The sequence below is a fragment of the Schistocerca cancellata genome, chromosome 9, assembly GCF_023864275.1.
Source record: "Schistocerca cancellata isolate TAMUIC-IGC-003103 chromosome 9, iqSchCanc2.1, whole genome shotgun sequence".
In the NCBI taxonomy this organism is placed as follows: Eukaryota; Metazoa; Arthropoda; class Insecta; order Orthoptera; family Acrididae; genus Schistocerca; species Schistocerca cancellata.
Genome location: NC_064634.1, coordinates 18,494,692 through 18,750,278, shown reverse-complemented (window position 1 = coordinate 18,750,278; position 255,587 = coordinate 18,494,692). Strand labels below are relative to the sequence as shown.

Sequence of the window (255,587 nt, the reverse complement as noted above, 5' to 3'; positions counted from 1 at the left end):
AAAAAACTGTTCTGTGTAATTTATTTCAATAGTTCATTGTAAATGTCTATGAAACTTGTATTTTGACAAAGCAAACACAAAATTTAAGCATGGGAGGTACATAAAAATATAAGCATGGGAAAGTGGTATCAGTGTCCATTCTGAACACATTCAGTATGTAAATATTTGCCAGTTAGACTGAAAAATGTGTAAAGTTTAGCCTATTTAAAGTTATCTTTTATTGGTTCATTACAAACAACACACACACACACACACACACACACACACACACACACACACACACACACACACACACATGAACTGTCATGCTGTATAGCAAGAACTGGGAGAGTCTAATCTTTCACTAGAATCTCACTTTCTTATGTACATATCCCAATTTTAACTTATGCTTACTATATAATTTATTTTAACATTACTAATGAGTGAGTCCTGAGAACAGAAACTACTGGAACTACCTATACAAAGTGAAAATGATTATTTACAAGGGAGAGTATAAGTTATGTTATCAGAATTGCTTGTAGGAATTTTTAAACTTTGATCACAATTTCCTAAAACAGAGATGTGATCCTCCAAGTATTTCAGTATTTTTGAAGTGTCATGTTAATACTACAATTAAAAAGTGAATAAGGCCTTCTTACACCATGTAACAATAGAACATTAAATTGCAAAATGTACTCAGTTTTCTTCTGTATGAGCATACAGTTTATGCTGAAATTTGTGCAGTATTATGAATGAGCAGGTCATTTATGAAAAAAAGAGAAACTGTTATTTTAATAACATACAGGAGTAGAATGATACAATGATTATTTTACTGTAAATTTATTGTAATTAAATATGTAAAACAAATGTTGCTAGCTACAAAACTGCATTAAAATTTTCTTTCAGTATTTCATTAAGTGTAAATATTTTTATGACCATGTAAAAGAAAAACAGAAAAAAGAAAAGCAACTTCATGGCTTTAATGCAAACGTCTTCTGCAGAAGTATTTTGTATTCTATAATACAGTTACAGCAGTGGAACAGTATAAAGTGAATTTTATGCTTGAAACCAAGGTAAAATTACAACATATTTTTGCTTTGCTGCTTCTCAGTATATAAAAGCAATTTTCTCTGTGATGAATGGTTCTGTATATTTTAGTTTTTATTTTGACAGTGTAAAATTAACCATATGTACTAAAAATCCCAAACAAAAAATTCACAATGATTGTACTATTATTGAATGTGAGAACTTTTGTGTTGATTGAAAATTAAAGAATTTCTGCCAATCAGTTTTGTACTTGTCATATGTTGTTGTTGGTTAGTTTTTCATATTTCTTATGACAACAGATGAATTGTTTCGTAAACAAACAGTGACTGTATTTGACAAATGGATAAAAACCTCATAAATAAAAGTATCATAGATGAGTGGCACACATCATGTTGAAGCAGATTGATTGGTGAGTGCAGAAATGCTGGGGGAAGAAATGCCAATAGTTACTTCCTGCTTCATAAGTAGGTAAGGATAAGATAACCACACATTACCCCTGATATTTCCTACATATTTGATGTATTTCTCTTGGCCCTGGTTTTAAGTAGTAATTTCCGATGATTTGCTTTAGTTCTTCTATAGGAGCTCCATGGTATGTACATTATTAATTCTTTGTAAAAGTTTGCTACTTCTCATTTATAGAATTTATTTGGAGTGTGTGTGCAAGACACAAGAGCAACAGCTGTAAGAACAAGTGCAGCAGTTCTGATAGATTCACAATTCATCCATGTGTATTTTGTCCCTTCTTGAGATGTTGCTCTTTCTGGCAGCCGACAAATAACCATTCCTCATCTGAATTGCCCCCCCCCCCCCCCCCCCCCATGAACAATGGACCTTGCCGTTGAGGGGAGGCTTGCGTGCCTCAGCGATACAGATGGCCGTACCGTAGGTACAACCACAACGGAGGGGTATCTGTTGAGAGGCCAGACAAACGTGTGGTTCCTGAAGAGGGGCAGCAGCCTTTTCAGTAGTTGCAAGGGCAACAGTCTGGATGATTGACTGATCTGGCCTTGTAACAATAACCAAAACGGCATTGCTGTGCTGGTACTGCGAACGGCTGAAAGCAAGGGGAAACTACGGCCGTAATTTTTCCCGAGGGCATGCAGCTTTACTGTATGATTAAATGATGATGGCGTCCTCTTGGGTAAAATAGTCCCCCATTCGGATCTCCGGGCGGGGACTACTCAAGAGGATGTCGTTATCAGGAGAAAGAAAACTGGCGTCCTACGGATCGGAGTGTGGAATGTCAGATCCCTTAATCGGGCAGGTAGGTTAGAAAATTTAAAAAGGAAAATGGATAGGTTAAAGTTAGATTTAGTGGGAATTAGTGAAGTTCGGTGGCAGGAGGAACAAGACTTCTGGTCAGGTGACTACAGGGTTATAAACACAAAGTCAAATAGGGGCAATGCAGGAGTAGGTTTAATAATGAATAGGAAAATAGGAAAGCGGGTAAGCTACTACAAACAGCATAGTGAACGCATTATTGTGGCCAAGATAGACACAAAGCCCACGCCTACTACAGTAGTACAAGTTTATATGCCAACTAGCTCTGCACATGACAAAGAAATTGAAGAAATGTATGATGATATAAAAGAAATTATTCAGATAGTGAAGGGAGACGAAAATTTAATAGTCATGGGTGACTGGAATTCGAGTGTAGGAAAAGGGAGGGAAGGAAACGTAGTAGATGAATATGGATTGGGGCTAAGAAATGAAAGAGGAAGCCGCCTGGTAGAATTTTGCACAGAGCACAACTTAATTATAGCTAACACTTGGTATAAGAATCATGATAGAAGGTTGTATACATGGAAGAACCCTGGAGATACTAAAAGGTATCAGATAGATTATATAATGGTAAGACAGAGATTTAGGAACCAGGTTTTAAATTGTAAGACATTTGCAGGGGCAGATGTGGACTCTGACCACAATCTATTGGTTATGACCTGTAGATTAAAACTGAAGAAACTGCAAAAAGGTGAGAATTTAATGAGATGGGACCTGGATAAACTGAATGAACCAGAGGTTGTACAGAGTTTTAGGGAGAGCATAAGGGAACAATTGACAGGAATGGGGGAAAGAAATACAGTAGAAGAAGAATGGGTAGCTTTGAGGGATGAAGTAGTGAAGGCAGCAAAGGATCAAGTAGGTAAAAAGTCCAGGGCTCTTAGAAATCCTTGGGTAACAGAAGAAATATTGAATTTAATTGATGAAAGGAGAAAATATAAAAATGCAGTAAATGAAGCGGGCAAAAAGGAATACAAACGTCTCAAAAATGAGATCGACAGGAAGTGCAAAATGGCTAAGCAGGGATGGCTAGAGGACAATTGTAAGGATGTAGAGGCTTGTCTCACTAGGGGTAAGATAGATACTGCCTACAGGAAAATTAAAGAGACCTTTGGAGATAAGAGAACCACTTTTATGAACATCAAGAGCTCAGATGGAAACCCAGTTCTAAGCAAAGAAGGGAAAGCAGAAAGGTGGAAGGAGTATATAGAGGGTCTATACAAGGGCGATGTACTTGAGGACAATATTATGGAAATGGAAGAGGATATAAATAAAGATGAAATGGGAGATACGATACTGCGTGAAGAGTTTGACAGAGCACTGAAAGACCTGAGTCGAAACAAGGCCCCCGGAGTAGACAACATTCCATTGGAACTACTGACGGCCTTGGGAGAGCCAGTCCTGACAAAACTCTACCATCTGGTGAGCAAGATGTATGAAACAGGCGAAATACCCTCAGACTTCAAGCAGAATATAATAATTCCAATCCCAAAGAAAGCAGGTGTTGACAGATGTGAAAATTACCGAACAATCAGTTTAATAAGTCACAGCTGCAAAATACTAACATGAATTCTTTACAGACGAATGGAAAAACTAGTAGAAGCCGACCTTGAGGAAGATCAGTTTGGATTCCGTAGAAATACTGGAACACGTGAGGCAATACTGACCTTACGACTTATCTTCGAAGAAAGATTAAGGAAAGGCAAACCTACGTTTCTAGCATTTGTAGACTTAGAGAAAGCTTTTGACAATGTTGACTGGAATACTCTCTTTCAAATCCTAAAGGTGGCAGGGGTAAAATACAGGGAGCGAAAGGCTATTTACAATTTGTACAGAAACCAGATGGCAGTTATAAGAGTCGAGGGACATGAAAGGGAAGCAGTGGTTGGGAAGGGAGTAAGACAGGGTTGTAGCCTCTCCCCGATGTTATTCAGTCTGTATATTGAGCAAGCAGTAAAGGAAACAAAAGAAAAATCCGGAGTAGGTATTAAAATCCATGGAGAAGAAATAAAAACCTTGAGGTTTGCCGATGACATTGTAATTCTGTCAGAGACAGCAAAGGACCTGGAAGTGCAGTTGAACGGAATGGACAGTGACTTGAAAGGAGGATATAAGATGAACATCAACAAAAGCAAAACGAGGATAATGGAATGTAGTCGAATTAAGTCGGGTGATGCTGAGGGAATTAGATTAGGAAATGAGACACTTAAACTAGTAAAGGAGTTTTGCTATTTGGGGAGCAAAATAACTGATGATGGTCAAAGTAGAGAGGATATAAAATGTAGACTGGCAATGGCAAGGAAAGCGTTTCTGAAGAAGAGAAATTTGTTAACATCGAGTATAGATTTAAGTGTCAGGAAGTCATTTCTGAAAGTATTTGTATGGAGTGTAGCCATGTATGGAAGTGAAACATGGACGGTAAATAGTTTGGACAAGAAGAGAATAGAAGCTTTCGAAATGTGGTGCTACAGAAGAATGCTGAAGATTAGATGGGTAGATCACATAACTAATGAGGCAGTTTTGAATAGGATTGGGGAGAAGAGAAGTTTGTGGCACAACTTGACCAGAAGAAGGGATCGGTTAGTAGGACATGTTCTGAGGCATCAAGGGATCACCAATTTAGTATTGGAGGGCAGCGTGGAGGGTAAAAATCATAGGGGGAGACCAAGAGATGAATACACTAAGCAGATTCAGAAGGATGTAGGTTGCAGTAGGTACTGGGAGATGAAGAAGCTTGCACAGGATAGAGTAGCATGGAGAGCTGCATCAAACCAGTCTCAGGACTGAAGACCACAACAACAACATCTGAATTGTTCATTTTTATTTTTAATTAGAATTATAACTATATATAATTTCAGTGTACCCCCAATGTACGGTACGGTATATTGAAAAGTATGCTCAGACAAGTTAACTTAACCTCCATATAAATTATCGCTTGGAGGAAAAGATCGTTTATTTTCTTTCCTAGTCTACTAGGTAAATACAGGGATTATGATTACTTGCACTGGTGGTAACAAGGAGAGTGGCAGAATGAAACAGGTGGTTTCAGTGGTAACTAGTGAGAGACTGGTCATAATCTCCAGGCTGCGGTACATTGGTCAACAGTCGTCAGAGGCGGTACCATCTTACATGCTTGCAGTGGCAGCCGTACCGCATATGGACACAAGCCACAACTGTCACTTGGAGTCCGCGTATCTTCATCACATTCTCTCTGTCGATACTCGGGGCTTCGCGGGGAAACCAGATCATCTTTGGATACTAAAATTTATATAAATAACAGCTGTGGGCAATGCCCATTGAACAGAATGTGACAAATGGCTTCTTCACCAGGGTTAACTGCTACATTAGCTTTGAGAATTACTAAATTTACTTCTGCCTGCCACACCTGACATGCAAGTCACAATCTGGTAGACTAAGATCCCTATAGGAACACACTACCTTTTTATTTACCGAGCGAGGTGGCACAGTGGTTAGCACACTGGACTCTGAGGACGACAGTCCAAACCCAGGACCAGGCATCCTAAATTAGGTTTTCTGTGGTTTCCCTAAAATGCTAATGCCAGGGTGGTTTCTTAATCTGATGGGACCGATGACCTCGCTGTTTGGTCCCTTCTTCCAAATTAACCATCCCTTCTTTGCTGTAAAATTCTACACTAATATCAAGAAGTAGGTTCTTGGATAACTTTGTACTGAGGAAAAAGCAAGTTTAAGAGAGCATTTAATCTTTATACTGCTCATTGTTGTCAGTACAAGTAGAACTAACACAATTACAGACTGCTAAGTGCATGTGTAGTAATTAAGAACACAATATATCTAAAAACAAAGAGATGTAACTTACCAAACGAAAGCGTTGGTATGTTGATAGAGACACTAACAAACACAAACACACACACAAAATTCAAGCTTTCGCAACCCACGGTTGCTTCATCAGGAAAGAGGGAAAGATGAAAGGATGTGGGTTTTAAGGGAGAGGGTAAGGAGTCATTCCAATCCCGGGAGCGGAAAAACTTACCTTAGGGGGAAAAAGGGACAGGTATACACACGCGCGCACACACACACACATATCCATCCTCACATATACTGACACAAGCAGACATATGTAAAGGCAAAGAGTTTGGGCAGAGATGTCAGTTGAGGTGGAAGTGCAGAGGCAAAGATGTTGTTGAATGACAGGTGAGGTATGAGCGGCGACAACTTGAAATTAGCGGAGTTTGAGGTCTGGTGGGTAACGGGAAGAGAGGATATATTGAAGGGCAAGTTCCCATCTCCAGAGTTCTGATAGGTTGGTGTTACTGGGAAGTGTCCAGATAACCCGGACGGTGTAACACTGTGCCAAAATGTGCTGGCCGTGCACCGAACCATGTTTAGCCACAGGGTGATCCTCATTACCAACAAACACTGTCTGCCTGTGTCCGTTCATGCAAATGGACAGTTTGTTGCTGGTCAATCCCACATAGAAAGCTTCACAGTGTAGGCAGGTCAGTTGGTAAATCAAGTGGGGGCTTTCACATGTGGCTCTGCCTTTGATCATGTACACCTTCTGGGTTACAGGACTGGAGTAGGTGGTGGTGGGAGGGTGCATGGGACAGATTTTACAGCGGGGGTGGTTACAAGGGTAGGAGCCAGAGGGAAGGGAAGGTGGTTTGGGGATTTCATAGGGATGAACCAAGAGGTTACGAAGGTTAGGTGGACGGCAGAAAGACACTCTTGGTGGAGTGGGGAGGATTTCATGAAGGATGGATCTCATTTCAGGGCAGGCTTTGAGGAAGTCGTATCCCTGCTGGAGAGCCATCCCTATGAAATCCCCAAACCACCTTCCCTACCCTCTGGCTCCTACCCTTGTAACCGCCCCCGGTGTAAAACCTGTCCCATGCACCCTCCCACCACCACCTACTCCAGTCCTGTAACCCAGAAGGTGTACACGATCAAAGGCAGAGCCACATGTGAAAGCACCCACGTGATTTACCAACTGACCTGCCTACACTGTGAAGCTTTCTATGTGGGAATGACCAGCAACAAACTGTCCATTTGCATGAACGGACACAGGCAGACAGTGTTTGTTGGTAATGAGGATCACCCTGTGGCTAAACATGCCTTGGTGCACGGCCAGCACATCTTGGCACAGTGTTACACCGTCCGGGTTATCTGGATACATCCCACTAACACCAACCTGTTAGAACTCCGGAGATGGGAACTTGCCCTTCAATATATCCTCTCTTCCCGTTACCCACCAGGCCTCAACCTCCGCTAATTTCAAGTTGCCGCCGCTCATACCTCACCTGTCTTTCAACAACATCTTTGCCTCTGTACTTCCGCCTCAACTGACATCTCTGCCCAAACTCTTTGCCTTTACATATGTCTGCTTGTGTCTGTATATGTGTGGATGGATGTGTGTGTGTGTGTGAGTGTATACCTGTCCCTTTTTCTCCCTAAGGTAAGTTTTTCCACTCCCGAGATTGGATTGACTCCTTACCCTCTCCCTTAAAACCCACATCCTTTCATCTTTCCCTCTCCTTCCCTCTTTCTTGATGAAGCAACCATGGGTTGCGAAAGCTTGAATTTTGTGTGTGTGTTTGTGTTTGTTAGTGTCTCTACCAACATACCAACACTTTCATTTTGTAAGTTACATGATCTTTGTTTTTAGATATATTTTTCCCACGTGGAATGTTTCCCTATATTATATTCATATAATTAAGAACAAACAATAGAAATAATCAGCAGGAAATGTTAAGAGTTGGAAGCAATACATTATGATACTCTCGTTTCACTGGTGTAAAATGTCAGTCAGACAACATTATTGTTCACACATATGTGTGTGTAAATTGTGTACTGTTATATTATAATCACAAAATTAGCATATCAGCTCTGAAACAATTGTCATAATGTATTACCATGCATTAATAGAGAAGAAGAGGGCTATATTTATTGCTAAATACAGTGTTATAAGGTATAGTTTTCAGTCTTCAAACTTAAGATTGGAATACAGTACTCGTTAAATGAAACAATATATTCCATATAATTAATGTAAAATACAATAAAGCATCCCATGCAGAAAAACTACTAAAAGTTACATCTTATTCATGCCATTTATTCAAAGAAAATTATGCATACAGTATTATGTACTTCATTATTCATATACATAACTAATTTTTTTCAACTAGGAAGTTACCTATAACTACCTATAACCATTTTTTTCTGCCGAAGCTTGAACACTTGGTGAAAATGTGACACAGCATTATCGTCAAATTAATTTGTAGCGCGCATGGCCACTGCTTTATTTGGATGATGATTTACAATGTATGATGCAACCGATTCCTATGCTTTCAGCATTTCTCTTATTGTGCCAGAAGCTTGCTGTTACTGCCTACTCCTCCTCCTCCTCATCTGAAGAACTCCTCTCCACAATTTACTGCTGTGAAACACACTGCAACTCCATAAGCTCTTCGGTGTTCATTCCTTGGCTGTGATCTTCCACAATCTCATTTATATCCACTTCTAAACCCATGCTCTTTGCCAAAGACACAATCTCATTGACTACAGGCTCCACAGGTACTGTCTCGAATGCCTCTGAGTCACATTCAACAATGCACTCCAGCCAAAGGTTCTCCCAAGCATAAGTAAGAGTTCTCTTGGTAACCCCTTCCCATGCCATTACGATTACCTTGACACAGGTAACGATGTTGAAGTGTTATTTCCAAAACTCTCTGAGAGTGAAAGTGGTAGCTTCAATCAACTCAAAGCACTGCTCGAAGAGTGCTTTAGTGTATAGCTTCTTAAAGTTAGAAATAATCTACTGGTCCATAGGCTGGAGCAATGGAGTTGTGATGGGAGGCAGAAATTGCATCTTGATGAATTGAAATTCTTCAAGGAGGTGAACATGTAGGCCTGGAGAATGGGCGGGAGCATTGTCCATAACAAGCAAGACGTGGGCAAGTATTTTTTCCCCCAAGGACCAAACACTTCATTCGATTCAATCTCAAGAAAGATCACGTTTCACCCGAGCCCTGTTATTGCACCTCCACATCACATTTAACCTGCCCTTGTGGACTTTACACTTCTTGAAGGCTCGTAGAGTTTCTGGATTGTAAACAAGCAGCAGTTTAATTTTAAAATCGTTGCTTGCATTGGCACAGAATAGCAGTGCAAGACGGTCTTTCATGGCCTTGTGACTGGGCAACGCATTCTCCTCTGATGTTATAAAGGTATGCTTCAGCATCTTTTTCCAGAATAGACCCATCTCGTCACAATTAAAAACCTGTTGAGGCAGATAACCCTCAGAATCTACAAGCATCCTGAAGTTGCCGATGAAGTTCTCTGCTGCCTTTGTATCAGAGCTGGCTGTTTTGCCATGCCTCACAATGTTTTGGATGCCAGTTCTTCTCTTAAACTTCTCGGACCACCCACAGCTTTCCTTAAATACTTCTTCGGCCGCTGATGATCCTGGCATCTTCTTAACGAAGTCGACAAAAAACATTCTTGCCTTCCCACAAATGATGTTCTCGTTAATAGTGTCACCTTGCAAGTGCTTTTCATATATCCATATAAGGAGCAACCCTATGTCATCATCCAGAATACGAGACCATTGTTTAGATACTCATGTCACTCCCTGTGAAACGATACTCTTGTCACTCCCTTTGAAGCATCTGTCTCCTTACTCTTGTCCTTGTTCTTGAGCATAGTGCAAATAGTTGGTCTAGACCGATTGCATGTGCTTGCTGAATCAGCGACACTCACACCATGTTCATGTTTTTCAATGATTTTAAGTTTCATTTCTAAGGCGTTTTCTTCCTCTCATGGTCATCTTCTTGCAGCTTTATCTTTGGGTACATTTCTATAAACATTATTAAAATTTTCACACATAAAACACTGTGTGAATACAAGTTTAGAAAAGTGTGTGATCACAAGCTGCATTAAGATGGTAGCAGAAAGAGCACTAAACTCAGACTGCAGTACGTACTAAAGACATTGTCCATATGCCGCTGCCAACAGTGAGAGGTGTTCATAATCTTGAATGTTTCCGTGGCGCGCGATCAGTTGGTGAGTCATTTTCTTAGAATGTGTTGTGCTTATTATGCGAATTGCGCCGTTATGGGAGGTGATGCAGTTCAGAAAAGTAACACAGAACCCCGCGTCAGGGGAGACTTATTGGACAAGATGAGACGGGAAGACCTCAGTGCGTGAGCAATATTTAAAAAATCGGAAGGAAAAATTGGCTGCTATTGTTAAGGTGAGACAATCATTCTGTGTGAGTGCAAAATAGGAGAGGAGTTTTCTGACCATCCAGAACATAAATAGCTACAAATTGCAAATGGTGTAGATCTCAAACATACCTTCATATAGATAAGACCGCAGCAGCAATGGCTAATTTTACTGCAGAGCAGCTACTTTCAAAAATTTTATGAAACTATTTGACTTTTTTCCATTTTCCGTGTAGCGGAGTTCCTGAATCACAAATAGGCACAACAAAAAGTCTCTCACAATTATAGCTTTCAGACGTTAAGGCCTACGTCAACAAAAGACAGACATATAAGCGCGCGTGCACGCGCACACACACACACACACACACACACACACACACACACACACACACACACACACCAATGCAACTCAGTGCGTGAGTGTGTGTGTGTGTGTGTGTGTGTGTGTTTTGTTGATGAAGGCCTTAACAGCCACAAGCTATAATTGTGTGAGTCTTTTTCTTGTGGCTATCTGCGACTCAGCATCTCCGCTATATGGTGAGTAGCAATTTTCCTTCTCATAATATTGTTACAATCCGTCCTGGATTTTCCATTGTTTGATTTTTTTCCATTTCTGTGTATAAGTCAACTGATAAGATTTCCGAAAATTAATTAAAGTATGTTAATGATCAAAATAATGCATGCTGCTATTTCTGTAAATTAGTACCAGTGGCAAATGCTGATGCAAAGTCTCTTGGTCCGCATCTTGTGGTCGTGCGGTAGCGTTCTCGCTTCCCACGCCCGGGTTCGATTCCTGGCGGGGTCAGGGATTTTCTCTGCCTCGTGATGACTGGGTGTTGTGTGCTGTCCTTAGGTTAGTTAGGTTTAAGTAGTTCTAAGTTCTAGGGGACTGATGACCATAGATGTTAAGTCCCATAGCGCTCAGAACCATTTGAGCCATTTGAAGCCAAGTCTCTTGAAGAAAAAATTATCCAAGCTATCTCAGAAGATGGCATAGGTGGGGAGGTTCTTAAAGGAAAGGTTGTAGGATTTGGTATGGATGGAGCAGCAGTGTGTGTTGGTAAAAAATAAGGTGTTGCAGCTAGAATTGTGAAGAAATATCTCCACACCTGATTAGTGTACATTGTATGGTTCACAGGATGGACCTTGTTTCTTAATTAGTTTTTAGTGAGGGAAATGCTGTTCATAACTTTGAATGCTTGTTAGATGAACTTTATAAAATTTTCAGTAAACACATACAGCTGCAAAACTTGAAACATTGTGGTGGCTATATGTTGCATGGGTTATGCGAAAGCTAAAAAGCTGTTTCATATCTGTTGCATTTCTAATGAGACAGTTGCTTTGTTGGCATTGTTGAAAGATTTTCGTTGTATCATACAGTTCCTAGACTTAGAATCTGAAAGCTGTGGATTATTAAGGAGAGAACACTGAGATTTATAATAAGCATTCATTGAGGAAAAAACATCATGTGTTCCATTTCTAATTAGAAAAACGATACAAAAGGGATGTGTTTCACGCAGTGAAATAGACACTAAAATTAATTCTATGACACAAACTCTTAAAGAAATGCATGTTAATGCTGATCTTTATTTGAATCTTGACAAAAAAATTACTTAACATACTGTAAACTTCAACTTGAGGAGAAATACGGAAACAGATATAAAATACAACATGAAAAGATGAGGGTTGGGAGCAGGGGGACTAACTTTCTTCAATGTGTCAGTTTAGAGAACAAGACAGATCCCTGGGTGTATACAAAAATTGTACCCATACTGACCTCTATCTACATCTACATTTATACTCCACAAGCCACCCAACGGTGTGTGGCGGAGGGCACTTTACGTGCCACTGTCATTACCTCCCTTTTCTGTTCCAGTCGCGTATGTTTGCGGGAAGAACGACTGTCTGAAAGCCTTCGTGCACGCTCGAATCTCTCTAATTTTACATTCGTGATCTCCTCAGGAGGTATAAGTAGGGGGAAGCAATATATTCGATACCTCATCCAGAAACCCACCCTCTCAAAACCTGGACAGCAAGCAACACCGCGATGCAGAGCGCCTCTCTTGCAGAGTCTGCCAGTTGAGTTTGCTAAACACCTCCGTAACGCTATCACGGTTACCAAATAACCCTGTGACGAAACGCGCTGCTCTTCTTTGGATCTTCTCTATCTCCTCCGTCAACCCGACCTGGTACGGATCCCACACTGATGAGCAATACTCAAGTATAGGTCGAACGAGTGTTTTGTAAGCCACCTCCCTCGTTGAGGGACTACATTTTCTAAGGACTCTCCCAATGAATCTCAACCTGTTACCCGCCTTACCAACAATTAATTTTATATGATCATTCCACTTCAAATCGTTCCGCACGCATACTCCCAGATGTTTTACAGAAATAACTGCTACCAGTGTTTGTTCCGCTACCATATAATCATACAATAAAGGATCCTTCTTTCTATGTATTCACAATACATTACATTTGTCTATGTTAAGGGTCAGTTGCCACTCCCTGCACCAAGTGCCTATTCGCTGCAGATCTTCCTGCATTTCGCTCCAATTTCCTAATGCTGCAACTTTTATGTATACTACAGCATCATCCACGAAAAACCGCATGGAACTTCCGACACTATCTACTAGGTCATTTATATATGTTGTGAAAAGCAATGGTCCCATAACACTCCCCTGTGGAACGCCAGAGGTTACTTTAACGTCTGTAGACGTCTCTCCATTGATAACAACATGCTGTGTTCTGTTTGCTAAAAACTCTTCAATCCAGCCACACAGCTGGTCTGATATTCCGTAGGCTCTTACTTTGTTTATCAGGCGACAGTATGGAACTGTATCGAACGCCTTCCGGTTCCGGAAGTCAAGGAAAATAGCATCTACCTGGGAGCCTGTATCTAATATTTTCTGGGTCTCATGAACAAATAAAGCGAGTTGGGTCTCACACAATCGCTGTTTCCGGAATCCATGTTGATTTCTACAGAGTAGATTCTGTGTTTCCAAAAACGACATGATACTCGAGCAAAAAACATGTTCTAAAATTCTACAACAGATCGACGTCAGAGATATAGGTCTATAGTTTTGCGCATCTGCTCGACGACCCTTCTTGAAGACTTGGACTACCTGTGCTCTTTTCCAATCATTTGGAACCTTCCGTTCCTCTAGAGACTTGCGGTACACGGCTGTTAGAAGGGGGACAAGTTCTTTCGCGTACTCTGTGTAGAATCGAATTGGTATCCCGTCAGGTCCAGTGGACTTTCCTCTGTTGAGTGATTCCAGTTGCTTTTCTATTCCTTGGACACTTATTTCGATGTCAGCCAATTTTTCGTTTGTGCAAGGATTTAGAGAAGGAACTGCAGTGAGGTCTTCCTCTGTGAAACAGCTTTGGAAAAAGGTGTTTGGTATTTCAGCTTTACCCATGTCATCCTCTGTTTCAGTGCCATCATCATCCCGTAGTGTCTGGATATGCTGTTTCGAGCCATTTACTGATTTAACGTAAGACCAGAACTTCCCAGGATTTTCTGTCAAGTCGGTACATAGAATTTTACTTTCGAATTCACTGAACGCTTCACGCATAGCCCTCCTTACGCTAACTTGGACATCGTTTAGCTTCTGTTTGTCTGAGAGGTTTTGGGTGCGTTTAAACTTGGAGTGAAGCTCTCTTTGATTTCACAGTAGTTTCCTAACTTTGTTGTTGAACCACGGTAGGTTTTTCCCGTCCCTCACAGTTTTACTTGGCACGTACCTGTCTAAAACGCATTTTACGATTGCCTTCAACTTTTACCATAAACACTGAACATTGTCAGTGTCGGAACAGAAATTTTTGTTTTGATCTGTTAGGTAGTCTGAAATCTGCCTTCTATTACTCTTGCTAAACAGATAAACGTTCCTCCCTTTTTTTATATTCCTATTAACTTCCATATTCAGGGATGCTGCAACGGCCTTATTGTCACTGATTTCCTGTTCTGCACTTACAGAGTCGAAAAGTTTGGGTCTGTTTGTTATCAGTAGGTCCAAGATGTTATCTCCAGGGCTCGAGCCATCACCATTCGTCACAAAGAGATTCAGTGCTAAAGACACTGATCCGCAGATGTCGAACACTTTCAGACAAGGAGAGGCTCACCGAAGAAGTACCTCACCCACGAACAGGTAGGTAGACTCCTAGGGAAACTGACATCCAGTGTATTTCACTCCCTTCAACTATGATAAAAAATGTTCTTTCTAATGTTAAAGACGATCTAGGTGCCTAAAAGCTAGCCATGTACCATATTCCATGAATGTCTTATGCTCAGCAGACTGTCAGAACAGTCGAGTAGAAACACAAGGAACATCAGTGACACACCTGACTAAAACAACCGAGAAAATCAATAGTCACCGAGAACTGCCGCAAATGTAATCATGAAATTAAATATGATAAGAGCAGTATCACAGAGCAGATGTCAAGTTTTTCGGACAGCATAATTAAGGAGTCTGTCAAAACATGTCAGAAAACCTAAATAACAGGAATAGTGGTTTCAATTTAAATAATGCTTTGGATATGGCACTCAGTTTATTAAAATCTTGCTGGCCATCGTAGTTGGCATTTCACAGAATATCAAGGCAAGTTCTGAAAAACAAAAGAGCACCAATGGGCATAGTGGGTGTCAGGAATTGAAATTGGTTATAAATAGGGACATAAGATCAACAATAGGTCACAATCAGTGAGTGCATGTAACAACAAAACTCACAGCACCTGAACAAGATGGCTGGGTCGGTCGTCGAAATATTGTGCATGAAGTGGAAGCAACAACTCACCACAACCCCTGGAAGTTCACTGTTAATCACACCGAGACAATGTGAGAGTTCGCTTATGGAAATTGTGCAAATGTTAGCTGTTTGACCAGTTGCTGGACTATCATCAACTTGAGCTTGTTCAAGAAACTTTTGAAGATGGCAGGAGCTCTAGCCATGCTGAAAGGCTACCAATTAATTATATTGATATAGTCCGAATGGAATGTTCAATACTTGTATCTTCTGAGGATTTTAATCAAGAACCAGCAAAAATTATACCTTTGCAAGATCAATTTTGGAGAGTAGATTCCCATGTTTAGAATAAAGTTAATCTGAATGAGGCAAGGGATAAGAACCAATGTTCACCTGAACATTAATGGGTTTCTGTGATATTGATCTCGTTCCCACCACAGGTGTCCTCACTGGACATGTGCAGCGTCATAATATTGATGTGTCTTTATCATCCATCTGCATGTCTGGTAGGGTTACTAAAAATATCTATGCCATTTGTCTGAACAGTTCCGTGTTTGCAAGCAAGATTCAGTGGCTCGTGGGAATTGTGTCATCAGTGTTCTGCTGTATAAGTAGGTACACTGTGTCACCATTTCCTGCACTCCACTGTCTCTTTCTTAATGCTGCTGTATTTGCCTCCATACATCACATCATTCAGGATCTGAAACCACCTCATCCCGCAACTCCTCTTCCCTTTCGCATAACCCTCAAAGCCTCTCCTTCTTTATCAACATGTGTTTCCTCCCTTTTATCATATTCAGTATCGTTCTTTGTTTCGCAGCGTCCTTTTTTTCACTCTATCCATCCAATTTATTCTTTCTATCCACCGCAAAGTCTCCATCTTAAAAGCCTCCAGCCTTACTCTATCTTTCTGCCTCAGTGTCCGTGTTTCAGCACCATACAGGAGGACACTCCATACAGGGTTGTAAATACAAAGTCAAATAGGGGTAATGCAGGAGTAGGTTTAATAATGAATAAAAAAATAGGAATCTGGGTAAGTTCTAAGCAAAGAAGGGAAAGCAGAAAGGTGGAAGGAGTATATAGAGGGTCTAAACAAGGGTGACATACTTGAGGACAATATTATGGAAATGGAAGAGGATGTAGATGAAGATGAAATGGGAGATACGATACTGCGTGAAGAGTTTGACAGAGCACTGAAAGACCTGAGTCGAAACAAGGCCCCGGGAGTAGACAACATTCCATTGGAACTACTGACGGCCTTGGGAGAGCCAGTCCTGACAAAACTCTACCATCTGGTGAGCAAGATGTATGAGACAGGCGAAATACCCTCAGACTTCAAGAAGAATATAATAATTCCAATCCCAAAGAAAGCAGGTGTTGACAGATGTGAAAATTACCGAACTATCAGTTTAATAAGTCACAGCTGCAAAATACTAACGCGAATTCTTTGCAGACAAATGGAAAAACTGATAGAAGCCGACCTCGAGGAAGATCAGTTTGGATTCCATAGAAATGTTGGAACACTTGAGGCAATACTGACCTTACGACTTATCTTAAAAGAAAGATTAAGGAAAAGCAAACCTACGTTTCTACCATTTGTAGACTTAGAGAAAGCTTTTGACAATGTTGACTGGAATACTCTCTTTCAAATTCTGAAGGTGGCAGGAGTAAAATACAGGGAGCGAAAGGCTATTTACAATTTGTATAGAAACCAAATGGCAGTTATAAGAGTTGAGGGGCATGAAAGGGAAGCAGTGGTTGGGAAGGGTGTGAGACAGGTTTGTAGCCTCTCCCCGATGTTATTCAATCTGTATATTGAGCAAGCAGTGAAGGAAACAAAAGAAAAATTTGGAATAGGTATTAAAATCCATGGAGAAGACTTAAAAACTTTGAGGTTCGCCGATGACATTGTAATTCTGTCAGAGACTGCAAAGGACTTGGAAGAGCAGTTGAACGGAATGGATAGTGTCTTGAAAGGAGGGTATAAGATGAACATCAACAAAACCAAACGAGGATAATGGAATGTAGTCGATTTAAGTCGGGTGATGCTGAGGGAATTAGATTAATAATAATAATAATAATAATAATAATAATTTTATTGTCATTCGGCCATTACAGCAATAGACAACGTCATATACATACTAAAATACAATTAATAGTTTGAAAGAAACAACAGGTTTCTTGTTAACATTATAGTATTATATTACAGTTGATAAATTCTCTTATGTCATAGAATGGGTGGAGGACTAGCCAGTCATGAATTGTTTGTTTGAATAATTGTTCAGGTAATTCTTGAACAGATTGAGGAAGATTATTAAATAATTGGTATCCCATGATTTCGTAGCTGTTGTGTGACTTTGACAATCTGTGGTAGGGAATATAGAGGCACCTATTCCTTCTTGTATTGTGGCTGTGTACATTTTCTCTGGTTTTTGTTTCTGGTAATTTCTTCTTCGTATAAATTAGAACATAGTATATGTACAAGTTTATAACAGTCATGATTTTCTGTTCACGGAACAATGGTTTGCAGTGTGCCTTATATGCAGAACCAGTAATTATCCTAATAGCTTTTTTTTGCAGTATTAATATGTCATGTACACAGCTAGAGTTCCCCCACAAAATAATTCCATATGTTATTATACTTTGAAAGAAGGAAAAGTAGGATGTTCTAACATATTTTTCAGGAACACAATCCATAAGTCGCCTTAATAGGTAAATAACTCTTGACAATTTACCACTAATCTATTGTACATGTTGACCCCAAGATAATTTATCATCAATGTATACCCCCAAAAATTTGACATAACTTGGATCATCTGACAGAAGCTTGTCTCTAAGACTACAGACCATCTGCTGTGTTTTGTTGTCATTCAGGAGGAATCCATTTGCCTTGAACCAATAGGATGCTTGGTCAATTGTCTTTTCTGCACAAGTTTTAAGGCTATTGAAATCCTCACTAGCATGAAGAAATGTTGTATCATCTGCATACAACACAGTGGTGGACTTGATAAATGACGGCAGATCATTTATCATTATCAGGAACAAAAAGGGGCCCAGCACAGATCCCTGCGGAACACCTACCTTGACTTGCTCTATACTCGACATTTCTCTCCCTACACAAACAACTTGCTTACGATTCTGAAGATATGATTTTATTAATTTAAGGCTGTTATGTCTAATGCCATAGAATTCCAGTTTTTCTAGGAGTGGCTTATGCTTTACACAGTCAAAAGCTTTGCTTAGATCACAAAATGTGAGTTGAGCATAGCCCTTATCCTCAAACACTTGATGTAAGTATTTGACTACAAAGTCTATAGCATCCACAGTAGACAACTTTTTCCTAAAACCATACTGAGATTCACTAATTATTCCTAATTTTTCAAAATAGCCAGATAGCTGTTGGTAAATTACACATTCCAGTATTTTAGAAAAAGCTGGGACTATGGAGATTGGTCTGTAACTGGAAGGTGAGTCCATATCTCCCTTTTTATATATTGGAATTACCCTAGCCACTTTGAGTTCTTCGGGAAAATATCCTTCAGATATGCATTTATTTATACAGAATGTTAAGGGGTACAGAATATAGTCTATTATTTTCTTAAGTAAATTACAGGATATGTCATATATATCTACACTTTCTGAAGATTTCATCCGTTTTACAATGCTTAGGACATGACTAGGTGAGACCTTGGAGAACATAAACGTACCTGTGTCTGTTGGTGTTCTGCAAACATTTTTAGAAAGTAACTCTGATGAACTGATATCAGGTTTGATTATAGTATTTCCTACATTTTCAACAGATTTAATAAAGAAATAATTGAATTTTTGGGGACTTGTATTAATTTTTTTGCTTCTCACATCTTTAGCAGCACCATTTATTAATTTCAATGCAGCTTTGCACTTATTTGTGGAATTATCAATGGTATTGAAATTATGTGCTTTTTTGGCTTCCACGATGGCTTTTTTATACTCATTCCTGCATTTTATATAGGCTAATCTGGCATGTTCTGTTTTCTGATTGCTACATATATTGTGCAACACCATAACTTGGTTTTTCATATTTGATAATTGTTTAGTGAACCATGAATTTTGTCTGTTTGTAGCGCTGTTTGTAAAGCCTTTGTCAGTTAATTTGCATTTCTTTATGGGGATGTTGTCATTAAATTGTGTCAGAAATGTTTTAAAAAATCTCTCAAATAATAGTTTCCCTGACAAATCAGCACTAAGACTATAACTTGTGTCACCATGACATTGGTTGAACCAGTCTCTCTCAGCAAGGGACTTACAGAGCTGAACAATTTTGTCATCTGTGACAGGTCTGGTGGTTATAACTTTTTGGACAAGCTTAGGAATATTACTATTATCAATACAGAACCTACTTGTATAGTTTAAAGATACAGAGTCATGATCTGAAAATGGAAACGCTGTAACAGCACATGTTTCTTCTGTAGTTTTAAAGTTGACAAAAATATTGTCAAGACATGCTTTATCTCTTGTGGGCCTGTCATTGACTGAGTGCAAATTGCACTGTCTTAGAAGGTTTTTCAACTCAGTCACAGTACGTTTATGTGTTGTTATATCAAAATCTGCATTCAGATCTCCACCCATTACTATGTCATAATGCAACCATCTGGTCCCTCTTAGAACATCTAACAGCATGTCCAATTTTTCTAGAAATACAGGTGACCTGTAAAGGGATACTATTACTAACTTAAGACTTTCCATAACTATACCAGTGGCTTCAAAGTTTTGTTCCTCACATAAATAATCTAGGTCCAACTTTACAATGGAGCAGCTGAATGACTGATTAATATATATTGCCACACCACCTCTTATATGCAGTTTTCTACAGTAACTATTTGCTACATTATAGTTATCAAGTTTAACAACTAGAAGTACACTCTCAGTAACCCAATGTTCACTCAGACAGAAAATATCAAATTTGTTATCTAGTCCAAAACTGTTTACAATAAATTCTGTATCTATTAGTCCTTGAACATTCAGATAGCAAATTTTAAGATCATAATTGTTGTTTATTTTAGATTGAACGTTTTGGTGAGGTGTTATGAAATTTGTTACACTACTTATCTCGTGGGCTTCTTCATCTTGCTGCCTTCCACTAAAAATGGAAATGAGACACTTAAAGTAGTAAAGGAGTTTTTCTATTTGGGGAGCAAAATAACTGATGATGGTCGAAGTAGAGAGGATATAAAATGTAGACTGGCAATGGAAAGGAAAGCGTTTCTGAAGAAGAGAAATTTGTTAACATCGAGTATAGATTTAAGCGTCAGGAAGTCGTTTCTGAAAGTATTTGTATGGAGTGTAGCCATGTATGGAAGTGAAACATGGACGATAAATAGTTTAGACAAGAAGAGAATAGAAGCTTTCGAAATGTGGTGCTACAGAAGAATGCTGAAGATTAGATGGGTAGATGACATAACTAATGAGGAGGTATTGAATAGGATTGGGGAGAAGAGAAGTTTGTGGGACAACTTGACTAGAAGAAGGGATCGGTCGGTAGGACATGTTCTGAGGCATCAAGGGATCACCAATTTAGTATTGGAGGGCAGCGTGGAGGGTAAAAATCGTAGAGGGAGACCAAGATATGAATACACTAAGCAGATTCAGAAGGATGTAGGTTGCAGTAGGTACTGGGAGATGAAGAAGCTTGCACAGGATAGAGTAGCATGGAGAGCTGCATCAAACCAGTCTAGGGACTGAAGACCACAACAACAATAACAACTCCATACAGAACATTTTTTTAGTCTTTCAAATTTTTTGTCCATACTCTTCAGAAAATTCTTCTTTTCTTACAAAATGCCTCTTTTGCTATTGCTATCCTAGTTTTAGTTTCTGTGTTACTCTTCTAATCAGCTTCTATCCTGCTTCCTAGATATTAAAAGCTTTGCTCATGTTCTTACCCATTTATTTCCTCCTGGTGCCATTATTTTCTTTCCTTTGTTTTGCTTTTCAGTTCATAAATACAGCCAGTAGCTTTGTTGCTATTACTATATCCAGTAATTCTTTTTCTTCTGTTACTGAATGGAATACCAGGCATAGAAGTATGAAACAGAATTTGGTTGAAATAATTACACATCTGTTGTTTGAAACTGATAAACAATATTTTATTCAAAATAGTCTCCATTGTTATTTATACATTTCTCCCACCTCTCTAGCAGGCTGTTAATGCCATGCCAAAAAAACACTTCTTCTTTTGAAGTGAACCGGTCAGCAAGCCATTTTCGTACATTTTCATACAAATTGAAGCATTGCTCAGAGAGAGCCTGTCCCCGTGATGCAAATAGATGATAATCGGATGGAGCCAATTCTGGAGAATAAGCCGCATGCCCTAGTATTTCCCAACTGAATGCCTCGATTGTTTCACTGACCCATTTTGCTGTGTGTGATGGGACAGTATGGAGCAATATGACTTTGTGTTGCCTTTTTCTATATTCTGGTCATTTTTCATGTAATTCTCGATTTAAATCAATAATTTGCTGTTGGTAGCAACCGGTGTTAACAGTTGCACCATATTTTATCAGCTCACAATAGATGACATCCTTCTAATCCCACCAAACACAGAGCATTGTCATCTTTGCAAAGCGATTTGGTCTTGCAGTGAATGTCGATTCTCAAAATATATACGTTTTTCGTCACCTGTCACTGTTCAATGGAGAAATGACTTTCTTTTGTATCCGGCGAGCAGCATTTCACAAGTGGTCTTTCACTTTGCTTGCTGTCTTTCTTTCAGTTAATGCGGAACCCATTTTCCGACTTTCTGCACCTTTCCCACAGTTTTCAACTGAAGAGAAATGGCTTTCTGCATCACACTGTATTGTTCCACAAATTCCTGTTGAGTTTGAGTTGCATCTTCATCCAATAAGGTCTGCAATTCAGTGTCTTCGAACTTTTTAGGTGGTTTCCCGCGCCTTTCATTTCTCACGTCAAAATCACCACTTTTGAATTTTTTGAACCTCTCAAAACGCTGTGTTTTCCCAAGAAGCATGTTCGCTGAAAGCTTCGACAAGCATTCGTTGCGATTCTGCAGCAGTTTTCTTCAAATGATAACAGAAAACCAATGCTGTCCGCAAATCATAGTTCGTAGGCACAAAACTTGACATGTTTGCAGATTTGAAACAGATACCGATGTACGGAACTTTGGTTACTGTACATTGACATTAGTGGTCAGCCATTCTAGGAAGCAGATGACGCTACAGACACAGTCTCACGGGCCCTACAGTGTCAGCTAGCACCGTTTGTAGGGAAATTCTGGTTTCATACTTCTACATCTGGTATTCCATCTACAAACCCAAAGTTTAACCTCCTTGTCATCTAATGGCCATTGGCCAGTCATTTTAATAATTACAGATTAAAAAGGATGTGAGATAGATAGAAGCCTGGGGACTTACTCCTTCATGTTTTCTCCTCTTAGTTTCACTGACACTTTTTGATTTATATGTAATGAGTTTCTATGTTGTCTCATTTTCCAGTCCACTCTCTTTTCTCTTATTATAGTTTTGATCTTATATGAAGCTATACTGCCAAATGCTTTTCCCACACATATAGGTTTCTTTCCCCTTCAATAACCCTCTCCCCCAAAATTTACAAGAGTCCTTCCACGTCTCTTGTGTCTAAAATCAAATTCTCAGCTAGATTCTCATTCATTACCTTTTCCAGTCTTTCATTAATGATTCTTAACGTAACTCTGCTTGTATGTGAAATGAGGCTAGCTCTCCTGAGCTCCCTGTATTTCTTGGTTCCTTGCTTCTAGAAGGAAAAATGAACCATATTACCCTTTAATGAATCTAAATTTGGCAGAGGACGGGGTGAAAAACACACTATATAAACTCTTTTGCGATATACCCATGGAAATAAAAGTGTTTTCAAATGTAGGTTAAAGAGCTTTCTCCTTAGCAACTCCTCCTAAACAAGAGACAAATTGCTGAACAGAGATAATTAATCATTGTAAATGGCCAGCATGCAGCCATATCAGTATTATTTTTTAATTTTTTATTTAGTTGTATATAAGTGTTCTATGCTTGTTCTGTTGGCACGTTTCACATCATAAAGTTTATTGTGAATCTGATCTATGGAGTAAGTAACTAAATAACTAAGTCTTTGATACTGGAATCATTACTGAAGTCAGAAAGTCTTCTGGCTATTCACCCTCATCATATATTTTGTTACATAACCTTACTCCTTCTTGGTTCAATCATTTTAGTATTCCTGCTTGTATCGTATCTGCAGCTACCACTTTCTCCATTTTTCATTGCAGATATTGCTGTCTTAGCATCTTCCATTATGACTGTTGGTCCTTTCTCATTATCATCCATTCTCTTCCAGGACTCAAGTTGCAGAGGTGCTGATTTGTGATCTGTGTTATATAGCTTTTTTTCCATAGTCTTCCCTGTCTGCAGAGAACATTCTGGTGATCTTTGTACATTACGTCTTGGTCTCTGAAGTAGGCCTACTCATACTCTGCCGCTGTCGTGTATCGTGGTGCACCTCGGCTCGTCAGTAGTGGTGACCTTTGCCCTCACTTCCAGTGTCCGATGCTGGCCTTCCTGTGGCCGTGCCGATTGTTGTGGCTTGTGATGTATGGTGAGCAGAGGTGAATCCCACTGTGAGGAACTGATGCTGAATGGTGTGGGTACTTACTAGCTGTTGATGTCGGCTGTTTAATGGACAACTGATTCTCTGCATTGTGGCCCATTTATCCATAGTACAGTAGTTTACAGCACCATTAGCTGACTGTGGTGATGTTAGTTTTTATCAATTCAAAGTATTGCTCTTCACTGTAGACTGAGTGATGTGGCTCAGTGGTTAGCACACTGGACTCGCATTCGGGAGGATGACAGTTCAAATCTACGTCCGGCCAACCCGATGTAGGTTTTATGTAATTTCCCTAAATCGCTTCGGGTAAATGCTGGGACGGTTCCTGTGAAAGGGCACGGCCGACTTCCTTCCCCACCCTTCCGTATCCGACGGGGCCGACGATCTCGCTGTTCGGTCCCGTCCCCCGAATGAACTGACCTTCACTGCAGTAGCTATTTCTAATTCAGCTGCGCGTAAGTCTATTCTTATTACGATGTCTCTTGTGTCAGTTACGTGTCCCAAACATTGCCGTATACCTTTTGTGGACAATTACCCGTGACAAAACTGCAGTATGCCATTCATTGAATAAAATCAGTGTTCATTCTGCATTAATACAATAGTCACAATTAACATAATATCAAACAATGGAAAGTCCAGGTTGGGATATCAACAATATTATGAAAAGGATAGATTTCTACTCACTGTAAGTTGAGTTTCAGACAGACATAATGAAAAGACTTACACATTGATCTTTTGGCCAAAGCCTCCACTGAAAAAAAAAAATGGACACACATTCCCACAAGCAAAAACACCTCACACATACAACTGCTATCTCTCAACAAACAGCAATGACCCTACGACATGATGTTGAGGTAAATCACTTCTGTCAATATCTCGTGGTTAACAGGGACATTCTGCACTCTGTTTGATATGACGTCTTCAATCCCATTGCATATCAGTTTGAATATTCCATATGTATATATTTTGTGTACTATGCAGTAGTGTGGAGCTGTGTCAAAGACTTTCTAGAAGTCCTGAAACACTGCATCACTCTGCGCTCTGCTGTGGAACTTAAAATACGACATAACAATCAACCTATGAAAGAAATTGGCACAGTCAAATTCCTGGGACTAAATGTGGACAAGAAGCTGGAAAACACAGAGTGACTCCCTATAAAATATACTAAACAGTTTTGCATTTGCAATGCAAGTACTAGCAAATTTCACTGACTTGAGTACATGAAAAATTGCTCACTGTAGTTATTTTGAATATCTTATTAGATATGGGATAATTTTCTGGGGAAGTTCAAGTAGTGTATCTCGAATACTGAAACTGCAAAGGAAAATCGTCTGATAATGTGCCCAGCGCAGCAAACAGTCTTGTTGCCTATTATTTCAGAAACTACAAATCCTAACACTTCCATCCATATAGATTTACGAAATTATAATCTTCCTCCACAGCACACAAAAATTATTTGAGGAGAATAATTTTAACCATACATATAACACAAGATATAAAAATAATTTTATGCTGTGCACACATCAGTTGAAATGTGCATGGACTCCACAGTATACGGGGATGACAATTTACAACAAGTTAATGGGCAAGAACATAGTTAATATGAAGCCAGACGTTTAATGAGGCTACAGCAGATTCTGTGGGAGAAATGCCACTATTCAATAGAAGAATTCATAATGAATGCAATGATAATTTGAGAAAGGGGTAATGAAGTGTCAGATTTTATTGTATGTCTGTATAAAAAATTGTATTATTATTATTATTATGCTGTTTGTTAACATCAGCTGTTCTTTGTTTACAGTGAAATTTTACCACAATTTGACATGTCTCCTGTACCTCAAACAAGTGATTTAGATTATGTACGGTATGAGACCAATAAACCACAATTCACAATATCCATAGCCTTATGGACCTCTTTGACGAACAGGACAGTTCAGGTTTACATTTTAAGTGCTTGTGGAGACTGTGTTGGTTCCCATGTAAGATTTGCTCAGTCTCCAGAGTAGTTGGCAAGAATGAACCTTGCAGTGAGCTGGAAAAGATAGCTGCGAACTAGGAAAAAAAAAAAAAAAAACGAAAACTTATGACCAATTTAATCGGAGCTCACATCTTTCCTTGTCACACAGACTGGTGCACAAATTTAGTAGTAGTTCATCTCCAATATACTAGGAAAAATGCGGTGAGTCTACAAAGGAGATTGCATACAAACCAGTCATGTGTCACATCTTAGAAAAATTGGTGAAGTGTTGAGCCCATACCAAATAGGAGTAAGAGAGGGTACTGAATGTGTATATTGTTTTCAGGGGCGTAAACAAGCTGGGTCAGCCAAGGCATTGACCCAGGTCCCCAAGGTCGAGGGACCTCTGGCATCCGAAAGAAAGAAACGGAAAAAAACAAGGAAAAATCGAAACAGAGGAATTAGTAAAATCTATCAGTCAAGTGAAGACTTTCCCTGTATCAAAACAATCAATGTTGTTTTTGCAGTTTATTCTAACATAAATAAACGTGAATCATTTAGCCCACTTTAGCTAGCGCGCAACTCTGTGTTCAGTGCGTAAACGAAAGCAGACCTAGCATGCTCGTACGTCTACATTTAAGCGACTACTCTGCAATTCACGCTTACGCGTTTGGCAGAGGGCTGATGCTCAACTAACCGCTTTCACACTATTTCTCTACCGTTCCACTATCGAACAGCGCATGTAAAAGCGAACGCTAAAATCTTTCCGCGCGAGCTTTGACTTATTTTACTGCGATGATCATTTCCCCGTAAGTAGTTGGCCGCCAACAAAATATTTTCGCATTCAGAGGAGAAAGTTGGTGACTGAAATGTTGTGAAAAGATCTCGTCGCAACGAAAAACGTCTTCGTTTTAATGACTGCCACTCCAGCGCGCGTTTCATACCTGCAATACTCTCCCGTTTCGCGATAATACAGAACGAGCTGCTTTATTTGCACTTTTCCGCTGTCCTCCGTCTGTCCTAACTGCTAATGATGCCCCACAGCGAAGCTGTGCTGCAGAAGAAGACGGACAAACGTAGTGTAAGCAGTCTCTTTACTGTATTTGTTGCACCTTCCAAGTGTACCGCCAATAAAATGCAGTCTTCGGTTATCCTTCTCCACAATATTTTCTAGTTGTGGTTCCGGTTTAGCTCGTCTGCAAATGCCTAGGCATTTAATTGGACTAGAAACCTTTAAATTTTCGTTGTTTACAGTGTATACGAAATGTTACAGATTCCTTTCCGTAGTCATGTGGATAACCTCAAATTTTTCATTATGGGATTAGCTGCCTCTTTTTGGACCTTACAGATATATTGTCTACATAATTTTGCAGGTGGTTTTGATCTTCTGATGGCTTTGTTAGATGGTGAACGACAGCATTACCTGCAAACATTCGAAGTGAGTTGCTCAGATTGTTTCCTAAACCCATACATTTTATAAAAATATGTGTGTGTATTTTCCGCATCTCATCCTAAACTACTGGAGCGATTTAAACTAAACTTGGCACACACATCCCTTACTGTCAGGCAACAATCCCCGTGGGTGTAAGAACCACCTACCTACCATAGTTCAGGAGGTATGCTGCCATAAACAACGAGGAGAGTAGAAAACGACCGCACCGTGTACGACGCTTGAATTATTACTTGTTCGACCAGCCCTATTCACAACAAATTTCTCAGACAGTATCCACACATGCCGCTAAATGCACCTACGAAATTGTATCATGGTACCACACATAGTTCAAGAGCTAAGAAGTGATCTTAAACATTGAGATGCGTGACAAACTGCATCATGGATGACATATGTATTTACTACTTCTTTGCTGCTAACTGTGTTCGCAACATATTTCAGAGACAATATCCACATATGTTGCTGAATGTAACTACACAAATATATCAGCGTCCGCCATATAGATCAAGAGATATGACATTATTAACGTTGACATGCGTTACAAAATGCCACGTCATGCAAGAAGTTGTAAGACATTTATTCTTTGCCGCATAGGTACACCTACAGTCGAGTCGACATACAGCAATCCCTGATACCTGGCAGCGCTTTTGACAGCTTTCAACCACGAGGCGCAAATGGCTGCAGGCGAAAACGGTAGCCGTTTATAGAGCAATGAACAGGCGTTGCCACTGAGATGTTCACAGGATCGCGTTGTAGACACGCAAGCAGCTGCAGCCAGCGTGCAGGAACTGCCCACATACTGCACTTCTTTCTACTACTGTTTCGTACTTTCAAAGGTGTTTTCACGAATACACGGAATGAAAATTATTCGATATTACACTGCAAAAACAGTTAATTTTTTGTTTTCATTTCTAATAAAAATTAGCAAAATGAATACACAGGCAATTCCGGGTTTGTAAGCTAGTCGTTTATATAGATTAAGAGGAACACAAGAGGGCCTACAACGCTTCCTTGGAGAAGGCTAGATATGACTTCTGCTTCATTAGAACTGTGAGCTTTCTGATGGAAAACAGCGAATCCAGTCGCACAACAGCGACGATACTCCATAGACACGCAATTAGATTAGAAGCCGGTTGTGAGTAACGATGTCGAAGCACTTCTGGAAATCTAGAAATATGGAATCACCTTGAGATAGTCTGTCGACACACTACCTACTTTGTGTGAATAAAGAGACAGCTATGTTTCACAAGAACAATAATTTCTGAACCCATGCTGACTGTGTGTCAAAAGGTGGTTTTCTTTTAGGTATTTCGTGATGTTCCAACACAGTATATGTTCCAGAATCCTAATGCAAAACTATGTCAGTGATATGGGTCAATCAAAAATGGTTCAAATGGCTCTGAGCACTATGGGACTTAACATCTGTGGTCATCAGTCCCCTAGAAATCAGAACTACTTAAACCTAACTAACCTAAGGACATCACACACATCCATGCCTGAGGCAGGATTCGAACCTGCGACCGTAGCAGTCACGTGGTTCCGGATTGAGCGCCTAGAACCGCTAGACCACCGCGGCCGGCGATATGGGTCAATAATTCAGCGAATTTCTTCTATTTTCTTTCTCGTGAGCGTAGTTAAAGAGCACAGAAACGTTATTTATGGTACAAGTTTATTGATAATGTTCAATGAAGATAAAATTTATACACTGTTTAGAAAGCTAAGATTTGTAGCGACTGGAAACAAGGGAATATCAGTCCGAAGTCACATACAGTCTTTCGACTTCTATCGAAATGATAGCTACTCCCGTCAGACACTTCTCAGAGTGAACTATTATCAGGGGCAAAACCGGCACATAATGTTACTCATTCCTACAAATTACTGTACTCATCACTGAAATGAAAGTATGTTATTAGACAATACTAACTATAGTGTTATGCCATTTCTGCACAGCGTCATTTGATGCCAAATGTTGACAAAGAAGGGATCGACACACATTACTATATTACTAGGTCTGCGTATTTACCAGTCGTGACTGGACAGACTGCGTCAGGGTTATATATAAGATTTCGTTACAGTTTTATACAAATACAGATAAGTATTCAGAACAAGGGCACATATAACATATTAAGGCAATAGTGTTTCGTTCATTCACATTGGTCCGTATTGAAAAATTCTCCAATAGAATATAATGGGTGTCCTTTCAAGTCCTGTGCAACTGGCCTTTTGAACAGTCCTAGAGGCAGAGACCCCGCTACTCGGTCCAGTGAACTGAACATTTTTAGGGCTACCACTGGAAAACTGTCTTACGTTCCAGTCGGTCGACAAGTTGGTACTTCAATGTTCCTCTAGTAGCGGGTGTCGTGATTATGAATGTCTTGCCTCATGCTGATGAAATCACCTTGATTTTCCTTTACACTGCTGAGGCATGGGAACACATATTGGCAAATCTGGTAAATATAGGTTTGCAGTGCCCCTGTGTTTTACCTGATGTAATGATCTTGATAGCTTTTTTTGGAGCATTAACACCTCCTTACAACCTGCAGAGTGTCCCCATAACAGTAGACCATAATTAATATGGCTGTGAAAGAGTGAATAATAAACTGTTACCAGGCTGTTGTTGTTGTGGTCTTCAGTCCTGAGACTGGTTTGATGCAGCTCTCCATGCTACCCTATCCTGTGCAAGCTTCTTCATCTCCCAGTACTTACTGCAATCCACATCCTTCTGAATCTGCTTAGTGTATTCATCTCTTGGTCTCCCTCTACGATTTTTACCCTCCACGCTGCCCTCCAATGCTGAATTTGTGATCCATTGATGCCTCTGAACATGTCGTACTAACCGGTCCCTTCTTCTAGTCAAGTTGTGCCACAAACTCCCCTTCTCCCCAATTCTGTTCAATACCTCCTCATTAGTTATGTGGTCTACCCATCTAATCTTCAGCATCTGTAGCACAACATTTCGAAAGCTTCTATTCTCTTCTTGTCCAAACTATTTATCGTCCATGTTTCACTTCCATACATGGCTACACTCCGTACAAATACTTTCAGAAACAACTTCCTGACACTTAAATCTATACTCGATGTTAACAAATTTCTCTTCTTCAGAAACGCTTTCCTTGCCATTGCCAGCCTACATTTTATATCTTCTCTACTTCGACCATCATCAGTTATTTTGCTCCCCAAATAGCAAAACTCCTTTACTACTTTAAGTGTCTCATTTCATAATCTAATTCCCTCTGCATTACCCGACTTAATTCGACCACATTCCATTATCCTCGTTTTGCTTTTGTTGATGTTCATCTTATATCCTCCTTTCAAGACACTGTCCATTGCGTTCAACTGCTCTTCCAAGTCCTTTGCTGTCTCTGATAGAATTAAAATGTCATTGGCGAACCTCAAAGTTGTTATTTCTTCTCCGTGGATTTTAATACCTACTCCGAATTTTTCTTTTGTTTCCTTTACTGCTTGTTCAATATACAGATTGAATAACATCGGGGAGAGGCTACAACCCTGTCTCACTCCCTTCCCAACCACTGCATCTCTTTCATGCCCCTCGACTCTTATAACTGCCATCTGGTTTCTGTACAAATTGTAAATAGTCTTTCGCTCTCTGTATTTTACCCCTGCCACCTTTAGAATTTGAAAGAGTATTCCAGTCAACATTGTCAAAAGCTTTCTCTAAGTCTACAAATGCTAGAAACGTAGGTTTGTCTTTCCTTAATCTTTCTTCTAAGATAAGTCGTAAGGTCAGTATTGCCTCACGTGTTCCAACATTTCTACGGAATCCAAACTGATCTTCCCCGAGGTCGGCTTCCACCAGTTTGTAAAGAATTCGCGTTAGTATTTTGCAGCTGTGACTTATTAAACTGATAGTTCGGTAATTTTCACATCTGTCAACACCTGCTTTCTTTGGGATTGGAATTATTATATTCTTCTTGAAGTCTGAGGGTACTTCGCCTGTCTCATACATCTTGCTCACCAGATGGTAGACTTTTGACAGGACTGGCTCTTCCAAGGCTGTCATTAGTTCTAATGGAATGTTGTCTACTCCCGGGGCCTTGTTTCGACTTAGGTCTTTCAGTGCTCTGTCAAACTCTTCACGCAGTATCGTATCTCCCATTTCATCTTCAGCTACATCCTCTTCCATTTCCATAATATTGTCCTCAAGTACATCGCCCTTGTATAGACTCTCTATATACTCCTTGCACCTTTCTGCTTTCCCTTCTTTGCTTAGAACTGGGTTTCCATCTGAGCTCTTGATATTCATACAAATGGTTCTCTTTTCTCCAAAGATCTCTTTAATTTTTCTGTTAACAGGTACAGGTCAGTTAATACACATTTTAAATTTCTTAGCGGGTCTATAACACGAGACAGCTTGGAACACACATACTCATAGTCAGTTTTCTGTCTAACATGAAGCCTAGTAGTTTGACAGCATCCATGTTATCCTGGCAGCCGACGTTGCTGTGACTGCATATCATGTGTTGTGTTTTTTGTTGATTCATTTTCATTTCATTTTCGATGAACCACTCTTTAATGCTTTCAAAGAGTACATCTGCCGCCAACAGAGCTTTTTCAGCCGTTCTGCCCTTGGCATAGAGTGTGGCATCAGCAAACTGTAGAATGTCGTAGATACAACCTATATTATTGACATAGATAAGGAACAGGAGAGTTTGCTCTATGGACTGCTACTATTTGTCTTCGGTTTTCAAGACAGGATTGAAGATTAGTTAGGACCGCACCTTCAAGCCCATAACACTTGAGGTTATTAATCAGTATCTTGTGTGAGATGCAGTCAGACGCTTTGCTGAGGTCGCAGAGTGTCAATGTCACACTCTTTCTGTCTTCTGATCCTTATCTTCGTGATTAGGTCCAGTACCTCTGGAACTGTTGAGAGTTTATTGCTTTGAAAGAAATTTTTATCTGATGTTTCATTACGGACTCCATCACTTTAGCAAGAATGGGTATATTGAAACAGGCCTGAAGCTGGACACTTTTCATGGGTCGCCTTTTTTGTACACTGGTACGGTCTGTTGCCACCTTCAGGAAATATGGGAAGACACCAGAAGATAAACACTTGTTAATTACTGTGGCTAGTGGTTGAGCAAGCTCTGGTATTACTTTCTTCAGTACTGTGCAGGGCATACCATAGATATCTGGACTCTCTCAATGCTTATAGCACTTCACTAATTTTACAAAGCCCTCAGGGTGTATTTCCTCCGAGTTTTTAAATGTGCAGCTTACACTTTTTATGTTGGCCGTGGGATCTAAGCCTGAAACTGGAATTTCATTTACCGTACTTTCCACTACGCTGACAAAGTCCTGGTTGAAGGCATCAGGGCTACCGGAATTTAAGACGGGAGTAGGCTTCTTCTGTGCTCATTTACCAGATTCCATGCTGCCTTACATGGATTATGAGCCTCTTTAATGAACTTGTCATTGCTTTTCTTTTTTGCATCCACTGCCTTTCTGTAGTTTTTTTGGCTCTTAAGTAGTTACAGTGAAGCAGGTCTTTAGCTGGAAGATCTACGGCTGTTTTCATATGGTTTCTTAATGTTTTGGTAATGCATTGTAATGTCTTTAGCTCAGGTGTATACCATATCTTCCCTTTAATGGGTTTTTCCCTTCCTTGTGACTTGCTTGCAGGATTCTACTTGGGGATTTCTGGGAAAATGTCATCAAATTTTGTTCTTAAGGTTTGGAACAGACATTCAAATGAGTCATTGGACCCGCATTTCTGCAAGGTTCTATTGCCAGTTTACACTTGGCAGTGCTACTTTAAAGTCATTAAAGCATCTCGAACTGCAACGATCTCTACCTATTCAATGCTAGAGAGACGAGAAGCCAAGGAAATGTGGGCGCACTCTGCTCGCATCAAGGATTCGAACTGTAGTGCTAAAAGGACGATATCGCTGATCCAGTTCATTTAATTACACGAAAACAGAAACAACAATTTCAGATCGGATTTAATTCCATTTATAAGACACCTACATTTTAATAGGCAAATTATTTCTGACAAAACTACAGTATAATGTTTGAAATTCCCCTGTAATCGTTAGAAATTCTTATAAAAATGTATTATTTCTTATGACACGCGCATGGAGAATATGTACTTCACCAAAACAACTGCGACACAATGGACTTTGAACAATGTCTGTACGAACGAACACAGAGATCACTTGGTAAAGGAACTTCGTAGGAGAATGTATAATACGTAACATTCCGATTTTCTGTAATTACGATCTATAAAATTCATGCATCTCCAAAACAAACTGCCTCGGACAAATCTTTTTAAACAATCAGGATGACTGGTTTGCAAAACAGAATTACATGAATATAACTACAGCGTCCATGATGTGCATATTAAAATTAAAGCTTGTACAAGCTTTTGAGAATTTATGTTACGTTCCCGCTAAAAGGTGCAATCGATTTGACGTCTAAGAATTGTATGTCACAAAATGACAGAAGTGAGATGTTTGTTAATGGCTTACGTTCTGATTGCTATCGTTCTCCGTGTTGTTACAGCATTTCACGGTTTCCAAAGATTCTGCTGTCTGGGAACGGCCATCCGTTGCTCGCTATTCGCCTCGCCTCAAACTGCTGCTAAGCGACGGCTTGCTCCGTTATAGGGAGCCCTGTATTGTTGAAAATTACGTAGCGTTGCGATATTTTGTTTGCTATTAAGAGGATATACGGAAAATAGCAAAAAATAGCAAGAGTACAATTATTATAAAGGAACTATTCGGCGGTAATAATAGCGGCGGAATTAAGCTGGGACGGCAGGGACAATGCTCCCAAAGATAATACACCTCTGGAATTAAAAATAAAACGGATTTTTTTTTGGGAAAAATTAAGAATGGTAGGAAAAACGGAAAATTTAATAAAATCGACCAGTCAAGAGAAGGCTTTCACTGTGTTAAAACAATGAAAGGTTGTATTGGAAATCATTCTGACGTAAAGATATGCGAATTATTTACCTAGATAAAAAATCAGTCAGCTTTAGGTTCAAATGGCTCTGAGCACTATAGGACTTAACTTCTGAGGTAATCAGTCGCCTAGAACTTAGAACTAATTAAACCTGACTAACCTAAGGACATCACACACATCCATGCCCGAGGCAAGAGTCGAACCTGCGACCGTAGCGGTCGCGCGGTTCCAGACTGTAGCGCCTAGAACCGCACGGCCACACCGGCCGGTTAATTTTTGTTGTATGGGTATTAGGTCGTAGCCCAAGGTATGTTTCTGTGCCTAACGTTCTGCCTCCTAATGCAGGAGACATCATCAGAGGTTACAAAGAATCTGGTAGCAGTTTCGGACTTAAACAAGCACAGCAAGCGTAAATGTTCAAATTCGCGAAGTCGTGCCGACGTGTTTTACAGAGCTTGCAGTCGGGAATAGCTGGCCTTGTTTGCTTTATTTAGCACCAAGAGCTTCAGTAGAAAAGAAGAGGGACTGAAGTAAGACAGTTTAAGTGCTAAATAAAGCGCCAACCAACTCTCCTCCACTACACGCTGCATAGTCCACAGCATGCGTCGGCATGGCGCCGCGGTCGTCGCCAACTGCCACGACCTGCACAGGACAGAGTAGCATGGAGAGCTGCATCAAACCAGTCTCAGGACTGAAGACCACAACAACAACATTCAAACTTTTGTACATTTTTGAGATTAGGGAATTTTAACTCTGCTCCCCTTATGAAGAAGAGCGCAAGTATGACATTCCTTTCATGTAAAACCCATCCACCTTAGGGCAGGTCACAGCGGCAGTACACTCATGTTGCGACTCCAGTGTTGCCCGTGGTGGCAATCACTTCGTGACTACACGCCAACTGTCTGGAAAGCCGCCAGAACGACACTGAATAGTGAAAGGTGGCTACACTGGGTCACAGCGCCAGAGATTGCGCCAAAGAGTATTATTCAGCCGCCTCCACTGGCAGTGCTTGTCGTGAAGTCGTAGTGGGGAGTTCTTGTCGAGAAGCGGTGGTAGAGAGTGCTTGTGGAGATGTTGCAGTAGCGTGTCGTTGTTGAGAAGTTCCTATGGAAAGTGTTTGTTCAGATGTTGTCGTATTGTTTTGATGGTCTAGACACCAGATGTTGTTGGATTAGGGATGCTGTAATGTGCTTTTCGTCAATATATATGAAGGTAAAAAAAATCCTTTTTTTATTATTTCAATGTCTTAAACAATAATGCCTCTTGGTCACAGGTTCAGTCAACAAAGCATCTGGCTCGTGTTCTTGTATTAGACTGTATTTCTGGTTTCTATGTGCAATTATAGTATTTCTGGTTTTTTTAATTACTTCAGTATAGATGGTGTTTAAAAAAACTGGTCTTATTGAGGAAGAACCGTGCCAGATGTGTATGTTGAATCACACTCCCACACACAGAACAGTTACATTTGTGTTTTGTTGTTTCGTAGGTTTTATAGTTGCTGGGGACTTAATTAATTAATCGTGTTAACGGAAGTTTTCTTTCATTCTTTGTTGTTGTTCTATGCAGTCAGATTGCGTACTAATACTGGTTAGGGCCAACCAGTTACGAGGCTGCGTAACCGGACAGACAGTAAAATTATTTGCATAATCAAAAATTTAATTAAGCCCCCATGCAATAGTGTCAGCACCTACCTGTTGACCGGTATAAATGATCTGAACTCGTTGTTCAGTTGTAGAATCTTGGAGCGCTCCGAGAAAAGAAGAGCGGTATGTGGTAGTGGTTCAATGGTACTGTCGCTCGATAGCCCGGGATATTATGTGCTCGTAGTAAGTACAGTTGGTACCAGTAACCCAAACTGTACCCATTATGTTTCTACAATGCAACTTATATACAGTTTACAAAGTTCTTAATAAACTGAAGAGCCAAAGAAACTGGTACACCTGCCTAATATGGTATAGGCCCCAGAAGCGCCGCAACACGACGTGGACTCGACTAATGTCTGAAGTAGTGCTGGAGGGAATTGACACCATGAGTCCTGCAAGGCTGTCCATAAATCCGCAACAGTACGATGGGATGGAGATCTATTCTGAACAGCACGTTGGAAGGCATCCCAGATATGCTCAATAATGTTCACGTCTGGGTAGTTTGGTGGCCAGCGGAAGTGTTTAAACTCAGAAGAGTGTTCCTGGAGCCACTCTGTAGAAATTACGGCGTGTGGGGTGTCGCATTGTCCTGCTGGAAATGCACAATGGACACGAATGGATGCAGCTGATCAGACAGGATGTTTACGTACGTGTCAGCTGTCAGAGTCGTATCTAGGCGTATCAGGGGTCCCACATCACTCCAACTGCCCATCCCCCACACCATTACACAGCATCCACCAGCTTGAACAGTCCCCTGCTGACACGCAGGGTCCGTGGATTCATGAGGTTGTCTCCATACCCGTACACGTCCATCTGCTCGATACAATTTGAAACGAGACACGTCCGACCAGGCAACATGTTTCCAGTCATCAACAGTCCAATGTCGGTGTTGACGGGCCAAGGCGAGGCGTAAAGCTTTGTGTCGTGCAGTCATTAAAGATACACGAGTGGGCCTTCGGTTCCGGAAGCCCATATCGATGATGTTTCACTGAATAGTTTACACGCTGACACTTGTTGGTGGCCCAGCATTGAAATTAGCAGCAACTTGCGGAAGGGTTGCACTTCTGTCACGTTGAACGATTCTCTTGTCTTCGTTGGTCCCGTTCTTGCAGGATATTTTTCCGGCCGCAGCAACGTCGGAGATTTGATGTTTCACCGGATTCCTGATATTCACGGTACACTCGTGAAATGGTCGTACGGGCAAGTCTCCACTTCATCACTACCTCGGAAATGCTGTATCTCATTGCCCTTGCGCCAACTATAACACCACATTCAAACTCACTTAAATCTTGATAATCTGCCACTGTAGCAGCAGTAACCGATCTAACAACTTCACCAGACAGTTTTTGTCTTACATAGGCGTTGTCGACCGCAACGTCGTATTCTGCCTGTTTACATATCTCTGTTCAACATGTGTGTAAAATCTTTTGGGATTTAAGGTCATCAGTCCCTAAGCTTACACACTACTTAACCTAAATTATCCTAAGGACAAACACACACACACCCATGCCCGAGGGAGGACTCGAACTTCCGCCGGGACCAGCCGCACAGTCCGTGACTGCAGCGCCTCAGACCGCTCGGCTAATCCCGCGCGGCCATATCTCTGTATTTGAATACGCATGCCTACACCAGATTCATGGCACTTCAGTGTAGTATTGTAGCATGTCAGTTCCAAATAACGTTGATGTTTCCATATAATGACTAAAATAGCGAAGGATGTCCGAATGGATCCCGAAAATCAAACGAATGTCGAATCTGATACCGATGCTTGCAACAATGCCGATCCGGCAACAGAGAAAGTGAATCCAGTCATTTCTGAAATAGTCAAACCCACAAGCAGTATCTAGTGAGGAAATTCCTGAACTGGGTGAAAATGTAGATCGATTCATTATGTTACTTAAGAAAACTGCATTAAAGATAAACAAGCAGGACCAGGAACTGGTCACCAGCGTGAAATGCTGTTTGACGCGTAAATTAATAGCACTCTTGCCGAACGTGACGAAAAGATGACGACGCGAATTTCCGCGCGAATGGACAATACCCGAGCAGAACAGGACGAACAGTTTGCCGTGCAAATCAATACCGCTCTTGCTGAGCGAGATAACGAATTAGCCGCTCGCACTGATACTGCTTTGTCAAGTATTTCTGCCGAAATTTCAGAGCTTAAGGAAACTTAACGAAGGCGTACCATAGGCAGTAAAGAAGTTAACAAGCAATGTACAGTTCTGCAGACAGATCATTCAACCATAGAAGCCAGTACACCAAGTACCTCAGAGAGATCATTCAAAAATGGTTCAAATGGCTCTGAGCACTATGGGACTTAACATCTGAGGTCATCGGTCCCCTAGAACTTAGAACTACTTAAACCTAACTAACCTAAGGACATCACACACATCCATGCCCGAGGCAGGATTCGAACCTGCGACCGCAGCGGTCGCGCGGTTCCAGACTGCAGCGCCTGGAACCGCTTGGCCACTCCGGCCGGCAGAGAGATCATTGTTCAGTACTTCACCCTGAGGAAGTAGTTCGTAAGCGCTTAGGTCAAAGATTTTGCAACGCGTATGCTAAATGGTTGAAAAAAAAAGAAAAGACAGACGTGAACGGAAGGTGAAATACCGAGTGGGAAGATACTATACAGGGACATAGGCGGAGAGGCAACACCGCAGCAACTTATGCTGCTGAAACGTGTGAATCGAGTGTTCCTAACCGCCAAACTTACCAGAATAAAGCAAGACCGGTTAGTCCCCATTCAGGTATGTGCGAATGAATCGGTGTGGGTAGCACCCACTTTAATGGTGATGGTTTCGAGTAATGCTCACTAAAACATCGCCAGTTTCAGGTATATTCGCCTGAAAAGAAATCCCCACAGCCTCTTGTCTGCATAAAGGGATTTAGAGGTGTCTTGCCTAGATCGTGGGATGAAATTCAGAAAATTTAGTTTGTCACAACTTGTTTTCAGGACGAAGGAGCTTTGTGGGCACCTGCTGCGTCGATAAATGCACCCCATACAGTGGCGACTGTTGTGTAAGAGCACAAGAGCATGTGAACACCGTAACTTTTGACACCTTGCGCATTTACTGGTTGGTTTTCTTTGAATGGCGTTTAACGTAATGTAGACGTAGTAATCTGAAAGACGTGGCACTCAATCTACATCGCTACTGCTCTAGACTCCGTGAAACTTCACACCTACATCTACATCTACCACTTTCGAACGGCAAGCACTTAAATTTTTCTGTGCGAGCTCTGATTTCTCTCACTTTATCGTGACGATCATTTCTCCCTATGTAGCTTGATGCCAACAGAATGTTTTCGCAATCAGAGGAGAAAACTGGTGATTGAAATTTCATGAGAAGATCTCGTCGCAACGAAAAACGCCTTTGTTTTAATGATTGCCACTCCAATTCACGTATCATGTCTGTGGCACTATCTCCCCTATTTTGCGATAATACAAAAGGAGCCGCCCTTCTTTGAATTTTTTCAGTGTCATCCGTCAGTCACGCTTGACACGGATCCCACACCGCACAGCAATACTCCAGAATAGGGTGGACAAGTGTAGTGTAAGTAGTCTCTTTAGTAGACCTGTTGCACCTTCTAAGTGTTCTGCCAGTGAATCACAGTCTTTGGTTTGCTCTACCCACAACAATATCTATGTGATTGTTCCAATTTAGGTTATTTGTAATTGTAAACCCTAAGTATTTAGTTAAAATTACATCCTTCATCGCGTAATCGAAATTTAGCGGAATTCTTTTAGTACTCACGTGAATAACTTCACACTTTTCTTTATTCAGGGTCAATTGCCACTTTTCGCACCACGCAGATATCTTATCTAAATCATTTTACAATTCGTTTTGGTCATCTGATGACTTTACAAGACGGTAAATGACAGCATCATCTGTAAATAATCTAAGAGAGCTACTCAGATTGTCTCCTACGTCGTTAACATAGATCAGGAACAACAGAGGGCCTTGTCATCAGGGTCGCGAGCACACGTTCAGTTGTGCACGTTTTGAGGAACATTTGCGCATGCCCAACTGGCGTGACGTAATTGGCTTATAGGCCAAGTACTGTACATACGGATTTGATAAGCACTGTGCACGGTTCGTGTGCACACTTACCACTCAACTACAAGTTTACGTCAGTGCCACCAGGGGATAGCGCACTGTAGCAGGTTATTCCCGTTTGCTTTACATAAATCCCGCTAGACGAATTGCCAATGCACTCACTATATAGTAAAATTAGATCGGACATCTGTATACGTTATAGTTATACTGATAGGAAAACTTATTTGTGGGATTCTGAGTGACTTATAGTACATTAAGTTTTGGATTGTCTAATACAATAATCCATTTTAGGCGGTGAGAACCATGAAGCGGATCATCGTCGATTGTGAGACTAGCATTTATTCCTGCTTCTGACATTTGTTGATCTTGTGGTGGATCAAGTTTTCTGTGCTGTAGGCCCACATTGTATATGCGAACATTCAAGGAAAGCTGTCTCACTGGTTTGTCTGACGTTCACTTAAATGTGGGTTCGACGACGGTGTGCTTTTGGCCCTCACAGTTCTCCGCGCCGTATTTGTATGCTAGTGAAGGGTCTATGTCGCCAGACACTAGTACTTGAATTTAATCAATTCCACAGACGGCAGTTTATGTTTGCAGTTAGTTGTTTATCGTGCAGGAACCGGTTTTCGTGTATAGTGTCAAAAAAATGGTTCAAATGGCTCTGAGCACTATGGGACTCAACTCGGAGGTCATCTGTCCCCTAGAACTTAGAAGTTCTTAAACCTAACTAACCTAAGGACATCACACACATCCATGCCCGAGGAAGGATTCAAACCTACGACCGTAGCAGCAGCGCGGTTCCGGACTGAAGCGCCTAGAACCGCTCGGCCACAGCGGCCGGCTGTGTAGTGTCAACATGAACACTGTTGAGTCTGTTTTAGGTGGTAACAGGAAAGAAAATTACCGGGAAAAGTTAGCCACAGAGAAACTAGGGTCTCCCATACCGGATTCGTTGACTCTGAAAATGACGATATCAGATAAGCGTGAGTATAAGGGAACTTTTAACAGAGAAGTGTGTAATAAGCGTTAAGTTTTTGGGTGCGAAACGGAGAGTAGGAAAAGCTTAAACATTATTTCGCTCTTGCCCTAAACTGTACTTGATTATGTAAAAAACAACAAAATTCCACAAAAACAATTCTTTTCTTTTTCAGACAAGTTATGCATATTGTTATTATTATTGTTATCATCATCATCATCATCATCATAATCATTATTTTGACTGTTATTAATATTATTGACAGTGCCTGTAGCTGTATAAATATTTTGAAAAGCATAAGTGTTATGGTTCATGGTGTGGGTTCCTGTAGTCATGTCCTAGTTCATGAACCACGGGCAACGTATGAGTGGCCAAGTAAGTGGTCCCGACAGCCGGGATACCAGTTACTTTGGAATAAGAATGGGCATCTCGGACATATTCTGAGTCGTGGTCACCTTTGTGCTCATACGGCAAAGACTACCAAATCCACCGGTTAGTCCCTCAGCCGTTAGGGGTAAAACCCAATGGGACTCGGGGCAAGTAAGGCTAGCAACCTGCTTCCCTGGTACTTTAAATATGATGCTGGCAACAATCAGAGCAAAATGCCTCGGACCTTTGGAGGTGACGGAGTCCCACCTCTAACTGACAAACCAGGGACTCCTAAGATACGACTTGGCAAACAAATGGTAATGAGATGGGGAGCTATTAATATCAACGGGGGCTACTCTGGGAAGAAGGTAGAGCTGGCAGAGGCTGCAAGTAAGATGGGGCTGGACGTTTTAGCTGTTAGTGACATTCGGGTAAGGGGTGAGAAAGAAGAGGAAGTGGGAGAATACAAGGTCTACCTGTCAGGAGTCAAAGCAGGAATAGCACAATGGGGTGTAGGGCTTTACATCAGGAAAGAAATGGAACCCAGCGTAGTTGCAATAAGGTATGTAAACGAACGACTGATGTGGATAGATTTGACAGTGTCTAGCAAGAAAATTAGGATTGTGTCAGTATATTCGCATTGTGAAGGGACAGATCAAGATAAGATGGATAGTTTTTATGAGGCACTCAGTGATGTAGTTGTGAGAGTAAAGGACAAGGACAGTGTTCTGCTCATGGGTGATTTTAACGCCAGGATTGGAAATCGAACAGAAGGGTATGAAAAGGTTATGGGTAAATTTGGAGCGGATATGGAGGCCAACAGGAACGGGAAACAACTCTTGGATTTCTGTGCCAGTATGGGCTTAGTAATCACAAACTCGTTTTTTAAACATAAGAACATTCACCGGTATACTTGGGAAGGCAGGGGAACCAGATCTGTCATTGACTATATAATAACAGATCAGGAATTCAGGAAGGCTGTGAGGGACACACGTGTATTCAGGGGATTCTTTGATGACACTGATCATTATTTAATCTGCAGTGGAATTGGTATTGTGAGGCCGAAAGTGCAGGAGGTCAGGTCCATATGTAGGAGGATAAGAGTGGAGAAACTTCAGGATAAGGAAATCAGGCACAAGTACATAACAGCGATCTCAGAAAGGTACCAGTTAGTTGAATGTAGCCAATTACAGTCATTGGAAAAGGAATGGACAAGGTACAGGGACACAGTACTAGAAGTGGCTAAAGAATGTCTTAGAACAGTAGTGTGTAAAAGTAGGAAGAAGCAAACAGCTTGGTGGAATGATACAGTCAAGGCAGCCTGTAAAAGGAAAAAGAAGGCGTATCAAAAATGGCTACATACCAGAACCCAGGTAGACAGAGAAAGTTATGTTTAAGAAAGAAACAAAGCCAAACAGATAATTGCAGCATCCAAGAAGAAATCGTGGGAAGACTTTGGAAACTGGTTGGAGACTGTGGGTCAAGCTGCTGGAAAACCATTCTGGAGTGTAATTAGCAGTCTTCGAAAGGGAGGTAAGAAGGAAATGACAAGTATTTTGGACAGGTCAGGAAAACTGCTGGTGAATCCTGTGAATGCCTTGGGAAGATGGAGGGAATATTTTGAAGAGTTGCTCAATGTAGGTGAAAATGCGATCAGTAATGTTTCAGATTTCGAGGTAGAATGGGATAGGAATGATGATGGAAATAGGATCACATTTGAGGAAGTGGAAAAAATGGTCAACAGATTGCAGTGCAATAAAGCGGCTGGGGTGGATGAAATTAAGTCGGAACTCATCAAATACAGTGGAATATCAGGTCTTAAATGGCTACACAGGATAACTGAAATGGCCTGGGAGTCGGGACAGGTTCCATCAGACTGGACAAAAGCAGTAATCACACCAATCTTTAAACATGGAAACAGAAAAGATTGTAACAACTACAGAGGTATCTCTTTAATCAGCGTTGTGGGTAAAATCTTCTCAGGTATTGTTGAAAGGAAAGTGCGAATATTAGTTGAGGACCAATTGGATGAAAATCAGTGTGGGTTTAGGCCTCTTAGAGGTTGTCAGGACCAGATCTTTAGCTTACGGCAAATAATGGAGAAGTGTTATGAGTGGAACAGGGAATTGTATCTATGCTTTATAGATCTAGAAAAGGCATATGATCGGGTTCCTAGGAGGAAGTTACTGTCTGTTCTACAAGATTATGGAATACGAGGCAAACTTTTGCAAGCAATTAAATGTCTTTACATGGATAGTCAGGCAGCAGTTAGAGTTGACGGTAAATTGAGTTCATGGTTCAGAGTAGTTTCAGGGGTAAGACAAGGCTGCAACCTGTCTCCACTGTTGTTCATATTATTCATGGATCATATGTTGAAAACAATACAGTAGACTGGCTGGGTGAGATTAAGATATGTGAACACAAAATAAGCAGTCTCGCATATGCGGATGACTTAGTTGTGATGGCAGATTCGATTGAAAGTTTGCAAAGTAATATTTCAGAGCTAGATCAGAAATGTAAGGACTATGTTATGAAGATTAGCATCTCCAAAACGAAAGTAATGTCAGTGGGAAAGAAATATAAACGGATTGAGTGCCAAATAGGAGGAACAAAGTTAGAACAGGTGGACGGTTTCAAGTACTTAGGATGCATATTCTCACAGGATGGCAACATAGTGAAAGAACTGGAAGCGAGGTGTAGCAAAGCTAATGCAGTGAGCGCTCAGCTACGATCTACTCTCTTCTGCAAGAAGGAAGTCAGTACCAAGACTAAGTTATCTGTGCACCGTTCAATCTTTCGACCAACTTTGTTGTATGGGAGCGAAAGCTGGGTGGATTCAGGTTACCTTATCAACAAGGTTGAGGTTACGGATATGAAAGTAGCTAGGATGATTGCAGGTACTAGTAGATGGGAACAATGGCAGGAGGGTGTCCACAATGAGGAAATCAAAGAAAAACTGGGAATGAACTCTATAGATGTAGCAGTCAGGGCGAACAGGCTTAGATGGTGGGGTCATGTCACACGCATGGGAGAAGCAAGGTTACCCAAGAGACTCATGGATTCAGCAGTAGAGGGTAGGAGGAGTCGGGGCGGACCGAGGAGAAGGTACCTGGATTCGGTTAAGAATGATTTTGAAGTAATGGGTTTAACATCAGAAGAGGCACCAATGTTAGCACTGAATAGGGGATCATGGAGGAACTGTATAAGGGGGGCTATGCTCCAGACTGAACGCTGAAAGGCATAATCAGTCTTAAATGATGATGATGATGATGATGATGATGATAAGTGTTATGCAGCAGATGCTATTAATTTCACACTCTCATATTTATCTGACTCTAGAAATTCGTGAACACCCAGAATGTAAAATCACGAGCCGCCACTGACCACATTGAGGAGTTTGAGAGGGCATTCCTAACTGTTTTCGTCGGGAGATGCATGAGGAGCCTCTTCGGAAGGAGGTTTTTAGACCAGAAGTTTGTAACTCCAAAGACGATAGCTTGAGAAATTACTTCGAGCGCTACATTAGTAAGATTAGGTGATGCGACAAACCTGTCGCGCACAAAGGTGTGCTACGGATTTTGAAGCGAAACTTGCCGATTTAACATACGTGAGAAGCTAATGACGATACCAGACGGCGAGGGAGTGCTTTCCCTCTGTCCTAGATTCCATCGATTTGATACCTGACTTTAAATCTGCTAGTGGCTGCAGAGGCGCGCAGCCCAACAACGGCTCACACGCCAACAAAGAGGGACGCGGCATGGGACGTGCCGCGAAGGGGGGCGCAGAAAGCTATGCGCAGAAAGCAACGTGTTTTCTCAAAAAAATTGTTCAAATGGCTCTGAGCACTATGGCACTTAACATCTATGGTCATCAGTCCCCTAGAACTTAGAACTACTTAAACCTAACTAACCTAAGGACATCACACAACACCCAGCCATCACGAGGCAGAGAAAATCCCTGACCCCGCCGGGAATCGAACCCGGGAACCCGGGCATGGGAAGCGAGAACGCTACCGCACGACCACGAGATGCGGGCGTTGTGCGCATGACGTCACGGTGGAAGCAGCTGTGCCAAACAGTACACAGTTCGAATTGTGTGTGATTGTTTTTCTTGTGTTGTTTTGTGTTTGAAGGAGTATTTTGATTGAGTTCTTTCTTATGAGGTACTCAGTCAACAGCGGAAACATTCGGAATTCGGGAGTGTTAACGGTTTTTGCTGTAATTGATATTTGATTCGGAACTGAAATAGTTAGCGATAGTGGACAGCGGGATCAACATTGTGTTCGCCAGCTCTATAGTTTATGGTTCGTCCTGTGAAATTCTTATTGGAGAATCTACAAGTGAGTGAGAAGATTAATTTTTACAATGCCAGGCAGTGCTGTAACGGGCTGTTTTTCCTACAATTGGAGCACAAAGGGAACTGACGTAATGTATCACTGTTTCCCGCGTAATGAAACATTACAAAAACTGTGGTTTTCGAAATGTTGTAGGAAAGACAGTGTAAATGTTGCGCATGCGAGAATATGTTCTCGCCATTTCGCAGAAACAGATTACTTAAGGGATTTTCAGTCTGAATTGCTTAATTTGCCCCGAAAAAGAATGCTCAAGCCAGATGCAGTTCCTTCGTGCAATTTGCCGTGCAGTAGTGCGACTGCCAATGTGTCACCCGCAACAGAAGACAGAACCAAACGGTATAAGAAACGAGCCGGCCGCGGTGGCCGTGCGGTTCTGGCGCTGCAGTCCAAAACCGCGGGACTGCTACGGTCGCAAGTTCGAATCCTGCCTCAGGCATGGGTGTGTGTGATGTCCTTAGGTTAGTTGGGTTTAAGTAGTTCTAAGTTCTAGGGGACTTATGACCTAAGATGTTGAGTCCCATAGTGCTCAGAGCCATTTGAGCCATCTTTTTTATAAGAAACGAGAACTACATAAGAAATCTTTGGAAACTCTGGAAAAGCTGTCACCAAATAAGAAACATCATAATACGAGCACATGTACAGATGACAGTTTTTTTTTCAGACACAGATAAAGTTACTTTGATGAATACTATAGCGGCTTTAGAAAGAAGGAATGCTGTTCTTACAAACAAGTGTGTGCAACTTCGAGCTCTTAAGTAAATGCATTTCAATGCGATTAAATGAATAGTTTCTGATTTATTTGAGCCGAGGTTTCGAATTTCAAGTGTGTGTGAGTGTGGTTGTGATCTGACATTTTACCGACGTGTGAGGCATAAGCTGCGAAAGAATATGACACATCAGTTTTAACTGTAATATTTTAGCAGCAGAAAAGCAATTTAGACATCTCATTTCTGGTATAAACAAAATGTTCCGCCAAAAACTTGACGTAAACGCGCATGCCGTGTCGTCCGTTTGTGAGCGCTTGCTTCCACGCTGACGTCACTAGGCCAGCCAATGGCAGAGCAGAGCGCTTACTGCCCAACCTTATTATTTAGTAACCTTGGTGCCGCGTAAACACTCAGAACTCGGCGACTTTTTACCGGCGTCCGAGGTTTAATAACCACCGGTTGAGCCCGAGATACCATACAAAGCACAATGCGACCCCCGAGAACCAGTGGCGTCAGATTTTGTCAACCAGTGGCACCAAAGCCACGAAAATCGTTCATCGCCACGAAATTCTAATCGTGACCAACAGACAGGAGGACAATGAGAGACATACACCAAACTGGCCACCGCTTAAAAAACATTAATTTTGACGGCGGGCACTCGAACAATAAGCAACCTTCTTCGAATTGACCGCGGTGTGAGAATCGTACAAATGGTTCAAATGGCTCTGAGCACTATGGGACTCAACATCTTAGGTCATGAGTCCCCTAGAACTAAGAACTACTTCAACCTAACTAACCTAAGGACATCACACACACCCATGCCCGAGGCAGGATTCGAACCTGCGACCGTAGCGGTCCCGTGGTTCCGGACTGCAGCGCCAGAACCGCTAGACCACCGCGGCCGGCTGAGAATCGTACAGTTAGTATTGTTGAAGTGATAGGTGAGCACACCTCGGCAACTAACGAAGTATCAAAACTAGATGCGACTCCATCGTACTCCAGGATGACAGTCGCGGGACGGGAAGGGGGCACCATTTCCAACGAACAACTACATATGTTGCCATATAATGATGTAGACATTAGGAAAGAGCTCCGAGTCGTGTAGGGAACATGCACAAGAACTGGATCAGACCGCAGTTAATGCAGTTGTGGCAGGATTTCCGACCATCGTTACACTTGACACAGGTGCAACTGTGAACGTTGTTGCTGACAGTTTCCTTAGAAACATTAATGATAGTATGAAAGTAGCTACTCTACCAGAACAGAATTGTTTGGTATCGGGCGCTGTTGGTACCAGGTGCCAGACGGTAGGTAAGCAAGTGCAGACTGAAGTTAATTTTGAGGACGTTGCACGTTTCTCGCAGTGAAGGGGTTAAGAGTCGATTAAATATTGGGTACGGGGTTTTCGTGAGGAAGAAGGAGGAAAGCGAGGATGGCCTTTCCAAGCGGCCAGTGCCATTTGGTAGTCAGTGGTAGAGAAGTATTAAATTTAGCTAAATTAAAAGCACGTCACGGGAAATTTTGCCAGGCAGTTAAAGTGAGAATCCTATTGCACACACACACACACACACACACACACACACACACACACACACACTGTAACTCTAGTCTCTAGCCTTGATATCTTACACAATCGCGTTTCTTGCTTTGTTTTGGTTTCCGCCTAACATCCGGTCCAAACTTGCGTTCAGTGACGATTTCTCAGGTATGAACATAAAAAATGGTATCCCAAGTACTGGAATTTATATCTGTTCGATGTGTAAATAAAAAGAAAAAAAAAACTAGAACAATCTTTAGGTATCAGGCCACAAAAGATCAAACCAAAAACAAAATAATTTTATAAAGAAACATCATAAGAGACTGTATTCTGAGTAATCCAAAAATCTATTGTAAGTAATCATGGATGCAAGTAATTTTAAGAAAGTTTTGCTATCCGTGGGACTAACAAAGAAAGAGGCTTTACACAAGTTCGTACTTAAGCATTAGACCCAGTGTTCCTTTCACTCGAATTTGAACTTATAAAGCAGTAAGTGAGACGCTTTTGCAGGCCAAGATGCTATATGGTGCAGACAAGAATTTAAAAAGACATTCTAAAGTTTGATGAAATGGTAGAGACGTGGATATATGTGGTGAATTTGACATTCCTCATCTTCTGTATATCCCGCAGCTGATGAGGAACACTCGCACTCACAAAACACGTGATACCGGTGCAAGAGGCGGACATGCAGTAATGCCACTTCGAATCCAACTGTCGACATGTGTCTTGTAAACTGTACTGCATGTGAAACTTCCTGGCACATTAAAACTGTTTGCGAGACCGAGACTCGAACCCGAAACCTTGGCTTCTCTGGGACAAGTGCTCTACCGCCTTCTCTCTCTCTCTCTTTTTTTTTTGCTTCGCCTGTAAATAGAGCATTTTCCAGAGATAAGGTATGTCTTCTGCATAAAATGAAAAATATGGCTTTCTTTTGGATTGTCTTTTTTGTTTGTTTTGTGAAAAAAGACTGAAACTGAATAGTGCCCTTGTTGCTTTAAATTGGTGGCCAAGTGTATGGAGGGGACTGACAGAACGTAATACACCGATCAGCCACCACAGACCTACTGTCGACGTAAACCCCTCCAGGTGATAGAAGTGTCACCTGGCGACGAATGACTGCTGGTCAGACACACGGACGGTACATGTAGTACCAGTGAGCGTGTAGAATGGGGAAGGCTGGCGATCTACACTCCTGGAAATGGAAAACAGAACACATTGACACCGGTGTGTCAGACCCACCATACTTGCTCCGGACACTGCGAGAGGGCTGTACAAGCAATGATCACACGCACGGCACAGCGGACACACCAGGAACCGCGGTGTTGGCCGTCGAATGGCGCTAGCTGCGCAGCATTTGTGCACCGCCGCCGTCAGTGTCAGCCAGTTTGCCGTGGCATACGGAGCTCCATCGCAGTCTTTAACACTGGTAGCATGCCGCGACAGCGTGGACGTGAACCGTATGTGCAGTTGACGGACTTTGAGCGAGGGCGTATAGTGGGCATGCGGGAGGCCGGGTGGACGTACCGCCGAATTGCTCAACACGTGGGGCGTGAGGTCTCCACAGTACATCGATGTTGTCGCCAGTGGTCGGCGGAAGGTGCACGTGCCCGTCGACCTGGGACCGGACCGCAGCGACGCACGGATGCACGCCAAGACCGTAGGATCCTACGCAGTGCCGTAGGGGACTGCACCGCCACTTTCCAGCAAATTACGGACACTGTTGCTCCTGGGGTATCGGCGAGGACCATTCGCAACCGTCTCCATGAAGCTGGGCTACGGTCCCGCACACCGTTAGGCCGTCTTCCGCTTACGCCCCAACATCGTGCAGCCCGCCTCCAGTGGTGTCGCGACAGGCGTGAATGGAGGGACGAATGGAGACGTGTCGTCTTCAGCGATGAGAGTCGCTTCTGCCTTGGTGCCAATGATGGTCGTATGCGTGTTTGGCGCCGTGCAGGTGAGCGCCACAATCAGGACTGCATACGACCGAGGCACACAGGGCCAACACCCGGCATCATGGTGTGGGGAGCGATCTCCTACACTGGCCGTACACCAGTGGTGATCGTCGAGGGGACACTGAATAGTGCACGGTACATCCAAACCGTCATCGAACCCATCGTTCTACCATTCCTAGACCGGCAAGGGAACTTGCTGTTCCAACAGGACAATGCACGTCCGCATGTATCCCGTGCCACCCAACGTGCTCTAGAAGGTGTAAGTCAACTACCCTGGCCAGCAAGATCTCCGGATCTGTCCCCCATTGAGCATGTTTGGGACTGGATGAAGAGTCGTCTCACGCGGTCTGCACGTCCAGCACGAACGCTGGTCCAACTGAGGCGCTAGGTGGAAATGGCATGGCAAGCCGTTCCACAGGACTACATCCAGCATCTCTACGATCGTCTCCATGGGAGAATAGCAGCCTGCATTGCTGCGAAAGGTGGATATACACTGTACTAGTGCCGACATTGTGCATGCTCTGTTGCCTGTGTCTATGTGCCTGTGGTTCTGTCAGTGTGATCATGTGATGTATCTGACCCCAGGAATGTGTCAATAAAGTTTCCCCTTCCTGGGACAATGAATTCACGGTGTTCTTATTTCAATTTCCAGGAGTGTATCTGGGTTTCACCGAAGGCAGATTGCGATGGCCCGGAAGCTCGGCACGAGCATTTCGGAAACTGCGCGGCTTGCCGGGTGTTCGAGGAGTGCTGTGGTGAGTGTCTTCAACACGTGACGAAACCAAGGTGACGTCACGTCCAGACGCGTCGTGGGATTGGGCAGCCACCCCTCATTACAGATGTCGGACGTCGTGTTCTGTTCTGGGCAGACTGGTCAGACAGGACAGGCGGCGAACTGTGGTGAAACTAACATCAGACTTTAAGGTCGGGCAGAGTACACGTGTCTCTGAACACTTTTTTTTGGTCATCAGTCTACTGACTGGTTTGATGCGGCCCGCCACGAATTCCTTTCCTGTGCTAACCTCTTCATCTCAGAGTAGCACTTGCAACCTACGTCCTCATTTATTTGCTTGACGTATTCCAATCTCTGTCTTCCTCTACAGTTTTTGCCCTGTACAGCTCCCTCTAGTACTATGAAAGTCATTCCCTCATGTCTTAGCAGATGTCCTATCATCCTGTCCCTTCTCCTTATCAGTGTTTTCCACATATTCCTTTCCTCTCCGATTCTGCGTAGAACCTCCTCATTCCTTACCTTATCAGTCCACCTAATTTTCAACATTCGTCTATAGCAGCACATCTCAAATGCTTCGATTCTCTTCTGTTCCGGTTTTCCCACAGTCCATGTTTCACTACCACACAATGCTGTACTCCAGACGTACATTCTCAGAAATTTCTTCCTCAAATTAAGGCCGGTATTTGATATTAGTAGACTTCTCTTGGCCAGATATGCCTTTTTTGCCATAGCGAGTCTGCTTTTGATGTCCTCCTTGCTCCGTCCGTCATTGGTTATTTTACTGCCTAGGTAGCAGAATTCCTTAACTTCATTGACTTCGTGACCATCAATCCTGATGTTAAGTTTCTCGCTGTTCTCATTTCTACTACTTCTCATTACCTTCGTCTTTCTCCGATTTACTCTCAAACCGTACTGTGTACTCATTAGACTGTTCATTCCGTTCAGCAGATCATTTAATTCTTCTTCACTTTCACTCAGGATAGCAATGTCATCAGCGAATCGTATCACTGATATCCTTTCACCTTGTATTTTAATTCCACTCCTGAACCTTTCTTTTATTTCCATCGTTGCTTCCTTGATGTACAGATTGAAGAGTAGGGGCGAAAGGCTACAGCCTTGTCTTACACCCTTCTTAATACGAGCACTTCGTTCTTGATCGTCCACTCTTATTATTCCCTCTTGGTTGTTGTACATATTGTATATGACCCGTCTCTCCCTATAGCTTACCCCTACTTTTTTCAGAATCTCGAACAGCTTGCACCATTTTATATTGTCGAACGCTTTTTCCAGGTCGACAAATCCTATGAAAGTGTCTCGATTTTTCTTTAGCCTTGCTTCCATTATTGGCCGTAACGTCAGAATTGCCTCTCTCGTCCCTTTACTTTTCCTAAAGCCAAACTGATCGTCACCTAGCGCATTCTCAATTTTCTTTTCCATTCTTCTGTATATTATTCTTGTAAGCAGCTTCGATGCATGAGCTGTTAAGCTGATTGTGCGATAATTCTCGCACTTGTCTGCTCTTGCCGTCTTCGGAATTGTGTGGATGATGCGTTTCCGAAAGTCAGATGGTATATCGCGAGACTCATATATTCTACACATCAACGTGAATAGTCGTTTTGTTGCCACTTCTCCCAATGATTTTAGGAATTCTGATGGAATGTTATCTATCCCTTCTGCCTTATTTGACCGTAAGTCCTCCAAAGCTCTTTTAATTCCGATTCTAATACTGGATCCCCTATCTCTTCTAAATCGACTCCTGTTTCTTCTTCTATCACATCAGACAAATCTTCACCCTCATAGAGGCTTTCAATGTATTCTTTCCACCTCTCTGCTCTCTCCTCTGCATTTAACAGTGGAATTCCCGTTGCACTCTTAATGTTACCATCGTTGCTTTTAATGTCACCAAAGGTTGTTTTGACTTTCCTGTATGCTGAGTCTGTCCTTCCGACAATCATAGTACACATAGCAAAAACAGACATAATGTCTTATGGGATAACAGCAATCAGTGATTTTATAATGTTACTTAAAATCCGTCTTGATAGCAATTTTTTTTTTAATTATTCATATGACCGGTTTCGGTTCATTCAGAACCATCTTCAGATCTGATATTTCAGTTACAAGAGTAACTGACACATATGTGACGTAGCATGTGAAAGTTGCTGGATTTGGACGGATTACTCCTGTAACTGAAATATCAGATCTGAAGATGGTTCTGAATAACCGAAACCGGTCATATGAATAATAAAAAAAATTTGCAATCAAGACGGATTTTAAGTAACATGGTACACATAGAACACACAGTACACCGGACACTCCTAACGACGGGCCTCCGCAACCAATGATCCATGCGTGTTCCAGTGTTGACACCACGACATCGGGAACTACGACTGAAATTGGCACGTGACCAAAGGCTGTGGACGCTGTCGCAGTGGCAGAGCGTTGCTCGACCTGATGGATCCCGATACCTTCTTCATCATGCCGCTGGGAGGGCGCGAATTCGTCGTATTCCAGGGGAACAGTTTCTTGACACCTGTACAGCGGCTGCTCCATTATGCTCTGAGGAAAATTCACGTGGGCAACCATAGGTCCAGGCACCATGATGGCCAAGGAGTATCGTAGACTGGTTGCAGACCGCGTACACCCCTCCATGGTGATCGTGTTTCCCGACGGCAGTGGCATTTTTCAACGAGAAATATGTGCCCATGTCACAAGGCCAGAAGTACGTGGAGTGGTTCGAGGAACAGAGTAGCGAGTTCCAATTGATGTGCTGGCCCCCTAACTCGCCAGATCTGAACCCGATCGAACAAATCTGGGATGTGATTGAACTTGGCGTCGGAGCTCGTCGCTGCCTCCCCGGAGTTTACGGGAATTAAGTGACTTGTGTGTGCAGATGAGGTTGCCAGCTCCCTCCAGCGACTTACCAGGGCCTCGTTGCTTCCTATCAACGACGAGTCGCAGCTGTTATCCGTGCCAAAGGTGAACATAACGGGCTATTAGGTGGCTGATTATAATGTTCTAGCTGATCAATGTACGAGGTACATTCAAGTTCTAAGGCCTCCCATTTTTTTTCTCCGGACTGGAAGAGATAGAAACATGCGCATTGTTTTAAAATGAGGCCGCGTTCATTGTCAATACGTCCCAGAGATGGCAGCACCGTATGGCAGATGGGATTTTACCGCCAGCGGCGAGAATGAGAACTGTCTTAAATACTTAAAATGGCGACGTTTTCCTTACTTGAACAGCGTGCAATCATTCGTTTTCTGAATTTTCGTGGTGTGAAACCAACTGAAATTCATCGACAGTTGAAGGAGACATGTGGTGAAGGAGTTATGGATGTGTCGAAAGTGCATTCGTGGGTGCAACAGTTTAATGAAGGCAGAACATCGTGTGACAACATACCGAAACAACCTCGGGCTCGCACAAGCCGGTCTGACGACACGATCGAGAAAGTGGAGAGAATTGTTTTGGGGGATTGCCGAATGACTGTTGAACAGATCGCCTCCAGAGTTGGCATTTCTGTGGGTTCTGTGCACACAATCCTGCATGACGACCTGAAAATGCGAAAAGTGTCATGCAGGTGGGTGCCACGAATGCTGCCCGTGTGGCACGTTGCCAAGCAATGTTGACGCGCAACGACAGCACAAATACGACTTTCTTTTCGTCGGTTGTGAAAATGGATGAGACGTGGATGCCACTTTTCAATCCAGAAACAAAGCGCCAGTCAGCTCAATGGAAGCACACAGATTCACCGCCACCAAAACAACTTCGAGTAACCGCCAGTGCTGAAAAAATAATGGTGTCCATGTTCTGGGACAGCGAGGGCGTAATCCTTACCCATTGCGTTCCAAAGGGCACTACGGTAACAGGTGCATCCTACGAAAATGTTTTGAAGAACAAATTCGTTCCTGCACTGCAACAAAAACGTCTGGGAAGGGCTGTGCGTGTGCTGTTTCACCAAGACAACGCACCCGCACATCGAGCTAACGTTACGCAACAGTTTCTTCGTGATAACAACTTTGAAGTGATTCCTCATGCTCCCTACTCACCTGACCTGGCTCCTAGTCACTTTTGGCTTTTTCCAACAAAGAAAGACACTCTCCGTGGCCGCATATTCACCAGCCGTGCTGCTATTGCCTCAACGGTTTTCCAGTGGTCAAAACAGACTCCTAAAGAAGCCTTCGCCGCTGCCACGGAATCATGGCGTCAGCGTTGTGAAAAATGTGTACGTCTGCAGGGCGATTACGTCGAGAAGTAACGCCAGTTTCATCGATTTCGGGTGAGTGGTTAATTAGAAAAAAAAATCGGAGGCCTTAGAACTTGAATGCGCCTCGTATACAGCTATCGTCGCAGCAAAATAAAAAGGAGTGAAGTGTGTGGCTGAGGAAGACATGAAATAAAATCGAATGGTGGAGCCCATACCACGAGTAATTTGTACTGCGTTGTGAGCTGGACTGGAAACATAAAAAGGCCGAGGATCTTTCGTCAGTTAAGACGAAAAAGAACGGGGGGGGGGGGGGTCACATACCGCCACACAGAGCAAAAGGTCATGACAAAACTCTCCCATAGCTTAATGATCCACGAATGACTTCTCCTATTGACTGACGTATATCCCACAGTGAATCATGCGTTGTTCTGTCATCGTCTTTTAATTCTAGCTTCTCCTGCCTGTGATGATCCAGCTATGCGAAGCATTCTGATGTGCACTCCATAAACAATTGGAGTAATAGTGTCTATATTTTGGGTTACGGATGATCTTGCACTGCCGTTCCTGCGATTGGTTCCAGAAGTCCGAAGTGATGATGATGTCTGGTTTATGGGGCGCTCAACTGTGCGGTCATTAGCGTCCGTACAAAGTCCCAATTTCTTTAGACAGTCCATTCTAGCCACTGTCACTAATGATGATGATGATATGCTGAGGACAACACAAACACCCGGTCCCCGGGCAGAGCAAATCCCCAACCATCACCAACCCGGCCGGGACCCCGTGATCTAGGGGCAGCAACACTAGCCACTAGACCACGAGCTGCGGACGGAGTACAAAGTGTCATTCGGGCCGTCTTGAAACAAGTAATACACTGTGTGTCTGCGAAGAGACGTAGTGTCTCGCTGTCCGCAGCTCGTGGTCGTGCGGTAGCGTTCTCGCTTCCCATGCGCGGGTTCCCGGGTTCGATTCCCGGCGGGGTCAGGGATTTTCTCTGCCTCGTCCTTTCGTTAATTACCTTTCTATTAAGTGGCCGAATCCCTCTGAAACTTTATTCCGATCATTTCTCGTCGGTAAACAATATTTTGCAGTTAAAACTGAGCTGGTCTGATCGGTTTCTGTTCCGAACGATACTTAGTGGCCTACTGCAATGCACATTTGCAAATAAGCAGCAAGAGGGAGCATTTTATTGGGTAAGTGGTGCTGTAAAATCAGGAAATTTTCGTGTAACGCAATACACTGTGCACGTCTTACTGCTACTAAAATTATCCATCCTCAGTGAGCGTTTCCCCCATTTCGCGGTTGTTCTATTGTTGTAAATTTCCCCACACGTAAACTGTTAAATTCTTGCCGCACCTTTGAGAAACGCCTCATCTGGCTATTATGGGGCGTGGCGTAACGCCTGAGCTGACCAGACAGCTAGCAGCAGACACACGCAACAGGCGCTACGGACCAAACGACGATGTGTAGACTCAAACTACATTGAGGAAAAAATGACTAGGCCGCGCGGGATTAGCCGTGCGGTCTGAGGCGCTGCAGTCACGGCCTGTGCGGCTGGTCCTGGCGGAGGTTCGAGTCCTCCCTCGGGCATGGGTGTGTGTCATTGTCCTTAGGATAATTTAGGTTGAGTAGTGTGTGAGGTTAGGGACTGATGACCGTAGCAGTTAAGTCCCATAAGATTTCACACACATCTGAACATTTTTGAACAAATGACTAGGAGCGCGGTCGCTGCGCTGAGGGGAAAAACAAGCAGACACCCCGCTTGGCGTGCAGGCGGAACTACCCACACCACGTCGCAACGCCCCAAAAAATATTACAAATTAGTTAGCTACTTACATGTTGTGCAGGTCGTTTGGCCTATTTTCATCAAAATAATGTGGAACAAGTCAGTATACACGATTTCTTTGTGAGTATGGCTACATACATTGCATACTTGCACTCAATGTCTTGTGGTACTGCGATAACTTAGCAATTAAAAAGATTGCACAAAAACAATTTCTCCAGCCACACTTTTCTTGTAGATTCTTACATCCAGGTAGTTGTAGACCTAGTCTGCTCACCTTATGAGGTCTGGATCACAATTAGCGTAGCGCAAATGATATTCTGTTGTCACGGAGAAGCCGGCCGGCTTGGCCGAGCGGTTCTAGGCGCTTCAGTCCGGAACCACGCGGCTGCTACGGTCGCAGGTTCGAATCCTGCCACGACCATAGATGTGTGTGATGTCCTTAGGTTAGTTAGGTTTAAGTAGTTCTAAGTCTAGGGGACTGATGACCACAGATGTTAAGTCCCATAGTGCTCAGAGCCATTTGGTTCAAATGGTTCAAATGGCTCTGAGCAGTATGGGACTTAACATCTGTGGTCATCAGTCCCCTAAACTTAGAGCTACTTACACCTAACTAACCTAAAGACAACACACACATCCATGCCCTAGGCAGGATTTCAACCTGCGACCGTAGCAGTCGCGCGGTTCCGGACTGAGCGCCTAGAACCGCTAGACCACCGCGGCCGGCAGAGCCATTTGAACCATTTGTCACGGAGACGGAGGAATATCTAGATAAGGACCTCAGCACAATGGGGAGGATTTTCTGTTATCAGTATGGTCCCAGGATTAAAGTGATGCTGTGCAGTGTAAAGAAGAATATGAACCTTTAAGAATAAGAATTGGAAGTGCGGAGCTCGAAGTGATAGAGAAAATTACCTATTTGGTAAGCAGGATCAAAAGTGATGGTAGAAGCTGGAAAGAAATTGTCACCAGAATACAGCGGGCCAAAATTACTTTCAGTTTGGGAAAGTTCTTACTCGCCAGCAAGAACATCAATCTAGAATCAAGTAAACGGACCATGAAAGCTTTTGTCTGAGGTGTGACCCTATAAGGATGTTAAACTTAGACGATAGGACACTAGAAAGAAAACGGCTAGAAGCCCTGGAGATTTCGTACTTCAAAAGGCTGACGAAGATCCGCTGGAGAGTGCTGAGAAGAGTGCAGGCAGCCAAATCTCTGTGGAGACACATCCCAATAAGAAGAGAGAAACTTGTAGGACACATTTCAAGACATACCAATAAAACTGGAAACAATAGCAGAAGGAGCTCTTGGGGGAAGGAATCGCTGGGGACGACCAAGGACGTCATACTTGCAGCAGGTTATGAATGATGTGGGATTCACTACATACTTGAAAATGAATAGGAATACAGAGAGAAGGGGGGAACTGCGTACTGCTGCAAACCAACCTCATTTCTGAACAACAAAGAGAGAAAGGGGGAGATGGCTACATTCTGCCCATTTGCAGGTTACTAAGTAGTTCGACGGACTAAATGTAAAAGGAATGGACATATTAGTATTTAATACTGTGCTTATAACTAGTGATACACTTAAATTTAGTACTATTTATCTACACACACAACTAGTTTTTAATTTCAGATTCATTTATGGAACAGAAAAAGCGGTTCTGGAGGAACGATTTAGGCTAGACTTAAAATTTGCTTTTCTTCCTAACAGATATTTTATGTTGTTAGCCATATGATGAAAGACTTTCGTGACAGATTATGGAAACCCCTTCTGAACCAAAGACAGCTTTAGTAATTAGGAATAAAGATTAATTTTTCATGTAGTATTGTAGCTGTGTTCATCACCACTCTTCTCAAATTGTGATCGATTATTTGTGACAAATTTCGTTAGCTTATATAGATATTGCGTGTGCATTTAAAACTGCCAATTGCTTGAAGAATGTCAAGATGTTTGTGCAATCAATACACTCTTTTTAACTGTTAACTTATCACAAAATACTTTACGATGTTGATTTGTTTGTTTCCAAAGGCAGAAAATTTTGCTGAATTCAGTTATTTAGCAGCTCAGTGCCATGTTTCCTTCAGTAAAATTTTCATGGTGTATACAGTAAAAAAATTGAAATCAACTCTGTGTGTCACATTAAATGTTTATGTCATTCTGTTTCTTTTACAGTACTGAATACTCTGGTATTTTTTATTAAGGGTGAGTTTTAAGAGAAAACATTTAATAATTCTTTGAAAATTTCTACACCTGCTTTCCCTCTAACAGGATTAGCAGTAATGCTCGTGTTGCTTGCAAGAAAGTACTAACCTTGCTTGATGTATGTTAACTGGGAGGTCGTTCACACATACAAAGAGTATGACTGGTCGCAAATCGAACGCTCTGGGATACTTTCCTTCATTTCCCGTGAGCAAATAAAATTCGCATTTTTCCAGGTTAGTTTGAATTATTATGTATAACATTTTGCATTCTTTTTGAGCGATATGATTCAAAATAGTTGTTTGTTAAAGAATATATTCCATAAAACTTAAGCTTTTGCAAGGGAGTGTAACAATGCACTAAATGAGATGCGTTGTTAGGAATGCTAGAAAATGCAAGCAAAATATACAAGGAGAATACTGAAGGGACGAGGGATGGCTTGAAGTGTAATTCAGGAAGTACTTCGAAGATGAGTAACTTTCAAATCCAGCAGCAGTTTAATTCTGCTCATACATTGTACAAATGGTTCGAAATGATTTTGTCCTTCGACAAACTGCCTGCTGGCTTCTGCCTCAGGTTCTTCGCCCGGCGTTCGTTTGATGATTTATCTGAGTGTCTGGCATTGTCAAAGCTTCAGCCTGCATGCCTGGTGGGTGAAGCTTTGACACTCCAGCCACTCAGAAAAATCATCAAACGAACGCCGGGCGAAGAACCCGAGGCAGGAGCCAGCAGGCAGTTTGTCGACAAGTGGCCACGGAAGCCTTAACAATTTTCTATTTTGTCCTTCCTCTTTGTTCATTTGAGAGCAGTAATGTGATTTCAGAAGGACGAGTGAAGATCTTTCAGAAACACGTCGTCGCGTGTAGCAGAGTGCTCGCCGTTTCGACACTGTGCAGTGAGTGTCACTCGCTACTGCAGACACTGTATGCACCTCGTGGTCGACGACTGTTCTCTGGTGGTCTGTGTGCACACGGTATCGATAGGAAATCCCTCGCAAAGTGGAGCGTTCAGTCTGGTTGCAACAAAGCAATGCTTCCGAGGGTCCACGACTGAAGCGTGTTCATCCAGCGACGTGGCCTGCCAACACTGAGAACTGATCGAAACGCACGTCACCACGAATCTCGGGTTTAAGGCACGCCAGAATAAGGTTCATGTATTCTGTTGTAGAGCTAATTGTTTAGCGATGTATAAGATGCCGCCCTTGCAGCCACGAATGTACCGGACCAATTCCTGATGCCGCCTTCCTCGTTAAAAACTTTATAAACCCAAGAACGGATAAATATTTGTTTCTTTACAAACAAGCGGTTTCGACAGGCTTTGCTGTCATCTTCAGATCTTTAAAAATTTGTGTCATAAAATGCGTTTATTTTGAATTGGACCTCAAGCGAAGTTGTCATACAGATAAAATGTAGTACATTATATAAAGGTTTGTCATATATAAAACATTTAAAATCAAGAAGCGCTTTGTGCACGTGGCCATGTCCATATACAGGGTGAGTCGCGTAAGACGTAACACCCCCTTTATTCCGGGGGCGATTGCACGTATCGGCATGCGGTTTTCGGCGAATCATAGCCGACTATGGGGCACATACGTTGGTATATACACAATAATCAAAACGTTTATATTGACCGAGATCATGAGGCAAGTAGATCTTTTTTAAATGGGGCTCTATACTTTTTTTACGATCATTCGAACGCTCTGGAAAAGACGCGTATAGTGGTGTAACGCATGTTGCTATTGTGATTCAAACTTTGCTCAAAAGAGGGCGGATGAGGATTTACGTACTTAGCGTGGGCCGTGCACGCTGCAGAGAGCACGGCAACTCGGCCTGCGGGTCGCGCGAGGTGTGTTTACAGTCTGCAGCCGCTTCCGACCGTACACTATTTCCCAGCGTCTTTTAAGCGAAGTTTGGATCACAATAACAACATGCGTTACATCACTATACGCGTCTTTTCCAGAACGTTCGAATGATCGTAAAAAAAAGTATAGAGCCCCATTTAAAAAACATGTACTTGCCCCATTAACTCGGTCAATATAAACGTTGTGATTGTTGTCCATGTAACAAAGTATTTCTGGATTTCCGGCAAACTTTTGACACCGTTCCTCACAAGCGACTTCTAATCAAGCTGCGGGCCTATGGGGTATCGTCTCAGTTGTGCGACTGGATTCGCGATTTCCTGCCAGGAAGGTCGCAGTTCATAGTAATAGACGGGAAATCATCGAGTAAAACTGAAGTGATATCAGGTGTTCCCCAGGAAAGCGTCCTGGGACCTCTGCTGTTCCTGATCTGTATAAATGACCTGGGTGGCATTCTGAGCAGTTCTGTTAGGTTGTTCGCAGATGATGCTGTAATTTACTGTCTAGTAAGGTCATCCGAAGACCAGTATCAGTTGCAAAGCGATTTAGAAAAGATTGCTGTATGGTGTGGCAGGTGGCAGTTGACGCTAAATAACGAAAAGTGTGAGGTGATCCACATGAGTTCCAAAAGAAATCCGTTGGAATTCGATTACTCGATAAATAGTACAATTCTCAAGGCTGTCAATTCAACTAAGTACCTGGGTGTTAAAATTACCAACAACTTCAGTTGGAAAGACCACATAGATAATATTGTGGGGAAGGCGAGCCAAAGGTTGCGTTTCATTGGCAGGACACTTAGAAGATGCAACAAGTCCACTACAGAGACAGCTTACACTACACTCGTTCGTCCTCTGTTAGAATATTGCTGCGCAGTGTGGGCTCCTTACCAGGTGGGATTTACGGAGGACATCGAAAGGGTGCAAAAAAGGGCAGCTCGTTTTGTATTATCACGTAATAGGGGAGAGAGTGAGGCAGATATGATACGCGAGTTGGGATGGAAGTCATTAAAGCAAAGGCGTTTTTCGTCGCGGCGAGGTCTATTTACGAAATTTCAGTCACCAACTTTCTCTCCCGAATGCGAAAATATTTTGTTGAGCCCAACCTACATAGGTAGGAATGAACATCAAAATAAAATAAGAGAAATCAGAGCTCGAACAGAAAGGTTTAGGTGTTCGTTTTTCCCGCGTTCTGTTCGAGAGTGGAATGGTAGAGAGATAGTATGATTGTGGTTCGATGAACCCTCTGCCAAGCACTTACATGTGAATTGCAGAGTAGTCATGTAGATGTAGATGAAAGTATGTGCCCCATAGTCGGCTATGATTCGCCGTACACCGCTTGTCGATACGTGCAATCGCCAACGGAATAAATGGGGTGTTACATCTTACGCGACTCACCCTGTATATAGGGCTCATAGATGATTGCTACGTCATAAAATATAATGATCTTCAGTGTTCGAAGATCCTCAATGATTGAAGATCTTCAGTGATTAGAACATGTTCAGATAACGTTAAAAGATGTGCTGCTGTGCATTTTGTCGTGTACTCTGTTACTTATGACGTAACACTCATCTGTATGTGCTACTTACACGAACATGTCCACAAAGTGTTTCTCCATATCAAATGTTTTATTTAAGTAAACGTTTGTGTGATGTCCTACATTTTATCTATGTGACAACTTGGTGTGAGATCCAACTCAAAATGAATACATTTTATAACATACATTTTCGGACACCTGAAGATGACAGGAAAATTCGCCGAAACCTGTTGTTTGTAAACGAGGAAATATTTCTGCGATCTTGGCTTTAGAAAGCTTTTACCGAGGAAAACAGATGGCTCCTTCTAATTTGTCAGCATAAGAAAATGCAGTCTTCCTCGTTAACACGTTGAGGTCTCCGCCGAGTCAGAGTAGACGTATCTGGAGATCCGCAGCGTCGCGCTTCGTCTGAGACTCCCGGTCTACTGAGTCGGTGGAGCGCTAAGACCCCGCGGGCCAGTGGGGCCACGTTCTCAGCTCCCGGACCAGCTCGTCGCCGTCAGTCACGGACTCGGCCAGCAGGGTGTAGTCGTCGGCGACGTAGCCGGTGTCGACGCCCACGCGGATGAGCCTGCGGGCGGCCGCCAGCTGGGGGGCGGGGGGCGGCGGGCCGGAGGCGGCGCTGAGCAGCCCCAGGGAGAGGCTGGGCCGCAGGCCGGCTGGCGCCAGCGGGCTCTCGACGCGCCAGCCGCGGCCCTCGTACACGGCGCCGTCGCCGCCCACCAGGAAGTTGTACGCCACGTCGGAGAAGCCGCGCCGCAGGTGCAGCGCCTGCAGCTGCCGGACCAGCGGCAGGCACTGCGGCCGCGCCGCGCAGCGCGCCGTCCCCGCGTGGCCCACCACGACGTACCGGGCGGGCGCCCTCACTAGAACCGCGCCGGTGCTCGGCCTGGCGCCCCACTCGCTGCGCGGCACAACGCTCCACTCCTCGGCGGGGTCGGGACCGGCTGCAGGCACAAACGCAACAGGTTCATCCTACGTCAGCGCATATTACTAGACCACGGATTTTTAGGTCGTAAAAAGTGTGTTTTAGGCACCTAAAATAGGCTCCTTCAGTAGTTCATTTAGGCTATATAAAACCTAAAATAGGCATTAATAAAAATGATGCAGAGAAAATAAAAATAAATTAAAATACACAGTGTTGACAGTATGAACATCTTATTAGTCATTAAAACAAGGAGAATGAATATTTACACAGTTACAGAGCTAAGCAATCTACAACATTAATGTTGAACATAACTCCAAATATTTTTGAGTTCCTTCAAGTTAAAGATCTCCGTAAAAAAAATGTGGCAATGGTTTAATGAATACATTCGTAGTTTCACATATTCTGACCATAGTTGGCTTCACAATAAATAACCAAAATCTTTTCTAGGTTTTCTAGCGAAAAACTGTGGCGCTTGTCAGTCAGAATAAATTTATACGCTGAAAAAGAACGTTCTGCGTCAACAGATGTGACAGGGGCGTACTTGACTTTCGGCACATGTTGGACAGGAATGCTGCAGTCAGGGGTGCTGGATTTTCCACTAAGTATGTCGGCAGCTGCACACAACTCCATCAGGCCAGTGTTCTTCTGGAAAACCGTTTGCATTTTTGCCCGTACTTTTTCCCCTACTTCACCTGGCACTTCATTAATTTTCATTTTGACTTCCTCACGCAAAGAAATATTGTCGTAGATAGGTCTCCCTGAGCCTTCTGATTGTGAAATTATTCTTGCCATAAATGTGTAGTGGGCCCTAATGTAAGATAAGTCCCGTTTTAAAGAAGAATCTTTGAGTAACTCCACTGCTGCAGTTACGGATGCAGCATCCTCCGGTATATTTTCAACCACCTTCTGGACAGCTGAGAGATGCGTACTATAGTATTCTGCTGCTATCAGCCACGTGCCCCAGCGGGTGACAACAGGCTCTGGCAGCAATGGCACATCTGGAAGCTGTTCTTTGAATGCCTGTATTCTTGATGATGCCTTAACAAAAATTTTCTGCACCATAGACATTACTTTATTTACTTTAGGAAATTGTGGCCTTACCTGCTCTGCTATGTGGTTGATCCCATGTACTACACAAGTTACGTGCAGCATCAATGGGTAGAATACTTTTAATAGTTGAAACACTGCTATCATATATGCAGCAGCATCAGTGACGGCCAGAAGCACCTTATTCTCATCCACTCCCTTTGGGTATAGCACCTTAAGCCCATTGTTCACAAACTGTGCTATTGTTTGTTGGTTAGTTTTTGCAAGCTGTTTTGAGTATACCAAATGAGTCCTGGATGGAGCATCTGGATCTAGCTTGCCAATAATCAGGTTTGCAATGTAACGGCCAAGACTGTCAGTAGTTTCATCCACAGAAATCCATATACAAGATTCTCCAACATCTTCTCGGATTCTGTGCAATGCAGCATTGTAAGCTGAATCCACATAATTCTTACGTAAAGTTGACTCTGCAGGAATAGACTGACGGCAGTACTTCTCAAGAAAACCTCTGAAAATAGGGTTTTCTAGTTTCTGAAAGGGGATGTTGGCTGCCACAAGTGCATGACATAAATCACTGCAGAACTTGTTTTTTTCGGAGGATTCACCAGATTTTTTGGTTAAAAGAGTTTGCTTCAATTTTGACTTTCGTTCAACATTAGCTTTATGCGCGATTCCATCTGCATGCTGAGTTAAGTGAGATTTCTTAACATTAAACCTAATACGAGAGAAGAGGGAAATGCAGTTTAGAATCGCATATAAATAGTATTTCGTATTACTAAAGGATAGCGATAAAAAAGAATCCTAAGTGACATGAAAATAAAAAGTCTAAGAAAAACATCAGCTAACCTCCTTGTTGCATGCTTGGCAGAAAATAAGTTTCCCATCTGTTGTGTAATGCGGAAAATCTTGCAGCCACTGCCTTATATGACTAGATTTTGAACTAGCTGTTATCGGCATGGCGTAGTATTCTCACACAGAAACTAGAATTTGTTTTGCACTTAGAACGTCAGTAACACTTAACACGTCGGTCGCTATACAATGTACTGATTTGTTTTCGCTGTGAAAAAGTGAACGATGACCTGTTTTTTTTTTCATTTTACTGCGGTGCATGGGAGCGGTAGGGGAAGTACAGTACTCGTTGCTGGACATATGGCACCTGACAGATGGCCGCCCCTTCTGAACAAACGAATGGAGTCTACCGGTGCTTCAGATGAAAACATCTCACTACTGGCACATTATTTTTCGAACCGCAAAATTCACGTAAAATCTTTCACGAAACAGAGTACTTTGATAGGACTGCCTGTAGACAGCAGCGAGAAAATTCGCGAAGGGCAGTAATGTAGCTCTAGAGGGCGTCTACGATTGACATTGTGATTTTTTAATCCGTGCTCAGCTTAAGGCCTATGAAACCGTTTCTTTGCGAAAATACACAGCTGGTCAGAATTCTACGAACGAAATATTTTCAAATATAACATTTAGTACTCCCACGTTCGATTCTAATGTGTAACTCAAATCTTTGACCGGTTCCCATTCGCTCACCGAAGTTAAGCACTGTCGCGCTCAGCCCGTACTTGGATGGATGACCATTCAACCGTGCCGAGTGCTGCTGATAGTAAGGCAAGCAAAGGAATTGTAAACAGTCTCTAATGACCTTCACCTTCGACGAGACGTAAAGCCCTAAGTTTACTTCCTTTTTCTAATTTTCGAAAACACAAGAACTCTATGTCAGATTAACGAAATAGGTACTTTTTAGGATTTTGATGCCGAAATAAGCAAAATTAGGCGTCAACGTCGAAATACGCAATTTTAGGTCCTGTAGAACTAACGGTATTCAGTTTAGTTAGTCATGATACGTATAAGTACCAACTTATATGCAAATTGGAGCTTAGGAAAAAAATAGGTTTTAGCCTAAAGATCCGTGATCTATTTTTTACATATGAATAATAAAACACCTATAAAGAGTATTTTGTATTAACAGGGATAGCGATATAAAAAAGACCGAAGTGTTAGGCAAATACAAAGCATGAGCGCATACCAACTAGCCACCTTGCTGCACGCTGGGCAGACAATATTTTTTTCCATCTGTCGTATAGCGTGGAAAAATTTGGAGCCACTGTGTTATATGTTGAAATAGGCACTTTTTAGGATATTAAAACCGAAATAGGCAAAAATTGGCACTAACGTCGAAATAGGCTTTTTTAGGTCCTACAGAATTAACGCTATTAAGTGTAAATAGTCATGAAACGCATAAGTACTAATTTTTATGCAAATAGGAACTCACGAACAAAATAGGTTTTTACCTAAAATCCGCGGTCTAGATATTACACTGAATCGCCAAAGAAATTGGCGTACACACTACTGACCATTAAAATTGCTACACCAAGAAGAAAACCAGATGATGAACGAGTATTCATTGGACAAATATACTGTAACTGACATGCGATTACATTTTCACGCAATTTGGGTGCATAGATCCTGAGAAATCAGTGCTTAGAACAACCACCTCTGGCCGTAATAACGGCCTTCATACGTCTGGGCATTGAGGCAAACAGAGCTTGCATAGCGTGTACAGGTACAGCTACGGCATCAACACGATACCACAGTTCATCAAGAGTATGGCGTATTGTGACCAGCCAGTTGCTCGGCAACCATCGACCAGACGTTTTCAATTGGTGAGACATCTGGAGAATGTGCTGGCGTGGGCAGCAGTCGAACATTTTCTGTATCCAGAAAGGCCCGTACAGGACCTGCAACATGTGGTCGTGCATTATCATGCTGAAATGTAGGGTTTCGGTTCCCGGGTTCGATTCCCGTCGGGGTCAGGGATTTTCTCTGCCTCGTGATGACTGGGTGTTGTGTGTTGTCCTTAGGTTAGTTAGGTTTAAGTAGTTCTAAGTTCTAGGGGACTGATGACCAAAGATGTTAAGTCCCATAGTGCTCAGAGCCATTTGAACCATTTGAAATGTAGGGTTTCGCAAGGATCGAATGAAGGGTAGAGCCAGGGGTCATAACACATCTGAAATGTAACGTCCACTATTCAAAGTGCCGTCAATGAGAACAAGAGGTGACCGAGACGTGTAACCAATAGCACCCCATACCATCACGCCGGGTGATACACCAGTATGGCGATGACGAATACACGCTTCCAATGTGCGTTCACCGCGATGTCACCAAACACGGATGCGACCATCGTGATGCTGTAAACAGAACCTGGATTCATCCGAAAAAATGACCTTTTGCCATTCGTCGTTCAGTACACCATCGCAGGTGCTCCTGTCTGTGATGCAGCGTCAAGGGTAACCGCAGCCGTGGTCACCCAGCTCATAGTCCATGCTGCTGCAAACGTCGTCGAACTGTTCGTGCAGATGGTTGTTGTCTTGCAAATGTCCCCATCTGTTAACTCAGGGAACGAGACGTGGCTGCACGATCCGTTACAGCCGTGCGGATAAGATGCCTGTCATCTCGAGTGCTAGTGATACGTTCCGTATTACCCTACTGAACCCACCGATTCCATATTCTGCTAACATTCATTGGATCTCGACCAACGCGAGCAGCAATGTCGCGATACGATACACCGCAATCGCGATAGGCTACAATCCGGAATGTGATGGTACGCATTTCTCCTCCTTACGCGACGCATCACAACAACGTTTCACCAGGCAACGCCGGTCAACTGCTGTTTGTGTATGAGAAATCGGTTGGAAACTTTCCTCATGTCGGCACGTTGTAGGTGTCGCCACCGGCGCCAAGCTTGTGTGAATGCTCTGAAAAGTTAATCATTTGAATATCACAGCATCTTCTTCCTGTGGGTTAAATTTCGCGTCTGTAGCCAGTCATGTTCGTGGTGTAGCAATTTTAATGGCCAGTTGTGTATGTAAACAAAAAAATGGTTCAAATGGCTCTGAGCACTATGGGACTCAACTGCTGTGGTCATCAGTTCCCTAGAACTTAGAACTACTTAAACCTAACTAACCTAAGGACATCACATACACCCATGCCCGAGGCAGGATTCGAACCTGCGAACGTAGCAACAGCGCGGCTCCGGACTGGAGCGCCTAGAACCGCACGGCCACCGCGGCTGGCTGCATGTAAACAGGCAGAATACGGCGCTGCAGTCGGCAACGCCTATACGACAAGTCTCTGCCGCAGTTGTTCCGTCGGCTACAGCTGCTGTAATGGCAGGTTGTCAAGATTTAAGTGAGTCTGAATGTTGTGTTACAGTCGACGTACGAGCGATGGGACACAGCATCTCCGAGGTAGCGATGACGTGGAGAACATCAGGAATCCGGTAAAACATGAAATCTCCGACATGGCTGCAGCCGCAAAAACATCCTACAAGAGCGGGAACGACGACGACTGAAGAGAATCGTTTAACGTGACAGAAGTGCAACGCACCCGCAAATTTCGGCAGGTTTCAATGCTGGGCCGTCAGTAAGTGGCAGCCTGGGAACCATTCAACGAAACATCATCGATATGGGCTTTTGGAGCCGAAGGCCTCCTTGTCTATCCTTGATGACTGTATGACACAAAGCTTTACACGTCTCGCCTGGGGCTGTCAACGCCGACACTGGACTATTGATGACTGGAAACTTGTTGCCTGGTCGGACGAGTCTCGTTTCAAATTGTATCGAGCGGAAGGACGTGTACGGCTATGAGACAGCCTCATGAATCGATGGAGCCTGCATTTCAGCAGGGGACTGTTCAACCTGGTGGAGGCTCTGTAATGGTGTGGGGCGTGTGCAGTTGGAGTGATAGGGAACCCCTGATTCGTCTAGGTACGACTCTGACAGCTGACTCCTATGTAACTATTGTGTCTGATCACCAGGATCCATTCATGTCTATTGCACATTCCGACGGATTTAGGCAATTCCATCAGGACAATGGGACCCCCCCACATGTCCATAAATGCTACAGAGTGGCTCCAGGAACACTCTTCTGAGTCTAAACACTTCCGCTGGGCACCAAACTCCCCAGATATGAACATTATTGAGCATATCTGCGATGTCTTGCAATGTGCTGTTCAGAAGAGATGTCTACCCCTTCGTACTCTCACGGATTTATGGACAGCCCTGCAGGGTCCACGGTGTCAGTTCCCTCCAGCACTATTCCAGACGTTAGTCGAGGCCGTGCCACGTCGTGTTGCGGCACTTCTGCGTGCTCGCGGGGACCCTACACGATATTCCGCTGGTGTACCAGCTCTTCAGTGTAGTTAGCATTGACGATCAGGTGTTTCGTTCTTTGATAACTTAACGATAGGTCCAGTTATGGTTCCGATGTGACATTTAATGCGATACGCAGGCGATCTGATCCAGACCTTGTATTGGCAGTGTGATGAAAGCGCACAGCCCCTTCGCCAGGCGTATCGTCAAGAGGATATAGACTGGGACACTCAGATGTTTAGGACGGGTGGTAAGGACAGAGCATCGAGTGACATTATACTGAGTGCACTATCCGAAAATTACAGAGAACCGACTCGTGGAGATAACATCTTGGACCTACTGATAACAAACAGACCCGAACTTTTCGACTCTGTAAGTGCAGAACAGGGAATCAGTGATTATAAGGCCGTTGCAGCATCCCTGAATATGGAAGTTAATAGGAATATAAAAAAAGGGAGGAAGGTTTATCTGTTTAGCAAGAGTAATAGAAGGCAGATTTCAGGCTACCTAACAGATCAAAACGAAAATTTCTGTTCCGACACTGACAATGTTGAGTGTTTATGGAAAAAGTTCAAGGCAATCGTAAAATGCGTTTTAGACAGGTACGTGCCGAGTAAAACTGTGAGGGACGGGAAAAACCCACCGTGGTACAACAACAAAGTTAGGTTCAAATGGCTCTGAGCACTATGGGACTTAACAGCTATGGTCATCAGTCCCCTAGAACTTAGAACTACTTAAACCTAACTAACCTAAGGACATCACACCCAGTCATCACGACAAAGTTAGGAAACTACTGCGAAAGCAAAGAGAGCTTCACTCCAAGTTTAAACGCAGCCAAAACCTCTCAGACAAACAGAAGCTAAACGATGTCAAAGTTAGTGTAAGGAGGGCTATGCGTGAAGCGTTCAGTGAATTCGAAAGTAAAATACTAGGTACCGACTTGACAGAAAATCCTAGGAAGTTCTAGTCTTACGTTAAATCAGTAAGTGCCTCGAAACAGCATGTCCAGACACTCCGGGATGATGATGGCATTGAAACAGAGGATGAATGGCGTAAAGCTGAAATACTAAACACCTTTTTCCAAAGCTGTTTCACAGAGGAAGACCGCACTGCAGTTCCTTCTCTAAATCCTCGTACAGACGAAAAAATGGCTGACATCGAAATAAGTGCCCAAGGAATAGAAAAGCAACTGGAATCACTCAACAGAGGAAGGTCCACTGGACCTGACGGGATACCAATTCGATTCTACACAGAGTACGCGAAAGAACTTGCCCGCCTTCTAACAGCCGTGTACCGCAAGTCTCTAGAGGAACGGAAGGTTCCAAATGATTGGAAAAGAGCACAGGTAGTCCCAGTCTTCAAGAAGGGTCGTCGAGCAGATGCGCAAAACTATAGACCTATATCTCTGACGTCGATCTGTTGTAGAATTTTAGAACATGTTTTTTGCTCGAGTATCATGTCGTTTTTGGAAACTCAGAATCTACTATGTAGGAATCAACATGGATTCCGGAAACAGCGATCGTGTGAGACCCAACTCGCTTTATTTGTTCATGAGACCCAGAAAATATTAGATACAGCTCCCAGGTAGATGCTATTTTTCTTGACTTCCGGAAGGCGATCGATACAGTTCCGCACTGTCGCCTGATAAACAAACTAAGAGCCTACATAATATCAGACCAGCTGTGTGGCTGGATTGAAGAGTTTTTAGCAAACAGAACACAGCATGTTGTTATCAATGGAGAGACGTCTACAGACGTTAAAGTAACCTCTGGCGTGCCACAGGGGAGTGTTGTGGGACCATTGCTTTTCACAATATATATAAATGACCTAGTAGATAGTGTCGGAAGTTCCATGCGGCTTTTCGCGGATGATGCTGTAGTATACAGAGAAGTTGCAGCATTAGAAAATTGTAGCGAAATGCAGGAAGATCTGCAGCGGATAGGCACTTGGTGCAGGGAGTGGCAACTGACCCTTAACATAGACAAATGTAATGTATTGCGAATACATAGAAAGAAGGATCCTTTATTGTATGATTATATGATAGCGGAACAAACATTGGTAGCAGTTATTTCTGTAAAATATCTGGGAGTATGCGTGCGGAACGATTTGAAGTGGAATGATCATATAAAATTAATTGTTGGTAAGGCGGGTACCAGGTTGAGATTCATTGGGAGAGTCCTTAGAAAATGTAGTCCATCAACAAAGGAGGTGGCTTACAAAACACTCGTTCGACTTATACTTGAGTATTGCTCATCAGTGTGGGATCCGTACCAGATCGGGTTGACGGAGGAGATAGAGAAGATCCAAAGAATAGCGGCGCGTTTCGTCACAGGGTTATTTGGTAACCGTGATAACGTTACGGAGATGTTAAACAAACTCAAGTGGCAGACTCTGCAAGAGAGGCGCTCTGCATCGCGGTGTAGGTTGCTCGCCAGGTTTCGAGAGGGTGCGTTTCTGGATGAGGTATCGAATATATTGCTTCCCCCTACTTATACCTCCCGAGGAGATCACGAATGTAAAATTAGAGAGATTCGAGCGCGCACGGAGGCTTTCAGACAGTCGTTCTTCCCGCGAACCATACGCGACTGGAACAGAAAAGGGAGGTAATGACAGTGGCACGTAAAGTGCCCTCCGCCACACACCGTTGGGTGGCTTGCGGAGTATAAATGTAAATGTAAATGTAAATGTAAAAGGAGCAACTTGCAACCGAAAGCCTTGTATCACATACGTGGTGAAGTCATGTCTGACCGTCAGCTACGCTTTGTTGATCCGTTGTTCACACTTTCACCATATGGAGCCGCGACGTGTAAGTGACGTATACAAAAACTATCAGATACAACAACATATAGATAAACATGTGTTAGGTTAGTGCATTGGTGCATAAGTCCTTAGCGCTTTTCCATAAACACAACTGATACATATAATGGAGACTTTAGTCATCAATAATATATTCTCCTCTACTACTTGTAACAGTCTACCAATGCCTGATAACTTTTCGATTCCGCGGTTGTGGAAAACACCTGTTTTTCAGGCGAAGAGCCATGTTCGGAGCACATTTTCATCCGGACAGGAAGTTTCTTGAAGGGTGTTCGATAGACAGCGGAAAAGATGAAAATCTGAGGACGCAAGATCGAGTGAATATGGTTGGTGCGGGATGACTTCCCAGCCGGCCGGAGTGGCCGAGCGGTTCTAAGCGCTGGAGTCTGGAACTGCGCTACCGCTACGGTCGCAGGTTCGAATCCTGCCTCGGGCATGGATGTGTGTGATGTCCTTAGGTTAGTTAGGTTTAAGTAGTTCTAAGTTCTAGGGGACTGATGACAACAGAAGTTAGGTCCCATAGTGCTGAGAGCCATTTGAACCATGACTTCCCAAAACAACTCCTGTATGGTGTTTCTGTCATTCTAGCAGAACGTGATGGGGCGTTATCGTGGGCTGGCACCACTTCACGCAGCCTTCCTGGTCGTTGTTCTCGGATCGCGTCTGCGAGGCGTCTCAGCTGTTGCCAGTAAATGTCAGGAGTAATGGTTGCACTTTGGGGAACCAATTCGTAGCACGCCAAGCCGTCGCTGTTTCACCAGATGCTGTGAGGGCTCCACTTGTACGTGGAGCCTGATTTTGTAATATAATTCACGAAAAATGACCTGAAACGATTTTCAGATGAAGACATTGTATTTTTGACACTACTGAACCTAAGATGTTGCCTGAGTGGTGGAATCGATTGTTAAGTAGGGGAGCGCGGAGAGCAGTAGCAGCTGCCGTTGCTCTCTGCTAAAGGTAGGATGTAAGGCTTAAAGCTAGTGGCTAGCTGTGAGAATTTAGTTGTTGATCTATGGGCGCAGCATAATACAGTTTTTATAAAATGAAGTGATGAATGGTACTGTTTACGCTCACACAGAGCCCGTAAATGCCAGGTCGTAGTTGTTCCTATAAAAGTGTATCATTAATTTGTATGCCTATAAGATCATCAAGAATTGAAGTGTTATGGATCGTTAACAGTACTCGCCATTTTCCATGGCAATTAGAGAAGAGTAATGAATTGATACTGTAACTCAAAGGTAAAGCAATTGGAACAAATTTGTAAGGTAATGAAATTTTGTACATTTAGTTTTAAGTATGCAGCAACGCAATTTGTAGATTTAGCTGAATTTTAAAGTACTGACCCTCGAATGTAGGAACCAAGTATTTTCCATCAGATTTAATGTATAGGTTGATTAGGTATACCCGATTTGTAATATTTTGTGTGTTTTATAATCCTGATACAGAGAAGTTAAATTGTGGAATCTATTTTGTCAAACGATGTCAGACTTTTGGTGTTGCAACCATCCAAGTGTCTTTAATTACGACAATAAGTGAGAATTGTAGAACAGTTGAGAAGTTCGTTGATTTTGAACTGAATGTAAAATGTTTCATATCAGATTCTGTCAAGGAGAAACTTTATTTTGAATACAATTTTCAAGCTGAAGCATTTGGTCTTAGGATATCCCATTATCAGTACCTCATCCTCTTGCATGTCGTGTCTATTTGAGCCCAATGAACAATTTTTTTAAAGAAATCATTTTTCACTCAGAGTTAGAAAAATTTAATGTTTGTAACAGCTTCAATGCGGGCAGGATTGCACAGCGCTGAGCCAATATCCAGTATTTTCACACAACATTTGCAAGGTTATTCATTTATGAGCCAATCTACGGGTATTATTTGTATGAAGCTATTTTAAGGCCGGCATTGCACTTCGCTGTGCCAAGATTAAATATTTTCTGTGCGTACTGTGGAGAGAACAGAATACCAAGATTACAGCCGTTGTGACTCTAGAACTAACGAAAATTTATGTCATTATTTATTTGCAATAGGGAATTTTATAGTTTATTGCACAGGGCCATAGAACTCGCTGCTCACGACACAGGGTAAATTTCATTATAGGCACGCATTGCACACTGGTTTTTTTTTTTTTTTTTTTTTTTTTTTTTTTTTTTTTTTTTTTTTTTTTTTTTGTCCAGCCAGGTTAGCCGAGAGCGTTAATGCGCTTGTTTCCTGGACTCTGGTAGGCGCGTCGGCCCCGGATCGAATCCGTCCGGCGTATTAACGACGAGGGCCGGCGTGCTGGCCAGCCTGGATGTGGTTTTTAGGCGGTTTTCCACATCCCCCTAGCTGAATACCGGGCTGGTCCCCACGTCCCGCCTCAGATACATGACTCGCGGACACCTGAAACACACTCGCACTATTTCACGGTTTACACTAGACGCAGGCAGCTGGGCTGCACTAATTCTGTCCTGGGGGGTATGGGGTGTCGGCAGGAAGAGCATGCGGCCACCCCTTAAAATAAACCATGCTAAATTCGTACTTAACCCTGCCGACCCTGCGCATGATGTGGGGCAAAGGCAGTAGCAACAGGTTGAATACCTACTGGTTTTCCAGATTAAGTTTTCTTTTGGACTACAGTAAAACTGATTAAGCACACCATCTGCTGAACAATACATCACACAGTAAATTTGTGTAAGACAGACATTACGCATTGCATATTCACTAGCAAAATATTCCTTTAAAAGAACGTTACAATGCATAACATTATCTTTCGTGGAAGCGCGCAGATTTTTTTTTTTACAGAGATTTGTGCTTTGTTTGGGCTCAACCATTCCTTTCTTTTCGTCCGCAGCTCGTGGTCGTGCGGTAGCGTTCTCGCTTCCCACGCCCGGGTTCCCGGGTTCGATTCCCGGCGGGTCAGGGATTTTCTCTGCCTCGTGATGACTGGTGCATGGGGGCTTAATAAAATGTAATGCAAATAATTTTAGTTTTCTGTAGCTGTATGTCCGTTTACGCAAGTCTCGTAAACGGCTGGCCCTGACAACTAATTGTTACGCTATCTGACTGCATAGAATGACAACAAAGAATGAAATGAAACTTTCAGTTAATACAATTAATTAATTAAGTCCCCAGCAACTATAAAATCTACGAATCCAACAAAGCACAAGTGTAGCTGTTCTGTATGTGGTAGTATGACTCAACGCACATCTGGCACGGTTCTTCTTCAACAAGACAAGAATTTTTAAATAGCAATTATACTGACGTGATAAAAGAAAATTACAAATACCATAATTGTGCAAGAAAACCAAAATTACACTCTAATACAAGAACACAAGCCAGATGCTTTGTTGACTGAACCTGTAATGACACATTGTTCAGGACACACAAATAAATAAACAACATAATATTTATTACCTTCATATATATTGACGAAAAGCACTCTGACCATTACAATATCTCCATTGGAATAACATCTGCTATCTCTCCCATCAAACCACTGCATAAAACATGGAACAACACTCTCCACTACCACATCTCATTCTGACTTCACGACAAGCAGTGTCCACCACAACTTCTCGGTAAGAACTCTCGGCAAGAACTGCTTGCCACTACGTCTCATAAAGCACTGCCAGTGGAGGCGGCGGAACAATACTCTCTCTGGCGCGATTTTTGGCGCTGTGGCTCAGTGTAGCCACCTTTCATATGCCCTTCCTCCACGGGCTAGAATTTGATGGTATTTTTGCCAGCATTGGTGGTGAAAATACCACCAAATTCGTCAAAAAAAAATACAGACAAAAATAAAAGATAATATTAATACGTAAACTAGATAAAATTTTGGCTTTGCACTGACCTTACAATAGCCTAATATATAAAATACACTAAGCAATACAAATTCTTTCATACATGTGACTTTACATAATAGTTTACAGAAATATCATGTGGTTAAACAATTCAATCGATAAAGTCAGCAATGACGAATATGAGCACGTAAGAGTCTTATAACTTTCACAAACAGTAATACACAAAAAATCAGTTAATACAAATATTCACAAGTAGTTCACAGTTCCAGCAGTAGCACCCAGCACTGTTGAATAGGTGCTGACAGCAACAAGTGACATCATCTCAGTAGAAGCAGTCCATCAGTGGCACCCAGCATTGTGGAACAGGTGCAGACTCCAACGGGTGACATCATTTCAGTAGAAGCAGTCCATCAGTGGCACCCAGCATTGTGGAACAGGTGCAAACAGCAACAGGTGACATCATCTCAGTAGAATCAGTTCATCAGTGGCACCCAGCATTGTGGAGTAGGTTCAGACTCCAACAGGTGACCTCATTTCAGTAGAAGCAGTCCATCAGTGGCACCCAGCAATGTTGAACAGGTGCTTACAGCAACAAGTGACACCATTTCAGTAGAAGCAGTTCCATCAGTGGCACCCAGCAATGTTGAACAGGTGCTACAGCAACAAGTGACACCATTTCAGTAGAAGCAGTTCCATCAGTGGCACCCAGCAATGTTGAATAGGTGCTACAGCAACAAGTGACACCATTTCAGTAGAAGCAGTTCCATCAGTGGCACCCAGCATTGTGGAGTAGATGCAGACCCCAACAAATGACATTAAACAACTATCACTGATTACACTGTTCCTAAGCACAAATTAAACATGTCCTAGTGGCACCAATCATGTAGAAACAGTACAAGTAACAGTCCATAATTTCATCCCTACTCAGACAGTTCAAGCATGAACAATAGTTTGAATACACTTACAAATGCTTTTACAATGCTTTTACACTAAACATACAAATCATAACAAACACACAAATGATATCAGATAATTGTTATATTACTATTACAAATACACAAACATCAGTTAATAATTATAGGTGTCAGTGCAAGCCACTACAAACAAATAAAATATTATTTAGGAGATAGGTGGGTAGGATTAGGAAAGGAAAACACACAAAACACACTCACTCATCTTTCATCCACATTAAGTACTACTGTGTAATTGTATAGTGTTAACTGTCTGAATCCACTTCTGTCGAATTTCATGTTCATCATGTGTATCAAGTAGTAGTGACAGCAATGTATAACAGTCAATAATTGTTAAGTCAACGTCATAGTCATCATGTCAAGACCAATGTTTTCCAAGCCAGATCAAAATGTACGGTTGTTGAACAACTGTCAGTGTGCCAAGATATGCAACTTCCTCTCTCCAAAAAAAAAAAAATACATACTGCTTAGTGATTTAACAAAGTGTGTGTAGACAATCTTCCTTCCATTTTAGTGTTCTAGTCTGCTATCTTCATCCTCCTTGTTCCATATAGACCAACAACAAAAAAAAAAATATGCACCTCACTTATTTTACCTCTTATACCCATACTCCAATCAACTTCATACAATCTCAATACCTCCATAATACCTCTTCAATACGTCGACATATAAACCTTAGCACCAATATCATTTCACTTCCATAACAACTCTTTCCTTAAGTCAGTCTCGTCGAACAGGTACAGATAAAATCCTAATGCAAACCTCATCATCCCATACAATCCGAAGACACACTGTCAACACACAGCCTCTGTGTAATCCATCTGACCAAAATCTTCTACTCATTATGAATTATAAACAAAGAATGCATACATGACCTCTAACAGACTTAGTTCGAATAACTCTCAGTAATTAAGTACGATTATGGAGTGTGAATGATCCTAATATTTCACAGTGTGTACACCACTTCAAGAATTATGGCAAACAGAAGCAAACATGTGGAATATTTCTTGTGTCAAGTGTCACTTCCTATTTCAATTGCTCACGAAAAATGCAGTGTAATAACTGTGTTGGTATGTCATGTCGTTAGCTTCCTTCCTATTGGCATACATTTATACAGCTTTCATAAAACCTCCAGCTCATGTGACTTCTATGATGTTTCTTGTACTAAAGTCGCTCGTCGAATTACTGCAGTTCATTTTCTTATGTTAAAATATAAAGCACTGAGCGTAAGCAAAACAAGCAATAGCGAGTAAATATACCAGTAGAGAACAGAATGTCAACAAGTGGATCCAGCACAAATCTTACAACGAGGCTCTGCCAAGCAAACAATCTGTAATTAATACAATAGTGTAACCTAAACTCTATGTTCATACACAGTATAATAGCATTTCTATATATAAAATTAAAGAGTAGTTGTGACAACAAACAGAAATGTATAAATATTCAGTCCATACGCATAGCAGCAAACATATCTTACGTAATAAACAGGTCATCAGCATCGTATAACCGTAAGCAAATAAATGTTCATATGTAATCTTAATAAATAAACATGAAGGCGCAAGCAAATAAGTAAACATGAAGGCGCAAGCAGATAAATCACAAAGTATAACTTACATACCTAACCACATCAGCACAATTAATCAGGTGACAATTATAATTTAAATAAATAGGCACAGCACGCACATAATTAAAAATATGACATCAGTGAAAAAGCAGTGCAGATAAGCGATGCATAGTACACAAGTTCCAATCCAGTACATTAATAAAAATTGTCAAAATCAGTTAACGTACGCAAGCACGTCGCTTCACAAGTAATTTCATAGAACATGTAATTAGCACAAAGTATGAATCACGTAATCGCGAGCAGCAAATTACGTCTAAAGTACGTACCTAAGTGGAAATATGTTACCTGAAAAATAAACTCAATTAATAGTTACCTTTTTAGTTTATTACATTCTTCTTCGAAATGACATTTTTCCTGAAATTTTCTCGATAGCAAGTCGTCTTAACGTCGGACACGCACAGAATTTACCTGAAGTTCTTAAATACCTTATAGAACCGTATCCTGAAAAATACTGAATGTTAATAACAGAATTCAACAAGTAACTATAGTTTTATACTGAATTTAGTCGGAGAAATTAGACTGTGTATTTATTTACGGCTGTCAGTGCATTCGCACTGAGCGCTCGATCAGCTGTAGGCGCGTGACGTAGGAAGTGATTGTTTGCGGTCAACGACTGCCCTTTGCGGCGCGCAGACTTGACTGTTGCTTTCAGTATACGCCGCCGCCAAAACACAGCGCGGTGTCCTTGTACTCTCCGCATGTTTACATGTAGCTGTTAGTTTCTCAAAAGTATGTCATTCCAAAAAAAATTTTTCAAAAGTATATCATTCCACAAAAATTTTAACGTTAGATATATGATGTATTCCCTTGGAGCGTCGAGATTTAAAAGTTTCTACTTCAACAGTGTTATCATGTATAATTTTGCGAATTCTATACGGGCCGTTATAAAGCAGAAAAAATTTGCGACACAAGCCTTTTCCTTTGTGAGACAAACGATGAGACTTAATTAACACCTTCTGACCAACTGACAGGATTTTTAAACGACCAGGACGCTTCGCTGATCTCTCTCTTCTAGCAGCCGCAGACGCAATATTTTGCAGAGCCAGGTTGACAACTTCAGAACGCCGCAGTTTCCGTGTAGGCGGAAAAGGAACGATTTCAGAAACGCGATTTGTCGGTGCTTTGTTTTTTAATATCAGTATAGGTGGTAAAGAAGTTGAATCATTAGGGAGTTCATTCAGAATGTTTTGAAAAATATGAAGATACTGATCCCAAGTTCTGTGATTCTGATGACAATAAAGACGACACAATTTATTGATTTCCTTCATCCATCTCTCTGAAGCGTTAGATTGAGGGTGAAAAAGTGAAATGAAGATTGGTTTAATTTTACGACGGTGTAGAGTACGAAGCCAAATTTTAGAACGAAACTGTGATCCATTATCTGATATAACCTTATCAACATGACCCACTTCTTTAAGAAAATGTTTGATGAAAGCGTTAGATACTGAACGAGCTGTTGCTTTGCGTAACGGTGTAAAACACACATATTTTGATGTCAACTCCACTGCTACGAAAATGTACGCAAAATCATTAGTAGATCGAACCACTGGACCGAACAAATCAACTGCAGCCATGTTCTTTAATTTTGCTGGAATGATAGGAAACAATGGTGCTCTGTGAGAAATAATTGGCGGCTTTTGACATAATTTGCATTTGGCAAGAACAAATCGAATACGTTTTTCCATATTATTGAAGTAGCAATTTTCTCGTAATTTATGAAAGCATTTTCTGGGACCAAAGTGTGCATAACTTAAATGCGTATACCAAATCAGCTTATTAACCCACTCATCAGGAATACAAACTAACCAAACAGAGTTGTCGACCGATTTTCGTTTAAAAAGAACTTTCCAGATAGATCGCAAAGACGAGGTGTGGCCAAATCGTCCAATTTAACAAAGCTTCGAAGAAAATTACAGACACCAAGGAAACTACGAACATCACGTTTGTGGTAGGAACAGCATAATTACGAATAGCGTCTAATTTTTTTGCATCAGGAAGAATACCTTCTGTAGAAATAATGTGACCGAGAAATTTCACCTGAGAACGACCAAATTCAGATTTTTCTAAGTTCACCGTAATGCCAACTCTTGCAAAGATACGTAACAATGAATCCAAAATTTTGTTGTGCTCACTCCAAGAATGTTTAGCAATAAGAATGTCGTCAACATATGAAGTAATGTTGTCACGAAGATAAACAGGTAAAATTTCGTTTTAAACTACGAATGAATGCTGCTGAAGATAAAGTCCAAATGGTAATTTACGAAATCACATTTAGGTAAATAGTCATATCCGGTTATTGTTTACTTACTCACTAGATAGATTGATAGTCGAAGAGTTGTTTTGATAGATGCAAAGAATAGTAAAAGAGTAGGCAGCGGTGCAGAAAACTAAAAGAGAAATAGCACCACTACAGCTCGAGGCCCTGTGCACGCTACGGCACATATTCACTTAGAGTAGTGAATCCCCTGAGGACTTTAATAGCTGCACATAAATTTCAGTTTGTGTCTTAGTGGCAAATTTGGTGGGAGTGCGTACATAAATTGATCTAACCATGCACATGGATGTATGTCATTCTTAGAATTGCGAAAGATCTTAAATTTCCAAACAGTTAAAAAGTGTTTATAGTCAAAGTTTTCGCCTCGTGGCGACAAAGACCTACCGCGTCTGTCCCAGTTCGAATGTCGATTATTGTCAAGTTCGCGCGCCTGGCGCTCTCTTGTTGCATCCCGTAAATGAAATAAATTACTTTCTTCAAAACCCGCTGCTATCGGTGATACCAAATTTCTTCTACTGTCCTTTCCTACGATTTTGCTTTCAATTTGTTTGACTTGCTTTTCTAATGCCTCAAATTTCTTTTTAACGCGTTCATTAAATTTTCCGTAATTTTCAACATGCTTATTTATGTTATGATACTCTTCCGTTTCTGAAAATGGCAATGGAGCTGTATCATCTGAATCTCTGTCCCCATTTAAACTAAGATTTGTCAATTTATCTGAAATCTCCTCCACTCTTTCCGATAAGTCGCCAATTTGTTCTTTCTGTTTATTTACGTCTTCCGTAAGTGTCGCGACTCGCGTTTCAGTATTAACGCATTTAGTAGTTAACTGTTCATACTGTTGTGTTAGGTTATTTAATCTGTCATTTGGTACGGATTTCTCGATTCTCTCAAATATTTCCTCCTTATCGTGTGCACGTTGTAAATTTAACTCTGAAAAATTTTGCACTATCACGCGATCTCTTTCTTCCTGTTCTCTATCCTGTTCCCTTTGTCTAATCTCTACTGCAACCAATCTATTATTGTGAGCATTCAAAATCGGTTGTACCTCTTCTCGAATTTCTTTCTTTAATTCATCTTTCATATTTTTGAAACATGTCCCTATTCGTGAGTCTAGCCGTGTTTCCATTGTTCCCATATCAGTTTCTAATCGTGTTGCCAAAGTTCCCATCTCTGTTTTTAATTCGGATCCTAACTGCGATCCAAGTGAGTCTAACCGTGTTTCCATTGTTTCCCTATCTGTTTTAAATTCAGATCGCAAAGTTCCCATCTGTGATTTCATTGTTCCCATTTGTGATCCCAGTGAGTCTAACCGAGCTGCCATTGTTCCCATTTGTGATCCCAAATTTAATATTGCACTCATCAACTGCTCCGTGTTAAGTTGTTCGAAATTCTTTTCGCCCCTAACATTTCCCACAAAACTAACTTCCTTCTGCATAGCTGAAAGGCTATCTCTGTTCGATACTACTTCAGAATCCTCTATCGTTAATCTCGTATTCTGTGAATTTTCTGATTGAGAAAAATTTTGAAATGGTTCCGGACTATTTTCCCTACTTATTAAATTGTTTTCCACTACATTATCCATCATACTGTTGTCCTGTGTTGGCGAGTTCGCCATGTCAACAATTTCGTTATTCTCACTATTCATCATTTTTGCCTTTTTCATTGATCGCGTAATCATTTACAAAACATACAAAACTCGTCACTATATGAAAATTACACACAATGACACTTTATCACCAACAATATCAATCACAAGAAATGCTTCCTTCAAACACGATTAACGAACAATAGAACAATAACAATTACCAATCTACACATGCAAAAAGACTACAATTACTAAACTACAAATTACTACTACAATACTACTGTCTACTATTTTTACAATCAGAAGATTCCAAGGGACGATCCGAAGCAGCGGTCGCCACGTGCATGGGGGCTTAATTTAAATAACTATTATGCAAATATTTTTTTAGCTGTATGTCCGATTACGCAAGTCTCGTAAACGGCTGGCCCTGACAACTAATTGTTACGCTATCTGACTGCATAGAATGACAACAAAGAATGAAATGAAACTTTCAGTTAATACAATTAATTAATTAAGTCCCCAGCAACTATAAAATCTACGAATCCAACAAAGCACAAGTGTAGCTGTTCTGTATGTGGTAGTATGACTCAACGCACATCTGGCACGGTTCTTCTTCAACAAGACAAGAATTTTTAAATAGCAATTATACTGACGTGATAAAAGAAAATTACAAATACCATAATTGTGCAAGAAAACCAAAATTACACTCTAATACAAGAACACAAGCCAGATGCTTTGTTGACTGAACCTGTAATGACACATTGTTCAGGACACACAAATAAATAAACAACATAATATTTATTACCTTCATATATATTGACGAAAAGCACTCTGACCATTACAATATCTCCATTGGAATAACATCTGCTATCTCTCCCATCAAACCACTGCATAAAACATGGAACAACACTCTCCACTAACACATCTCATTCTGACTTCACGACAAGCAGTGTCCACCACAACTTCTCGGTAAGAACTCTCGGCAAGAACTGCTTGCCACTACGTCTCATAAAGCACTGCCAGTGGAGGCGGCGGAACAATACTCTCTCTGGCGCGATTTTTGGCGCTGTGGCTCAGTGTAGCCACCTTTCACTGGGTATTGTGTGATGTCCTTAGGTTAGTTAGGTTTAAGTAGTTCTAAGTTCTAGGGAACTGATGACCATAGATGTTAAGTCCCATAGTGCTCAGAGCCATTCCTTTCTTTTCCTTATGTAAGAAACCACACAGGGTAGGAAACCTCGTCGTTGATCACGAGCGAATTTATGACGAGCAAGCAGAGATGTACATACAGCCACTAGCTGATTTTTGTGAATCTCACTTAGGCCGTGCGGTAACCATACACCCGTTTTTTTTTTAAGCTTCCGCATTGTATGCAAATGTCGCACGATGGCGGAATGGTCACCGCATTTGACACTGACGTGGATCACTGTAGGTTAATGCTTTTAAAGGCTGTTCATCAGACTCCTGAACGTGGAGAGTCACTAATGTCAAAACGATCCTCCCTAAAACGAAAGAACCATTTTCTTGTCGTGCAATTATCCCCATTCACGGGGCAAATGTTTTGGCTGCTTTCGCTGCTGTCACTCCTCTACTGAAATCAAACAGAAGAATACGTCGGAAATGTTGAGATTTCTCCATTTGGCACTCCATTTTCTAGCGTCCACAGCTCCACACACTATCTCCAAATGACAAAAAATATGTAAACTCAAAGAGCAACGGTGAACTACAAATAAAAAATGACAGTCGACAAATAAACTCATAGCAACCGCAATACCAACATGCGAAACAAAAACACTACGAAAGCACACCGGCCCTCGAAGTGCTATGAGGACGGGGCGTGAGTCGTGCTTCAGTAACTCAGATGGTAGAGCACTTGCCCGCGAAAGGCAAAGGTCCCGAGTTCGAGTCTCGGTCCGGCACACAGTTTTAATCTGCCAGGAAGTTTCATATCAGCGCACACTCCGCTGCAGAGTGAAAATCACATTCTGGAAACATCCCCCAGGCTGTGGCTAAGCCATGTCTCCGCATTATCCTTTCTTTCAGGAGTGCTAGTTCTGCAAGGTTCGCAGGAGAGCTTCTGTAAAGTTTGGAAGGTAGGAGACGAGGCACTGGCAGAAGTAAAGCTGTGAGGACGGGGCGTGAGTCGTGCTTGGGTAGCTCAGTTGGTAGAGCACTTACCCGCGAAAGGCAAAGGTCCCGAGTTCGAGTCTCGGTCCGGCACACAGTTTTAATCTGGCAGGAAGTTTCATATCAGCGCACACTCCGCTGCAGAGTGAAAATCTCATTCTAAAAAGACTACGAGCTTGTGCAGAACCTATTAATAATTAGAAAATAAATAAATCACAAACAAGCTGACGCAGAGGTATAATTTTAATGAACTGATCTTGTCTTTTACATTACATAATGTTAGGTGCTGAAAATGACCTCGTCGTGCTTCAGTGTATTTTCGCACGCACGCTAACGTGTTAATATACAGTTCGCGCAACTCTGCAGCGCCAGTTCGCCAAACTTCATTACGAATGCCGTCCTTCGGGTCTTCTAATGTTATTGGGTTATTTGCGTGCACTTCTCCGTTTCGACTACCCCACAGATAAAAGTCACAGGTGGTTAAGTCCGACCGGCGAACGCGGCGACCACTGTTCTCTGCTGGCAGCCCTTTCTTCCGAGAATCTTCCATGAGTTCTTGAGACTGATTCGCGTGGAGTGTGATGAGTCGCCCCAGCCTGTTGGAAGACAGCACTATGCGTGAAATTCATCGAAGATTCGCATACACACAGCAGTGTTCACTGTTGTTTCAAAAAATACGGGACACACAGTCCGACTTGCTGACACGGCACAGCACACTACGATTTTCTCAACGTGAAGAGGTTCCTCATTAACCGTATAGGAACCGTTTATTGACAAGTATCTGACGTTCCAGGAGTTCACATGCCCTGTCAGTTGGAAACACAGCAGCGCACCCATCGTTCCTATCTCAGTTGTTTGTCATAGCCACGTACAGTAATTCACACGTATTGCCGTAACTTCCCCCTCCGCTTCTTGGATACATGTTATTATGTAATGCTTCATCCCTATACGGTGTAAAACACGTTGACATGACCTTCGCGAAGCGTTCACTTGTTGTTCTTTTGACTATGAATCATTCGTGGTCGAATATTCGTGATCATAGCATGTATACGAACGGACGGGGCTCGATCCTTTTTCGCGTTTGCAACTGACTTTTTAGTACTCCACTATGTCACCAAATCCTGTATACTGCTCCTTGCTCGATGCAAACGCCAGGAAACTTTTTTGCAAAAATGTTCCGCGTTTCATTAAATGAACCAACCTCCACTACTGCGATTCTTTCTTGAAGAGGATACATCTCGCTGCGATTATTTACTTCACACGCGTTAACCAAGTCGCAACAGCTTTCATACTGACACTACAAAACATCGTCGCAGCAGCTTCGACGCGATACGTAACTGGCGGGCGACAATGAGAAGTCCAGTTTGGGGTCGGTTTTTCGTCCGCCACTACCATATCGTATATCACGCAGCTGGAAAGCAAGTAAAACATCTCTGCCAGTCTGTGACATCTTTGAGTACCAGAACGATTTTCGGAGTAACTAGTAAACACATCGCGGCCGGCTCATATTTATACACTCCTGGAAAGTGAAATAAGAACACCGTGAATTCATTGTCCCAGGAAGGGGAAACTTTATTGACACATTCCTGGGGTCAGATACATCACATGATCACACTGACGGAACCACAGGCACATAGACACAGGCAACAGAGCATACACAATGTCGGCACTAGTACAGTGTATATCCACCTTTCGCAGCAATGCAGGCTGCTATTCTCCCATGGAGACGATCGTAGAGATGCTGGATGTAGTACTGTGGAACGGCTTGCCATGCCATTTCCACCTGGCGCCTCAGTTGGACCAGCGTTCGTGCTGGACGTGCAGACCGCGTGAGACGACGCTTCATCCAGTCCCAAACATGCTCAATGGGGGACAGATCCGGAGATCTTGCTGGCCAGGGTAGTTGACTTACACCTTCTAGAGCACGCTGGGTGGCACGGGATACATGCGGACGTGCATTGTCCTGTTGGAACAGCAAGTTCCCTTGCCGGTCTAGGAATGGTAGAACGATGGGTTCGATGACGGTTTGGATGTACCGTGCACTATTCAGTGTCCCCTCGACGATCACCAGTGGTGTATGGCCAGTGTAGGAGATCGCTCCCCACACCATGATGCCGGGTGTTGGCCCTGTGTGCCTCGGTCGTATGCAGTCCTGATTGTGGCGCTCACCTGCACGGCGCCAAACACGCATACGACCATCATTGGCACCAAGGCAGAAGCGACTCTCATCGCTGAAGACGACACGTCTCCATTCGTCCCTCCATTCACGCCTGTCGCGACACCACTGGAGGCGGGCTGCACGATGTTGGGGCGTGAGCGGAAGACGGCCTAACGGTGTGCGGGACCGTAGCCCAGCTTCGTGGAGACGGTTGCGAATGGTCCTCGCCGATACCCCAGGAGCAACAGTGTCCCTAATTTGCTGGGAAGTGGCGGTGCGGTCCCCTACGGCACTGCGTAGGATCCTACGGTCTTGGCGTGCATCCGTGCGTCGCTGCGGTCCGGTCCCCGGTCGACGGGCACGTGCACCTTCCGCCGACCACTGGCGACAACATCGATGTACTGTGGAGACCTCACGCCCCACGTGTTGAGCAATTCGGCGGTACGTCCACCCGGCCTCCCGCATGCCCACTATACGCCCTCGCTCAAAGTCCGTCAACTGCACATACGGTTCACATCCACGCTGTCGCGGCATGCTACCAGTGTTACAGACTGCGATGGAGCTCCGTATGCCACGGCAAACTGGCTGACACTGACGGCGGCGGTGCACAAATGCTGCGCAGCTAGCGCCATTCGACGGCCAACACCGCGGTTCCTGGTGCGTCCGCTGTGCCGTGCGTGTGATCATTGCTTGTACAGCCCTCTCGCAGTGTCCGGAGCAAGTATGGTGGGTCTGACACACCGGTGTCAATGTGTTCTTTTTTCCATTTCCAGGAGTGTATGTTGATGTTTCGTCCAAATTCCACGTTTTGTGCAAATCTCTCATACATCAGCATGTCTTTTTGGGAGGAAATGCACCAATCAACCTTTTTCATTTCTATCTATGGAATAGAATGTGGACCTAAGAAGGAACCTGGAACTAATCAACCAAGAGATAACACAGGATACGATGGAAAAACTTTTCTGCTGAAAATACTTTGTTATAATATTTTTAAGGTGGGAAATCCAAATATGATACTTGGAAAACTGCATCATGCACCATTTCTTCACACTTTACGGTTAAATTTATTAAATTAAGCGATTTTTTAAAGAATTGAAAAGCTTTTATATAGTTAAAATAATTTAAAAAGGAGGTGTAATGAATGTAGATGACGTTGGTAGCACTGCTGAAAAACATTTTTTGGCAAAGAAAGGTCGATTCTGTTTTTGTGTTAACAGATAGTGTTTTGTTTACTGTCAGCCTAACCTCACTTTCCTGTTTCCTGTATATGTGCTCAGTACAATGTTTAATAGTGGTTGTAAAAACTCTGCTGACAGTTTCTGTTATATTTGTGGTGAATTTGTGATTAAAAAACACCAAAGAAACATTACAGACTTTGTGAAAAAGGTTTATTTGTCATACTTTGGATCTAAACTTAGCGATCAAGATAAATTTTGGGCGCCACATAAGGTATGTCGCGTGTGATGAAGATCTGAGAAAATGGTCCAAAAAGGAGAAAAAAGCCTTTAGATTTGCTGTTACTGTGATGTGGAGGGAGCCAATAAATCATTCCAATCATTGCTACTTTTCTAGTGTTGAGATTACTGGTCATAATTCGAAAAACAAGAAGGTGATAAGCTACCCTAACCTTCTGTCCGCCATCCGACAAGTAGGGCATGGTGTAGATTTGCCGGTTCCTGAACCACCAGATGATTTAAATTCTATTCTAACAGAAGTATTTTCTGATGTACAATGTGATTTAGATGAACCAGATGATGATGAATTCCATTGTAATACAGAAAGTCTAGAGCCCAAATTGTTTACTCAGACCGAGCTTAACGATTTGGTCAGGGATCTGGGCTTAACGAAAGAAAAAGCTGAATTGCTTGGCTCTAGATTAAAAGAAAACAACTTATTGGCAGTTGGAACCAGCATATACATGTATAGAAAGAGGGAGCAACAATTTTCCAAGTTTTTTCAACAAGAAGGTGATTTAATGTACTGCTCAGTCATTTCCCCTTCTGATGAATGAGTTTGGTATTGAATAGAAAAAGGAAGACTGGAGGCTGTTTATTGATTCACCCAAAACTAGTTTAAAGGCTGTTTTATTACACAATGGTACATGTATGCATCTATACTTGTTGGGAAATCTGTACATATGAAAGAAAGCTATGAAAACCTAGAAATAGTGCTAAATAAAATAGGCTATTCTGCTCATGGTTGACGATATGTGGCGATCTGCATGCTCCTTGGTCAGCAAGGTGGCTATCAACACTGGTGCAGAGAGAACCGGCCAGTGAGGGAGACTTTAAGACCTGGTGAGAAGGACATTCTACGCAAAAACCTTGTAGATCCAAGAAACGTACTCCTACCACCACTACATATAAATTTAGGCCTAATGAAACAGTTTGTAAACGCTTTACCTAAAGATGGGCTGTGTTTTAAGTACCTCTGCCAAAAGTTTCCACACCTTTTAGAAGCTAAACTCAAAGAAGGTGTCTTTGTCGGACCTGAGATTAGAAAATTGATGTTTGATGTTAAATTTGAATCCACAATGACCTTAAGTGAGAAAGAAGCACGGGTATCATTCAATCAAGTCGTTACAAAGTTCTTAGGACATGAAAAAGACCCAGAAGATGTTTATATTATAGCTACAATGTTAAAGAAGTTTAAAACTTTAGGATGTTTAATGAGCCTGAAAGTTCACTTTTTGAACAGTCACCTTGATTACTTCCCGGACAATATGGGAGATGTTCGTGAGGAGCAAGGAGAGCGTTTTCACCGGGACATTAAAGTGATGGAAAAACGCTACCAAGGCCGCTGGAATACCAATATGATGGGGGACTACTGTTGATCACTTCACCGAGAAAGTTCAGCAAGCGAGTCATCGTAGAAATAGCTACACAAGAAGCTTCAAAGAAAAAAGAGAAAGAAAATAAAAACCGATTCCAGCTGTCAAGTGAAACCTCTATTAACACATATCGTTGTTTTAAGTAGCTTACTGTAAATACAAACCATGCTTATGTTGTAGCAAAGCGTTTCATTAATTTCCCCGTTTACCATATAGCATAGGATTTTTATACTATATAATAAGAAGCATATTGCTTGAAAACTGTGGGTGATACAAAAAAATTAACGCTAGATTTGTATTCAGCTCATAACAATCTATAAAGATAAATCTACACTCCTGGAAATGGAAAAAAGAGCACATTGACACCGGTGTGTCAGACCCACCATACTTGCTCCGGACACTGCGAGAGGGCTGTACAAGCAATGATCACACGCACGGCACAGCGGACACACCAGGAACCGCGGTGTTGGCCGTCGAATGGCGCTAGCTGCGCAGCATTTGTGCACCGCCGCCGTCAGTGTCAGCCAGTTTGCCGTGTCATACGGAGCTCCATCGCAGTCTTTAACACTGGTAGCATGCCGCGACAGCGTGGACGTGAACCGTATGTGCAGTTGACGGACTTTGAGCGAGGGCGTATAGTAGGCATGCGGGAGGCCGGGTGGACGTACCGCCGAATTGCTCAACACGTGGGGCGTGAGGTCTCCACAGTACATCGATGTTGTCGCCAGTGGTCGGCGGAAAGTGCACGTGCCCGTCGACCTGGGACCGGACCGCAGCGACGCACGGATGCACGCCAAGACCGTAGGATCCTACGCAGTGCCGTAGGGGACCGCACCGCCACTTCCCAGCAAATTAGGGACACTGTTGCTCCTGGGGTATCGGCGAGGACCATTCGCAACCGTCTCCATGAAGCTGGGCTACGCTCCCGCACACCGTTAGGCCGTCTTCCGTTCACGCCCCAACATCGTGCAGCCCGCCTCCAGTGGTGTCGCGACAGGCGTGAATGGAGGGACGAATGGAGACGTGTCGTCTTCAGCGATGAGAGTCTCTTCTGCCTTGGTGCCAATGATGGTCGTATGCGTGTTTGGCGCCGTGCAGGTGAGCGCCACAATCAGGACTGCATACGACCGAGGCACACAGGGCCAACACCCGGCATCATGGTGTGGGGAGCGATCTCTTACACTGGCCGTACACCACTGGTGATCGTCGAGGGGACACTGAATAGTGCACGGTACATCCAAACCGTCATCGAACCCATCGTTCTACCATTCCTAGACCGGCAAGGGAACTTGCTGTTCCAACAGGACAATGCACGTCCGCATGTATCCCGTGCCACCCAACGTGCTCTAGAAGGTGTAAGTCAACTACCCTGGCCAGCAAGATCTCCGGATCTGTCCCCCATTGAGCATGTTTGGGACTGGATGAAGCGTCGTCTCACGTGGTCTGCACGTCCAGCACGAACGCTGGTCCAACTGAGGCGCCAGGTGGAAATGGCATGGCAAGCCGTTCCACAGGACTACATCCAGCATCTCTACGATCGTCTCCATGGGAGAATAGTAGCCTGCATTGCTGCGAAAGGTGGATATACACTGTACTAGTGCCGACATTGTGCATGCTCTGTTGCCTGTGTCTATGTGCCTGTGGTTCTGTCAGTGTGATCATGTGATGTATCTGACCCCAGGAATGTGTCAAAGTTTCCCCTTCCTGGGACAATGAATTCACGGTGTTCTTATTTCAATTTCCAGGAGTGTATAAAGAAAAATCTATTAAGATAAGTGACCTAGTAGATAGTGTCGGAAGTTCCATGCGGCTTTTCGCGGATGATGCTATAGCATACAGAGAAGTTGCAGTATTAGAAAATTGCAGCGAAATGCAGGAAGATCTGCAGCGGATAGGCACTCGGTGCAGGGAGTGGCAACTGACCCTTAACATAGACAAATGTAATGTATTGCGAATACATAGAAAGAAGGATCCTTTATTGTATGATTATATGATAGCGGAACGAACACTGATAGCAGTTACTTCTGTAAAACATCTGGGAGTATGAGTGCGGAACGATTTGAAGTGGAATGATCATATAAAATTAATTGTTGGTAAGGCGAGTGCCAGGTTGAGATTCATTGGGAGAGTCCTTAGAAAATGTAGTCCACCAACAAAGGAGGTGGCTTACAAAACACTCGTTCGACCTATACTCGAGTATTGCTCATCAGTGTGGTATCCGTACCAGGTCGGGTTGACAGAGGTGATAGAGAAGATCCAAAGAAGAGCGGCACGTTTCGTCACAGGGTTATTTGGTAAACGTGATAGCGTTACGGAGATGTTTAGCAAACTCAAGTGGTAGACTCTGCAAGAGAGGCGCTCTGCATCGCGGTGTAGCTTGCTGTCCAGGTTTCGAGAGGGTGCGTCTCTGGATGAGGTATCGAATATATTGCTTCCCCCTACTTATACCTCCCGAGGAGATTACGAATCTAAAATTAGAGAGATTCGAGCGCGCACGGAGGCTTTCCGGCAGTCGTTCTTCCCGCGAACCATACGCGAGTGCAACAGGAAAGGGAGGTAATGACAGTGGCACGTAAAGTGCCCTCCGCCACACACCGTTGGGTGGCTTGCGGAGTATAAGTGTAGATGTATATGTATCAAAGTGAAAAAGTTTTAAAAAAAATTTTCGTTGGCCTGTGTAATCTGAAGAACTGTCTTCGAAGAGTAATTAATATTTCAGTGATTTGTCTGCTGTGATGTCCGAATATGAGATGTAGTTGCTCTAAACTCGTCGACAATAAATTAGTGGCATAAGATTAATAATTTTTAAACATTGTGACTGGTTATGGTACGTACATAAAATCTTTATTACAACACTATCACGATATCGAACCTCTCTGTACGGCTAATGACAATTTTCGAACCGCCTAGTGCAGCTTCCCAAGTATACACCACAGCATTTATAAGTATAATTATGAGTAACTGTCCTAATAAAACTATAGGGGAACTGCAAAAACTGCTTTAAAACATAACGATTTCGATTCGATATGGAGGACACGTTGAGTTGCGTCTGCTAGGATGCTTTGAGTCGTGTCTCACAGCTGGTCGGATGGTCCGTAACCCGTAATTACGTTCCGTGAGAAAAGTGCGGAACTGTGTCGAATACCTTCCGGAGGTCAAGTAACTCAGCGTCCAGTCGGGCGCCGTTGTAGCGCGACTGTAGTCTGATTAATGTTACATAAAATCTTTATTACAACATATCCATATCGAATCGAAATCGTTATGTTTTAAAGCAGTTTTTGCAGTTCCCCTATAGTTTTATTAGGACAGTTACTCATAATTATACTTATAAATGCTGTGGTGTATACTTGGGAAGCTGCACTAGGCGGTTCGAAAATTGTCATTAGCCGTACAGAGAGGTTCGATATCGTGACAGTGTTGTAATAAAGATTTTATGTAACACTTCACGCGTTCGAGCTGGTTTCCTCAAATCAGAGCGCTCAACGTCACGCCCGAACCGTTCACCGTTGCCAAACTGCCACAACAGTTGGTCAGTTCACTTTCAGTTCCTTGTCCGGTATTCTTTCTTCTTGTGTTTGGATACCGAATAGCGGGTCTGGCACTTCTATTTCGTATTTTACCATACATGATAACCACCCACCCCCCTCCACACACACACACACACACACACACACACACACACACACACACACACACACACACACACACACCAATCCATCATTCAGTAATCCTTTGATTTAAAAGTTCCTGCACTTCCAGATTCCAATGTGGCGGTGCCCCATCGTGTTGGTAAATAAAGTCGTTCGAATCAGTCTCCAGCTGTGGGAAAAGAAAGTTCTGAAGCATATCGAGATACGTGCTTCCTGTAATAGTGTTCTCGGCAAAGAAAAATGGACCATACACCTTTTCCCGTGAAACTTCACAAAACACATTAAATTTTGGAGAGTCCCTCTCATGGCGTACAACTTCATGTGGTTGTTCTGTACCCCATGTTCTCACATTATAAAGGTTCACCTTTCCATTTAAATGGAATGTTGCTTCGTCACTAAACACTAAGTGTGGAAGAAAACTGTCATACCCCATCTTGCAATAGAACACAAAACACTTTCTATTGTCCTGACTTCATTTTTACTAGAACTGAAATGGGCGTGCACTGCTGCTATCTAGCGGGAACCATGTAAAACTCGAGAGTTTGTTCTTTCCAACAGTATGTTGTTCAACCACATATCTCAAATAACATAATAGTTATGATTGTTCTCAAAAAATCGGATGGTTCTTTTTGATACACCCTGATACAACCTGACTCAGTGCTGTACCATACTGTAATGGTTAGCGGATAAGCCTACCATGCTGAGGATTGTACGTTCGAATCTCGTCAAATGTCAGGCAGCTGTTTTTATTATCAATCTAATCAAAAGAGTTTGATTATATCCCCCCTACCCTCCACCTCTACTCCCTTCATCTCCTCTCCCAAGGTGGCTTCCATCAACTACCCCTCCCAGATGATGCCCTCTCTCCCTCTATTTATCCCTCCTGCTAACTCTGACCCTCACCTCCCTCTCCCTGCCTCCCTCTGTCCTTTTCCCGGGCTCCCCCTCCCCCCTTCCATCCAGCCTATCTTCTTTCTGACTCCCTTCTCTCCCCTGAGCCCTTTTGCTTTCCCCTCCACTGCCTTCCCCACTCCTTCTCGCGTCCGCCCTGCCCCCTCCCCCTTTCTTCTGTGGCCTCCCCCTCCATCGGCTCTCCCGTTTTTTCTTTCTCTCTCCTTCCCCCTTTCCCCCCCTCATCGGTCGGGGTCCTCCTGCCGCCCCCATCTGCCGCCGTGTCGCCTCTATAGTGCTGTTTAAAGTGAACGTTCAGTGTTGTGTGTCCCCTGTCAGTCTCGCGAACAGCCACCAATCTGTCACTAGTTGTGTTTTTTGTTTTTATTTCCTGCGAACAGACACCAGACTGTCGCTGTGCTTTTTAGTTGTGCCTGTCTACTTACTGTGCGTCTTCGTCTGAATCCTCAACGCCATGTTTTTAAATTTCAACTTCCACAACTTCCGCCGTTTTATAGTTTTTTACAATGTTTCCATTTCATCACCTGTCTTTATTGTTTGTTTATATTCTCATTATGTTTTTTAGCTTTCCAGTAGGCTGTAGAGCGGCCTATTAAACTCCTGCTAACCAGCCCACTCTCTGGTGGGAGGGAAATCGGAATGCAAAAAAAGTTTGATTATAATTTTTATTCAAATAATTGGCTTAAACGTAATTTTTTATTTCTAATTGTTTGCCACATCATTTTCGTCGTACTGACTTTGTTATTTACTCTTATGTTTTTACCTACCATTCTTTTTTTCGTCTGAATATGCCTGTGTTGTATTTAATCTGCAACCAAGTGCCAACGCCGACTGCTTATCGGGTTTGGCAACGCGGCAGTTCGTGTAGCCAGTGAGAGGATAGTTTCCGATCACCAGTGACAGCGAGAAATTGCTTCTAGCGCTGAAACTGAACTTTTTCTGCCTTGAGTTTGCTCGTAGAAGCTAGCTTTAATAGCCGTGAACAAAGTGATCGTGATTTTAGTTCTGCCACAGATCGTTGACCACCGCTTGCTCGGCTACATTACACATCACGATGTTGCGGTTAGCTTAGGATATGGAGTTTATAAATTCAGGGCTACAAAACGCGTCTTCTGCCGCAATTGAAATCAGCTGTCGACAGAGCATCTCGACCTCCGGCACAGCTTGCGGCGGCCACTTCCAATGTTGCTCCGCCTATAAACACGTCAACAGCGCTTGTGAAGTGACGTGCTGTGTCTGTGTGTTGTCTGAGTCGCAGCGACAACCGGCGGTCGATGTGGCAACACCGTGGCACCAAGTGGCAGACGTCAACTGTCAGGTAATTTTAAACGGACTATAGAAGTGAGATATTTGTTTTATCCCAGTGCCGCCCACACCCGACAGTGCTTAACTTCGGTGATCTGACGGGAACCGGTGTATCCACTGCGACAAGGACGTTGCCTTCAGCAACCATTAGAGATCTGTAAACGAATTAAAAGCAGACAATTGGTTGCAACAAAAGGTGGCTTTACTCGACCTTTGAGAACAGTTCCACATGGTGTCGGGGTGCATCTCGCAACATGATCTCACGTTTTATTTGATTAGTTTTATTTCTGGATTTTGATTATTCATACTTGACAAGCCCTGATCACAGTGGACAGTATATTTAATAACGTGTCCAGTGATGTGCGCTAACAGTATATTTGCACTGGACAAATGTCAGATCGCTTCATTATTTGATGTTTTTCCAGTGTTACATGAATTTCTGAAGAAAACGGGTTCACATGTGTCGAAAATATGGTCAAAGGCTGAACAAAACCGCCTTTGTTGCAACTAGTTGGCTGCTTCAGATTTATTTACCTAAAGCTGATCTTACTCTTTTTGTGTGAATGATCAACTACATACAATCCGATTTCCAGCTAAAGAAGCAAACTGTAGATACAGTACTGATCACACACCTCAGCAGGAGAATAGAAATGCAGGTGCGTTGTGTCCAACGTTTATTGATGTGTGTGTGTGTGTGTGTGTGTGTGTGTGTGTGTGTGTCTGTGAGAGAGAGAGAGAGAGAGAGAGAGAGAGAGAGAGGCTGCCCGACAGATTGTTCGTTCTTTAGCTACAGCCTCTCTCGCTATGTGAGATTCCGTGACCAGAAATGATTCGTCACATCACTCGAAACCCGCAATCAAAGGTACTTAAGAGGTGAGTATGCTGTCTGATTAAGCGCATATAGAGATCCCTATTTAATGTGGACACGACCAGTAGATTTCACGAGAGGCGGACGCAACAGTATAACACGGGGCGGGGAGTTTTGTGTTGTCAGCAGAGAAGCAGTAAAAGTAGGATGGGATGTCAACACAGATCAGTCACTTCCAACACGGACCAGTCACTGGATGTCATTTCAACCCTTCTAAAGCAGACGAAGTCAAGTGTTGAAGTGTTGATGACGTGCTTTTGAACTGGAAGCAGGAAAGAACAACGATGGTTAAACCAACAACAGGTGCACCTCAGCTACTGACGGACAGCGACCGTCGAGCATTACGCAGGGCCGACGTAAAAAATCGCACGAAATCTGCAGAAAGAAGTTCCAAAGTCCAGCTAGCACAACGACGGTCCTTATACACACACACACCAGAAAAAGTTTTGCATCACCTCGGTTCTGAGAGTTCCGGAACCTGTACAGAAAATTGCAATGGAGATCAACATAAACACCATTTCCGCCCTTTTTATTGCTCATGACAACTACACATTGCATGTCGTACCAGCATACAGCAAGACCTTCAGAGGTGGTGGTCCAGATTGCTGTATACATCGGTACCTCTCATAACCAGTAGCAAGTCCTCTTGCATTGACACATGCTTGTATTCGTCGTGGCGCACTATCCACAAGTTCATCAAGGCACTGTTGGTCTAGATTGTTCGACTCCTCAACGGCGACTCACCCTAGATCCCTCAGAGTGGTTGGTGGGTCACGTCATTTTTAGTCTATCCCAGGCATGTTCGACAGGGTTCATGTCTGCAGAACGTGCTGGCCACTCTAGTCGAGCGTTGTTATCCTGAAGGAAGCCATTCACAACATGTGCACGATGGGGGAGCAAATTGTCATCCACGAAGACGAATGCCTCGCCATTCTGCTGCCGATATGGTTGCACTGTCGATCGGAGGATGGCGTTCACGTATCGTACAGCCGTTACGGCGCCTTCCATGACCACCAGCGGCTTACGTCGGCCCCACACAATGGCACCCCAAAACAGCAGTCAACCTCCACCTTGCAGCACTCGCTGGACAGTGTGTCTAAGGGGTTCAGCCTGACAGAGTTGCCTCCAAACACGTCTCCGACGATTGTCTGGCTGAAGGCATATGCGACACTCATCGGTGAAGAGAACGTTATGCCAATCCAGAGCGGTCCATTCGGCATGTTGTTGGGCCCGTCTGTACCGCACTGCATGGTGACGTGGTTTGCAAAAATGGATCTCGCGATGGACGTGGGGAGTGAAGTTGCGCATCATGCAGCCTATTGCGCACAGTTTGAGTCGTAACACGAAATGATGCATGAAAAGCATTATTCCAAATGGTGGCGTCGCTGTCAGGGTTCCTCCGACCCATAATTCTTTGGTAGCTGTCATCCACTGCAGTAGTAGCCCTTGGGCGGCCTGAGTGAGGCATGTCATCGGGGGTTCCTGTCTCTCTGTATCTCCTCCGTGTCTGAACAACATCTCTTTTGTTCACTTCAAGGCGGCCAGACACTTCCCTTGTTCAGAGCCCTTACTGGCACAAAGTAACAATGCAGACGCGATCGAACCGCGGTATTGACCATCTAGGCACGGTTGAACGACAGACAACACGAGCCGTGTACCTCCTTCCTGCTGGAATGACTTGAACTGATCGGCTGTCGGACCCCGTCCGTCAAATAGGTGCTGCTCTTACATGGTTGTTTACATCTTTGAGCGGGTGTAGTGATATCTCTGAACAGTCGAAGGGACTGTGTGTGTGATACAACATCCACACTCGAGGTCTATCTTCAGGAGTTCTGGGAACCGGGGTGATGCAAACCTTTTTTTGATGTGTGTAGAATTAAAGACAATGGGGTTCAATAGTCGACTGCCTCCTCGCAAACCACAGAATTCTGTATTCAATACTAGGCGACGTCTGAGGTGCTGCAAACAGCAACGTCACTGGACACAGGATGACTGGAAAAGAGTGCTTTCGAGTGATCAGTCACGCTTTATCCTGTGTCACTGCGAAGGAAGGGTTTGGATTTGGCGATAGCTTGGAAAACGTTGCCTACCATCGTGTGTGGAAGCATCAGTGAAGTGTGTTTTTCTTGGTTAGGGTGCGGACCTCTTATTGCGCTTAAGTAAACGCTATATGCTGACGGATACGAACACATTTTACAACATTGTGTGCTGCGTGCAGCAGAGGGACAGTTCGGAGACGATGACTGTTAGTATCAACATGACTACCCACCCTTGTGCTAAAGCAACATCAGCGAGGCAGTCTTTTGTGTACAGTAACATACGGATTGGCCTAAGCAGAACTCTGGCTTCAACCCAATGGAACACGTTTGGGATGAGTCAGAATGTCGCCTTCGTTCCAGATCCGAGCGTCCAACATCGCTACCTTGTCCGGTTTCGGCTCTGAAGGAATAACGGCTGCCATTCCTCCACAGACATTAGGGTGCTTCATTGAAAGTGTCCGCAGCACCGTTCGTCCTGCCTTAAAGGAAACTTTAAATTTGTGGTAAGTCGCCGGGCGGTGTGGCCGGGCGGTTCTAGGCGCTTCAGTCTGGAACCGCGCGACCCCTACGGTCGCAGGTTCGAATCCTGCCTCGGGCATGGATGTGTGTGATGTCCTTAGGTTAGTTAGGTTTAGGTAGTTCTAAGTTCTAGGGGACTGATGACCTCCGATGTTAAGTCTCATAGTGCTCAGAGCCATTTGAACCATTTTACGTAACGCAATATGGCACCAAACTGCTGAGGTCATCGGTCCTTGAGCTTACACAGTACTTAATCTAACTTAAAGTAATTTAGGCTAGGGACAACACACACACCCATGCCTGAGGAAGGACTCGAAGCTCCGAAGGGGGGAACCGCACGAACCGTAGCAAGGCGCCTCAAACGGCGCGGCTACTGCCTTAAAGACAAAGGGACGACACAGCCCACATTGATCTCCAGTAACAGGTGTCCAGATACTTGTCATCAGATCGTGTATGAGCCGTCTGGTGGCTGGGCAGACAAGAGCCCCTGTAGAAGGGGGCGCAGCGGCGCGTCTACCGGATTCGTCTGCAGAGCCTGCGTCTCACTGGCGCAAGTGTTCAGAGTCACCAATCAGTCTGCTGTGTGACGCAATCCGAACGCAGCAAAGAGACGTGTGTGCCACTCACCTTCTTTACTCGACAGTATGGTGAACACCAGGCTGCCGATGAGCACCAGCACTCCGAAGGCGAGGAACCCAAACACCAGGTAGTGTGACTTCAGAATACTTGGCCGGCGTGTCGCTGGCAGGGCGCTCACGTTCTTATCTGTAAATCAAGTGGAAAAAAAAGGACACTCATACCTCTCACGCTAAATTAACGAACCACCGGGTGGCAAACTGAGGAAAAGAGTAACACTTCAGTATACTTTGAAGGTCATAACATGAAGAGCGTAGCGTTCCAAAGGATTGGAAAAGGGCACAGGTCATCCCCGTTTTCAAGAAGGGACGTCGAACAGATGTGCAGAACTATAGACCTCTATCTCTAACGTCTATCACTTGTAGAATTTTGGAACACGTATTATATTCGAGTACAACGACTTTTCTGGAGACTGCAAATCTACTCTGTACGAATCACCATGAGTTTCGCAAAAGACGATCGTGTGAAACCCAGCTCGCGTTATTCGTCCACGAGACTCAGAGGGCCATAGACACGGGTTCCCAGGTAGATGCCGTGTTTCTTGATTTCCGCAAGGCGTTCGATACAGTTCTCCACAGTCGTTTAATGAACAAAGTAAGAGCATATGGACTATCAGACCAATTGTGTGATTGGATTGAAGAGTTCCTAGATAACAGGACGCAGCATGTCATTCTCAATGGAGAAGTAAGAGTGATTTCAGGTGTGCCGCAGGGAAGAGTCATAGGACCGTTGCTATTCACAATATACATAAATGACCTTGTGGATGACATCGGAAGTTCGCTGAGGCTTTTTGCGGATGATGCTGTGGTGTATCGAGAGGGTGTAACAATGGAAAATTGTACTGAAATGCAGGAGGATCTGCAGCGAATTGACGCATGGTGCAGGGAATGGCAATTGAATCTCAATGTAGACAAGTGTAACGTGCTGCGAATACGTAGAAAGAAAGATCCCTTATCATTTAGCTACAAAATAGCAGGTCAGTAACTGGAAGCAGTTAATTCCATAAATTATCTGGGAGTACGCATTAGGAGTGATTTAAAATGGAATGATCATATAAAGTTGATCGTCGGTAAAGCAGATTCCAGACTGAGATTCATTGGTAGAATCCTAAGGAAATTAAATCCGAAAACAAAGGAAGTAGGTTACAGTTCGCTTGTTCGCCCACTGCTTGAATACTGCTCAGCAGTGTGGGATCCGTACCAGATAGGATTGATAGAAGAGATAGAGAAGATGCAACAGAGAGCAGCGCGCTTCGTTACACGATCATTTAGTAATCGCGAAAGCGTTACGGAGATGATAGATAAACTCCAGTGGAAGAATCTGCAAGAGAGACGCTCAGTAGCTCCGTACGGGCTTTTGTTGAAGTTTCGAGAACATACCTTCACCGAAGAGTCAAGCAGTATATTGCTCCCTGCTACGTATATCTCGCGAAGAGACCGTGAGGATAAAATCAGAGAGATTACACAGAGGCATACCGACAATCCTTCTTTCCACGAACAATACGGGACTGGAATAGAAGGGAGAACCGATAGAGGTACTCAAGGTACCCTCCGCAACATACCGTCAGGTGGCTTGCGGAGTATGGATGTAGATGTAGATGTAAGCTTTCACGGCCGGCGTCTTCATTAATTAAAACTTCCGGGCTGAATTGCCGTGGTCCATATATAAAACTTGTTCTCCTTCCTGACGTTTCGTCGCCTACTGCGGGCACCATCTTCCGAGGTGAGTCGGCGACTGGCTGCCGGGCGCTGGAGGTCCCGCTTATATAGAGCGCTTAGATGGCGCCACCACTCAACACGTGCTTTCCACTTTATCCCTGGCTAGTGCCATCTCTCTCGATTACAGATAATCGATTGTCACTTTGTTGGTACAAAGTCGACCGCCACATCTTGTCTAGTGTAGTGGAACATATTTTCAAAGACGCTGATCACGAAATAAAATTTAGTGAGACAAAAGTGACAGCTAGGACCTCTCATTATTATGCCCGCATGTATAGAGAAGCTATAGAGATCTACAAGCACGGAAATAATTTTAATAAAAAAGAAGAAGGATTAAAAGTAGACAAGATATGGCGGTCAACTTTGTACCAACCAAGTGACAATCGATTACCTGTAATCGAGAGAGATGGCACTAGCCAGAGATAGTTTTAAAGTCGAAAGCACGTGTTAAGTGGTGGCGCCATCTAAGCGCTCTGTATAAGCGGGACCTCCAGCGCCTAGCAGCCAGTCGCCGATTCACCTCGGAAGATGTTGCCCGCAGTAGGCGACGAAACGTCAGGAAGGAGAACAAGTTTTATATATGGACCACGGCAATTCAGCCCGGAAGTTTTAATTAATGATACTTTGAAGGGCTATTAAAAATTATTTAAATTTTCTCTGTGAAGTTACCGCACGTTGCTAATACTACCTTATGCTCAGGCGCGGTTAGTGTTGATTCTGCTGCAGTTGTACGCCACATTTTACTGTATGGAATGCACAGTAATTGGTGTACCCGGCATTTGCGACGTAACAATCGGCGAGGACAGAAGAAAAGGTGGAACAGGCGTTTCCTGCAGGGAGGGGAGTGTTCCCACAGGCCTCACATAAACTGAACAGCAGGGTTCAAATGGCTCTGAGCACTATAGGACTTAACTTCTGAGGTCATCAGTCCCCTAGGACTCAGAACAACTTAAACCTAACTAACCTAGGGACATCACACACATCCATGCCCGAGGCAGGATTCGAACCTACGACCGCAGCGGTCGCGCGGTTCCAGACTGCAGCGCGTAGAACCGCTCGGCCACTCCGGCCGGCGAACTGCAGGGATTGCTGATGTTAGCATTTATGCTGATGCAGAGGAAGTGGATAGCGAGTCGGTGCTCTCTTCCTGGGGGTGTTGCTGTGACTACCACTAGTTCGTCCCAAGCGGAAGTGATCCAGATATGTTCAGTGTGTTTTGAGGACAGTTGCGCGCCCAGTGGTATTGATCGTGATGTAAAAGGGATGGGTGGTATCTTGTTCCTTCTCTAGTTACTCAACACAAAAACCTTATAAGAGTAAAAGATAAATTTTACTTCTCCCGGGTGGGATTCAGGGTCTTGTAAAAGTTTTTGACAAGACAGCTCAGTCGCCATTAGCAGTAGAAGTGACACTGAAGCGCCAGAGAAACTGCTATATCCATGCGTATTCAAATACAGAAATATGTAAACAGGCAAAACACGGCGCTGCCGTCGTCAACGCCTATATAGGACACTAACTGTCTGGCGCTGTTGGTAGATCAGTTACTGCTGTTGCAATGGCAGGTTCTCAAGATTCAAGTGAGTTTGAACGTGGTGTTGTAGTCGGCGCACGACCGATGGGACACAGCATCTCCGAGTTAGCGATGAAGTGCGGATTTCCCCGTACGACCGTTTGACGACTGTACCATGAATATCACAAATCCGGTAAAACATCAAATCTCCGATATCGCTGCGGCCGGAAAAAGATCCTGCAAGAACGGCACGAACGATGACTGAAAAGAATCGTTCAACGTGACAGAAGTGCAACCCTTCCGCAAATTGCTGCAGATTTCAGTGCTGGGCCATCAATAAGTGTCATCGTAAGAACCATTCAACGAAACATAAACGATATGGGCTTTCCAGCCCACTCGTGTACCCTTGATGACTGCACGACACAAAGCTTTACGCCACGGCTGGTCCCGTCAACACCGACACTGGACTGTTGATGACTGGAAATATGCTGCCTGGTCGGACGAGTCTCGTTTCAGAGTGAATCGAGTGGATGGACGTGTACGGGTACGGAGACAAACTCACGAATCCATCGACCCTGCATGTCAGCAGGGGACTGTTCAAGCTGGTGGAGGCTCTGTAATGGTGTGGGGCGTGTGCAGTTGGAGTGATATGGGACCCCTGATTCGTCTAGATACGACTCTGACAGCTGACACGTACGTAAGCATCCTGTCTTATCACTTGCATCCGTATGTGTCCATTGTGCATTCGGACGCACCCGGGCAATTCCAGCAAGACAGTGCGACACCCCACATATCCAGAATTGCTATAGAGTTTAAACACTTCCGCTGGCCACCAGACTACCCAGACATGAACATTATCTGGGATGCCTCGCAACGTGCTGTTCAGAAGAGATCTCCACCTCCTCGTACTCTTACGGATTTATGGACAGCCCTGCAGGTTTCATGGTGTCAGTTCCCTCATGCCCTACTTCAGGCATTAGTCCAGTCCCTGCCAAGTGGTGTTTCAGCGTTTCTGCGTACTCACGGGGCCCTACACGATACTAGGAACGTGTACCAGTTTCTTTGGCTCTTCAAAAGGGTTCAAATGGATCTGAGCACTATGCGACTTAACTGCTCAGGTCATCAGTCGCCTAGAACTTAGAACTACTTAAACCTAAGGACATCACACACATCCATGCCCGAGGCAGGATTCGAACCTGCGACCGTAGCAGTAGCGTGGTTCCAGACTGAAGCGCCTAGAACCGCTCGGCCACAACGGCCGGCAGTATTCTAAAACAGGACGGACAAGCGTAGTGTAGGCAGTCTCTTTAGTAGATCTGTTGCGTCTTGTAAGTGTACTGCCAATAAAATGCATCCTTTGCCCGCTACCCCACAACATTTTCTACGTGTTCTTTCCGATTTAAGTTGTTCGTAATTGTAATTCCTAGGTATTTAGTAAGGAGAAAATACAAAAATGCAGTACGTGAAGCATGCAAAAAGGAATACAAACGTCACAAAAATGAGATCGGCAGGAAGTGCACAATGGCTAAGCAGGGATGGCTAGAGGGCAAATGTAAGGATGTAGAGCCTTATCTCACTAGGGGTAAGATAGATACGGCCTACAGGAAAATTAAAGAGACTCTTGGAGAAAAGAGAACAACTTGCATGAATATCAAGAGCTCAGGTGGAAACCCAGTTCTAAGTAAAGAACGGAAAGCAGAAAGGTGGAAGCAGTATATAGAGGGTCTATACAGGGGCGATGTTCTTGAGGGCAATATCATGGAAATGGAAGAGAATCTGGATGAAGATGAAATGGGAGATATGATACTGCGTGAAGAGTTTGACAGAGCACTGAAAGACCTGAGTCGAAACAAGGCCCCGGGAGTAGACAACATTCCATTAGAACTACTGACGGCCTTGGGAGACCCAGTCCTGACAAAACTCTACCATCTGGTGTGCAAGATGTATGAGAGAGGTGAAATACACTCAGACTTCAAGAAGAATATAATAATTCCAATCCCAAAGAAAGCAGGTGTTGACGGATGTGAAAATTACCTGCCGGCCGAAGTGGCCGTGCAGTTAAAGGCGCTGCAGTCTGGAACCGCAAGACCGCTACGGTCGCAGGTTCGAATCCTGCCTCGGGCATGGATGTTTGTGATGTTCTTAGGTTAGTTAGTTTTAACTAGTTCTAAATTCTAGGGGACTAAGGACCTCAGCAGTTCAGTCCCATAGTGCTCAGAGCCATTTGAACCATTTGAAAATTACCTAACTATCAGTTTAATAAGTCACGGCTGCAAAATACTAACGCGAATTCTTTACAGACGAATGGAAAAACTGGTAGAAGCCGACCTAGGGGAAGATCAGTTTGGATTCCGTAGATATATTGGAACACGTGAGGCAATACTGACCCTACGACTTATCTTGAAAGATAAATTAAGGAAAGGCAAACCTACGTTTCTAGCATTTGTAGGCTTAGAGAAAGCTTTTGAAAATGTTGACTAGAATACTCTCCTTCAAATTCTGAAGGTGACAGGGGTAAAACACAGGGAGCGAAAGGCTATTTACAATTTGTATACAAACCAAATGGCAGTTATAAGAGTCGAGGTACATGAAAGGAGAGCAGTGGTTGGGAAGAGAATGAGACAGGGTTGTAGCCTCTCCCCGATGTTATTCAATCTGTATATTGAGCAAACAGTGAAGGAAACAAAAGAAAAATTCGGAGTATGTATTAAAATCCATGGAGAAGAAATAAAAACTTTGAGGTTCGCCGATGACATTGTAATTCTGTCAGAGACAGCAAAGGACTCGGAAGAGCAGTTGAATGGAATGGATAGTGCCTTGAAAGAAGGATATAAGATGAACATCAACAAAAGCAAAACGAGGATAATGGAATGTAGTCGAATTAAGTCGGGTGATGCTGAGGGTATTAGATTATGAAATGAGACACTTAAAGTAGTAAAGGAGTTCTGCTATTTGGGGAGCAAAATAACTGATGATGGTCGAAGTAGAGAGTATATAAAATGTAGACTAGCAATGGCAAGGAAAGCGTTTCTGAAGAAGAGAAATTTGTTAACATCGGGTATAGATTTAAGTGTCAGGAAGTCTTTTCTGAAAGTATTTGTATGGAGTGTAGCCACGTATGGAAGTGAAACGTGGACGATAAATAGTTTGGACAAGAAGACAATACAAGCTTTCGAAATGTGGTGCTATAGAAGATTGCTGAAGATTAGATGGGTAGATCACATAACAGGGGAGTATGTGGCACAACTTGACAAAAAGAAGGGACCGGTTAGTACGACATGTTCAGAGGCATCAATGGATCAGAAATTTAGCATTGGAGGGCAGCGTGGGGGGTAAAAATCGTAGAGGGAGACCAAGAGATGAATACACCAAGCAGATTCAGAAGGATGTAGGTTGCAGTAGGTACTGGGAGATGAAGAAGCTTGCACAGGATAGAGTAGCATGGAGAGCTGCATCAAACCAGTCTCAGGACTGAAGGCCACAACAACAACAACAACAGATATCTCCTCTAACTCGTTTTGTATCAGAAGAAAAAGAAGAGAAGAGGGTATGAGAAAACGTAGAAAACGGGGCACCAGAGAATAAAGAAAGCATGGAGAAGTTATTACGAGAAAACAAAGGGGTGAATGCTTGAGGAGATGAAGAAAGATCACATAAAACCGTACAGAGCTTAGAGAAAATAGCACAGAAAAATAAGAAAAATGAAAGAGATTTGTACAGAGGGTTACTGGAGACTTCGACGAAAGGAATAGTAAACCGCTGCAGAACGAAGGGCAACTCTGCAAAGATATGGGCAAGAAGAGAAAGCGGGGAAGGTTGAGGAAGGTATCATGGGAGTTAAAATTGACTTAGAAAGAAGGTCCACGCAGTAGAGACACGTCAAGATCAAGGGATTAAAGAAGCAAGACAGATGCAACAACAATGTAATGTGGCTCTTGATGGGCTAGGAAACAGACGAAAGGATCTGACAGTAAATTTATAGAAGGTGATAGAAGTGCAGAGGCAAGAAGACAATCAGAAAGTTGCGGACGATAGTAAGCAGTTGCAGGTTAGTATACACCAGCTGGAGAGTGAAACTGAAGAGATCAATAGGAAGATTTGCAGTACAACATTAATAGTGAGGGGGAGGTAGTGTTATTTCATTAGTGAACGCTGATAACAGGCATGCACAAACTAACATAGAGCAGAAGTATAAACCAAAAGGGACGCTGCACCTGATAATATTTACTAACTCTAAGTGGTTAAGAGGGGTTTTCCCATTACATTTTAGAGATGGAGATAAAATTCAGTTTGCAATAGATAGAATGGATGGTGAAGCTTTCACTTGGGAGGAGAGGGGAGGTTAGGAAGAAGGAAGAAGCTCTGTCATTACGACCAATATGAGTTAGAATTCCTGAAAAAGTTCTGGTCCAAGAGTCATCAATGCACAGCGCCGAAGATTTACTATATCACAAACCTCTTTAACACTTGGAGGGCTACCTTGAGAGAATTTTCTGAACATTTATGGGAGCTGAACGAGACATTGGAGGAAGCATTAAATGATGACAGAATGATATTTGCAATTAAGAGGAAGTTGAGCCGAAGAGTGCAAGGAAACCGATCTGGGAGCTTGATTAAAGACAGAGATACTTATAGAAGTACTGGAGGAGTTAGAAACCATTCTATTGCCTAAATTATCCCAAGGACTAACACACACACACACGCCCGAGGGAGGACTCGAACCTCCGCCGGGATCAGCCGCACAGACCATGACTGCAGCGCCTTAGACCGCTAAGCTAATCCCGCGCGGCGAGAAAATAACTACCAAGTAAATTAGTTTAGCAACTCACCAAGTTACAGAGAAAGGGGCAGTGGTCATTGATATGTGAACCATTGTAATGGCCATCAATTTGACAATGATCGCCGGAGAAAATATGATTCAAGAATTTATGGCAGAAGAGAAGACAGATGAATGGGTAATGAGGTACAAATTGAAGAAGTAGGGAGTACAGAAAACTAAACAGCACTAAAGGTGTGGTCTGGTTGGGAGTGAGATCGAACAGACCAATTTTAACCTTATTAAACACGACGATGGTGGAGATCTGCGAGAAGACATAATGGAGGAAAATGAGCAAATGTCCAAAGAACCCATATTATCTATTACCTATGGTTAAAATCAAAATGTGTGGAATGAATGTTGAAGTCCTAATAGACACAAGAAGTGAAGCACGTGCTACATCCCAGAAGCTATAAGAACAAATATCGAATGCAAGTGTCAGTCTCCCGAATTTTTCAGTGAATGGTGTGAGAGTTGTGAATGCTGTAGCTGCCAAGTGGAATCCCATTAAAGAGCAAGTGTTGATTACCTTTGACAAAATTTTAAACCTGACAGAAGCAGCAACTGTTGAAAATCTTCACTGTAAATGATAATACACAAACAGTTGCAGAATAAAGATTTATTGAAATCCTTGACCATGGTTTCGGTATATCTAAATATACCTTCATCAGAAGCAAAAATACACTAAAATCACATCCTGCAGTGGAGAGACATAAAGCAATCGTGCCAAAGGCGTCGTCAGTAGTTAAAATTAAAATATCACCTCCATCTGCACAGCATAATTACAAAGAGTTGGTCGATGCGAACACGGCATACTATAGGATAGTATGTGGAAGCGGTAGAAAGTTTTGATGAAGACACTGTTGAAGCAAAAGAGAGAAAGGAAGAAGTTAACTTTTATAGAAGAGGACCAGCGAATGGAGAGGAAGGATTTAAGCGGGTGGTCTTATGTAATAAAGAGCAGCTCACAGCAGAACAACAAGACGAAGAGATTGAGGAGGAAGGTGTGGTGATATTCTACGACGGATTAGTGCAAGAGGGTCAGCATAGGGAAGATATGGTGGGCAAGAAACTCGAAGGGGTGACACATTTGGATGAAGAAGTTCAGAGGAAATTAACTACAATATTGTACAAGCATCATAATGTCTTCTCTCTGCAGCTGGGTATCATGAGAGAACCAGAATTCAGTCTGAAAATAAAGGACCATAAGCCATTCAGTATTATACTACTGGCCCTTAAAATTGCTACACCACGAAGATGACGTGCTACAGACGCGAAATTTAACCGACAGGAAGAAGATGCTGTGATATGCAAGTGATTAGCTTTTCAGAGCATCCACACAAGGTTGGCGCCGGTGGCGACACCTACAACGTGCTGACATGAGGAAAGTTTCCATCCGATTTCTCATACACAAACAGCATTTGACCGGCGTTGTCTGGTGAAACGTTGTTCTGATGCCTCGTGTAAGGAGAAACGCGTACCATCACGTTTCCGACTTTGATAAAGGTCGGATTGTAGCCTATCGCGATTGCGGTTTATCGTATCGCGACATTGCTGCTCGTGTTGGTCAAGATCCAATGACTATTAGCAGAATATGGAATCGGTGGGTTCAGGAGGGTAATACGGAACGTCGTGATGGATCCCAATGGCCTCGTATCATTAGCAGTCGAGATGACAGGCATCTTATCCGCATGGCTGTAACGGATCGTGCAGCCACGTCTTGATCCCTGAGTCAACAGATGGTGACGTTTGCAAGCCAAACAACCATCTGCACGAACAGTTCGACGACGTTTACAGCAGCATGGACTATCAGCTCGGAGACCACGGCTGCGGTTACCCTTGTCGCTGCATCACAGACAGGAGCGGCTGTGATGGTGTACTCAATGACGAACCTGGGTGCACGAATACAAAACGTAATTTTTTCGGATGAATCCAGGTTCTGTTTTAAGCATCATGATGGTCGCATCCGTGTTTGGCGACATCGCGGTGAGCACACATTGGAAGCGTGTATTCGTCATCGCCATACTGGCGTATCACCCGGCGTCATGGTATGGGGTGCCATTGGTTACACGTCCCGGTCACCTCTTGTTCACACTGACGGCACTTTGAACAATGGACGTTACATTTCAGATGTGTTACGACCCGTGGCTCTACCCTTCATTCATTCCCTGCGAAACCCTACATTTCAGCAGGATAATGCACGACCGCATGTTGCAGGTCCTGTACGGGCCTTTCTGGATACAGAAAATGTTCGACTGCTGCCCTGGCCAGCACATTCTCCAGATCTCTCACCAATTGAAAACGTCCGGTCAATGGTGGCCGAGCAAGTGGCTCGTCACAATACGCCAGTCACTACTGTTGATGAACTGTGGTATCGTGTTGAAGCTGCATGAGCAGCTGTACCTGTACACGACATCCAAGCTCTGTTTGACTCAATGCCCAGGCGTATCAAGGCCGTTATTACGGCCAGAGGTGGTTGTTCTGGGTACTGATTTCTCATGATCTCTGCACCCAAATTGCGTGAAAATGTAATCACATGTCAGTTCTAGTTAATATATTTGTCCAATGAATACCCGTTTATCATCTGCATTTAGTCTTGGTGTAGCAATTTTAATGCCCAGTAGTGTAAACAATATTCCATCCCCTAGCAAAAAGGAAAGCAGTAGAGGAAGAGATGCAGATGATGGTGGACCTTGGGGCTATAAAAAAGAGCCAACAGTCTGTATAATAGTCCCCTGTTTGTAGTGGATGAAAAGGATGGGGAAGTTGGGATCGTATTGGACGCACACACAATGAACAGAATCATTGAACTAGAGTGGGACGATCCAGGGATGGTAGAATAATTGATACAAAAATTTCGAGGAGCGAATACACTCAGTAGCACTGACTTGGCCACTGGATACTGGCAAATATCTCTTGCCCCAGAATCTCGCCATTATACTGCTTTTACATACACTGGCAGGAGTTACCATTTCAAAGTTCTGCTATTTGGCCTTAATGTATCCGTCTCTGAATTAATCAGAGCACTGTATAAAATTCTAGACGAAGACTTACTTAAAAAAGTCACTGTCTATGTGGATGAAGCACTAGTTGTGATTGAGTCATGGGATGAACACTTGGAAAGATTAGATGCCCTCCTAGACGCATTTGACACGTTAACGGTGAAAGCAAATCTGGGCGAATCAAAATTTGGTGAATCACAGATAAAATTCCTAGGTCACATAATTTCAGAGGAGGGTATTTACATAACCGAGTAAGTTGGAGGCATTAGGCAACTTCCTATTCCTAACACTAAGAAGCAATTGACAGTGTTTTTCCGTGTCTGTGAAATCTATAGAACATTCATCAAGGATAATGTACTCAATGCCTCAAACTTGAGGAAGCTAACGAAGGCAAAGATGACGTAGATTGGAAAAAGAATGTCAAAGGAATTTGAAAAGATGAAGGAAACTAGGCGTAATGCAGAATTATTGTACCAGCCTGATTTTATTAAATGGTTCAAATGGCTCTGTGCACTATGTGACTTAACTTCTGAGGTCATCAGTCCCCTGGAACTTAGAACTACTTAAACCTAGCTAACCTAAGTACATTACACACATCCATGCCCGAGGCGGGATTCGAACCTGCGACAGTAGCGGTCGCGCGGTTCCAGACTGTAGCGCCTAGAACCGCTCGGCCACCCCGGCCGGCCCTGATTTCATTAAAGACTTCTATTTGGGTGCAGATAGCTCAGATTACAGAGTGGACATATGGACATAGACCTATGTCAAGTGGAGACAGATGGAGATACCAAAGTGGTAGAAACTACAGCATTTGGTAGCAGAAGTTTAAATGCATGGGAAAGAAAATATTCTACTACACAACAGGAAGTACTAGCAACTGTATGGGGTTTCAAACGATTCCATTTATATTGGACACAGAGACATGTGAAGGTGGTTAATGACTGCAAAGTCCTGGCATTTTTGACCGCCAGCAAACTGCGACATAGTCGATTAACAAGGTGATCACTGATGTTACAAGACTACGACTTTTAAGTGGTATACGAACCTAGTAAACCCAACATAATACTTGATGCATTATCAGGATTACCAACTGATTCACATGGGATAACAGTGAACACACTACACCTAATGAATAGATTGCAACATGCGGAATTCTTAAGAAGGTTCTCGAGGAATGTGCCTAGGGAGAAAAATGAAGAGGAAAGCTTAAGATGATTAAGATCAAATGTAAGTGTGCTGAGGAAGAAAAGATTCGTACTTACTATTACGTCCACAATGAAATATTAAACAAGAGATATAGCGAAAGTGAAGAAAGTTGGAAACTATGTGTACCAGAGCACATAGTGGATAAGTTAATCTGCTGCACACATTATAGTAATGCTCCTAATGGACGAAAGAAATGTCTTGATAAGTTGAAATTAGATCGCATTGTCAATAAAAGGGGAAGGTGTATACGCATAGTACTAAGTACTTGTGATACCCGCCAAAAGACTATGACAACCCCAGTCCAACATAAAGGCTGTGTGCATTCAATCATACCGACATCAATTAAGGCCATCGTAGGCATCGATCTGTTTGGACCTCTAGCTCTGAATGATAACGGATCACAATTTTGGTCCAAAGAATGGAGAAAAAATGCTGGATAGACGTCGTATAGAAAGGACAGCCATCTTCAGGTATAGAATGGTCTCCGATCCTGCAGAACGGACGATGAAGGAGCTAAACTGTCTATCCAGAACTTACTGTCACAGTAAACATGGTTCATGGAAGGAATAGTTGGAGGAATTTGAATGTGTCTGGAACCATCTACCACATGATTATACCAGATTTGCGCATCTCAGATCTTGCTTAACCAGGGACCTGATAGTATTTTTCGTAAATTACTGGAATACCCACCAGTGAGCGATACAGCATGGGAGAAGAAATTAAAACTAGTGGAAGTGTGTGTGAGGAAGAAGGCAAGGAGGAGACAAGATAGACATGATAAACTGATAAAGCCAATAACTTATCGAGTGGGGGCCTGGTGCTAGTCAAAGTGCATGCCAAATCAAAGAAGATGAATTCTGAGATACATAAGATCAGTCATGTTTATAAAGGAACTATGTAGGGTGATATGGATTGAACATCCAAACACTGTGGAAATAGATTATGCACAAACAATGAAAGCTCATGACAAGGAACATGCTGAAAACATAAAAAGGTACTGTCGATGCCAAATGAAGATAAGGGTAATCCAGGTGACGAAGTAGAGCCACAATGGGCATAGGGAACTAGCAACTTTTTTGCTAGTATACTAAATAGCCTCTGGTATGCTCGTAGCTGGGTGAGATTTTACATCCTGTTTCAAGTCTCACACCTCTCCCATCTTTCCTGTCCTTAGGTTTAAGAGAATCGTGGAAATTATTAAGCAGATTAAGCAGTGATCGCCAAATATATCATTTAGAAACAGTTTAGTAAAACCTGTGGTACATTCGTCACAGTATTATGAAGCAATAATGAGATAAAAGAGGACATAACTTCTGTAATTGTTCAATATCATACTATACAAACAGTAGTGCCAGAAAGAATAACGATAAATGCCGAATCTAGATGAAACATTTATCAAAATCTTGAGAAAGGCTAATTGTTGTTGGTAGATAATTCTTCTGTAAACTTGTAAATTTGTTTCGCGAGTCCTGAAACAGCAAAGGAACAGCAATGAAATAGAATGAGATAACAGCTCATGGTTGTGACAAATAGGAAAAAAGTGTAAAATGACATACTGATTGTGAGGTACACGGTTATATGAATAATATGAAGTGCAGGGATGTTTTATATGATGAAACTAGTAATGTGTAGAGAACTTAACGTGCATGGAGGCATTTTTATGTATTTATTGAGGTGATAAGGAGGCTAATGAATGTGTAATAGTATGTATTTGAAGGAAGAGTAATACTGAGTTTAAGAGAGTTATATGTGATAGAGATTTATGTGAGTTGAGATGTATGAAATATGGAGTAGTTTAAGAGATAACAGTTGAACACTATCATTTATTATCAGACAGGTTGCCCTATTTGTATCTGTATGTGTTTATGTTGAAAGTGATGATGAGTAAGGTGCAATGAGAATAATTGGAGAATTATTCATGAACAACAAAGAAATAATAATTCGATCATCTAATTAGCTGTTGAGCTTGGTAATTCACTCTTCTGTATTGAGTTTAAAACAATAGAATGCTGTCACAGTATAAGGAATGATGTGTACTAATGTTTCAAATTTTGAACTATATCTGTCAACAGAATAAAAATATGTACTACCTTATTTGCAAAATTAATATAATCTATTCAAGTACAGAAACATAATCTAGGACAGAAAGAGTACCCATTCCTTCTGAAACTTATTTTTGGTCAACCACGTTAGCAAGAGATTTATATGTGAAGGATTTAATACAAATTAAACCATTGTCAGTTACTTGTATAATCTGTTGTACTGAAGTTATGTTTTGCCAAATAAGTTTGATGTTAATTCATTTTTAAAATACGCTGAAGAGCCAAGGAAACTGGTACACCTGCCTAATATCGTATAGGGCCCCTGTGAGCACGCAGAAGTGCTGCAACGCGATGTGGCATCGACGTGACTAATGTCTGAAGTTGTGCTGGAGGAAACTGACACCACGAATCCTGCAAGGCCGTCCATAGATCCGTTAGAGTACGAGGGGGTGGAGATATATTCCGAACAGCACGTTGCAAGGCATGCCACATATTCTCAATAATGTTCATGTTTGGGGAGCTTGGTGGCCAGCAGAAGTGTTTAAACTCAGGAGAGTGTTCCTGTTGTCAATCTGTAGCAATTATGGGCTTGTGGGGTGTCGCATTGTCCTGCTGGAATTGCCCAAGTCCGCCGGAATACACAATGGACAAGAATGGACGCAGGTGATCAGCCAGGATGCTTACATATGTGTCACCCGTCAGAGTCTTATCTAGACGTATCAGGGGTCCCATATCACTCCAAATGCACACGTCCCACACCTTTACAGAGCATTCACCAGCTTGAACAGTCCCCTGCTCAAATGCAGGGTCCATGGATTTATGAGGTTGTCTCCATACCAGTACACGTCCATCCGCTCGATAAAATTTGAAACGAGTCTCCTCCTACCAAGCAATATGTTTCCAGTCATCAACAGTCCAATGGCGGTGTTGACGGGCGCCGGGGAGGCATAAAAGTTTGTGTTGTGCGGTCATCAATGGTACACGAGTGGGCCTTCGGCTCTGAAAGCCCATATAGATGATGTTTCCTTGAATCATTCGCACGCTGACGTTGATGGCCTAGAATTGAAATCTGCAGCAATTTGCGGAAGGATTGCTCTCCTGTCCCGCTGAACTATTCTCTTCAGTCGTCGTTAGTCCTATTCTTGCAGGATCTTTTTCCGGCCGCAGTAATGTCGGAGACTTGATGTTTTACCGGATTCCTGATATTCTCTGTACACTCATGAAATGGTCGTACTGTAAAATCCCCACTTCATCGCTACCTCCAAGATGCTGTGTCCAATCGTCGTGCGCCGACTATGTTCAAATTCACTTAAATCTCGATAACCCACCATTGTAGGAGCAGTAAACGATCTAAAAACCGCGCCAGACACTTGTTGTCTTATAAAGGCACTGTCCACCGCAGTGCCGTATTCTGGCTGTTTATATGTCTCTTTATTTGAATACGCGTGCCTGTACCAGTTTCTTTGGCGCTTTAGTGTAGAACTGCCATTACTATGAAATATTTTCTCTATAGCCTTCACGCGTTGTACCAGAGCGGACATTACACAGTGATAACATTATGGGTGGCATAAGTGCTGCTGAAAGAATGGCACACCGAACGGGCAGCTGAGATACGCTAATAAGAGCTTTTTTTGTGCAGTGCTACAGGAAAAGTAAGCAGCAACAATTACGTGTTTGATGTCCCAGGCAGACTGCTGAAAGGGGTAAGTCTTCATTATTAACTGCAAATTAAAACTGTGTAAAATACTCATTGCTTTTTACAAAGAAAGAATTTCTGTGTCATATAACGTAAAACATATTTGTTTATAACATTTAGTATTTTTCACTACGATGTGTAATATTTTTGTGTTATTTCATTGTTGAGGCAGTGCACTATCGGCGTCAAAGAAATTTATGTAGTATGCTTTGTAATATTATTGTTTGTGCTTAAGTTTCACGTTCTTTAGTATTTTTTTGTGATCTGTAACAACTTTTTCTTTCTTCTTTGGCTCCTACGGCTGCGAAGGAGTCTTTTAGGGCGGGGATGTATGGGGTCCGCGATCCCTTACTCAGCGATAAAGGCGTTTTGCCTCGCACACGTCGATGGTAGGCAAAATCGGTTGTGAAGCACCACTAGCGCTAAGAGAGTAAGGCTCTGAGCACTATGCGACTTAACTTCTAAGGTCATCAGTCGCCTAGAACTTAGAACTAATTAAACCTAACTAACCTAAGGGCATCACACACATCCATGCCCGAGGCAGGATTCGAACCTGCGACCGTAGCGGTCGCGCGGTGCCAGACTGTAGCGCCTTTAACCGCTTGGCCACCACGGCCGGCAAGAGAGTAAGAGTCAGCCGGAATTCGAGTTTGGAGTTCATCGACCTCGAGGGCGGGGGCGTGAGCTATGCGTCGTGTCGTACCGGCTGAGAGAGTCCCCACTGCCGCGGGTTGACCCGCAGCAAAAAATTACCGATTCGTGACGATATTTTTTCACAAGTGTCTTAAAAGCTTACAATGTGTTAAATATCCACGTGCGCGTCATCTGCACTGGCCACATTTTGGATTCCAGGGAGGGCCGACCTGTGGCTGACGATGTCTCTGAGCCGGGTGCAGTCGTCCGCACCGTTCCAGAGGAAGCTTCTCGGCCCGCAAGGTCTGGACATTCACAGAGGGTGGGTTTGCTGGTAGTCGGGTGTCCAACGTTAGGCGCGTAATGGGGCCTCTTAGGAACATGGCTGCCAAGGAGGGGAAGGAAGCCAGTGTGCACTCTGTGTGCATTCCGGGGGGAGTCATTCTGGATGTGGAAAGGGTGCTTCCGGATGTCATGAAGAGTACAGGATGCAGCCAACTGCAGGTGGTGGCTCATGTCGGTACCAATGACGTGTGTCGCTTTGGATCGGAGCAGATTCTGTCTGGTTTCGGGCGGCTAGCGGAAATGGTAAAGACTGCCAGTCCTGCTTCTGAGATGAAGGCAGAGCTCACCATCTGCAGCATCGTCGATGGAACCGACTGCGGTGCTTTGGTGCAGAGCCGAGTGGAGGGTCTGAATCAGAGGCTCAGGCGGTTCTGTGACCGTGTAGGCTGCAGATTCCTTGACTTGCGCCATCGGGTGGTGGGTTTCCGGGTTCCGCTCAATAGGTCAGGAGTCCACTACACACAGGAAGCGGCTACACGGGTAGCGGGGGCTGTGTGGAAGGGACTGGGCGGTGTTTTAGGTTAGAAGGTCTCAGGAAACCACAGAAGGGGCGTCCGTCAGAAAGTGGGCAGGTAAAACACGGTAAGGTAGTTGTAGAAACGACTGGTATTGTAGCTGTAAATTGTCGTAGCTGTGTTGGGAAAGAAACAGAGCTCCAAGCCCTAAAAGAAAGCACTGAAGCTCAAATAGTTGTAGGTACAGAGAGCTGGCTAAAGCCGGAAATAAGTTCAGCCGAAATTTCTTCAAACGATCTAACAGTGTTCAGAAAGGATAGATTAAACACAGTTGGTGGTGGAGTATTCATTGCTGTCAGAGGTAGTTTGCCTTGTAGTGAAATTGAAGTAGATAGTTCGTGTGAAATAGTATGGGTAGAGGTTATACCTGACAATCGGACTAAACTGTTAATTGGATCGTTTTACCGACTCCCCGACTCAGAAGACATAGTTGCTGAACAGTTCAAAGAAAACTTGAGTCTCATTTCAAATAAGTTCTCCGCTCATATAATTATAGCCGGTGGTGACTTCAATATACCCTCGATATGCTGGAAAAACTATACGTTTAAAGCCGGCGGCAGGCATAACATATCATGCGAAATTGTACTGAATGCTTTCTCAGAAAATTATTTTGAACAATTAGTTCATGAGCCCACTCGAAGCGTAAATGGTTGCGAAAGCATACTTGACCTTTTAGCAACAAATAATCCTGGACAAATAGTGAGTGTTGTGACGAATACAGGGATTAGCGACCACAAGGCAGTTGCTGCTAGGCTGAATACCATAACACCTACAACCATAAAAAAGAAACACAAAGTATATCTATTTAAAAAAGCTGATAAAAATGCTCTTAACGCCTTTTTAAGAGACAGTCTTCACTCCTTCCGATCTGAACATGTAAGTGTAGAAAAGTTGTGGAATGTTTTCAAAGAGATAGTATCAACAGCAGTTGAGAGATATATACCGCATAAATTAATAAGTGATGGTACTGATTCCGCATGGTACACAAAACGGGTCAGATCGTTGTTGCAGAAGCAACGAAAAACGCATGCCAAATTTAAAAGAACGCAAAATCCCCAAGATTGGCAAAGTTTTACAGAAGTTCGAAATATGGCGCGTACTTCAATACTAGCTGCTTTTAATAATTTCCACAACGAAATTCTGTCTCGAAATCTGACAGAAAATCCAAAGAGCTTCTGGTCATACATAAAGCACACCAGTGGCAAGACACAATCAATACCTTCACTGCGCGAGAACAACGGTGAAGTCACTGATGACAGTGCCACTAAAGCAGAGTTATTAAACACGGTTTCCCGAAACTCCTTCACCAAAGAATACGAAGTAAATATTCCTGAATTCCAATCAAGAACAACTGCCAAGATGAGAAACATAGAAGTAGATATCCTCGGTGTAACAGAGCAGCTTAAATCACTTAATAAAGGCAAGGCCTCCGGTCCAGATTGTATACCAGTCAGGTTCCTCTCAGAGTATGCTGATAAAATAGCTTCATATTTGGCAATTATATACAACCGCTCGCTCACAGAAAGATACGTACCTAAAGACTGGAAAATTGCTCAAGTCACACCAATACCCAAAAAGGGAAGTAGGAGTAATCCGCTGAATTACAGGCCCATGTCACTAACGTCGATTTGCAGTAGGGTTTTAGAACATATATTGTATTCGAACATTATGAAGTACCTCGAAGAAAACGATTTATTGACATATAGTCAGCTCGGATTCAGAAAATATCGTTCTTGTGAAACACAACTTGCTCTTTATACTCATGAAGTAATAAGTGCTATCGACAGGGGATGTCAAATTGATTCTATATTTTTAGATTTCCAGAAGGCTTTCGACACCGTTCCTCACAAGCGTCTTCTAATCAAACTGCGTGCCTACGCAGTATCGCCTCAGTTGTGCGACTGGGTTCGTGTTTTCCGGTCAGAAAGGTCACAGTTCGTAGTAATAGACGGAAAGTCATCGAGTAAAACGGAAGTAATATCCGGCGTTCCCCAAGTAAGTGTTATAGGCCCTCTAGTGTTCCTAATCTACACTCCTGGAAATGGAAAAAAGAACACATTGACACCGGTGTGTCAGACCCACCATACTTGCTCCGGACACTGCGAGAGGGCTGTACAAGCAATGATCACACGCACGGCACAGCGGACACACCAGGAACCGCGGTGTTGGCCGTCGAATGGCGCTAGCTGCGCAGCATTTGTGCACCGCCGCCGTCAGTGTCAGCCAGTTTGCCGTGGCATACGGAGCTCCATCGCAGTCTTTAACACTGGTAGCATGCCGCGACAGCGTGGACTTGAACCGTATGTGCAGTTGACGGACTTTGAGCGAGGGCGTATAGTGGGCATGCGGGAGGCCGGGTGGACGTACCGCCGAATTGCTCAACACGTGGGGCGTGAGGTCTCCACAGTACATCGATGTTGTCGCCAGTGGTCGGCGGAAGGTGCACGTGCCCGTCGACCTGGGACCGGACCGCAGCGACGCACGGATGCACGCCAAGACCGTAGGATCCTACGCAGTGCCGTAGGGGACCGCACCGCCACTTCCCAGCAAATTAGGGACACTGTTGCTCCTGGGGTATCGGCGAGGACCATTCGCAACCGTCTCCATGAAGCTGGGCTACGGTCCCGCACACCGTTAGGCCGTCTTCCGCTCACGCCCCAACATCGTGCAGCCCGCCTCCAGTGGTTTCGCGACAGGCGTGAATGGAGGGACGAATGGAGACGCGTCGTCTTCAGCGATGAGAGTCGCTTCTGCCTTGGTGCCAATGATGGTCGTATGCGTGTTTGGTGCCGTGCAGGTGAGCGCCACAATCAGGACTGCATACGACCGAGGCACACAGGGCCAACACCCGTCATCATGGTGTGAGGAGCGATCTCCTACACTGGCCGTACACCATTGGTGATCGTCGAGGGGACACTGAATAGTGCACGGTACATCCAAACCGTCATCGAACCCATCGTTCTACCATTCCTAGACCGGCAAGGGAACTTGCTGTTCCAACAGGACAATGCACGTCCGCATGTATCCCGTGCCACCCAACGTGCTCTAGAAGGTGTAAGTCAACTACCCTGGCCAGCAAGATCTCCGGATCTGTCCCCCATTGAGCATGTTTGGGACTGGATGAAGCGTCGTCTCACGCGGTCTGCACGTCCAGCACGAACGCTGGTCCAACTGAGGCGCCAGGTGGAAATGGCATGGCAAGCCGTTCCACAGGACTACATCCAGCATCTCTACGATCGTCTCCATGGGAGAATAGCAGCCTGCATTGCTGCGAAAGGTGGATATACACTGTACTAGTGCCGACATTGTGCATGCTCTGTTGCCTGTGTCTATGTGCCTGTGGTTCTGTCAGTGTGATCATGTGATGTATCTGACCCCAGGAATGTGTCAATAGTTTCCCCTTCCTGGGACAATGAATTCACGGTGTTCTTATTTCAATTTCCAGGAGTGTATATTAACGACAGAGGAAACAATGTGAGTAGCCGTCTTAGAGTGTTTGCAGATGATGCTATCATTTACCGCCTTGTAAAGTCATCAGAAGATCAAAACGACTTGCAAAATGATTTAGATATCTGTATGGTGCGAAAAATGACAATTGACCCTGAATAAAGAAAAGTGCGAAGTTATTCACATGAGTACTAAAGGAAATCAGCAAAGTTTTGATTACGCGACAAGTCACACAAATCTGAGGGCTGTAAATTCAACTAAATACTTAGGGATTACAATTACAAATATCCTAAATTGGAACGATCATATAGATAATATTGTGGGTAGAGTTAACCAAAGACTGCGATTCATTGGCAGACACTTAGAAGGTGTAACAGGTCTACCAAAGAGACTACGCTTGTCCGCCCTATTCTGGAGTACTGCAGTGCGGTGTGGAATCCGCATGAGGAGGGACTGACGGATGACATCGCAAAAGTACAAAGAAGGGCAGCTCGTTTTGTAATATCGCGAAACAGGAGAGACAGTGTCACAGACATGATACATGAATTGGAGTGGCAATCATTCAAACAAAGGCGTTTTTCGTTGCGACGGGATCTTCTCACGAAATTTCAATCACCAGTTTTCTCCTCCGATTGTGAAAACATTCTGTTGGCATCCACCTACAGAGGGAGAAATGATCATCACGATAAAATAAGAGAAATCAGGGCTCGCACGGAAAAATGTAAGTGCTCGTTTTTCCCGTGTGCCGTTGGAGAGTGGGACGGTAGAGAGACAGCATGAAGGTGGTTCATTGAACCCTCTCCCAGGCACTTTATTGTGAATAGCAGAATAATCACGTAGACGTAGATGTAGATTGCGTGTGGTGACCATTCTTACAGCATGTGACGGAATATTAACAATTCTGACCTATGATAGCATTGACCATAACTAAGTGCTACAAACTGTTCAAAAGCCAAGGCCACACAAAATATTTTTTATTCAAGACAACCGGTCTCGACAGTCTTAGCTGTCATCTTCAGGTCTTAGACATTTTTTGTAGTAAAACATGTTCATTTCACGCTGAAACTCATGTGATGAGTTTTATCCACTTGACATTTTGTGCATGAGATTCAGCGTAAAATGAACATGTTTTACTACAAAAAATGTTTAAGACCTGAAGATGACAGCTAAGACTGTTGAGACCGGTTGTCTTGAATAAAAAATATCTTGTGCGATCTTGGCTTTTGATTGGTTTTTAAAAATTAAAACATATCGCCCTTCAATATTCTCATAATGGGAAAATTTGGCCATAACTAGAATTGTGAGACGAAAATGGTGACTGCTTCATATTGTGTCTAAACAGGATATATAAATCAAACGGTGTTGGTGTTGATTATTGGAGAACCCTTAATCTTTGCGTGGACATTGTCGAGTAGCCGCATCATGATTAGGAACGACTCTCGAAGCAGCTAAATGCGATTAGCATTTATCTATTTGGCCATGGCCACATGAAAATTAAAGTCAGGCTGCTGTTTCACTTAGTAACAATCGTCAACTTACTAATCGCGAGTGTTTCTATTGGAGAGTGGAATAATGCAAAAATTTAATTATAAGGAACGGAGTGTATACAGGATCAACCAGAATCCCACCGACGAACTTTCAGTACTTTGAGTACTGTAGTATAAGGGAGCCAAGTTGCTTGGTAGCTCGCTACAGATTGGAGGGATCTAGTTATGTTCTGGGGTTAAGATGGGTGCTCCGGGGTCGAATGTGCTGCACAAATCTGAGTCTAGTAGGGAAAACAAGAAGGGGGACTGGTTTTGGGAACACGTGGCAGTGGTATTTACATGGGACATAGAACGGGCTGGCAGCATGACTTCATGGAGGATACCTGCACACTCGAATGGTTGTGCATTCTGAATGACAGGGATAATGAAGTGGATAATGTCTTCATCAGTGAGTGCATGGTGTAGGGGGTTGTTTTGGGTGAAGTGATGCGTCGTGAGGACACATTGGGATAGTCAGTTCATCGTTTTTCTGGACGGGACATAGCTTTACACTTGTAGGAGTACGTGGTTAGGAATTGGTTGCATGTGTTGCAGAGAGTTGGGGACTGGATTTTAGGACAGTGTTGGTACAAGTGGAGGTTTTACAGTCGGGGCATGCGGATGGGTTTTTGCGGTGTGGGGTTAAAGGTCGTTGTGGAAGAGGCATCTGTGGAAATTGTAGGCTTAGGCTCGGAATCAGGGAGGTTCTACTTTGTGTTTATGGTGGTGCATGAAGGCTCCATTCTGAAGGAAGTACTCTGTGGTACATGTGTCTTCGGAGAAGACACCGATTAGGAACGCTGAATCATAGTTGTGTCGAATCTAAGAATCGTGACTGGAATATACAGTAGCTTATACTCGACTCCATCCACTGTGATCTTTGGATCAGCCACCTTGATCACAGCAGCTAAAGCAGGCGAGAGGCGTGGGGTCTGGTGTTGTCTAGAACTTGGTGGGCTAAGTGGAAGCAGGAAGGCATGTGAACCAAAATTTATGGCAGGAAGTATGTGCAGCAGGTTGGTGTGGAAATCAGGATTGCAGGACTTGGTGTTGATGGAATTTTGCAGGGTATGAATTGTAAATTTTTCAAAGTTTGGAAGATTCTTTTCAATTTCAAGCGACTCGGTTCTAGGATTGAATATCTTGACGTCCAGACGCGACAAGATGAAGGAATGTGTTGGAGGAGACGTTTGGGATGAGACAGGAGTGGAGTCCATAGGTTCTGGTGTGTGGGGCTGCAGTGGGGTTTTTTGGGTTTCAGTTGCAGGTCCAGTGTGTGTGATAGGTAGTTTGCAAGGATGTATTGGGGGTATATTGTGTGAGCTTATTGGTTGGGGACTGAGATGTGGTATGGACGTTTTCCTTACCTGGAGCTGGTGTAGCTGAAGCAGATGCAGATGTCGCTAGTTCAGACACAGCTGCTGGATATGAAGTTTCAGCAAGTGTGGTTGAGGCCAGAGTATTTGTAGCTGGCTCTTCTGCATCTGGACCCAGACATAGTGGTGAAGGCGTTGGCAACAGAGCAACAATAAGAGTCGGTGGTGCTGCTGACTGGTGCACTCCTGCTGATGCTGGCTGCGGTGGCGGCGGCAATACAGCTGCCGCACGTGCTGGAGCTGTATCATCTGAAAAGAAGGAGTCTGTTTAGTCTGGGGATGAAGTGTGTGTGTGTGTGTTTGATGACAGATGGAGGCATGTGAGTAATGGGGAAGGTGGATGTGGGGACGTCACATGGGATTAGCAAATAGGGGTAAAGAATAAGCGGAGATGGAAGTGGAGTATGGGTGGGAACAGATGACTGTGGACATTCCAGTCATGAATTGGTTCAGCGTAGATTTTGAGGCGAGCAGTACAGAAGCTGGAAGAAACTCGGCAATGGCAGGGTCAGGCAGGTGATGAAAATGGTGGCAAAGGAAATTATGGGTGTGAAAACTGTGACTGGCAACGGTGACAATGGCTGACGAAGAAGGTGATGACTGGCAGCAGAGGTGATGACCATTGGCAAAGCGATAATTGACAGTGAGGGTGATGAGTCGCAGCAACGACTGACAGCAAACGTGATGATAAAGACAGTGACAGTGAGACGAAAACTTTTCCCTGTCGAATTTCCAACCCTGACAACAGTCCAGGCAGCTGTTTTTCTGACTGGAAGAGTGGTTACAATCTTCCAATGTGCCTCATGGCCGTATATTTCTCTTTATGGTTATTTAATCCTCTCGCCCCATATGGGTAGAGTGTGGACTGTTTGCAGTACAACTCCCCGCTCTTCAGCCAAAAGTTTTTTTAGAAATATAAACCCAGGTGGAAAAAATGTGATTATAAACTGAAAAGTTTGCGTATGGTTTCAAAATCTATAACAGGAATAAAATTTTTCGGCGTTGATATAAAAGATTAAAATACTAGATTTTCTTTGTTGTTTAGGTTGAAAATCAAAGGATTAAAAGATAGAAACAAACATATGTATTTGAAACACATTATAAAAATGGTGGTGTTCTTTCAGTTAAATGGTGAATGATTTGCACCGAGAGAAAATGATGGGGACGGGGTAATGTGTTCTAGGGGGTGGAAAGGTGTGGGAAAAATTTAGGGGGTCTGTTGGATAGGAAACAAAGGAGATGAAAGTAAGTGTTGGGATACATAGTAGGAGGACGGAAGGAGAAGAAGAGTCAGAGTCATGAGGAAAGAGGACAGGGAGAGACGAGAGGCAAAGGGGAGATCTGACGTTATGTCACGAAAAAGTATGAGGGAGGAAGAAACATGTTGGCTGGCTCTTCTCGGAACACCTGCTCTCGGAATTTAATAAAAGTTAGCCTTTCCGTGTCGCACAGCGTTTGCCAGTGGAGTTTATCGGGCATCTCAGTAAGGACGGCCTGTACTCAAGAATCGCTCGAATGAGTGTTTTGTGAGCTACTTCTTTTGTGGGGGAATTACATTTCCTTAGCAGTCTTTCAGCGAATCTCAACGTGGCGTGTGGTTTGGTTACAGTGTTTTACTCCTAGCTATTTAGGACAGCTACTCTTTACAGTGTAATCTAACAGTAATAGACTAGTTATCAAAATAAGTTACGCTCATCAGCCGAAACATTATGACCACTGCCCACCGCGAAGATGGATGCCACATGGTAGTGTTGCGGGCACGTGATGCGGTAACAAACGTATGTAAGCGGAGCAGACACGGACTGGGAATCACCCTAGCAAAGATATGGGCTGCAAACCGGGAAATCCATTGAGCTGAGCGACTTTGACAAAGGGCAGATTATTATTACGCAAAGCGCATGAACGAGTATCTCGATAACAGCGAAGCTGATGGAATGTCCACGTGCTACTGTCGTGAGCATCTACGGAAAGAGGTAGGACAGTAGAAACCACCACTAGGGCACGACTCTCCACAGAACGTGGAGTTCGGTGGCTCGTCTGCTCTGTGAAGTAGGATAGATGGTGATCCGTGGCATCTTTGCCGAAAGAACGCAATGCTGGTGCACGCTTATGTGAACATTTTAGACGATCAGGTGCATCCACGGTGCAACTGCTGTTCCTAACAATGAAGCCATATTTCAGGACGATAATTCACCCATTCACACAGCCAGGACGGTACAGTCGTGGTATGAGGAGCATGCAACTGATCTGCAGCATCTTGCGTGACCAGCACTGTCCCCAGGCTTGAACATTATCGAACCCTTGTGGGCGGTATTGGAGCGCAGACTCCGGAGCAGATTTCCGCCTCTCTCGTCACTACAGGAGTTCGAGGTTCTGACTGAAGAGTGGCTTAACATTGCACTGGAGACTATACAATCATTACATGCCAGTATTCCAAGAAGAATCGCAGCTCTATTACGGGCAAATGGTGGTCCAATCCCTTATTAATAAAACATTCCCAAGCAACTACAGGTGATCACATTATTTTGCCTATCCCCTGTAAATTGTAAGTGGTAACAACCCTCTGAAACTCTCTTGGGGTACTCCCGAAATTACCTTTACGTCTGTCGTGTGTCACGCTTAGAATGACGAGTAGCGTTGTATCTGCTAGGAAGCCCTCAGCCAGCCTTAAAGCTGGTTCGATATTCGCAAAACTCATATTTTGTTCGCTACACAGCAGTGCTGAACTTCGTCGAACGCCTTCCTGAAGTCAAGGAGCACGGCATGCACCTGGGCGCATATGTCTCTTGTTCTCTCCGTCTCACGGAGGAGCGGAGCGAGCTGATTTCCGCAAGACTTCTATTTGTGCAATTTAATTCATGTTGATTTTTATTTTCGCTCTCCATAAACGTAATGATGCGTGGCTACAACACACGTCCCATAATAGGTCGTATAGTAATACATATGTGTACTACACCCTCTGTTGAAAATGGGAATGACCTGTGCTTTTTTGCCAATAACAAGGTAGACTCATAGTTCCTTCAGCGACCTACGTTAAATTTACGATATACGAGTCCGTCAAATGAAAACCGAACACCCAAAATAACACACAGTCCACGTGACAGGTCAGCCTACCCCTGCTACGTTTCGATGCTGTCGCCACTGCGGTAAGAGATGGGCATACTGCCACATCACAAGTTATTGGAGTGTGTTCGCCCAGCTGTGAGAATATCGTACGGCCAGCGCCTACGATTCGACTACCCTCCAGACAGCTGTGTAGCAGACGTGGCCTGCTTTTCTCGCTCGCTCGCTGCACGCACTCACGCCCGCGGAACCACAGTAGGACGAATCAATGATTTGGTTGTTTGGTTGGGAATCATTGCAACATCCCCCGTACAGCCCGGATCTTCCAACGCGTGATTTTCACGTCGCTGGCGACCTGAAGAAAGACGTGCGTGGACGTCGGTTGAAGTCGGACGAGAGAGTGCAAGGGGGGGGGGGGGGGGGGGTGCGGCTGTGGAATAGACATCGGCAGACCGCGTTCTGCGAAACAGAAATTGATCATCTCGCCTCCCAGCGGGATAAATGTCTTAACGCGTGTCGTGATTACGTTTCAACAGACTCATCCCACGGTCCCTTTGTCGCGGGTGTTCGATTTCCATTTGAGTGCCCCTCATAAAAAAAGATTACCTCAGGCTTGCGTGTTTTTAAATTGCCGAACAATGCCGATAATCCGCACGTGGGTGACCGGGAGCTTGCTGTCGTTCCACATACCTTACAGCAGTAGTGTAATTTTTTCTCGGGTAAAAAAGTATTCCCACAAATTGCTGTACCGACTGTGTGTAGCGGTGTGTCTACTGAGCTGCAGACAGCCTACCTGCATTTTGAGCGGCAACCACATTTGAACCGCCGTTTGTTAAGTTTGTAAAAAGAAAATAACGGTTGGCTGTACCAAAAAGTTTCTGAAGGAGAGACCAGTGTGAACTCGTAGAAAGTAATTTAATGCATCTGGTGGCACAAAGTAGGTGTTACGAACTGCATCCCGGGGGTGTTACTATCGCAGGTAGCTTCTGCTGACAACAACTGAGACGCCTTGCAATCGCCATACAAGAAAAGCTATCATCGAAACTGCATCGAATGCTGCCACTGAACGAGAACGTTCGTCTGCACACTGCCGATATCACTAAGCAAATTTCGCAGGTGCTTGGCTGCAAAGCGCCGGCCGCTCTGGCCGTGCGGTTCTAGGCGCGTCAGTTTGGAACCGCGAGACCGCTAAGGTCGCAGGTTCGAATCCTGCCTCGGGCATGGATGTGTGTGATGTCCTTAGGTTAGTTAGGTTTAAGTAGTTCTAAGTTCTAGGGGACTGATGACCTCAGATGTTAAGTCCCATAGTGCTCAGAGCCATTTGAATTTGGCTGCAAAGCAATCCCTACTTCACTTATTCGTGTGCCAACAACGTTCACCTTTTTCGAGTCATATCGAACAACCATCAAGAAAATTTCTTTGTGGTCGAAAAATCACTTTAATCTTGGACTGGCAACACTGTTAGCTCAGTAACTTTCTACAGGTGCGGAGTTCAAAACTGCTTGAGACATTATCAATGTATTTTAGTTACTGTGAGAAATTATATTGTTGGTGATTAAGTTCTCTCTTGTTTTGTCATATTGAGTAAACCTACGAGAAATACTTTAAAATCAACACTTTTTTAATACAAACGAATTACAACTTTCCGCGATAAATTGATGATATTCATAATACGAAGCTGCCCAAAACTTCAGTTATTAGTAAGGCAGTACTGACTTTTGAACTCGATATGTCTTTTGTAGACATCAAGTCCTGTGTCCCACCCTTGAAGCATTTCAACACTACATCTAACATATGCAAATCTGGCGGTCAGAGTAGACCTAAAAAGGAACCTAGTGAACAAATTATGTAATGTGATAGATAAATCACTCCAATTGTGTGTTTACGAAAAATTTAAAATTATGTCGGTATAAATAGAAAATAAGTGTGTACAACGGTTCAATGTCTCAATTTCTGAAATATTTCACCCTTAGATCAATGGGGCACTATAGCGAAGACTGAAGGTGGAGGAACTGAGATTTCCTAACTGGGTTTAGAACTGGAAGCTTGTAGCTCAAGAAGAGAAGAGATAAAAAACTGGCAAATTATCTAGGTCTCCAGCGACGGTACAGCTTGGAGGTAAGGCATCTCCCACTTCACAAACCGGCTAGATTATCACTTAGCTAGCGACCTATTATTGACTGTAGTACACTCTCATTGCCATAGTGCTTCTTAACACAGTGAATGACTCAGAAACTGTTTTATTTGTATTAACCAACAGTCGCAGCCCTCTTAATGCGTTCCTTACGGACGAATTATTGATTCTGAAATCGACGGTCACATAGTTACCAAATGCAGTCTACAAAGTTGCCAATTCTCCGTTAGATTAGCGACAGGAAGAACAAGAATGCTCTCAGCCACTGTGTTTGTTGTGCTGGCTAACCGAAGTCGACTGCCCTACGTTCGCCGGCAGCCGAAATACCTAAAGTCTAGCCCAATGAGTTTTATTCGCAGTTCTGCAACTACGACGTGACTCTAAAGCGTAATTATGAACAATATCCCGATGCACCGACTGCAGCAGGAATATCATGAGGGGAATTACTTGGGCGGCCTTCCTTCCCAGTAGATGTCGAAGCTATAGTCTGATTAAAATTACTTGATATTTGTCGTCCGTCACCTGCTGCTACAGTGTTGCCACATCGGCTAACGCTCGGTTATTGTAGACCACACCCAAACACAGTGGGTCACTTCAGAAGTGGTGTCAATGTGTATTGCAGGAAGCGGCAGCCGCGAGGTATGTCGCAAATGCGACATGTTTTGTCGACAGCTGATTTCAAGTGCCCAATGACTGAACTGCGTTTTGTAGCCCTGAATTTAAACTCGGTTCTGAGCTAAACACAGCCTCGTCACATGCAGTGAATCCGGGAAAACGGCGGTCAACAATTTGTGGCAGAGCTAAAATCGCGATCGCTTTGTTACGGCGATTAAAGCAAACCTCTGCGAGCGAACTCGAAACAGAAAGAACCAGTTTCAGTGCTCAAAGCAAACAAATTTCTCCTCAGCATTGGTTACCCGAAACCTTTCTTCCGCTGGCTACACGACCCGCCGCGTTACCAGCCGATGAGCGGTCCTCGTTGGCACTTGGTCGCAGACTGTAGGCGGCGCAAGCAGATTTCAAACGAAAAACGAATGATTGTAAGGAAAACAGGACAAAATAAAAACGACAATACGATGACGAAAATGACGCGGTAGAGAACTAGAAATAAAAAAAATAAATTTAAACCAGTTAGACCCTACAACTGGTACATGTCAGGCTTCTACGACAACCGTTGCGCTGTGCCACAGCACTGGATTTAGTAGTTACACAGAGTCCGCCCCCAGTAGCTGAGTGGTCAGCGCTACAGAGTGTCAATCCTGAGGGCCCGGGTTCGATTCCCGGCTGGGTCGGAGATTTTCTCCGCCCAGGGACTGGGCGTTGTGTTGTCCCAATCATCATTTCATCCCCATCGACGCACAAGTCGACGAAGTGGCGTCAAATCGAAAGACTTGCACCCGACGAACGGTCTACCCAACGGGAGGCTCTAGTCACACGACATATTTAGTAGTTACACAGAGTATTTATGACTATAGTGAAGTTCGGTTTCACGCAATGTCGTCCACAGCTTATCTGATGTAAGCCGTTCTCTGTTGGGTATGATAACTGTGCATGTGACGCTGAGTCACAGTTTGGCAACAGCGAGCGGTTCGTGCGTGACGTGGAGCGGTCTGATTGGAAGAAAACCAGCTCCAAAGCGTTGCGTGTCAACTATCAAGTAATTTTAATCGGATTATAACTCTGTTTTTCTGTAAAACTGCAAACTAAAAAGCTAATTCACGAAAGCGATTCGCTTTTTTAGCATCAACAGACGCTATTAAGATAGCAAGTTACACTCACTTTAATATTATACATGCTAAAATAATTTTCGTTTAGAAATCTTTTATTAGCACCGTCTCTAATGCACGTGAAAAAATAGTGGCACTGATTACAAAATGTGAACATCAACGAAGGAAATTCATATGTTGCGAATAACAGTTTCAAATCAGAAAAGCAAATTATGCGAGGAAATCTGGCGCAGCGACTGAAAATAAGACTCATAAAGCCACGAAGAAAATTAAGTACGTGAATGAGTACAGTGTAAGTTCGATTCCAGCTTTCGATAACATAAAAGCAGCAGCAGCTGTGATGTGAATGCGGAACAAGGAACACAAGGCGCAGACATTAATGTCTATAATATGTCATTCTTAAGCAAAACTGTGATTCAGTCTATAAGAACCAAACTAGCAAAGAGGTGCCTCTACTCGTGAGCAAAGTACCAGGATTAGGCTCATTTAATTGAATGTGGGACGGAATTGCTATGCATCTCCTCGCAGGTGTCATTTTGTTCGTAGCTTATCTTCAGATTTTTTCACACTAACGATGCCTGTCTAGGCTGTCACAACATTCATACGAGAAATATCAAATGACTCTGAGAAGAGACTGCTACGTTAAATACTGCGGTACTTGCGGCAGAATCTTACAGTGTGCGTAGCGCTAACTGCAACTTGATCTCATCTCTGAAACTATTACAAAGGTTTAATAACGCTTTCAAGATAGCCACTGTGCACACCTGTTTGTCTTCTGATACCACTGTTCATCAGCTCTTGATTTACTAAAAAAAAAAAATCGGGGTCACATAAAGAGGGCAAATCAAAAGAGAAACAGGCATGAAGGCTAAAGACGGCACTGTGTAAAAACTAGAAAAAGTGAAAAACTGGTAAGGCGAGGAATTTATAATAGATGTTAATGAAACAAATTAAACAGTACGAGATTAACAGGTTTACAAGACAGCCAACCTGTTGCAATAAATGGTGGTTTTCAACTAACCTTTACCCTGGTGTCGACGGATTTAAAACCCGTCTTCTTCAGAAGGACAAACCTGCATACAGTACGATGACATAACTTGTAATGAAAACACCATGAAGGAGTATTTTGGGTCCAACAGAAGCTATTCTCAGTATCACAATTTGTAAGCACTACTTGCCCTATGTTGTTTGTGATATTCCTACACTTGTTGTACAGAACAGCTTGTATTAGACACCTAAGAGGGGTCCACGGCGTTTTTATTATAAGTTATGTTATCGTACTATATGCAGATTTGTCCTTCTGAAGTAGACGGCTTTAAATCCGTCGAAACCATGGTAAAGGTTAGTTTAAAACCACCTTTTACTGCAACTGGCTGTCTGTCTTTTATACCTGTTGTTCTGTAACCGTTGTTGTAGTGCAACTATGGTCAAAATATTGAAATTTCGAAATCAAATCTAATTCATTTCTTCCCGTTTTGATATCTCCAGTATACGGCAAAGAAACATCAAATACGTGTCACTGAAGACCTCTTCGATTTGATGTACACACTTCGGTAGCTGTAGCTCATACACAAATTTCGCATCGTACCACTTCACCAGTTAGTGCGGATGGCAGTAATTTTATTTCAGTGATTACAAAACCAAGTAGAATGTACGCAATGGGCAGCCAAGACAGCTGGTGGATGGCAGTGCTGACTAACAAGGCAATGAGTGTTTTGAACAGGACAGGCCGTAATCTGCTCCCGGTTGTTCAGGATTGTCATCCAGTCTGGACAATGTTCGTTACGACGAGATCATACGCCAGCCAACTGTGTAATTCGGTGGTCGTTTGGAATGATTGTAGCTTCGTACGCATAAGGTCTGGCTTCAGTTTATACACCCAACAACCATTTTTAACAAGCGTAAAGGAATTCTGTTTACCTCTGAAAACGCCAATTGAACAACGTAGGTTTGTGCACCGTTGTTGGAAACCCACACGGAACTTCGTCCCTTCGCTACCGGCTGGTGGGCGGTCAGTCTAGGGTGGGGCATGAGAGAGGGGAAAGTCGCGGCAAATAGTATCTCTCTCACCTGTAAGCTTTCCTACACCAGAAATTTTACTATAATGGTAAGACAGAGATTTAGGAACCAGCTTTTAAATTGTAAAACATTTCCAGGGACAGACGTGGACTCTGACCACAATTTATTGGTTATGAACTGTAGATTAAAACTGAAGAAACTGCAAAAAGGTGGGAATTTAAGGAGATGGGACCTGGATAAACTGAAAGAACCAGAGGTTGTACAGAGTTTCAGGGAGAGCGTAAGGGAACAATTGACGGGAATTGGGGAAAGAAATACAGTAAAAGAAGAATGGGTAGCTTTGAGGGATGAAATAGTGAAGGCAACAGAGGATCAAATAGGTAAAACGACGAGGGCTAGTAGAAACTTTCGGGTAACAGAAGAAATATTGAATACATGAAAGGAGAAAATATAAAAATGCAGTAAGTGAAGCAGGCAAAAAGGAATACAAACGTCTCAAAAATGATATCGACAGGAAGTGCAAAATGGCTAAGCAGGGATGGCTAGAGGATAAATGTAAGGATGTAGAGGCTTATCTCACTAGGGGTAACATAGATGCTGCCTACAGGAAAATTAAAGAGACTTTTGGAGAAAAGAGAACCACTTGTATGAATATCAAGAGCTCATATGGAAACCCAGTTCTAAGCAAAGAAGGGAAAGCAGAAAGGTGGAAGGAGTATATAGACAGTCTATACAAGGGCGATGTACTTGAGGCCAATATTATGGAAATGGAAGAGGATGTAGATGAAGATGAAATGGGAGATACGATATTGCGTGAAGAGTTTGACAGAGCACTGAAAGACCTGAGTCGAAACAAGGCCCCCGGAATAGACAACATTCCGTTAGAACTACTGACAGCCTTGGGAGAGCCAGGCCTAACAAAACTCTACCATCTGGTGAGAAAGATGTATGAGACAGGCGAAATACCCTAGACTTCAAGAAGAATATAATAATCCCAATCCCAAAGAAAGCAAGTGTTGACAGATGTGAAAATTACCGAACTGTCAGTTTAATAAGCCACGGCTGCAGAATACTAACGCGAATTCTTTACAGACGAATGGAAAAACTGATAGAAGCCGACCTCGGGGAAGATCAATTTGGATTCCGCAGAAATGTTGGAACACGTGAGGCAATACTGACCCTACGACTTATCTTAGAAGAAAGATTAAGGAATGGCAAACCTACGTTTCTAGCATTTGTAGACTTAGAGAAAGCTTTTGACAATGTTGATTGGAATACTCTCTTTCAAATTCTGAAGGTGGCAGGGGGAAGGGAGTGAGACAGGGTTGTAGCCTCTCCCCGATGTTATTCAATCTGTATATTGAGCAAGCAATAAAGGAAACAAAAGAAAAGTTCGGAGTAGGTATTAAAATCCATGGAGAAGAAATAAAAACTTAGAGGTTCGCCGATGACATTGTAATTCTGTCAGAGACAGCAAAGGACTTGGAAGAGCAGTTGAATGGAATGGACAGTGTCTTGAAAGGAGGGTATAAGATGAACATCAACAAAAGCAAAACGAGGATAATGGAATGTAGTCGAATTAAGTCGGGTGATGCTGAGGGAATTAGATCATGAAATGAGACACTTAAAGCAGGAAAGGAGTTTTACTATTTGGAGAGCAAAATAACTGATGATGGTCGAAGTAGAGAGGATATAAAATGTAGACTGGCAACGGCAAGGAGAGGATAGATTTAAATGTCAGGAAGTCGTTTCTGAAAGTATTTGTGTGGAGTGTAGCCATGTATGGAAATGAAACGTGGACGATAAATAGCTTAGACAAGAAGAGAATATAAGCTTTCGAAATGTTGTGCTACAAAAGAATGCTGAATATTAGATAGGTAGATCACATAACTAATGAGGAAGTATTGAATAGAATTGGGGAGAAGAGGAACTTGTGGCACAACTTGACTAGAAGAAGGGATCGGTTGGTAGGACATGCTCTGAGACATCAAGGGATCACCAATTTAGTATTGGAGGGCAGCGTGGAGGGTAAAAATCGTAGAGGGAGACCAAGAGATGAATACACTAAGCAGATTCAGAAGGATGTAGGCTGTAGTAGGTACTGGGAGATGAAGAAGCTTGCACGGGATAGAGTAGCATGGCGAGCTGCATCAAACCAGTCTCAGGACTGAAGACCACAACAACATCATTTCCATGTCAAACTTAAGCACATCTCAGTATGGATGAAACACACCGATATTTAACGCTTGTTCGTGGCCACGAAACAACGGCGATAGGTGCTAGATTCGAGTCACGGTAAGTCCAAACTTTGTCGCCTCTTCGTTTCAGTTTGTCACCCCGTTTTTTTTTTTTTTTTTTTTTTTTTTTTTTTTTTTTTTTTTTTTTTTTTTTTGAGTCATCAGTCTTTTGACTGGTTTGATGTGGCCTGCTACGAATTCCTGTCCTGTGCCAACGCTTCATCTCAATGTAGCACTTGCAAGCTATGTCCTCTAGAGTTTTTGCGCTCCACAGCTCCCTCTAGTACCATAGAAGTCATTCCCTAATGTCTTAACAGATGTCGTATCATCCTGTCTCTTCTCCATGTCAGTGTTTTCCACATATTCCTTTCCTCTCCGACGCTGCGCAGGACCTCCTTACTCCTTACCTTATCAGTCCACCTACTTTTCAACATTCGTCTGTAGCACCACATCTCAAATGCTTCGATTTTCTTCTGTTCCAGTTCTTCCACAGTGCACGTTTCACTACCATACAATGCTGTGCTCCAAACGTACATTCTAAGAAATTTCTTCCTCAAATTAAGGAATATATTTGATACTAGTAGACTTCTCTTGGCCAGGAATGCCCTTTTTGCAAGTGCTGTTCTGCTTTCTGATGTCCTCCTTGCTCCGTACGTCATTAGTTATTTTGCTGCCTAGATAGTTGAATTCTTTAACTTCATCTTCTAATTGACCATCGATCCTGATGTTAAGTTTCTCACTGTTCTCATTTCTGTTACTTCTTATTACCTTCGTCTTTCTTCGATTTACTCTCAATCCATACTCATTAGACTGTTCATTCCATTCTTCTTCACTTTCTCTCTGGATAGCAATGTCATCAGCGAATCTTATCATTGACATCCTTTCAGCCTGAATTTTATCCGACTCCTGAACCTTTCTTTTATTTCCATCATAGCTTCTTCGATGTCCAGATTGAACAGTAGAGGCGAAAGGCTACACCCCTGTGTTACACCCTTTTTAATCCGAACACTTCGTTCTCGGTCGTCCACTCTTATTATTCCATCTTGACTCTTGTACATATTGTATATTACCTGTCTTTCCCTATAGCTTACCCCAATTTTTCTCAGGGTTTCGAGCATCTTGCACCATTTTACATTGTCGAACGGTTTTTCCAGGTCTACAAATCCCATGAACGTGTTTTGATTTTTCTTTAGTCTTGCTTCTGTTATCAACTGCAACGTCAGAATTGCCTCTCCTGTGCCTTTATCTTTCCTAAAGCCCAACTGATCGTCATCTAACGCGTCCTCAATTTTCTTTTTCATTGTTCTGTATATTATTCTTGTCAGCAACTCGGATGCACGAGCTGTTAAGCTCTTTGTGAGGTAATTGAGCACTTGTCATCTCTTGCAGTCTCCGGAATTGTGCGGACGATATTTTCCGAAAGTCAGATGGTATGTCGTCAGAGTCATACACTCTACACACCAACGTGAATAGTCGTTTTGTTGCCACTTCCTCAAATGGCCTTAGAAATTCTGGTGTAATGTTATCTATCCCTTCTGTCTTATTTGATCTCAAGTCCTCCAAAGCTCTTTTAAATTCTGTTCTAATACTGGATCCCCTACCTCTTCTAAATACACTCCTATTTCTTCTTCTATCACATCAGACAAATCTTCCCCCTCATAAAAGCCTTCAATGTACTCTTTCCACCTATCCGCTCTCCCTCTGCATTTAACAGTGGAATTCCTGTTGCACTCTTAATGCTACCACTCTTGCTTTTAACTTCGCCGAAGTTCGTTTTGAGTTTCCTATATGCTGAGTTAGCCCTTCCTACAATCATTTCTTTTTCGATTTTTCACATTTTTCTTGCAGCCATATTGTCTTAGTTTCCCTAAACTTCATATGTATTTCATTCCTCAGCGACCTGTATTTCTGTATTCCTGAAACCTTTTGTACTTCCTTCTTTCATTGTTCAGCTGAAGTACTTTTCTGTTTCCCATGGTTTCTCCGCAGTTAACTTCTTTGTACCAATGTGTTTCTTTTCAGCTACTGTTTTTGTCCTTTTTACAGATGTCCATTCCCCTTCAGTTGTACTAACTACTAAGCTATTCCTTAGTGCTGTATCAATAGCGTTAGAGAGCTTCTAAGCGTGTCTCGTCATTTCTTAGTACTTCCGTATCCTACTTCTTCGCATAGTGAGTCTTCCTCACTAATTTCTTAAACTTCAGCCGACTCTTCATCACTACTGAATTGTGATCTGAGTCTATATCTGCTCCTGGGTAAGCCTTACAATCCAGTATCTGATTTTGGAATCTCTGCCTGACCATGATGTAATCTAACTGAAGTCTTCCTGTATCACCCGGCCTTTTCCAAGCATAGCTCCTCCTGTTGTGATTCTTGAACAGAGTATTCGCTATTACTAGCTGAAATTTATTACAGAACTCGATCTTTCTCCTCTCTCATTCCTTGTCCCAAGCCTATATTTCCCAGTAACCTTTTCTTCTACTCCTTCCCCTACAACTGCATTCCAGTCCCCCATGACTATTAAATTTTCATCTCGCTGTACGTACTGTATTACCACCTCAGTATCCTCATATACTTTCTCAATCTCTTCATCTTCATCTTGCGACGTCGGCATGTACACCTGAACAATCGTTGTGGTTGTTGGTCTACTGTCGATTCTGATAAGAGCAACGCTATCACTGAACTGTTCACAGTAACACAGTCTCTGCCCTACCTTCTTATTCATAACGAATCCTACGCCTGTTATACCACTTTCTGCTGCTGTTGATATTATCCTATACTCATCTGACCAGAAATGCTTGTGTTCTTTCCATTTCACTACAATGACCCCTACTATATCTAGACTGAGCCTCTGAATTTCCATTTTCAGATTTTCTAACTTCCCTACCACGTTCAAACTTCTGACATTCCCTCCTCCCCCTCCCCCCCCCCCCCCGACTCGTAGAACGTTATCCTTTTGTTGGTTATTGAATCTTTTTCTCATGGTCACTTCCCTGTTGGCAGTCCCCTCCCGGAGATCCGAATGTGGGACTATTCCGGAGTCTTTTGCCAATGGAAAGATCATCATGACACTTTTTCAGTTACAGGCCACATGACCTATGGGTACACGTTACGTGTCTTTAATGCAGCTGTTTCCATTGCCTTCTGCATCCTCGTGCCGTTGATAATTGTTGAGTCTTCCGCCTTTTGGGCAATATCCCACCCCTAGGACAAGAGAGTGCCCTGAACCTCTGTCCGCTCCTCCGCCCTCTTTGACAAGGCAGAATGAGAGTGACTTCTTATGCCGGAAGTCTTCGGCCGCCAATACTGATCTTTAATCAAAATTTAAGCGGTGGCGGGTTTTGAACCCGGGACCGAGGACGTTTTGATTACTACTAATCAAGACGCTACCCTTTTTTTTTTTTTTTTTAGATCGTCGTGTTTGGTCGTTGCGGACGTCGCAAGACATCCTGTTTAAGTTCGGTGGTTGATCCTACCACTCAGTTTTTTATTACCGAGGCCAACTGGCTCTCTGGCCGAACACGCTGAGCTACCGTGCCGGCTGCCTCCAGACCACGAGTACATTTCTTAGTACTGAACAACGTCGATATCTAATATATGATTGTGCTTAGTCAACAACCGTGTAAGTGCCGGTTTCGAATCCCCGTCCAACTCATAACTCTATACTCTCGTCATTTTAAGTTCAAATCTGTACACTTCCTTGCTGGGAGGACTGGAGCAGAGTGTAGCCTGGTCAGCGTCGTGATGCCGGCTGAGGACTGCTGGTCCTAATGGTGAGGGCGGCCTGGAATATCGGCAGAGTGGCCGGGAGGGCGGTGTGCTCACCACGTGCGACTCCATACCGCGTCCGCGTGACGCCGCGAGGCACAGGTTGACACGGCGGCCGGTCGGCGTCCCTCGGCCTGGGCGAGCAGCTCGTTTTACTGTTTATTGTAATAAATTTGAGCTTACAAGCGTTGAAAACCGAGCGCGGTGGCGCATTTGCTAGCACACTGGACTCGCATTTGGGAGGATGTCGCTTCAAGTCCGCGTCCGGCCATCCTGATTTAGGTTTTCCATGAGTTCCCTAAATCGCTCCAGGCAAATGCGAAGATGGTTCCTTCACAAGGGCACGGCCGATTCCCTTCCCCACTCTTCCCTAATCCGATGGTCCGCTCCCTCGAATCACCAACCCAACCGACCAACCAACCAAGCGTTAAGACTGTCATCTCTAATAACGAGTTTCCTGATACTTTCATTATCGTGCTATATATTTGCGACTCGACTGATTGTCAAATGGAACAAATTTCTTTAGTGATCTCTTGTAGTAATCATTTTGTACATTCACACGACTGCAGCGGGAATAGGTTAGAGGACCTGCAAGACAGTTAGGTTGTATGGGTTGAATAGAAATAAGACGCAACGCAAATCAGTCCATTCGGATACCTTTCAGTGTGACAGTGGGTAACATTTTTGCGGCAGCAGTTTGATGTTCTCCAAGACATCCAATGGCTGCCCGGCAATGCTAAAGTGCGCGTCATTTACGACGGCGCCGAGTTTAGGTTCGTTCTGCGCATCTGACGTCACAAAACACAGTCAGCCAATGAACAGAGAACGACGTTGCCAGAGCTCTACTGCAGTGCACCGGAGAGACGACTGTCTTCAGTTTTAGAAACTTTCAGTCATAAATAAAGTAACTGAACAAAAGCAATGTCTTGATAGTAGACTTTCTCTTATAGAAAGTTTGGAAAAAGCATTTTTATACCAATTGCTTCATATTCTATTAATTAATTATACCAAACAAGCAATAAGCCTCCTAATTCAGGCGATAGCAAGGAAAGGTGTTTGTATCATTCTCACGAACCGCTTTTTCGCAATGAAGAACAGCGGTAATTGTTTATTTCCTATCGTACTTCGACGAAACGTGAGTAATTCGTAGTCATACTAGAAGTGTTTCTCAGTATTTTGCGTGCTATTTTAGAGTCCTCCAGCAGGTTTATAAACTGACGAGCTGCGTTAGCGTAATGGTGAAGGTGCTTGGCTGTAAAGTGGGAGGTTCTACATTCAAACCTTGTTTGGTGCTTAATACTTTCTTTACTCAAAAACATTATCGAAGCGTCTTAACTTCGTGAATTTAATTCGTTTGAATGTAATTTTTTGAAATTTCTAGTGCTTTGTTTCTTCATTACAATCATAATAAGTTTTCAGTTTTCTTAATTTTGTCCTCCAATATTTCTTTTCACAGGAATTAAAAACAATGAAAAGGCACACATACAATATTCATGTTATCTGTTTTGTCTGTATATCTTCTCTTCCGCAGTCGCTGTTTTACCATTCATATTGAGATATATTCTTTTGCGGCAGTATTAAAAGTATTATTTAGAGCAGAATTTCGGCTCGTACGTTGTCGAGCTATTTGATTGTCTGACGGAATTCTTTGCTTCGCTGCTTTGGCAACATCATATTCAATATTTTCGTCGACAGATCTATGTTTTGGCAAGTATTTGCTGTCCGTTGTAACAAACACAAATTGTTTGCGCACTGCGCCTCACTGACAATATGTTTTAGTTTCTATGTTTTATTACGTCCACAATTCAGTTTTGTCTACTTCGCCAATTTTGTTTTAATCAGAACGTTTTTAGAAAAAAGCGAAATGACTCTGGCATAAATAAAAGTTTTATTACAGTCGCTAAAGATGGAATATTTCCAAATTTATAAACACTGTTTATGTTATAAAGAGTGTTAATTTTAACTGGGGACATTGAAATCTCTTGAAAACGACACACACAGCCAAAAGAAATCCTAATGAAAATTAGTTTCTCTCGGAAGGGGACATCCAATTATAACAAATTTGACCGCAAATTCGTCGGATTTGGTATCATTGGATGTCCCCCTCGGAGACAAACAAATTTTAGTTGTAAATTTGTTTGATCCGATGTGTAGATTTTCGGATATTTCAGTGTCTCCAGTTAAAATGAACACCCTGTGTAGTTGGGACCATGAGCGAGTGCGGTCGATTTAAGGCTTGTTCGACGCACCTGACGTCACGCATCCGCTGACAGCCAATGAGTGTTCAGCAGTCTTCTGAGCGGTCTGCTGTGAATGTCTTGGCGAGTGCGAGTGTTAACACAATATTCAACGTTTGAGTCGGCTGATCAGTGTTTTAGCAAGTAAATGCTGTTTGTGTGTGCCACACCCAAAAATTGTATTTGGCATAGCTCAGAGCACTTCACTGATACACAGTATATTCAAGTCATAATGTTTTTATAAGTCCACAGTTTTGTTTAATGTATTTTGTCAACTTCCTTTTGATCGATTGAAGTGCTTTAAAATAAAGCCAAACGCGTCCAGTGTAAATAAAACTTTTTATTACAGTCGCGAAAGACGGAATATTTCTCAATATCACATACGACACCTACCTGGTACTTAAATTAAATGAGATATTGTTATACAGTAAATTTTATATGAAATTTAGGTATCTTGTTCAGATTTCATTCTCAACATTGTGACAACTAAAATCGACCATACGGAAAGTATACGCTATGGACTTTTACCTCTGGAAACTCTTCAAAATTTTGTGCAGTGGTTTACTACATTTAATGCTGCACAATAATTGCGTTGAGCATCTAAACAAAATTAAGTCATTTATGGGAGAAAGGTATCAGTCAAGAAGATGTGTAAAAACCAAATTTTTGGGCCAAACAGTTTTTGTAAAATCGAATGATAAGTGTGTCAAAGCAGTGGGAACACCATGTGTCTGCACAGGCGAGCAGTGCAGTGATGACAAAATCGCGCAATGCGGGGAGCACGTCTCTGTAGCAGCGAAAGGGTTAATGCGGCCGTGGTGGCTTTACTTCATCAACTGCGCGCTCCCCCCTAAACGTAAGTTTGCAAACTATACTATACTATGGCGCTGCTTCTATTGCAACTGGCAACGCAGCTATCTCCCGCGTCCGGGCGGGCATGCGCGAGCCGCCAAGATAAAAGAATTCAACTATAGCGCCACAGCGGCAGTAGCTGGAAGCGCTACGCGCTTCGCGTAACGTGACGTGGCTCGTCCGATTTTTTTCTGTAATTCGCGCTCGAGATGCTGCTCTGACATTTCCCCCGCGCGGCGCGCTCTTCTCGCAAGTTTCCTTCTATTCTCGAGCGAGCGCGCATCCGTCAAACCACAGCTCCCTACGTATCTGTCTTATCAGGAAGCGTTAAAGTACGTAGAAAGGAACCATTATAATAGATCTTGCTCGATATGTCTGACATACAGTGACTCTACAACTCGCAGAACACGTATAAACAAAGCGTATGCACTTGTAATTTCAAACTAGACGATCAGTATTCTAGATGTGACCATCCATACAATAAAAATGAAAAACATTCGCAAATTCCTCCTCGGCGTCTGGAACACGCTACCCCGCATTCTGTTTGCGCTTTGAAAAATCTGAAGCACTTGCTTTTGTTAATCTCGTAACTTTTCCCCACAAAGTAACAAGTGCCGCCAGTTGTGTCAAAACAACTAGGAAAACGCTCTCAACTTCTCCCAGTTGAACACCCCTCTCGCTTCTGTTCTCCATCAGTCAAATCACTCTCTCTCCCCCTTCTCTCATTATCTGTGCTGTCCTGTCACGTTTCTCTCCCATCCCTTCCATCACGTCCAGTGCTTCGAGAAACCTCAGTTTAAATCAACGTCCCTCTAACTTGTCCTGCTTGTTCCACTTTTCAAGACCAAATATAGACTGTTTTTTCTCCTATCATCGCTACTACTACTACTACTACTACTACTACTACTACTATTTCCACAATTGAGATCACTGTTATTTCTAAGTGCTGATTCAAGGCAGTGAAATGTGTCACCTACTGAATCTAATACAAAAAATGTAGGCTACCTGTTCTAGAGTAATGCTTCCAGGATAAATAATTAAATAAATAAAAGCTGCGAACATAAAAATCTCAGTTTAAAATAAACTTTTTTATTCAGTATACAGGGTGATTCTCCCGAGACAGTCCACCGCAGATAAATCCAGAACCAAGAAATATACTGAGCAGCTTTATTAGTGATTAAGGTTCCGTCAGAGTTGGTGACTAGTTAAGAATTACGGTGTTGACTGCAATACTCCCGTTGAAGTTCTGAAGGTAGCAGCGGTAAAGTACTGGAAGCGAAAGGCTATTTACAGCTTGTACAGAAACCAGACGGCACTTACAAGAATCGAGAGGCATGACAGGGAAGCAATGGTTGGGAAGGGTGTGACACAGGGTTGTAGCCTATCCCTGATGTTATTCAATCTGTATATTGAGCAAGCACTAAAGGAAACCAAAGAAAAATTTGGAGTAGGAATTAAAGTTCGAGGGAAAGAAATAAAAACTTTGAGGTTTGCCGAAGACATTGAAATTCTGTCAGAGACAGCAAAGGACTTGGAAGAGCAGTTGTGCGGAATGGATAGCGTCTTGAAAGGACGTTACAAGGTGAACACCAACAATAGCAAAACGAGGATAATGGAATTCAGTCGATTTAAATTGAATGCAGTCGAATAAAATCAGCTGATACTGAGAGAATTGGATTATGAAATGAGACACTTAAAGTAGTACATGAGTTTTAATATTTCAGCAGCAAAATAACTGATGATGGCTGAAGTAGAGGGGATATGAAATGTAGACTGGCAATGGGAAGAAAAGTGTTTCTGAAGAAGAGAAATTTGTTAAAATCTCATATAGATTTAAGTGTTAGGAATTCTTTTTTGAAATTATTTGTATGGAGTGTAACTTAGTGTGGAAGTGAAACATGGACGATAAACAGTTTAGGCAAGAAGAGAATAGAGATTTTTAAAATGTGGTACTACGAAAGCACTGTTAACATTAGGCGGGTGCATCGCTTAAGTAATGAGAAAGTACTAAACAGAACTGGGGAGACAAGAAATACGTGCACAACCTGAGTACAAGAAGGGATCGGTTCAAATGGTTCAGAGCACTATGGGACTTAACATCGGAGGTCATCAGTCCCCTATAACTTAGAACTACTTAAACCCAACTAAACTAAGGACATCACACACATCCATGCCCGAGGCAGAATTCGAACCTGCGATCGTAGAGGTCGCAAGGTTCCAGACTGAAGCGGCTAGAACCGCTCGATCACACCGGCAAGGGCAAGGGATCGGTTCATAGGACACATTATAAGACGTCAACGGATCACCAGTTTAGTACTGGAGGGAAGTGTGGGGTGTAAAAATCGTAGAGGGAGACCAAGAGATGAATACAGCAAACAGATTCAGAAGGATGCAAGTTCCAACAGTTGTTCGGTGATGAAAAGGACAGAACAGGGTGGAGAGCTGCATCAAACTAGTCTTTGGACTGAAGACGAAATCAACAACAGTTTCAAACGCTTTCGTCCATTTTTAAAACTGTAAGTAGGCTGTTTATGTTTTCTTATTGGCAACGTTACGTAGCGCTCTGTCTGAAAATCACTGGCTGTGCTGTGTGCAGTATGTGGCTAGTTTGCATTGTTGTCTGCCATTGTAGTGTTGGGCAGTGGCAGCTGGATGTGAACAGCGCGTAGCGTTGCGCAGTTGGAGGTGAGCCGCCAGCAGTGGTGGATGTGGGGAGAGAGATGGCGGAGTGTTGATAATTTGTAATACTGCTATATATATATTATGACTATTAAGGTAAATACATTGTTTGTTCTCTATTAATATCTTTCATTTGCTAACTATCCCTATCAGTAGTTAGTGCCTTCAGTAGTTTGAATCTTTTATTTAGCTGGCAATAGAGGCTCTCGCTGTATTGCAGTAGTTCGAGTAATGAAGATTTTTGTGAGGTAAGTGATTTCTGAAAGGTGTAGTTTAATGTTACTCAGGGCCATTCTTTTGCAGGGATCTTTGATAGTCAGATTGCGTTGCGCTAAAAATATTGTGTGTCACTTTAGTGAATGTTTGAGTACGTTCAGTTTTGCTCAGCTGTTTGAAAAGCAAATAGTGTAAGAGGTTTATCAGCACAGTCGTGTAAAATTGTTCCTAAGGGGACGTTTCAAAACATTACGTGCATTCTAATGTTTGACTGTAACGTAATCATCATCATCATCATCATCATTTAAGACTGATTATGCCTTTCAGCGTTCAGTCTGGAGCATAGCCCCCCTTATACAGTTCCTCCATGATCCCCTATTCAGTGCTAACATTGGTGCCTCTTCTGATGTTAAACCTATTACTTCAAAATCATTCTTAACCGAATCCAGGTACCTTCTCCTCGGTCTGCCCCGACTCCTCCTACCCTCTACTGCTGAATCCATGAGTCTCTTGGGTAACCTTGCTTCTCCCATGCGTGTAACATGACCCCACCATCTAAGCCTGTTCGCCCTGACTGCTACATCTATAGAGTTCATTCCCAGTTTTTCTTTGATTTCCTCATTGTGGACACCCTCCTGCCATTGTTCCCATCTACCAGTATCTGCAATCATCCTAGCTACTTTCATATCCGTAACCTCAACCTTGTTGATAGGGTAACCTGAATTCACCCAGCTTTCGCTCCCATACAACAAAGTTGGTCGAAAGATTGAACGGTGCACAGATACTTAGTCTTGGTGCTGACTTCCTTCTTGCAGAAGAGAGTAGATCGTAGCTGAGCGCTCACTGCATTAGCTTTGCTACACCTCGCTTCCAGTTCTTTCACTATGTTGCCATCCTGTGAGAATATGCATCCTAAGTACTTGAAACCGTCCACCTGTTCTAACTTTGTTCCTCCTATTTGGCACTCAATCCGTTTATATTTCTTTCCCACTGACATTACTTTCGTTTTGGAGATGCTAATCTAACGTAATTCCAACGCAAAATTCAAAAGACTTTTTAATACGCCAGGTCAACTGGCGTGTGAACGTCTCTTTTGCATGTTGGAATGGAATTACGTTACAGTCAAACAACATTTGTTATGTTGACCTGATGTATGAACAGGTCTTTTGAATGGGGGGGGGGGGGGGGGCAGGAAGTTTGTGCAGTATCCCACGTGCACTCGGGTGAAGCAGCAGATACGATGCTACATTTATCAGCCGTTTCTACCACTATATGATGTGGCCGAGCGGTTCTAGGCGCTACAGTCTGGAACCGAGCGACCGCTACGGTCGCAGGTTCGAATCCTGCCTCGGGCATGGATGTGTGTGATGTCCTTAGGTTAGTTAGGTTTAAGTAGTTCTAAGTTCTAGGGGACCGATTACCTCAGAAGTTCAGTCTCATAGTGCTCAGAGCCATTTTTTCTTTTTTTTTTTTTATGTGGCTTCTCCGCGCACTGAGGTTACTTTGTCTGCTGCTACTTCTTCCACGAGCAACGGTTTTGCGCGACGCCAGTGGTGTTTCGCGCGGCTTTGTGCCACCAGTGTGGCTGTGTTCCTCGTGGTCCGTCTTTGTCTCCTTAACTCCATTCCAGCGCCGTCTTTTCCCGATCAGACGTCATCTGCTCTTTTCTTTAGCTTTCCTTGTAAATCCCAGCACAGGCCTCTCCTTTCCTCGTTGTGCAGTTCTAGGTTTCCGTCTTGTATATTCACGAAGTGTCCAGGTCTCAGCCGCAAGGAGCATATGGGCGCGTCGAATCCGGTGACTGAAGAACTGGCTTTGAATGCTGCTAACACAGAAAGCGCTTAAGTCATGTTGACGTGAAGCGGGAAAATTGGAAAACGACTGCGTCAAACTACCGGGAGAAACTTCAAAATAGCGACATGCATATTATTTTGTGAGAGAATGCAGGGTAGATAGATAAAATGCGACATGAAGAGAAGGGGTGGAGAGGGGGGGGGGGAGTGTGATTAAGGGTATCAAAATAGCAGAAATACGAAGACCTACTGCAGTAACGATCATCAGACATTCGTACTGGTCATGCCCCGCCGTCGTGCTCGTGTACATGCTTTGAACACAAGCCGATTACGTTGAACAGAAACTTTGTTCTCCTATGGCCTTTACAACACTAAAACTGGACACCGTTAACCCCTAAAGCAAAACGTATAATCAGCCTCAGAGATAAACCGTTGACCTTTGAAAGTGACAATTGTGACTATCTAAATAATCTGATTTGAAACTAAGCAGTGTCTGGATACCCCTGTTGTTCTTGTTAAAAATGCTCTTCCTTACGTTCTGCGAAAAAGTTATTTGACAAATAGAGTTTTATAGTTTCCACGTGTGCGAGCGCTGTTTGTACATTTCACTGATGAAGAATGAGTACAAGACGGAAGAATTATTAGGTCTAAAGTTATTCAAAATGCAGTGCGCTAACCGTTGCATTACGGTGTGATCAATGACGACTTTGGTTTGCTGCAAAGGTGTTACTTACATTTCGGAAACGTGAAATTTCTTGATACGGTACAAGGTTTAGACGGAGGAAATTTCTAAAGGAAAAATTCTGTTTCGTAGATATTTCGCTTGCTAACACCCCATTTGCTATAGTGGGAGTTTTATTGTAAATCACTTTTTACTATTTTACGTTGTACAGAAATTTGAGAGTACGTAGAAAGATATTATGCCTACTGAGTACGATTTTTGGTACGTTTTCCACTTTGAATAACAATTTTACCACATGCCATATAAAAAGAAATAATTGTTTCATAGATTGGATTTATTGTTATTCTTATTTCAAAAGAATTGCAAGCTCTGTGGCCTCATTTTTGCTGATTAAATAATATTTTGCAATCTTGTCTGTGTTTCACTTTGTGTCCATAAAGACTAATTTGCAAAATTTTAGATGAAAAAAATTTTTCAAACGGGTCTTAGCACTATGGGACTTAACATCTTAGGTCATCAGAAGCCTAGAACTTAGAACTACTTAAACCTAACTAACCTAGGGACATCACAGACATCCATGCATGAGGCAGGATTCGAACCAGCGACCGTAGTGGTCGAGCGATTCCAGACTGAAGCGCCTAGAACCGCTCGCTCGCAGGGGCTGGCGCAAAATTTTAGATGAATTTCCACATTTTCTAACAATCTGATTGTGAATCGTCCTGGCAAGGAGGTAGGAGACGAGGTACTGGCAGAAGTAAAGCTGTGAGGACGGGGCGTGAGTCGTGCTTGGGTAGCTCAGTGGTAGAGCATTTGCCCGCGAAAGGCAAAGGTCCCGAGTTCGAGTCTCCGTCCGGCACACAGTTTTAATCTGCCAGGAAGTTTCATATCAGCGCACACTCCGCTGCAGAGTGAAAATCTCATTCTGGGAACCCAGGGGGTTCTTCGTCTCATTTTTCTTAGAGTCCTGCTTTTCCACGGATTTGCAAGAATTTGTTGTGTAGATGTGATAGAGATTGGTTTTGCTGCATATAGTTCTGCATATTAATATATTTTATTTCCGTTTTTAATTCTAGTTTTAAAATCATAATTTGGACTATTTCTTTGTACTGAAGAAGGCCCCCAGGAATTCGAAATTCATTTTCTTGTTCAAATGTTTCAGTAAATTTTATGTAACAAATACGAGGCGCAACAATAAAGTAATGAAACTGATTTTCTTTGCAAGATGTGGCAACCCTGCAGGCTTGCATAGGCACAGTATCTTTGACGTTGGTCTATAAGCTGCTTCTAGTCCAAGCGGCACATCGATGCAACTGATCCGTCATGAGTTGTGCTGTAATAGGTTAACACGTGTTTGTGTCTCTCGTCACGGAAATGGAACCGCATAATATTGATCAACAGTATGCCATTTCTTTTTGCGTTAAATTGGGTGAAAGCGCGACGAAAACTTACGGTAAGCTTCAGAAGGCTTTTGGAGAGGAGGTTATGTCAAGAGCTCAAGTTTTTCATTGGCACAAAATGTTTAGTGAAGGCAGAACGAATGTTGAAAATAAAGACCGCAGTGGACGACCACCAACCTCACTTGGCCAGGGTGCGTGAACTCGTATGATCTGATCGAAGATTGTCCGTGAAAATGATTGCAGAAGAAATGAACATCAATCGAGAAACGGTTCGTCTAATAATAACTGAAGATCTTGGTAAGAGAAACATTTGTGCAAAAATTGTCCCCAAAAATCTCACACCACAACAGCGAGAAACACGGAAAAATATGGCAGCCAATCTTTTAGAGCAAATGGACATCAATCCAGAATTGTTGAGCCGTGTTAGCACCGGTGATGAAAATTGGTTTTTTCAGTACTACCCAGGGACAAAACGCCAAAGTTCGCAATGGTGCTCAAAGGAATCACCCAGACCAAAAAAAGCTCGCATGTCAAAGTCAAAAGTGAAATGCATGCTTGTGTGCTGCTTTGATTCCAAGGGAATTGTTCATAAAGAGTGGGTGCCTCCTCGACAAACAGTTAACCAATATTACTACAAAGAAATTTTAGAAAGTCTTCATAAAAGAGTTCTTCGTGTCCGTGCCAACATTGCTGATAATCGGATTCTGCATCCCAATAATGCGCCATCCCATACTGCTCCGTCAGTACAGCAATTTTTAACCTCAAAACAAATTTTAGTAGTACCACAGCCACCTTATTCACCAGATATCGCTCCGTGCGACTTTTTTCAATTTCCAAGAGTCAAAACGACGGTCAAGGGACACAATTTTCAAACAACACAAGATGTCCAAAAAGCTGTGACGAGGGTTTTGGAGGATATTGCAGAAGATGAGTTCCAGAAATGCTGCCATCAATGGCAGAACCGCTGGAAAAAGTATGTGCAATCAGAAGTTAACTACTTTGAAGGAGACAACACTAAACTTTACTAAAACGGTAAGCAACATTTTTTTTTGACGTCTGTCTCATTACTTTATTGTAGCACCTCGTAAATCCAGTTAGCTGCTGAAAGGTTTATTGATTGTGTACTATAGGCCAATTCGGCCACAGTGCCAAGGACAGCCTGCAATTAGTAGTGGTGCTGAAACCTGGTCAAGGCTTATTGCAATAAACTTTATGCAACTGATTGGCTGTGCAGCGTTTATTGAAAGTTTATATAAGGTTGCTGCTGTCAGCGATGTTTCAGATTGTGAAGCGTTTCAGCCGGGATTTTCGAGTCATCAAAAGAGCTTTTCTTCTTTCACTGTGAGTCGACGGAGGGGCCAGAGTGAGTTCTGATCAGGCCGTGGCATAGCTGGGCGCCGTGCGGCTCGACTGGTAACGGTTAGACTTGGCCACTGTTTCTATGTTTCGATACAGTGTATCGATACGTGGAACTGTTTCAGTGTTTCGGAACGGCTGTGGTCTACTGTTTCGAAACAGTGGTGTTTCATTCCGCCCCTGTCTCGGACCAGATTCGATCTCGAGCCAGACACAGAAACTGTATCGTTGTTTCAAAATAAGGCTGTTTCAGTCCATGGAACGGACTGATTGTATCGAAACAGGGATGTTTCATTCCGCTCTGTGTCGGACGAGGTTCGGGCTCGGCACACATACTGAAACACAACATACCACTTCGTGAAACACTTTCAAGAGTGTCGAAATCGTTTTGACAAGCAATAGCATGAAGCTTAAGATATCCGAAAATAAAGCTTCGTTTCTAGATGACTGTCCTATTCCGAAATGGCATAACATCTGCTTTATAAACACTAACCAAACAATAAAACAACGCATACTATTCACATTCAAAACAATAAATATGTGAAAATCATTCAGTTAAATTACACTTTTTTTTAATAACATACGTTTCTCTGTTCAAGTACAGCAGTCATATTAAGAAACGCAAGTAAGCCTAGAACATTTTGAATTAAAAAAAGGCGTAGAGTGACAGTTATTATACATATAAATAAATTTAATGTAGGTATAATTGCAAGCAATCTGTTTGACATATCACTGATAGTGTAATGGTGAACGGGAAGGGCTAGGAAGCACGGTGAATTTATAGTAACGGTTCGAAACACCTTGAAAGACAAAATTTTTCTGTTATATTTCATTATTTATTCGAATTATTTGGCATTATTTGTGAGTCTATAGTCAGTGTGCCTATTATCCACAATGATTCCCTTTGTGTGCATGGGAATTAGAAGGATGGGTATATTCCCATACTAGCGGAATGTGGGAATCCCAGTAGCATATCTGTTGTTTCTGCAGTTCGCTCCCACCTCCAGTTCCGTTTGTGGTGGTTCTTCTGTCTTCAGCTAAGGCTTTCCTCAGCCAACTGAAAAGTATGAAAGTCACACGACACTAAAGCAGCGCATTTGCTGCATGAAATACGAAACTGCCAAGACGCCTAAGTGATAGTTTCATACTTTCTGCGATATGATTAGCGCTCTCGCACCTCATTTGTGTTTATATGGACATACCTATACAGTAGACATTCAAGATGATAAAATGTCTAGGTTTATTAGATTACAAAACACAAACTGTTTCACTGCTTCGAAACAGTGTATCTAAACATTACATTGTACTGTTTCATTTGTTTCGAAACAGTTACGTGTTTCAGTTTGCCCATCTCTAGTAACGGTGTTGTCGCCCAGTGCCGGGGAATCACCCATGTGTGTCGCCGCAGTCTTCAGTCCGGAGACTGGTCTGGTGCGGCTCTGCACGCTACTTCTGTCCTGTGAAGAAAGCCCCTTCATCTCCGACTGACTGCCGCAGGCTACATCCGTTTGAAACTACTTGCTGTACTGTACTCAGACACTGGTCTCCCTCTACAACTTTTATCCTCCCCCACCCCTCGTATTTCCTTCCATTACCAAATCGAGAATACATTGATACATCAGAACGTCTCCTGTCAACGTATCCCGCCTTTTACTCGAGTTCTGTCACACATTTCTCTTTTCCCCAATTCGATTCAGTACCTCTTCATTCGCTATTCGATCTACCCATCTAAATTTCTGCATTCTCTCGTAGCTCCACATTTCAGAAGCTTTTATTCTGTTCTTATTTGAACAGTTATCGTCCAAAGTTTCACTGACGTACAAGGCTACACTCCAGACAAATACTTTCAGGAAATTACTTCCTGACACTTTAACTTATATTACGTGTTAAAAAAAAAAAAACCTCTTTTCAGAAGTGCTTTTCTTAACCCTGCCAGTCTACATCATCTGCCCTGCAAGCGATTTTATGAGTTGTTTTGCTGCCCAGATAAACCTAACCTACCACTAGTACTGTGTCATTTCCTAATCTAATTTCCTCAGTATCGCTTGATTTACTCCCTGTTTTCAGGACGCTATCCGTTGATAGACGACATACCTCATCTGACAGGAATGATGCTGATGCCAAATTCAATTTATTCCACCGTACATTTGTCTCAATATATGAGAGTTGCTTTCCTGAAACGTTGCCCAAAAAAGCCATTACAAAGTCAAGTAAGCCATGGATTACTAAGGGAATTGAGATATCGTGTAAGAGGAAGAGGGAAATATATGGTCAGGCCAGAATAAGTCAGGATCCGACGTTACTTGCTTACTACAAAAGATACTGTAATATTTTAAGGAAAGTCATTAAGAAATCGAGAAGCTTATGTGTTCTGACAGAAATTAATAATGCGGATAATAAGATTAAAACTACACTCCTGGAAATTGAAATAAGAACACCGTGAATTCATTGTCCCAGGAAGGGGAAACTTTATTGACACATTCCTGGGGTCAGATACATCACATGATCACACTGACAGAACCACAGGCACATAGACACAGGCAACAGAGCATGCACAATGTCGGCATTAGTACAGTGTATATCCACCTTTCGCAGCAATGCAGGCTGCTATTCTCCCATGGAGACGATCGTAGAGATGCTGGATGTAGTCCTGTGGAACGGCTTGCCATGCCATTTCCACCTGGCGCCTCAGTTGGACCAGCGTTCGTGCTGGACGTGCAGACCGCGTGAGACGACGCTTCATCCAGTCCCAAACATGCTCAATGGGGGACAGATCCGGAGATCTTGCTGGCCAGGGTAGTTGACTTACACCTTCTAGAGCACGTTGGGTGGCACGGGATACATGCGGACGTGCATTGTCCTGTTGGAACAGCAAGTTCCCTTGCCGGTCTAGGAATGGTAGAACGATGGGTTCGATGACGGTTTGGATGTACCGTGCACTATTCAGTGTCCCCTCGACGATCACCAGTGGTGTACGGCCAGTGTAGGAGATCGCTCCCCACACCATGATGCCGGGTGTTGGCCCTGTGTGCCTCGGTCAAATGCAGTCCTGATTGTGGCGCTCACCTGCACGGCGCCAAACACGCATACGACCATCATTGGCACCAAGGCAGAAGCGACTCTCATCGCTGAAGACGACACGTCTCCATTCGTCCCTCCATTCACGCCTGTCGCGACACCACTGGAGGCGGGCTGCACGATGTTGGGGCGTGAGCGGAAGACGGCCTAACGGTGTGCGGGACCGTAGCCCAGCTTCATGGAGATGGTTGCGAATGGTCCTCGCCGATACCCCAGGAGCAACAGTGTCCCTAATTTGCTGGGAAGTGGCGGTGCGGTCCTCTACGGCACTGCGTAGGATCCTACGGTCTTGGCGTGCATCCGTGCGTCGCTGCGGTCCGGTCCCAGGTCGACGGGCACGTGCACCTTCCGCCGACCACTGGCGACAACATCGATGTACTGTGGAGACCTCACGCCCCACGTGTTGAGCAATTCGGCGGTACGTCCACCCGGCCTCCCGCATGCCCACTATACGCCCTCGCTCAAAGTCCGTCAACTGCACATACGGTTCACGTCCACGCTGTCGCGGCATGCTACCAGTGTTAAAGACTGCGATGGAGCTCCGTATGCCACGGCAAACTGGCTGACACTGACGGCAGCGGTGCACAAATGCTGCGCAGCTAACGCCATTCGACGGCCAACACCGCGGTTCCTGGTGTGTCCGCTGTGCCGTGCGTGTGATCATTGCTTGTACAGCCCTCTCGCAGTGTCCGGAGCAAGTATGGTGGGTCTGACACACCGGTGTCAATGTGTTCTTTTTTCCATTTCCAGGAGTGTATATGGAATATTGTCAAACGGGAGACGGGGCAGCCTGACAGTGCACAACATACCATACCAATAGAGCTAAGTGATGATGATATGAGTGATAATTCACAAGTGGCAAGTATTTTTAACAATCACTTTCTGAATGTAGCAGAAAAATAGGGTTAAAGGGTTCAGTTGAAGAAGCAAAAAAATATGTTAAAAGGTCATTCCCCAGGACTTTAGGCCTTTAGAAATAGCAACAAAATCCCCCACTGAAATTAAGGGAATTATAAATATACTCAAAAACAAGAGCTCATGCGATGTTGATGGAGTCTCTAACAGAATCTTGAAGTGTTGTTCTAATTTAGTAAGTGGAGTCCTTAGTGATATATGTAATGCTTCGCTGGCACAGGGAATTTTTCCAGACAAATTGAAATACGCAATTGTCGAAGCTCTTCATAAGAAAGGGGGCATGAGTGACTTAAATAATTATAGAATAATCTCATTGCTGACTTCATTTTCCAAAATATTCGAAAAAGTTATGTATTCAAAAGTAGTCTCACATTTAAGGGAAAATAATTTACTCAGCATGTCGCAGTTTGGATTCCAGAAGGGTTACTCGACTGAGAATGCTTCTACACATTTACAAAAAACTAGTACAAACCCTAAATAACAAATTATCACCAGTTGGTATTTTCTATGATCTTTCCAAGGCATTTGACTGTGTGATTCATGTTACACTTTTAGAAGAACTCATGTTTCATGGAATCGAAGGCTACACACACAGCTGGTTTGAATCACACTTAACGAAGAGAAAGCAAAAAGTTGTGCTGAATAACACAAGTAATGTTGGGAGGGTGGTAAATTCTAGTGAATGGGGAGTTATCACAAAGGGAGTCCCACAGGGTTCAATTTTGGGTCCTCTGCTTTTCCTTATTCATGTGAATGACCTCTCACGTAACGTTCAGCAAGCTGAACTAGTACTTTTCGCAGATGACACGAGTGTTATAATAAATTCCATTCCAGAAAAAGCAGCTGAAGATATTGTTAAGCCGGCCGGTGTGGCCGTGCGGTTAAAGGCGCTTCAGTCTGGAACCGCGTGACCGCTACGGTCGCAGGTTCGAATCCTGCCTCAGGCGTGGTTGTGTGTGATCTCCTTAGGTTAGTTAGGTTTAATTAGTTCTAAGTTCTAGGGGACTGATGACCACAGATGTTAAGTCCCATAGTGCTCAGAGCCATTTGAACGATTTTTTTGATATTGTTAAGGATGTCTTTCAAAGAATTATTAAGTGGTTCTCAGAAAATGGACTCTTCCATAATTTTGAAAAAAAGTCACTATATCCAGTTCTGTACACCGAATGGAGTCATACCGACAATTGATGTAGCGTATGAACAGGGCTCAGTTAACAGGGTAGATTTCTCCAAATTTTTGGATGTTCACATTGATGACAATTTGAACTGGAAGAAGCATATTACTGAGCTTCTGGAACAATTAAGTTCAGGTTCTTTTGCTCTTCGTATAATCGCTAGTCTTGGTAATAAACAGATCAGCCTCCTAACGTACTTTGCATAATTCCACTCAATAATGTCCTATGGAATAGTTTTCTGAGGTAACTCACCACTTAGAGATAAAGTATTGATTGCACAATAGTGCAATTAGTGGTGTTCACTCAAGGACGTCATGTAGGAACCTATTCAAGGAGTTAGGTATTTTAACTGCAGCATCAGAGTACATATATTCGCTAATGAAATTCGTTATAAATAATCCATCTCAATTCGTGAAGAACAGTGATGTTCATATGTAGAACACTAGAGCGAAAAATGACCTTTCCTATCCGTTATTGAAACTGTCAGTTCCTCAAAAAGGAGTACATTATTCAGCAACAAAAATCTTTGATTATTTGCCCAACAACATAAAGTGTCTGGCAGGTAGCAGATCAAGTTTTAAATCTAGCTTAAAATCACTTCTTTTGGACAACTCCTTCTATTCCATGGACGAGTTTCTGTTCGAAAACTGAGAAAAAAATTTTTTACCTCAAAATGTAGTTGCATGTGTAGAAGTAAAAATTACAATAATATTAATAATAGCACTATTCATGTGTGTATATATATATGTTGTAATCTGACTTGTTCCATATCATATCAATAAAATAATCGTGAAAAATGGTCTACGGAACATGACATTACTAAACTAAACTAAAATGACCACCAGCGGCGTACGTCGACCCCACATAATGCCACCCCAAAACATCAGGGAACCTCCACCTTGCTGTATCCCTGGACAGCGTGTCTAAGGCGTTCAGCCTGATCGCGTTGCCTCCAAACAGGTGTCTGACAATTGTCTGGTTGAAGGGATATGCTACACTCATCGGTAAAGAGAACGTGATGCCAATCCCGTGCGGCACGTTGTTGGGCCCATCTGTACCACGCTGCATGGTGTCGTGGTTGCAAAGACGGACCTCGCCATGGACGTCTGGAGTGAAGTTGCGCATCATGCAGCCTATTGCGCACAGTTTGAGTCGTAACAGGACGTCCTGTGGCTGCACGAAAGTTATTCAACATGATGGCGTTGCTGTCAGGGTTCCTCCGAGCCATAATCCGTAGGTAGCGGTCATCCACTGCAGTAATAGCCGTTGGGCGGCTTGAGCGACGCATGTCATCGACAGTTCCTGTCTCTCTGTATCTCCTACATGTCCGCACAATGTCGCTTTTGTTCACTCCGAGACGCCTGGACACTTCCCTTGTTCAGAGCCCTTAACGGCACAAAGCAACAATGCGAATGCAATCGAACCGCGGTACTTTCCGTCTAGGCATGGTTGAATTACATACAACACGAGCCGTGTACCTCCTTCCTGGTGGAATGACTGGAACTGCTCGGCTGTCGGACCCCTTCCGTCTAATAGGCGCTGATCATGAATGGTTGTTTACATCTTTGGGCGGGTTTAGTCACATCTCTGAACCGTCAAAGGGACTATGTCTGTGATACAATAGCCAGAGTCAACGTCTATCTTCTATCTGAACCGGGGTGATGTAAAAACTTTCTTTGATGTGTGTATAATGCTTTTTGTTAATCAAGCACAATATGGGCGGGCGTTAATGTGGAGTGGCATTCCTGGTCGTTGTTCCTGGAGTGCGGCGTCCATAAGACGTGTCAGTTGTTGACAATAAATGTTGGCAGGGATGGCTGCACCTCGGGGAAGCAATTCGTACCACTCCGGACCGTCGCTGTTCCACCAGATGCATAACTTTATCCTTTGTCTACGCACTCAGGTCCACGTTCAGGTAGTTGTTGCTTTGTTCGGGCTCTACCATTCCTTTCTTTTCCGTATTTTAGCATAAAGACACCGTTTCTCGTCACCAGTAACTATACAGGGTAGGAACTGTCGGTGTTGTTATCGACCCAGCAAGCAGATATGCACACACGGCTACCCGCAGATTTTTGTGATTTTGGCCTCGAGCATGCGGTATACACACATCCGATTTTTGGACGTTCCCCATTGCATGAAAGCATCGCACAATGATGATATCATCACACTGCATCGCATTTACCAGTTCTCGGGAACACTGATGTGGATTATTGTGGATTAATGCGTTCAAAAGATCTTGATTTAAGCCCCGAAGGTCTTCCTGAACTTGGAAAACCACTAACGCGAAACGAATCCTCCTTAAAACGAAAAAAACCATTTCCTTGCTGTCATCTGACCTATGACATTATTCCCATACGTAGCGGAAATGTTTCTGGCTGCATCCGCCGCTGTAACCTCTCTGTTGAACTCAGACAGAAGAATATGTCGGAAATGTTCCGATTTCCCCACTCGACACTCCATTTTCTGGAATTCGGAGCTTCACTCACACTATGTCCGAATGACAAAGTGACAACATGTAGACTCAAAGTGCAAATAAAACATTACAATCGATAAATAAATCCATGGCAATCGCAATGCCAACATGTAAAAAAAAAAGAACTACAAACTTATCTACCAACGTAATAGTTCAAATCCCCAGATTTTAACCAACGTTTCGGTCTGGACGTTCCTCTTAATGCTGTAACTGGAAATGTGAACCCCTTTTATTCACTTCCAGTTTGCCGACATTTGGATGAGAAACACATGATTGTTCATAGGCCCGCCCTGCTCTTTTTATTAGGAAATGAAGTATGCAGTAAATAAGTAAATAAATACTGACAAAAAGTTAAGTACAAATAAACGAAAATAAAACGGAAGGAAAAAGCAGGCACCCACACTGTGAGATTTGGGTCTGGCGGATACCTGGCAGACGGCACCTGCCCGACACGAGCAGCCTCGTGTAGCGTGACGTCAGGGGATTTCGGCTGGAGGCGTTACGGTGGTGTGGGGCTGTTAGTTCTAGTCCGAATGCGGGTCATTAGTTTTGGCCGATGACAAAACGAAAGTGAAGTGGATATCTTACCCTCCACGCCGTGACAACACATACAGAGAGGAGTTCTGCGTCTCTGCGACTGTCCTCCCGTCCACAAAACAGTGCTCCGGTATTTTTTTTAACGGATTAGTGCGCGCAGGAGTCGAGGTCTGAGGGTTCCGTCTCGGTGTGTGGGTCTTTCTATTGGGCGCCACTTTGGCGACTTGCGTCCCCTTAATTTAACCCCAGTTATCGAACTGGGGAAGCGGCGCCCACAGTTTGGCATGGAATTCGAACCACGTCTTGTTTCTGCCGATTCCACACATCATTGAGAGCTGAAGGTTAGGTTAAAACGAAGACTAAAATACCCGTGGTCCGACCAAGACGCCATCTAGCGACCTCTTGGTTTCCAGTCACGGGCTTTACCACTTTTTTACCTGTCTCCTACTCTAACTAGGTATAATTTAAAAAAAAATCAAATCTACCCCTACTTGGCGCCGCCACTTTTACCCTACCATAAAAAGAATTAACTATCCCTCTTCAGACGTTGCCCCTAACCCCACAAATTCCCCCATGGCGGTACAAATCGGTAGACCACCAGACCCCACAAGTACATGGATATGTCCAAATGTGTGTGAAATCTTATGGGACTTAACTGCTAAGGTCATCAGTCCCTAAGCTTACACACTACTTAACCTAAATTATCCTAAGGACAAACACACACCCATGCCCGAGGGAGGACTCGAACCTCCGCCGGGACCAGCCGCACAGTCCATGACTGCACCGCCTCAGACCGCTCGGCTAATCCCGCACGGCAAACTACATCGATAGTTCATCTACAGGTCTTAAAGAGTGATTTAGCCAGTACCAGAAAATGTGACATATATAGTCGTATGTTTTGACTGAAATGACTTAGGAGCTTAAATTACTTACACCGCTAACAGACCGAGACCTCAGTACGAACAGGCAGACTGCAAAAGGCAAAAAGTACTTTTTTATGTGATATAATAGATAAACAATTTTCGGATTTTTCCTTCAGTTGTACTGTGAATCCTTGCTTGATATCGAAGTTCATGATTTGAGGACAATGGCCGGCTGTTGTGGCCGAGCGGTTCTAGGCGCTTCAGTCCGGAACAGGGCTACTGCTACGGTCGCAGGTTCGAATCCTGCCTCGGGCATGGATGTGTGTTATGTCCTTAGGTTAGTTAGTTCTAAGTCTAGGGAACTGATGACCTCAGATGTTAAGTCCCATAGTGCTCAGAGCCATTTGAACCATTTTTTTAGGTCAGTGGGATGTACCATATAAGTTTTGGTGAGCGAGTTTGGAGTATCTAGATATGTGACATAAATGACCGTATATTTTGATTGCAGTGACTTGGAATCTACATTTTTTCTAAGCCGCCAGGGGACCGCAGACCTTAGTACTTGACATAAATTTCAACTTGATAACTCCGCTCGTTCCTGAGAAAAAGGAGTCTGAACAGTGGAACAGGCAGGCAGACAGACAGACAGACAGACAGACAGACTGACCAGAAAGTGATCCTGTGAGGGTTCAGTTTTTACCGATTGAGGTATGGAATCCTAAATATAACCAAATGAGTTTTGCTGGTCTACTCAAAGCCCCGACCAGGAAAACAATAATCTTTGACGGTAATTAGATTTTTGTGTGGATTAATGTTTGCTTTGCAGGCCATACCGCCCAAAACACAAGTGTGCACAAGTAAGAAATTCACAGATTTTGAAAGAGTGCAGCCGTCATGTAATAGCAGGCTCGCTGCTGCGTCAAGTCGGTTTGTTTAGCGTCTGTACTTTTCGTGGCAGTTTTTGTGTGAATACACTCGGAGTTGAAGTGTAACCGATGTATCCGAGCTCTTCCGTACAAGACACGTCGCGCTCCCAATACAACACGGGCAGATGTCCTCATACTGTAATCAGCACCTATTAAGTGAAGCAGTTGAAGGACTCAATAAAGAGACAACCAAATTTAATAGACATACAGGACGATTCATGCAGATGCGCAAATATTTTAATATGTTATTCTACAAGTAAAACGAAAGAAAAAGTTTATAAAAAACATAGGTCCGCAAATGTTTAGTTACGCACTTACGGCTAATAAAAGATTTTGCCTGAACTTCAGCAGCTTCACTAATATGAAACCATCGCAAAACTGTACCAGGTTAAAGTAAAGCACGATTTGCATTAATTTTGTTGTTATTGGTTCGGTGAATCTAATAAAACATGTCCCAGACGTGTATCTGCAGTAGTTTTCCAGAACATGCAGAGAAGCAAAGATTATTGTAGAAGTAAATTTATTTACTTTCCATTGAGAATATAGAAACGTTTATGTCATTGTTGGCAAGCGTCAGTGAGTTGTTTCAGTCGTTTCCTAACCTTGAATCGAGTTAGTTTTCTGTAATGTTCAGTGAAAGAACATAATAACAACAGTGTATTTAAGTGAAACCACATAGTAACTGTTGCAGTTTGTAGATTATTTATGAAATATCGAAGCCTTTCGAATTTACGACAGAGGAATACGCCGGTATGGTGTTTATTTACGGCAAATGTGATGCTAATGCTACGGCTGCAGTTAACAAATATCGCGTACGTTACCCAACTCGGGGGATTCCGAATGCACGAACCATTAGTGGAGTACTTCGAATGTTACGGGAGACAGGTTCTCTACCTAGCGTTCATAACCAGTACGAGCGCTCGATACGTGAAGACGATGATGAGAATATTACGGATGCTTTCAACGTAGCCTGGGTACCAGTACACGGCGTATCTCTCAACGATTAGTCATTTCAAAATCTAAGGTATGGCGTACACTCAAGTACAATAATCTGTATCCTTACCAGAAACAAAAAGTGCATCACTTACATCCAGGAGATCCTGCCCTTCGCTTGGATTTGTGCACTGGTTAAATACTAATCAACAGTTACACAAATACATTCTATTTACTGATGAGGTATGTTTTACTCGAGATGGTATAAACAATTTACACAATGAGTACGTATTGTTTGAAGCAAACCCACATGGAACAGTGCAATGCGATTTCCAGCAGCGATTTAACATAAATGTGTGGTGTAATCAACAGACACTTTATTGGATCATTCATTTTCCCAGGACGTCAAACTGGCGAGACGTACAATTCCTTCGAGAAGAAATGCCCCGCTTGCTCGAAGATGTTCCACTTGCTATGCGATTGAAATGTATTTTCAATTCGGTGGGCGCCTCCACATTTCACCAATGCCGTTACTACACTTTAAACGAACATTTCCCCCAGGAATGGATTGTTCGTGGTGCTGCATGTCTGGCCACCCAGTTCGCCCGATTTAACACCAATGGATTATTGTGTATGGGGGTGGATGAAAGACATAGTTCATGAGGACAAAGCCAGTACACGTGTGGCATTACTTGCTCGCGTTATAAATGCAATAGACGAAATTAAGAACAATCCTGTGAAACTGAGACGAGCAAACAAAATCTGCTCACACACGTGCAGATAAATGCACTGAACTCGGTGGAGACATTTTTGAATATTGTGCAATTGTATGTACACTGTACAACTTCCTTATCACTGAGCTTTATTTTTTCCGGTTTCACACGAATTCACGTGTGCTATGATATTAATAAAAGCAGATTGTCTGACATATTTATACAGTTTCAGTTATTAACATCATTTTTCCAAAATTAAATTCTCTATAACTTCTGTTGAAAACTTTGTGTAACTGTGTGAAATTTAAAAAAACAAATTGGGCCAAGAAGTTAACAAATTAAAAATTTTACGAAATTACTTCTTTGCTTCTTTGGATGTTCTGGAAAACTACTGCAGATACACGTCTGGGACATGTTTTATTAGATACGCCAGATCAATAACAACAAAATAAATGGAAATCGTGCTTTAATTTAACCTCGTACAGTTTTGCGATGGCTTCATATTAGCGAAGCTGCTACATTTCGGGCAAAATCTTTTAGTAGCCGTAAGTCCGTAACTAAACATTTGCGGATCTATGTTTATATGAACTTTTTTCATTAGTTTTACTTACAGAATAACATATTAAAATATTTGCATACCTTCGTGAATCACCCTGTATAGAGGATTAAGCCAACTGGAAGGAAACACAGGAAGGTTGCAGACTACAGCACAGCCACAGTGTACAGAAGAAGAAGACCTCACTGTACAGCGCATTCTATTGGGCGACACACTTTCATCTGGGTTGAGTGGCACCCACACACACGTCGCAATACGGACTGCCCTACTTGTTCACGTGCATCGCGTCCGAATGATGTCACGGGCAGCAAATAGCATGTCGATACTATTCTGACATAATTCTGTTGAATTCCCCGCTCTCTTCGTATATCAAAGCTCGGCTACAACCGCTAGGACTACACTTAAATAATTGCTTCGGAACGAAGACCCTTTGTTCATAATGACCAAGATTTAAGCACAGTAAAAGTTTTTTCTGGTGTAACGTGACAAAAACTTTAGGCTCCAACATCAAATTCTCCGTCTCTCTGTACATCAACCTTTTTATTTATTTTTACTTGAGCGCTATTCTTCCTGTGATTCAAGTTTTTGGATTTACTTTCTGCTTTAGAAATTGTCTCCAGAATTGATAACATATATTGCAAGTCAGAACCAACTTTTACTGGCAATGACGTAATAGATTTTTTGGTAGACGACTTCCAGGAAGTAATATGAGCCCACTGCAAAAATCACTTTTCGGCATTTGTTTTGAAAAGCGTTTCCAACCAATGGAAGAATCACAGCCGATGTACGAGGTCGAAATACCTCCACGTAGGTAATTTTTTTTTTCAAGTAAAATATGATGTTTTAATTACTATTAATTTATTAAAACATCGATGCAAATCTATCGTTAGCTTACGAAATGTATTCCTTGAATAAATCTAAGTCTACGAATCAAATGCAGTTGTTTGTACACAGTATGAGGGACCTAATCTTTCCTCATCAAATTACTTTTGATCCATAAAAGGTATCTGTAATACATTTTCACTCAAGTGAACAATGGCCAGTAAATCATGAAACAGACGGAAATGCCTAGTCGCAACTTCAGTAATAGCCCAATCAAAGACATCGGCTTTGTTTCCTTCAATATAAGTCTGCTATTTGTTGCCGCCAGAATAGCAGATCTCGAGGAGACAAATTCAGTGATACAGCTTGTAACGGGACATACTTCTCTAGCATTGCTTTTCCTCAACGGTAGTTTTCGATACCAGTATTATTTTTCGAATTTTGAACAGGTCAACATTATCTCAGTAGCCTTACAGAAAACTCTCATATAATTTTATACACAATGTGTCATAGTTCGAGCTAAAATTTATGAAAATGATTTACTTTACAAAATGTTTTGGTCGCGATGTTATATTCGATTAGTACTAGTTGTGAATGTACAGTTAAAATTATTTTTTTAGAAACATTTGAAATTACGAATTATTGGGACACTTAAAATTTCTGTTATTAATAATGCAATACTGTACTGGTTATTATGTTTCTTTCTGGATTCATTTATGAAATAATAATCGAAAGTAATAACATAACAGAAACTAATAGAAATTCATTTGTAAAAAAAATTGTAAACGCTTTGGAATATGTTTTTTCTCCAAGGAGTGTGAGAGTCGTAAGCATGTGTCTGATGTTGTAAGTAGGCTGTTTATGTTTTCTTATTGGTAACGTTACGTAGCGCTCTATATGAAAATCACTGGCTGTGCTGTGTGCAGTCTGTGGCTAGTTTGCATTGTTGTCTGCCATTGTAGTGTTGGGCAGCGGCAGCTGAATGTGAACAGCGCGTAGCGTTGCGCAGTTAGAGGTGAGCCGCCAGCAGTGGTGGATGTGAGGAGAGAGATGGCGGAGTTTTGAAATTACATATATTATGACTTGTGATGATATTAAGGTAAATACATTGTTTGTTCTCTATTAATATCTTTCATTTGCTAACTATCCCTATCAGTAGTTAGTGCCTTCCGTAGTTTGAATCTTTTATTTAGCTGGCAGTAGTGGCGCTCGCTGTATTGCAGTAGTTCGAGTAACGAAGATTTTTGTGAGGTAAGTGATTTCTGAAAGGTATAGTTTAATGTTACTCAGGGCCATTCTTTTGCAGGGATCTTTGATAGTCAGATTGCGTTGCGCTAAAAACATTGTGTGTCAATTTAAGCACAGTCTTGTATAATTTGTTCTAAGGGGACGTTTCAATGTGATCGGACGTATTTTTGTATATTGTGCGAACAATGTAATGTCGTGATGCATGTGGTTCTCACTTTAAGTGACAAACGCACACTGCCGATTGGTATTTGATTATTTTTCTGCTCACTTCCTGGCTATTTCTGAGAAGATTACAACGCTCGCTAACTTTGGAGCAAGCAATTAACATGTTAAGAAACGAGCGGGCCAGTTGTCCAAGCTTGACCACATGAGGTGAGTCACGGAGGCTCTAGAGAAGGAAATCTCCTCAGCGTGCTGCAGTTCGTGGAAGCGATTGCGATAAACTGCTGCCCCTCGCCTTGCCGCGGAATGCGGCTTTTTCCTTTGAAGGCAACTGCCACTAAGTCACATGAGTGTGCGTGACGAATTCACTAACAGGATTACAATTATATATATATATATATATATATATATAGCACTCTATTTTCAGGCCACCAGTGGCCTACCGGGACCATCCCACCGCCGTGTCATCCTCAGTTGAGGATGCGGGTAGGAGGGGCGTAGGGTCAACACACCGCTCTCCAGGTTGTTATGATGGTTTTCTTGACCGAAGCTGCTACTAATCGGTCGTGTAGCTCCTCAATGGGCATCACGAGGCTGAGTGCACCCCGAAAAATGGCAACAGCGCATGGCGGCCTGGATGGTGACCCAGCCAAGTGCCGACAACTCCCGAAAGCGCTTAACTTCGGTGATCTCACGGGAACCGGTGTACCCACTGCGGCAAGGCAGTTGCCCTAATTATTCAATTATACGAAAAAAAAAGAAAACCGTAAATTAGTTACAAACTACGTCGTTCACACACTTTATTCAACATGTAAACGTCACTACAGATATTCGGATTTTAGGTTATGACATGTTCGGTATGCCTACCATAATCGGCGGTCATGTGGCGCAGACGAACAGCGAAATTCTGCATGACCCACAGAAGTGTTGGAACGTCGAAGGTGCCGATGACCTCCTGAATGGCTGCTTCCAGCTCAGCAATGCTTTTGCGGTTATTTACGTTCACCTTGTCTTTAATATATCCCCGCAAAAAGGGGTCGGATGTGTTCAGATCCGGACAATACGGTGGCCAATCGAGGCCAATGCCAGTGGTCTCCGGGTATCCCAGATCCAGAATGCGGTCCTCAGAGTGATCCTCCATGACATCAAACGCTCTCCTGCTTCGATGCGGTCGAGCTCCGTCTTGCACGAACCACATCTTGTCGAAATCAGGGCCACTTTGGATAATGAGGATGAAATCATCTTCCGAAACATTCGCGTACCGTTCGGTAGTCACCGTGGCATCTAAGAATATCGCACCGATTATTCCGTGACAGGGCACTGCACACTATCCAGTCACAATCACTTTTTGGTTGCGAAATGCTGATTCTCAGTCCCCCAAATGTGCCATTTTTGCTTATTGACGAACCCATCCAAATGAAAGTGGGCTTCGTCGCTACACCCCACGCAATCCGTTCAGAAGTTATGACGATTTTATTTCATATATTTCAATTATTGTCGCGCTATACCTATATCTAAGAACGGGCGGACACTGTATCTCTAAGCCAGAAGCGGTGGCCGTGCGGTTCTAAGCGCTTCAGTCCGGAACCGCGGGATTGCTACGGTCGCAGGTTCGAATCCTGCCTCGGGCATGAATGTGTGTCATGTCCTTAGGTTGGTTAGGTTTAAGTAGATCTACGTTCTAGGGGACTGATGACCTAAGATGTTAAGTCCCATAGTGCTCAGAGCCATTTGAACTGCATCTCTAAGCCAACGTGACAAAATTCGTTGCCTTTTCACTCCAAGTTTTATTATCCAGCAAGTGAGTCTGGCTCGCCGGCCGCGGTGGCCAAGCGGTTCTACGCGCTTCAGTCCGGAACCGCGGGACTGCTACGGTCGCAGGTTCGAATCCCGCCTCGGGCATGAATGTGTGTGATGTCCTTAGGTTAGTTAGGTTTAAGTAGATCTACGTTCTAGGGGACTGATGACCTAAGACGTTAAGTCTAATAGTGGTCAGAGCCATTTGAACCATTTGAGTCTGGCTCGCCATAGTGTTTAGGCAATGAGTGCAACACGGTTAGCAAGAGGTTCAAACCTCTTGAATGTAACCTCTTCATTCAGTAAGTCAAGAATTGGAAATTTGTGCACGGTTCCCCTGTATTCAAGTAAATAAAGCGAAACTCTCGCTGGTCACGGTGAAAATGGCTGGGTGTTCTCCCATCCGTGTAGAATATTTCGAAAAGTCGGAAATTAGGTTTAGAGGAGGAGAATTTTCGGCACCTGTCGTAGTAGTCCAGTCAAATTGCAGAAATACCTTGCAAAAGGTGGGGTAGAAGAGTTTATTTTTTCAACTCGTTCATATGGTTGGAAATATTACAAAACCGATTTTTGCCAAGAATATTTCGCTTGGGAAAACTTTCTACAGTCAAAAAACTTGGAAAATATCGGCCTTTTTTCCGTTTTTTTCAAAATATGTCAGTTTCATTTGCTCCTATCGCTTTAACGTCTATTTTCTTTTTTAAAGAGCACAAAATTCTCTACAAATTTGATTCTTGCCATGTTTTTCTACTCCCAATATCTAAGGCGCTACAGCGCCTCAAAAAATACCAATTTTTCAAATTTTGAGCATAGTGGCAAGATACCTTATTTTTGAACACTATTTTTGCAGTTTCTGTTTGTGTAGTATAAATACGTTATACATCATGTTATTATGTTGGAATTTACCACCTCACTTTCAAGTATTCAATTTCTCTGTATGCAACATGAGTATTGCTAGGCACCGAGCTCTTGTGATTCTTACATCACTACCTGAGGTTCACTATGGGCCACCTCAGCCCTGGTATTTGTAAAATTATAAATATAAAAATACATCATTAAGAGACATAGACACTCTCTCTCTCTCTCTCTCTCTCTCTCACACACACACACACACAAAATAAATTGTCTCAGGAAACTGAACTATTATTAGCTGCAATAGGCAACCTAATTAGGTAGGTAATTATTCTTGTGCATAAAAGCCTCACAGTTGACATTAAAAATAAGTAGGTTTATTACAATTAAAATGCATTGTCAGTTACAAAAAATGTTGACAGTTCTGAGTATGTAATACTTGTAATATCGCAAATTAGCGCACTTGAGACAGATGTGAGCATCATTTCCAACGTTTTGATGGGCCAGGTTCCTCAGTGTCACCAGAAATACCTTGAGTTACGGATTCAGGGTCTGTACCTAGAGTTGATCCCAGATTGACCTCTTCTTTAAACAGCGAGTCAGCCTCAGCAAGTTCGTTGATTTCGTCAGCGGTTTCCTCAACATCCTCCATCACATCTTCTTCACTGTCTTCATATAAAAATTTTGGCACGTTTTCACAGTTGACCCCAATACATTTCTTGCAAACTGAAGAACATTTCAAACCCGCTTTTCTGCAGGAGCTCGCTGCGCCACAGTTCATGAAACAATGTGAAACAATGTGAAGAAGTGCTTCAGGTGCTGCATCTTGGCTCATTATAACGGGTATTGGACCGTGGTCACTGTGGTTCCAGCCCCATTTCTCAGGAGGTTTCAAGTTTCCCATCCAACTTTGGACTTGCTGGTAAGTCCGCAACGAATGATGTTGTGCAGCATCTTGTGTAGGTGGCAACCGCGCAAGATTCAGTTTGCTTTTTGTGGCAGACTTAGCGAATAGCTGGTACCGCAAATGGTCTAGTGTGTGGGAACTGCTGACACCTCCACTATACAATGCGATAGTAACCTGTTTTGTTGCTGTTATTATTTCTTCACGGGTAGCATGTGGTTTATTGAACGTGCAAAGCGCTGAGGTTAGATGTTCATTTTTCGCAACAATATTGCTGCATTGATTGGCGACTCCATGTTGTCTTGTGCACTACGACCAGGTAACAGGTATACTTGAAAAAAGAGACAGCATTGGTCGTATATTTTTTTCTATTGCAAAATCGATTTTCTGTCACTGAGTGACCATCTTCAGTGCTATATTGTATAACAAATTGGGATGAGTGCATCCCAATTTGTTATACAATATAGCACTGAAGATGGTCACTCAGTGACATAAAATCGATTTTGCAATAGAAAAAAATATACGACCAATGCTGTCTCTTTTTTCAAATATTGCTGCACTTAATTTTTCCTTGACCAAAAAAAGCGGATGTTGTATCACATCCGCTAAAGGCGTGAGTGAACAGAATATATTCAATGTCAAACTTGTAAGATGCAGTGGAAAACCACTTGTCTTCTGCATTTCCTCTTCCTGGCTTTAAGAAAAATAAGTTTTCAATGCCTTGCCCCAAACTGGTCATGAGCACAAGCAGGTCAACATCTTCTCCTACAATGACAACACTTCCAAAATCTTTGGTTCTTGAAATGACAGATGTTACAATCATAACGTCAGCATCTTCTTGTGCCTGGTGCACTTCAACGCTACACTCCAGAAATTCCTTTTTAAGAAGTGTGATCAAACGCATCTTGTTTCGTTCGTTATAAAAGAACTTGTCCTGAGGGACTTGGTTCACTATCTCTGATTCAACCACAACGTCAACCGAAGAATGTTTTTTGGACCTACGAATCCTCTCAGCACTCTTTGTGCTACATTTGTCTCCCTCACATGGATACCCATAAAATACAATAGCAAGTTGAGATCCAAATTGACGTTGCAGGTAAGAAACATAGCTTTGGGCTATTGACTTGAAGCAAACATTTCGAGTCCAAGTCACTTTGTGGATAAGGTACCCTCCATCAAAATTTCGTTTGGCACATGGCAGTCTGAACTGCTTGGTTAAAAAGTCATCAGAATTCCCTTTTGCACATAAGAAACATTTCTCTTTGAACTTGAACTGACCTTTTTCCTGCGACCGACGTAGCACGCCTGTTGGTTCCTGGGGATGTCGAAGGCTAGCTGCTATCATTCTCTCATTAATGTACTTCTTGTAGCATGCTTCATGCACCATCACTTCACTGAGCGTTTTCAAAAAACGGGTGTGAGCAGACTCCCTGCGTTTAGCACTACAATTGATAAGTGTGCTCAGTCCTTTCTTTTTCACATTGCATCCACCACTCACCACAGTTTTTTCGCAAATGAAACACAAATTCATGTCAGACATACTCATTTTCAGCACCACAACATATACTGAATGGAAGTGACTCCAAACTGTAGGACCCTTATTGTTGTGTGCTAATGGCTGTCAGCGCGCTGTGAACCATCACTAGAGATAATTGCCTTCCGTCCGCCAAAGAATAAATACGCTTTTGTCCGCTAAAGAACAATTCCTACATACTTTTTCTTATAACTGATCATTAACGTCAATCAACTGTAGAAAATGTACGGCACCTGCATGCAATCGTATTACATATTGTAACACAAATAAACTTCACGCAATCAGACGTGAATGTGTTCGTAGTTACTGAATATGATGCTGTTTGTCCTGGCCCTGTAGCAGAGTGAGATGGTAAATTCCAATGAATAACATGATGAGTAATATGTTTATACCACACAAATAGAAACTGAAATAACAGTGTTCAAAAATTAGGTAATTTGCCACTTTGCTAGAAATTTTAAAAATTGGTATTTATTGACGCGCTGTAGAGCCTTAGATATTGGGAGTAGAAAAAAATGGTAAAAATCAAATTTGTAGAGAATTTTGTGCTCTTTAAAAAAGAAAATAGACGTCAAAGCGATAGGAGCAAATGAAACTGAGATATTTTGAAAAACTGAAAAAAGTCAGAAATATTCGAAGTTTTTTGACTGCAGAAAGTTTTCCCAAGAGAAATTTTGTTGGCAAAACTTGGTTTTCTAACCATTCAAACAATATGAACGAGTTAAAAAAATAAAATCTTCTACCCCACCTTTTGCAAGGTACAGGCTTTTTTTCTGACAGTTTCACTGGACTATAGGGAAGCCATACGGGATGCTCGTGTTCCAGAGATTGCAGCCTTTCTCTGACGCCATCTCGGCCGTCTTTATCCGGTGTTCATACAGGTGCATTCTGGTGCACCTTTGCTCAGCTTTAAGCTTCGCATTTCGCATTAGCGCCGTCCACTTTCTCGGCAGCTCACAATTTGCGGGATTTGCCGCGCAACTTGAGTTGCCTGATTAATTGTACTGGTTCTTGCACTCGTTCACTTTGCATTTGCGAGCTGCACAGATCAAGGAAGTTTGTAGCGTTCACCAGCCAATCTTCTGCATAGATGAGGTACCTCCCGCAGTGCTGGTGGGGCGTATTTTAGACGACTTTGGGCTCATTGTGTTGCAGCAATTTCTCAGTCAACATTACGAGACTTTATATTCATTTAATTGGAAAGTTATTTCTGTCATTTTACTGGGATCTACATCGAAGTTTTGAGTAAATAAATGACTTATTACATTCAGACTTTATTTGACCCTCAGAACCAAGCTAATGTTCTGCAACAGATCCTGGTTAGGCGACCCTGCAAACATAGATATAAACCTTATATTCAAAATTTGTTCGTGTCAAATTGACGTGTTCCATTGCAAACAAGGTTCAGTGTCTCTTCTTTAATTATCAAATGTGAGAGTGTTTTGATCTGTGGTTATGTCTTTTGATTTACGAACATTGCACCGAGCTCGTGTTAGATGTGCTATAGGCAGGTGCCAGAGAGACCATTCAAGACAGCAAAACGGTTATTTCTCAAGATACTCCTTAAAAAATTCACGAAGTGAAATGTGAAGGCCATAACAAAGTATTCACTGTGTTCCGTTGACAATCCTGGTATTGATGGATCGTCCAGTCATCCCTACGCAGCGTTTTCTTAACGTACATTGTACTCCTGGCATTATAAGTGGGTCCCTTTAGTCCTTTCCCTATCTGACACACTCTTTCGTATTCTTGGTCGGCTTCTAAACAGCGTTTACGCCTTTTGTACGCAACGTACGGCCGATTCTGTCCGACACCCCGTGGATATCTGCGAAAGGTCATACCGCCATTTCTTCTTCCGGCGTGTCACTTAGCCGGGTCCTAGGTTTTGTGGCATTTCTTATGTAACAGAGGAGCAGCGGGAAATACACCATCTGCGTAAGAATTTTCCGTTTACCGTGACGCCTTCTTGCTAAAACTATTGTCATGTCTGTAAATTTATACGGCTTTCCTGAGCGAACAGGCAGTTGCATTACAAGGCAAAGCCAAAATGACGTACGTCTGCAACAGGTCACGAAGGAATCACGAATTTTGTTCAATTTTAACAGTTTTGTGAAGACTGTTCTATAAAACACATTAAAAAGTATTTTATACGGTGACGATACGGTGATTATATAACACACAAAAGACGCCCCACCGTCGCGGTACAGGTAGGGGTTAATGCCAATGTGTGGTATCGGGTACCCTGCTTTAACTATCCCAAAAATGAAATATCTTGGGAAAAAAAACCTCTCCTCAAATACTCGTGATGCAATTAGAAGCTCGAAAATATAAAACCAGAAATGCTTCCAAGTTGTTGCTGTGTTAGGAGATGGGGGTACTTGACACATTTGAGTACGAAAGCTGGGTACTTTCAAAGTAATAGAGGAAAAGATTACAGCAGTTGAAATTTCATGGAATTATCAGACTGAAAAGATAATGTACTGTTTTGAACTGTAAGAAGAAGTTGCAATCAATTAAGTCAACTGCTCTCACTATCTAGAAAGAAATCAGCATGTCTGCTTTCCCCAGACGTGCAAACATTTGGCTCAGTACCGCAGAGGTCACGTGTGTGTGGTACATCGGGGGTTAAAATTGTTCTCGCACATACTGAATAGCGTTCCTTTGAAGTACAGACGAATATACATACATACATTGTAACACGTGAGGCAATACTGACCCTACGACATATCTTACAAGAAAGATTAAGGAAAGGCAAACCTACGTTTCTAGCATTTGTAGACTTAGAGAAAGCTTTTGACAATGTTGACTGGAATACTCTCTTTCAAATTCTGGAGGTGGCAGACGTAAAATACAGGGAGCGAAAGGCTATTTACGATTTGTACAGAAACCATATGGCAGTTATAAGAGTCGAGCGACATGGTTGGGAAGGGAGTGAGACAGGGTTGTAGCCTCTCCCCGATGTTATTCAATCTGTGTATTGAGCAAGCAGTAAAGGAAACAAAAGAAATATTCAGAGTAGGAATTAAAATCCATGGAGAAGAAATAAAAACTTTGATGTTCGCCAATGACATTGTAATTCTGTCAGAAACAAAAAAATGTTCAAATGGCTCTGAGGACTATGGGACTCAACTGCTGAGGTCATTAGTCCCCTAGAACTTAGAACTAGTTAAACCTAACTAACCTAAGGACATCACAAACATCCATGCCCGAGGCAGGATTCGAACCTGCGACCGTAGCGGTCTTACGGTTCCAGACTGCAGCGCCTTTAACCGCACGGCCACTTCAGCCGGCTATGTCAGAAACAGCAAAGGACTTTGTAATGCCGGAGATGCATATCCTCCTATTTCCATCTATTGTACTATAAATTTGTTTTCCTTATTTTTGTTACCTGAATATATGACATTTCTGTGTCTTTACATATTGTAATTGTTTTACTATTTGTATATATATATATATATATATATATATATATATATATATATATATATATATATGCATTTATGTCGATGTATAATTGGTTTGTTTCGTAAATATTATTTGTATTTTTACGCTGGGTCTTGCCTAGGGAAAAATACTATCGAACGAATACATCGATAGGTAGTGTGGAGAACGAAAGTGTTTAGGATCTTTCGTAGTATTGACTCTGCCGCGTGGAGCGCGGGCTGAGCAGGGGGAGTCTGGCTGGGGTGGTGCAGTGGAGCAGGTGTGTTGTGTGAAGCTCCCGCGAGTTGCCGCGCTTTCGGGGTTTGGCAGAATGTAATTGCGCTCGACTTGCGATGATAGTTTCTGACATGGTGTCGCGGACGGGAAGCATTAGCTGGCGCACATCAAGAGCCCGTTTCGTCTGGTGACCGTGTCGAGAAGTAGGCGCGCCAACATCCAGCTTCTGCAACAGCAACGGCCGACAATGAGTGACTGTCGCCACCTCCTCGATCGCGGCGGCTTCAAACCTTCAATCAACCAACAATGAAGACTGGAAGCACGTAAAGTTTTAGAACTGTATGGCAGACCTCAGCTTTTCAAACTTTTAAAATTGTTGCATCACAAAATTACAGCAACTTAGCATGAACGTTTGTTGCTCATTGTCCCAATTGCATTACCAAGCAGGGTCCCTTCCTTTTCTGGAATGAACCCGAGTGTCGTTGAAATTCAAACGCCAGCATCATGCGATTTCACTGCTTTAATTTTAAAGTTCAGTTAAGGTACTCATAGCTGGCTAAAATATTCACATTACACAAGCACAAATTAAGAGTGCGAGTTTTGTTACCGTATTTGAGCTTACCTGTGACTGCAGCTCAGCTTGGTACGTACTAAATTTTACTAGTGTTAATTGTTCAGAATCATTTAATTCAAGTTCAAAGTTAAATCCCTTATTTCTAAATTGCGGCCGGCCGCGGTGGTCTAGCGGTTCTGGCGCTGCAGTCCGGAACCGCTGGACTGCTACGGTCGCAGGTTCGAATCCTGCCTCGGGCATGGGTGTGTGTGATGTCCTTAGGTTAGTTAGGTTTAAGTAGTTCTAAGTTCTAGGGGACTTATGACCTAAGATGTTGAGTCCCATAGTGCTCAGAGCCATTTGAACCATTTTTTTCTACATTGCGTAGATTCAAGTAGCTTTTGAAATGATTGTTGAGGTAGTCCAAGACTAACCGTATTTTACAGAATTTCGATGTGCTTCAGAAAGAAAGCTCACTATTAACTTCAGTCACTAAATTAACTTTCTATTTTCCGGTTTTATTAATTCTTTTGCTAAATTAAGTCAGAGTGTAGCGAAATTTATTACTTCTGACAAACTTTCAGTTTTCACACTGTACGTGTCAACCTTCAGTTGCCACGCTTCTAGTGCTAATTATATGTGTAATAACCTTTCTTTTTCTGTTACTATAGTAATTGTCCTTAGACTGGCGACTGTAATTTCCCCCAAATCTCAAATATCTAATCACCACTAGTTAATTGTGAAAGTAACGGCCGCACATTTACTTTCTTTATTAACTTTACCCCTATTTCAAAATTAATTTCCAGCAGTTTCATTAGCATTTTTCCTTTCATTTAGATGCAACCCTTTCCTCCCTCTTTACCGACAAATTGACTTCTGTGACGATTGCTTTTCCCAAATTTCCATTAGGTACACGCGGTTTAATTTTTCACTGTCATTAAGGTCGATAAGTGAGGGGGAGATTACAACTTGAAAGAGCAGTTGAACGGAATCCTCAGTGGAGGATGCAGATAGGAGGGGCATGTGGTCAGCACACCGCTCTCCCGGTCGTTATGATGGTATTCTTGACCGAAGCACCTACTATTCGGTAGAGTAGCTCCTCAATTGGCATCACGAGGCTGAGTGCACCCCGAAAAATGGCAACAGCGCATGACGGTCTTGATGGTCACCCATCCAAGTGCCGACCACGCCCGACAGCGCTTAACTTCGATGATCTCACGGGAACCGTTGTATTTACGTATAACATGTATTAAATACATTTTTTACAAATTACTTTCAGTGCCACACTTACTCGACAAGTCACTACAAGTGTTTCTGTAGCATTTGCTTGCGGTTATGTAATAACATACTTCGTAAAACCAGAAGCGTTATAAATTTTTGAACTTTCACAAATAACTGAAGATCAGCATGTAGCCTCTTTCTTAGTCTCTATCCGCCTTCAAACGACGTAACGGGTCATCCACTGAAACTAAGTTGATCGGTTTTGACTAAACTTGTCTACACCTCAAAGGTGAGTGTGCTGTAGAGAACTTCTGGTACGGTTATCGTAACGCCTCCCTCCCCCGCCCCCACCTCTCACAGCCTGTTCGATTCGCGGAAATTTGCGCGAGAACGACGACTTGTCAGTCAACTTTTTTACGAGGTCGGACGTCTCCGGTTTTTTCCAGTCACGGTTATGTCACGAAAAAGTATGAGGGAGGAAGAAACATGTTGGCTGGCTCTTCTCGGAACACCTGCTCTCGGAATTTAATAAAAGTTAGCCTTTCCGTGTCGCACAGCGTTTGCCAGTGGAGTTTATCGGGCATCTCAGTAAGGACGGCCTGTACTCAAGAATCGCTCGAATGAGTGTTTTGTGAGCTACTTCTTTTGTGGGGGAATTACATTTCCATAGCAGTCTTTCAGTGAATCTCAACGTGGCGTGTGGTTTAGTTACAGTGTTTTACTCCTAGCTATTTAGGACAGCTACTCTTTACAGTGTAATCTAACAGTAATGGACTACTTATGAAAATAAGTTACACTGATCAGCCAAAACATTACGACCACTGCCCACCGCGAAGATGGATGCCACCTGGTAGTGTTGCGGGCACGTGATGCGGTAACAAACGTCTGTAAGCGGAGCAGACACGGACTGGGAATCACCCTAGCAAAGATATGGGCTGCAAACCGGGAAATCCATTGAGCTAAGCGACTTTCACAAAGGGCAGATTATTATTACGCAAAGCGCATGAACGAATATCTCGATAACGGCGAAGCTGATGGAATGTCCACGTGCTACTGTCGTGAGCATCTGCGGAAAGCGGTAGGGGGCAGTGAAACCACTGAGAGGCACCCACACGCCTTGCTCATACTGTGGCATCAAGCAGTCAGGCCTGCAAGATGAGTGGTCTGCCAAGCGAGTGGATTCATTCTTATCTGTCGAGTAACATGAACTCTAATACTCACAATAAAGTTACAAATTATCCTCCTGTATGAATAATGCGCAACGGAAACGCATATCTCACTATCAGTAATTTACAGAACTCTGACTCTTCACTACGCACTGGCAATACCACATTTTCTTTATGTCTTTTATTTAACGGCTTTTACCAACACGTGGCCATCGCACTGAATATGAGTGGCGCACACATTATAAATTCTGGATATCTTGACAACGTACAATTCGAAGGAAAATGCCACCAATCTTTTTCTTTTCACTATCTTATTTATTTTGATAAATTCTATAACCTAAACACACAAATTCTATAACCTACAACAATAACACATTAGAAATTCCGCCCAGTGGGCATGGCTTTACATTGGTGATTCTCTACCTTATGGTCTCGTAATTATTTACCGCTACAGTGCACTTTTTTTTTTTTTTTTTTTGCTATATCTCACACTTCGACTCTCACAACCATCATCACGAAACTTTCCCCCAGACCGAGCGGTACAAAAGGAACACGCATAACCAACTACCTCTGCAACTACCTAGCTACTCTCCCATGCAAACCACACATACCCAAGTTACATGACATACACCACACTACAACATGGAATACAACACAATAAATAGTCACAACACTATCACTTTCAGCTTTCCCACTTCAATTAGTATTTATCCCAGTTTCACACGACACTGCCCCACTTCGTAATTCTTCTTTCCTACTATGAACTCTGGAGATATATGCGCGTCTTCCTGTGCAATGCAAGGCAAGTGGCGTTGCTGGATAGACGGCTGAGTCACCTTGCTTCTCTCTCAGAGTAATATAGTTTGAATCAAGCGTCACACGGAAACATAACATGCAAAGTAATATTAAGTGCATATTCATCACACACGCGAGTCCTCAGCTGATACCAAGGACGAGTACTTCTCTTTATCCTTTGTCTCATACACAGATCGAGACTCACACAGTACTCACCACGTGGAAGTACTCGTCTCTAATTTCAAGTCCTGCACACGCCATTCCTTAAATATTTCAAGTTATAGTACACGTGCTAGTAATTCAGCTTAACTTAAGCACACGTAAATATTTCAACTTATTGTTACACGTGGTTTCATTGTGACCGTTGGTCACTTCCGAAGATTACTACGATCCCATTAATATTACCTGCCTGACATTTAATTCTCCCCACAAAAGTTCCTGAAATACAGAAATTATTATTTCAAACTACTCTTAAATATTCCACATGCATACCATGTTTCCACTCTTTTATCTTTACGGAGCACACCTAAGACAGGTCTTAACAGCACAAGATCCAGCGGCAGAGTGCTGAAACATGGCCGTTCTGCAGGTTCTCTCGCACCTCTGCCGAAGTGGGGGAGCACCTTGCTACCGTATTGGTCGGCCACATTTCAGGCGCTCAATGCTCAGGTAAATTTCATCTCTTTGGTCCCACCAAAGGTGGCCAAAGGATCGTCTCAAAGATGATCATATATTCACCTTCACTATCTGCAGTTGGCAGACGACCATACATTCATTCATTTCACAGATCTCACCAAACTGGATGTAGGGATTTATTTTGTGGGAGTGCACATGTGATCAATTAAATAAATAAATTGTCATTCTTTCCCCCACTGGTATCCGGCTTCGCTGTATTAATTGAAATTGAGTTATTTTACAAAAAAAATGTGTTATTCTGACAATAATAATGAAGTACGTTGTACCTATTTTCAATGTCGGGCGGTACTGTACCCTTTCACCACCACTAGGGCACGACTCTCCACAGAACGTGGAGTTCGGAGGCTTGTCTGCTCTGTAAAGTAGGATAGATGGTGATCTGTGGGATCTCTGCAGAAGGAGCGCAATGCTGGCGCACGCACAAATAATTCGGAGCACACCACTCATCGCACACTGTTGAACATGGAGCTCCGCAGCAGACCACCCGAACGTTTTCATATGTTGTCCCAACGACATCGTCAACTATGACTGCAGTGAGCACTGAACCATTCGGATTAGACTGTCGATCAATGGAAACGTGTCGGCTCTTCGGCTGAATCTCACTTTTGCTACGCTAGGTCGACGGTCGTCTCCACAAACGACGTCATCGAGGTGAAAGGCGGCTCGAAACGTGCAGCGCACGGCGGACGCAGTCTGTTGGGAGCAGTATTATACAGGGCTATTACAAATGATTGAAGCGATTTCATAAATTCACTGTAGCTCCATTCTTTGACATATGGTCACGACACACCACAGATACGTAGAAAAACTCATAAAGTTTTGTTCGGCTGAAGCCGCGCTTCAGGTTTCTGCCGCCAGAGCGCTCGAGAGCGCAGTGAGACAAAATGGCGACAGGAGCCGAGAAAGCGTACGTCGTGCTTGAAATGCACTCACATCAGCCAGCCATAACAGTGCAACGACACTTCAGGACGAAGTTCAACAAAGATCCACCAACTGCTAACTCCATTCGGCGATGGTATGCGCAGTTTAAAGCTTCTGGATGCCTCTGTAAGGGGAAATCAACGGGTCGGCCTGCAGTGAGCGAAGAAACGGTTGAACGCGTGCGGGCAAGTTTCACGCGTAGCCCGCGGAAGTCGACGAATAAAGCAAGCAGGGAGCTAAACGTACCACAGCCGACGGTTTGGAAAATCTTACGGAAAAGGCTAAAGCAGAAGCCTTACCGTTTACAATTGCTACAAGCCCTGACACCCGATGACAAAGTCAAACGCTTTGAATTTTCGGCGCGGTTGCAACAGCTCATGGAAGAGGACGCGTTCAGTGCGAAATTTGTTTTCAGTGATGAAGCAACATTTTTTTCTTAATGGTGGAGTGAACAGACACAATGTGCGAATCTGGGCGGTAGAGAATCCTCACGCATTCGTGCAGCAAATTCGCGATTCACCAAAAGTTAACGTGTTTTGTGCAATCTCACGGGTAAAGTTTACGGCCCCTTTTTCTTCTGCGAAAAAAACGTTGCAGGACACGTGTATCTGGACATGCTGGTAAATTGGCTCATGCCACAACTAGAGACCGACAGCGCCGACTTCATCTTTCAACAGGATGGTGCTCCACCGCACTTCCATCATGATGTTCGGCATTTCTTAAACAGGAGATTGGAAAACCGATGGATCGGTCGTGGTGGAGATCATGATCAGCAATTCATGTCATGGCCTGCACGCTCTCCCGACTTAACCCCATGCGATTTCTTTCTGTGGGGTTATGTGAAAGATTCAGTGTTTAAACCTCCTCTACCAAGAAACGTGCCAGAACTGCGAGCTCGCATCAACGATGGTTTCGAACTCATTGATGGGGACGTGCTGCGCCGAGTGTGGGAGGAACTTGATTATCGGCTTGATGTCTGCCGAATCACTAAAGGGGCACATATCGAACATTTGTGAATGCCTAAAAAACTTTTTGAGTTTTTGTATGTGTGTGCAAAGAATTGTGAAAATATCTCAAATAATAAAGTTATTGTAGAGCTGTGAAATCGCTTCAATAATTTGTAATAACCCTGTATATATGAAGGTATCTCAGAAAGTAAGTTACACACGTCTCCTCATGCTAAGCCCACTGCTTTAAAAAACGCGCATTGTCAGGAGACAGTACTTGTTCTGGATGACCTGCAGACATATTTGTGCTGCGGTACAGGTAACAGGTACGTCACGCAGTGTGCGAGCTAAACGGCGCAGCACTTGGAAAACGTACTCCAGAGTTGAAGCACACGGGACGGGGCGATTCTTGTGGGCAAAAGGTCTCAAATGCGCACACATTAACCGTGAAACTCTGACGTTACGTGGACCAAATGCAATATCGCGAGCAGTCGCAGTGAAATGTTGCGATCACTTTGACAAGAGTCGCACAGACGTGGATGACGCTAATCGGGAAGGAAGGCTACCGACACAGACGACAGACAGAAATGTCCGGCAAATGGAGGAACTGATTATTCGCAGCAGTCGCAGATTTTTCCAACGATGAAGACGTTCAGAAGGCTGTTCAGGAATGACCCAGCGGCAAAGTGGCGCATTTCTACCGTCCACAACTTGCACGGCTGGTAGGTACTTCAGACGGTTCTTTACACAGACTTGGTAACAATGCTCCGCTTGTGGCATCTTCTGAACTGCCTTAGAACATATAACACCATTATTTATTTTTAAGGTTTCGATAGTGACGTTTCCCCAGTGCTTAACCAACGTGGCTGTAAATGGTACAGCGTATAGGGTTATAAATCCGGTTCCCACCAATTTTTCTACTTTTTATAATTGTCGACTTCTTGTTAATTATGGCCGGTTACTGAGGCCTTTACTGGCTCTACACTGGTGGGTCTCGCTGGTGATTTTCTACATCTACATCTACATCTACATTTATATTACGCAAGCCACCCAACGGTGTGTGGTGGACGTGTCACTGTCATTACCTCACTTTCCTGTTCCAGCCGCGTATGATTCGCGGGAAGAACGACTGCCGGAAAGCCTCCGTGCGCGCTCGAATCTCTCTAATTTTACATTCGTGATCTCCTCGGGAGGTATAAGTAGGGGGAAGCAATATATTCGATACCTCATCCAAGAACGCACCCTATTGAAACCTGGCGAGCAAGCTACACTGCAATGCAGAGTGCCTCTCTTGCAGAGTCTGCCACTTGAGTTTGTTAAACATCTCCGTAACGCTATCACGGTTACCAAATAACCCAGTGACGAAACGCGCCGCTCTTCTTTGGATCTTCTCTATCTCCTCCGTCAACCCGATCTGGTACGGATCCCACACTGATTAGCAATACTCAAGTATAGGTTGAACGAGTGTAACTGCTACCAGTGTTTGTTCGGCTATCATATAATCTTACAATAAAGGATCCTTCTTTCTATGTATTCGCAATACATCACATTGTTCTATGTTAAGGGTCAGTTGCCACTCCCTGCACCAAGTGCCTATCCGCTGCAGATCTTGCTGCATTTCGCTACAATTTTCTAATGCTGCAACTTCTCTGTATACTACAGCATCATCCGCGAAAAGCCGCATGGAACTTCCGACACTATCTACTAGGTCATTTATATATATTGTGAAAAGCAATGGTCCCATAACACTCCCCTGTGGCACGCCATAGGTTACTTTAACGTCTGTAGACGTCTCTCCATTGAGAACAACATGCTGTGTTCTGTTTGCTAAAAACTCTTCAATCCAGTCACACAACTGGTCTTATATTCCGTAGGCTCTTACTTTGTTTATCAGGCGACAGTGCGGAACTGTAGCGAACGCCTTCCGGAAGTCAAGTAAAATGGCATCTACCTGGGAACCTGTATCTAATATTTTCTGGGACTCATGAACAAACAAAGCGAATTGGGTCTAAGCTGTATATTCCTGTTGTATGCTTGTTTTGTGTCTTTTAGTCTATTCGTGATGGCAGTTAAAGATCCATGAGGCTCACTTTATGTAATTGCAGACACAACCCAATTATGGTTTGTCCTACGATAACACTTTCCTTCTGAGGTATATCAGAATGTACCTTGCCACGGAATCGTTAAAACGTTCCCGTCAAAATCGTATTCACTCTCTCATTTAATTTCCAAAAATGAGATGCAACTATTGTTTTTCCATGGTATTCTACACTTATGTGACCTATATGATGTGACTTACGTGTCCTACACGATGGCCACTCCCCGAAATGTATCTTGGAACTCGACATTATTGCACGTTTCCCCCTTGGAAATTCGCATCGTGTTATCTACTTTCTTCTGAGAATATGGGGTTTATATGTTGTACGTGTTAGAATACCGATGTAATTATAAGGTTACTCATATACACTCCTGGAAATTGAAATAAGAACACCGTGAATTCATTGTCCCAGGAAGGGGAAACTTTATTGACGCATTCCTGGGGTCAGATACATCACATGATCACACTGACAGAACCACAGGCACATAGACACAGGCAACAGAGCATGCACAATGTCGGCACTAGTACAGTGTATATCCACCTTTCGCAGCAATGAAGGCTGCTATTCTCCCATGGAGACGATCGTAGAGATGCTGGATGTAGTCCTGTGGAACGGCTTGCCATGCCATTTCCACCTGGCGCCTCAGTTGGACCAGCGTTCGTGCTGGACGTGCAGACCGCGTGAGACGACGCTTCATCCAGTCCCAAACATGCTCAATGGGGGACAGATCCGGAGATCTTGCTGGCCAGGGTAGTTGACTTACACCTTCTAGAGCACGTTGGGTGGCACGGGATACATGCGGACGTGCATTGTCCTGTTGGAACAGCAAGTTCCCTTGCCGGTCTAGGAATGGTAGAACGATGGGTTCGATGACGGTTTGGATGTACCGTGCACTATTCAGTGTCCCCTCGACGATCACCAGTGGTGTACGGCCAGTGTAGGAGATCGCTCCCCACACCATGATGCCGGGTGTTGGCCCTGTGTGCCTCGGTCGCATGCAGTCCTGATTGTGGCGCTCACCTGCACGTCGCCAAACACGCATACGACCATCATTGGCACCAAGGCAGAAGCGACTCTCATCGCTGAAGACGACACGTCTCCATTCGTCCCTCCATTCACGCCTGTCGCGACACCACTGGAGGCGGGCTGCACGATGTTGGGGCGTGAGCGGAAGACGGCCTAACGGTGTGCGGGACCGTAGCCCAGCTTCATGGAGACGGTTGCGGATGGTCCTCGCCGATACCCCAGGAGCAACAGTGTCCCTAATTTGCTGGGAAGTGGCGGTGCGGTCCCCTACGGCACTGCGTAGGATCCTACGGTCTTGGCGTGCATCCGTGCGTCGCTGCGGTCCGGTCCCAGGTCGACGGGCACGTGCACCTTCCGCCGACCACTGGCGACAACATCGATGTACTGTGGAGACCTCACGCCCCACGTGTTGAGCAATGCGGCGGTACGTCCACCCGGCCTCCCGCATGCCCACTATACGCCCTCGCTCAAAGTCCGTCAACTGCACATACGGTTCACGTCCACGCTGTCGCGGCATGCTACCAGTGTTAAAGACTGCGATGGAGCTCCGTATGCCACGGCAAACTGGCTGACACTGACGGCGGCGGTGCACAAATGCTGCGCAGCTAGCGCCATTCGACGGCCAACACCGCGGTTCCTGGTGTGTCCGCTGTGCCGTGCGTGTGATCATTGCTTGTACAGCCCTCTCGCAGTGTCCGGAGCAAGTATGGTGGGTCTGACACACCGGTGTCAATGTGTTCTTTTTTCCATTTCCAGGTGTGTATTTATGTACGAATGTGTTTCATATTCCAAAAATGTTTGGAAAGATTTTTGTACTGGCGATTTACCCAGGCGTCCCTTGTTTGTCTGTCAAGCATTGTAGTACACTTCTTATTCCTACGTCACTTCATTTACAATGTAATACTTCTTCAACTTACACATCTATGGATTTTATGTGGCTTGTGATTTTTTGTGCCTACTATTTCTCAACAAAGTTATTCATGTGACTTTCGAAGATTTCTTTGTTAATTGATTTTGGACATAAGAAAAACAATTTTGGTTCCATAACAAACTGATGGACTTTGTTCTTATGTCTAAAAATGTAATCCTCACCTTTTGCTTCAGTTCTGTACTCAGTACATGTATTTGACGTAATTCCTAGGCTAGTAGATGCTTATATTAAGCAGACGTTACTGATGTTATTTGACATGTTGGTAATAAGCAGATGTGAATTTGTGAATATATTGTATTAAAAATGTTATATTACACATTGGATATTTACATAATGGTCGATTGTAAATCACGTTTTGTTTCTTGGACTGTAATATCTTTGACGGATACACTCTTTTATGTGGCATCATATGATTCTGTGGTTTTTCGAGTATCCTTCACGCTCAGTCTCCGTATTTAAGTTGACTGAGTCGAGTATTTCAGGGGTAACTCTTGGCGTGTATCATAATATGCCTTGTAGTATGGCATTCGTTTGTAGCATGATATCAAAAATGTAAAAGTCGTGTTGTTTTTACTTTGTAAGCATTTCTTCCGATTATCTTTATGTATGATGCTCAACACTTAACGACGATGGGATGTAAATTCTCATTAGCAACACGTATTGTTGATTTCTGTCGATTTGGTATAGTCCCTGGATGATCTACATCTACATCGATGGTCTGCAAATCACACCTAAGTGTCTGGCAGAGGGTTCATCGACTCACCTTCACAATAATTTTCTGTTATAGCAATCTCGAACGTCCCGCGGGAAAAGGAACACCTTTTTGTGTCCGTGCGAGCTCCGATTTCCCTTATTTTATTTTGATCATCGTTTCTTCCTATGTAGCTCGGCATGAACAAAATATTTTCGCATTCAGAGCAGAAAGCTGGTGACTGAAATTTCGTGAGAAGATCCCGCAGCGACCAAAAACGCCTTAGTTTTACTGATGTCCACACCAAATCCTGTATCACGACCGTGACACTCTCTCCCCTATTTCGCGATAATACAAAACGTGCTGCCGTTCTCTGAACTTGCTCGATGTACCCCGCTAATCCTATCTGGTAAGGATCCCAGTCCGCGCGGCAATACGCCAAAGGAGGACGGACAAGCGTAGTGTAGGCGGTCTCTTTGGCAGATATGTTACATTTTGTAAGTGTCCTGTCAATAAAACGCAGTCTTTGGTTTGCCTTCTCCACAACATTTTGTGTGTGTCTCATCCAATTTAAATTGTTCGTAATTGTAATTCCTAGGTATTTAGACGAATTTACGAGCTTTAGATTTGACTGGTTTATCGTGTAACCGAAGTGTAACGGATTCCTTTTGAAACGTCCCCTTAGAAAAATTATACATGACTGTCCTTAAACTGACACACAATAATTTTAGCGCAACGCAATCTGACTATCAAAAATCCCTACAAAAGAATGGCCCAGACAAACATTAAACTATACGTTTCACAAATCACTTACCTCACCAAAAATCTTCCTTACTCGAACTACTGCAATACAGCGACCGCCACTACTGCCAGCTAAATGAAAGGTTCAAACTACGGAAGGCACTACTGATAGGGATAGTTAGCAAATGAAAGATTTTAATGGAGAACAAACAATGTATTTACCTTAATATCATCACTAGTCATAATATATGTAATTTCAAAACTCCGCCATCTCTCTCCTCACATCCACCACTGCTGGCGGCTCACCTCCAACTGCCCAACGCTATGCGCTGTTAACATCCAGCTGCCCAACAATACAATGGCAATGGCAGACAACAATGCAAACTAGCCACAGATTGCACACAGCACAGCCAGTGATTTTCATACAGAGCGCTACGTAGCGTTGCCAATAAGAAAACATAAACAGCCTACTTACATAAAGGAAACATTAACAGCCTACTTACACTTTTAGCACTTCTCATTATTTAGGGTCAATTGCCAATTAACGCACCATTCAGATATCTTTTCTAAATCGTTTTGCAATTTGTGTGTATCTTCTGATGAGTTTAGTAGTCGATAAACGACAACATCATCTGCAACAACCTAAGACGGCTGCTCGGATTGTCTCCCAAATCGTTTTATAGATATGAAACAGCAAATGACCTATAAGACTACCTTGGAGAACGCCAGAAAACACTTCTGTTTTACTCGATGACTTTCCTTCAGTTACTACGAACTGTGACCTGTCTGACAGGAAATTACGAATGCAGTCACATAAGTGGGACCACATTCCATAAGCATACAATTTCATACAAGACACTTGTGTAGGACAGTGACGAAAGCCTTTTGGAAATGTAGAAATACGGAATCAATTTGAAATCCCTTGTCAATAGCACTTAACACTGTCTGTGTTTAAAGAGCTAGTTGTGTTTCACGAGAAGGATGTTTTCTAAATCTATGTTGACTGTGTGTCAATGGACCATTCTCCTCGAGATAATTCACAAAGTTCGAACACAATATATGGCCCAGAATCCTGCTGCATATCAGCGTTAACGATATGGGCCTGTAATTTAGTGGATTACTCCTACCACCTTCCTTGAACGTCGGTGTGACCTGCGCAATTTTCCAGTCTTTGCGTGCGGATCTTTCGTCGAGCGAACGGTTTTATATGTTTGTTAAGTACGGAGGTATTGCATCAGCATAATCTGATAGGAACGTAATTGGAATACCGCCCGGACTGGAAGACTTGCTTTTATTAAGTGATTTAACTTCCTTCATTACTCCGAGGATATCTACTTCTAAGTTACTCATGTTGGTAAGTGTTCTTGATTCGATTTCTGGAATATTTACTTCGTCTTCTTTCGTGAAAGAATTTCGGAAGGCTGCGTTTAGTAACTCTGCTTTGGCAGCACTGTCGTCAATCGTATTTCCATTGCTATTGCATTGCGAAAGGCAGTCATTGTGTCTTTCCGCTAGCATACTCTACATACGACCAGAATGTCTTTGGACTTTCTTTCAGGTTTCGAGACAAGGTTTCCTTGTGGAAATTGTTGATGGCTGAGAACCGAAACAGCAGAGTTACGGTGCATGTTCTTAAATGTGTTGAAGAATAGTGTCACGGGTCTGTGTCACACCGAAATGTAGCGCAGCGTTGAGCAACAGCTGCTTGTCCCGCGACGGTGGTGTGTAACTTAGTTTTTGAAGTCCCCCGCGCGTTTACAAGTGCTTGGTGGATAACATCGGAACCTCCACGAGGCTGTTCGTATCTGAACGTCAGCCATAATGGCACACTTGTTTTCGTGACTGTGCTATGAGAAGCGTTGTATATGCACCGCATCAAGTCATATTGTTTAAGGGTCACTAATGTTATACCATTAATTTACTAGCGACGCGTTTCGGGCAAGTAAAGTTTACCTTCAAGTCAAATAATTAAATACACTCCTGGAAATTGAAATAAGAACACCGTGAATTCATTGTCCCAGGAAGGGGAAACTTTATTGACACATTCCTGGGGTCAGATACATCACATGATCACACTGACAGAACCACAGGCACATAGACACAGGCAACAGAGCATGCACAATGTCGGCACCAGTACAGTGTATATCCACCTTTCGCAGCAATGCAGGCTGCTATTCTCCCATGGAGACGATCGTAGAGATGCTGGATGTAGTCCTGTGGAACGGCTTGCCATGCCATTTCCACCTGGCGCCTCAGTTGGACCAGCGTTCGTGCTGGACGTGCAGACCGCGTGAGACGACCCTTCATCCAATCCCAAACATGCTCAATGGGGGACAGATCCGGAGATCTTGCTGGCCAGGATAGTTGACTTACACCTTCTAGAGCACGTTGGGTGGCACGGGATACATGCGGACGGGCATTGTCCTGTTGGAACAGCAAGTTCCCTTGCCGGTCTAGGAATGGTAGAACGATGGGTTCGATGACGGTTTGGATGTACCGTGCACTATTCAGTGTCCCCTCGACGATCACCAGTGGTGTACGGCCAGTGTAGGAGATCGCTCCCCACACCATGATGCCGGGTGTTGGCCCTGTGTGCCTCGGTCGTATGCAGTCCTGATTGTGGCGCTCACCTGCACGGCGCCAAACACGCATACGACCATCATTGGCGCCAAGGCAGAAGCGACTCTCATCGCTGAACACGACACGTCTCCATTCGTCCCTCCATTCACGCCTGTCGCGACACCACTGGAGGCGGGCTGCACGATGTTGGGGCGTGAGCGGAAGACGGCCTAACGGTGTGCGGGACCGTAGCCCAGCTTCATGGAGATGGTTGCGAATGGTCCTCGCCGATACCCCAGGAGCAACAGTGTCCCTAATTTGCTGGGAAGTGGCGGTGCGGTCCCCTACGGCACTGCGTAGGATCCTACGGTCTTGGCGTGCATCCGTGCGTCGCTGCGGTCCGGTCCCAGGTCGACGGGCACGTGCACCTTCCGCCGACCACTGGCGACAACATCGATGTACTGTGGAGACCTCACGCCCCACGTGTTGAGCAATTCGGCGGTACGTCCACCCGGCCTCCCGCATGCCCACTATACGCCCTCGCTCAAAGTCCGTCAACTGCACATACGGTTCACGTCCACGCTGTCGCAGCATGCTACCAGTGTTAAAGACTGCGATGGAGCTCCGTATGCCACGGCAAACTGGCTGACACTGACGGCGGCGGTGCACAAATGCTGCGCAGCTAGCGCCATTCGACGGCCAACACCGCGGTTCCTGGTGTGTCCGCTGTGCCGTGCGTGTGATCATTGCTTGTACAGCCCTCTCGCAGTGTCCGGAGCGAGTATGGTGGGTCTGACACACCGGTGTAAATGTGTTCTTTTTTCCATTTCCAGGAGTGTAGAATTTACGCTACCAAGTTCATTCAGTACATTACCGCTAACTCGTTGAGTTTCGTAGCCTTCATGTGGTGCATGTCGAATGACTCCCTACGTAAAAACGGGAAAAAGATGTGCGGTGTATTTCGTATCGTAAAGACACCTTGTGATAGTATGCAGGTGACCTACTTCAAGTACAGGGGATAGGCAAAATAAGGTGAACAGTGGTAGTAATGGGATGGTTGTTCAAAATGGTTCAAATGGCTCTGAGCGCTATGGGACTTAACATCTGTGGTCATCAGTCCCCTAGAACTTAGAACTAATTAAACCTAACTAACCTAAGGACATCACACACATCCATGCCCGAGGCAGGATTCGAACCTGCGACCGTAGCAGTCGCGCGGTTCCGGACTGAGCGCCTAGAACCGCGAGACCACCGCGGCCGGCTGGGATGGTTGTGTTTGACGGTCAACAACGCAGGTAAGACACGTGTCGCGCGGGACTGTGCGTGTTCAGAGTGGACCAGGCATTAGTGCAGGTTGTTTACGAGTACTGCACGCATCGCATTTGCATTCAGAGGTCGAGGTCGACGTGCAAGGAAAGACCTAACGGAGTTCCAAAGACGGCAGATTGTGGGGGGGGGCCGATTGGCTGGAGGTCAGTAACCTTGACAGCCGACTTATTGAATGTTTCAAGAGCAACTGTTTGAACAGTCATGACAGCCTACACAAAACATGGAAAGACATCGTCGTGTAGACGTAGTAGTGGGCGCAAATCAAAACTAAATGACAGAGATCGTCGTACACTAACACGAATTGTGTCAAAACAACGCAAAACTACGGCGGCTAGAGTGGCTGCAGAGCTCAACAGCCATCTTGGAGACCCCGTATCTATCGACAATGTCCGCCGAGAACTCCACAAAGCGAATATTCGCGGACGAGCTGCTGTATATAAACCATTAGTGACGACAGCGAACGCAAATAAGCGTAAAACATGGTGTCAGGAGCATAAACCTTGGTCGGCTGATCAGTGGACACACGTCATATGGTCCGACGAGTCAACGTTTTCGTTAATTCCAACATCGGGCGGGGTTTACGTCTGGAGAACGCCAAAAGAAATCTAAATTCCTGATTGCTCGAAATCAACGGTTAAGCATGGAGGTGGGAGTACGACGGAGTGGGCAGCAGTATCGTGGTATTGTGCTGGTCCCAGCATTACTCTCAAAGGCTGTGTTACAACCAACGAATATGCGAACATTTTAGGTGATCAGGTGCACCCCATGATTCAAATGTTGTTCCCTAACAATGATGCCATATTTCAGGACGATAGCGCACTAATTCCCACAGCCGTGACAGTATAATCGTTCTATGACGAGCATGTAACTGAACTGCTGCGTCTTCCCTGGCCAGCACAGTGCACGGATTTGAACATTATCGAGATCTTGTCGGCAGTATTGGAGCTCAGACTCCGGAGCATATTTCCACCTCCGTCCTCAATACAGGAGTTAGAAGAGGTTCTGATCGAGGAGTGGCATAACATTCCACTGGAGACTATACAATCATTATATGCCAGTATTCAGAATCGCAGATGTATTGGGCGGAAAAGGGAGTCCAACCCCTTATTAATAAACCATTCCCAAGTAAGTATAGACGTTGACATTACTTTGCCTTTCCCCTGTACATTGAATGGCTGCTGTGGCGGTCACACGTGTCTCCTCATTTTTTAGCACTTTAAGCCACTGTTTTAAGGCAACGGCTTTGCCGCAGTGGATATACCGGTTCCCGTGAGATCACCGAAGTTAAGCGCTGTCGGGCGTGGCCGGCACTCGGATGGGTGACCATCTAGGCCGCCATGCGCTGTTGCCATTTTTCGGGGTGCACTCAGCCTCGTGATCCCAATTGAGGAGCTACTCGACCGAACAGGAGCGGCTTCGGTCAAGAATTCCATCTTACGGCCGGGAGAGCGGAGTGCTGACCCCACGTCCCTCCTATTCGCATCCTCCACTGCGGGTCACGCGGGGGTCGGATGGTCCCGGTGGGCCACTTGTGGACTGTAGACGGAGTGGAGTACTGGTTAAGCCGCTGTTTTCAGTCACGTTTGTGTTCCTTATCCAGGTTTTGTCCATGAGATTAGCGCAAAATATCAAAATGGTTCAAATGGCTCTGAGCACTATGCACTATGGGACTTAACATCTGTGGTCATCAGTCCCCTAGAACTTAGAACTACGTAAACCTAACTAACCTAAGGACATCACAGACATCCATGCCCAAGGCAGGATTCGAATCTGCGACCGTAGCGGTCACGCGGTTCCAGACTGAAGCGCCTAGAACCGCACGGCCACACCGGCCGCCGCAAAATATCATGATGTATGAAAAACAGCAATTATCCCCGTAACTGTTTAGGCCAATTCGAATATGGGGGACGTTAAACCTGCAGAAATCAAATCGTCCACCACACTTCTGTTTTTGGCTACTCACGACGTACACAGATGTAAGTTATTTACGTTACATAAAAAAAAAGGCTCTGAGCACTATGGGACCCAACATCTGAGGTCATCAGTCCCCTAGAGCTTAGAACTACTTAAACATAAGTAACCTAAGGACATCACACACATCCATGCCGGAGGCACGATTCGAACCTGCGACCGTAGCAGTCGTGCGGTTCCGGACTGAAGCGCATACAACCGCTCGGCCACCGCGGCCGGCGTGTACTTCTCAAGGATGTAACCTTCGGTATCAGAAGTTTGCAACTTCCTTTAGCTGGGACTATCGGCGACACGGTTTATCGCGTTTGCCGGAGCGCGCTATCAAGGTCGCCTCTCTGATTTCCTCGACTTCGCCCAACGCCACGCAGTATGAAGCAAAAGCGAGGAGCCGGAAAAGTTGGACAGCTCAGCGAACGGTAACCTTGGAGACGACGCTGGTACGAGGAAGGAGGATGTAAACTGAGCCGGGAGTACTGGCCAGAGTCAACCGGGACACGGCCGGACTGCCCGCGGGCCAGGGAGAGCTGGCGGTCGGCTTCCGTAGCCGGGCTGCTTAATGACGTCAGTGTACGGCAACAAGGCAGGGGTCGTTACTGCCTGGCTGTACGGTACCGAGGTGAGAGCATTTTGATGTGGGGGAGCGCTTGCGCCACCTCTATCGCAGCTGTGAACATGATGCTCTTTGGAATCAACTGTAGGCTACTGGACCTATCACGCTGCTGGGCAGCACGTCCTAACTGTGCTCGAAACGACGGAGCGCATCCTAGCTTTCCGTTTATTGTTCGCACGCAGAAGCCATTGTTCGAAATATTTTGTAATCGTTGCCTGGTCACTTTTAGACAGCGTCTATGTTGCCTTGGTCGGTGAAGCACGTTCTACGATAATGCTACTTCTATAAGAAACCAGCAAACCGGGCAACGCTTCGCAATTGCTAAATATGTAATGGGACTGGATATTCGACCTAATTTCGTTGTGCCCCCCACCCCTGTCCATTTCCTTCTCCTCCCTCCACTCCGTGTCCACCTGCGCCTCCCCTTCTCTCTTCCCCACCCCCTCTTTGAACATGTGCGTAGTTAGTTGTTGTTGCAAACAAAATCTTGATGGAACTGAAGTCGCTTAAATTGAGTGCGTAAATCGGCTGGAGGGAAATGAAACGGAAGCAGTGGTTCGGAACGGAGTGAGACAGGGTTGTAGCATCTCCCCGATGTTATTCAATCTGTATATTGAGCAAGCAATAAAGGAAACAAAATAAAAATTTGGAGTAGGTATTGAAATCCGTGGAGAAGAAATAAAACCTTTCAGGTTCGCCGATGACATTGTAAGTCTATCAGAGACATCAAAGGACTTGGAAGAGCAGTTGAACGGAATGGACAGTGGCTTGAAAGGAGGACATAAGATGACCATCAACAAACGCAAAACGAGGATAATGGAATGTAGTCGAGTTAAGTGGGATGATGCTGAGGGAGTTAGATTAGGAAATGAGACACTTAATGTAGTAAGGGAGTTTTGCTATTTGGGGAGCAAAATAACTGACGATGGTCGAAGTAGAGAGGATATAAAATGTAGATTGGCAATGGAAAGGAAAGCGTTTCTGAAGAAGAGAAATTTGTTAACATCGAGTATAGATTTAAGTGTCAGGAAGTTGTTTCTGAAACTATTTGTATGGAGTGTAGCCATGTATGGAAGTGAAACGTGGACGATAAATAGTTTGGACAAGAAGAGAATAGAAGCTTTCGAAACGTGGTGCTACAGAAGAATGCTGAAGATTAGATGGGTAGGTCACATAACTAATGAGGAGGTATTGAATAGGATTGAGGAGGAGTTTGTGGCACAACTTGAGTAGAAGAAGGGATCGGTTGGTAGGACATGTTCTGAGGCATCAAGGGATCACCAATTTGGTATTGGAGGGCAGTGTGGAGAGCAAAAATCGTAGAGGGAGACCAAGAGATGAATACACTAAGCAGATTCAGAAGGATGTAGGTTGCAGTAGGTACTGGGAGATGAAGAAGCTTGCACAGGATAGAGTAGCATGGAGAGCTGCATCAAACCAGTCTCAGGACTGAAGACCACAACAACAACAACAATCGGCTGGAATAACTGATACACGGGGCACGAGAGAGGCCTCTCCACCAGATGGATCCATGGGCATAGTAGCACCAACAACAGTATTTCGCGTAGTTACAATGCGCGATAGGGCAGGATTACAAAGTTTAGGACGATTCAGATTCCCTGATACTATTTATTCAAATCTGCCCTTTATTGTCTTTTTTTGTAGTAGGTTGGGGTACAGCGTCACCGGTCGATGGCAGTCTTTCTGTCCTGGTGTAATGTTAAAATGTTTCTCTCTGACAATGGCACCGCTGCAATGACATCATTGGAGTGCCATTGAATGAGTGGCGGTGATACTTGAAGTTCCGTACCACCCTCCGACGCTGGAAGTTCAAGGTAGCGGACAAGAGGAAACACAAACGTTTTACTGTTGGAAAACTCCTCCTGGAATGCTGTTCAAGAATGGCAACACAACAGGTCGAATGGGCAGACTGACGTACAAATTTGCAGTCAGGATGAGTGGAATAACCTCGGGAGTGCTCCTGCTGTCAAACAAAATCGCCCTTCAGACCGTAATTCCACGTGTAAGTGCAGTGACTCTAGCACGCAGGCAGGTTGACTGCAGACCCTCAACGGCTCTCCTGCTAACCGATACACGGCCATGACTGGCACAGAGAGCGGTTCTAGGCGCTTCAGTCTGGAACCACGCGACCGCTACGGACGCAGGTTCGAATCCTGCCTCGGCCATGGATGTGTGTGATGTCCTTAGGTTAGTTAGGTCTAAGTAGTTCTAAGTTCTAGGGGACTGATGACCTCAGCAGTTAAGTCCCATAGTGCTCAGAGCCATTTGAACCATTTGAACCCTTTGAACCATTTGAACCATTTGAACTGACACAGAGGCAGAACCAGATTTCATCAGAAAACGCAACGGACCTCCTCCATACCCTTCAATTAGCTCTCGCCTGACACCACTAAAGTCGCAAATTGTGGTAATTTTGGGGCAGCGGAATGCACACTACACACCGTCTGTCTCGGAGCTACCCTTGAAATAACAGATTTATAATAGTTGGTTGTGTCACTGTGGTGCCAAATACTGCTGCAGATGGAGAATGGTGCGCCAGCGCCATACGCCGGACACCGTGATCTTCCCTCTCGGTTGTGCCACGTGGCCGTTATGAGCCCAGTCTCCTTCGAACCGCACATTGCTATAACCACCGCTGCCAGCCGCCATGAACAGTGGCTACATTCCTGACAAGTCTTTCTGCAAATATCGGCGAACGAATGACCAGTTTCTCGTGGCACTATTACACGACCTCGTTCAAACTCAGTTAGGTGTTGATAATGACGTCTTTGTTGCCCTAGAGGCATTCTTGACTAACGTCAACGCACGACGTCCAGTCCCAAAGGCAACTTAACGCTCAGTAGCGCTACGGCGAATATTTAAAGCAAACGTGATTTTCATCCTGATAATGGCTCTATTAGCTAATGGTTCAAATGCCTTGCCATAGTAATTAAAACTAACTGCGAGAAAGATAACTAAAATGTTCTTTCACATTTTTCTTCAGTTGCAAGCTAAGCTGTCTTTTGCTTGTAAATGACGTTTAATGACTAATGAACACAACGCAACAGTAGAAGAAACAGGAGCCCGTCAAGATAGACTCGATGTAGTGTTTAGTTGGATCTAAGTATTTTTACTTGTATACGTTTCCGAGTTTTTACTGAGCTTCAGAGACATCAAAGCTAGAGAATTCCTTTTATTGTCTTTAATTAGCAAATGGTGCTAGGTACAATGTTCATATTAACACCAGCAGATAGAGGGGAAGATATACAATGGGATGGGTGGCCGATATGATTAAACGTACTTGTTTCATTATGTGATGAAATGAAATGAAGTCCCATGCTTCTTTACAGAGCGTAGGGGAACGATGCGAGAGACCCGCACCGCCTTACTAGGCAAGGTCCTAATGGAGGTGGTTTGCCGTTGCCTTCCTCCGACCGTAATGGGGATGAATGATGATGATGAAGACGACACAACAACACCCAATCATCTCGAGGCAGGAAAAATCCCTGACCCCGCCGGGAATCGAACCCGGGACCCCGTGCTCGGAAAGCGAGATCGCTACCGTGAGACCACGAGGGGCGGACGTTTCATTATATACCTCACTGGTAAAGCAGAAAATTAGAAGAGCTCATTGTTCGTAGACAAAACGTGCTACTCATCTATTGTTTGGTGCCGTCAGATGCCGCATTCAGACACACACAGTCGTGCTCTGAAATGTATCTCACTCGGCACTACACTAACGATAGGATCTTACGGGGCATCAGAGGAAATTTGTGACAGGATTGAGGATTTCTTTGTAGGGAGTACACAACATGTTATCTTGGATGAAGTGTCATTGAAACGTGTAGAAGTAGCAGACGGTGAAAAAATATAAGGAATAGACAGATACACTGTACTAAAGTACAGTCCTCCCCCCTTTCCCCCCGCACACACACACACACACACACACACACACACACACACACGCGCGCGCGCGCGCGCACGCACAAAAATGGTTCAAATGGCGCTGAGCACTATGGGACTTAACATCTGTGGTCATCAGTCCCCTAGAACTTAGAACTACTTAAACCTAACTAACCTAAGGACATCACACACATCCATGCCCGAGGCAGGCTTCGAACCTGCGACCGTAGCGGTCACGCGGTTCCAGACTGAAGCGCCTAGAACCGCACGGCCACACCGGCCGGTCACACACACACACACACACACACATCGATCCCGTAAGGACTGTGAAGACTAGACAAACGCTACTTTGTCGAAAATTGACTTTTCGAGAACTGTCGCTGTAATACCACGTTGTTTATAACTGAAAAGCTACCAGCGACAAGTATGGTGTAAAAACGTTTACCTGAATCAAACAATGACCGGTTTCTGATTCCTTACAAATCCACTTTCAGACTGTTGTTACGGGTTTTCTCGCTTTTTTGCTTGGGTCTCGTTTTGTAATCGTTATTGATTCGTTGCACTAGGATATACAAACGTTTTCGTTAGTAATTTGGTGAAATTTTTTAGAGATTTAGTTCTTCTTGATACCTATCGAAGCGTTCGTGAAAAGGTTTTAAAGTTAATAAAATTTGAAATTTGGTGAAAACGTACCTGCTGCACTGTTCTGTGTGATGAAATTACCGTGTGGCTTTGTTAAGAAATTTAAAATTAAGCAATTTCTGGACATGCACTATGTGAGTTCGATTCAGTTCACTGGAGCACTCTTTATACTACACTATTTTCTGTTTTAATGGCAGCACACACGATAAAGATTTACACAGCGCCGTCCAGCTTTACATGAGTAACATGAACAATATTTTTAAAGACGTTCCACTGGTAAAGATGTTAGGCTATCGTTGCTGTGAGAGCAAATAAGTCTTTGCTAGTGCAACGAAATTAATTTAAAACTCAAGAAGAGAAGTGAAATTATTGTAAATAATTGCTAACATGGTATTATGTTGTATGCAACTTGGGGTTCGTTGCTATAAACATTAGGTCAGGCTAATTACAGCGCGCACAGGGACATTGCAGCAGTCATCCTTTGTAAGTGTTCCGTGATCCCTTACCTAACGATAAACACACAGGTCGATGGTAGGAAAAATTTACTGTCAAGCGCCGCTAGCGCTAAGTGAATTAAGCGTCAGTTAGTCGAGTCTAGGAAAAATGATATTTCTGACAAGAGTTTTAAATGTTTACAGTGTGCCGAATATTCGTGTTCGCGTCAACCGCGCTGGAAACACACTGGATTGCAGTGAGGATCGGGTGTGCTGACCATTGTTACAACATGTGGCGTAATACCAAAAATACTGACTTGTGACGAGATTAACCGTAGTTAGAAGTGTGAGATGAAAGCAGTGTCTGTCTTATATTGTGTCTAAACAGAATTTATCAGTGAAACAATCTAAAACATCCTGGCACTGGTTATTGCAAAAATCCTTTGTCATTAAGCTGAACATTGTTGACGACACGTAATTCTGATTAGAAACGGCTCCTTATCAGCTAAATCCGATTGGCACTTATCCATCAGGTCATGGTTACACCAAAATTAAGGCCTCGTTGCTATTTTGGCTAATAACAATAGGTGCAGTATTAATCGGGAGGGTTTCACCTTTCTGCGCCCCATATGCGTATGGAACGGGAATAAACCTTAATAAGTGATAGAAAAGGAAGTATCCACTGGCACGCCAGTTGTCTGGAGAATATAGATGTCTATGTAGTACATGCAGTTGTAGATGCATTTCCGTTACCATGTTAGAATCGAGATATAAGAATGAATGTTAATTTAACTGTTTGAGAGCTGGAATCATTTGCGTAATCACGCGTGATAAAGATGACATCTTTAAGGCGAGCTTGCAAGCACCGCGAACACTTTAGTTACAACGGTCGTTGGAGGTGGTAACTGTGTTACAATTAATAAAATATTCCGGGCTAGTATGCCGTGCTCGGACAGGATTCGCATGAAAACCCAACGTTTCGTCCCCATCTGCGGAGGACATTTTCGACGGCGATCGCAGCTCCTTGGACTGTCTGAATCACAGCCTGACTCGCTACTGACCGCAGCAAAATTCCATCTACGCGTGCTGCCGCTCAGTAGCGTGACGTCACATGTTTCATGTCCATTATAATTATCCGGGCTGTTATGCCGTGGTCGGTTGATGAATTCTGTGGTGATTCCCAACGTTTCGTCTCCGACTGCGGGAGACATCTTCAAGGGGGTCCGTAGCTTGATGGAAGGTCCAACACACACACTGGCTCGCTACTGACTGCCGCTAAATTCCGTGTCCGCGCGCCCCCGCGCCGCGGCGTGACGTCACGTGTTTTGAAAACGTCAGTGCAATTGGCCGCTGTCCGTCGCCGTCGATCGCCGTTGCCATCACCCAGTAATGGACAAGTGGTACACATCTTCTTTAACACCGGCATCCATATACCGTTTAATTTGACGCCCTCCTCCTTTCGGTTGAAATTATTTGGGTGTTTAGCGATTTCGATTGCCTCCCTGTAGAGCCTTTCGTAGTATCCGCTCGTGGCCGCTAGTACTTGCGTCTCCTCGAAACGAATACTGTGGTTCCCTGACTGGAAAGCATGCTCCGCAACAGCTGATCGTTCCGTTTCTCCTCTTCTACAATTTCCCTTGTGCTCTTCCAAACGTGTAGAAACAGTTCTTTTGGTGGTACCGACATAAACATCACCACAGCTGCATGGGATCCTATACACTCCAGATTTTTCCAATGGTTTGCGAGCGTCCTTGGCAGGCCTAAGGTATTCCTGTATCTTCTTGGTGGGCTTGTAAATTACGGTAATATTCCGCTTCGTCAAGATCCTCCCTATTCTTTCCGTTACATTTTTAACGAACGGCAGGAAAACCTTAGATTTTGCAGTAGCCTGTACGTCAGTATGATTTCTGCGTGGCTGCCGCAACGCACGTTTTATTTCGGCGGACGAATATCCCCGTCCCGTAATTGCAAACTTCTTTATGGAGAAATTCGAAGAACAGGCCTTAGGTACTGCCAGCAAGAAACCAAATGTATGGTTCCGATACGTGGATGACACGTTTGTGTTGTGGAGACATGGTAGGGAGGAACTAAGCCGGTTCCACGAACATCTGAACAGTATAAACTCAATAATTCAGTTTACAATGGAGGAGGAGGTAGACGGCAAACTACATTTCCTCGATGTGCTTGTGTTTAGAAACGAAAATGGTAGTTTGGGCCACTCAGTGTACCGCAAACCCACGCACACGGACCGTTATTTGCACCGGGATTCGAACCACCACCCACAACAGAAGCGGGGTGTTATCAAGACGTTAGCGGACAGAGCTAGAAAGATTTGTGAACCTGACTTGCTCGACGCTGAGATGGAACATCTCCACAATGCACTAACGAAGAACGGATATTCGTCCGCCGAAATAAAACGTGCGTTGCGGCAGCCACGCAGAAATCATACTGACGTACAGGCTACTGCAAAATCTAAGGTTTTCCTGCCGTTCGTTAAAAATGTAACGGAAAGAATAGGGAGGATCTTGACGAAGCGGAATATTACCGTAATTTACAAGCCCACCAAGAAGATACAGGAATACCTTAGGCCTGCCAAGGACGCTCGCAAACCATTGGAAAAATCTGGAGTGTATAGGATCCCATGCAGCTGTGGTGATGTTTATGTCGGTACCACCAAAAGAACTGTTTCTACACGTTTGGAAGAGCACAAGGGAAATTGTAGAAGAGGAGAAACGGAACGATCAGCTGTTGCGGAGCATGCTTTCCAGCCAGGGAACCGCAGTATTCGTTTCGAGGAGACGCAAGTACTAGCGGCCACGAGCGGATACTACGAAAGGCTCTACAGGGAGGCAATCGAAATCGCTAAACACCCAAATAATTTCAACCGAAAGGAGGAGGGCGTCAAATTAAACTGTATATGGATGCCGGTGTTAAAGAAGATGTGTACCACTTGTCCACTACTGGGTGATGGCAACGGCGATCGACGGCGACGGACAGCGGCCAATTGCACTGACGTTTTCAAAACACGTGACGTCACGCCGCGGCGCGGGGGCGCGCGGACACGGAATTTAGCGGCAGTCAGTAGCGAGCCAGTGTGTGTGTTGGACCTTCCATCAAGCTACGGACCCCCTTGAAGATGTCTCCCGCAGTCGGAGACGAAACGTTGGGAATCACCACAGAATTCATCAACCGACCACGGCATAACAGCCCGGATAATTATAATGGACATGATATTTCCGGCCGTGAAAGTTTACATTTTAGTGTCACATGTTTCGCATACGCGAGCGCAACTGGCCGTTGTCGACTGCCGTCGTCCGCTGTTGGTATCACCCCATGGTGGAAGACTGGTGGATATTGAGATAGGACTGGAACAGTGCCTGATACAGTCGTAGAAGGATAGACCTATCCGCACCCCAGCTGGTGTGACTCAAGCAACGTAGAGCGTTAAGATGGCGCCACAACGTTTGTTTATGAGGGAGCCAAGTCAACTGGGCAGCAAAAAGCAAGCCCAAAAACCGATGCGTCTCCACAACGGCAAGAGGTTCGCCGTCAAGATAAAGCCGTGGCTCAGGGTGAACAGTGCGACGTCGGCAGAAAAGCATGACGCAGGTCTTGGCAGCCGAGAACTGGAAGCTGTGTGTGATGGCCCAAGACTGCGCCCTGAGGATAGCGCCCTGTAGCCGCCATTCAGCAACTGCAATGCCGGTGGAGCTACAGTACAGGCAAAAGTCATCACATCAGCATATGAAGAAGCCGATACGGACATTCCCACAGCTGCAGCTAGCTCGTTGATAGCAACTAAAAAGAGGCAGACACTCAAGACAGAGGCTTACAGGACCCCATTCTCCTCGACTCGGGAGGAACTATGGGAGGAACCAACTTGCAAGCGTAAGGAACGAAGCGACAGAAAATTTGGATTAAAAAGCGGGAGTGGGTCCCTAAGACCCCAACCATGAAGGATGTGATGTCGCCACGTCATATCGTACGCCTTCGTCATGTCAAAAATGACGGCAACCAAATGCTGATGGCGGGCAAATGCTGTGCGGATGGCAGACTCCAGGCAGACTGGATTATCGGTGGCAGAGAAGCCCTTGCGGAACCCACCCTGGGACAGAGCCAGAAGGCCTCGAGACTCAAGTAGCCAACTCAACCTCTGGCTCACCATACATTCCAGCAACTTGCACATAACATTGGTGGGGCTAATGGTGCGGTATCTGTCCATCTCCAGGGGGTTCTTGCCAGGCTTCAAAGGTTTCAACACTGGGATGATAATGATTTCCTGCCATCGAGAGGGGAACTCACCCTCAACCCAGATACGGTTGAAAACGTCTTTTGAGGTGTCCCTGGCAGTCCACCAAGAGGTATGTGATCATCTGATAGTGGACGTGATCCGGCCTGGGAGCCGTATCAGAGCAAGTGGCCAGGGCACTGTGGAATTCCCACTCATTGAATGGAGCATTGTACGATTCGAGGTGCCGCTTATGGAATGAATGGCTCCGACTTTCCAACAACTCTTTCAGGGAGTGGAAGGCCAGTGGGTTATTCGTAGAAGCAGAACACTGTGCATAATGCTGGTGGGTGTCTGACAACCACAGAGTCACCTAATCTTCCACCAAATCTGTGGTGGAGAGGTACAGGTGTCAATGGTGGACACACCATTCCTAACACTCCTGCTTCCGTTGGCGAATAAGGCGTTGGGCTCAGGCACGGAGCCGTTTAAAGGTAATGAGGTGTTCCAATGATGGGTGCCGCTTATGACGCTGGAGGGCCCGCCTGCTATCTCTAATCGCCTCAGCGATCTCTGGTGACCACCAACGCACAGTCCTCCACTGACGAAACCCACAGCAACACCGAATTGCAGATTCTGCGGCAGAAACTATGGCGGTGGTGAACGTGTGAATTACAACATCAATGGCGCCATGAGAAAGAGGTTCAAGAGTGGCAGTGGAGGTGAACAGGTCCCAGTCAGCCTTATTCAAAGCCCATCTCGAGAGGCGCCGATGTGACTGATGCTTGGGTAGTGGCAGAGAGATCGGAAAGTGGTCACTACCACACAAGTCGTCATGCACACTCCATTGGACATATGGTAGAAGGCCAGGGCTGCAGACCGAAATGTTGATGGCTGAGTACGTGCCATGTGCCACACTGAACTGTGTGGAGGCCATATTATTTAAAAGAGAAAGGTCGAGTTGTGCCAACACTTGCTCAACGACAGTGCCTCAGCCTGTTGCCAGCAATCCACCCCACAAAGGGATATGGGCGTTAATGTCGCCCAATAACAGGAAAGGTGGAGGCAACTGGGCTATCAGTGCAGCCCATACATACTGTGGGACATCACCATCCAGTGGAAGATAGAGACTGCAGACAGTAACAGCCTGAGGCGTCCATACCCGAACAGCGACAGCCTCTAAAGGTGTTTGAAGAGGGACACACTCGCTGTAAAGAGAGTTAAGGATGTAGACACAGACTCCACCAGATACCATCCTCATAAGCTCCCAGATTCTTAGAATAACCCCGATAGCCACGGAGGGTGGTGGTTCACGTCGCCGGGAACCTAGTTTCCTAGAGAGCAATGCAGAAGAAAGAGTGCAGGCTCAGAAGTTGTCAGAGCTCAGCAAGGTGGTGGAAAAAACAGCTGCAATTCCACTGGAGTATGACACTGTCTGTGACCGAAGGAGGCGTGAAGGGACCGAGGGAGGCAGATTACGCCACTGATCCTGCTGCCACCGATTGAGTACCTGTGCGATCGTGTTCCATGGTGTCTGAGGGTCCAGCGAGATCTAGGTCCTCAGGGGATGCCAGAATCTCCACCTCATCCTCAGACACAGAGCTTGTAGGTTGCGGTGGGGTGGGCGCCACTGCAAGTTCCTTGGTCTTAGAGGTCTTCTTCTTGGACTTTTCTCACTGCTTCTTGGGTTTCACTGGCTGGGAGGGCTTTGCTGATTCAGTCTACGGGACTGATGAGGATCCTAAAGCTCTACGACCGGCTGTTTGTGGGCACTTACACCACTGGTGGGCGTCATCCTTCCCTCTGGTGGAAACCTGGGAAGGGAGGGACCCAAGGGACCCCTTCTGACTGAGAGGAGCCAAAGAAGTTCGACGTTTCTCTGGCTTAGAAGTGGGGACAGATGTCCTCGATGGGTGGGGGGTTGTTGTTCCCGAAGTAGGTGGCGCAGGAGCAACAGGGAGGGTAGTGCCCCCACGGTCAAGGGGGCAGGTGTAGTCTTAGGGCTTGGGGAGCCAACTGGAATTCGCTGAACTGATGGGGCAATCACTGTTGTCGTAGCGGCGGCATAAGAGGAAGTCATTCGCAAAGGATGGAGTCGTTCATATTTCTTCTTAGCCTCAGTGGAAGCCAGTCGGTCCAGGGTCTTATATTCCATGATTTTCCGCTCTTTCTGTAAAATCCTGCAGTCTGGCGAGCAAGGTGAATGATGATCTCCACAGTTGACACAGATGGGAGGTGGGGCACATGGAGTATTGCAATGTGGTGGGCATCAGCAATCTCTACATGTGAGGCTGGAAGTACAGCAGGAGGACATATGGCTGAATTTCCAACACTTAAAGCACCGCATTGGGGAAGGATATAGGGCTTTACATCACAGCAGTAGACCATCACCTTGACCTTCTTGGACAATGTATCACCCTCAAGATGAAGGCACTGGTGGCAACTTGATTATCCCTCAGACCCCGACGAACGCGCTGGACGAAGTGAACACCTTGCCGCTCTAAGCCAGTGTGCAGCTCGTCATCAGACTGCAAAAGAAGGTCCCTGTGAAATATGATACCCTGGACCATGTTTAAGCTCTTATGGGGCGCGATGTTTACAGAAACATCCCCCAGCTTATCACAAGTGAGTAACGCCTGTGACTGGGCAGAGGATGCTGTTCTGATGAAGACTGGCCCAGATCTCATTTTGGACAAGTGCTCCACCTCATCAAACTTGTCCTCTAAATGCTCAACAAAAAACTGGGGCTTCATGATCATGAAAGATTCCTCATCAGCTCTCGAACATACAGGGTACTGGGGCGAATAAGTGCTGCTGCCATCCTTAGCCTGACGTTCCTGTGGTGGGGGAACGGTTTGAGGTCATACTTTTGTGTGCTGAACGCAGAGACTGATGGTGTTTGACCACCAGCTAGAGATGATGTACTACACTTCATCGCGTGTCATCCGCCCTGATGCCACCCACTCCGTCCAGGGGCCCTCCCCACAGGGCCACCCAGCAGCAGCAAAGGCCACCTGGCAGGATGGCCATTGCCGGGAGTCCCGATGTCCCAGGGAGATGGGCATTTACTCCTCGGCTTACGTGGGGAGTTTACGGCGTAGGCATCAACAGAGCGATCCCTGTGTGGTCAGGGGGCTACAACCAACAGGGTACATGGCGGCCCCACCACAACGGGCTGGCTAACGTGCTGGATATCACGTGCAACCAAGCAAATAAGTCCTTTATCATCGTCAGCGTAGAAAACGATACTGCACAGTTGATGGAAAAATACGCACCCAAGAGGGTGACCTAGCCCAACGGTTGGAGAATGAGCAGAAGTGCAGATCCACTTCGACAAAGGATGCGATAGGTCTTGTAAGTAGGCTGTTTAGATTCTTATATTGGTAACGCCGCCGCCACATAGCGCTCTCTGTATGAAAATCACTGGCTGTGCTGTGTGCAGTCTGTGGCTAGTTTGCATTGTTGTCTGCCATTGTAGTGTTGGGCAGCTGGACGTGAACAGCGCGTAGCGTTGCGCAGTTGGAGGTGAGCCGCCAGCAGTGGTGGATGTGGGGAGAGAGATGGCGGAGTTTTGAAATTTGTAACACTAGATGTCATGAACTACTATATATATTATGACTGTTAAGGTAAATACATTGTTTGTTCTCTATTAATATCTTTCAATTGCTAACTATGCCTATCAGTAGTTAGTGCCTTCTGTAGTTTGAATCTTTTATTTAGCTGGCAGTAGTGGCGCTCGCTGTATTGCAGTGGTTCGAGTAACGAAGATTTTTGTGAGGTAAGTGATTTGTGAAAGGTACAGGTTAATGTTAGTCAGGGCCATTCCTTTGTAGGGATTTTTGATAGTCAGATTGCGTTGCGCGAAAAATATTGTGTGTCAGTTTAAGCACAGTCGTGTATAAATTTTTATAACGGAACGTTTCAGTCTCAGCGCGTGATGGACACAATGCAACATGAAAGGTGCCCTTCCCCAATTGGCTAGCTCTTCGGGAAAATTTTGAAAAATGGAGGTCAAACCCTACCATCACATAAAGGCCTAAACGTGTGACACTCCTTTTAGTTATCTCTTACGACAAGCAGGAATACCTCGGGGCTATTCTAACCCCCGGACCTGCAGGAGGGGATGGGGGTTCTTTCAGTTTATCCAGGTCCCATTGTAACGCCGGAAATGTATATCCTCCTATTTCCATCTATTGTACTATAATTTTTTCCTTGCTTTGTTACCTCAAGAAATGACATTTCTGTCTCTTTATATATTGTAATTGTTTTACTGTTTGTATATATATATTTATTCATTTATGTTTGTTTGTTTTGTGAATATTATTTGTATTTTTACGCTGGGTCTTGCCTAGGGAAAACTGCTATCGAACGATTACATCGATAGGTCGTGTGAAGAATCAAAGTGTGTAGGATCTTTGGTAGTGTTAACTCTGTCGCGTGGAGCGCGGGCAGAGAGAGTCTGGCTGGAGTAGCGAGTGGAGCAGGTGTGTTGTGTGAAGCTCCCGCGAGTTGCCGCGCTTTCGGGGTCTGGCAGCATGTAATTGCGCTCGACTTGCAATGATAGTTTCTGACATGGTGTCGCGGACGGGAAGCATTAGCTGGCGCACATCAAGAGTCCGTTTCGCCTGGTGACCGTGTCGAGAAGAAGGCGCGTCAACATCGGGCTTCTGCAACAGCGATAGCCGACAATGAGTGACTGTTGCCACTTCCTCGATCGACGGCTTCAAACCTTCAATCAACCAACAAGGAAGACTGGAAGCACGTAAAGTTTTAGAACTGTATGGCAGACCTCAGCTTTTCGAACTTTTAAAATTGTTGCATCACAAAATTACAGCAACTTAGCATGAACCTTTGTTGCTCATTGTCCCAGTTGCATTACCAAGCAGGGTCCTTTCCTTTTCCGGAATGAACCCGAGTGTCGTTGAAATTCAAACGCCAATATCATTTTATTTCACTGCTTTAATGTCAAAGTTCATTTAAGGTATTCATAGCTGGCTACAGTATTTAGATTGCACAAGCACAAATTAAGAGTGCGAGTTTTGTTACCGTATTTTAGCTTACCTGTGACTGCAGCTCAGCTTGGTACGTACTAAATTTTACTATTGTTAATTGTTCAGAATCATTTAATTCAAGTTCAAAGTTAAATCTCTTATTTCTAAATTGCGTAGATTCAAGTAGCTTTTGAAATGATTGTTGAGGTAGTCCAAGACTAACCGTATTTTACTGAATTTCGATGTGCTTCAGAAAGAAAGCTCACTATTAACTTCGGTCACTAAATTAACTTTCGATTTTCCGGTTTTATTAATTATTTTGCTAAATTAAGTCAGAGTGTAGCGAAATTTATTACTTCTGACAAACTTTCAGTTTTCACACTACACTTGTCAACCTTCAGTTCCCACGCTTCTAGTGCTAATTATATGTGTAATAATCTTTCTTTTTCAGTTACTATAGTAATTGTCCTTAGGACTGGCGACCGTAATTTCCCCCAAATCTCAAATAACTAATTCCCGCTAGTTAATTGTTAACGTAACGGCCGCACATTTACTTTCTTTATTAACTTTACCCCTTTTCAAAATTAATTTCCACCAGTTTCATTGGTATTTTTCCTTTCATTTAGATGTAACCCTTTCCTCCCTCTTTACCGACAGATTAACTTCAGTGACGATTGCTTTTCCCAAATTTCCATTAGGTACACGCGGTTTAATTTTTCACTGTCATTAAGGTCGATAAGTGAGGGGGAGGTTACACCATCTGCTTTAAATTCCTGCCATTTTACAGTTTCTTCTGTTTTAATCTGCAGTTCATAACCAATAAATTTTGGTCAGAGCCCACATCTGTCCTTGGAAATATCTTAAAATTTAAAACCTGGTTCCAAAATCTCTGTCTTAAATTTATATAATCAATCTGAAACCTTCCGGTGTCTCCAGTTCTCTTGCACTTATACAACCTTCTTCCATGATTCTTAAACTAAGAGTTAGCTATGATTAAATTATGCCCCGTGCAAAATTCTACGAAATGGCATACTCTTTGCTTCCTTTCCCTAGTCCATATTCACCTACTGATTTTCTGTCTCTTCCTTTTCCTACTACCGAATTCCAGTCCCCCCTGGCTATTAAGTTTTTGTCTCCCTTAACGATCTGAATAATTTATTTTATTTCATTGTATATTTCTTCAGTCTCTTCATCATCTGCGGAACTAGTTGTCATATAAACTTATACTACTGTGGTGGGTGTGGGCTTCTTATCAAACCTGGCTATGACAATGCGTTCACTATGCTGTTCATAGTAGTTTATACGCGTTCCTAGTTTGTTATTCATTATTAAACATACTCCTGCATTACCCATATTTGATTTTGTATTTATAACACTGTATCCATCTGACCGGAAGTGCTGTTCCTCCTGTCACCGAACTACACTAATTCCCACTATATCTAACATCAACCTATCCATTTCCCTTTTTATACTTCCTAACCTACCTGCCCGATTAAGGGATCTGACATTCCACGCTCCGATCCGCAGAACGCCAGTTTTGTTTCTCCCGATAACGACGTCCTTTTGGGTATTCCCCGCCCGGAGATCCGAATGGGGAACTGTTATACCTCCAGAATATTTTACCCAAGAGAACGCCATCATCATTTAACCATACAGTAGAGCTGCATGCCCTCGGGAAAAATTACGGCTGTAGTTTCCTCTTGCTTTCAGACGTTCTCAGTACCAGCACAGCAACGCCGTTTTGGTTAATGTTAGGAGGCCAGATCAGTCAATCAACTGCAACTACTGAAAAGGCTGTTGACCCTCGTCATACTAACAGTGTAAATCCACCTGATGATGGAGGGTTAAACCTTCGAAACGTGTTGTGGATATACGTGAACAGTGACTGGTAGGAGTAGACTTGTTGCTTCTTTCGATATCAATAACAGTCGCTGTAAAATCTAAACTAAAATGTTCGCATTTAAAATGATACCGGCAGTTAGACCCGTCAAAGTATGAGAGCGTTCATGAAAACCACTCGTAAGACATTGCACTCGAGGTTGAAAGGAAAGAAGAAAAACAACCTCAACTAGAGGGTTAAAACATTTCAGTGAAATTTGTAGAATTAACAGTCTTTGCTGTACAGGCGACACGGTACAAATAATGACTGTCGCATACTGAAACTAATGGAAGTTGATGGATAGTCTATGATGTGTACCTCTAGCCAATACCTAATAACTGCAGTTGTATGGTATGGTGCGTAGTTAATATACGTGCCAAATTGTCTCGTGTGAGTCGATGTTACATACTGTTAATACTGACTAGTCGCGTACACGTTCTACTCCTTTCGTCTTCAGCGCACTATTGTAAAGAGGTAGTTACACCATGAAGTCTATACGTAAACACTGCCAATTTTCCACATTTCTTGCAAGTGCTTAGAACTCGATTACTTTTATTTACAGCAATTGTCATTTACGAAGAGTGGTTCGCACGAACTTGTTTACATTCTGTGATAGCTCTGACTGTTGATTACAGGTTTAGGGGTTTATCCCGAAACACGTCGAAGTGATACGTTAAATTTTGCCCCACGTATATGATGTTTCCCAAGATGTCACTTCAGACCCTTGCTGGCTGCAAGACACGATGCCCAGGAGATGTTTAATACTGCTCTGTCATCTGTTCGATAAACGCACAGAAGTTCCAGGTTAATACGGGAAACATGAAGTTTTGAAAATGTCGATTACAGTTTGTGTACAACAAAGGCACATTTGCAAACATGCGACGTGAATAAGCTTGTAAAATATCGAGCAGACGGAGGTGTTTGCGATGACTTTTCATTAGGTCAAACAGTGGTGAAGCTAGAAAAACAGTTTGAGAACCTATTTGCGAAGACATTTTCAAACATTTTTTGCCACAATGCAATCATCCCACATTATATGTATGCAGTTCTCACACCCTTTGGGTGAAATACATCATAGTTAAAGCTTTTCCCTTCTATCACACAAACATAATCGAGATGAAAGTTTGCAGTCCTGCTATAGCTACAGTACGTCATTAGATTGTCATATAATAGGCTAACAGTAAAGCGTTACAACAATACGCAATTCTGTTTACATATGTTTACAGTACGTTTTCAACCTTTCAGGATAAGATATGGTAATACACTATGTGTATGGTAAGTACAAGTAATCAGCGAGCTTAGGCTTAACGACAATCAGCAGTCGGTTACATTCTGCTACTCGTGGCGTAGCTTGATGCAGGAGTTGTGTTACAGGGTACGGCACAAGAAGCTCGCCGAATAGTCACTCTCACTTGCGTGAAGAACGCGTGCACAACCCAGAGAGACTAGTTGCTTTATAAGACGCGGAATTTGGAGGGATGATGTGGGTGCGTTACCACTTTCAACTCAAAAAGACTGACACGGAATTAGAAAACTGGTTAGGGTACCCTACTACTTGCGATAAGAAACCATACATCGAAAATGCTTGACTATTTATTTCTCTGTAGATTATAGGTCTCTGGCAAGTGGCCAACGTGGTACTACACTGTGAGCAATTGGGTGTTTTTCTAACCTCTGAGGACGGTGAAGCATCATATCACATTTCACAAACTTACAAAATTATCGCCAAAAATGCCAAACATATTTCCCCCAGCACGATAGCACTGCCTCAAAAGGTGTTCTTGTTGATGAAATAATTAAGATTGAAATGTTGAGCTATTATTTTGAGTAATGTGCGAAGTACTGCATATTGTGTTGAGGGCTAGCGTTATTTCACTACCACCCATCACTTTGCTATTTAGTTCCCTACAGCGAGAATCAGCAGTTTCCATCCCGTATTCGCAATCGGTTAGTTTGTCTTCATCGTTCTAAGCTGGTAGAAACGCTTCCTGGTCATGTAAAGCGGTGCCGGATCGGATACGAACCCGTACCACTGCCCCTCCCCTACTCTAGGCAACGATATCCCGATATTTTTCAAAGAATTAATGAGTGGCTTCCATCAAATGAAATGTCGCTTGATTTCAGAAAGACACAGTAATTCAGGAACAGTAAAAACAGAATAACATCAACGTTTAATGTATCATGGCGGCCAGATGTCAGTGTCCAACGGGCAGAATACACTGAGGTTACAAAAGTCGTGGGGTAGTGATATGCACACATACAGATGACGGTAGTATTTCGTACACAAGGTATAAAGGGCAGTACATTAAGCGTGATGTCATTTGTACTCAGGTGATTGAGGTAAAAAGGTTGCCGGTGTGATTATAGCCGCACTACGGGAATTAACAGACTCTGAAAGCGGAATGGTGGTTGCAGTTGTATGCATGGGACATTCCATTTCGGAAATCGTTAGGGGAATCAATATTCTGAGATGTCAATAGTGTGCCGAGAATACCAAATTTCAGGCATTATCTCTCACTATGGATAACGCAGTGCCCGGCGGCCTTCACTTAACGACAGAGAGCAGCGGCGTGTGCGTGGAGTTGTCAGTGCTAACAGACAAGCAACACTGCGGGAAATTAGCGCAGAAATCACTGTGAGACGTACGACAGTGCGGCGAAATTTGGCGTTAATGGTCTGTGGCAGCAGACGACTGACGCGAGAGCCTTCGCTGAGAGCACGACATCGCCTGGAGCTCCTGACCTTATCGGTGGAACTCTGGACGACTGGAAAACCGTGGCCTGCTCAGGTGAGTCCCAATATCAGTTGCTAAAAGCTGATGGTAGTGTCTGAGTGGGGCACAGAACGCACGAAGCGATGGGCCGAAGTTGTCAACAAGGCACTGTGCAAGCTGGTGACGGCTCCATAATGGGGTGGGCTGTGTTTACATGGAACGGACTGGGTCCTCTGGTCCAACTGAACCGATCATTGACTGGATATGGTTGTGTTCGGCTACTTGGAGACCGTCTGCGGCCATTCGTGGAGGAATTCTTACGGATGACACTGCGCCATGTCACCAGGACACAACTGTTCACGACCGGTTTGAGAAACATTCTGGACAATTCGTGCGAACGGTTTGGCCACACAGATCGCCCAACTCGAATCCCATCGAAAATTTATGGGGCGTGATCGAGAGGACAGTTCGTCCACAAAATCCTGCCCTGGCAACACTTTCAGGATTATGGATGACTGTAGAGGCAGCATGGCTGACTGTTCCTGCAGGGAACTTCCAACGACTTGTTGAAGTCCAAGCCGCGTTGAGTTCCTGCACTACTACTGCCAAAACGACGACCGCCACGATACTAGGTGGTGCCCCATGATTTTGTCACGTCAATGTGTTTCGACAAGCCACCACGTTGCCATCATCAGGTTATGGCAAGATCGTCGCTTCCCGAAATATTTTTTGTCCATTGGGCAGTGGTATCTGGCTTTTCACCCATGGACTGTTTCGACATGGATTACCCCAGGAGCAGCTGAAGAATCATAATGAGTGTATGGCATGAACAGCACTCTGTTAGTTCTGCTCCAAATTTTCGGGTGTATATATGATGAAAATCTGAACTCATAGACACATATCTACATCTACAGTTCGTAAGTCACCTTACGGTGCGTGGTGGAGTGTACTTTGTTTACCTGTGTCACTTCTCGCTTTTCTTGTTCCAGTCGCGCGCAATTCGCGGGAAGAAGGATTCCTGCTAAACCTCCGTTAGGGTTCGAATATTTCTAATTTTATTTTCGTGGTCTTTCCGCGAGATATACTAAGGAGGAACTAACACACTGGCTGGATCTTCTAGAAACGTGCGCCCTCCGAACTTTTGACAGTAGACCACACCGTGATGCAGAACGCCTCTCTTGCAGCGTGTGCCACTGAAGCTGCCTGAGCATCTCCGTAGAGGCTTCAACCTCCATCAGCAGGTAGATTTACATTGTTAGTGTGACATGTGTGCGTGGTCTGATACGATTCTGAGACAATTTACAGCATTGCCTAGTAGAGAAAAGAGATACTATTTCAGAACATGGTGTCAGGGAGGTTCTTGACTAAAAACTAAACGTATGTCTAACGGTGAGAAATAAAACAACTAGAATGGAATACCTCCAGTGCTCACAGGCTCCCTTCTCTGTCGCATTTAAACTATTATATTTTGTAAACAAACCTACGTTTCTGTAATTTTTGGACTTACAGAAAGTTTATGACAATGTTGACTGGGATACTCTCTTTCAAATTCCGAAGGTGGCAGCGGCAAAATACAGGCAGCATAAGGCTATTTACAATTTGCACAGAAACAAATGGCCGTTATAAGAATCGAGGGGCACGAAAGGGAAGCAGTAATTGATAAGGGGGTGAGACATGGTTGTAGCCTGTCCCCGATGTTATACAATATGTTTACTGAGCAAGCAGTAAAGGAAAGAAAAGAGAAATTCGGAGTAGGAATTAAAATCCATGGAGAAGAAATAAAAACTTTGAGGTTTGCCGATGACACTGTAATTTTGTTAGAGACAGCGAAAGACCTGGAACAGCAGTTGGATGGAATGAACAGTGTCTTGAAAGGAGGATATAAGATAAACTTCAACAACAGCAAAACAAGGATAATAGAGTGTAGTCGAATTAAATTAGGTGATGCTGAGGGAATTCGATTAGGAAATGAGACACATAAATTAGTAGATGAGTTTTGCTATCTGAGGAGCAAAATAACTGATGATGGTCGAAGTAGAGAGGATATAAAATATAGACTGACTATGGCAAGGGAAGCGTTTATGAAGAAGATAAATTTACTAACATCGAGTATAGATTTAAGTGTCAGGAAGTCCTTTCTGAAAGTATTTGGATGGAGTCTTGCCATGTACGGAAGTGAAACATGGACGATAAACAGTTTAGACAAGAAGAGAATAGAAGCTTTCGAAATGTGGTGCTACAGAAGAATCCTGAAGATTCGATTGGTAGGTCACGTAACTAATGCGGAGGTACTGAACAGAATTGGGAAGAAGAGGAATTTGTGGCACAACTTGATTAGAAGGGGGGATTTGTTGGTAGGACACGTTCTGCAGCATCAAGGGATGACCAGGTTACTGTTGGAGGGAAGTGTGGAGGGTAAAAATCGTAGAGGGAGATCAAGGGATGAATACAGTAAGGGGATTCAAAAGGATGTAGGTTGCTGTAGTTACTCGGAGATAAAGAGGGCCGGCCGCGGTGGTCTAGCGGTTCTGGCGCTGCAGTCCGGAACCACGGGACTGCTACGGTCGCAGGTTCGAATCCTGCCTCGGGCATGGGTTTGTGTGATGTCCTTAGGTTAGTTAGGTTTAAGTAGTTCTAAGTTCTAGGGGACTTATGACCTAAGATGTTGAGTCCCATAGTGCTCAGAGCCATTTGAACCATTTTTTGAAGATAAAGAGGCTTGCTCAGGATAGAGTAGCATGGAGAGCTGCATCAGACCAGTCTCTGCATTGAAGATCAAACAGCAACAACAACAAACAAAGACGGCCTCTGGAAGCTACTAGCATTAAAGAACACATAGCATAACAGAAACATTATCTCAAAGTACAAAAAATATACATCACAACAACAGTATTATTTCGGAATAAGTTTTAAAGGACTGTGGAGACTTCGGTTTGAGTTGCTGAATATATGAGTTGGAATAAATATGGCAAATGGAAAACAGATCCTTTTCTGTCAAGTCTATATTGCTGAAATTTCATACTCATTTATAACAGGTGACATGTTGTAAACTTGAAGTTCCACCTGATGGTAGATGTTTAAACCTTCAAACCGCGTCGTGGATATAAATAGTGACTGTTAACGGTAAGCCGGCCTGTGTGGCCGAGCGGTTCTAGGCGCTTCAGTCCGGAACTGCGCGACTGCTACGGTCGCAGGTTCGAATCCTGCCTCGGGCATTGATGTGTGTGATGTCCTTAGGTTAGGTAGGTTTAAGTAGTTCTATGTTCTAGGGGACTGATGACCTCAGATGCTAAGTCCCATAGTGCTCAGAGCCATTTGAACCATTTGTTAACGGCAAACTTGTTGTTTCATTCCATGCCGGTAACATGTTTATCCTGAAACATGTGCGAGTGGTGTTAAGTAAAATGTTGGTATCGAGTTTGTGAAATGTAACTCAAGAAAAGTGAAATATTACACTGACATACGACTTTAGGTCACATTTAGGAAACAAACTTTGCTCATATTCGTAATTCATACGTTGGAATATTGTCTGGGATTAAAAGTAACGGTGAGCGCTTTAGCGGAAGGTTAAGTTCGGCACGTAGAAACCTCCTGTGTAGAATATTATACGGTATTTACAACTACTTCATGCATGGATGAGGAATTGTTTATCCTGAGTTATCCGAACGCCTCCTATCCAGCTCCCCCCCCCCCCTACCCCCCTCTCGCCCTGACTGGAAACTTCCACGCGGCCAGGACGCAGAACGTTCAGAGTCATCAACAACACTGGAGAACACCCGCTGTGACGCGGGTGAGCGTAGAAGGGCCGTCGTACATTGATGACTTAGCGAACAGCGTTAGTTGCAGCCCGGGAGTTTCGTAGACGATGCAGTTACCCACGATAACATTGTATCTGCTAAGAATTGAAGAAACGTCTAGTCAATTCTCGAGAAAAGATCGGCGTAGTGCAAAGACTAGCTCGTAATCTAGGGAAATGTAAACTTGTGCACTTCACCACACCTGAAAAAGTGCCATACTTCGACTATAGGATTAACGAATCAAAAGCTGTGTCAGTTACGTCAAAGAAATATTTCGGTGTGAGTAAGTGCAGAGATAGATACGCACGGGTTCACTTCACGACGATTCTGTGATGAAAATACCTAGCGTAATATTGAAAAGCAGTTTGTTGTCATGGATAAACAACCAGTGCATAAATCAAAACATTCTATTAAAATACAAAAAAGATTCACTTTTAGTACGCTGGCTCCTGTTGTTCTCATCTTACTAAAATTCGTAGCAACTGGCTTCTTTAAGTGAGTTGCATGGAAGACAATATTGTTTCTTTAATCTCGCACGTTTATTGGAGTGTTGTCTTTCACCACATCATCTACGTAAACACAGTTGTGTACAGACATGATAAACGTCGATTTGAAAGCCGTTTAACGCGCTCTAATTGCATCACAGGAACATGCCTCACACGTCTTCCCTCTAAAGTTTGTGTAGGACAGCTGTGTCACAAACGACGCTACGTGTGATAAAATGCACCAGCTGACAGTTCAAAAGTGTGTGAATTACTAAGGGACGAAACTGCTTAGGCCATCGGTCCCTAGACTTAAACACTACTTGAAACTAACTTATGGTAAGAACAACACACAGCCCCGGTGCCCGAGGGAGGACTCGAACCCGGGCGGGAGGGGCCGCTCAGTCCGTGGCATGACGCCTCAAACCGCGCGGCTGACAGTTCCAGAAGCATCGAGAACAACACTCTCGAGTAAATTGAGTGATTTGTATTTGCATAATTTCCATACGTTTTAGTTTATCGGTTTCTTTTATAGAGTTGTTGTTTGTGTAAATCTATCTGCAGTGAACAATAAGTGAAAGTAAATTAAAAAATATGTAAAAAAAATTGTAAATAACTTCCTGTGTTATGTTATCGACCCTGACGTCGCTTGGAAACACATAAGATACATAACTCGTGACTGACGTTTGAGTAGTAACTGTAAGTGTGGTTTATAATTAACAGCACATATTTTAGATTACTTTTAAAAGGGTTTTTTTTCGGTGAATTTAAGAAAATCATTTTTCAGAATTTCTTTACTTTTACGCAAATATTGAAATTCAATAGAAAATAGAAACTGCAGAAAAGTTTGTATTTAGAAATTAAATATGTTTATGTGAGTGTATGCAATTGTTTGTACAATTTAAAACCGAAACACAGTTCAAACCTGGCTGGTAGTGGGACAGTATCGTAGAAATCATTAAGGAGATAGACGGTTCCGCTAGGGCTTGTTTGTCTACAAAAGGCATTGCACAGAAAACACTCGTACTGACCGCATTTGCGTCCGCTAAACCTTCGGGCCCCGTACCTGTCGCACTGACATAGGATGTGAAGCGTACACAGAGACGGGCTGCGAATGGCCACATACTGTTTAGATTAACCAGGGATCTAACATAAATGCTGATACATATCAGCTGGCAGACACGAGAAAAAAGAAGCCGTACAACTCGCGAGACAACTCTAGGCAATCTTCGAGAACCGTCGCGTCTTTCGGAGCAGAAACTACGAATGTTCCTCAGGCCTTTGCGTGTCCACTCCAGTAGAGATGGAGCACACAGACCTGGGGCGAATAAGGCCTCACACTACAGACGTACAAGCAGCGATGTTTTGGCACGCTCCACCCGCGAGTGGAAAGCGAGGAAACCTGCACGTGTGTGGTACAACAAAAAGAGTGCCCTGTCTCAACGCAACGCAAAGTGAGTCACAGATTATGGCAGAAGATGCAGACGTGCCTCGAGTTTTGAAACACTGTGCCGTCGCTTGCGGCTGCGACATCAAAAATATACTATCCGGGCGAGAGATTTGGAGCGAACTGGCAGCGACAGTAACACCAAACCTGCAGCTGTCACTGAGGTCGGTGTGCTTATCTCGCCAGATAGAGGTTCCGGTAAACACTGGCGTAAGCCACAGCAGTTTCCGAGACAGCAGCTGCCACTTCCCACCGACGCCACAAACAAGAGCTGAGCAGGCGGCGCTGCAGAGACTTATGACGGCGCAGCTGCTTACCGTCTTCCGGATCCTCCTCGTTCAGACGTCTCGCCATTGCAAGCAACAGGCCCGCCTGCACGGACCCCGTCCGCGGTGCTCGACGGAGCTGCACTGCGCGCAGCGGCACACACCGAGGAAGAGAGCCGGCGTGACGTCACGGTGGAGTCCCGCGAGGAACTGGCCGCGGGCGGCTCCTCCTCCCCCCCCCCCGTCAAGCACTGGCCGCACACTCTCCCCCCCTTCCCCCCCTCCTACCGCACACTCCCCACCCGACCGCGTGAAATCGTCGCTCAGCGTCTGACGACAGCTCGCCTCTCACTGCAGCCTTATCTCCGTATCGTGACGAGTTAGATAGTTATGTGCGTGTTCGACGGAACGTCATTTCACTCTTTCGTTACGAAGTACGAGCCAGTTCTACGATTACTGCACACTTCCCCAGCGAAAAATACGGCAACATACTGAGCATTTGCACGATGAATGGTGTACTTCTCCATGTTAATCCGAGTTGTTGTTTTTTCCATTTTCTGCACGATATTTCGAATTGAAATAAGTAGTTCTCATAATATGCAAGGATCAGCACATTCCCCAAACTGGGGAACTATCAAGAATGGGGTTCCACAGGGGTCAGTCTTGGGTCCTTTGTTGTTCTTAATATATATTAATGACTTGCCATTCTATATTCATGAAGAGGCTGTTGTGGACTGACAAGACAGCCAGTCCACAGTGACGGGTAACCGAAAGGCACGCGTACATACACGCCGGCTGGCGTGAAGTCTGGAACAGGATACGTAATGAATGCTATAAAGAAAAGTACATAGCTCCAGGAATACTTAACTTTAATTCATCCTTGTGGTACATCGCTCTTGATGATACAAATGAGACTTTTTAATTACAAGCACTGTTAGGCTAATGGCGCCTTGCTAGGTCGTAGCCATGGACTTAGCTGAAGGCTATTCTAACTATCTCTCGGCAAATGAGAGAAAGGCTTCGTCAGTGTAGTCGCTAGCAAGTCGTCCGTACAACTGGGGCGAGTGCTAGTACGTCTCTCTAGACCTGCTGTGTGGTGGCGCTTGGTCTGCAATTACTGACAGTGGCGACACGCGGGTCGTACATGTACTAATGGACCGCGGCCGATTTAAAGCTACCACCTAGCAAGTGTGGTGTCTGGCGGTGACACCACAGAGGCAAAGTTAGTTCTCTTTGCTGATGATACAAGTATAGTAATCACACCTGACAAACAAGAATTAACTGATGAAATTGTCAATCTGTCTTTCAGAAAATTACTAAGTGGTTCCTTGTAAACGGACTCTCACTGAATTTTGATAAGACACAGTACTTACAGTTCCGTACAGTGAATGGTATGACGCCATTAATAAATATAGACCTTAATCAGAAGCATATAGCTGAGGTAGAATATTCCAAATTTTTAGGTGTGGCCATTGATGAGAGATTATATTGGAAGAAACACATTGATGATCTGCTGAAACGTTTGAGTTCAGCTACTTATGCAATAAGGGTCATTGCAAATTTTGGTGATAAACATCTTAGTAAATTAGCTTACTACGACTATTTTCACTCGTTGCTTTCATATAGCATCATATTTTGGGGTAATTCATCACTGAGGAATAAAGTATTTATTGCACAAAAGCGTGTAATCAGAATAATAGCCGGAGTCCACCCAAGATCATCCTGCAGACATTTATTTAAGGATCTAGGGATATTCACAGTAGCTTCTCAGTATATATACTCTCTTATGAAATTTGTTATTAACAACCAAACCCAATTCAAAAGTAATAGCAGTGTGCATAACTACAATACCAGGAGAAAGGATGATCTTCACTATTCAAGATTAAATCTAACTTTGGCACAGAAAGGGGTGAATTATACTGGCACTTTGGTCACTTACCAAATAGTATCAAAAGTCTGACAGATAACCAACAAGTATTTAAGAAGAAATTAAAAGAATTTCTGAATGACAACTCCTTCTACTCCATAGAGGAATTTTTAGATATAAATTAAAAAAATATATTTAAAAAAATAAAAAATAAAAAATAAAAATAAAAAAATGAAATGGTTGTTATATTAACTTAAGTATGTTGTTAAATTAACTTAATTATGTCATGTATTGGAAAATTTGACTCGTTCCACATCATTACGAAATACCATATTCATGATCCATGGAACTAGTATTAATCTAATCTAGTCTAATCGACCACTCCTCCGTCTTCTTCAGGTGCTGCGATTTTTCTGTTATGTGTACTCCTCGCCTCGATCAAACAGACTCAATTGTTGTTGGCAAGCCACTGTTTATACACCGAAGAGCGAAAGAAACTGGTACACCTGCCTAACATCGTGTAGGGACCCCGCGAGTACGCAGCAGTGCGATAAACACGACGTGCCATGGACTCGACTAATGCGTGAAATAGTTCTGGACGGTTCAGAATGGTTCAAATGGCTCTGAGCACTATGGGACTTGACTTCTGAGGTCATCAGTCCCCTAGAACTTAGAACTACTTTAACCTAACTAACCTAAGGACATCACACGCAACCATTCCCGAGGCAGGATTCGAATCTGCGACCGTAGCGGTCGCCCGGTTCCAGACTGTAGCGCCTAGAACCGCTCGGCCACACAGGCCGGCGTTCTGGACGGAACTGACACCATGAATATTGCAGGGCTGTCCATAAATCCGTAAAAGTACGAGGGGATGGAGATCTCTTCTGAACAACACGTTGCAAAGCACCCTAGATATGCTCAATAGTTTTCATGTCTGGGGTGTTTGGCGGCCAGCGGAAGTGTTTAAACTCAGAAGAGTGTTCCTGGAGCCACTCCGTAGCAATTCTGCACCTGTGGCGTGTCGCATTGTCCTGCTGGAATTGCACTAGTCTGTCGGAATGTACAATGCACAGGAATGGATGCAGGTGATCAGACAGGATGCTTACGTATGTGCCACCTGCCAGAGTCGTATCTAGACGTATTAGGGATCCCATATCACTCCAACTGCACACGCCCCACACCACTACACAGCCTCCACCAGCTTGAACAGTCCCCTGCTGAAATGCAGGGTCCGCGGATTCATGAGGTTGTCTCCAAACCTGCACACTTCCGCCGCTCGATACAATTTGAAACAACTCTCGTCCGAATATGCAACATGCTTAACGGACCCAGGAGAGGCGTAAAACTTTGTATCGTGCAGTTATCAATGGTACACGAGTGGGCCTTTGTTTATTTACTTCATTATCCATCTTTAGGCATTAAAAATGCAATTGATGTCGTCATTTGTGTACATATACAGTTTACATAACTAACAAAAATGGTGTAATATATTGTAGATCATTATTGTCTAATAAGATACAAAAATTTGTCCTTGATGCTGCACAAGGTATTTGCATTATATTTATATCTATAAGTTTAATCTAAGTGAAACTATATTAGTACCGGTACTTAAGATCATCTTTAGTGCACATTATAAACTCTTCTATTGTATAAAAAGCTTTTTCTCTAAGCCATTTCTTTGTGACACTTTTAAACTCATTCAGTGACACATTATGTGCCTCTATTGGCAACATGTTAAATAGTTTTACTCCCATGTACCTGTAACTATCTTCAGTTTTCTTTAGTCTAGCAACTGGGATGTCAATTTGCTGGTTTATACGTGTGTCATGGTGATGGATAGACTTTCGTAGTTTGTGACTGTGTTGGTTTTCTTTTGTGTGTATCAGACAACTTAGTATAAAGAGGGCTGAAACTGTTAGTATTTTTAGTTTTTTGAAATATGGTCTACAAGACTCATTATTTCTGACTCCATGGATGCATCTGACTGCCTTCTTTTGCCAAATGAAAACTTGTTTTGCTCCGGGTGAGTTTCCCCACAACAAAGTGGCATATGTTAAATGGGTGTGGAGAAAGGCATAATATGCATCGAGTAATAACTTACCACTAACACATGACCTTAGTTTACCTAAAAAATATGTCACACGTGCTAACTTAGTACAAATATAATCGGTATGACTCTTCCACGTTAATTTTGAGTCAAGATGGATCCCAAGTAGTTTAGCTGAGACACAATCAATCTCATCAATCTTAACACACAAGCTAAAGAGAATATTTACAGTTTTATCATGATTTATATGCAAGTCATTGAGTTGGAACCACTTGATGGCTGCTCTGAGATGAGCCTCACTTTCCTCGTTTAATTTTCTTAAGTCTTTCCCTGCTGTAACAAAAGTTGTATCATCTGCATAGAGTGTGGATTTACATAACATGGTGCTGGGCAAGTCATTTACATATACACTCCTGGAAATGGAAAAAAGAACACATTGACACCGGTGTGTCAGACCCACCATACTTGCTCCGGACACTGCGAGAGGGCTGTACAAGCAATGATCACACGCACGGCACAGCGGACACACCAGGAACCGCGGTGTTGGCCGTCGAATGGCGCTAGCTGCGCAGCATTTGTGCACCGCCGCCGTCAGTGTCAGCCAGTTTGTCGTGGCATACGGAGCTCCATCGCAGTCTTTAACACTGGTAGCATGCCGCGACAGTGTGGACGTGAACCGTATGTGCAGTTGACGGACTTTGAGCGAGGGCGTATAGTGGGCATGCGGGAGGCCGGGTGGACGTACCGCCGAATTGCTCAACACGTGGGGCGTGAGGTCTCCACAGTACATCGATGTTGTCGCCAGTGGTCGGCGGAAGGTGCACGTGCCCGTCGACCTGGGACCGGACCGCAGCGACGCACGGATGCACGCCAAGACCGTAGGATCCCACGCAGTGCCGTAGGGGACCGCACCGCCACTTCCCAGCAAATTAGGGACACTGTTGCTCCTGGGGTATCGGCGAGGACCATTCGCAACCGTCTCCATGAAGCTGGGCTACGGTCCCGCACACCGTTAGGCCGTCTTCCGCTCACGCCCCAACATCGTGCAGCCCGCCTCCAGTGGTGTCGCGACAGGCGTGAATGGAGGGACGGATGGAGACGTGTCGTCTTCAGCGATGAGAGTCGCTTCTGCCTTGGTGCCAATGATGGTCGTATGCGTGTTTGGCGCCGTGCAGGTGAGCGCCACAATCAGGACTGCATACGACCGAGGCACACAGGGCCAACACCCGGCATCACGGTGTGGGGAGCGATCTCCTACACTGGCCGTACACCACTGGTGATCGTCGAGGGGACACTGAATAGTGCACGGTACATCCAAACCGTCATCGAACCCATCGTTCTACCATTCCTAGACCGGCAAGGGAACTTGCTGTTCCAACAGGACAATGCACGTCCGCATGTATCCCGTGCCACCCAACGTGCTCTATAAGGTGTAAGTCAACTACCCTGGCCAGCAAGATCTCCGGATCTGTCCCCCATTGAGCATGTTTGGGACTGGATGAAGCGTCGTCTCACGCGGTCTGCACGTCCAGCACGAACGCTGGTCCAACTGAGGCGCCAGGTGGAAATGGCATGGCAAGCCGTTCCACAGGAGTACATCCAGCATCTCTACGATCGTCTCCATGGGAGAATAGCAGCCTGCATTGCTGCGAAAGGTGGATATACACTGTACTAGTGCCGACATTGTGCATGCTCTGTTGGCTGTGTCTATGTGCCTGTGGTTCTGTCAGTGTGATCATGTGATGTATCTGACCCCAGGAATGTGTCAATAAAGTTTCCCCTTCCTGGGACAATGAATTCACGGTGTTCTTATTTCAATTTCCAGGAGTGTATTATAAAAAGTAAAGGTCCAAACACAGAGCCTTGTGGTACACCCTGAATGATATCCAAGACATTTGACCTCATATTGTTAAAATGCACAATTTGTTTTCTGTCGCCCAGATGGGATCTGATCAGAGATAGTTCTGAGCCTCTAATACCATAGCAGTGCACTTTTTCTAGTATTATGCTGTGACTGACAGAGTCAAATGTCTTGATGTCCACAAGAGTGGCATTAACTGATAATCCTGATCCGAAAGATGACAATATATATGAAACAACATCTTCAACTGCTTTTGCCGTTGACAGGCCGGACCTGAAGCCATACTGAGAGTCACTAAGAATATTATTCACAGACAGGTGTTGACTGATTTGGAGCTGTATGCAATATTCCACAACTTTTGATATGATGGGTACAAGCCCATGTCGATCATGTCTCGTTGAATGGTTCACACGCCGAGAGTTGTTGATGGCCCAGCACTGAAATCTGCAGCAATTTGCGGAACAGTTGCACTTCTACCACTCGTCGTCGGTCCCGTTTTTGCAGGCTCTTTTTCCGGCCGCAGCGATGTCGGAGATCTGATGTTTTACCGGGTTCCTGATATTCGTGGTACGCTCGTGAAATGGTCGTACGGGAAAATCCCCAGTTCATCGCTGCCTCGGAGATGCTGTGTCCCATCGCTCGTGCGCCGACTGAAACACCACGTTCGAACTCACTTAAATCTTGATAACCTACCATTGTAGCAGCAGTAACCGATGTAACAACTGCACCAGACACTAACTGTCTTACATAGGCGTTGCCTACTGCAGCGCCATATTCTGCCTGTTTACATATCTCTGTATTTGAATACGCCTGCCTATACCAGTTCCTTTGCCGCTTCACTGAAGATGACTGTGAGTTAGATTCCCAACGATCCAATAAACGCACTGGTGCTATTTTGTTTTTCGGAGCTCGCAACGATGTTATGTAAGACGCGCACACTCTCAGCGTTTCCGTGACGGCCTGCGAGATCTCAATAAACTGGGTGCCGGACCCCAGTGTTTGTTTAAATTGAAACCTCCGTCCCTGTTTATGAGGTTTACCGACACTTTTATTCCGGAAGACTCCTTCATTATCCTCGCCCAGGAACGTGGCCCTTTCCACCGCGATACTGCTCTCTTCGTATTTCATTTCCTGGCTATATCTGAGGAAATGCTCCGCGATAGAGATGGGCAAACTGAAACACGTAAATGTTTCGAAACAAATGAAACAGTACAATGTAATGTTTCGATACGGTGTTTCGAAACAGCGAAACAGTTTATTTTGTAATCTAATAAACCTACACATTTTATTATCTTGAATATCTACTGTATAAGTATGTCCATATAAACACAAATGAGGTGCGAGAGCGCTAATCATATCGCAGAAAGTATGAAACTATCACTTAGGCGTCTTGGCAGTTTCGCATTTCCTGCAGCAAATGCGCTGCTTTTGTGTCATGTGACTTTCATACTTTTCAATTGGCTGAGGAAAGCCTTAGCTGAAGACAGAAGAACCACCACGAACGGAACTGGAGGTGGGAGCAAACTGCAGAAACAACAGATATGCTACTGGGATTCCCACATTCCATTAGTACGGCTAATATACCCATCCTGATAATTTCCATGCACACAAAGGGAATCATTGTGGATAATAGACACAGTGACTATAGACTCACAAATAACGCCAAATAATTCGAATAAATAACAAAATATAACAGAAAAAAATTGTGTTTCATGGTGTTTCGAACCGTTACTATGAATTTACGATGCTTCCCGTTCACCATTACACTATGAAAGGTGGCTACACTGAGCCACAGCGCCAGAAATCGCGCCAGAGAGTATTGTTCCGCCGCCTCCACTGGCAGTGCTTATTGAGACGTAGCGGCAAGCAGTGCTTGCCGAGAAGTTGTGGTGGACACTGCTTGTCGTGAAGTCAGAGCGAGATGTGGTAGTGGAGAGTGTTGTTCCATGTTTTATGCAGTGGTTTGATGGGAGAGATAGCAGATGTTGTTCTAATGGAGATATTGTAATGGTCAGAGTGCATTTCGTCAATATATATGGAGGTATTTTCTTTTATTCTTTTATTATTTCAGTGACCTAAATAATGCATCATTACAGGTTCAGTCAACAAAGCATCTGGCTTGTGTTCTTGTATTAGAGTGTAATTTTGGTTTTCTTGCACAATTATAGTATTTCTAATTTTCTTTTATGACGTCAGTATAATTGGTATTTAAAAATTCTTGTCTTGTTGAAGAAGAACCGTGCCAGATGTGCGTTGAGTCATACTACCACATACAGAACAGCTACACTTGTGTTTGTTGTTTCGTAGGTTTTATAGTTGCTGGGGACTGAATTAACTAACTGTGTTAACGAAAATTTTCTTACATTCTTTGTTGTCATTCTAAGCAGTCAGATTGCGTAATAATACTAATCAGGGCCAGCCGTTTACGAGACTTGCGTAATCGGACTTACAGCTACCAAAAATATTTGCATTCTTATTTTTTTTATAATTAAGCCCCCATGCACGTGGCGACCGCTGCCTCGGATCGTCCCTTGGAATTCTTCTGATTGTAAAAATAGTAGACAGTATTGTTGTAGTAATTTGTAGTTTAGTAATTGTAGTCTATTTTGCATGTGTAGATTTGGTAATTAGCATTCTTCTAATGGTATTTTTCAAAATTTAATTTTTATTGCCTTGTATACGCGTTTGACGATTTGGTGCAATTATTTCAATTGTTCGTCAATCGTGTTTGAAGGAAACATTTCGTGTGAATGGTATTGTTGGAGATAAAGTGTCATTGTGTGCAATTTTCATATAGTGACGAGTTTTGTATATTTTGTAAATGATTACGCGATCAATGAAAAAGGCAAGAATGATGAATAGTGGGAATGACGAAATTGTTAACATGGCGAACTCGCCAACACAGGAGAACAGTGTGATGGATAATGAAGTGGAAAACAATGTAATAAGTCGGGAAAATAGTCCGGAACCATTTCAAAATTTTTCTCAATCAGAAAATTCACAGAATACGAGATTAACGATAGAAGATTCTGAAATAGTATCGAACACAGATAGCTTTATGGCTATGCAGAAGGAAGTTAGTTTTACGGGAAATGTTAGGGGCGAAAAGAATTTTGAACAAGTTAACACGGAGCAGTTGATGAGTGCAATATTAAATTTGGGAAGTCGGTTAGACTCACAAATGGGAACAATGGAGCAGTTACGATCTGAATTAAAAACAGATATGGGAACAATGGCAACGCGGTTAGACTCTCTGGGATCACAGTTACGATCTGAATTAAAAACAGATATGGAAACAGTGGGATCACAGTTACGATCTGAATTAAAAACAGATATGGGAACAATGGAAACACGGTTAGACTCACGAATAGGGACATGTTTCAAAAACATGAAAGATGAATTAAAGAAAGAAATCAGAGAAGAAGTACAACCGATTTTGAATGCTCACAATAATAGATTAGTTGCAGTAGAGATTAGACAAAGGGAACAGGATAGAGAACAGGAAGAAAGAGATCGCGCGATAGTACAAAAATTTTCAGAGTTAAATTTACACCGTGCAAAAGATAAGGAAGAAATATTTGAGAGAATCGAGGAATCCGTACCAAATGACAGATTAAATAACCTAACACAACAGTATGAACAGTTAACTACTAAATGTGTTAATACTGAAACCCGAGTCGCGACACTTACGGAAGACGTAAATAAACAGAAAGAACAAATAGGTGATTTATTGGAAAGAGTTGAGGAGATTTCAGATAAATTGACAAGTCTTAGTTTAAATGGGGACAGAGATTCTGACGATACAGCTCCATTACCATTTGCAGAAACCGAAGAGTACCAGAATATAAATAAGCATGTTGAAAATCAGGGAAAATTTAATGAACGCGTGAAAAGGGAATTTGAGGCATTAAAAAGCAAGTCAAACAAATTGAAGGCGAAATCGTAGGAAAAGACAGCAGAAGAAATCTAGAATCACAGATAGCAGAGGGCTTTGAAGAAAATAATTTGATTCATTTACGGGATGCAACAAAAGAGCGCCAGGCGCGCGAACCTTACAATAATCGACATTGGGACTGGGACAGACGCGGTAGGTCTTTGTCGCCACGAGGCGAAAACTTTGACTATAAACATTTTTTAACTGTTCTGAAATTTAAGATCTTTCGCAAATCTAAGAATGACATACATCCATGTTCATGGGTAGCTCAATTTCTGTACGCACTTCCGTTAAATTTGCCATTAAGTCACAAACTAGAATTTATGTGCGGCTATTAAGGTCCTCAGGGGATTCACTACTCTAAGTGAATATGTGCCGTAGCGAGCATAGGGCCCCGAGCTGTAGTGGTGCTATTTCTCTTTTAGTTTTCTGTACCGCTGCCTACTCTTTCACTATTCTTTGCATCTATCGAAACAACTCTTCGACTATCAATCTATCTAGAGAGTAGATAAACAATAACCGGATATGACTGTTTTACCCAAAAGTGACTTTGGAATTTACCGTTTGGACTTACTATATTTTCTGCAGCATTCATTTGTAGTTTAAACGAAATTTTACCTGTTTATCTTCGTGACAATATTACTTCATATGTTGACGATATTCTTATTGCTAAACGTTCTTGGAGTGAGCACAACAAAATTTTGGATTCATTATTACGTATTTTTGCAAGAGTTGGCATTACAGTGAACTTAGAAAAATCTGAATTTGGTCGTTCTCAGGTGAAATTTCTCGGTCACATTATTTCTACAGAAGGTATTCTTCCTGATCCAGAAAAATTAGACGCTATTCGTAATTAAGCTGTTCCTACCACAAAACGTGATGTTCGTAGTTTCCTTGGTGTCTGTAATTTTCTTAGACGCTTTGTTAAATTGGACAATTTGGCCACACCTCGTTCGATCTATCTGGAAAGTTCTTTTTAAACGAAAATCGGTCGACAACTCTGTTTGGTTAGTTTGTATTCCTGATGAGTGGGTTAATAAGCTGATTTGGTATACGCATTTCAGTTATGCACACTTTGGTCCCAGAAAATGCTTCCATAAATTACGAGAAAATTGCTACTTCAATAATATGGAAAAACGTATTCGATTTGTTCTTGCCAAATGCAAATTATGTCAAAAGGCTAAGCCGCTGACAGTTTCTCACAGAGCACCGTTGTTTCCTATCATTCCAGCAAAATTAAAGGACGTGGCTGCAGTTGATTTGTTCGGTCCAGTGGTTCGATCTACTAATGGTTTTGCGTACATTTTCGTAGCAGTGGAGTTGACATCAAAATATGTGTGTTTTACACCGTTACGCAAAGCAACAGCTCGTTCAGTATCTAATGCTTTCATTAACCATTTTCTTAAAGAAGTGGGTCATGTTGATAAGGTTATATCAGATAATGGATCACAGTTTCGTTCTAAAATTTGGCTTCGTACTCTACGGCGTCGTAAAATTAAACCAATCTTCATTTCACTTTTTCACCCCCAGTCTAACGCTTCAGAGAGATGGATGAAGGAAATCAATAAATTGTGTCGTCTTTATTGTCATCAGAATCACAGAACATGGGATCAGTATCTTCATATTTTTCAAAACATTCTGAATGAACTTCCTAATGACTCAACTTCTTTACCACCTATACTGATATTAAAAAATAAAGCACCGACAAATCGCATTTCTGAAATCGTTCCTTTTCCGCCTTCACGGAAACTGCGGCATTCTGAAGTTGTGAATCTGGCTCTACAAAATATTGCATCTGCGGCTGCTAGAAGAGAGAAATCAGCTAAGCGTCCTGGTCGTTTAAAAATCTTGTCAGTTGGTCAGAAAGTGTTAATTAAGTCTCATCGTTTGTCTCACAAAGGAAAAGGCTTGTGTCGCAAATTTTTTCTGCTTTATAACGGCCCATATAGAATTCGCAAAATTATTCATGATAACACTGTCGAAGTAGAAACTCTTAAATCACGACGCTCTAAGGGAATACATCATATATCTAACGTTAAAATTTTTGTGGAATGATATACTTTTGAAAAATTTTTGTAGAATGACATACTTTTGAGAGACTAACAGCTACTTGTAAACACGCAGAGAATACAAGGATACCGCGCTGTGTTTTGGCGGCGCGGCGGCACATACTCAAAGCAGCAGTGAAGTCTGCGCGCCGCACAAGGCAGTCGTTGACCGCAAACAATTGCTTCCTACGTCACGCGCTTACAGCTGATCGAGCGCTCAGTGCGAATGCACTGACAGCCGTAAACAAATACACAGTCTTTCTCCGAATAAAATCAGTATAAACCTATAATGACTTGATGAATTATGTATTAACATTCAGTATTTTTCAGGATACGGTTCTATAAGATATTTAAGAACTTCAGGTAAATTCTGTGTGTCTCCGACGTTAAGACGACTTGCTATCGAGAAATTTTCAGGAAGAATGTAATTTCCAAGAAGAAACTAATAAACTAAAAAAAGGTAACTATTAATTGAGTTTATTTTTCAGGTAACATATTTCCACTTAGGTACGTACTTTAGACATAATTGCTGCTCGCGATTATGTGATTCATACTTTGTACTAATTTCATGTTCTATGAATTTACTTGTGAAGCGACGTGCTTGCGTACGTTAACTGATTTTGACAATAATTATTAATGAACTGGGTTGTAACTTGTGTATATTATGCATCGCTTGGCTGCACTGCTTTTTCACTGATGTCATATTTTTAATTATGTGCCTGCTGTGCCTATTTATTTAAATTATATTTGTCACCTGATTAGTTGTGCTGATATGTATGTAAGTTATACTTTGTGATTTATCTGCTTGCGCCTTCATGTTTATTTATTAAGATTACATATGAACATTTATTTGCTTACGGTGATACGATGCTGATGACCTGTTTATTACGTAAGATATGTTTGCTGCTATGCGTATGGATTGCATATTTATACATTTCTGTTTGTTGTCACAACTACTCTTTAATTTGGTATATAGAAATGCTGTTGTACTGTGTATGAACATAGAGTTTAGGTTACACTATGGTATTAGTTATAGATTGTTCGCTTGGCAGAGCCTCGTTGTAAGATTTGTGCTGCATCCACTTGTTGACATTCTGTTCTCTACTGGTATATTTACTCGCTATTGCTTGTTTTGCTTACGCTCAGTGCTTTATATTTTTAAGATAAGAAAATGAACTGCTATAATTCGACGAATGACATTAGCACAAGAAACTTCATAGAAGTCACATGAGCTGGAGGTTTTATGAAAGCTGTATAAATGTATGCCAATAGGAAGGAAGCTAAAGACATGACAGACCAACACAGTTATTACACTGCATTTTTCGTGAGCAATTGAAATAGGAAGTGACACTTGACACAAGAAATACTCCACATGTTTGCTTCTGTTTGCCATAATTCTTGAAGTGGTGTACACACTGTGAAATATTAGGATCATTCACACTCCGTAATCGTACTTAATTACTGAGAGTTATTCGAACTAAGTCTGTTAGAGGTCATGTATGCATTCTTTGTTTATAATTCATAATGAGTAGAAGATTTTGGTCAGATGGATTACACAGAGGTTGTGTGTTGACAGTGTGTCTTCGGATTGTATGGGATGAGGAGGTTTGCATTAGGATTTTATCTGTACTCGATCGAGGAGACTGACTAGAGGAAAGAGTTGTCATGGAAGTGAAATGATACTGGCAATAAGGTTTATATGTATCGACGTATTGAAGAGGTATTATGGAGGTATTGAGATTATATGAAGTTGATTGGAGTTATGGTGTATAAGAGGTAAAATAAGTGAGGTGCATATTTTTTTGTTGTTGTTGGTCTATATGGAACAAGGAGGATGAAGATAGCAGACTAGAACACTAAAATGGAAGGAAGATTGTCTACACACACTTTGTTAAATCACTAAGCAGTATGTACTTTTTTTTGGAGAGAGGAAGTTGCATATCTTGGCACACTGACAGTTGTTCAGCAACCGTACATTTTGATCTGGCTTGGCAAACATTGGTCTTGACATGATGACTATAACGTTGACTTAACTATTATTGACTGTTATACATTGCTGTCACTACTACTTGATACACATGATGAACATGAAATTTTGACAGAAGTGGATTCACACAGTTAACACTATTCAATTACACAGTGGTACTCAATGTGGATGAAAGATGAGTGAGTGTGTTTTGTGTGTTTTCCTTTCCTAATCCTACCCACCTATTTCCTAAATATTATTTTATTTGTTTGTAGTGGCTTGCACTGACACCCATAAATATTATAGGTTTACTGATGTTTGTGTATTTGTAATAGTAATATGACAATTATCTGATATCATTTGTGTGTTTGTTATGATTTGTATGTTTAGTGTAAGAGCATTGTAAAAGCATTTGTATGTGCATTCAAACTATTGTTCATGCTTGAACTGTCTGATTAGTGATGGTGAAATTATGGACTGTTACTTGTGCTTTTTCTACATGATTGGTGCCACTAGGACATGTTTAATTTCTGCTGATGAACTGTGTGATCAGTGATAGTGAATATTATGGACTGCTGTCTGCACCTACTCAACATTGCTGGGTGCCACTGATGGACTGCTTCTACTGAAATGATGTCACCTGTTGGAGTCTGCACCTACTCCACAATGCTGGGTGCCACAGATGGAGCTACTTCTATGGAAATGATGTCATTTGTCGGTGTCTGCACCTACTCAACAATGCTGGGTGCCATTGATGAACTGCTTCTACTGAGAAATGTGACTTGTTGCTGTGTGTACCTCTTCAACATTGCTGGGTACCACAAATGGAACTGCTTCTACTGAAATGATGTTACTTCTTGCTGTCTGCACCTACTCAACATTGCTGGGTGCCACTGATGAACTGCTTGTACTGAAATGATGTCACCTGTTGCTGTCTGCACCTACTCAACGTTGCTGGGTGCCACTGATGGACTGCTTCTACTGAAATGATGTCACTTGTTGCTGTCTGCACCTGTTCAACATTACTGGGTGCCACTGATGGAACTGCTTCTACTGACATAATGTCACTTGGTGGTGTCTGCACCTACTCAACATTGCTGGGTGCCATTGATGGACTGCTTCTACTGAAATGATGTCACCTGTTGGAGTCTGCACCTACTCCACAATGCTGGGTGCCACAGATGGAGCTACTTCTATGGAAATGATGTCATTTGTCGGTGTCTGCACCTACTCAACAATGCTGGGTGCCATTGATGAACTGCTTCTACTGAGAAATGTGACTTGTTGCTGTGTGTACCTCTTCAACATTGCTGGGTACCACAAATGGAACTGCTTCTACTGAAATGATGTTACTTCTTGCTGTCTGCACCTACTCAACATTGCTGGGTGCCACTGATGAACTGCTTCTACTGAAATAATGTCACCTGTTGGAGTCTGAACGTACTCCACAATGCTGGGTGCCACTGATGAACTGCTTCTACTGAAATGATGTCACCTGTTGGAGTCTGCACCTACTCAACATTACTGGGTGCCACTGATGGACTGCTTCTACTGAAATGATGTCACCTGTTGGAGTCTGCACCTGTTCCACAATGCTGGGTGCCACTGATGGACTGCTTCTACTGAAATGATGTCACCTGTTGGAGTCTGCACCTGTTCCACAATGCTGGGTGCCACTGATGGACTGCTTCTACTGAAATGATGTCACCTGTTGGAGTCTGCACCTACTCAACATTGCTGGGTGCTACTGCTGGAACTGTCAACCACTTGTTGTGTAAACATTTTATGTGAATATTTGTATAAACTGATTTTTTGTGTATTACTGTTTGTGAAAAGTTATAAGACTCTTACCTGCTCATATTCGTCATTGCTGACGCTATCGATTGAATTGTTTAACCACATGATATTTCTGTAAACTATTATGTAAAGTCATATGTATGAAAGAATTTGTATTCCTTACTGTATTTTATATATTTTATATATTTTGTAATCTAATAAACCTACACATTTTATTATCTTGAATATCTACTGTATAAGTATGTCCATATAAACACAAATGAGGTGCGAGAGCGCTAATCATATCGCAGAAAGTATGAAACTATCACTTAGGCGTCTTGGCAGTTTCGCATTTCCTGCAGCAAATGCGCTGCTTTTGTGTCATGTGACTTTCATACTTTTCAATTGGCTGAGGAAAGCCTTAGCTGAAGACAGAAGAACCACCACGAACGGAACTGGAGGTGGGAGCAAACTGCAGAAACAACAGATATGCTACTGGGATTCCCACATTCCATTAGTACGGCTAATATACCCATCCTGATAATTTCCATGCACACAAAGGGAATCATTGTGGATAATAGACACAGTGACTATAGACTCACAAATAACGCCAAATAATTCGAATAAATAACAAAATATAACAGAAAAAAATTGTGTTTCATGGTGTTTCGAACCGTTACTATGAATTTACGATGCTTCCCGTTCACCATTACACTATGAAAGGTGGCTACACTGAGCCACAGCGCCAGAAATCGCGCCAGAGAGTATTGTTCCGCCGCCTCCACTGGCAGTGCTTATTGAGACGTAGCGGCAAGCAGTGCTTGCCGAGAAGTTGTGGTGGACACTGCTTGTCGTGAAGTCAGAGCGAGATGTGGTAGTGGAGAGTGTTGTTCCATGTTTTATGCAGTGGTTTGATGGGAGAGATAGCAGATGTTGTTCTAATGGAGATATTGTAATGGTCAGAGTGCATTTCGTCAATATATATGGAGGTATTTTCTTTTATTCTTTTATTATTTCAGTGACCTAAATAATGCATCATTACAGGTTCAGTCAACAAAGCATCTGGCTTGTGTTCTTGTATTAGAGTGTAATTTTGGTTTTCTTGCACAATTATAGTATTTCTAATTTTCTTTTATGACGTCAGTATAATTGGTATTTAAAAATTCTTGTCTTGTTGAAGAAGAACCGTGCCAGATGTGCGTTGAGTCATACTACCACATACAGAACAGCTACACTTGTGTTTGTTGTTTCGTAGGTTTTATAGTTGCTGGGGACTGAATTAACTAACTGTGTTAACGAAAATTTTCTTACATTCTTTGTTGTCATTCTAAGCAGTCAGATTGCGTAATAATACTAATCAGGGCCAGCCGTTTACGAGACTTGCGTAATCGGACTTACAGCTACCAAAAATATTTGCATTCTTATTTTTTTTATAATTAAGCCCCCATGCAACTATCAGTGATATGTCAAACAGATTGCTTGCAATTATACCTACATCAGATTTATATACATGTCTAATAACTGTCACTCTACGCCTTTTTTTTATTTAAAATGTTGTAGTCTTACATGCGTTTCTTATTATGATTACTGTACATGAACAGAGAAGCGTATGTTATAAAAAAAGTGTAATTTATTTGAATGATTTTCACATATTTATTATTTTGAATGCGAATAGTATGTGTAGTTTTATTGTTTGGTTAGTGTTTATTAAGCAGATGTTATGCCATTTCGGAATAGGACAGTCAGCTAGAAACGAAGCTTTATTTTCGGATATCTTGAGCTTTATGCTATTGCTTGTCAAAAGATTTCGACACTCTTGAAAGTGTTTCATGAAGTGGTATGTTGTGTTTCAGTACCTGTGCCGAGCCCGAATCTCGTCCGACACAGAGCGGAATGAAACATCACTGTTTCGATACAATTAGTCCGTTCTAGGCGCAGGTGGACTGAAACAGTCTTATTTTGAAACAACGATACAGTTTCTGTGTCTGGCTCGAGATCCGAGACAAGGGCGGAATGAAACACCACTGTTTTGAAACAGTGAACAATAGCCGTTCCGAAACACTGAAACAGTTCCAGGTATCGATACACTGTATCGAAACATAGAAACAGTGGCCAAGTCTACTCCGCGACAGCTGGTCTCCCCGGTTCTCGCAGGTGAGTGTGTCGTTCATGTTCCTCGCAACTCTCCTCGGCTCTTGTAATAGACTGCTCTTCGCGAGGCATGCCACATTCGCGTGCAATATCGTGCACACGTGGTTCCGCAGATCTAGATGGTCTTCAACTTTGCAAGGACGACTTTTTATCTTCGTTGACGGGACCGAAATGAACTGCATGTCTAGTTTACGTGTCTTCCGATCATTCAGGATACTGGGATAGAATACCCTATATAAGTGATTCTTGTCTTTTCTCGCTCTGTCTCAGTTTTTAGCTTTCTCAGGCGTTCTCGATTTTGACTGTAAAGAAGAAGGGTCACCGAGCATTGCCTTGAATACAGTCGTGAAATGAAATATTACGAGACCAGGTACCGCGGTAGAAACCACAAGTTTCTAGGACAGCGTAGTTAAGCCATCTGACTAAATAAAGACGTCGTAAAACCCAATAAAAAGCGACAGAGCTTTCAGTTTAAACGGAGCTTGCGGTCCAGCACTCAGTTTATTAAGTTCTCGTCGGCCATAAAATCCACCAGAGCTGGACAACACGGGAAGTACGTGCCTTTCACGGAATATCATTGTTGGCTCCGAAAAACAAAACAGCATCAAAAGGGCACAGTGGGCGTTCTGGAGTCTAACTCACACTCCATACACTCCATACACATCATATATATATATATATATATATATATATATATATATATATATATATATATATATGTGTGTGTGTGTGTGGGTGGGTGGGTGGGTGCGTGTGTATGTTCGACATCTCCTAAACCACCAGACCGACTATGCATGACGTATAAATGTATTACTTCTGTGCTACTAACTGTATTCGCAATAAATATCACAGGCAGTATCCACAAATGCCCTTAAATTCACCTTCAAACGTGTATCATGGTACCAAACATAGTTCAGGACATGACGTCATAAACACTGAGATGCGTGAAAAACTGTCCCATTCTACTGACATTTAAATTTATTACATCTTTTCCACCCACTCTATTCGCAACACATTTTGTACACTGTATGCACATATGCCGCTGAATGTACCTACAAAATTACATCACTTTATGACACGTAGGTTAGGAGATATCACGTCATGAACACTGGAATAGTAAAAAAAAAAATGCCTCATCATGCATGAAGTTTTAATACATTTATTCTTTCCTACTAAGAACATCTACGCTTGAGGCAGCTTAAGTAAGTCTGTGACATCTTGCAGCGCTTTTGACAGCTTTAAAAACTGTGGAACACAAACGATTGTCAGTAACAACAATAGTCATCCACGGTGCTATGGAGAGGCGAAGCCACAGAGATGTTTAGAAAATCACGCTATAGACACACGGAGCAGCTTTGCCCAGCGTACAGAAATTGTTTGGAATCGTGAGATCATGCTTCTTAATTTGGATGCTGTACTTATACATTTGTACACAAAGCATATTTCTTTGTACAACAGTTTCACAATACCAAAGGTGATTTCACGAATACGTGGAAATGAAATTTTTTCCATACTTCACTACAAACGTAGTTCACTTTTTGTTTTTGTTTCTAACAGAAAATTTTCAAAATAAATACCCGCGTTTATCAGTTAGTCAGCTGTTAATAGCGGCGCGATAGCAACAACAGTTGACTGGACTGCAGGTACAGAGCAGAGTCTGCACAGGGGTGGCGACGTACAGCGACCAATTTTCGACCAAAGCGCTGGACAAGTTCATTCGTTTGTTCGGAAGAGGCCAACAGTGTCTGCCACGTTTCGGCCGGTCAGCGATGACGGAATAGAGGAGCACGACCTGCAGTCTTTCTCAAACGATTTTGCAGAAATTATTCGGTAAAAAAATTTCATTTCTGCTTTACTTGTAGCTTTATACGTCAGGTTCATTATGACGTGCCCATCATTTCGCAAATGGTCACAGTTATTGTGATACGAGGGTTGTCCAGAAAGTAAGTTCCTATCGGTCTCGAAATGGAAACCACTGGGAGTATCCGGCAAAGCTTTGCACAGATGTGTTGGGCAGTGTCTCTAGTATGCCCGTAGATCGTGTCGCGTCGCTCTTTTCAGTTTTGAGTGAACAGTGAGCACGTAAAGGTGCGTAGGGAAAACGTCTGCCGCCAAGTATGAGGGCCTGGTTAGAGATTTCGCCTGTGACATGGAACCCAGATAACACAACTGTCGAGCAGTTCCTTCTCCACTGCAGGGGCAATGGAGACACTCCTGCAGCGTTTCCGACGAGAAGTGTTTGATCCCCCACAATGCAGTCCGTAATTGGCTCCCCCTGAGTCCCATCTCTGCTCACAAGAACCGCCGGCTATACAGACAAAAGTTTTCCACAGACAACGAGCTGCAGACCAGTGCAGATACCTGGCCGAAAGCACGAGCGGCTGCTTTCTATGACGAGGATATTGGAAAGTTGATACAACACTACGACAACACTCGAAGTTGGAGCAGCGACTACGTAGAGATGTAGGTGGAAGGTGTACCTAACTGTTGCAAATAAAACGTTTCTGGTTTTCACTGTGGTTTCCATTTCGGGACCGATCGGAACTTACTTTCTGGACAACCCTCGTATTTACGTGGAAGTAAGACACTGTGCGAAATTCGAAAACTTTTTGCATTAGGTGCGTGTTACGCAACATGTTTCTGTGTGTGAAATTTGGCTAACATATCTCATTTTTCTTTGGACTTGGGTGGTGGTCGCTATCTGTCACCAATCATTCCATGTTTATTTTGTAAGGAGGATGTGCTTTTTCAGAAGCTACGGACCTCCTTTTTTCTCAGTTCCTCACTCAATAAACCGAAGTTTCAGAATTCTCTCGCAGCTGTATCTGCACAATGTGTTAGCGAGGTGAGACTGTGTAAACTCCACTGTGTTTTGACAAAGGACGCAAATTGTAGTACAGCAAAGAAGAGAAATGTGCAAGCGTTACTCAAAATTCGCCACTCGTCACACTTCTCTGAAAGTTTCAAATGGTTAACAAGCCAGGCAAAAATAAATCGCTGCATTTTCGGCGAAAACCTTTTTAGATAGTAACCAACGCAGAGATGAGATTAGATCTTTTTGAATGGTCACCGTGCAAGTGTGGGCTTGGAGGGGATCTGCTTAATACTTATGAAGAAATGCGAGCGTAGGCTTCAGTTTAAAATGGCGCTTCCCCTCTGGCACTCGGCATTTCCCCTAGAGCGCCTTCCCACACCCCCCACCACTACCGCTCTCCCACGCGTGCCCTGCCGACTCCACCCCTACTGGACACAGTATTCTGTGTGGACCTTACATGTAACATCAGCACCTGAAGAAGACAGCTGGGTAGGTCGTCGAAATTTTCCGCATAAAATGGAAACAGCAGCCTGGCAGAACACTTGCGAGAACACTGTTAACCAGTCGGAAAAAAAGGAACATTGGGTTCAATGTCCCATCGACGTAGAGGTCATCAGAGAGAGAGAGAGAGAGAGAGAGAGAGAGAGAGAGAGCACAGCTCGGATTGTGTCAAGGACGGAGAAGGAAACTGTCCATGTCCTTTCAAAGGAACCACCCTGGCATTTGCCTGGAGGGCTTTAGGAAATTGCGGAAAACCTAAATCTGGATGGCCAGACAAGTGTCTGAACGTGAGTCCAGTGTGATAACCATTGCAGTACAACGCTCGGTATTAATCAGTCACATCGAGAAAAACTGAGACAATGTTCACATGATTGTCTTCAGCTCGACTTTTTCCCATAGAGAGATTTACACATTACTTTTGTTATTACACATTCTGTGGAGTAGAACACTTGTCAAGCAATCTGACAACGCAGAAGAAATGATGAGTAGCTGACCAAGTGTCGATATGCCGCCGCAGCTCATTGTTATTGCTAGTTACGTATTTCTCTGCCTTGCGAAACCGTTCTTCGGTAGGATAAGCAGACGGGAAAAAAATTGTTTATGATGATAACACTGACCATTTTAAAAAGAGGAGACTCTTTGCAAATAGGCGCAAATACTAAAGTAATCCCAGAATGATATTCTCACTCCGCTGCAGAGTGAGAATATCATTCTGGAAACCTCCCCCAGTCTGTGGCTAAGCCATGTCTCCGCAGTATCCTTTCTTTCAGGAGTGCTAGTTCTGCAAGGTTCGCAGGAGAGCTTCTGTAAAGTTTGGAAGGTAGGAGACGAGATACTGGCAGAAGTAAAGCTGTGAGTACCGGGCGTGAGTCGTGCTTCGGTAGCTCAGATGGTAGAGCACTTGCCCGCGGGAGGCAAAGGTCCCAAGTTCGAGTCTCGGTCAGGCACACAGTTTTAATCTGCCAGGAAGTTTCATATCAGCGCACACTCCGCTGCAGAGTGAGAGTATCATTCTGGAAACATCCCCCAGGCTGTTGCTAAGCCGTGTCTACGCAGTATCCTTTCTTTCATGAGTGCTAGTTCTGCAAGGTTCGCAGGAGAGCTTCTGTAAAGTTTGGAAGGTAGGAGACGAGATACTGGCAGAAGTAAAGCTGTGAGTACCGGGCGTGATTCGTGCTTCGGTAGCTCAGATGGTAGAGCACTTGCCCGCGGGAGGCAAAGGTCCCGAGTTCGAGTCTCGGTCGGGCACACAGTTTTAATCTGCCAGGAAGTTTCACTAAAGTAATTATTAGCATAATAGCTTGTAAGGAAAAAACGCTTACCTGGCTATAATCGAGGATCTTAGTCACAGCTGCAGCAATGTTTCATTTATATTTGTCAATGGCACCCACTTTGGTCAAAGGTAATGAGTTCGTTTCTTGCACCACATAATTGTAGAACTGTTCAGAGGTGGTGTTTTGAAATTATATTTCACCATGACGATCTCCGTAACTGTCTGTGTTTCTTTCTCTTCAGTCAACTGAAATGCCATTAGTGACAAAACTCTTTCATTTTTCCCACTGTGGCTTGGAATAGAAAACAGAATAGGGAAATTTTCAAAAGCTTCGAGAAAGATTTTGGACATGCCGACCCTTTTCAGTTCAAGAACATTCACCTTTTTCCACTCAAATTAAATTCGTTTCTGCGCCGCAACTACCTGAGCTGACGTAACGCTGTAAACTGCAGAACTGATGAAACAGCTAAGAAATGCTAATACTAATTCTTTGGGTTGCAAGTGACTGTTCTCTGCCCTGCAAGAAGTCGACAAATTTAATGTTATTTGCAGAAAACAATCGCCAATAGAAACGAACACGAGAGTAACCATTTTTCCTTCTACTAACACCACAGTGTGACTTCAACCGGTTCTTCGACGATAATGTGTTCACGAAGAAGGCGTGGTTATCCTCGCCGAAACCTAGGTCAACATCTGGTTTCTATTTGCAGTCGAGGAGGCGGATTCTTTATAATCATTGACATCACGTATTACCATGCTCTGTCTTCGTCAGTCATGAGTTATGTATATAAGTACAACATATAAGTACAACATAACTTCTGCACAATTTCAGTGCAGTAATGTGTTCACTGAAAATTTGTGTGTCTGTGTGTGTGTGTGTGTGTGTGTGTGTGTGTGTGTGTCTAAGTATAATCTAACTTCTGCACCATTCCAGTGCAGTAATGTGTTCATTGTAAATAAGTATTACAGTAGTTGTATTACATGTTTATTACCTTATAAATGAATAAAAAACTTTTTTATTTTAAATTCAGTGCATTAGTATTTGTAAAATGACTCTTAGTGTTCATTAAAAAATGACGATCATTCCACTTGGGACCTGTGGAATGATACATTAGCTTATTTGTTTTAGTTGTAAATATTTGTCATGTATTGTTGTTTTTCTGACATGTTCCACATCCTGGAGGACCTCCTCACTACGGATCAATTGGAATGAAAGTAAATCTAATCTAATCTAATCTATCCCTGAATGGGGAGACATAGGACGTTGTTGTTGTTTGTCGTGGTTTTCAGTCCGAAGACTGGTTTGACGCTGCTCTCCACGCCTCTCTATTGTGTGCAAAGTTCATCGTCTCTATAAAACGGTGTCCTGAAAGTGCTCCCAGTGAAATTTACACCCAGAAAAGGTCGAGGAAGGGTTCACGAATCGCTCCGTCGTAGATCCGCGACTTGCCCGGCAGGTATAGGAGACAACGTCCCGCCCTGCTCCCACACACAACCATAGGTGGAAGCACAAGCGGCCAAAGACACCGCTAGCATGGGCATAACCAGCTATGGCGAGCCAACGTACACTCACAGGCGACAACATTGCCAAGCCCCTGCACAGCAGCAACACTGACTGGATGTGCCAAATATTAAAGCCGACCAACAGGCTACAGCAGGGAAGCCGACAAGCTCGCACACTAACGCACAAACAAAACGTCAACACTACCCTACACTGTGAATTCGATATACGGCCTATCGGACGCTAAACGGTGATAAACTCAGCTCTTACAGGTACGCTGATGCTGACCGAGAAGCCAACACCGGTACCCAGCTGCAACTGCTGGGTAGCACCGCTCCACAGCGTCACTACTGTTCTTTCAAACTGACCCAACTATCACAGAGGCCTTTTTTGCCTTGGCTCTTCCCTTGGCACTTTTCTTCCTCTGGCTGACTCACCAGTACCATTATTTCTACAAGGACTGCAGTGGGTCTGCACCTCTGGTCGCCCCCCAATACCATACTCTCTACTGGGACTACAGTGGGTCTGCTCTGTGATGACCTACCTACCAATCTTCTTCAAAACGTCGAATGACTCTGCTGTGGGTTTGCTCTGTTGTGGACCAATACCTGTCTGTAACACTACTTCTTCAAGATTGCATGGAAATCCACTACTTCTAAGTGTGCATTTTCTTCTACTGCTCAGACTTTGAAAAAAACACTGCTATTTTACTGTGATGAATGATCAGGACTGTCTTTATGGACTGTGAGAAAATTTTAGCTTTTGACCAACATTGTATCAATAAGTGTGTGCATTTGATATCTTTCTTACTGTAATTTTGAAAAAAATTTCAAATCTATATTGGCCAGTGCCCAAAACAATTTGTAAAATTTTTTGTGGGGAGCATGGGGGCTATGTAAGTAGGCTGTTTAGGTTTTCTTATTGGTAACGCCACGTAGCGCTCTGTATGAAAATCACTGGCTGTGCTGTGTGCAGTCTGTGGCTAGTTTGCATTGTTGTCTGCCATTGTAGCGTTGGGCAGTTGGCTGTTAACAGCGTGTAGCGTTGCGCAGTTGGAGGTGAGCCGCCAGCAGTGGTGGATGTGGGGAGAGAGATGGCGGAGTTGTGAAATTTGTAAGACTGGATGTCAATTATGACTATTAAGGTAAATACATTGTTTGTTCTCTATCAAAATCTTTCATTTGCTAACTATGCCTATCAGTAGTTAGTGCCTTCAGTAGTTTGAATCTTTTATTTAGCTGGCAGTAGTGGCGCTCGCTGTATTGCTGTAGTTCGAGTAACGAAGATTTTTGTGAGGTAAGCGATTTGTGAAAGGTATAGGTTAATGTTAATCAGGGCCATTCTTTTGTAGGGATTATTGAAAGTCAGATTGCGTTGCGCTAAAAATATTGTGTGTCAGTTTAAGCACAGTCATGTATAATTGTTCAAAAGGGGACGTTTAACCAGACACACGCAAACATCGCGTCCTGCTTAGTGGAAACTAACCAATATGCAGAGATGGCGGTAGACTTCTGCATTGGCCATCATGTCGGTATGGGAGTGGAAGGGCTCCACCCTATATAAAAAAAATGCTCTGCCCTTACGTCGTGTGCTAATGGTGAGGACTGGAGATGCCCGAACAAGAACTGTACTGCCAAGGTTTTTCCAATCGGAAGCGATTAAATCTTTTTAATTTTCTGTCGGACCCAATAATATTTTTTTTACGTACGACCCTACAATGGAAAACATTACTGCTGAATTACAAACACGGATTTTAAATATCATATGCCTTCTACTCGACAAAGCATACTTTAAAATAAAATATGGTCTATCCCCGTGGATCAGCATACGGCATAAGTAATGTACAAAAGAAGCATTGTCATTCTGGTGAAAAGGCCATTTCGCATGTATACATGGCCAACTACAACCCCACCGACAAAATTTCTGAGGAGGGAACATTTTTCGAGTGTTTCGGCATGAAGGACTCATCATCATCGGTGGCTCGATACAGAGTACTTCCACTTCGTTTGATTTCTTAGCCCTTGTATTGTTATTGCACTGAAAATATTTGCACAACAGTGAAAGTGTCGGCGGTGTGCGCCGTGTATCATGTTTGCAAACAATCTTGTGCCATTCACTAATGGTACTTGCTTTTGGCAACAGTAAAGCATACGTTTACTGCTGGTCCTCAAGCTTGAGTTGAGTACTGCTTGGTCCAGTTTCCCGTGTTGCTTTTTCCGGCGTTCTCAGTTTTACGTTACGAGTGATACACAACATTACGGATAGGTTTCCTGATGAAGAATCGGCCGATATGCATCACGTCTATGGGTTCACCAAATACAGCGCTGCAGTCGGCAACGCCTATATGAGATAAAAAGTGTCTGGCACAATTGTTAGATCGGTTACTGCTACTACAATGACAAGTTATCAAGATTTAAGTGAGTTTGAATGTGGTGTTATATTCGCATACTCTTGATTACTACACGACTCGAAGCTTTACACCTCGCCTGGACCCATCAACACCGACGTTGGACTGTCGATGACTGGAAACATGTTGCCTCGTCGGACGAGTCTCGTTTCAAATTGTATCGAGCAGATGGACGCGTACGGGTATGGAGACAACCTCATGAATCCGTGTACTTTGCAGGTCAGCAGGAGACTGTTCAAGCTGGTTAACGCTCTGTAATGGTGTGGGGCGTGTGCAGTTGGAGTGATATGGGACACCTGATAAGTCTAGATACGTCTCTGACAGGTGACACGTACGTAAGCACCCTGTCTGATCACCTGCATCCATTCCTGATCATTCTGCAGTTCGACGGACTTTGGAAATTCCAACAGGACAATGCGACACCCCACACGTCCAGAATTCCTGCAGAGTAGCTATAGGAACACTCTTCTGAGTTTAAACACTTCCGCTGGCCACAAAACTCTCCAGATTTGAAAATTATTCAGCATATCTGGGATGCTTTGAAACATGCTGTTCAGAAGAGATCTCTACTCCGTTGTACTCTTACTGATTTATGGACAGCCCTGCAGGATTCACGGTGTCAATTCCCTCCGGCACTAGTTCAGACATTAGTCGAATCCATGCTACATCGTGTTGCGGCACTTCTGCATCTTCATGGGGACCCTGCATGATAGTAGGCACGTGTACCAGTTTCTTTGGCTCTTCAAGTGTATTTGTTATTTTGGCTGGAAAAGTACACCTTTCGAGACATTTTAGAGATATAAGGAACCAAATGGTTGTAGAGGTTAGAGAGGGGAATGCACATAGAATGAAACAGGATGCTAGTAGATGCTGTTAACACACACTTTATTATCGACAATGGATGTTCAACAGAAACACATGCACACAGTACAGTTGATCATAGCGATCTGAGCAGGCTAGGACATCTAAGATAGATAGACCCCCCCCCCAGTAGTACCAAACTCACATTACCACCAAAGAACCCCATCTATGTAATAATCTACATTGTAGTCGGTGAGTTCCCTCTGGGGCACAGAGCCTCCCCCACCCCTGCCACCCCTACACGCTTCAGTATGGAGGAGTAGAGGAAGGATGTCATCGATGAAGATCACAGCTGTTGACGTGTTCTTGTGCAGTTGTGCATGACCAACCATTTTGTGGTGGGTGCAAGGAACAACACGAGAGGACAGTAGCTCAGTGAGGAAGCACATTAGCTGCAGTGAAGGTGCCTCCTCACCCCCCCCCCCCCCCACCCTCACCCACTCGCCTCCCATCCCCCAGTTTCGTTCTACAGGTGACAATGGCTAACATATGCGGGAGGTCGTCAGGGACTGCCATAGCGCTATTGCTGGTCAGTGTAGAAGATTTCAGGCTGTCGTGGCAGAATGATCGGCTCCGGCTCTGACAAAAGAGGTGGTGCAGTATTGTGCTTCACTTCGTGCGGGCTTACAGGAGACAGCTGGATCTGCACCACTGGGTGGCTTGGAGCAGCGAGTGACATGTCTGGAAATAAAATCATTCTCAACCTGCCCTTCAACAACAACAAAATCATCAATTGGTTTCGCACTTATTTCATTTGGCTGGAATTGTTGCACATCAAGGCTCACCTTGAAATCATTTCCATTGTGACCCGTGCAAAGTGAGTCTTGTCGTCTGCTCGAGCAGTTCATTGTGTTTTCTCTGCTGGGTGTATTTCATGGATTCCAGGCATGTTTGAAGCAGCAACATAGCTGGTGACCAGCTTCCTATGTGATGATATCTTGAACATGTTGTCTTCTCGTTGCGGTATCCAATGTAGTCCAGGCTATGGTGGCTTCACTGCTGGTCTGATTGTATCATTCCATAACATCATATACTTGCATTCTGCTAGAGCCTTAAAAGCACAAAATGATTTGGTGAGCTGTGGGACTGAAGCAGTGGTATTCTCATTCATGTAATGTGTTGTTTCACTCTCCGGACTTGAGCTGGTAGCTCTGTAGTTGCTGGTGGTTGTACTCGGGAGATGAAATCTGCTGGTGGGTTCAACAGTCCATCATATAAAATCTCTGCCAAAGAGACCCAGAGGTCTTCTTTGAATGTGGAACGAGCACCCTATATGACCCGGCGTAAAGACTCTGTCCACTGGCTCCTGTGACACGTAATTTCTGCCACGAGTGTTTGATTTGTTTTCCACCAGTCCTTTGGTCTGTGAGTGGTAGGCTGTGGTGTGTTACACAGTTCAGACAACAGGACATACTCAAAGAGACGGCCCTAGTAGATAGTGATGGATGCTGGGCATCAGAAATCTGGTATCCACACTTATTCAAAAGCCCTCACCGTCATTTCCACCGCCACATCTGGTAAGTGTGTCACATCGACACCGCGAGTGACACCATCAACTGCAAGTGGTGTGCCACTCTAGTTTTGTAGTATCTTGTACAATATTGTGGGTGCTGTTGTTAAGCTTTGGAGAGATCGACATACTTGATATCAACTGACAGTGCATTCAGTCGAGATAGGTAATCTGCCACCACATTAATTCACACTCCAAATTTTTCTTTTGTTTCCTTAACTGCTTGTTCAGTATACAGATTGAATAACATTTGGAATAGGCTACAACCCTGTTTCACTCCATTCACAACCACTGCTTCCCTTTCATGCCCCTTGACTCTTATAACTGCCATTTGGTTTCTGTACAAATTGTAAATGGCCTTTCGTTCCCTGTATTTGACCACTGCCACCTTCAGATTTGAAAGAGAGTATTCCAGCCAACATTGTCAAAAGCTTTCTCCAAGTCTACAAATGCTAGAATTGTAGGTTTGCCTTTCCTTAACCTATCTTCTAAGATAAGTCGTAGGGTCAGTATTGCCTCACCTGTTCCAACATTTCTATGGAATCCAAACTAATCTTCCATGTGATAAGCTTCTACCAGTTTTTCCACTTGTTTGTAAAGACTTTGTGTTATTATTTTGCAGGCTTGACTTATTATACTGATAGTTCAGTAATTTTCACATCTATCAACATCTGCTTTCTTTGGGATTGGAATTATTATGTTTCTCTTGAAGTCTGAGGGTATTTCACCTGTGTCATACGTCTTGCTCACCAGGTGGTAGAGGTTTGTCAGGACTGGCTCTCCCACCGCTATCAGTAGTTCTAATGAAATTTTGTCTACTCCCAGGGCCTTGTTTCGACTCAGGTCTTTCAGTGCTCTGTCAAACTCTTCACGCAGTATTGTATCTTCCATTTCATCTTCCTCTATGTCCTCTTCCATTTCCACAATATTTCCCTCACATACATCTCCCTTCCACCTTTTTGCTTTCCCTTATTTGCTTAGTACTTGTTCCATCTGAGCTGCTGATATTAATACAAGTGGTCCTCTTTTCTCCAAGGGTCTCTTTAATTTTCCTCTAGGCAGTATCTATCTTACCCCTAGTGATATATGCGTCTACATCCTTACATTTGTCCACTATCCATTCATGCTTAGCCATTTTGCACTTCCTGTCGATCTCATTTTTGAGACATTTGTATTTCTTTTTGACTGCTTCATTTAGTGCATTTTTATATTTTCTCCTTTCATAAGTTAAATTCATGTTTCTTCTGTTACCCGAGGATTTCTGTTAGCCCTCATCTTTTTACCTACTTGATCCTCTGCTGCCTTCACTATTTCATCTCTCAAAGCTACCCATTCTTCTTCTGCTGTATTTCTTTCCCCCGTTCTTGTCAATCACTCCCTAATGCTCTCTCTGATACTCTCTACAACCTCTGGTTCTTTCAGTTTATCCAGGTCCCATCTCCTTAAATTCCCACCTTTTTGCAGTTTCTTCAGTTTTAATCTACAGTTCATAACCAATACATTGTGGTCAGAGTCCACATCTCCCCCTGGAAATGTCTTACAATTTAAAACCTGGTTACTAAATATCTGTCTTACCATTATATAACCTATCTGAAACCTTCCAGTGTCTCCAGGCCTCTTCTATGTATACAACCTTCTTTCATGATTCTTGAACCAAGTGTTAGCTATGATTAAGTTACGCTCTGTGCAAAATTCTACCAGGTGGCTTCCTCTTTCATTCGTTACTCCCATTCCATATTCACCTACTGCTTTTCCTTCCTTTCCTTTTTGTACTATCGAATTCCAGTCACCCATGACTATTAAATTTTCATCTCCCTTTACTATCTGAATAATTTCTATTATCTCATCATACATTTCATCAATATCTTCATCATCTGTGGAGCTAGTTGGCATATAGACTTGTACTACTCTAGTAGGCATGGGCTTCATGTCTATCACATGTCTATCACATGAATAATGCGTTCACGATGCTGTTCATAGTAGCTTATCCGCACTCCTATTTTTTATTCATTATTAAACCTACTCCTGCATTACCTCTATTTGATTTTGTATTTATAACCCTGTATTAACCTGACCAGAAGTCTTGTTCCTCCTGCCACCAAACTTCACTAATTCCCACTATATCTAACTTTAACCTATTCATTTCCCTTTTAAATTTTCTAAACTACCTGCCCGATTAAGTGATCTGACATTCCACGCTCTGATACGTAGAACGCCAGTTTTCTTTCTCCTGATAACGACTTCCTCCTGAGTAATCCCTGCCCGGAAATCTGAATGGGGGACTATTCTACCTCCGAAATATTTTACCCAAGAGGACGCAATCATCATTTAATCATACAGTAAAGCTGCATGCCCTCGGGAAAAATTATGGCTGTAGTTTCCCCTTGCTTTCAGCCGTTCGCAGTACCACAACAGCAAGACCGTTGTGGTTAGTATTACAGGGCCAGATCAGTCAATCATGCAGACTGTTGCCCCTGCAACTACTGAAAAGACTGCTGCCCCTGTTCAGGAACCACACGTTTGTCTGGCCTCTCAACAGATACCCCTCCGTTGTGGTTGCACCTACGGTACGGCTATCTGTATCGCTGAGGCACCCATGCCTCTGCACCAACGGCAAGGTCCATGGTTCATTTAGTTTATGGAAAATCATCTTGCCGGCATGAGGGAAGATTGGCCTCATTACAACAACTGCCATGGAGGTTGAAAGGAATAACACATTATTTGTGCACTTGTCCACCATTGTTGTTGTTGATGGTAAGACACACCAGAATGTCGCTTTGTGTTTCATACAAATATTAGACTGATTTGGGTAGAAGAAAACATTATGTGAGCCACTTTAAAAGTCATCTTTGTAAATAATGGAACAGCCCATCTCACGGCAACCACAATCTGACAAAATAAACTTGTTGCATTGAAACAGATGCTACTGTTCATTGCAGAGTCGCCACTATAGAGATTCAAATGGGGAATGCCTGCAGAATGAAGCAGAATCTTGGAAATACAGTTAACACACACTTTGGGAAAATGTTACATTAGAAAAACCAGCTTGCAGTTAAGATCCAGAGAATTCATGTGCATGACACAAGAAGAAAACAGGATATTAGTATCCAGCACTCAAATACAACAATAAAGCAAAATAGACCTCACCAAGCGGGAAACACGCTACCTTGTGACACCAAAATGATCAAATACACTCCTGGAAATTGAAATAAGAACACCGTGAATTCATTGTCCCAGGAAGGGGAAACTTTATTGACACATTCCTGGGGTCAGATACATCACATGATCACACTGACAGAACCACAGGCACATAGACACAGGCAACAGAGCATGCACAATGTCGGCACTAGTACAGTGTATATCCACCTTTCGCAGCAATGCAGGCTGCTATTCTCCCATGGAGACGATCGTAGAGATGCTGGATGTAGTCCTGTGGAACGGCTTGCCATGCCATTTCCACCTGGCGCCTCAGTTGGACCAGCGTTCGTGCTGGACGTGCAGACCGCGTGAGACGACGCTTCATCCAGTCCCAAACATGCTCAATGGGGGACAGATCTGGAGATCTTGCTGGCCAGGGTAGTTGACTTACACCTTCTAGAGCACGTTGGGTGGCACGGGATACATGAGGACGTGCATTGTCCTGTTGGAACAGCAAGTTCCCTTGCCGGTCTAGGAATGGTAGAACGATGGGTTCGATGACGGTTTGGATGTACCGTGCACTATTCAGTGTCCCCTCGACGATCACCAGTGGTGTACGGCCAGTGTAGGAGATCGCTCCCCACACCATGATGCCGGGTGTTGGCCCTGTGTGCCTCGGTCGTATGCAGTCCTGATTGTGGCGCTCACCTGCACGGCGCCAAACACGCATACGACCATCATTGGCACCAAGGCAGAAGCGACTCTCATCGCTGAAGACGACGCGTCTCCATTCGTCCCTCCATTCACGCCTGTCGCAACACCACTGGAGGCGGGCTGCACGATGTTGGGGCGTGAGCGGAAGACGGCCTAACGGTGTGCGGGACCGTAGCCCAGCTTCATGGAGACGGTTGCGAATGGTCCTCGCCGATACCCCAGGAGCAACAGTGTCCCTAATTTGCTGGGAAGTGGCGGTGCGGTCCCCTACGGCACTGCGTAGGATCCTACGGTCTTGGTGTGCATCCGTGCGCCGCTGCGGTCCGGTCTCAGGTCGACGGGCACGTGCACCTTCCGCCGACCACTGGCGACAACATTGATGTACTGTGGAGACCTCACACCCCACGTGTTGAGCAATTCGGCGGTACGTCCACCCGGCCTCCCGCATGCCCACTATACGCCCTCGCTCAAAGTCCGTCAACTGCACATACGGTTCACGTCCACGCTGTCGCGGCATGCTACCAGTGTTAAAGACTGTGATGGAGCTCCGTATGCCACGGCAAACTGGCTGACACTGACGGCGGCGGTGCACAAATGCTGCGCAGCTAGCGCCATTCGACGGCCAACACCGCAGTTCCTGGTGTGTCCGCTGTGCCGTGCGTGTGATCATTGCTTGTACAGCCCTCTCGCAGTGTCTGGAGCAAGTATGGTGGGTCTGATACACCGGTGTCAATGTGTTCTTTTTTCCATTTCCAGGAGTGTATATTTTAGCATTTATAACAGCTGTTCAGGCCTGCTTACTCCAGAAGTGTTATTATGGTATAGCTGAATATCTACCAGGTTAAGTCCTAAATGAGTACATTATTATTTTATTAATATAACGTTAGCAGAAAATTTGTATAGATTTTGCCAAGTCTGAAATAGTTTAAAGTTGTGTAAATAGAACTGATTGAATAGCTGTATGACTACTGTTGTCCACTATGATGAAAGTAAAACTATTTGTTCAAACTAATACAAGAGTTGAGGACATCAAACCAAACATATTTAGTTTTGTTACATATGGTTCCTGATGGAAGTTGCTGATAGTTGATACGATTTACAAAGGTGGTAGTTTAGCACACTGATTATGGCAGTGGCATTCACAGTAACTGCTGTAATGTGTGACTACTGGCCTGTATATGTGCAGTACATTGTCAGGCCATTAGACTGTAATGTCCATTAGAAGATTCCTGGCATGTCCACAATGTTACCAGCAGGAGACAGAAATCCAGACACGTGAGGTGAGGCAACCTGGGTAGTCAGGCCACGGGACCATCTAGGCCGATCCATTGATTCCCGAAGATAGCTTTCAGATGATTCCTCACAGCCATGCTGAAATGGGATGGTGCCCCATTGTGCTGGAAGTATGTCCTCTGTCTAACATTCAGAGGTACATCCACCCAATAAAGCCAACCATCCATGCACAGAGCAGCTTTGAATGCATTCCCAGTCAGCAACATCACCACAACAGCTTATTGCAGCAGTACTAACCAAATGTATTTTAACATTACAAGTTGACTTTACTATAAAAATGATTAAAAAGGACTAATAAAGAATACAGTACAGTAAAGTACATAACATGAAAAACACAAAACCCAAAAACACGTGCACATCTCTGTTGAAAAAACTTACAAATTAAGACCTCCATGCATACAAAACAAGAAAAAAAGGACCTGTAAGCTGACTGTGCAAGCACAACATGAAACATAGGAATGTGGGATAACTGCATTTGCTATAATTCTACTCGATAGATAACTGCTTTTTTTCCTTCTCTCCATTATCCTTGTGATAATTATGGTCCATTAATTTAAAATATTAAAATTCTTCTCTACACAATATTTGATTAAAATTCATTATTTACTAGCTTATTTGAGATATACTGTTTCCAGTGGTACACTTGGTTCTTCATAAACCTTCTTCTTTTAAGAGAAATCTATAATTTACAATGTTCACAAATCATGTGCTTGAAAAAATGTAGTGAGCTAATGATTGTTAATTTCCACAAGGACATAGATCATTTCAAAGACCTAATTTCCTTCTTCTCAGTAAAAATTTAATTTTTTCCTGGAAAGTCATACACTAAAAACTTATTTGTAATTTAAGTTTCCATTCTCCAGAAAATACTTTTATTATTCGGACCTTAAGCACATGTAATTGCAAGAATTATTAATATAATTTTTTACCCAAATTCTTCTGACCTAGTAAATACACCTGGTTGTCAGAATAATGTGTTACTTGAGAAATTAAGCAAATTAAAAAAAATTAAGAAAGGAGACATTTACAAGAAAATTGGTAAATCCCCACAGAGGTCTGCATAGTATGAACAAATAATCCATCTCATTTTGTTAATTTTGTAGTTCCCTAAGATATAGTTGAACCAAATTACTACTTGATTTTCTATGGTTCTATTGCCACTAATTTGGACCTTTATCTCATTATAAAGCTATATGTACTTACAGATTTCACTAATTATTCACACACGTATGTATAAAAACACTGGACAGTAGTTCTAGCAGACTGTGACTAGTAATCAGTCCAGTAGTTTCTTTCTGTCAGTCTGCATTCACTCACCAACATATAAAATTCTGAGTGTTAAAATCTGTGCCTAGTTACCAACCAGTTAACATCTAACAGTTACTATGTGTCAAAGTGTACAATTGATTTGCATTTAACCAGTTTTTTACCCATTTTCATGACTTTACATACACACATGAACTGTGTCAACCAGTACATAGGGGTTGGACAAAAATATGGAAACACAAAGAGATTTGCATGTTCGAACATAAATGCAGATGCTAGTCAAGCTCACAGGTTTCACTATTGTATTTGACAATGAACAGCACCTGCTTAGTATTCTCAGTACATTGCAAGTGTCAGTAACAGTCAGAAAAGTGTTTTAGTCATGGTCACAACCAGTGCTTTTTTTATAAAAGAAAGATTGAGGGTACTCCGACATTGGATATAAGCAGCGAAAATTACTTACAACTGAAGCACGGGATGCCACCCGTCTGCTTTTAGCCATAACGTCATCAACATGTCGAACTACAAAAAAAAAAAAAAATGACTAGAACGGAACAGCAAACGCCAACAAATGAAGAATAACAAAACAAAGATGGCAATAAATCGCGAAGGATGATGGTAGCGGGACCGTAGAGACATCTATTGGTAGCTTGGCATTTGAGTGTACACATATCTGTTTAGCACTACCATCGCCCACTATTAGGGGCGAGGGCACTACATGCTTGTTGAACTGGCTACCAGCGATTCAGTTGTTGAGAATGGTTGCCATAGCTTCGAAATGCTTGAAAGAGTCAATAGCATCGCTTTTCCCACCAAAAAACTGCACTGGTACCGTTCGTATTGCAAGTATTGCAATTACCAACACAAAAAAAAATGAAATAAAAAATTTACGTCCGTGAAATAAATCTTTTCCACTCTTCCAAGTTCTCAACATCGTAAAAAAACTACTTTGCTGACGAATAAGTTTAGGGGTACGCATCCCCCAGCGTTCCCCCAGAAAAACAGCACTGGTCACAACAGTGTTTTGTGTACCTTTGAGTGCATTATGTCAGAGCTAAGTGAATTCGAATGCAAACAAATTCTTGGCATTTGGATTGTGGGTGCTTCTGTAAGCAAGGTAGACACAGTGTTTGGTCCACCAGTGGACATCAAAATGGCTGCTGAGGTGCTGGCATGGTTATTGCAGCAGAATAATACACAACACTGTCAGAGAGAGCACAGGTGAAGAATGTCGAGACTGGGATGTGCAGAGCAACCGACCGAGATGTTTTCCTGCAGTTGGCAATGGGCCTGGCCCGGCAGCTCTAATTCTGGTTTCAGTTCCCACAGATCAAGTTTTTATCTCGCACAGTGCTCTGTTTACATGTGCTCAGTTTTCAGTGGTTCACACTGATTGGACGTTGTTTTCCCAATGCTCAATGTCTACGTGGTGTTCAGACACTCTGCTCTCCCGTAGATTGGCTTGCCTGTCGAGTTTCATTTCCTCTTCTGGAGCTCCAGGCTTGTTGCTGAGTGACCATCAGCTCATGTAATTTACATTCGAGTTGACAGTGGTGGTTTGCATCATTGTCACGCCTTGTATGGACACTAAAGTGGTGACATCAGACATTCTTATGTATGTGATTCTCTACTTTTTTTTCACACTGTTAAATTGTGGCCATCATGGCATTACTGCACTTCTGGAGGAAATGCTCAAACAGAATGTGGAATTTCTCCATACTGACATCACACTGACAATGGGCCAGAGCCCTGCCAAGAAGTTCTGTGGTGATTTTAAACAAATGGTCAGTGCATAATGTGTTGCGGGTTGGTATCCCATTCCAGGGCCAGAGAAGTTGTTGGTGACGTTGTCAGGGAGCCAGCATTTTCATACATCCATGCACAAAGTTGAGTGATGCACACCTGCAGTTGCCACTGGATGCCATTTCTTGGAGGACCTTACTGCTCAACACCCATTTAGGCTTTATTAATTTAATCGCTTACCTGTTGGATTTTCATCAACAATATTTGGAGCAGTTAATTCAGGACATTCCTTTTGACATCCTTGATGCCATCTGGGTCACAGTCTCCAAGTGAGAGGAGAATTTGTGGCATCTGAAGGTGGTTTTCATTGACTTCTGAAGAACGGTCTTCATCGCAAGTTGGAAAACTGTGGTTTTTTTTTCCAAAAGGTGCATTCTTTAGGTCATGTGCTTCGCAGAGATGGCCTTGTCCCTGTGGAAAAGCTCATCAAATCCATTGTCAACTTGCCATTGCCCAAAATCCTGAAAGAGCTGCAGTCCTTCTTGGGCAAGATTTCATTTGGTCACCAGCCCTACACATCTGCCATCCTTTTAACTGGCTTTGACTAAAGGATGTCCAATTTTTCTGGTCTGTGGATTGTCAATGAGCTTTTCAGTGTTTTTGCTTCTCCCTGTTAAGTTTACTTTGGGTAAACCTTCAACTCTGATCTGTGATGAGTCCCAGTATGTTACTGGCATGGTTCTGTTGCATCAGGATCTGGATGGCACTGAACAGCTCATAGTTTACTCATCAAAGACTTTTATGCTATGCAACATAATTACTCAAAAGTGGAAAAGGAGGCATCAGCTATGATTTTTGGGATTAAATAGTTCCATGTTTTCTCTATGGGGCAATTCCTACTAATTACCAACCACAAGTCACTGGTTTTCTTATTCGTCCCTTGTTCCAAGCTGCTGTATAGGACTGTCCACCAATTGCAGAGGTAAGTGATCTTCCTCAGTAATTGTTGTTATGACAGTCAATACTGGTCACCAACCAGCATACAAATGCGGATGCTCTATTGCGATTGCTAGTGGTAGTAGATGTCGAGTTCATCCAACAGCCTGCTCTTGTTTCTATCGTGCTTGCTACAGTAGAGCAAAGCTGTTGAGTGGTCATCCTTCCAGCATTATGTTCTCACATACTCCAGTTGCTGCATGCATCACACTGTGGTATGACTTGTATAAAGGCTTTGGAAATTGTCGTGTCTGCTGGCTAGCAATCAACTGTGGTACTGAACTTCTGGTAAGGGCTTACATGGCCTGTGCACAATACCAGGGTGCACAAACACATCACATTCCCCATGGCCAATTCTGAGCAACGTTGGGACAGAGTGCACTTTGGCTTTGTGGACTCCTCTTCGTGGATGTCAGGGATCAGTGTGTTGTCAGATCTCCCATACGTTGCCAAGCTGTCCTGCATGACATCAATGGCAAATGTTTGTGCACTGTCTGTCATTTCGTTGTTGGCCCAAGTGTTTACCTGCCAGCAGCAACAGTGGCAGCACTAATGCAGATTTCTATGCCTGCAGACCAAGCCTTTGCCTTGTGCAATGCTTTGTTTTTATGTGCTTAGTTGTCAGTCGTTTGCACTGGTTGTGTAGGTTTTTTCTGCCTTGCTCAATCTCTATCTGGTGTTCCTATTCTCTGCTGCCCCTTAGATTGACTCACACATCAGGTTTCCTTCCCTCTTCAGGAGTTTAGTTCTCAGCTTGTTGCCAAACTGCCATTGGCTCATACAGTATACATTTGTGCTGACAGTAGAGGTTCGCAGTGTTGTTGTGCCTTGTATGCATACAGGGAAAATGGAAAAACATCATATGTTAAGTCACAATGTGGACAAAAGTGTGTTGAGTGATCATGAGAGACAGTCGGGGAAGAAGATTGTGATGAAAAATAAGGGCACGACAGTTGCAAAAGTCACTGCAGAATTGAATTTTGCACTTGAGAACCCTATCAACACCAAAATAACATGAAAGCAGCTCCATAAGCAGGGAATTCCTTGGATCCCACGATTACCCTTGAAGGCTGCATTACTGCCAAGGATTATGTGATCATTTTTATCAGTCAGGCCCATCTCGTGGTGCAATATTTGTTTCCCAATGGTGTTGCTGTGTTCCAAGAAGACAGAGCTCCTGTTCACACAGCTTGCAAAACCCAGGACTGGTTTTGTGTGCATGAGGATGAACAATTAAACAGACTGCAAAATTCAAAGTACCTGTGCATACATACCTCCTCTGTAAATGTGACTTATAATATAAATGAAAATTTGTAAGCATATAGAAGTAGATTATCATAAACATATTCCCACCATGATGTCATAAAAATTCTAAATACCTTTTAATTTTCAAATTTGTGTTTTTTATGAAAAAGCTGAAGTTGTAACTATGGTGATGAAAATGCTGTAAAAACTGTAAACATCATTTCACTTTTTTAAACTAGTTCTACAAATCCGTACATCAAATCAGTAATACGATGAAGCAGAAACTTCACTTGAAAGTTATTTTATTTCATATTTTACAGTTTTCACAAATTAAGTCAGGTCCTAACAAGAACTGCTAACTTCCAACTGTTACAGCTCCCAACAGGAAATGGTTCTACGACTACATCACAACTGCCTCCAGCCAAAATATATCAAACACTCCATTTGTTCAAGGACAGAGATCTATCCATTACATCGTCAATAGAATTGATATTCTTGACCAAAGAATTAGGATTTGGTTTATATTCTATGAAAACAAAAAGAAGTACAGTCTTCTATTTATTACAGAAAACAATAAGTATGATCATAATACTAAATCTAAATATTATGGACTTCACAAATGAACAACACTGCAAAGTAAGTTGGAAATAACAAAAATAATTATGATTCTCGTAAAATAATGAATTTTATGTCACCATTATGCCTCTCCAATGAACATTTATATAAAAATTATAGAAACTATACAATATGCAGTTTCAATCTCTTTGGATCATGTTGTGGATTATTATGTGTCGGGTTCTTCAACAGTGGAGAAAAAAAGAGGTATACTGAACAGTTCCATTACACTGTTCTCCACCTGCTTCCTTCCCTGCTCCTGCTCCAGCCCTACACACACTATCATAGCGTTTTAACCTTCTATACTTCTCTCCTCCCCCCTCCCCTCCCCCATCACCGTTGCTCACCCTCTGGAACCCAGTATAGACTTCTGATGCTGCATCCAGCAGTCCACTACCTTGTGCCTACCACATTCCAGCACATTCTCACAGGCAGCACTACAGCATCTTCCCCCACCCCAACCCTGCTATCCTCCCCCTTCACATCCCACACCTCTTCTGTAACCCCCCCCCCCCTCTCCACCCAGCACAGACCGCTGCTGAT

The 255,587-nt window shown here is 43.3% G+C and overlaps 1 protein-coding gene and 1 pseudogene across 1 annotated transcript; one reads left to right on the top strand and one right to left on the bottom strand.

Moving 5' to 3' along the window:
• Window positions 1-62,544: 62,544 nt before the first annotated feature.
• On the bottom strand, window positions 62,545-215,706 carry LOC126100720 (peptidoglycan-recognition protein SB1-like). The gene is made up of 4 exons (XM_049911339.1): window positions 215,568-215,706; window positions 123,162-123,419; window positions 99,330-99,467; window positions 62,545-63,050 (listed from the first exon to the last, which is right to left on the bottom strand). Exons 1-4 carry the CDS (start codon window positions 215,602-215,604, stop codon window positions 62,545-62,547), a joined length of 939 nt encoding a protein of 312 aa, XP_049767296.1. The 5' UTR covers window positions 215,605-215,706.
• LOC126102344 (5S ribosomal RNA) lies at window positions 189,387-189,504 on the top strand (annotated as a pseudogene).
• Window positions 215,707-255,587: the final 39,881 nt, after the last annotated feature.

Excerpts from the sequence above, each read along its gene's own strand:
- LOC126100720 (XM_049911339.1), bottom strand. The coding sequence starts at position 215,604 with ATGGCGAGACGTCTGAACGAGGAGGATCCGGAAGACG. Across the intron at positions 99,468-123,161 it reads TTCAGCTACACCAGCTCCAG|ATAAGAACGTGAGCGCCCTG; the intron begins GTAAGGAAAACG and ends CTTGATTTACAG. Across the intron at positions 63,051-99,329 it reads CATACTGTCGAGTAAAGAAG|CCGGTCCCGACCCCGCCGAG; the intron begins GTGAGTGGCACA and ends TTGTGCCTGCAG.